The sequence below is a fragment of the Dermochelys coriacea genome, chromosome 1 (genome assembly GCF_009764565.3).
Source record: "Dermochelys coriacea isolate rDerCor1 chromosome 1, rDerCor1.pri.v4, whole genome shotgun sequence".
Classification (NCBI taxonomy): Eukaryota; Metazoa; Chordata; order Testudines; family Dermochelyidae; genus Dermochelys; species Dermochelys coriacea.
This window is the reverse complement of record NC_050068.2, coordinates 307,090,854-307,379,211: the sequence shown is the minus strand read 5'-3', so window position 1 is coordinate 307,379,211 and position 288,358 is coordinate 307,090,854. Positions and strand designations below refer to the sequence as shown.

The following is a 288,358-nucleotide window of genomic DNA, read 5'->3' as shown; positions in this document are numbered from 1 at the left end:
AGACAGCCCCCCAATCTGAAGCAAATACTCACCAGCAACCACACACCACACAACAGAACCACTAACCCAGGAACCTATCCTTGCAACAAAGCCTGTTGCCAACTCTGTCCACATATCTATTCAGGGGATACCATCATAGGGCCTAATCACATCAGCCACACTATCAGAGGCTCGTTCACCTGTGCATCTACCAATGTGATATATGCCATCATGTGCCAGCAATGCCCCTCTGCCATGTACATTGGCCAAACTGGACAGTCTCTACGTAAAAGAATGAATGGACACAAATCAGACATCAAGAATTATAACATTCAAAAACCAGTTGGATAACACTTCAATCTCTCTGGTCACTCGATCACAGACCTAAGAGTGGCTATACTTCAACAAAAAAGCTTCAAAAACAGACTCCAACGAGAGACTGCTGAATTGGAATTAATTTGCAAACTGGATACAATTAACTTAGGCTTGAATAGAGACTGGGAATGGATGAGTCATTACACAAAAAGAAAAGGAGTACTTGTGGCACCTTAGAGACTAACAAATTTATTAGAGCATAAGCTTTCGTGAGCTACAGCTCACTTCATCGGATGCATTTGGTGGAAAAAACAGAGTAGAGATTTATATACACACACACAGAGAACATGAAACAATGGGTTTATCATACACACTGTAAGGAGAGTGATCACTTAAGATAAGCCATCACCAGCAGCAGGGGGGGGGAAGGAGGAAAACCTTTCATGGTGACAAGCAGGTAGGCTAATTCCAGCAGTTAACAAGAATATCAGAGGAACAGTGGGGGGTGGGGTGGGAGGGAGAAATACCATGGGGAAATAGTTTTACTTTGTGTAATGACTCATCCATTCCCAGTCTCTATTCAAGCCTAAATTAACTGTATCCAGTTTGCAAATTAATTCCAATTCAGCAGTCTCTCGTTGGAGTCTGTTTTTGAAGCTTTTTTGTTGAAGTATAGCCACTCTTAGGTCTGTGATCGAGTGACCAGAGAGATTGAAGTGTTCTCCGACTGGTTTTTGAATGTTATAATTCTTGACGTCTGATTTGTGTCCATTCATTCTTTTACGTAGAGACTGTCCAGTTTGGCCAATGTACATGGCAGAGGGGCATTGCTGGCACATGATGGCATATATCACATTGGTAGATGCGCAGGTGAACGAGCCTCTGATAGTGTGGCTGATGTGATTAGGCCCTATGATGGTATCCCCTGAATAGATATGTGGACAGAGTTGGCAACGGGCTTTGTTGCAAGGATAGGTTCCTGGGTTAGTGGTTCTGTTGTGTGGTGTGTGGTTGCTGGTGAGTATTTGCTTCAGATTGGGGGGCTGTCTGTAAGCAAGGACTGGTCTGTCTCCCAAGATCTGAGAGAGCGATGGCTCGTCCTTCAGGATAGGTTGTAGATCCTTGATGATGCGTTGGAGGGGTTTTAGTTGGGGGCTGAAGGTGATGGCTAGTGGCGTTCTGTTGTTTTCTTTGTTGGGCCTGTCCTGTAGTAGGTGACTTCTGGGTACTCTTCTGGCTCTGTCAATCTGTTTCTTCACTTCAGCAGGTGGGTACTGTAGTTGTAGGAATGCATGATAGAGATCTTGTAGGTGTTTGTCTCTTTCTGAGGGGTTGGAGCAAATGCGGTTATATCGTAGCGCTTGGCTGTAGACAATGGATCGAGTGGTATGATCTGGATGAAAGCTAGAGGCATGTAGGTAGGAATAGCGGTCAGTAGGTTTCCGATATAGGGTGGTGTTTATGTGACCATCGCTTATTAGCACCGTAGTGTCCAGGAAGTGGATCTCTTGTGTGGACTGGTCCAGGCTGAGGTTGATGGTGGGATGGAAATTGTTGAAATCATGGTGGAATTCCTCAAGAGCTTCTTTTCCATGGGTCCAGATGATGAAGATGTCATCAATGTAGCGCAAGTAGAGTAGGGGCATTAGGGAACGAGAGCTGAGGAAGCGTTGTTCTAAGTCAGCCATAAAAATGTTGGCATACTGTGGGGCCATGCGGGTACCCATCGCAGTGCCGCTGATTTGAAGGTATACATTGTCACCAAATGTGAAATAGTTATGGGTCAGGCCTAATCACATCAGCCACACTATCAGAGGCTCGTTCACCTGCGCATCTACCAATGTGATATATGCCATCATGTGCCAGCAATGCCCCTCTGCCATGTACATTGGCCAAACTGGACAGTCTCTACGTAAAAGAATGAATGGACACAAATCAGACGTCAAGAATTATAACATTCAAAAACCAGTCGGAGAACACTTCAATCTCTCTGGTCACTCGATCACAGACCTAAGAGTGGCTATACTTCAACAAAAAAGCTTCAAAAACAGACTCCAACGAGAGACTGCTGAATTGGAATTAATTTGCAAACTGGATACAATTAACTTAGGCTTGAATAGAGACTGGGAATGGATGAGTCATTACACAAAGTAAAACTATTTCCCCATGGTATTTCTCCCTCCCACCCCACCCCCCACTGTTCCTCTGATATTCTTGTTAACTGCTGGAATTAGCCTACCTGCTTGTCACCATGAAAGGTTTTCCTCCTTCCCCCCCCTGCTGTTGGTGATGGCTTATCTTAAGTGATCACTCTCCTTACAGTGTGTATGATAAACCCATTGTTTCATGTTCTCTGTGTGTGTGTATATAAATCTCTACTCTGTTTTTTCCACCAAATGCATCCGATGAAGTGAGCTGTAGCTCACGAAAGCTTATGCTCTAATAAATTTGTTAGTCTCTAAGGTGCCACAAGTACTCCTTTTCTTTTTGCGAATACAGACTAACACTGCTGCTACTCTGAAACCTGTCATTACACAAAGTAAAACTATTTCCCCATGGTATTTCTCCCTCCCACCCCACCCCCACTGTTCCTCTGATATTCTTGTTAACTGCTGGAATTAGCCTACCTTGCTTGTCACCATGAAAGGTTTTCCTCCTTTCCCCCCCCCCTGCTGCTGGTGATGGCTTATCTTAAGTGATCACTCTCCTTACAGTGTGTGTGATAAACCCATTGTTTCATGTTCTCTGTGTGTGTGTGTGTGTGTGTGTGTGTGTGTGTGTGTGTGTGTGTGTGTGTGTATATAAATCTCTCCTCTGTTTTTTCCACCACGTGCATCCGATGAAGTGAGCTGTAGCTCACAAAAGCTTATGCTCTAATAAATTTGTTAGTCTCTAAGGTGCCACAAGTACTCCTTTTCTTTTTGTGTGTGTGTGTGTGTGTCTAGAGAGAGAGAGAGAGAGAGAGAGATTTGCCTGCAAAGTTTGTTCCAAAGAATAACATGTTATAAGCTTCCGTTTCACTAAACAAATAAGGGCCTGATTCTCATTTCACTTACACCGATATAAGTAAGGATTAAGTACATCTTCACTAGACATGCTGCAGCAGCACAGCTGCAACACTTCAGCTGTGCCTCTGTAGCGCTTCAGTATAGACATTCATTACAGTGATGGGAGGGGTTCTCCCATCTCTGCAGTTAATCATCTCTCCGAGAGGTGGTAACATGGTTGATAGAAGAATTCTTCCATCAACCTAGCACTGTAAACACCAGGGGTTAGGTCTGCTTAACTGCATCTCTCGGGGGTGTGGATTTTTCACACCCCTGAACAATGTTGATATCAGTTAGCTCTGTGTTCTTGGGGAACCGGGGCACAGTATCCAGCCTGTCTGATTCATGAAAGACACCCCCCCGCCACTCCAGCCTCTGCTTAAACCAAAACCCATCAGAGAAAAAACTTGCAGAGAGCAATGAAGGGCGGATGGGAGACATACCTAGACCCCTCCTGACAAGGGTGACAAGTTTAAGACATCCCCATTAGCATACAGAATGGAAAACAGACAACTCCCCATGCCTCATCTGCATGAAAGATGGGACAGGGAGACCTCCATTCTGTATGCAAATTGAGATAACAGAGAACCGCACTGAACTCTGGGACCAGAAAAGCAGGGAAGCACGACATCATGGGGATCTCTGCTCCAGCTATTAATGAACCTACACCTGCACACACCTAGCTCAGCAATTATCAGACCAATTCTAGTATAAATCCTTGATTGATATCTAAAATACTGAAGCAGCCTAGTTGCACTGTGGGCTCCGTGGAAGAAAACACCATTCACAGCCAAGAGTGATCAGCTCCTATTGTCTAGCCTAAAGAAAACCCTTGAATCATCAGTTTACCTATAAACAAATCTAGTGTTCTCCCTTGAACCATTGTATTTTCTCTACAAAAATCCCTACTCACCCTCCAGTCAGTGTTCTGATGCATGGACCCAAACTCCATATCAGTTCCACTGGGACTCTACTCCTGACTGATCATGCTGGGGGCTCTGCCCATCTCCAGTACTCAGGACCCTGAACTACCTCCATCACCTGGGAACCCTGACCAGTTCAAGCTCCATGGAGTGGCTGAGATATCCCTACCCCCCCCCCCCCGTGTTTTCTTTTCTACCACAGGTGTTAACCTTTAATAATATAACTGTTATGTTTGTTTAGCCCTCCTTGTGTAGTTATCACTATTATTCAATTTTTTTTATGGTTAAGCTGGTTGTGCCTCTCTCTGAACTTTACTCTTTTGTGTTTGTAGCTTCCCCCATTTACTCTGCAGCAACGCTTTTTAACTAAGCTAAAGATCCCAGCAACACCCAAAATACTGAGGTTTGCTCATCAAGTGGGTTACTACCAGTACAATTGTGACGTGAAAGTGGGGATTTCACATGTTAAACCTGTGGCATATGGGGGGGGGCAGCTGAAAGTGCTGCTTGACCTAGCCCATTGAGTATAGGGACATATAAGGGGGTCAGCTTGCAAGTGCTGATTGACCCGGTCTGCTCAGACTTGGGGTGGGGGGTGTATTCATCTGGTTCTAGGGCTGGAGCAACCCAGTCCTGCAGGATAGCTCCACTGGGGGGGACTTGCAGAAGGAAGGAGTAGAGCTCCATATGAACTCACAAGTGACGTAAGCAATACATTAATACAATTACAGAATCCCCCCCACCCCGCCCCAGAAGAGTAATCTTAATAAATAAGCATACCCCAGAGTAATGGGCACATCCGGTAACAATGTAGCTGGGTCAACTGAACATTTCAGTGTAGATCTGGCCTGTCTCCCCTGTACTTGGTGCATTTACCTCAGTGCAAAATTGGTGCAATTGAGAGGAAAACCAAACCCTGTCTATTTAAGTGAGAGATTTCTTATCGAGCTATGTCCAGACATAGATATTTCTAAAATTAGAATTTAAGATGCAGATTTTTATCTGATTTCTCAACTGACAGCATTTCAGGTATGAATTCCAGACCAGCATCTGAAGCAAAATGATGGAAACGTGTTTTCCTTGTGCCAGGCACATTTTTGTATGTCTGGCACCTTAAGGAAGAAGGTTTCACCACCCACTATGATCCCATGGTGTTGAATGAGAGGGGGAAGTGGCATGATCAGGCCCCAACTTCAGACCCAGAAGGTCTGGGAGAATGGGGTGAGGGTATGTAGGAACTTCCCATGTTTGCCATCCTGTTTGATACAAAAGGGGAGGTATATGATAGATGTGGGAGTGCTTTGTGGTGAATATTGATCTGGACCCCAAAACGTGTTATATGTATAGGCTGTTGAGGTGGTGTATTGGAAAATCAGGATCAGAAGACAGTTTCATCTCTTTCCCCACACCGGCGCACAACCTTTGAAGTTACTCAAATGTAATGACAGAGCTATTTCTCTTTTGCTGTTGTACGCAATGGACAAGACTCTTTTTTTTTTTTTTTTTTTGTCTAAGACCTCCTCTCCTGACATTCCTCTGCACCCTGTTCAGCTACATTCAGAAAGAAGGAGTTAATGTAAAGTTCTTTAATATGCATATCTGTAACTCGTCAACCCTAAAAAAGTAATATAAGTTCTATGTGCGAGTGTTAATCGTGATGCATTAATTAGAAGAGCAGTTCTCAAACTATTTACCATCCAGCCCTTCTTGTATCAAAGGAAATAAATTAGGAGGGAAGGGAGTCAAGACAGTAATAGGAAATGGATGACAGTTCATCTGCCTCACAGCTGAGGAAAGAGTAAGTGGAGTCAGCATCTGATCAGCTAGGGAGAGCTGTGCATTTTCTTGTGCATTCCAGATTGACTTTTCAATCTGCAATTATCACACACACATTGGAAAAGAATAGAGGGGAGTTAAAAAGTCAAAGACAGACTTAAAAAAATACTTAGAAGGTTTTTCAAATCTCATGATTTTTAGGTCAATCTTATGATTTTTGGGGGTCTGATTCATGTTTTTGATCTCTCTTGAAGGTGTCCCACTTCATGATTATTGGTCACTTGAAGTTAGCAATACTTCTGGGGCTGCCTCTTCAAAACCAGCAATCATGGGTGGGACCTTGGAGTTAAAGGTTGAGATGATTTCTAATTCCCAGTTCTTAATTCCAGTAATGAAATTTGGTCTTTCCTGTGTTTTTGAGCAAATCAAAGCCAAAGAGTAGGGGGTGGATCTGGATCCAGCATTATAGATCCAAATGCTCCCAGAACACCAGAAGTGTTTGGGTCCATCTTTAAATCAAACTGACCTTACAGGTCTCGCTGCACCTCTGCCCACTGTCTAGTGTCTCTAAGAGCAAGCCTAAGGTTTTGGCTTCTTGCCATTACCTGTCCATGGAATCTCTCAGTTCTTAGAATCTTTGACCAGGACCTAGATGCATGACTGGGTAGATAACAATCGCTTATTACTGCATAGACCTGTCTCAGCCATTCTACCTGCATGAGCCTTCCTTTGAGAACCAACCTTTTTAAAAGCAAAGTATTTTTATTTAGCAGCTGGAACAAAGCTTTAGAGGAAAAAAAGATTTTTAAAACAACAAACTGCTTCCTGCATATGAATTCTCATCTAATCTTACACATCCTCCTAGAAGCAAAGATCCACCGTGAACACAGTTGATAACATTCCCTGCAGTTTTTAACCCACCTGCCTTCCTGGTGTGAGGTCAGGTCTATGCTACAAACTTTTGCTGGCATATCTGGGTCAGGGTTGTGATGAGTTATGATTTGTGACTGACCTCGCTGTGCCGTCAAAAGCCTCTAGCATAGATACAGTCATAAGCTGTTTTGCCGATATAGCTTATTTTACTTGGGAGGACTGGAATAAGCTGTTCCAGCACAACAGTTGGAGATCCTTTAGAAATATCAAAGGAAAAACTAGGTAGATAAGTGGCAATCAACCAAAGATTTTCACCAGGTTGAGAAGAATTCTAGAAGCATGAAAATATGGCGATGATATTTAGTTGTGGGTTGTAACCTAGTAGGAATCTCTAGGCCTAGCCTCTTGAAATGTCTGACATATAAAATGAACTTGGTGAGTGTGAAGTTAGTAGAGTACATTTATAGTAGTAATTTGCTAAAAAGGATGGAATCTTTGCTGAGATAGTCTTGTAGATTTTTATCTAGAGGCTAGAAATTAAGGGGTGTGCTATAATCATTATGGCCAGTTGTGCAATTTCATGGGGAACTGATGTAGATCCCAAATGTTAATAGTGGCGGGATACGACACAATGCAAAGACCTTTTTCAATAATAAAATAAAAGCTCTTGGGACAGAACATATTTTGTTTGTACAGCTACTAGTACAATGGGGTTCTGATCCATGTCTGGGGTTCTAGGCTCCACAACAATAAATAACTACAAACTTATAATTGTATTGAAAGCTATGAAGATCTGAGATAGTAAATATATGTAGATTAAAACATAACCCTTAGGAGAATAACCCAGACATACAATGTGTGTTCTTCTAAGCATTAATTTGCCAGTGATTTGAAAAATGCCAGGATCAAAGGTTAACTTAAAAACCCCAAAGAAAATCTACTCGCTGTCCTGATTTAAATACATATACTCCTCTAGGTCCATACCAGTAACTCTCATAGATGGAGATCTTGGGGAAACACATTGCACTTCGTAAGTTCTCTTCATAGTCTCTTAGAATAAATGATACGCTGTATATGGAGGGATCAACTTGAGATGCATATATTTTTCTGATACACAGTGCCAAGGGACTGAATATATTGCAGCTTCCCATGCTGAACTATGAGATTTTTAATTGTTTTTCTTATAAAGATTGAATAAATGGCATTTGACATTCATAAATATACTTTTTCCTTTCTATCTCTACCCCTTTCCTTTGGATTTAATACTCCATTCAGATCTTGCATCAAGGATCTTGCATCTGTCATATATATATTCTGCATGGGAGTGGATGACAAGAGACTTCTGAAACACCACCCTATGGTATAACTCCCCCTCGCTCTCGCAAACTGCTTTAGTCTAGAACTCTAGGAAAAAATAGATCTTGCTTGTTAGCGGCACCCACGTAGCTGTCTTTGAGCGGTGTAATACAATGTGGGAAAACAATGCTGACAGCATTTTGATAGGAATTTGGATTCCTCATATTCATATGTGTTGAATAAATTGGAGGTGCTGAATGATGCAGACAATTTTAGGCATTTAGGCAAGGCACTACCCATTGCCATCTGCTTGAGTACATGTATAGTAATTTGGTGCTGTTACCAAGTGAAGTTCCCACCCCTGCTCTATCATATAACTGCATGGTATATAGTCCAGACTTCCTCCCTTGTGAAGTTTGACTTTATCAGTAACTTAAAAGGCTCAAATGGGACTTATATAGTGCATAGGCTTTATATGAGCTCCCCTGCACATCTAGATCATTCTCCAACCTTTGCCTGTTGTGACAAAGTTCCTGTTCTACGTTGGTGGGTCTTGCGCTTATTGGCAGATTTGCTCGCCTTGGAGCTTCGTGGCAGCCCTCAGCTTGGCTGTTTTTCTGAACCCACAGTCCAGGTCGACTCCTCCTGTGTCAAACCAGGAGTTGGGAGGATTTGGGGGGAACCCGGGCCCCTATGTGACAGCTACAACTCCCTGGGCTACTTCCCCATGGCCTCCTCCCAACATCTTCTTTATCCTCTCCATAGGACCTTCCTCCTGGTGTCTGATAATGCTTGTACACCTCAGTCCTCCAACAGTCCGCATTCTCACTCTAGTTCCTAGCGCCTCTTGCTCCCAGCTCCTCACACGCACCACAAACTGAAGTGAGCTCCTTTTTAAATCCAGGTGCCCTGATTAGCCTGTCTTAATTGATTCTAGCAGCTTCTTGATTAGAACACCTGCAGCCAATCAGCCTGTCTTAATTGTCTCCAGAAGGTTCCTGATTGTTCTGGAAACTTCCCTGTTTCCTTGCCCTGGGAAAAGGGGCCTGCTTGCCCTGGGACCAAGGGCTCTCTTCTTGATCGCTCTCCTGTAGCCCTCTGGCCTGGAGGGAGAAGGCTGCTGCTGGTACTGCTGCTAGACTCTGGGCTCTCCCTGCTGCTACTGCTGTTGCTGCTCTAGCTGCTTCCCTGACTAGGCCAGACACCACCCCTTCTCTGCTACCTGGTTGCTGGCCAGCTGCTGGACCCTCCCACCCCCGGGTGCTGCTACTGATCCAACTGCAGCACCTTGGGTGGGAGGGCCTGCTGGCCCATTCCCCAGAAAGGAGTGAGGGACCCCAGCCGTTGCTGCTGTGGACACTACCACCACCTGAGAGGGGTCCTTCTGCCTGCCTGGACCACCCCCTGGAGTTCCTGGAGCTGCTGCTGCTGCGGAGTCTGCTTCCTGGAGCTGCTGAAGCCCCGAGGAGGAGAAGGAGAGGACCATCTGCCAGTGGGGGAGCACCTAGAGACTTTGCAGACCACTGTGGAGGGGGCCTTAAGACTGAGTAATTTTCAAACTGTGCTCTCGTGGTGGGGGTCTTGAGTGTATACCTAGGGACACAGAGGGTGTGGTGTGGAGCTGCCCCCGATCCATCTGTGTCCCCCCCAACCCCCACCAGTACCACCACCGCTGCCCCCTCCACCACCCCCACTGGCTGCATACCATCTGCCTCAGCTCCTGCCTCTGGGACTCTGCTGCTTGCTTGGCCTGCCGCGCCCTTTCACCACCTTTTGGGCCTGAAGCAGCAGCCAGCCCAAACTGACTCTTTGCAAGCGCACGTGGGTGCACGTGCCCCTGCCCCCCCAGCCCCCTGGACTGGACCCCTTTAGTGAGCCCCAGCTTTGTCCCCTGTTACCTGCCCCATTTTGCCCCTTGCAGCCTTTTTGCCCTCCCCTTTACCCCAGCACCCCGCTGGCTTCAGTTTTGTTTTGTTTGCCCCGCCCCGGCCTCTGAAGCTAGCTCCTCGGTTCCCTGTCCTGCCTCTGGCCTAGTTCTCCCCCCCTCCCCACGTGGTACCTCTGCCCTGATTGACCCCTTACCCAGTGCACATATGCCCATGCCCCCGTCCATGCGCTTGTGCTCTTCCCCTGTTTGAGTTTGCCCCCATTTCACTGCACCCCCCCAACGTTCTTGTGACCTCCCTCCCCTAGTGCAGCTAGAGGAGCCAGATTTCTCTCCTGAGTCGGTGACTGTCCCCTATAAGCCCTTGATACCCCCCTGTACAGCCCCCCCTTTTTTGGCGCCCTCCTCCTCTGCCTGCAGCCTAGCGACCTGCCTCCCCTTTCCCCTCCCTCCCCGCTTCTTATGGCAGGGGACACGATGGGTGGCCCCTCCAGCAGCCCCAGACACCCTACCACCTGCCCCTGCCGGGGCACCGGTGGGCACCGGGGTGACCTCCACTGCTGCCATGTCTCTTATCCCCTTGGATTCTGGGGGAGCCTCCCCAGCTGGTGGGAAGGGCCAGGGGAAGAAGGGGAAGGGCCCCACCAAAAAGACCAGGCCCTCCATGGCAGGGACTACCCCACTGCCGTGGCCACGCCACCGGCTGCAGCATCCCTACCCGCTGCTCCCTCCACCAGTTTTGAAAGTGTCCCTCCCTTGGCCCCCAGGGCGTATGCCCAGGTGGTGGCGGCCTCCCCACCTGCCACTACATCATCTCTCCCGCCCACCGCCTCCGTTACCATCTATAGTGGCCAGGGCCCCTTTCCACCGTGGCCAGGAAGCACGGCGTCCTTTGCCTCCTGATACCTGCCTTGCCCCACTTGGAGACCTATGTGCGGGCGTTGGCGAGGGTGGTGGGGGCCCACGGCCGTTGTGGCAGCCTCCAAAATGTACGGGAAGGTCGTCGTCTTTTTAGCATCGGAGGCCGCCGCCCAGGAGGCGGTGGAGAAGGGCCTGGCAATAGGGGGCGTGTTCGTCCCCCTGGAGCCGCTGGGCGTCCGCCTCGTCCTGACCTCAGTCCCTCCCTTCCTTCCCAATGCTGCCCTATTACCCGCCCTCTCGACCCTAGGGAAGCCCCTTTCCATTGTCAGCCCTCTCTCACTGGGCTGCAAGGACCCCGCCTTCCGTCACGTCCTCTCGTTCCACTGGCAAGTGCAGTTTCGACTGCCACCAGCGGCGCGTGACGGAGAGGCACTTGAGAGGTCCTTTTTGGTCCCCTACCAGGGGGCCCATTACCGGTGCACTATTCCAGGGGGGAGGCCCAGTGCTACCTCTGCTGGGCGATGGGGCATGTCCAGAGGGACTGCCCCTTGGCTCAGCAAGGAGAGGTATCCGGGACCCCCGTGCCCCGGTGGGGTGCCGTCCCTGTCATCACCAGTGCCCCTGGTTGCCCGGCACCCAGAGCTGCCCCTTCTCCCACTCAGTCCACCACTGCTCCCGCTCGGGCCCAAGGGGCGCTCCCCCCAGCACGCCCAGACAAGCGGGAGAGCCCCGCCTTTGCTGCCTGCAGTCCAGCGGGGCATCTAGAGGAGGGTGCAGCAGGGATACCACCAAGCATGGGAGAGGGCCCGCCCCAGGGGGACTCTTCCCTCCCTCATGCCGCTCCACCGCTGCCTCCCACAGTCTCTGAGCCATCGCCCCTGCCTCCTGACCCGACCCCTGTTAACCGCCCCCCTGATGATGCCATGGAGGGCTGGGCCCTTGTCCAGGGGAAGCGGGGCAAGCAGAAGGCTCAAGCTCCGCTCCCTTCCACCGATGTGGAAGCCCCCCGGAAGACCAAAAAAGGGGGCACCGCTGCCAAGCCCTCTGCTTTGCCCACGGGCACGTTCCATCCCCCGGTGCCGGCTGGGGAGGGCGTGGCAGCACGGGAGGGCAGTACCGTCCCTCCATTGGAGCCCCTTCCCTTCAAGGCCCCTGATGGAGCCCCTCCTGCCCTGTTACCATCCGGAGCCCCTGTGAGCCCCAAGGCGAGCGTCACTTCGGGCATTGGCGGGGAGACCTCCGGGATGGTGGAAGGGGAGCTCCCCTCCATCTACGAGGAGATCAAGGCCCTGGGTCTGACCCCAGTCACCCACGGGGAGGACGACCCTCTGCCAGCAGGCCTCGATCTGAGCGACGTCACCCTTGGCCCCCCTTCACCATGCTCCTCCTTCCTAAATGCTGCTTCTGCTCCCGCCCCTCAGGGTTGCCTGGGCTCCTCCATCTACCCAGCTGCCGGTGGCACCCTGCTGTCGGCCACCAAGCCCATTGAGGCAACGGCCGGTGCCGTGCGACTGGGACCCGGGCCCCACGGGCTGTCCCTTGTGGGCATGGGGTAATTGACCTCCTTCCCGGGCAGAAACCCCACTGGAGATGCTGTGGCTATTCTGCCAGCCGTGGTGCCAGAGCCCAGCATCGTGGAGGGCCCCCTCCCCACCCTCCAGTCCCTTGAGCTCCACCAAGAGGGGCCACTCTCCAGCTGCATGGCTCCTGAAGCCCAGGATCCTGCCTTTGCCCCTCACCCTGACTCTGCTTCTGACCCCTGTCCTGCTCCTACTCTGGATCCCTGCCCTGCCCTTGAAGTCAACCCCATCCCTGTCCCCTCCACCCCCCGTGATATCATTGCCGCCCCTGGGGCCACCATCTCCTCACCCCCAGAGGATAGGCCCCAGGGAGCGGCCTCTGTATTTCCCAGTCCTGACTCACCAGGAGCTGCTATCTTCCCTCCGCCGCCCCCAATTGAGCTGGGGATTGAGGGGGGGCCATATGGTGCCAGCTCATCGGGCGCCATGTCAGGGGTCCGCCCCTTGCTTGCCCATCTCGGTGGGCCATGGGGCTGTGTTGGCGGTCCCTCCGGAGCAGAGCAGGGGGCTAGTGACCCCAGCCCCCCATATGCTGCAAGAGAAGCTGTGGGCATTCCTTGAGGATGTTCGTGGCTTCCGTAACAAGGTGCAGCTCGCTCTCCTGCGATGGGGGGACTTCCATCTTATCCTCCGGGCCGTGAGGGCCCTCATGGGAGAGGGCAAAAGGACAAGGAAGCAGGGCGCCATGGCCTACCGGCGGGTCCGCCTCTTCCGGGACTCCTTACTCACCTATGGGGTAGGTCACGGACTGTTGCGCAGCCCGTCGGGAGCCGCGAGTATCCCTGCCGGCGAGGATCCCCCTCCCCCAGCCCTCCTTATGACACCTCTTACCATCACAACGTTGAATACCCGCGGCTGTAGGATGGGTTTCCAGAGGTCCCAGGTGCTCTCCTTCCTTCGGGAAGGGGGGTACTCTGTGGTTTTCCTGCAGGAGACCCATACGGTTCTGGCCGCCGAAGACAGCTGGCGGCTGGATTGGGGACCCTGTTCTCCCCCGACCTACGGCCGAGGTGCTGGGGATCGCCGAGGCTGTGCCGGGCTGTCTGCTGCACCTCCGGGTCCGTACGGAGGGGCTCGTGGTTAATCTTGTCAACATCTATGCCCCGACATCGGGCCCGGAGTGGCTGCGTTTCTTTCAACAGGCATCCGCCTTCCTCAGCACCTTGGATCCTCGAGAATGCCTGGTCCTGGGCAGGGACTTTAATACGACCCTCGAGGAGCGGGACCACTTGGGGATCAAGCAGTGCCTGGCCACCGCGGATGTCCTCCGGGGGATAGTCGACCATCACTCCCTGGTGGACGTCTGGCATGACCACCACCCGGACGACATCTCGACATTCACCTTTGTCCGGGTGGAGGTCCATCGGTCGTGCCACTCCCGGTTGGACTGCATCTACTTATCCCATTTCCACCTTTCACGGGCCCACTCCTCCAGCATTTGGCCGGCCCCATTCTCCAATCACCATCTAGCCACCGTGACTGTCTTTCTCTGCATGGAGAGGCCTGGGTCGGCCTATTGGCACTTTAACAACAGCTTGTTGGAGGATGTGGGTTTCGTGGTGTCCTTACGGGAGTTCTGGCTGGCCTGGCGAGGGCAGCAGCGTGCCTTTCCCTCGGCATGGTGGTGGTGGGACCTGGGGAAGGTGCGCGCCCGGCTCTTCTGCCGCGATTACACCCGGGGCGCCAACCAACAGAGGGATGCAGCGATAGGGCAGTTGGAACGGGAGGTCTTAGAGCTGGAGAGGCGTCTGGCCGCCAGCCCCGAGGATCCATCCCTCTGCGGGGCGTGCTCGGAGAAGCGGAAGGAGCTCTGGGCCCTCGGACCACCGGGCCAGGGTGCCTTTGTTCAATCCCACATCCACCTCCTTTGGGAGATGGATTGCGGCTCCCGCTTCTTCTACGCCCTGAAGAAAAAGAGGGAGGCTAAGAAGCATGTCACCTGCCTCCTCGTGGAGGATGGCACCCCCCTCACGGATCCGGCGGAGATGTGCGGGAAGGCCAGGGCCTTCTACACACACCTTTTCTTCCCGGATCTGACCGATCCTAACGTTTGCAGAGTGCTCTGGGACAGACTCCCGATGGTCAGCGCGGGCGACCGAGACCGGCTAGAGCTGCCTCTCACTCTGGCTGAGTTCTTGGAAGCCTTCCGCCGCATGCCCACTAATAAATCTCCGGGCATGGACGGGCTGACTGTGGAGTTCTACAGCGTGTTCTGGGACGTCCTCAGCCCAGACCTAGTCACCATCTGAGCCAAGTCTTTGCAGAGCGGGGTCCTCCCTCTTTCGTGCAGGCGAGCCATGCTCGCCTTATTGCCGAAGAAGGGGGACCTCCGCGATTTACGGAATTGGCGTCCCGTCTCACTCCTCAGCACGGACTACAAGGTCGTAGCGAAAGCCATCTCGCTGCGGCTAGGGTCCGTGCTGGTGGATGTGATCCACCCAGACCAGATCTACACCATCCTGGGCTGCACCATCTTCGACAACCTGTATCTGGTCCGGGAACTCGGGTGAAGAGATGGTCTGTCGTTCGCCCTCCTTTCCCTGGATCAGGAGAAGGCATTCGACAGGGTGGATCACGGGTATCTCCTGAGCACTCTGCAAGCATTTGGCTTCAGACCCAAGTTTGTGGGTTTTCTCCAGGTGCTGTATGCCTCCGCAGAGTGTCTGGTCAGGCTCAACTGGACCCTGACCGAACCGGTCAGCTTCGGGTGAGGAGTATGGCAGGGGTGTCCCCTCACGGGCCAGCTGTACGCTCTGGCGATCGAGCCCTTCCTCTGTCTCCTCCGAAGAAGGTTGACAGGGTTGGTGCTGCGGGAGCCGGAGCTGCGGCTGGTCCTGTCAGCGTACGCTGATGACATGCACCTCGTGGTCCAGGACCCGGGCGACTTGGTGTGGGTGGAGGCTTGCCAGGCCATCTATTCGGCAGCCAAGAATGCTGGGTCAAGAGAGCTCTGGCTTGGTGGTAGGGGACTGGCGGCAGGTGAGCTCCCTCCCACCCGTGCTTCAGGCCATCCGGTGGAGCACGGGTCCGCCGCTCTATCTCGGCATTTACCTTTCTGCCACGCATCCCTCTCCACCAGAGAATTGGCAGAATTTAGAGGGCGGGGAGACAGAGTGGCTCCGGAAATGGATAGGACTACTCCAATGCCTCTCCCTTTGAGGGAGAGCGCTGGTGCTTAATCAACTAGTCCTGTCCATGCTCTGGTACTGGCTCAACACCCTGGTCCCAGCCCCGGGTTTCCTGGCCAACCTCTGGACATCGATTCTGGAGATCTTTTGGTCAGGACTGCACTGGGTCCCTGTAGGGGGTTCTCCATCTACCCCTGGAGGAGGGACGGCAGGGCCTGAAATGTCCACTTACTCAGGTCCATGTCTTCCACCTCCAGGCCCTGCAGAGGCTCCTTTTTGGTGAAGGTAGTCTGGTGTGGAGCATACTGGCACACGCCTTCCTGCGCCGCTTCCGAGGGCTCAGATACGACCGGCAGCTCCTTCATCTCCATCCGAGAGGTCTTCCGCGAGACCTCTCCAGGCTGCCGGTCTTCTACCAGGACCTCCTCCGGACCTGGAAACTGTTTTCAACAACCAGGTCCGTGGTGGCCACCGAGGGGGCAGATCTCCTCGCGGAGCCCCTGCTACCCAACCCCCATCTCCATGTGCAGGTGGCGGAGTCCCGCTCGCTGCACCAGAGGTTGGTTCTGGCAAAAGTCATAAGAGTCGGAGACCTCCTGGACTATGACCAGGGAGCCTGGCTGGATCCCCTGACACTTGCTCAGCGCATGGGGCTTTCCAGACCTTGTACTCCCTGGCGCATACTTCAGGAGGTGAAGCCACTTTGCCGCCCGCTGCTCAGGTTTATCTCGACCGGGTCCTGCACGAGGGCATGCCCTGCCCATCCTCTACCCCAGGCCCACCGGACCTTTTATTTGGACCCCTGCCCCGTGGACCCAATCGACCTCCTCACCCCTTCATTGTAAGCCAGCTGCACAAGATGCAGCCAGGCTGCTTTGAAACCGCCCCAAGAAAACATCTATACACGCTCATGCTCCACACCCTTCATGCCCTCACACTAGTGTCCTGCCTCGATACAAAATGGCGGGAGCTCCTGCCACCTTTGGAGGGTGAGGAGTCTCGGTGGGTCAGCCTATATTCCACCTTAGTCCCGAGGCCCACCGGGGATGTCAGTTGGCGGCTCCTTCATGGAGCTGTGAGCACGGACGTGTTCTTGGCGTGGTTCCCCTCAATCCCAGACACCTGCCCCTTTTGCCGTGTGAGGGGAAACCCTGGCACACGCATACGTGGAGTGTGCCAGGCTGCAGCCCCTATTCCGGCTCCTCACCAATATTTTATTACGTTTTTGGTTGCACTTCTCCCCTCACCTTCTCATTTATGCACTCCCTATCCGTGGCCCCACAAAGTCATGGGATCTCTGGTCAACCTCCTCCTGGCCCTAGCTAAAATGGCCATCTATAAAACCAGAGTGAGGAGGTTGGCCAATGGAGTCTTCTGTGACTGTGACACCTATTTCCGATCCTCGGTCTATTCACGTATCCGGGCAGAGTTCCTTCGGGCAGCGTCCTCTGACTCCCTTGACGCCTTTGAGGAGCAGTGGGTGCTGTCTGGCGTTCTCTGCTCAGTGTCCCTGTCTGGTTCCCTTCGTTTGACCCTTTGACCACACTCCTGTCCCTATTGTTTCATTAGTTGTCCCCTGGAATTTTTTGGCATCTAGGTCCTGTGGATCCCCTTTTTAGGCTGGGGGGGATCCTTTAGCAGTGGATGGGCTTTGCCCACCCACTTCCCGGATCCCAATAGGATTAGTCTCCTATAGCCATCTGGCCTGACAGTGTTACACCATGTTAATCAGAGTCATACGGGTCAGCGGAGGCGTAAACGTACATGTACTGCATGGAAAGTTCAAAGGCAATAAACAACAAAAAGCAAATGAACTAAGCAAACTAAATAAATCAAAAGAGACAGACAAAAAAGAGAGGGACACACACAACATGCACCGTGTTTTGTTTTAAAGATAAAGGACTTCCTGTCTATTTTTTGGCTGAGGATAGTATTAGATGCTCAGTCACATGATTTTCAAATAATTCTCATCAGCTGGCCTAGATGCATTAAAAGAACCAGAATTCAATACATTTTTTTTCTTTCAAAATAGTGATTGTGTCAACAAATAAAAGGTTCCAAAGCAAAGAGATTCATGAGACTTTTGAACCAGGGTAGCTACTGGGATTCAGGGCTGACTTACTGCATGCATTAAATTTAAACTGCTTGGTTGCAGTTGTCATTGGCCCACATCACACCAGCATCCAGCACAACTGACATTCTCTGCACACAAGAAATTTATGCTGAAATAGTACAGATGTTTCAGGTCTGGATTTAGCTGTGTGGTCCAGCTTGCAGTGTCTAACTAGACCTAAAAAGGGTGAGATGCTGCCTTGTTTTGCACTTTGCTCCTCTCTGTAAACCTTAGTCAGTGGGGGTGGCAACAGGTGTGCAAAGGGCAGAATGTAGTTCAATGTAGCTTACTTTCAGAATCACTAAAAGAAAATTCATCCATAAAGGACAAAACAAACTAGTGTTCCACAATCTACAGAGTATTTGGATTGGGTGATTGCTATTGAAAGCTTACAGAAGTGAGTCAGTCAGTTTTTGAAAAGTGATACCTACCCAGACTCATTCCAATGGAGGTTGTCACTGCATATTCACAGTGTATAATCAATTTTGACTGTGCAGAAAGTAAGATCTGAACTCTGTTCCTAACCTAAAACATTGCATAACAGATACTCCTGCGAGTTCTGTTTCCAGGGAAATGAATGTTAACATTTTTCTTTCCATACTGTGAATTTATTAGAGTGAGCTCAATAAAACAGGTATTTTATCCTATTTCACTCTGAGAAAGATAAGGATTAGCTTGGAAATCTGCACATGGCATTATAACAGCATGATTTTGTTATTCCTTCAGGCTTTATAAGATGGGGAATTACTGTACTGTATTATGTGGGTAGAACAATGACTGACTCAGCCTGCACGATTTGTCTGTTCTTTATAAATGTTACCCCATGAAGAGAACAGAATAAATCTCTAAAATATCTTTATTGAATAGGCCAAAAAATTTAAATGTGATTTACCAAGAACATTATTATTTTGAAGTGAATATAGTCATTTCAATTACTGTTCTGACTTTTCTTTATGGATTGATCTCTCATGCTCATAAATCCTCCTGCCACTTTCTTAGCATAGCATTAAATCATTAAAACATCTATGTTAAATGAAAACAAGATCTTCTGAGTAATTATATTAAACAGTAGAATTAAATTCTACCATAAATTTGGGAACAAAGTGTTGATGAGATGCTGGATTCTTTTACTATATAGATTCTTTCACTATATACATTATCACTACAACTGCCTAATATGTCTCTGTTCCATGCCTTGTCAAGTTATCAAAGAGCTTGTAACCCTCCCAGGAATATTCCAGAGAATTTTTTTTTTAAATAAATCAATAAAAATGAGGATAACCTATTCTCAAAGCATGGTGAATCATTGCAGCTTGACAGAACGAGTGCAGTGGTTACTTTATTTCCATGCAGCAGTCTTGTTTAAAGTGGTCAGTAGAGTGGCTGTTTTGGGGGGGTTTTTGGTTTGTTTTTGTTGTTTTTTTTTTTAAATTTTTACTTAATAGGTCTGTTCCCTTTTCATACTGTGAAACCAAGGCATCTGTGGGAGAGTGAGTTGGCTTGTATCCTGGCTCATGAATCATCAAACAGAATTGTTAATGAGATTCAAGCTACAGGATTCTTATTACTGGTGATGTTGCAACAGGAGAGTAACCAGTCTAATATTCAGATTCCATACTGGGTTTGTAGGGTGGGCTCTCAATTTTTTTTTGGGGGGGGGGGGAATTTTTCAGTAAAATCTAAGTTAATGTGCACCCTGACTCAGGAAAGCAGTTAATATGTATTTAACTTTAAGCATATACTTAAGTCGCATTGAATTCTGGCCTTGATAAGGAGTGTGACAGAGTGCTGGGCAACAGCCGCTGTGCCACTACTCTGATCACTGTATCACCAATTAAATTGCCCTGGGGTGGCAGGTGGGGGGGGGAGGGAAAGAGAATGGGAAACCTGAAGGACGAAACTGTGCCTAATTGTTAAGTTAGAATGGCTGAGGCAAGTTAATATTAATTAGCCCATTAGCTCCGGGAGGAAAAGCATATGCAGAAGGATGAGAGCGCTCAAGAAAGCTAAAGCAAGGCAGGATCTCAGAGTGATCTTGAAGGGAGCGATCTCCTCCCTCTCCTCACCTTGGGCTAATGGGGTTAAGGACTTACATGTTATTGTAAATAAGAGGCTGCATAATGCTTTAAGGATGATGGGGGAACATGATAAATAACCACACCGCGGTGTTTACAAGCACAGAGTTTCTAAGCAGTCTATGTGCACAGCTGAGGACAAGAGCAGAGGGCACAGTCACAAAGTCATGTCACAGTCACAAAGAGCCATGTAGCAATAAGAAACATGAACCACCACAATATTATATTTCACTATTGGCTCATAGTTTAGGGTGTGCACGATAGCTTAATAGAACATAAATCAAACAGGAACCTGGGGCTTATTTTTGAAAGGTGATGAGCATTCCTGGATGGTTCTGAGACCCCTTCACCTCCCATTAACTGTGACAGGACTGAAGGTGCTCCTCACCTCATGCTTGTGCTCAACATCTTGTGGAACTGAACCCCTGATGATCAACACAGTTCTTGGCACAATTTTGTAACAAACAAGACAGCAGTAACATTGAGAATCAGTCTTTTTATCTTTGATTTTAACTTTAGGGGACTTTTATTAAATCCAGCCACCTTTAAGGAGTTTTATGCAACACCCATGTCTTATAATAGTTGTGTAATGTTATAGATTCATAGATACTAAGGTCAGAAGGGACCATTCTGATCATCTAGTCCGACCTCCTGCACAGCGCAGGCCACAGAATCTCACCCACCCACTCCTATGAAAAACCTCACCCATGTCTGAGCTATTGAAGTCCTTAAATCATGGTTCAAAGACTTCAAGGAGCAGAGAAGCCTCCCTCAAGTCAACCATGCCCCATGCTACAGAGGAAGGCGAAAAACGTCCAGGGCCTCTCCAATCTGCCCTGGAGGAAAATTCCTTCCCGACCCCAAATATGGCAATCAGCTAAACCCTGAGCATATGGGCAAGATTCACCAGCCAGATACCCAGGAAAGAATTTTCTATAGTAACTCAGATCCCATCCATCTAATATCCCATCTCAGGGGATTTGGCCTATTTACCCTGAATATTTAAAGATCAATTACTTACCAAAATCCCATTATCCCATCATACCATCTCCTCCATAAACTTATCGAGTAGAATCTTAAAGCCAGATAGATCTTTTGCCCCCACTGCTTCCCTTGGAAGGCTATTCCAAAACTTCACTCCTCTGATGGTTAAAAACCTTCGTCTGATTTCAAGTCTAAACTTCCTGGTGGCCAGTTTATACCCATTTGTTCTTGTGTCCACATTGGTGCTGAGCTGAAATAATTCCTCTCCCTCTCCGGTGTTTATCCCTCTGATATATTTATAGAGAGCAATCATATCTCCCCTCAACCTTCTTTTAGTTAGGCTAAACAAGCCAAGCTCTTTAAGTCTCCTTTCATAAGACAAGTTTTCCATTCCTCGGATCATCCTAGTAGCCCTTCTCTGTACCTGCTCCAGTTTGAATTCATCCTTTTTAAACATGGGAGACCAGAACTGCACACAATATTCTAGGTGAGGTCTCACCAGTGCCTTGTATAACGGTACTAAAACCTCCTTATCCCTACTGGAAATGCCTCTCCTGATGCATCCCAAAACCGCATTAGCTTTTTTCACAGCCATATCACATTGGCAGCTCATAGTCATCCTATGATCAACCAATACTCCAAGGTCCTTCTCCTCTTCCGTTATTTCTAATTGATGCATCCCCAACTTATAGCTAAAATTCTTGTTATTAATCCCTAAATGCATAACCTTACACTTCTCACTATTAAATTTCATCCTATTACTATTACTCCAGTTTACAAGGTAATCCAGATCCTCCTGTATAATATCCCGATCCTTCTCCGAATTGGCAATACCTCCCAGCTTTGTATCATCTGCAAACTTTATTAGCACACTCCCACTTTTTGTGCCAAGGTCAGTAATAAAAAGATTAAATAAGATTGGTCCCAAAACCGATCCCTGAGGAACTCCACTGGTAACCTCCCTCCAACCTGACAGTTCGCCTTTCAGTAGGACCCGTTGCAGTCTCCCCTTTAACCAATTCCTTATCCACCTTTTGATGTTCATATTGATCCCCATCTTCTCCAATTTAACTAATAATTCCCCATGTGGCACGGTATCAAATGCCTTACTGAAATCTAGGTAAATTAGATCCACTGCATTTCCTTTATCTAAAAAATCTGTTACTTTTTCAAAAAAGGAGATTAGGTTGGTTTGGCACGATCTACCTTTTGTAAAACCATGTTGTATTTTGTCCCATTTACCATTGACTTCAATGTCCTTAACTAATTTCTCCTTCAAAATTTTTTCCAGGACCTTGCATACTACAGATGTCAAACTAACTGGCCTGTAGTTACCCGGATTACTTTTTTTTCCTTTCTTAAAAATAGGAACTATATTAGCAATTCTCCAATCATTCGGTACTACTCCTGAGTTTACAGATTCATTAAAAATTCTTGCTAATGGGCTTGCAATTTCAGGTTCCAATTCCTTTAATATTCTTGGATGAAGATTATCTAGGCCCCCTGATTTAGTCCCATTAAGCTGTTTCAGTTTCGCTTCTACCTCTGATATGGTAATATCTACCTCTGTATCCTCCTTCCCATTTGTCATGCTACCATTATCCCCAAGATCCTCTTTAGCCTTATTAAAGACTGAGGCAAAGTATTTGTTTAGATATTGGGCCATGCCTAGATTATCTTTAACCTCCACTCCATCCTCAGTGTTAAGCGGCCCCACTTCTTCCTTTTTAGTTTTCTTCTTATTTATATGGCTATAGAACCTTTTACTATTGGTTTTAATTCCCTTTGCAAGGTCCAACTCTACTCGACTTTTAGCCTGTCTCACTTGAGCCCTACATGTTCTGACCTCAATTAGGTAGCTTTCCTTGCTGATCCCTCCCATCTTCCACTCCCTGTATGCTTTCTGCTTCTTCTTAATCACCTCTCTAAGATGCTTGCTCATCCAGCTTGGTCTACAACTCTTTCCTATGAATTTTTTCCCCTTTCTTGGGATACAGGCTTCCGATAGCTTCTGCAGTTTTGATTTAAAGTAATCCCAGGCCTCCTCTACCTTTAGATCCATAAGTTCTTCAGTCCAATCCACTTCCCTAACTAATTTCCTTTAATTTTTGAAAGTCAGCCCTTTTGAAATAAAAAACCCTAGTTGCAGATTTATTTTTGTTAATCCTTCCATTTAGTTTGAACTGAATTAGCTCATGATCACTTGAGCCAAGATTGTCCCCTACAACCATTTCTTCTATGAGGTCCTCGCTACTCACCAAAATTAAATCTAAAATGGCATCCCCTCTAGTCGGTTCAGCAACTACTTGATGAAGGAATCCATCAGCTATCGCATCTAGGAAATCTGAGCCCTATTATTATTACTAGCACTGGTCCTCCAGTCTATATCTGGGAAGTTAAAGTCTCCCATGATCACGCAGTTTCCATTAGTATTTACTTGATTAAAGACATTAAAAAGGGCTGTATCCATATCCAAATTAGATCCCGGAGGTCTATAGCACACCCCAAGCACTATCGTAGGAGAGGCTTTACTAGTTTTCTTCCCCAATGTAATTTTTGCCCAGACAGACTCTGTCTTATCCATTGCATTGCTTCTTATTTCTTTACATTCTACCTCATCATTGATATACAATGCTACTCCACCCCCTTTACCTTTGTTTCTGTCTTTCCTAAAGAGCACATACCCTTCAATACCTGTAGTCCAGTCATGACTACTATTCCACCATGTTTCTGTTATCCCTATAATATCTGGTTTCACTTCCTGCACCAGTAGCTCTAGTTCCTCCATTTTGTTACCTAGACTCCTCGCATTGGTGTACAAACATCTTAATTTTTGCTGTTTGGCCTCGCTCACATTTTGTACCCTATTAGGCACAGTCATTCTACATCCAGTATAACCTATTAGACTAGTATCCACACTGCCCTCACTCCTTATATACATTCTCCTACCCACGGCTGTATCCATTCTTACTTCATCTTCTTCCCTCTCAATGCTAAAATCTGGCGTGGAGATTTTCTGGACATCTCCCATCCATCTCCCCCCAATTCCTAGTTTAAAGCTCTCTTTATCAGTTGTGCCAGCCTCGATCCTAGAAGTCTATTTCCTTCCCTACTGAGATGAAGTCCATCCCGAGAGAACTGACCTCTGTCCATGAATGCCTCCGAGTGGTCATACATCCCAAAGCCCTCCTTATAGCACCACTGCCTAAGCCATCTGTTGACAGTCATAATCTTGTCAGACCTTTGTTGCCCTTCTCTAGGAACAGGAAGGATCCCGCTAAAGATCACCTGAGCCTCAATTTCCTTAAGCGTCTTCCCCAGCCTAGCATAGTCTCCCTTAATACTTTCCAGTGAGAATCTGGCTGTATCATTTGTTCCCACATGAAGGAACAATAGTTCCTTATAGTTGCTATAAGCAGCCTTTGCGTTGTCTTTGTTCTATTTTGTTATTCCTTTCCATGCAGACTTCAAACATAACATAATAAAACAAAGTTCCTTGAAAATATACTCTTCAATCAGTAAATCTTCCTATATAAAAGAACAACACAGCTCATTTAAAAATCCCAAACACCAGAAAAAATGTTTTTAATACAAATTAGGTTATATCAGTATTTTAACTGAATACAGCTAATCCTGCTGGGACATAACTTGATCTCTTACCCTCCAACAATAAACTGTCTAATCTACCCTTTTTAATTAGATGCTGATGAAATCCATCTCACTTTATTAAAGATCATTCTACTGAAGTAGCTAATAAAAGAATAAATTGGGACACAGCCCAGCACCTCTAGCTTCTTGAAAGAGTTCTGACATTTTATTACTTTGTAATGAAGTATGTGCGCTGTGATTATGACATGCAGCAAATTCTGCAGCTAAAATGTGGAATAAGTTTTAGAACATTTTGCGGGGGGGGGGAGAAAAGGATTGTAGTTTGCTTGGAAAATTGATGGACCAATCCCCACCGAAATTCATTTCTTGGACAAATATATCAAAGTGTGGAAGCTTATCAAAGCACACTTCAGAACTTTTTGTGCATTGTAACAGAGTCCACTCAGCAGGATAGTACACAGCCAGCTAGTTATATTATAGCTACACACTCTGGCTTGCCATGCACTAACTTTCCATTTAGATAAGCCCTTAGTGATTTCAGTCCAATACCTAGTAGATAGATCATCATAAAAGCCATCATTCCAGCTGTCACTTTTTAGTTGGCTCTCTCAGCAGAGAAGTTAATGGCTAAAAGGAGATGGATAGCAAGCACATATCTCACCCCCAGAAATAGCCTCCCACTCCCCATGTCAGGTTGGAAGTACATTGGAAGGACAGTGTGGGAAGCTTGTTCTGTCTCTGCCTACATCCATTTTGTGGTTAAAAATAGATCTTCAATTTTCAGCACTAGTGATATGGTACCTTTTGCAAGTATTAAGATCCTCAAAAAGAAACAGAGGACATTTAAAAAAAAAAGAGATCTTTGTATTTCACAAGTCAAAGTGTTAAGTGTATTAAAAAGAGTCTTGGGGATAATATATGTGATTTTCATATCACAATCTGCAATGGAAAGGTTAAAGGAAAAAACTGTGGATTTGAGCACTATTATCAGTTTCATAATGATGAAAGCACCATGCTAAAAAATCCTTAGGCAACAGCCAGACAATCTGTGTTTAAAAAGATGATAAAGAGATTAGTATCTGATCAGGCTTCTATAAACAAGTAATGGGGGGGGGGAAGGTATTTGCACAAAAAGCCTAATTACTTTGGGAGAAAAAAATCTTTCTTTGCACACAGAAGAGCCGATCATGTGTTAGCTCTAATTTATGCTGATCCTTGTATACCATACAGTAGGGATATGCCTTATCCCTTGGCTGGTTCTACGTGACATGCAATTTAGCAAACATGTCGGTGATTTGAGATATCCAGAAGCAATTCAGCATGGAAAACAGTGGCAAGCAAAAAATAAGTTGTACCAGCTCATGGCAATGCAATTGTGTTATCTCCAAGATCTCAAGATGGGGAAAGTTAACACTACTACTTCTTGCTCTTTGAGCAGCTGCAAAACCAGAAGGAATTTTTACAATGGGTCTTACACCATCCAGCTTTCTTTCCTCTCAAATGTAGTTTTTCATTCTTTTTCCTTCCACCTTTCCTTTTTGTATAGGTACATTAATTTATTAAGGAAAGAAAGAAAGCTTCACATAACTCTGTGTAAAACTATTATCCAAAAGATCATGTCACCAAGAATAGACAGTTCATATTTATTTATTTTTTTTTAAAAACAATGAAAAAATACTTAGCTGATATTGATATAGTAAGTGTGGTGGTTTTAGGCAGATGTTTGTATTTCCATGTTAATAAGGGAAATGTTTAATATGGCAATTACTAAAGTGACAGTTTTAGAGAGGAAAGACAATTTTATCGTTAAGGTATTGGACTGAGATTCAGATCTGGTGCTCACAGACTCTCTTGAGCAAATCATTCACATTTCTCTGAACCTCAGTTCCTCATCTGTGTAATGGGGAATGTTGTGAGGATAAATCCATTCATATTTATGAAATAAATAATATTGTTCAGTATCAAAAAGCCTGTGAATAATTTCTTTGTGATTGATTGAGGCAGCTCTTAGGAGCCCCGGTCATATACCAGGGCCCATTGTGCCAGGCACTGTACAAACACAGAACGAAATGACTGTCCATATCCCTAAGATCTTAAAATCTAAGAAAGGAGATACATTATCTGTATTCCTTTTCAAAAGACTGTGTTAAGGCTTTGCTAAATATACCCAACTTCCTTTTAAATAATCTTTGTTATGCCTCAGTGTCCCATAAGGGATGGGCTTTTGCTCCTGGAAGATATGCAAAGGTGAAATGGGCACTTAGAATCATAACGTGCAAAATAAATTGGGATAGCCCTGTTCCTGACCTAAGGGAATCAATGGCCTCTTTTTAAATGAGGGATAAAGAAACTTTGATTTTGAAGGACATATGATATAGCACAATAATCTGCCATTGGCATTACTAGTTCTATTTCCTGCCTGGAATTCTTCATCTAGCCCATGTGGGCAGCATTGATACTATTGCCAGTGCAGAAGGGCTTGGAAGGCATATTATATCTATATGCTTGAGCTAAGGGTTCAGCACCCAAGACACATTATAATCCTACTTAGACACAATGTGACTTAAAAACCCAGCATTAGATTTCAGTATTTTTCTCTTCATATCTATATGCCTTGGCCAACACTTCAGTTTTGAAACTAATTGCCACAGCTCAGCTCAGCTAATTGTCCAGAAGGCTGAAAGAAATACTGGCATCTTCTGAGCTTATCCCCTTCAAAGCACTAGAGAATATGAACAACAATCTTTGCTGGTCTACAGGCACAGGGTAAACTGAGAATATAATACCTTCTGTCAAGGTTCCTTCCCCACTCTGAACTCTAGGGTACAGATGAGGAGACCTGCCTGAAAAACTCCCTAAGCTTATTTTTACCAGCTTAGGTTAAAACTTCCCCAAGGTACAAACTATTTTACCTTTTGTCCCTGGACTTTATTGCTGCCACCAACAAGCATCTAACAAAATATAATCGGGAAAGAGCCCACTTGGAAACGTCTTTTACCCGAAAATCCCCCCAAGCCATACATCCCCTTTCCTGGGGAAGGCTTGTTAAAAATCCTCACCAATTTGCCTAGGTGAACACAGACCCAAACACTTGGATCTTAAGAACAAGGAAAAAGCAATCAGGTTCTTAAAAAGAATTTTAATTGAAGTAAAAGAATCACCTCTGTAAAATCAGGATGGTAAATACCTTGCAGGATAATCAAATTCAAAACATAGAGAATCCCTCTAGGCAAAACCTTAAATTTTAACAAAAAGTCACAAAAACAGGAATATACATTCTATTCAGCACAACTTATTTTATCAGCCATTTAAACAAAACAGAATCTAACGCACATCTAACTAGATTGCTTGCTAACTCTTTACAGGAGTTCTGACCTGCATTCCTGCTCTGGTCCCGCCAAAAGACACACACAGACAGAAAGAACCCTTTGCCCCCCCCCCCCCCCCCATCCAGCTTTGAAAGTATCTTGTCTCCTCATTAGTCATTTTGGTCAGGTGCCAGCAAGGTTACATTTAGCTTCTTAACACTTTACAGGTGAAAGGTTTTTTCCTCTGGCCAGGAGGGATTTAAAGGTGGTTAGCCTTCCCTTCATATTTATAAAACCTTCTGAGCCAGTTCTTCAGCAGGCATTGTAATATTTAGTAAATTAGATTAAAATATGTCACAGTATCTTTGGAGAGCCTATTAACAATGAGGCCATGTTCCATTTGTGAGCTCTGCTTTTTTTCCCCTTTTCCCTTTTAAAAAAATTGGCTTGTTTTTTTACTTTAGAAATACCGGAATTTCAAGTCTGGTCTTCCCTGGTTTTGCAGGAGACCCTCTGAGTGGTTCAGGGGAGATATACTGTGAATTCTTATGCTTTTATTGAAACGGCAGGCGGTTGAATCTCTAAGAACTTTTTTCTCCAAAATGTTAGTCATTAAAGTTGACTAGTGTTAAGAATAGCAGTCTTTAGTCCCACTAAATTACCCTTTTCACCTTTCACTTGCTCACTTTTCACTCCCTTGAGTTGTGTGATTTATTGTTTCACTAGTTTCCCAGTTGTACTGGAATCTTCCGAGCTAGACATAGCTTGTTTTTTACATTAGAAATTCAAGTTATCTTTAAGTTTCAGGATCCCAGGTTTCTTTTAAGTTGAAACCCAAAGATTGCTGAAATGTTCGTAACTGCTGTGATGTGCTATTTAAATCTATTAATACTAGGAATGCATGCATAGTATCTGCACCTATGTATATTGAGCCAAGAATAAAATTCTTGATTAGGGAAAGCTAAAGTTGTACATGTGAAAAAGAACCTCCCTAAACAGAGGGTAATGATACTCATGGGAATCCAAGGACTCCGGTACTTCGTTGTTTCCGTTGTAATAGCCACCAGCAGAAACTGAAGGCTTTCCAAGTGAAAGGCCTATGACACGTGGAATGCCAGTAGTGGGCCTTTCTTATTGTAATCTTCCCACTGGTTATCACTTCCCCAACTGACCATCCCTACAAACTGAGCATACTGGAGAGTGACTGCTAATTTTTCTGAAGAAATGTAAGATGTAAGTAAGACACTGATGGTGACTCATTTCACATGCATTTGGGAAAATAATGCACAGTGAGTTCTGAGCAACATCAATTTTCATATTAAAGTTAATAAACTGGTTGGAGAAAAGGAAAGCTAGGAAACAATGGATACAAGGGCTACATGTTAGTGCAAGAAGCATTATCATGGACAAACACACCCACAGGAGAATTAATGTGAACATCTGTAGTTTCTGCGGTGTTTGAAGTTAGGGAGAGGATGCTTTACAATGCTCAGCAGATATAATTATACGTATACAGATGTAGGACATCGAGAAAAATCTAATGATTTACTGAAGAATTTAATGATATTCCACTTGCATAAGCTGTTCATCCATTAGGCACTGAAAGATTATGGTATCTTTTCCCACTGATGCCTTACTTGTGGCATTTAAGCAAATATAGTGCATACTGGAACTCTACTATGAAGGATGCAAAGAGGGCTTCTCAAAATGTAAGGATGCTTACTACATCATAGATTTGTGTTTATTGTAGTGCAGCTGTGTGTCATATGGATAATAGTTTATGATATTTAAATCAGCTTATTCTTATAGTGTTAAAGGATGTTGTTAAGATACTTTTAGAACAGTTTGTATATCTACATAAACACACTTTTTTGTTTGCAACTGCCTCTTAAATTAGAAAGCAATGTTCTTGAGAATTCTGATGTTTCAAAACCAGATAAGGAAGTTAATCATTCCTGAGCCAGATGTGTAGTGGCCAGCTCTCCATAGCAGCCTCAGGGCTGCTCTAGCTTAAACCAGCTACCAGTATCCTCAATATGGCCAAAGGGAAGCCTTGGCCCCAGACATATAGAAGTGGGAGTAAAGGAGCCACTATGGTGGTTCTCTACCACCCTTACTGAATGGGGGAGGCAACATAGTGACAGATGTGGAAAAAGCTGAAGTACTCAATGCTTTTTTTGCCTTGGTCTTCACAGACAAGGTCAGCTCCCAGACTGCTGCACTGGGCAACACAGAGGAGGAGGTGAGCAGCCCTCAGTGGTGAAAGAACAGGTTAAGGACTATTTAGAAAAGCTGGACATGCACAAGTCCATGGGGCCAGATCTAATGTATCCAAAGGTGCTGAGGGAGTTGGCTGATGTGATTGAAGAGCCATTGGCCATTATCTTTGAAAGCTCATGGCAATCAACAGAGATCCCGGACGACTGGAAAAAAAGGCTCACAGCAGGGGGCTAGAGGGGGTATGCCCTGATTCCACCCCCTTCCCCAAGGTCCCACCCCTTCTCTGCTTCCTCATGCCAGCAAACAGTTGATCGGCAGCAGGGAGAGAGTGAGAGAGGGGGAACACAGCACACTGGGGGAAGAGGCGGGAACTGGGCTGCCAGCAGAGCCTGCCCTGCAGCAGCAGGACAGAGCCCTGGGAGAAGGCAGCACCAAGCTTCTGCCCCCATAGGAGAGAGCGGGGGGCAGAGAAGAGAGGCCAGGGCTCCTTCCGAGTGTAGGCCCTTTAAATAGCCGCTGGAGCCCCACCGCCACTACCCCAGGCCCTTTAAATTGCCACCTGGGGAAGCCAGTCTGCCCTGTTACGGTGCACCGGCTCTTGCCAGTACGCCATACCGGGGCATACCAGCTTACTTGCACCTCTGCTATAAGGTGGATAGAAAGCTGGCTAGATTGTCGGGTTCAATGGGTAGTGATCAGCCTCTAGATGGCAGCCACTATCAAGCGGAGTGCCCCAGTGGTCGGTTTTGTTCAACATCTTTATCAATGAACTAGATGATGGGATCAATTGCACCCTCAGCAAGTTCGCAGATGACACTAAACTGGGAGAAGTGGTAGATATGCAGGAAGGTAGGAATAGGGTCCAGAGTGACCTAAAGAAATCTGATGAGGTTCAACAAGTACAAGTGCAGAGTCCTGTACTTAGGAAGGAAGAATCCCATACACCGCTACAGGCTAGAGACCGACTGGCGAAGCAGCAGTTCTGCAGAAAAGGATCTAGGGATTATAGTCAACGAGAAGCTGGATATGAGTTAGCAGCGTGCCCTCTTTGCCAAGAAGGCCAACGACATATTGGGCTGTATTAGGAGGAGCCTTGCCAGCAGATTGAGGGAAGTGATTATTCCCCTTTATTCAGCACTGGTGAGGCCACGCCTGGAGGATGCAATCATCCAGTTTTGCCCCCCCCCCCCCCATTACAGAAGGGATGTGGACAAATCGGAGTGAGTCCAGCAGAGGGCAACGGAAATGATTAGGGGGCTGGGGCACATGACTTATGAGGAGAGGCTGAGGGAACTGGGGTTATTTAGTCTGCAGAAGAGAAGAGTGAGGGGGAATTTGATAGTAGCCTTCTACTACCTGAAGGGGGATTCCAAAGAGGATGGAGCTAGATTGTTCTCAGTGGTGGCAGATGACAGAAGAAGCAATGATCTCAAGTTGCAGTGGGGGAATGTAGATTCCAACTCACCCGAGGCACCTCCTGTTGGCTGCTTCTTAAGGAATTAGCTCATCCAGCCACCAGAACACCCTCTGCAGGCCAGTGATCCACCTTACTGCCAGCCCCCATGTCCCTCCCAGGACCCGGTTTCCCTTTTTCTGGGGTGCTGCCCCCTGGCAGTATCCCAACACTCTCAGGTTCTGGGTCTCCCCACCCAGGGAAACCCCCACCCACTAACCTCACCTCAGTCTGGGCTACTGCCAGTCCCCACCTAGACCCTTGTACTTTCTGACAGGGAAGCAAAGGGAAGCCACAAGAGTGGTCATGTGACCCTCTCCATAAGTATGTTTTGGGTGCCCAGGGCAGCCAGCAGAGAGGTAAATCACTGTGGGGCAGGAGGCAGGACTGGGAAAAACCCTGCTGGTGGCTCCTATTCTGTGCAGGGTTCAGCTGCTCGTCCCAGCTGGGCTGGGGATGACGGTATTTCCTCTTCCCTTGCACAGCATCCAGGGCTGAGTCAAACCCACCCCCAGATTTCTCCCCCAGCTGAAGGAAGCTCTGCAAACTCCCCCTCCCCGCTTTCTTCACCCATCACTCATCAGCTGCAAGGGAAAGGATCCCTGTACAGGGAGCTGCTCCCCCATCATCCCAACCACTGTGCATCCAGATCCTCTCATACCCAGACCCTCCCGCTGAGCCTCACACCCCCGAATTCAGAACTCTCCCCCATGATGAGCCCCATTCCCCCTGCACCTGGACCATCCTGATGAGCCACCGGATCCTCACCCCACTGAGCCCCAACCAGCTGCATCTGGACCCTCCTCTGAGCCCCACACACCCAGACCTCCCTGCAGAGCTCTATCCCTTCCACACCCAGACACGCCCCCCGCCCTGAGCCCCAACCACCTTCACCTGGACCCCCCCGCAGAGTCCCCTTACCGTTGCACCCAGAACCCCTCCCAACAAGCCCCTGTGCATCCAGATCTCTTACTGAGCTGCCCACACCCAGATTGCCCCACACAGAACCCTCTCAACCCACACCTGGATCCCCCCACACTACGCTCCTTCACACTTGGGTCCTGCCTTGCTGAGTCTGCCTGCCCACACCTGGTGACCTGGCACAGAGGGGCAGGGCCCTAGGGTGTTTCTGGGGCAGGCCCAGTCCTTGCACTGTGTCCAGGTTGGGTGCAGCCTCATCACTGACTCCCTGTCCTGGGGGAGCTGCACAGTGATCTCCCACTCTGTGCAGCCAGTGGCCTGTGCTCCCCAATGCTATGCTGGAGCCTCCACATTTATTTGACAAATAAAATTTATAGAATTTTGCAGAATTTTAAAATACAGTGTACAGAATTTTTATATTTTTGCCTCAGAATTCCCTCAGGAGTAGTGTGTAGTATTATATATATGGACCTGATTCTAATAGTCACTAAGGCCCCCTTCACACCGGTCGGGCAGCATAAAAGGGCCTTAAAGAGAATTTATATTACACTACTTCCCACTGTACTTGGTATAAAGGGGCCTTAGTATATCTGAGAATCAAGCATATAAGTAAACACACATATATATTTTGGGATATTTGTACTGTTAACTGTATCCCATAGGATTATTTTGCTAGCTATTATATCCTTCTAATCCAGCCAGCAATATCAATTAACATGTTTCTTTGTCTGAAATTAATCAATTTTATTCTTATATTTTACCAGTATTAATTCCTTGGAATTTAGGATGTGTTGAGGCATGTGTTTCCTAATAAGTTTTGCTGAAATGCAAGAAGCCTACCGGCCTGTAAAATCCGGTAAGATCTGCTACATAGCAAAAAGTATAATCAGTTAAGAATATGTCAGCATAAAGGCATAGATGAGATGAGAATAGTCCCTGAACTTCGGGGAATCGCTGATTCATGAGAAACCGGGGTTGGAGAAGCAGAGTGGAGCGGCGCATTCAGTGGAGGAGGCGGAGGCAGAGTAGAGGTGAGCTGGGGCCAGGCGCAGGGCGGGGAGCTGCTGAGCACCCACCAAATTTTACCCGTGGGTGCTCCGGCTCTGGAGCACCCATGGAGTCAGTGCCTAAGGTGCCACTTTTGATGTGATCAGTGGGGGGAGCCCCCTAGGAGCCAGAGAGACCTGCCGGATGCTTCCTGGGAACTGCCCCAAGTAAGCAGCGCCGGGACTCCCCACCTCGCCCCCCGGCAGGTTCCTCTGGCTCTGAGGGGTGGGGTGGGCACCCATTTTGGTGGCCCAGAAGACCCTCCTGCCTCATTCTGGGGGCAGTCAGGGGACAGGGGAGGGGGGTGGATGGGGCAGGGATCTGGGTGGGGGGGTGTCAAGGAACCCAAGGGGGTGGATGGGGCAGGAATCCAGGGGGGCGGGTGTGGGCCACTACCCCCTTGTGGGCTGAAGAGGGAACTGGCTGTTAAGATTTTGGCAGCTCATCACTGAGTATAACTACTCAACATTCCTAACCATTGGGGAAGCCAGCACCATCACATAATCAGGCATGCCAGGAGTGAGGCTGGTCCTTCACCTCCTATTACCGGGTCCTCAAGGAAGGGTGTGATTATGCTAGGTTAAGGTACTTAAAATAGAAATTGTACCACCAGGAGTTTTCTTTTACTTTTTTGCAGTTATAAGTTTCATTGCATTTCTTATTTTTATGTTAATTTCAATGAAGGTTTTTTCAATTTGGTATTGTCCTCAGTGTACGTGTTCTTGCCAAGCACCCCGAGAATCCTCTCCCGGTATAGAACTTTGAGTTCTTGAATTGGATAAGAACCTATAAATCTTCTGGTCAGATGTGATCAGTGGCGATCCATAACAACTAACCCATCAAATTCAACATAACTAACTAGCATTCTTCCCAGAGCTTCTCCTTCGCCACAAAAAATGACAGTTGCCTGAAGTCTAGGACAAATAACATTCAATCTTGCACCAGTAACAGGTTTTCCATACATAAAAATGTCATGAATTTAAAGCTTCTGGTATCTCAGACCATCCAGGGCTAGAAATGGGAGCTTTATCCACTTGGGAATGAGAAAGTCATACCTTCTCAATTGACCCAGAACTAGCTATCAGTCTTATTATGTCCCGAGATGATGGGATCACAGGTGCCAACTTTCGTTGGTGCTGGTGGGAGCTTGCGCCCCCCGCCCCAGCCCTGACCCAACTCCACCCCCTCCCTGCCCCTATTGGACCCCACCCCAAATCCATGCCCCGGCCCCATCTCTTCCCCGAGCACGCCACGTTCCTCCTCCTCCCCCCTCCCAGCGCTTGCTGCGCAAAACAGCTGTTTCATGGCGCAAGCACTGGGAGGGAGGGGGGAGAAGCAGGAGGCGGTAGTGCGCTCAGGGGAGGAGGCGGAGGTGAGCTGGGGCAGGAGGCGGGGTGGGGAGCTGCCAGTGGGTGCAGAGCACACACCAATTTTTCCCTGTGCATGCTCCAACCCCAGAGCACCCACGGAGTTGGCGCCTATGGATGGGATGGAAAGGCATTATTATTAGAGATTTTTGTACTTCCTCTGAACCTTATGTAAGTGCACTGATAACTGGAACATCTGGATTTACAGGGAGAGGGATACGAAAAGTAGGTCAATAACATTTCTAAAACTTCGCTAAAATGTTTTTTCTGTAACACGTGGCATCTCACAACATAATGTATTCTGTATGAGGGGTTTTAGGATAAGTTGCATGACTTACTCATGGTTTGACGCTATGTGTAACACTGCTATCCCAAAATCATGCTGATATAGTCTTTATACCACTACATACCTTTATACCACTACATACTATCAAATATTTTTCATGTAGTACATGATCCTTGTATTATTTTTTTAAGAAGACACCAATAAAATTGTATGTGTGTATGGTCTCTGTGTGTGTTTCATTTGTTTTTTTTAAAAAACGAGACACAAAGGACCATGGCTTTCCTTTGATATATGCACACAAGGGAGTTCTGGTCTGGATTGCTTAGAATTGAATCCAGAGAACTTTCCCCAGGAGAGTGACCACTTCAGTGAAGGTTAATGTTTGTGCCTAAAACTTTGATAATGCCCTTTAATCACATTCGAAACATATAAATGTGTATGGATGGGAAAGAAGGTTCATGATGTATGTTTGTCGGAAGGAGCTTGGACAAACATGGCTCAGTGTATAATTTTGTTTTTAAAAGCCAGATTTATAGATTACATCTCACTGGATCAATTATTTCTGTAAATACAAGAGAAATAACAGACTTTACAACTAGAAACAGCTCTGTTTTTCCAATACTATTGAAATTTGAATTAATACTAAAAGGAACAAAGAAAGAATGGAGTAAGTGGATTATAGACATTATTTGTTCCAAATGACATAATTCCACGACAGATTCTTCACTGAGTATCTATGGTAAAATGATACTTTTGTTTTAAACCATTATTGCTGAGCTATTTTTCCTATTTAAAGTAAACTCTTTTCTAAAGACTTGATCTCTTTATTGGACAATCAAAAACAAAGGAAAAATGAAAATAAATAAAAATGCTTTTGTTTTAAAATGTGATTAGTTTAATCGCAACACAACTAGCAATGAGGTAAAAAATAGTTTCATAACATATGAATAAGGGATTAGAGTAGACGAGTTTTTCTGCCCACCCTCCCTCCATCCACTTTTAGGGCTGTTTGCCAGTAACTCACCTATTTATAATTAGTGGAAGTTTTGTTGGCGCATGCTTAGGCTCCTGCAGGTTTATCCATGTCAGGGTGATATGTGGCTTCCAATAGTTGAGCCTAGTTTATTAAATAGCATACACATTTACAGGAAATGAATTTATTTTAAATACCTAATCCTTTAAATCATCTCTTAAATGAGCAGTTTCATTGGAGAGAGACAAGGTGGATGAATTAATATCTTTTATTGGAACAACTTCTGTTGGTAAGAGAAACAAGCTTTCACATTACACAAAGTTATTCTTCAGGTCTGGGAAAAGTAACCAGAATGTCACAGCTAAATACCAGGTGTAACAGAGGGCAAGTCTACTCTATAAAATTAAGTTGACCTAAGCTATGTTGACGTACAGCCACTGCAGTATTTATTTGAATTGGTTTTACATGTCCACAGTATGCTCCTTGTGTCAGAGGTGCGTGTCCTCACCAGGAGCACTTGCACCAATTTAACTGCCATGGTGGGGCATTGTGGGATGGTTTCTGAAAGGCAGCAACAGTCAATGCAGTGTCTACACTGACACTGTATTGACCTAACTATATTGACTTAAGTGCTACGCCTCTTGTGGAGGAGGAGTTATTAAATCAGTGTAGTGGGCGAGTTGCATTGGTGGGAGCTACATTTTAGTGTAGACACTTGCAGAGGTAGGTTGACATAAGCTGCCTTACGTTGACCCTAACTCCACAGTGTAGACTAGGCCAGAGTCTGGAGCATAAGGAGTTAACACATATTGCAAGAGACCACTCAAGATGACGTGGACAATTAACATCTCTTCAGTCAAAGGACAAAGGAGGGTTAGTGGGTTACAGGTTGTTGTAATGAAGTTGTAATTGAAATCAATGAAATATTTTTCTCTATAAGGAGGCACAATCATGTGAGTAAGGGCCTCTGTTCCAAAGGTCCCTCTCTCAAATTATATCTGAACTTTAGCAGACGGACAACTGAATATTTTCACACAGGATTTCTAATGAAACAATTATTTTAACTTAGCCTCCTAGAAAGTAGAGTAAAATTTCAATTTCTATTGTAGATATCTGGAGCACAAGGAGTCTCTTAATTATTAGATGATTTAAAAGCCTAGACTGGAGCATTGTAGGAGTGTTTGTGATTCCAGGGTGCTTATTCTTTTCAAAAGTGCATTTTAGAATAGATATTCAATGAGTACAATATCTAATTCATCATGCTCTGGGGAAAATGTGGGAAGAGAATAGGAAATTCCAAGGTTTCTTGTATGCGGAAACACCTACTGGAATCTAAACTCAGGTCTCACTAAGAATACAAGGAGTTTGTTTTACTGGTGTAAGAGTTGTGCATCTCCTTGCAATGATTTGCCATTGCTAGGAGGTTGAAGTCAGCTTTATAACATTCTCTTCATGGTTTTATCAATGGTACAGGCTGCAACCAGCCAGTGGGAAGAGGAGTTATCAGAATTGCTATGAAACGAGCACATTGAATGACCAAATAACAGTCACAAGAAATAGCATCATGACAAGTGATAAGGAGAGAAATGTGAGAAATAGATCTAATATGGTCTAAATGCCTGCCCTAAATGGGTCTCTTGAATGTGTTTTCATCTTTTGTGTGCATTACAATAACACTAATTAATATCTAGCTCTTATATAGCTACTTATGCTACTGTTATAGTGCACAGGCTAAAATTAACTTCTGTGTCTATTGTATTGTGTTGAATGAGGCGCCAAAGAACGGGCTTTACTTAACTTGTTTTTGAGGCAGCGATACTGGAGCTAGAATTGCAGGAATAACTTTCAGCCTTCTGTTCTTCAATGCACCACTACCATCAAATCAAAACAAAAACAAGAAAGGAGGCTTTTTTACCTGTAAAAATGTTGATACACAAAGTTTTTTGTCCCGAACACTATATTTTATCTATGGTTTGTGCCTCCTTTGTGAATGAATGTGTACTTTGTTCTCTGAAATTGTTTCCAGCTGCAAAACTGCTACTATTAAGCACTAATGTATTTTGTTTTTTAACTTAGCTTTGGGAATTACCAGCTTTCACCAACAAGATCTTGGCAGTAGTTTACTTCAGGATGGTGTCATACTAAGATTTATCAAGTCACACTATGTATTTTTAATATTTAATTAATATTTAATTTTTTTCTAGGGAATAGCATGCATCCTGGGATTTAATAGAGTACTAACAGAGTCATGTAGTCTTCCTCTCTCGCTCTGTCATACTATTTGCCACACTCATGCAATGCTCCTATTGTAATTAATATGGTCTTAACTGAGATCCTAATTCAGGGAAACATCTCTATTCAGCAAAGCAATATTTAAATCCCATAGTGGTCCTTAAGCACATGCTTAATTACCCCAATAGGGATGTAGTTAAATACATGCTTAAATGCTTTCCTGAACTGGGGTCTAAGGTAACAATGGAATATGCCCCCAAATAGATGAAATTATACTTGTTTTTGTTGTCTGTTCTTGAAATATTGGAACTTTAAAACTTGTACATGAAACTTTCAAAAACGTAAAGCAGTAGGAGGATTTTCAAGTCAAGGGTTTTGGCAAGTTCACTGTTCCAGCTTTCACCCTATTTCCCCCCTGACATTTGTGAGTTAAAGTTATGTTGACCCTAATCCAGCAATGAGCTCTTCCCTGCAGCTGGGTAGAACTATACTGTACTCGGTGGGGCTCCCTGCAGGCACAGGCATCTGACCATGCAGCGGTTATTTCACAATAATTTGTTTCCCAAACTAGATATGATTTTGTAATATTCTGCTGTGCTACTATGGTCACACTGTATATATGACCCATTCATGTGATGACAATTTCCAAGGGATTAAAAATTCCAGTGTATTAAACATTACTTTGCCATCCTCCAGATAGGAGATTTTGATGTACTAGACTGACCTACCTGACCCTTCCCTCTCTACTGCCATCTCTCCAAGGGGAGAAAAGAAAAAACAGAGAAAATGGGACACTGTTAAATTTGGTTTGGGAAATGTCATTAATTAATTATATGAAATCAAATATAAATTGCACTCCGCTGAATATATTGGCATTGAAGCACATTACAGACATATACTGTAGCACTCTAACAGAGAATAATCTGGGAGCTAATGTATCAATAAACAATATTTTAGACATAACATATGCACCTCTGAACCCGGGAGTGAGACAGAAGGGTGTTTATTCACAGGTAGGGTTGCTGTGCTTTCCATACTTGTTACTGTTTTAGATTCACCACTCATGAATGGAGCTTTCCCACTGAATGTATCTTGCTGAGTTTGAAAGGTACAGTACAAAGAGACATATGTGGCCTGATTCACATTTACACAAAAGATATGGCAGTGCAAAGGGGCCTTTAAAGCAAGTGTAAATGTAATCTACATCCATTTTAAAGCTCCTTATGCTCAGAGCAGTGTGAAAGGGCCTTAATGTAAATGAGAGTCAGCTCTAGACATGATCATCATTTTTAATTTTAAAAAATGACACTTCAATGACAATGATATTTTCTGCAAGAAAAAAACTCTTTGAATTGTTTTCATTTCTCAAAACATTTTTGAATGAAAATTTTCCAATAAAAGTTTTGAATTTTTTTTAAATTCTCAAAATTTTCCATTCAACTTGGTGGGAAAAAGTGGGAAAGTTTTAAAAAAGTGACAGACTAAGGAACCCATCCCCCACACCCTAAAAATTTCAAAACAATATTTTTTTAACCAAAATGTTTTGTTTCATTTTGAAAAATTTTGTGTGGAAGTTTTACACTTAAAAAAAAAAAATTTCAAATGACACAAAAATATGCATCTTTTTCACTAAATAAAATAAAATGAAATAAAATCAACCAGCTCTAATCAAGCCCCTGCATCATAACAGCACTATTTGGCCCAACACTTAGTTACATATGATTTAAGATTGAAAGTGTGTTTCAGTGGAGCTAAGATTACAACTATGGAACAATATTACAAAACTTCCCTACCAACAGCAGGTGTTTGGAAATGAAGAGATAAGGAATCTAGCCACTTCTCCACTGCTGTACAATACCTTTTCGCTCACTGACCCCCCACCTAACAAACTTCTCACCCCTAGCCTTAACATTGCCCTCTAACTTTCACAAAAATAGAAGCAAAAATCAAAAATAACAAATTCCTATGAGATTATGGGTTGGATTCTCCGACTTGCAAGGGCCCCATTGCATTATCCTCTCCCCTAACCTCCAGAGTAAAAGGAGAGAAGGGGCACACTGGAGCAGTCAAACTGGTGGGGTGGAAAGGGGATGTGACAGAGTAGAGCTCTGCCATATGGTCTCCTCTGTTATAAGTCCTCAAAGTCCTGTGTGGCTCTAACCTGCCCCAAAGCTGGGTGACTCCAGATCAAGGAGCCACATCCAGCTCCTTGTGCCCCCACACCCCCAATTTACACTCAAGACTGATAAAATCCTGTTTGGTATTTAAGGGATCAATTTCTAATATGCCATAGCACTAATACATATTGCAACATTACTCGGATAAACTACTTATGTTAGTTGCTACACAGTGTAGTCAAAAGTAGGCTTGCAAGGTCTAGCTATACTTTTATAAATGTAATCATCATCTAACCAACACAGTTCAGAACACCATCCAGATCAATCATTCATCAAATAATTCTACTCCACCAGCATACCACCCTATAAGAGAGCATATAAAACTCTAACAATCTAATGGACTGAGGCTAGACTCCTTTTAAACTATTATACATTCCATTTTAAAAATATACATAATCAACAGTGTATACCCAACAGCACATTTCCATTAGCAAATGAGGAAATAAAACTAAGGGGGTTGGGTGGACTGAGAGGGGGTGATGGACGGTTCTATGGCAGTGCAGATCTGGCCGCATCCTTAAGTTGCCCCTTTCCAGGCTTTCATACATTTGGGTTTTCGAAAGGATAACATATAATATTGGTCTTGAGGAGGTAACTGGAGTTCACTGAAATACACTATCAACTAAATCTTTTGTGTGTGAATTTTAAAATTATATTCTGGTGGCAAGGTGTTAAAATAGGGAATTAGGAATCAGGAGGTCTGAGTTCTGCTGTGTGCCACTCTATCCCTGACTTGGGTGGGCTCTTGAGAGGTCCCTTAACCTTTCTTTTCTCAGTTTCCCCATCGGTCATAATGGGGCTAGTAATCCTTAACTACCTTAAAAGTACTGTGAGAGCTTTAGATGAAAGGTGCCATATAAAGGTAAAATATTATTTTCATTAACAGTTGTACATAAAAGGTTTGCTAAAGACTCTGAAATCAATCAGGTTCTATAGGTGTAATCAAGATAAAACTTTGGCCTAATATATTAGGTGTGAATCCCTGATGCTGGATAGCTGAGGATTTTAATCAATATATATTAGGTATACCAGTGAAGCCATAGATACTATACTTCCTTTTATCCAGGTAAGGATTTTCCTTGAGGAAGAATAAACTGTTTAAAAACGTATTGTCCAATTGGCCAATTTATAAAAAAAAATCCTAAATTTAAAAGCTCACCCCAAACATTCCATTGGTATTTTTGCAGGAGGCAATACCCCATTTCTGTTTTCATTTAGAATTAGTGTTCATTTCTGGTAAGATACACAGTAGTCAGTACAAAGTTACAAGCTGTTCAGAACCATTTAATAATTTATCCTGGAAAAAAAGATATTGGCATGCTGAGCTAATTGAACAATCTGGTCTGCTGAACACTGGCTGATATGTTACAATACATTATTGACTTTTCCCAACTCATCACTCAATTCAACCTCCTGCATGTTAATATGACCCTGAAGGAGCACACACATAACAGGAATGACTCCTATTTTTCTATTTGCATTGAATGTGAATGTTTCTAAATGCTAGTCAGTACTGGTATAGGACCTTGCACTGCCTAAAGTCAGTATGAACCTTTTATGGCTGCCAGACCATTGCTTTACTAAAGATTCTCTAGAAAGTCACATGACTTTTATATTTCCATTAAAAATAAAATCTATTACAAAACAAAGCTCTCAGCTCTTACACCTGCCTTTTGTGCCATCTCAGTCAAGTGTTTACATGATAAGTAATAATGGTTTCATGAATGCAAATCTGCATGCATGTATAATAATCATCTCTGTGTCATTGGTGTAATTCCAAAAGGAAAGAGAATATATCAATGATTTTAACTGCAGTATTCTTTCATCATCTGAATAATTTGCAGTCAAAGAGAATTTCTGGGAAAGCTTTCAATCTCTGCCTGTGTCTTGCGTCACTTTTGCAATCAAAGAGAAGTACCTCAATTGTTACCCACCCCAAACAGCTCAGAATCTTCCATCCATCCTGCTAAGAGAAGTCTGTAGCTTCATCGATGTCCCTTCATTGCTGCTATTGGCAATGGTTAGTTTTGTTTTTTATCTAATCTTTTTATTTCTAGTGAAAAAACATCAAGGCAAGGGATATACTAGCCCTTTAAGGCCAGAGGGGGAAATCTGAGAGGCCAGTCTACCCCTTTTCAAAATTTGTGGAGCAGATCAGGGTGTGTAGGGAATGGCAGAGGGAAGAGAAGGTGGTCCCATGGTTACAGTATCTGTGGAAAAATCTAGGCTACTCTTTCTTTAAGGGCCCAGGACAAGGAGCCTTGTAGTGTCGGGTGGGCCCCAAGGCTCCTCTCTCTGAGCCAACCAGGACAAGTTCTGGGAAGATGGTCAGCATATAAACTGCCTCTTCCCTTATCATAATGTGGGAGATCTGGTCTCCAAGAATGTCCCAGCAGAGATGCCTGGGAGGGAGGGAAGGACTTTGCAATGAAGATAGTGTTTTCAGCTCTTTTTGTTGGGAAGGCTTTGCTGCCAGTTTGGATGGAGCTGGGTGAGGGCTGGCTAGAGCTGCAGCTGGCTACAATATAATTGAAATTGATAATTACAGGTAGTAACTCAACAGAAAGAAAGAAATTAGAATCAAATTCAGTAAAAAATCTTATGTACGCTCATGGAACCCAGATAGAATCTTTTTCATTCAAGACTTATATGATGTGCATGTACCCCTGCTGTTGTGCTGCAGGGTAGGGGTTTTATAGACCTTTTGAGCCAAATTCTGCTTACAGTGGTGTAAATCTAGAATAATTTAATTGGCATTAATAGACTAGAGTGGATTTAGACCACTGAAAGAAGAGCAGAATTTGACACTTTGTTTCCACTGTCCCATGAAAACTCTGTCCTTTATACTTGTAATCTGCTAGGAAAGCCCTAGTCACTGCTCTTCTTTTACAAGTGGACTGGCCTAGTTCTTGCTATTTTTTTTAGAGTATCCTTTCAAGCTGCTGCAGGGGCTATTTAAGATAAACAGAAGTTCGAATAACCAGCTCTCCCTCTACACCAGTGGGAGAGTAAAGTTTTGCAGACTTTAAAACTTGGCTGCAATCAGGGGGGAAAGCTGGTTGTTGACAATCTCTCTATTCAAGGAGCTCTGTTCTAGGCAATTTTAAAAGGACAGCTAAGAGTGGTAACTGCACTGATTCATACAGAATTTAAAGGCGTGTTTTTATATTTTAAATATTTAGGGCCAGATCCTCAGCTTGTGTAAGCTCTGACAGCTTCGTTGATTTAAATTGAACAGCAACATTTTATACCAGCAGAGGAGAAAGCCCTTAGAGTGTTACATTAATTTGAAATTAAATTAAAGGGGAAAATACTATAAATAAAAGGTCATTCTCCTTTGCTTTCTGTTGTAATATTGGCTGTGAAATGGCTTTTATAGGCCAGGAAATGAATATTTTATGAAGATGAACTATGGATCCTATGTGGTATCAGACAAAAATCCATTCTTCATTAAACCTGCTGGTAATTCTGATACTAGATTTGCTATCACTTTTCACACTATGGAGAGAATGCTTTAATTCACATTTTGGAATCAAAACCCTACCCTGAGCTCTATCCTTCTGCAATATTTTCTCGTGTTCTGTGACAAAAGTTGTGTGTGTGGGGAGGAAAATAAGAACTGAACACTTTTTTTGCATTTTCTTAAATCAAAACATGTTGTAAAACATTTCTGTATTGTCACTCGAAATGACGCTGACCTATGGCCTTGTGCTTAATTGTGCAGTAGATGTGAATCATTGGAACCTAGTTCAGAACCTACTGTGACTTCTTGTTTAAGGAACAGTCAATTATTTCTCTGTATCACTTTTGATAGCCACTTTTACAGCTAATGACATATTTCCATAAATAGTATTCTTAATAACCATTGTGAGACAATCAGCTAGTCAGGGAGATCAGCATCCTAGAATACTATGGATATTAGCAAATGACCTTCCTGTATCCCCAGCATTCATTTTAGAAGGGTCATGGAATAGCATGGAGATAGGCAAAACCAATACTGATTTTTCAAAAATTGAAAGATGTCTGTTCCTGGCAATCAATATCCAGAGGCAGAAAGTCTGACTTCTAGGCCCAACAAAATAATTGAACAAATGTTGAGAGGTACAGGAACCATGTGAGGAGGGAAGAATCTAAGGGACAATTCTCATTTACATAAAGGCCCCTTTACACTTCTTAAGGATTTACACTGCACTACAGATATAAAAGAGACATAAAACAGGTGTAAATTAGATATGCTGTCAAACCAGAATAAAGGGACCTTCCTGTAAATGAGAATCAATCCCTAAACTGTCTTATCTAACAGCACACTGCAGTACTCTAGCATGTTAAGAGGGTGAAGTAAAACTCCCTTATGGTCTCAGACATAAAAAGAAGCAAAATAAGAGTAATATGGGTAGCAGCATATTTAACTTCTAATTTCTTATAGTGAAAGCCTGGAGTGTTTACTTGTTAGGGTGAGTAGATGCCAGTCAGGATAACCATTCACGGTTACGAAATTCATAAAAATGAGACTAAAACCAATTGTTTGCTGGAAGGTATAAAATTTGTGACTCACTGATGTATATTAATGTGACTGAAGTTCATCATTCTCAACCTCTGTAAAAGGCTTCAGAGTGAGCATTTATCCAGTGGCCAGGAGTTTGCACTGGTATCAGCCACTGAGGACATGGACAGAGATTGTGTGGCAACAAGTACACAATAGGTGCATTAGCTCAGCAGATTTTTCCTTTGGGCTGAAAGCTGTCTCTTTGTAAAGTTTACTCAAAAAGAAAAGGAGGACTTGTGGCACATTAGAGACTAAAATTTATTTGAGCATAAGTTAGTCTCTAAGGTGCCACAAGTCCTCCTTTTCTTTTTGCGAATGCAGACTAACACGGCTGCTGCTCTGAAACATGTAAAGTTTACTGTTACTTTGCAAAGAGATGGTCTTCAGCCCAGACATATAGAAGGGAAGTCTGCTGATATGCCATCTATGCAGTTTACCTGTTGTGCATTTGTTGCCACTCTGTGTCTGTGTCTTCAATGGCTGATGCCTGTACATCAACACGTTGACTTAGCTTACATGACACTAACAAGCATTCACTGACTGAAAGAGATTTCTCTGACTAAATAAATTAACTGATAGAAATGAAGTCATTGAAGTTAAGCTTAGCATGACGTTCTCAAATCCTAAAAACTGTTAATGCTGATTTGCATTCCTCTCTATACACAGTATAACCCAAATTCTGCTCTGTTACACCTGTACAACCTGTGCACCTCAATGACATTATGCTGATGTAGCTTAAAGTAGAATTTGCCTCATTATGTCTATCCAACTCTTTGACTATCGACAGGCATAGCTTACAGTGAAACAGAATTTCTGTCTGGAACCAAACAAACAATTATTCTCCTTGGCCACAACGTCCACCAAAACCAACCAAAAGAGGCATTCCAAATTGTGAGGTCTGATCATCTAGCACACTGGGTTTAGAAGAGTCCAGCTACCTACTTGAAGAAGGTGAAATAGTGTCTTCACAACAGCATGCTCAGAATTCTGGAACATCATTCCAAAGGAGATCAGGAAGAGTTCAAGCTTTGCCATTTTCAGATCATAATGTAAGACTTGCCTTTTTGCTATAGCATTCCCCTGCAAACCAGAATAGAAGAAAATCCATACACATGCTCCAATGATGCAACCCACGATTTTATAAAGTAGGATGGCATATTTGACTGGACTTCCACAGAGGTAGAATTTTATAATTCATAGACAGCACCAAAATGCTGTAATGGCAGGCATTTGACATGAACTGATAATATAGATATCCCTTGCTGAGGTGGTGTATTGCAGAATGTAATTGCTCTGTTTTTGTTTGTTTGTTTGTTTGTTTGTTTGTTTGTTTGTTTGTTTTTGTTTTTTGAGGGCGGAGGAAAGGGTCTGCAGCATTCCAAGCATTTACTTCTGGTGAAGAACACGTGTTATCTGATTTATTATTTTACTTGTTCTTCACCACTGGCGCCATGTATTCTCTGACTGTTTAAGAATAAAAATGCGAATAAATAGGTTAACGAAAAATATAGCACTCAGAGAAGATCAAGCTAACACCTTCATTTGGACAAGCACATAATGTACTTAGAGTTTGTGAAGCAAATATATATTATCCTGATAGGAGTTACTGATCACATTCAAGACTATTATTATGTGAATTGTAGTAGTGCTCAGCCCAGTGGTCCCAGTTCGGGATTGGAGGCCCTTCTTGTTATGCACTGTACAACAAAACAAAGATCCCTGTCCCAAAATCTTACTATCTGCACATATGATGAGAAACAGGTACATACAACCAACAGATGAGGAGCACAAGGAAACAGTGAGACAATTAGTGTAATAAGCAGCAGTCACAAACTAATCAAAAGCCAATCTTGCAGCATTTATACAAAACAAAGTCTTCCATTATCTCTTACATAGATAAAAATTTTATTATTAAACAAAAAGAGCCAGGGATAGAAATATATCACTCTTCTTGTCACCTGCCTAGATTGTGATGTCAAAAGAAGGCTGCTTTCCATAACTTTGATGATACAACCATGAAATATGCATCTTTTAACTTGCCCAACAAAACAGGATGCCCAATAAAAAACTAAAAATTTTTCACTCTATAAATCAACATCAAAGACATTTCCAGCTCATTCAATACATACTTCATTGTTATTACTAATCTTTTACAATAGTTAAGTACCAAGACTGCTGAGTAACTTCCCATTATGATGTAAACTGGCTAGGTATGAAAAGGGGAAATATGTTTCCTCCTCCTCAGACACTCCAAAATTAGTCAAATAGAAAAGAAGAAATATGTGGACGAATCACCTTTAAACAGTGGGTGGGAACCAACAAAACAAATGAGGTCATAGACAAACTCCTCTGCCCCCAAGGTTATCTCTAAACTGTTTCAACTTGAACCTTTATTGTTTAACCATTGTAGTATCCAGACGTCCTAATCAAGATCAGGACATACATCTACCACTAGACACGTACTAGACACCATACAAACACATAGAAAGACAGGCTCCATACCTGAAAGAATTTACAATCAAAGATAAAAAGAAATATATGAAGGCGGAGGAGGAGAAGAAGAATAGAATACAACTGGGTACACTCTTTTATATAGGTTACTTAAGTCTTTTTTTATTTTTAAGTAAAGAAATGCATATCAGTTATACCTGACTGCTCCAACCTAATCTTAATTAGCAGGTAATTGCTTATAGGCATCCTGAATAGAGCTGACCAAATTCTTTTATTTTCCCCTTAGGAAAATTTTGATTTTTCAGCAAAAAATTCAAATATCACTATATTGCAGCTGAACACGGCAAAAATTCAATTCAGAAATGCTGCACGGTACCTCATAGGAGTTGTAGTTCTGTGCCTCATTCTCCTCTGTAAACAGGGTTCCCTGGCCAGACTACTTTTCCTAGGGTGTACCACAGGCAGGGACTCCCAATAGGAATGGTTTTGATGGTGAATGTTCAACCAGCCCTAATCATAAATTTGCCCTTGCAACAGTGGATTGTATACAGTATTATCCACCTTCTATCTAATTACGATTTCTTGTTTATTGTATATAGTTCATACTTCAGTCTGCTATGGTACATTCAAAACATTTCATATATCAATCATCTAATATTTTGAACACATAGTGCAACAATCCTAATCTAGTGCAAAACACAGGAAAGGTTTGCATGATGACATAAATGTGATCATGAGACATCACTGTCAAGACAACTTCACTACGCTGACACAATCCCTTGCAAAATGTAGTTTACATATGTACCATCCTTTTGATAATGAGCCATTTTTTGATAATGAGATGAATTCATTATCAAGCAGCCAGATGGCAAAATACAGACGATAGTTCACAGAATGGAATTTGACACAGATCAACACATCCAGTCTGACTCCTAGACCCCAGGAGCAGTAAAAAGATTAATAGCAAGGAAGTATGTGGGCAAGGAAATAAAACTCTGCCCCCTCCCGGCTGAAGAATTGTTCAAAGAGGCTTCAGTAATTGCAAACTCATTGATATGCAAAATGGCAACTAGCAAAAGCCTCAAGAAATGCATTGAAACCCAAACCACAGCAACCTCAGACCAGTGAATAGTCATAGCATATATCCTGACTGTTGAAGACATAAACGATTCCTTTATGAGGCTACTAGAAGAGCATGAAATGAGACAATATTATAGCACATGGGATAATTTAGGCATCATTCTGAGCAAACCAGAAGATAAACTTCTACCACAAGCACAGAAAACTAGATCTGAGGGAGACTGTAGAGTTCTGTATTATAAAGATGCTCAGATACCATGGTGATGGGCAAAGTATAAGAACCTGAATAAAACAGAATTTGCAGAAAATTGACCACTGGTAAATGCCAAGAATAGGGATGGATGAACCCCTTAAAACAAGCAAACAAAGCAAAAAACCTGTCAAAATTCCTTTAACATTATTGATCAGATAAATTCCCAGCCAAAAATCCTTCTGTTTTTCCCTGTTCATGTCCATCTGTCCTCCCAAAATACACCTGCATTTGATCACAGAAATTGTGGTTGAAAAAGACCTATTATGTCATCCTCAGCCAATGCAGGATTCTTTCTAACAAACACTGTCTTAATACTTTGTCAAATCTTAATGAAAGTGTTCACTGTGATTGGTTTTCACCACTCCTCTGAGGAGACTAGACTATAGCATGCTCTAGTAGATCTAATGTCCTGCTATTCAGCTAAAGATTTCCCTTCCTTTCATCCTATTACTATTAACTATACCCTTCATAACATAATAATTCCGCTCCCTCCCTTAGGTTTACACCATTCAAGAATGTGTAGATTGGTATGTCCCTCTGCCTTTTAAATACTGCTTCACCAAACATGTGCAGGTTTAGAACCTTCATCTAGCTGGCTGCCTCTAGCTGTATTTTTTTTGCTTGCATGATTACTTTGGGAATCTTTTAAAATGTGAGGTCTTATGATCTCTAGAGAAGATAAAAGGAAGGTGGTTACTAGATAGATTCCTGGAGATGCGACAATACTGCCTGAAGTAGTAAATTCAGGACACTTGATGAAATTAAATTTCCTCAGAGAAGATCAGAGGAATGTAGTAGGAATGGGAAAATGTTCAATTCTATAGAGGAAACAAGGATCTGGGATCTTGGGCCTATCTGCACCAGGCTACCTGACATATTGGAATATGTGAATTTTTTTTTTTTGCTCTAGGAGGGAACCAGGCAGGATGGTTCTGAGAAGAAGCTTTGCAGCAGAGCAGAGAGAGAGAGAGAGAGAGAGAGAGAGAGACTAGTGGACTAGTGTTAGGGATAATGCTGTTTTGCTTATATTAATTAAGTTCCTTGTTCAATATCGGTAGTAAGTAACTCTCTCTTTGAATTTACCATTGCCACATGACACTCCACTCTTGGTACAACTTCCCTTGGTGCCTCGGTGCCAGTGGGTTTCATCCACAGAGTACTCCCTCTTGCAGGGAGTGGGGAGTGTTCTGCCAGCCATTCAGATTTCCAGTGGAAATCCAAATAGTACAGTGGGGATTGTACATGAAGGGCAGCTGCTCCTCAGAGCTGTCCCTGACCTACATACCCAAAAGCCACAGATCCTCACTGTGAAACTCTTGACTTGAACAGTTTCCTGGGAACAACATGTTTCAGAGTCATTGCTCTTATCTGTGTACTCAAGGACTTCTCCTTCCCATTTTTGTTCCCCTCTGAGCTGAACACGTGGCCCATTGTCTGTGGGGTTGTTCATGTGAGAGGATAAATGAGTGAGTGAGATCTGGTTTTCCTTTGTATTCTTGAATTGCTGCTGTGTTCTGTTATGTAAGCATGAACACCTGAGCTGGGATGTCAATAGAAAAGGATATTGTGAAAGGCTTCCTGCTCCTTCAAGAGCATCTTTTGAGTCTGTATGGGGATGTCTGCTCTTTGTTTGGAAAAGAGGATTAGACATAAAAATAAATGAAACTAGCTAGCACTTGCATCCTCTGAGTGGTTTCTTTATTAAAATATCATAAATGTTGGTGGGTCACAAATTAAGAAGCAGACTCTGATGTAGCCAAGCCCCAGCCTATCAAGATGTGCATCAGATGTAAACTCAGAGTGACTGGACAGTGTAGAAACCTGATATGGTATGTTATGTGTGGCTTTTCCTACTATAGACATGGGCTGCTGTAATTTATACAGATTGGAATCTCTATGTTGCCTTTACCCTGAGACCCACATGTAGTGAGTTTCACAGTCAAATAATCTGAAGGCAAACGCAGGGAGCACTGTGACTAGATCTTTGTCTGGGAGATTGTAGAAGAGAAGTAAGCTATTTTACTTTAAAATACTCTGCTCTCATAAACATGCACAACTCCCACTGCTGCCTGTGGCAGTACTGTGTGTTTTATCTCAGGGCAGAATGTGGCCAATACTTTGTAATTTAGCTTTCTATATGAATCAGAATGCAATGTGCAAGTCTTTTCCTTTTACTTTGTATAACTTACTCATGAGTTTGGGACATTGCATGACCTAATTATAATAATGAAATGTCAGCCAGTGTGTTTATTAGCTTTACTCATAAAATATATATGCACACACATAGTGTGAACAGGGCATTTAATCATTTTTGTCTACAAGAATTACTGAACCGCTGATAGCAGATTTATTTAAATTAACCTGGCTATCGGAGATTTAACACCAGGAAGCAATAGGAATGGAAATGTCATTTCTTAGCTGATAAATAGTAATCTTTCATACTCAAAGTCTGCTAGAATGCTAATTGGTAATTTTGCCTTTCAGACTCTTGCTAATATACTGGCCTATAAACTGAACAGTTCTAAACAACCCCTCCCCTCTTCTTCCTCACTTCCTTCATCTAGAGTTACAGGTAGTTTTAGAATTCAGCTGTTACTGTTAACAATACTTAGGGTCATAGCTGTGTGGCCCAGTTAAAGGTTACAGAAAGCCAAAACTTCAGAAGAAGTGGTGCAATTCTGTTGCCTAATGTAAAGCAGGCTATAGAGATCCTGCAAAGGGACACACGCACACAGTATGCTGCAAAGCTGTGCTCTGTTGTGCTCCATCCACACTCCTATAAAGTAGTCTGTTGGAGGGATAGACAAGATATATTCCACAGTTCAATGACTATGCAGATCTACAGGCCAAATGCCTCCATTGTCACTCCACTACCAGAAGCGGAAGGATTTGACTGTTCCCACTCATCCCCTGGCACTGTATAAACTCCCTACTGCAAAGCCTATTTACTTGGACTTTTTGAAGGGTACAGGATTTGTCTCTGAAGACTTCACTGTACTTTTAAACTATATATGCACACATACATATACACATAGTATAAACAGGCCATAAGTACACAGCTGTCACTTCAAAGGACTTGAGGGAGATTCCCACACCACAATCATTCTTTTTAGGTGACAAATCTGAGGAACTGTCCCAGGTTGAGGTGTCAATAGAGGGGATTTTGGAACAAACTGATAAAGTAATAAGTCACCAGAACTGGATGGTACTTGCCCAAGAGTTCTGAAGGAACTCAACTTCCTTGACATCATGATGCATTTCAGACATTACTTAGCACTAGTTTAAGGACTAAGGCTCCAAACTGTAAACACCCACATTCTTAGCCTTAGATTATGTTTGCAGGATAGGGGGCCTAATGTGCTTATTTATCAGGCTTCCCAAATCTGCACTTGGGAGAACACATTTTCTGACACTCCTTCAGCAGAAGGATACATACAAATAAAATTGTATTGCTGATTAGTCATTTTCCTGAATTAGAGAGCACGTAAGAACAAATGGATATAAACTGGGCATCAAGAACTTTAGGCTTGAAATTAGACAAATGTTTCTACACCAGAGGAGTGAAGTTCTGGAACACCTTCCAAGGAGAACAGTGGGGGCAAAAAGCCTAACTGGCTTTAAGACTGAGCTTGATACGTTTATGGAGGGGATGGTAAGATGAGGCTGTCTACAATGGCACGTAGCTGATCTGTGACTGCTGCAGCAAATATCTCCAGTGGCTGGTGATGGGACACTAGATGGGGAGGGCTCTGAGTTACTACAGAGAATTCTTTCTTAAGTGTCTGGCTGGTGGGTCTTGCCCACGTACTCAGGTCCAACTGATCGCCATATTTGGGACCAGGAAGGAATTTCCCCCTGGATCAGATTGGCAGAAATGCTGGGGGGGAGGGGTTTGAGGGGGTTGCCTTCCTCTGCTGCATGGGGCCCAGGTCATTTGCAAATTTAAACTAGTGTAAACAGTGGATTCACTGTAATTCGAAGTATAAATCATGATTTGAGATTCAGGGCTATTACAGGACTGGGTGGGTGAGGTTCTTTGGCCTGCGTTGTGCAGGAGGTCAGACTAGATGATCATGATGGTCCCTTCTGACCTTAAAGTCTATGAAAGAAGATGAAATTGCAGAACCACATATGTAACCTATTTCTTAAACCAGCTTCTGTACCAGGTGACTGGAGGATAGTCAATATAATGCCAATTTAAAAAAAAGGCTCAAGTGGTAACCCTGGCAATTATAGGCCAGTAAGACTAACTTCAGTACCAGATAAGCTGGTTGAAATTATAGCAATGAACAGAATTATTGAAAGCACAGACAAACATGATATGTTGAGAAAGTGTGAACATGGCTTTTGTAAAGATAAATCATATCTCACCAACCTATTACAATTCTTCAAGGATGTCAGCAAACATGTAGACAAGGTTGATCTAGTCAAAATAGTGTACTTGGACTTTAAGAAAGCCTTTGACAAGGTCCCACACCAAAGGCTCTTAAAAAAAGTGAGCAGTCATGGGATAAAAAGGTAGGTCCTCTCATGGATCAGTAACTGGTTAAAGATAGAAAACAACGGGCAGGAATAAATTGTTAGTTCTCACAGTGGAGAGGGGTAAATAGCAGGGTCCTCCAAGGATCTGTACTGGGACTGAACAGCACTAGCTGTTCAACGTATTCATAAATGTTCTGGAAAAGGAGGTAAACAGTTAGGTGGCAAAGTTTGCAGATGATATAAAATTACACAAGACAGTTAAGTCCAAAGCTGATTGTGAAGAGTTACAAAGGGATCTCACAAAACTGTGTGACTTGGTAATAAAATGGCTGATGACATTTGAAGTTGATAGATGCAAAGTAATGCAAACTGAAAAACATAATCCCAACTATACATACAAAATGATGGGGTCTAAATTAGTTATTACCTCTCAAGGAAGAGGCCTTGGAGTCATTGTGGATAGTTCTCTGAAACCATCTGCTCAATGTGCAGAGGCAGTCAAAAAAGCTAACAAAATGTTAGGAACCATTAGGAAAGGGATAGATAATAAGACAGAAAATATCATGATGTCACTATATAAAGCTATGTTGTACCCACGACTTGTATACTGCATGGGCAGTATGCACCCGGTTTTGTGAGTATGGTCACCCCCTCTCAAAAAAGATGTATTAGAATTGGAAAAAGTGCAGAGAAGGGCAACACAATGATTAGTGGTATGGATCAATTTTCAAAGGAGGAGAGATTAAAAAGACTGGTTTCAGAGTAGCAGCCGTGTTAGTCTGTATTCGCAAAAAGAAAAGGAGTACTTGTGGCACCTTAGAGACTAACAAATTTATTAGAGCATAAGCTTTCGTGAGCTACAGCTCACTTCATCGGATGCATTTCCGATGCATCCGATGAAGTGAGCTGTAGCTCACGAAAGCTTATGCTCTAATAAATTTGTTAGTCTCTAAGGTGACACAAGTACTCCTTTTCTTTTTATTAAAAAGACTGGGACTGTTCAGTTGAGAAATGAGACAACAATGGGGAGATATGATAGAGGTTATAAAGTCATGAACGGTGTGGAAAAAGTGAATAAGGAAGTTTATTTATCCCTTCACATAACACAAGAACCAGGAATCACCCAATGAAATTAGTAGGCAGTAGGTTAAAAACAAATATAAGGAAATACTTCTTCACATAACGTACTGTCAATCTTTGGAACTCCTTGCCAAGGCAGGTTGTGAAGGCCAGAAGTATAACTGGGTTTAAAAAAAGAATTAGATAATTTCATGGGGGGACAGGTCTATCAATGGCTATTAGCTAAGATGGTTAGGGATGCAACCCCATGCTCTGGGTGTCTCTATACCTCTGCCTGCCAGAAGCTGGGACTGGATAACAGTAGATGGATGACTTGATAATTGCCCTGTTCTGTAATTGCTTCTGAAATATCTGACACCAACCACTGTCAGAAGACAGGATACTGGGCTCGATGGACCATTGGTCTGACCCAGCATGGCAGTTTTTATGTTCTTATATAGTGTTTGACATATTCAAACTACTTTACAAATATTAAGAACCAAGCTCAGCCAACATTACTGATATTGATAAGCACTTTTTCCCACAAGTAGCTGAGCCAGAGAAGTCACTGGGTCTACTTGCAGAGTAAGGTGCTATTCAGTGTAAGAAAGCATGTGGCCCAGATGAACTAGGCACCAGGATGAGGATGATTGCTTGAGTCTGATATCCCCATAGTGACAATGGGACTCCTTCATTTACTACTATGTAGCCCTATAACTGCAGCATTTATAGCTGAAGTGACGATGAATTTGAGGCACAGATCATATAACAGAGTTGCCTTCTAGGTGTTGTATACATTATGGTGATAACCATGATGGAATAGGATTTCAAAAATAGGAAGAGGTGGCTTGTCCCTCCCTTGAACACTGCTTTGCTTACACATTGTAGAAGAGTTTTGTCCCATGAAAAATGGGCAAAGCAGATAATCTGTGTGACAGATATGGCAGTTTCCTGCAATATACTTGAAGACTTTGTTGTATTTAGTACATGTATTATTGTGGACAGAAGTGTATGTAAATTCTCTAAGGGAGAGATGTGACAGATGTAAGATCTGGGAGTTCAAAAGAGTATGCAGCATTGAAAATGTGTCAGACAAGTATGGACTTTTGGGACAATGAGTGTTAAATGGATGTTCTGGGAAATCCCTGTAGAGAGATTAATGCACGTTTCCCTCCAGTTATAACTCCAGTTATGCACAAATACTGCCTTCTGAAGCTATGCCCTGAGGACAATCTAACACATCCAATGAAGTGGGTTTTAGCCCATGAAAGCTTATGCCCAAACAAATTTGTTAGTCTCTAAGTTGCCACAAGTACTCCTCGTTCTTTTTACTGATACAGACTATCACGGCTACCACTCTGAAACCTGTCTCCCTGAGGACAGAGTCACTGTCTTCTGATTACAGGGGACAAAAGGCCAAGACCAAAGGCCTGAGCTGTATAAAGAAATGGCTGATCTGCCTGGTCTGTGGTCTGGGTGTGGATCTAAGATGGATAAACTTGTAACCACAGGGAAAACCCAGTAGTGGGATTTGAAGGACTGACCCCTACCAGAGCCTTATATTGGAGTTGGAGGTGACCTCTAATAAGCTTTTTAGCATACATGTAGGTTCTTTTATTGTTTTAATATGTTTTCCCTATAGAATTTTACTTTAAGAATAAATGAGCCTGCTTAGAAAGAGCTGTGTGGGAACTTAAAACCGTGGGCAATATACTGGTCATAGCCCTTGGAAACCATAAGCTCTGGCCTTTTCAGATAGTCTGTTTTTTGGGACTTCACAGAGTAAGGCAGGGAGCTGTGCAGTCTTAAAATCCCCAGTCAGGAGGAAGAGAAATGCAAGTCTCCACACAAAAGAGGTGATGGCTGGGAGCCAAAAGCCTAAATTGGGTGCTCTTGGTGGACCATGGAGGGGGAAATCCAGGGGCGGTTAGACTGAAACTGTGACAATGCATAATACCTCTTTACAGCTGACATGAATATTTACCATGTAAATATCAGCTATTTACCATGAATATTTAAAGATCAATTAATTGCCAAAATCATGTTATCCCATCATACCATCTCCTCCATAAACTTATCAAGTTTAATCTTGAAGCCAGATAGGTCTTTTGCCCCCACTGCTTCCCTTGGAAGACTATTCCAGAACTTCACTCCTCTGATGGTTAGAAACCTTCATCTAATTTCAAGTCTAAACTTCCCGATGGCCAGTTTATATGCATTTGTTCTTGTGTCCACATAGGTACTGAGTTTAAATAATTCCTTTCCCTCTCTGATATTTATCCCTCTGATTTATTTATAGACAGCAATCGTATCTCCCCTCAACCTTCTTTTGGTTAGGCTAAACAAGCCAAGCTCCTTGAGTCTCCTTTCATAAGACAAATTTTCCATTCCTCGTATCATCCTAGTATCCCTTCTCTGTACCTGTTCCAGTTTGAATTCATCCTTCTTAAACATGGGAGTCCAGAACTGCACACAGTATTCCAGGTGAGGTCTCACCAGTGCCTTGTATAATGGTACTAACACCTCCTTATCTCTACTGGAAATACCTTGTCTGATGCATCCCAAGACCGCATTAGCTTTTTTCACGGCCATATCACATTGGCGGCTCATAGTCATCCTGTGATCAACCAATACTCCAAGGTCCTTCTCCTCCTCCATTACTTTTAATTGATGCATCCCCAGCTTATAACTAAAATTCTTGTTATTAATCCCTAAATGCATGACCTTACACTTCTCACTATTAAATTTCATCCTATTACTATTACTCCAGTTTACAAGGTCATCCAGATCCTCCTGTATGATATCCCGGTCCTTCTCTAAATTGGCAATACTTCCCAACTTTGTAGCATCCGCAAACTTTATTAGCACACTCCCACTTTTTGTACCGAGGTCAGTAATAAAAAGATTAAATAAAATTGGTCCCAAAACTGATCCCTGAGAAACTCCACTGGTAACCTCCCTCCAGCCTGACAGTTCACCTTTCAGGATGACCCGTTGTAATCTCCCTTTTAACCAATTCCTTATCCACCTTTCAATTTTCATATTGATCCCCATCTTTTCCAATTTAACTAATAATTGCCATGTGGAACCGTTTCAAATGCCTTATTGAAATCTAGGTAAATTAGATCCACTGCGTTTCCTCTGTCTAAAAAATCTGTTACTTTCTCAAAGAAGGAGATCAGGTTGGTTTGGCACGATCTACCTTTTGTAAAACCATGTTGTATTTTGTCCCATTTACCATTGATCTCAATGTCCTTAACTACTTTCTCCTTCAAATTTTTTTCCAAGACCTTGCATACTACAGATATCAAACTAACAGGACTGTAGTTACCCAGATCACTTTTTTTTCCTTTCTTAAAAATAGGAAGTATGTTAGCAATTCTCCAGTCATATGGTACAACCCCCGAGTTTACAGATTCATTAAAAATTCTTGCTAATGGGCTTGCAATTTCATGTGCCAATTCCTTTAATATTCTTGGATGAATATTATCTGGGCTGCCCGATTTAGTCCCATTAAGCTGTTCGAGTTTCGCTGCTACCTCATATATGATAATATCTACCTCCATATCCTCATTCCCATTTGTCATGTTACCATTATCCCTAAGATCCTCATTAGCCTTATTAAAGACTGAGTCAAAGTATTTGTTTAGATATTGGGCCATGCCTAGATTATCCTTAACCTCCACTCCATCCTCAGTGTTTAGCGGTCCCACTTCTTCTTTCTTTGTTTACTTCTTATTTATATGTCTATAGAACCTTTTACTATTGGTTTTAATTCCCTTTGTAAGGTCCCTACATGTTCTGACCTCACTTTATCCCTACATGTTCTGACCTCAATAAGGTAGCTTTCCTTGCTGATCCCTCCCATCTTCCACTCCCTGTATGCTTTCTGCTTTTTCTTAATCACCTCTCTGAGATGCTTGCTCATCCAGCTTGGTCTACACCTCCTGCCTATGAATTTTTCCCCTTTCTTGGGATGCAGACTTCAGATAACTTCTGCAGCTTTGACTTAAAGTAATCCCAGACCTCCTCTGCCTTTAGATCCATAAGTTCTTTAGTCCAATCCATTTCCCTAACTAATTTCCTTAATTTTTGAAAGTCAGCCCTTTTGAAATTAAAAACCTTAGTCTCAGATTTATTTTTGTTTATCTTTCCATTCAGTTTGAACTGAATTAGCTCATGATCACTTGAACCAAAGTTGTCCCCTACATCCATTTCTTCTATGAGGTGCTCACTATTCACCAAAACCAAATCTAAAATAGTATCCCCTCTAGTCAGTTCAGCAACTACTTGATTAAGGAATCCATCATCTATCGCATCTAGGAAAATCTGAGCCCTATTATTATTACTAGCACTTGTCCTCCAGTCTATATCTGGGAAGTTAAAGTCTCCCATGATCATGTAGTTTCCATTAGTATTTACTTCATTAAAAACATTAAAGAGGGCTCTATCCATATCCAAATTATATCCCGGAGGTCAATAGCACACCCCAAGCACTATCACAGGAGAGGATCTAATAGTTTTCTTCCCCAATGTGATTTTTGCCCAGATGGACTCTGTCTTATCCATTCCATCACTTCTTATTTCTTTACAGTCTACCTCATCATTGATATACAATGCTACCTTTACCTTTATTCTGTCTTTCCTAAACAGCACATATCCTTCAATAGCTGTAGTCCAATCATGACTACTATTCCATCATGTTTCTGTCATCCCTATAATATCTGGTTTCACTTCCTGCACCAGTAGCTCTAGTTACTCCATTTTGTTACCTAAGCTCCTCACATTGGTGTACAAACATCTTAATTTTTGCTGTTTGGCCTCCCTCGCATTCTTTACCCGATTAGGCACAGTCATTCTACAGCCAGTGTGACCTATTACACTGGTATCCACATTGCCCTTCCTCCTTATGTCCATTCTCCTACCCATGGCTGTACCCTTTCTTACTTTGTTTTCTTCCCTCTCAATGCTAAAATCTGGCATGGAGATTACCTGGACATCTCCCAGCCATCTCCCCCAAATTCCTAGTTTAAAGCTCTCTTGATCAGTTGTGCCAGCCTCCATCCTAGAAGTCTATTTCCTTCCCTATTCAGATGAAGTCCATCCCGAGAGAACTGTTCTCTGTCCATGAATGCCTCCCAGTGGCCATACATCCCAAAGCCCTCCTTATAGCACCCCTGCTTGAGTCATCTGTTGATCATCATAATCTTGTTACACCTTTGTTGCCCTTCTCTAGGAACAGGCAGAATCCCACTAAAGATCACCTGAGCCTTGATTTCCTTAAGCGTCTTCCCCAGCCTGGCATAGTCTCCCTTGATACATTCCAGCGAGAATCTACCGGTATCATTTGTTCACACATGAAGGATAATTAGTGGATTCTTTCCTGCTCCCTTTAGGATCCTTTTCAACCTCAGGTCTACATCCCATATCTTAGCACTTGGAAGACAGCACACCCTTCTATTCTCTGAATCAGCTCTGGTTACAGGCCTGTCTATTCTTCTCAGTAAGGAGTCCCCGATCACATAGACATGCCTTTTCCTGGTGATGGTGCTATTCTCCAGTCTATACCCTGTTCCCTCTGGCTGCAAATTCTTTCCATTCCTATTCTCCCTTGTAATCCTCTTCAACCCATTCTGTATCCTCCTGGGGCTCATATTTGGTGTAGTCTCCCTTGACTTTTCCCCTTTTCCTATAGGACTAGCCGCTCTTCTCTTCTTCCTTGCCCTTCCACCTTCAGTGACCACCTGCTGAGCCCCCTTCATTTTCCAACTCTGCAAACCTATTCTTCAGCTCTATTTCTCCTTTACTAGCCCGTCTTTTCCTCTGCCTGATTCTCTTAGTCACATGCTTCCACTATTTACTTTCCTCACCCAGTCTCCCCTCAGAATTCCTCAGTCCTGCTTCCATCTGCAAATCTGAGCTTTTCCCTTCAGCTGCCTCATGTCTTTGCTCCATAATCTGCTCGAATGACCTTCTAAACTCAACCAGACTTTCCACCAGCATCTCCAAACCTCGGATCTTTTCCTCCATCAGCTCTATCAGGCTGCATTTCATGCAGACAAAATGTTTACCAGGTACCCCCTCCAGGATCATGTACATAGCGCAGCTTCCACATCCAGTCATCCTCATTGTGTCTTCCATTACATGGGTCACTCCCATTGCCCCCTCTGTATCTGTCATAGCCTTCCCACCTAAATCCTGTTAATCTGGGAAATACAAACCACACCACAACACCACCACCCACAGCAAAATCAAATCCCAAACACGCACCACAATACAAACTCCACTTACAAACTCCCCTGTTTACAGCTCTATGTGCTGGCTCCTGTGCCACTGCAGCTGTCTGGAATCTCTCCCATCTTCCATGACTTTTCAAAGATAATCGCTAATGGCTCAGATATCTCCTCAGTCAGCTCCTTGAGTATTCTAGGATGTATTTCATCAGGCCCTGGTGACTTGAAGACATCTAATTTGTCCAAATAATTTTTAACGTGTTCTTTACCTAGTTTAGCCTCTTCTGTTCCTTCTTCATTTTCATTGGCATTCATTACATTAGACATCCAATCAGCACCAACCTTGTTGGTGAAAACCAAAACAAAGAAGTCATCAAGCACCTCTGCCATTTCCACAGTTTCTGTTATTATTCCCCACCTCCCCCCCACCATTTGAGTAATGGGCCTACCCTGTCCTTGGTCTTCCTCTTGCTTCTAATGTATTTTATAGAATGTTTTCTTGTTACTCTTTATGTCTCTGGCTAGTTTGATCTGGGTTTGTTCCTTGGCCTTTCTAATTTGGTCCCTACATACTTGTGTTGTTTATATTCATCCTTTGTAATTTGACCTAGTTTCCACTTTTTGTAGGACTCTTTTTTGATTTTTAAATCATTGAAGATCTCTTGGTTAAGCCAGCGTGGTCTTTTGCCATACTTCCTATCTTTCCAATGCAGTGAGTAGTTTCCTCTTTTGCCCTTAATAATGTCTCTGAAAAACTGCCAACTCTCTTCTATTGTTTGTCCCCTTAGACTAGCTTCCTATGGGATCTTACCTACCAGCTCCCTGAGTGTGCTAAAATCTGCCTTCTTGAAATCCATTGTCTTTATTTTGCTGTCCTCCTTCCTATCATTCCTGAGAATCATGAACTCTATCATTTCATGATCACTTTCATCCAAGCTGCCTTCCACTTTCAAATTCTCAACCAGTTCCTCTCTATTTGTCAAAAACAAATCTAGAACAGCCTCTCTCCTGGTAGCTGTCTCCACCTTCTGAAATAAAAAATTGTCTCCAATACATTCCAAGAACTTATTGGATAATTTGTGCCCTGCTGTGTTATTTTCCCAACAGATGTCTGAGTAGTTGAAGTCCCCCACCACCACCAAGTCTTGTGCTTTGGATGATTTTGTTAGATGTTTAAAAAAAGCCTCATCCATCTTTTCTTCCTGGTTAAGTGGTCTGTGGTCGACCCCTACCATCACCTTGTTTTTTTTACCCCTTTTATCCTTACCCAGAGACTTTCAACAAGTTTGTCTCTATTTCCATCTCAATCTCAGTCTAAGATTATACATTTTTTATATATAAGGCAACACCTCCTCCCTTTTTTTTCCTGCCAGTCCTTCCTGAGCAAGCTATACACTTCTATACCAATATTCCAGGCATGTGTATTATCTCACTAGGTGTCCGTGATGCCATCTATGTCATAGTTGTGTTTATTTACTAGCATTTGAGTTCTTCCTGCTTATTTCCCATACTTCTTGCATTAGTATACAGACATCAAAGATACTGATTTGATTCCCCCCTAGTTCTGGCTTGTCTCTCCTTTATCCCTGCTAAAACAGTCCATGTTCCCCCCAAATTCCAAGCCTTCTCCCAGGTCTCCAGGTTCTTGACTTACTTGTGGGCTTTGGTCACCTGCCCCCTTTGAACCTACTTTAAAGTCCTCCTCACTAGGTTAGCCAGTTTGTATACAGATATGCTCTTTTCTTTCCTCGATAGGAACTAACCATCTCTGGTTAGCAGTCCTTCTTCCTGGAACAGCATCCTGGGGTCAAGGAAGCCGTAGCCCTCCTGGTGACTCCATCTTCGTAGCCAGGCATTCACCTCCAGGATGCATCTGTCTCTGCCTGGGCCCCTACCCTTGACTGGAAGGACTGAAGAGAATACCACCTGCACTCTGAACTCTTTCACCCGTACTCCCAGAGTCCTGTAGTCACTTCTGATCTGCTGAGGGTCATACCTCGCAGTATCATTAGTGCCCACATGGATGAGTAGAGGGGGTAGTAGTCAGAGGGCTGGATGATGCTCGACAATCCCTCTGTAACTTCTCAGATACAGACGCCTGGCAGGCAGCATACCTCCTGGGATGCCATGTCAGGATGCTAGATGGGTGCCTCCATGCCCCTCAGAAGAGAGTCACCAAGCACCACTACCCTATGTTTCCTCCTGGGAGTAGTAGCTGTGATCCTCCCAGCCTTGGGGGTACATGGATTCTCCTCCTCTGCTGGAGGTGATTTCTCATTGCTCATTGCCAGGGCAGCATATCGGTTTTCATCACCATGGGCAGGGCCGGCCCACAACATTTTGGCACCTGAGGTGAGAAGCTCAAATGACGCCCCCATGCCCCCTCACTTGGGCCAAAACTTTGAAACTCTGGGTTCTAGTGGTGCCCACCCCTCCACAGTCCAGCACCTGAGGCGGCCACCTCAGTTCGTCTCATGGTAAGGCCAGCCCTGCCATGATGGCTGGGTTAGGAGTAGGGGTAGAGCACTGCCTGCTGCCAGAAATAACCAGCTGCCAGTGTCCTCCCTGTAACAGAGCATATCCTCCTCCCCTGGTGGTGTGACAGCAGTCCTCTCTAGCTGGATAGCATCCTCAGCCTTGGAAGGCTCCATATGAATACTGTCAATGAATTCCTCATGTGCGTGGATGCTCCTCAGCCTAGCTGCCTCCTCCTGTATCTCTCCCAACTGCTTCCTGAGAGATTGTACCAGCAGGCAGCTTTCACACTCAATGGTCCTCCCAGCCTGGCTTTCTGTGAGTGGGAAATGCAGGCCACAGTCTCTGCAAATTGACACCAGGATCTGGGTAGAGGCATCTATGGTTAGGTTGTCTGTCTGGATACAGGCGCAGGTGGAGGAGACAGGAGCAGCATTGGCACTGGCGATGCAGCCCTTCTTAGCCATAGTGACTATATTACGTCTTGCTCCCACAAAAACTCCATCTCAAACTCCCCTTTTCACTAGCTCCCCTTGGTTGCTTAGCCTCTGACTTTTAAGACTTTCTCTCCTAGGTCAGCCCTATCCCCTTGTTAATCACATGGGGGAGGGTGATCACAAGGCTGACTGGGGCTGATCAAAGATGATTAAGGATGATCCAGGGAACAAAGTCTCAAACAGTCCTCACACACACACAATTCCAACTGAGCTAGTAACTGAAATAACTGAAAATAAATGAAATAACCTGAAAGAGAAAGAAAAACACAAACAGCCAAACAAACTCACTCACCCCAAAGTTAGTACTCGCACCTTGTTCGTTCAGCAAGGGGATCTCCTTTTCCCCCTCCCCAAATCCCCTGTTTGAGGTCCTCTGTTCGCTACATGAAGTACACAAAGGAAAAAGTTAATTGTTCAGTTCCTTTAATGCCATTTTTCTCTCTCATGTATTCAGCATTCTGTTTTCACTCTTAACTATGTGTAACCCAATGATGATCACCTTTCTAATAACGAATATTCTCTTTAGTGCTCAAATGTTTGTTGCTAAAATGTGGGCATCATGTCTAAAGCTATTGCAGCCAACTGTAAAGTCCATTATGAATATTTCTCTGACACCACACTCTTCTCTGTAGCACATACATTTATTAGACCCCCCAGATAGTGCATGACATTGGGAGGACAGAGTGACTAAAATAATGAGTAGCCACTGTGCAATAACATGGCAGGTTACAGCAGGAAACCTTTGTTTGGTAGGCATGGTGCCACAAAATGATTAAAACCAGATGGTAAAAAACACATTGCAAGTAACACCCCAATGAGCTCTTTTGAGTAGTTATTGAAATGGTAGGATATTCTTCTTTAGAAAATATGTGCATTCAATGAAAAGATCTCTAATTTTCTGTTGTGATCGAAGTTCCACAGTTCCAGAGTTTGGTGTTGGGGTGGGAGGTAGTGTAGCTGACTGTAAGGCTACTTAGATGCAATTATCTCCCTGTTATAGTCCAATAATTATAACCCTATTTAACTATAATTGAGAAGGAAGATGGTCTTGTAGTCAAATTACTGGACTAGGCCTCAGAAGATTGAGTTTAATTCCTGGCTCTCCCACGTACTTCCTCTGTGATTTTGGACAAGTCAGTGGCCCCATTGAAGTCAATGGCAAAATTCCCATTTATTTCAATAGAGCCAGGATTTCATTCTTAATCTTCTTGTGCCTCTGTTCCTCATCTGTTAAATCTAGATAATGATACTTTTCTCCCACGCCCTGTCTGTCTTGTCTGTATATTTAGATTGTAAGCTCTTTGGGGCAGAAACTGCTGCTTGCTCCCTGTGGGCTTGTCTTCACTGAAAAGTTAACTAGAGTTATAACTTGAGTGTTGCCTAACTAGAGTCCTGTCACAATTCCCACAATTCACTGAGAAAGAATTCATAGATTGGCTCATCTTGCTGTGGCAAAAAGAATAGTGGGATGTGCTCCCAAAAGTTTTCATGCCAAACATGAGTGACTGCCGCACTAATATGACCGTATCAGCATGAATGTTATTTCACAGTGTGGCTGCTCTCACTTGACTAAGCTAACTCAAGAGAAAGAGTATCAAATGTATGTAACCCCGCCAGACCCCTGTCGTTGGCAGGCGGGATCGAACCTGGGACCTCTGGAGCTAAGTGCATGAGCCTCTACTGCATGAGCTAAAAAACACCTAGCTTTTAGCTAAGGCTGTTGAGCAGACTCATTCATCTCTAAGTGGTCTCGGTGCCACTACATGGGACAGAACAGTACACCCAGGAGGTTTGTGGGTTACATGTAGATAAATCAAATTAACTCTGCAGTGAAGACATACCCTGCAAGTAGAGCAGCTGGCACAATGGGCCCTAATCTTGTTAGGGCTTGTGTTACTATAATATAAATAATAATTAATTGTCACTGTTGTTATTATTCCACACACAGTATTGTGAAAATGAGCTGATATTTAGCAGTCTTACTCCTATTAGAGAAAGACTTCTTAAACAAACTAAGATGGAGTGATAGAGTATATAGGAACACCTATTGCTTGTGGAAGAACAATAATGATTACTAATCACTGCAAGATCTGTCAAGGGTAGAAAATGTGATGGTGAAGTCTCCTAGAAAGTTTATAACAAATGACAGATTTGCAACATTAGAATGTGTTTAAAAAGCCTTGTTCTTCTAGTCCTACCTGTTCAGCTAAAAAGTTTTAAATATTTACTTACTGCAGCAGTTATTTCTTGTCCAGGGTTGCCTAATTTTAAAACTATTTTTGTAACCTCTTCTGCAGTAAGGCAATTAATTCCATTGGCGAGGGCTTGTATTTCTTCATCCTAGCAACACCTTTTTCCGGTGTGATGGATTTTGTCTTTTGCTACAGCAAAGAAGTGAATAATTTTCCATTGTAAGTAGGATTGTTTTCTCACTTCAGCAGAAAAAAAATGCTTAATTTTCAGCGCACTAGCAGTTAATTCACTTTGGGTCTATTTTACATTTTAACTGGTTGAGTAATTCATGCCCATCTGTTTCTCTCTAAGTCAAGTGATCATTTTTATTTCTGAAATGTGGTTTTTTTTGAGTACTGCAGTAAATCTCAGAATATTATTTTGTCGACCACTTGTCTATTATCATTTGCTTCAGAGGTGATATAAAAAGGAACATAAAAGAAAGATTCCATAACATCTATGTGAGGCAGTGCACAGTGGGTATGAAAATCACAGCAGAAAGGAAGAAGCAATTTTTGTCAGAAATGCAGGTTTTATACTGTGCTTCCCCAGTCAAAGGTGAACTGTACTATCAAACAATTTGATATCACCTCTCAACTGCAGGAGAATGTATCATAGGAACACAGAACAGAAAATCCATGTCCTACTTCTGCTCTACAAAACTGGATTCAGTTCTTATATAGTTTGAGAAAATAAAATACACTGGAGAGGAGGGGCAGGAAAAGCAAATAGAACAGAAAATGGAGCTTCAGTTACTTAGGAAAAGGGAACAAATTGCAAAGCATTCTCTGGAGGGTCATTTGCAAAGCCAAATAAGGTTCTTTCATTTCAGATGAAAGTATTAAACAAGCTCTATATGTTATTCATTGTGGAGCATCTTTATACTCATATTATACTATTTGAAGATGGATTGTCCTAACTTTCCCTTGGCCAAGCAGAGGAGTAAGGCCCTGCTTATTTGAGATAGGGCTACTCAGATGATGGCTACAGCTGCAGGCGTCAGAGCACAGTGTCTTCTGGGGTTGCTCCTGAAGTGGTGCAGTTTACCCAACACCCCTTGCTCAAAGTCACGCCTAACATCACATTGTTCTTGGTGTCCCAGCTTCTGTGCAGTTGTAGTTTTTTCTTTCAAATTTATGGGGAAATCAGCAGAGAGTTAATGGAACAGATCAAATAATTTCACCTGCCAGTGAATAACTGTCTTGGCACAAGGCTGCAACATTTTTGTACTTTCATAAATATCTAAAGCACAGAATTAAAGTGGGTTTGCTCTTAGCCACGATTTTCATCCAGATTGGGCTATAAGCAAGTCTGTCTTGTACACAGGTCCTCTTCTATGGAGCTCCCTCCAAAAAGACATCCACCAAGTCACTTCCTGGCTGATTTTATGGCATGCTGCACATCCTCTTTATTTCAATAGGCCTACCTTTGCCTATTTTCCAGCATCTTCACCTTGTTTTTTTCATCTGCTACGTGGGAAAATCCCTTCCAGATTCCCACTCATGACTTTAGAATGAATGAAGAAGAGACCACCCTAAAAAAATATACCAGCTATTACACTGAGCCCAGAACTTGCTGAGACAGGACTTGGGGACTATTTAGGCAATACTGTGTGGCTACTCCTGCAGTGCAGGCCTGATCAAGAAAGCCAATAGTTACATTCCTCAAGAGTAAAAAGAAAAGGAGTACTTGTGGCACCTTAGAAACTAACAAATTTATTTGAGCATAAGCTTTCGTGAGCTACAGCTCACTTCATTGGATGCATTTGGTGGAAAATACAGAGGGGAGATTTATATACACACACAGAGAACATGAAACAATGGGTTTTATCATACACACTGTAAGGAGAGTGATCACTTAAGATGAGCCATCACCAGCAGCAGGGGGGGAAAGGAGGAAAACCTTTCATGGTGACAAGCAAGGTAGGCTATTAAGCATAAGCATAATTTTATTATTAAGCCTACCTTGCTTGTCACCTTGAAAGGTTTTCCTCCTTTCCCCTCCCGCTGCTGGTGATGGCTCATCTTAAGTGATCACTCTCCTTACAGTGTGTATGATAAAACACATTGTTTCATGTTCTCTGTGTATGTATATAAATCTCCCCTCTGTATTTTCCACCAAATGCATCCAATGAAGTGAGCTGTAGCTCACGAAAGCTTATGCTGAAATAAATTTGTTAGTCTCTAAGGTGCCACAAGTACTCCTTTTCTTTTTGCGAATACAGACTAACACGGCTGCTACTCTGAAACCATTCCTCAAGAGTGAGTGTGAGTGCATTGATTCAAGAAGATCCCAGTAACCTCAGATAAAACAACCACCTTTTATTTTCTCCACTCCTCTAAATAGTTGCAAATTGATCAATTTTGGGTTGGTGTATCAGGTTTTTATGTTATCTGGATGAGTTTTATTTGGCTAACTGCTTTCTATTTAGATTTTAGGGCTGATTTTCTTTTAACATACACGGATATAACTCCATTGACTACTGGTGCGAGTGGAGAATCCAGTCCTTAGACCTCAATTCTCTTCTCACCTATTCAGTGTAAACCAGGAATAACTCCAATGAAGCCAATGGAGTTACAACAATGTAAAACAGGTAAAAATGAATTCAGAATCAAGCCCTTAATACTTTGATTTATCTTTACTCTATAGCATTTATCTGTTTAGGTTTTAATAATGCCTCCCAACATCATAGTATCTGATCATCTTCCACAAGAAGTACACGCAAAAATATCTTTGGCTTGGTCTACACTTAAAAGTTAGGCTGACATAGCTGCATTGGTCAGGGGTGTTAAAAAACTACACTCTTGACCAACGTAGCTATGCCAACTTAACCTCCAGTGTAGACACAGTTGTGTCAATGGAAGAATGCTGCAGTCAACATAATCTTCATCCAGCTCTTGTGAAAATTCTAGCTCCTACAAATAAAAGTCTTCCCTTCTTTTCAGACCACTTAATTTTTCCAGTGAAGAGAATCTGTTGTGTGAGGTTATCGTTGTGGAAGGAAAGGGTGAGCTCTTGGATGGCCACAGCCAATGCCATGCAGAACTTAGAAAATCAGATTTGCACCCATTAACTGGACCCTTTGCCCAAAAAAGAAACAATGTATAGAGTGACAAAACAGGGACAATATGTTCCTACTAACCTATGTTAGTGAGTTAGACAAGTTTCTGCTACATTCTGGACCAGCTTTCTTAGATGCCTTGCAAGAGGAGCCCTTTAAATAGATTAAATATCTAAACAATAGGTGGGCATCTTTCACTAAGAGTTAAAAGTCATTAAACAAACATACTGCAGAAGCATTCTTGGGGCCATCCCAGGATAATGTGGGCATTCCCCATCATTTATCATGCATGTCATGTTACAAGCTTCATGTTGTGTCATTTGGAGTCAAGCCACATTATTCCATGACATTTTTTTTTCTAAATAGAAATACTCTTCTCTCAGCACTGGATATACAATATTCTAGTGCCAGAAAGCATCCATGTTATCTGCCTTTCAACAAGCACCACTTGTTCAACACCACTTGACAAATAAATAGTTCAATACAACTCTCAAAGGGTCAGATAAGCTGCCCTTGCTAGTTTCATGTGGTCGCTCAGAACCAGTCATCAATCAAGTATGTATACAAGTCTTTCCTGCACAAGGAATAGGCAGCTAACAGTATAAATTTTCTTTACTAATAACACCTCCTTTCATTTGGAAAAAATTAAACATAGCACTTGCATCCAAATAACAAGACACAACAAGAAAATACCCTGCATTTAGAGCAAGCACAATATTCTGATACACCATATAAATTTAGGTTATATGCCAGTAAGTGGTTCTCAAGCTTTTCCATACCAGGACTCACCTACTGGCTAGCCAGGATCTAGCTGCGACCCACCTCTCATTTAGTAAGTGAAGGGCAGGGTGGTCATGACCCCTTAACATCTTTTCTCAGCTCCCTTGGAGATTGTGACTCCCATGTTGATAACCCCTACTTTAGTGATTACTAATAGGGAGTTATGGAGAGATCCTGTCACAGGTGAATGGTGCATGAGAATCAGGTCCACCTGCCCTCTGAAAAGGCCTTACTCCCACTGAAATCAGAATCCAGATTGTGAGCCCCTCCTTATGTTGCTGTGTGATAACACCCTTCCCTCAACCCATGCACCCCATATAATGGCTGCCCAGAATTGCAGCTGCTCCCCAGGCCAAGGAGAAGCAACTTGCAGAAGGGGAGTGGGCTGGAAAGTGTAAGGTCTAGCCAGAACTCTGTCCACTGTGTCTCAGCCTGTGTACTAACAGGTGGTTTCTGTGGATAGCAGTATATAGTGATCCTCTTCACTCACTAGCTCTACCCGTTGCTCCTAACTCACCTAACCAAATGGAGATCATTGCTGAACTAACTAAACTAATTTCTTGGCATCTGTAACCTTACCAGCTATCAAAAGTTATTACTAGAAGATAATGTCATTCAAAAGACAGCGGATTGTGAAGTTTTACACCCCTTTTTCTAATTTCAATGTGTTGGTCTCTCTAGTATCAAGGTCCTGGTTCTTACTGCAGCAAGCTGTATGTCTTGCATGAACAATAAAAGAAAACAGAAGTGAGGAAACAGAGGTTAACAATGGACAAAGCATGAATTCACAAGTGGCCTTGTAAATAATATGTAGCTAATGGATAAAGAAATAGTAAGAAGAAGATAATGTGTGATAAGCTTGCAGCTGCAGCTTTGCTAACTAATACATTTTTTAGTGCATTGACAGCTCATGATCTATACAGGGACTGGTTCACAAAATTGGTAAACCCATCATACAGCATGTGATACAATGTAGAATGTAATGTGAATGTGTTAGTCTGTTTTAGAATATGTATATAATCTGATTTGTAATTATGTACGTTGGAGTTGTGGTGCACCCTAACCCACCGCACTACACATGAACCTGATCACCTCAGTTGTAGCTTTATGAAATGGCAATAAAGACACCTCAGTGATGAGTCTGAAGTCAAACCAAGGTTTTGGATTCCAGCAAACTGGATAAAGTGTTCTCACAGAATGGGACAAGATGTTCTGGATAAGGTCTCAGAGGAAATCCCAACATAAATTACTAGTCTCATCCAGCAAAGGAAAGCTTAAGTAGGAAGTAATTAAGCTATTTCTAAGCAGCAGTACTAAATGGTGTTTTACCATTCTTCCTGTGTGGTGGTAGATCTACAATAAACACAGAAATGTGATTGACTATAATTCCATTAGCCAAAGTTTTAAGGTTCTGTTCATATAGTAACAGTTGAAATGTCTGAGATTTGTATGGTATTATAGGTGGCATGGTTTCATATTGTCTTATGCACAAGGGTGTCTGTGGTTCTTTCATAGCTGGGGGCACTTCTACGCTACTGCACCTACAAATTCTGTGCCTGTCTTCAGTACATTAGCATTTTGAATGTTGTCTGGAGAGCATTTTGTTTCTACAATGATGTTGGTGCCAATAGTGTGGGTTCATTTCATATCAATCTTGGTTTATTTATATCAATGAGTGCATTATTTTCAGCTGCATTTCTTTCATTCCTGCATCATTTAGGTCACTATAATTATATGCAGTCAACCAGACTGAAACATTTTCTAAAATTGCCAGAATGTTTAGAAAATATTGACAAATTGAACTATGTTCCTGTTTATTAATGTGCTATTATGTTTGGAAAACAGAGCATAAGTAAACACTTTAATTAGGAAAATAGGTAGAAAGTTCTGAGAGTTTGGACAAGGAGTTCAGAGCTTAGAAACAAACATAAGAATTTGCAAGAAAAAAACCCAGAGAATACCAGTTTCACAGAGAGTGAAGTATTATGAAACTTTCAAGTAACGTTATGGCTTAGGAAAAAATCCAGGAGGCTTAATAGGGCTGCAGCAAATTCTTTGTTGTTGTTCCAGGTTTGTTGGGATTACTTAGGTTCTTGCTGCTATTATTTACCATAACATGCTTGTAGTGCAGGACAAGTCTGATTTATTGATCTACATTTTAAGAAGGCAGCAATAAACCAAATAAATGAGCTTTACAAACTCTATGCACAGAAGATGCTCCACAAATAGTCCATATCAGTAACATTCATGGAATTTTTGTTTTTAGGGTCTTTTGTCCTCCCTACAATATTTTGGTCACTGATGTGTGCTGGAGCAGGCATCTGTTTCCAAAAGTGATGTAAAAAGTGATATTTGTATTTCCATCTTCTTATACTGAAGTTATTTTGTTCCTCATTTTTCTATTTTCTGTGGGAGTCTCATTATCTCCTAGATATTTGGAGTAGTATAGGATTTAAGCACACTGTTCCCAGAGATGTGGGAAATGCTTACCCCAATCTTTCTCCATAGTTGGCTGCAATGCAGCTGGACTGATCACTAATCAGTAAATACTAAGAACCCACTGTTCCCCAAACTCAGTATTGTGCACTTTTTTTAGCCCAGAGAAAGTAAAATTATCCTTATTACAGTTCAAAATGTTCACTAATTAATCTTTTATATTTATTATTTTTTAAAACAGATAAATTGCAATTTCTTATTAGATCAATAGTTGGGTAAGTGACAACGAGTTGTCAGGGAAAATAAACTGGGGGAAGATGTAGTCAAAGTGACTGCTGTAGAGAAGCATGCACTGACTGTGTTGGAATAATCCATTGCCATGTCTTTATTTCACTGGCACACTCATTACATATAACAGTTAAGTGGTATATCTGGGCCTACCCAAGACAGGAGAGAGAAGATAGACCTAAGTTAACTTTAAATAGGATTATTCCTGTTACTGTTACTTTATTCCATATAACTGGGATAATGATGGTGTAACTGAGGGCTCAAAAGGGAATGTAACTAACCAGTAACAACCAAATCACACATGATCCACATTTAAGTGCTACTATTCCTGGTAATAGGAACAAGGTAATTAAGATAATAGTAGCACTTAAATGTGGATCATGTGTGATTTGGTTGTGACACAAAGCTTCATTGTCCACAATTCATCTTTGATACAGAGTAGGATTAATGTTAAGATTTATTGTAAAGGAAACCTGTTTCTTTAAAAACAATTGGTTTCAGGGTGACAACAACCATCAAAATTAACATGCCAAAGGTAGACATCTTGGAGAGGAGCATGCTTATTTGGCGGGATAAGATGCAAAATTGGGACAGGAAACAGGAACTGAAACTGTCTAGGCACAGCACTGAACACAGTCCTGAATGCCTGGACTCCAGAGAGCGCCACTTGTGGGGCATGTGTTTTATGACAATAAGCCAGGTACACCAAAGGCATCTACCAGGTGTAACAGGGCTGTGGGAGGCAACAAGAGGAGGAAATCCAAGAAGAAGAAATTATCTCTGAGAGGCAGAGTAGCCAAAAGGAACACGTTAGATTAACACAGACTACACTCTAGAAACATCAGCTTGTTCCATTATTACAAGTAATCCGAGATGTGTCTACCTAGTTTAACTCTGCTCAAGTATAAAACTAGAGATGTTGCACAGCTTCTTTTTTTTAATTTGATTTTCTTTTTCTGTTCTTAAATCTTGTTTTTAATAAGATTTGAGTTCTAGATTGTACTGAGATAAAGTCATTGAAGTATTGCATCCTTCATGGGAAGGATACCTATTGACCTTTGGTAAGATGCATTGCCTATCTAAGAGGAGTTGGTTCAGAACACCCGCTTAGAAGTACCACCAGATACTGGCTGTGGTCAGCAGAGGAACTGGGAAAGTTGGTGCACTATAAGAAAACACAGGAATAGGGTGCTGAAGGTTACAGGGTGCCCCTTAGAAGAGATGCTATGTCCATGTTGGTAAGGAGAGGCCCTTCATCCTTGAAGATGAAGTTTTGGGGTTAACTTCCAGATGGTTAAGAATGGGATAGGGAGGCACTCCCAGCAGGAAGCTGATTATGTGTACCTGATTCTATTTAGATCCAGCACTTTAAAGAGCAGCTGAGGGGAACTAGAACAAGCTGCTTGGGGATAGGGTGGAGGATAAGAACATAAGAATGACCTGGTTTAGTTTGTATAATCAGGGGGTTGGCAGAACCCTGCAGAGAGGGGACCCAGACAAAGGCTGGTTGCCAAGGTTATGTCATTTTAGTTAACCAGAATCCATGCTGAAAGTAGGCTGAAACCCCAGAGAGGCGTATTTGTGCTTAAAACTAAGCTTCCAGTGAAAGTTCTCTCTCTCTCTCTCTCTCTCTCCATTCCAACCCTGCCCTTGCCAGAGTTTTCCTAAAGATGTATCCATTTTAACCTGGTTTAAGTGCTCCATAAATCAACATCCTTGGGATACAAGATCTTGTTAGCACCTTAAAGCATGGGGCTAGTCAGCAGACATCTGAGTATCATTCAGTTCTTGGGGATAGTGATACTGTCTAGGTTGCAGTCTTGGTGGCTAAACACTGGGCAAGAATGGCTCTTATTGTTCAATAATTGTATAAGCCCTAGCAAACCTACTAGGAGGACAAGTGGATTAAGCTCTTATTAACCAGTATTGTAGAACACTAAGCTGGAATTTCCGGGTAGGTTTTTTGTTCTGTTTTTAAATAGGTCAATGGAGAGTGCAGTACTGGATTTAAACAAAGCACAGGCTTGAGACTAGCTTCTCAGCTGGTAATAAATTGGCATAGCTACCTTCACTTTGCTGGAAGTGAAGTCAGTTTATGCAAGCTGAAGAGCTGGCCCTCAGTAGCCATGGAGCTGTACCATGTTAGTACTGACTAAGTTGCATTCAAAATTCTCTAAGACAATAGATTACTGAAGAAGACTTGATTAGAGAGAAAGATACTGTAAAGATAGACATCTGAGCAGGAATGGTATGGAAGTTGTAATTAAGAGACATAACTAAGGGCAATGGTTAGTTTCAAAAAGTTTCTAATCAAAGAGATGTAAAATAATAATAAAACTAATTGGCTCACTCTGTTTGGAAAACTAAAGAAGAGGGGAGAGATGTACCAGAGTTGGCATGATTCTAAGCTCAGTGTTCTGTGACAAACAACAGGGTATGCTAAAAGATTCCAAGGAATACAATTGCATTTCCCAATAAAATATAAATAGAAAATGTCTAAAACATTTATTTTCCTTTTCTCACTGATGCTTTCTAAATAGACAGCTACCAGAAAAGACAAACCTGTAGATAAATTGCATGAGAAAAAGAGAGGAATAAGGGAGCATTTATAAAGTTGCATGAATTGGTGGTGAGCGGCAGTGGACTAGCTTGTGTTACAATGTAACGGTTTGATTTACATCTGCCCATTTCTCCTGGCTAATCATTACTTTTGCTGTACCAGAAAGTTTAATCAAAGCTTTAATATTGTAACAGATCTTTGGTCTCCTTGGAATTTATGGTTACTACTGTGCTACATTGTGAGCTCCTAAGAACTTGATGGTGACAGCAGATCCACCCGATTTAAAAGCATTGGCCCCAACCTTCTGAGCTAAAAAATGTCTTTATTATCTGATAGCAGCATAGTGCCTATGACGCAAATTTGAGCAATTCTGATTTTATCCAGACGAGAGCACATGTGCACTCTAGTTCATTACAGCATTTAATATTGCATATTAATTTTCTTTTCCAATAAGACTAATTGAAGTATGCTAACTTGTCTCTGAATGTATGTGGAATAATCTCTCATCAAATTATGTAAATTACTTTACTGATTTCCTGAAAATAATGCTCTATTGAAAAGCATCTGTGGTGGATTAAGGCAGGATCCTTGGAAAACCAGGACGTGGGAATATGTCCATCACAGTTTGGATTATGGAGCAGAATGTTCCAAGGATCTTCCATCCATAACTGGAGAGCAAACTGTAGTTCATCTCATGATCTGTCTACCTAAAAGCAGAGTGAAGTGGTTGAGGCTCAGATCCTTCTGCCTGGAAGCAGGAGCAGAGAACAGTACAGCCATCCGTGAGCTCAGCACAAAGATATCAGTGTTTTGGAACAGCCAAGTCATCTCTTAACTATCTGGGAGGCAGACCTGACCCTTTCACGGAGCCAGGCCCCGTTTAATCTAAAGTAACCTCCTGAATGTTCAGAGTCCTGATTGTCTCCTGATTGTCCTGATTGACCAAGCAGAGGTTCAATTTTTTCCTGATCCCCCAACCCTGCCTTTATTGCTCACAAGTCATTTTTCTGCTACCTAGATCTGTGGACACTTAGAGCAGCAGAGTACCAGTCATATTCATAGAATCATAGAATCATAGAATATCAGGGTTGGAAGGGACCCCAGAAGGTCATCTAGTCCAACCCCCTGCTCAAAGCAGGACCAAGTCCCAGTTAAATCATCCCAGCTAGGGCTTTGTCAAGCCTGACCTTAAAAACCTCTAAGGAAGGAGATTCTACCACCTCCCTAGGTAACGCATTCCAGTGTTTCACCACCCTCTTAGTGAAAAAGTTTTTCCTAATATCCAATCTAAACCTCCCCCATTGCAACTTGAGACCATTACTCCTCGTTCTGTCATCTGCTACCATTGAGAACAGTCTAGAGCCATCCTCTTTGAAACCCCCTTTCAGGTAGTTGAAAGCAGCTATCAAATCCCCCCTCATTCTTCTCTTCTGCAGACTAAACAATCCCAGCTCCCTCAGCCTCTCCTCATAAGTCATGTGCTCTAGACCCCTAATCATTTTTGTTGCCCTTCGTTGTACTCTTTCCAATTTATCCACATCCTTCCTGTAGTGTGGGGCCCAAAACTGGACACAGTACTCCAGATGAGGCCTCACCAGTGTCGAATAGAGGGGAACGATCACGTCCCTCGATCTGCTCGCTATGCCCCTACTTATACATCCCAAAATGCCATTGGCCTTCTTGGCAACAAGGGCACACTGCTGACTCATATCCAGCTTCTCGTCCACTGTCACCCCTAGGTCCTTTTCCGCAGAACTGCTGCCGAGCCATTCGGTCCCTAGTCTGTAGCGGTGCATTGGATTCTTCCATCCTAAGTGCAGGACCCTGCACTTATCCTTATTGAACCTCATTAGATTTCTTTTGGCCCAATCCTCCAATTTGTCTAGGTCCTTCTGTATCCTATCCCTCCCCTCCAGCGTATCTACCACTCCTCCCAGTTTAGTATCATCCGCAAATTTGCTGAGAGTGCAATCCACACCATCCTCCAGTATATTGACTAATACTCCAGGTGTACTGTGTCGGTATTCTGTGAAGCATTCTGTGGAGGTTCAGCATATATCCATTTCATTGATATGATTTGCTGCCAGCAAACCCCGTCCCAGGGCAGCACAGCAGGGTAGCAATACAAGGGAGGGGTTTGGTTCTCTACCACCTTATATCTAGTGCAGCCATTTACACTTATGCAAAGTCAGTGTCAAAATGCTCTCTTTCTTATTTGGTAGCATTTACTGCTCATGCTGCATAGGTGTAAATGTACACAAGTTACAAGGCCATGGAGAATCAGAATGTGCAGAGAAAATTGGGTATGGGAGGAGGAACTTCTTATGTGGACAAAGGTTTCCATTTACATAGCTGCTTCTCCCCTGTGTTGTCTTGGTCCCCTCCTCTTCCATCCACATTGTCTCCCTCCCTTGATTAGAAAATGATAGGCACTTTTTCATATACCCATACCTTAGTGACCTGGAACCTCTGAGTGTTTCGTGATGTTTAAAATTTCAAACTTTTCTTTCTATACTTTTTTTTTTTTTTGGTCACTCAGTTCAAATAGTGGAGGTGCAATTTTCTGGTTACACTGTGGTTATATACACTTTTGCCATCATCACTTCACTATAGTCTTCAGTATGCTGCCAGTTTACTTTTCACCTCTGGTAGCACCATGGTTTTGTTCAAATTCAATTTTTCTTTCCATTGGCCAAATGCTTCTCTCAGTTGCACTTGTGTAAATCTGGACTTACTGCACTGATTTCAGTAGGGTTACCCTGGATTTACATGGGTGTTCCTGAGAAAAATGTGATCCTGTACAGATGTCCAATGGAAGAGCAGTTTTACATCGGACAGAATTTTTTCAGCAGTACCCAATCATAACAATGGTATGTTTCACAATATTCCATCCCCTACTATTGGGGATAGTTGCTTTTGAGTTGCTACTGATCCTTATTTGGTGTCATGTGCCTAGTATACACATTTATTTTACAGCTTTCAAACTCTAAATGTAAAGATATATTTATGCCCAGCCTCCAGCTTGACCTATCCAAAGTAAATCCTTATAAAGATCATTTTAAACTTGTATACCTTCATCAGGCAACTAAAGGAAACAATATTATATTTTATGCCTAGATTTTTTTACACAATGTATTCATATTATTCCAACTCTCAAAACTAGCATGACAAAAGGAAAACTATTAGGCTGGATATAGTAAATCAACTTAGAACAACTGGTAGAACTTGTCTGAATTTTCTAAACATTAATAGTACTTGTCTGTCAGAATGTAAAATTACTTCTTATGATGTGTTTAATTACATATTTTCAGAACTTTCTACAGCAAAAAAAAAATGACAATAATTAATACCTAATGGTATAAACATCACTGCTTTTGCGGTTGCCTGGCAACCAACTCCTGTAGGCCTGTCAGCTTGTCAAGGGGGGCTCAAATAAATGAAAGAGAAGGATCCATTTCTTTCAGAGATGGGTGAGAGGCAGCTTTGTTCTGGACAAGCTTGTTCAAGTTATTTTCTAGAGTGACCTCACTAAGCCAAATCTCCCTTGTGGTCTAGCATGTACCAATGTCTTTCAGCCATCGTGAAAGGAAACAAGATGGTCTGGGAAATAAAGAAAACCTGTAATTGAATAAAACAATGTTATTTTTACACTTAGCAAGAGCTTTTATGGTCAGAAATACAATAGTAGGATTGTGGTTACTCACAATAGTCATAATATTATAATGTCTTCTTTCCAAAGAGGGTGTTTTTGTGGGTTCACTTCTAGTTCCAATGAGAATGGTTTTCCCCGCGTGCCAGACATGAAGAGGATTGATTTCTTGTGCAGTGGTCTTAACCCTTTGCCAGATCATAAAATTGAATTTAAAAGGGGTTTTTCTTTGAAGCTGGTGCACTATGCTGACATCTCAATAGCATAGGAAGTATGAAATGGAACAAATCTCACTGAAAAGTGGTCTCTTCCAGCTGCGAAAGCATTAGTTCATGGTGCCATTTATTTTGTCTAGGAAAGTATCAGTTAATTTCCAGTGCAAGCTCTTTTTCTTGGCACTGGGACATCCAATTCCCAGTCTGTTCAATTTATATATTTAGACAGATGGTCTACTGAATAAAACAAGGGACTGGGAATCAGTACCTCTGGGTTCTTGTCTCAGCTCTTGCTGCTGAATTGCTGTGTTGTCTTGAGCAAGTCACTTAGTTTTCCTGTGTCTTGGTTTTCCACATCTAAATAATGGCTCAAATATTATTTGATTCACAAGGGTGTTGTCAAGGCTGATTTCCCACTCTGACACTTTGAGTGCATAAGGTGGGGGCCCACAAGGATTCTAAAAATGAATAGTGGCCACTCCCAGCTGGTATTAAACTCCCAAGGTCACAGCTTCTCTCTGACCTTGGATGGGTAGGTGCTGCCACCACCCAAGTGCAAAACACCCCTTTGGACTCAGGAAGGCGCACTTCGGAATTCCTCCCTGTGGGGTACTCTCAAGCCCTTTCATCCCCCCACCCCCCTGGGGAAGAGCTGAGAAAGAAAAACAAAGGAAATCAGCTGTTGCCACCAGCTAATTAAACAACAAATGCACAAACCTCTTAGGAAACACGCACAAAAAACCCAATCCTGTTCTTAAAAAAGGTAAATTTTATTAAAAACAAAAAGAAAGAAAATGCACCTGGAACTTAGGTTATTGCTAGATTTTAAAAGAGCAAATATAATAATTAAGCATCAAGAATGGTTTTCTTGAGGTCCAGCTTAATGATTACAAGCAAAACAAAAGCATTTGGGGGTTAGCACAGAGGAGTCCAGAAGCCAATAAGGTGGCGGGGGAGAGGGGGGAGAGAGATAAACTAATAGCGTCTTCCTAGACATTCCCTAATCTACTTACATATCTGGGGGTTTCAAATAAGTAGTCCCTAGGTATGACCTGATGGTTTTTCATACCTGGCTTAAAGCTTCCTACAGCATAGTTCAGCCCTGTTCCTGATCTGTGTCTCCTCTCTCTGGAGAACAACAATAGACAGACAAAGGGAAAGTTTTTTTCCCAATTTTAAAAAAGTTCTAGCCCTCCCATTGGCTCTTTTGGTCAGGTGCCCACTCTCTTCCTTTTATCTATGGGTTTTTTTAATCCTTTACAGGTAAAGCAAGTAAAGAACAGTTACTAACAGGGATTTTATAGCTAACTGGCTGACTGGGTGTCCATAAAAGGGAGCTACCCCTCCCCCCTTAATTTAGCACAGGTGTTATGAGGCTTAATTAATATCTATAGAGTGCTTTGAAATCCTTTGAGGAAAGGTGCTAGATATATATTGCTGAACAGACCCACTTTAACATATTTAACATTATTTGAATCTTATATATTGTAGTAATTATTGAAATAAAAGTGCTCAAATTATACTAAAATAGTCCTCATTCCCAAACTAGTGGTATTCTGTCTCCCTGGTTCTGCCCCCACAGCAAAGTTTTTTAGGCCTGGACTTTTCTAGGTACCCAACTTTTAGGCATCTAGAAAATCACAGGAACAATACCATGTTCCACAAAGCCTGACTTAAGTGACTAGACTCCCTATACAATGAATGGGGAGAGACAGGCACCTAATAAGACATACACGAGGCCAGTGGTTTTCAAACTGTGGGTCATGACCCAGTACTGGGTCGCAGAATGGAAGGCACTGGGTCGTGGTGGTTCTGGTCAGCACCGCCGACCGGGCCGTTAAAAGTCCCGTTGGCAGTGTTGCCTAGCTAAGTCATGCTAGTTTCTACCTGTTCTGACACCACGTTGTGCCCCGGAAGTGGCCAGCAGCAGGTCCAGCTCCTAAGTGGGGGACAGAGGGCCATGGGGCTCCACGCGCTGCCCCCGCCCCGAGCACCAGCTCTGCATTTCCATTGGCCAGTTTTCACCAGCATAACTGAGAACAGAATCTTGCCTAAGATCCCTCCCACCTAAGATCTTAAAATCAGTATACACTGACGGAGGGGAGGTTGCTTTATCTCACACATTATTGCTAGTTGCTCTTCCTGCAGCCTCCTCTGTGTACAAATACACTAATTTTGCACACCTGTTGAATGCCAAGTTGATGCAAGTTCCTTTGCAACTTTGACCTGTTTTCTCTACTTACACCTGATGTATAACTTTCATCGCTATTTATGTAATCACTGAATTTGGGCTAAGGACTTATGTGTCAGTTGTATCTCTTTTCCTCAGACTGAATTTAGCCCTGAATGTTAACTTCCATGCCAGAAGTTCAAACTGTCTTATGAAAGAGAGAAATCCTTAGATTACTGTAGTATTGATGAAGGAGTTAAGTTTCAAAGTTGGGAGTGTAGAAAATTCACAATACAATGGTTCAGTCTCAGCAATGAGCCAGTGCACAGCTTTCCTATGGGCTGCAAGCCTGTTTCTTTACCGCCGCAGATGCTGAATTTCACCCATGAGGGAGTAAACTTCCTAGTAAACTTCCATATCAGCAGCAAGGGAACTAATTCCCCTGTGTTGTGGTTCTATTGATGGAGCTAATGACCTAGTGAAGCAGTTTTACTTCATTAGTAAGTAAACTTCTCCCTAGTGAAGCATTTCAATACAAACAGCGTTTCATTACCAACCCCCTAGCATAGAGGTTTAATCCAAGTGCTAAGGGAGTTAATTCCTTAGTGTGATCAATCCTTCTTGGCAGTCAATTGCTTAAATTCCCTTGTGATTTTTATTTGCTCAGTTATACAGTTAACTTCTCAGTGAAACTGTTTCATGCAGTGAGTCCTTATTTCCTTAGCGCAATATTACAGTCTGCACAGCAAGATAGTAGTAGTGCAACACTGACAGCAAGAATAACCTCCATTGCACTGGAATTTGTCCCGCATTACAGTTGTTCCATTTTGGCAGTACTATACTTTCAGCTTGGCAGGAGGACGGTTAACTGTCCCATTTTGTGGATGGGATGGTTGTGCCATAGGAATAATTTCAAAAAGCATCCTTTTGTATCATAAAAAGGGAGATAGGCCAGAAGTGTTAAGGATAGCAATATATTTTTATTTTTTTTAAATGAGGTCCTACAATAATATCATCTGACATTCCCTGAGGAAATTAGCTCCCCAGGATAGTGGTTTGAGGGTTAAAAGTTAAATTCCAAAACAAGGGCATGTACTCCCAAGCACAGCAGATTCCTGCATCATTCCTGCCAGTGAGGGAATAAACTCTTACAATCCTACAATATTCAGAGTAGCAGCCGTGTTAGTCTGTATTCGCAAAAAGAAAAGGAGTACTTGTGGCACCTTAGAGACTAACAAATTTATTAGAGCATAAGCTTTCGTGAGTATCCGATGAAGTGAGCTGTAGCTCACGAAAGCTTATGCTCTAATACATTTGTTAGTCTCTAAGGTGCCACAAGTACTCCTTTTCTTTTTGCGAATCCTACAATAATATCATCTGACATTCCCTGAGGAAATTAGCTCCCCAGGATAGTGGTTTGAGGGTTAAAAGTTAAATTCCAAAACAAGGCCATGTACTCCCAAGCACAGCAGATTCCTGCATCATTCCTGCCAGTGAGGGAATAAACTCTTACAATCCTGGAAGTTGGAACATGAATTCCCCTGCCATCACCATTACAGCCAATATGATCCCAGCAGCATATATTTTTATTATGTTCAGGGAAAACCTAGTTTTCTGACTGGAGTTGCTGTTGCCTTTAAAAGCAAATTAGTTACCAGTGCCTCCTCTTGAAAGCTGTTTGAGAGATATTGATTCACATACCCTTATTAGTTCAGTTAACATCTTCTTGTGGGCTTCTTCACATTCCTTACCAAATCTGCAGATTGTGTGAATGAAAAATAAAGTACGGTCTTACTTTTTCTAGACACTCTTTCAAAGAGCTGATCTCCTACATAACATGGACCATAGGACTTCCCTGAATTAATTCCTACATCATGTCCAGCAGCTGTGCTTGAGCTTCTAAAAGGTATGTTCTATTTTAGAAAAACATCCAAAATTTTAGGTGATGGACAATCTGTCAAAACCCTTTTGAAAATTATTTCAATGATTAATTATCCTCACTGTTAAAAATATACACCTAATTTCTAGTCTGAATTTGTCTAGCTTCAGCTTCCACACACTGGTTCTTGTTATACCTCTGTCTGTTAGGCAATGTCTACGCTATAAAATTAAGTCAACTTAAGTTACATCAACATACAGCCACTGCTGTAATTAAACAGTGGTTGTGTGTCCATACTATGCTCCTTGTGTCAGCGGGACCGGCCACAGGGTATTTTGGGAAGGGTTTGCAATGCCTCATGGGGGGCAGGTTCAGTGTCCCATGATGCAGGTTTCTCAATCCCATTGTTCCATAGACATCCTACCTAGGTTTTCAACTGCCCTGTGAGCCAGCCATCCGTGTCAGAAAGCATGGATCCTGCCCTGCTCTTCAGTATTGTGCTAAGCATTATAAACACAAGGCTATAAGAGAAGCTCAAGGGAGGGAGGAGGGCTATTCACCACCACTGTGACCTCAGCCCCCTCCTCAAAGAAGTGGTATGTCTGTGGCTCTGCACCAGAGGCGACTATTTGCCTCCCTTGCCTTCTGATATGCTTGCTGCAGCTCTTTGATTTTTACATGGCACTGCTGCATGTCCCTATCATAGCCCTTCCCCTCCATGCCCTGAACAAGTTCCTGCGGCTGGGCGGGGAGCTGTGCCTGCACAGCCTCTTCTCCCCAGACCCAGGAGATCCAGCACCGCCCATGTACTCCAGAGTTTGCTGCATAGAGCCACCATACTCAGCGGGCAGTTGCTATGTGAGCTCTCCACACCGAGGAAAAAGGAAGAGCAAGTTCAAAACTTCCTGGGGCTTTAACGGGGGACGGGTGTCCACTTATGTACCTGGTTGCAGGGCAGTGGAGTTCAAAACGGTGACCTGAATAGTCATGATGGGCATTGTGGGATACCTCCTGGAGGCTAGTTATGTCAATGTAAGCAAAAAGTGTTTACGCTGACACTGCATCGCTGTAACTATGTCGCCCTAAGCTCTATACCTTTTGTCAGAGTAGTTTTATTATGTTGGCATAGCAGGTGATTTAAAGTGGCAGAAGGTGCATTGCAGTGTGTACACCTCCATAGTTAGGTCAATGTAAGCTGCCTTATATCAACAAAGCTGTGCAATGTAGACATGATCTTAGAAGAAGCCTCTATTATCAAATTTCTGTTCAATATGTAGGTTTTTATAGACTGATCAAATCACCCCTTAATATTTTCTTTAAAAATCTAGATTGAGCTCCTGGAGTCACTCCCTATAACACGTTTTCTAATCCTTGAATTGTTCTAGTGGCTCTTGTCTGAAGCCTCTCCAATTCATCATCATCCTTCTTGAACTGTGGTCAGCTCTGGGACTTAATTCTGATTGTACATAACAAATGTGATCCAGTCATGATCACTTCCACCTGATCCCATCCCAGTGGTTGCTTAAGTACTTTTTATCTGTCAAGAGGTCTAATTTAGAATTCCCCATGTTAGATGCATCACTTTGAGTTAGGAAATTGTCATCTATAATACTTAGAAATTCCAAGGAAGTTTTAGTATTAGTAGCATGAGACTTCAAGTATGTCACTCAGTTTGAAGTCTTCCATGATAAGTTTTTTTCCCTGCATATTTTAGAAAGATGCTTAAGGAACCAGTCATCCTGTAGTGGAATTTGGTGGCAGACAAAACCCCTAGCCTGTGCTTAAACTGTTAGAACATTGATACATACTCATTCATGATTATTTGCTTCCTAGTTGTCAGTGATTTGGAAACAGGTTATGCCACTTTTGACATAGAGTGCCACTCCCCATCCATTTTGCTCATTCAATTCTTCTTAAATAAGTTATAATCAGTCATTTTTAGCGTTCTAGTCATTTAAATCTCTCCACCGGGTTTCAGGAATACCAGCTCCTAGCATTAGTGTATAGGAAATTAAAGAATATCTTCTCTTCATGTCCCTTGGCACCTTGATTAATTTTGTACTTGACATCTTGATTTTGTGCTAAATTAATGTTCGTTTGTTCTCTTTTCCTCCTTCCCCTTTTGCTGTTATATTCTCCTGATTAGTCCAGCCAATCTGCCCACAAGAAAACTGGTTACCCTTCCACTGACATGGAGGCCATCCAAACTGTACAGTCCCCTCTCCCTATCGAAGGTGGCCCAGTATTCCACAAAACCCTTTTCTTTACACAACTTAACTAACTAGCAGTTCACTTCCAGAATCTTCATTCTCCTAGATCATTTGGACATTCTCCTTCTTCAGTGCCCATCTATGTTCTCTGAAGTCATCTATATTTTGGGAGGTATTGTGAGAACTGCTTTACAAGTTGGCATGATGAGGGGAGATGGCAGAAGTGATCTAAACTCGCAACTAGGTGGACCCCTTGGAAAGACTCTGATACCTGAGAAGTCACTTTCATGATAAGCTCATTTTCACGCATTTAGCTTTCTATAAACATTTTTATTTGGGCTGAAGTATCTCCTGTTTGCTCTGAGCCCACACATAGATTTTTATTTGATTTTATGAAAGCTTGGTAAAATCCCATTTTACTATTTTTAGTTATCTGAGTGAGAACGGTCAGCAGCCACATAAACAGCCCTCTTGATGTAGGGTGGTTCAGTGTAACCAGGAACTCCCTTCCCTGTTGTTGTGCTGTGAAAACAAGCAAACATCCCTTTCCGCGAGGGCAGTTTGTTTGGTAAGGGAGGGAATGAACGCTCTCCTGAACAACAACTATATTGTGAGGGTGAGGGACTGGACTTTCCAACCCTAGTGTGCCAGTTTTGTAACCACAGGAAAGAAAAGGGTTTAACTCACAGGTGTAGGGACCAGGCCTAGCAGCGAGTGACCTTTCCAACCATCTCTTGAGCTCAGTGGAGTAGCCACATCAGTGAGAATGTTATTCCTCTGCAGCCGGACAGCTACATTCCAGCAGTAAAAAAGTGAACTTCTTCCTGCAACTATACAAACTCCTTTGCCTCACTACAGTGATTAAAATAAACCAGCCACAGCAACACAGCAAGCAAGGCCCTACCATGAACATGTGGTGAGGGGAGTTTTTCTTTTCTAGCGTGGGCATGGCAGTGAGGGTGTTTTTTGTTTCTACACAGCCCCAGAAGAGGAGACAAGACCATTTTTAGGGGTACAGAGGACAAGTAGCAACATGGAGCATAAAGAGGGAGGAGCATTCACCAATTCAAACCTCCCATCTGACCCCCATTTACCAGGTCTGGGACACTATGCTGCTTGGGGCATCAAGTCTGCAAAGCCATTCTTAGGTGAAGGGATGTCTCTGGCACAGTCAGAGCAGCCAGAGAATGACCATCACTTAGTGCAGTGGCACAGTCTTTGTAAGCCAGAAATGAATAATTCCTAGCGTGGAGATAGTCACAAAAGTGAGGGAGTTCTCTGTCCAGCAAAAGCTCAAACAATCCTGAGCACAGTAGGTACCACTGACAATGACGCAGTGACCAATGCCCAGCATGGCAGTGTGGACCCTGTAGTGGTTAGTCTGTAATTAAGTGCTGTGGGGTCCTCAATAAAGGAATTAAGCACTGATGCCGTCATGACAAGGAAAGGGTTAAGCATGTAACCATCCAGTAAGTGCTAGAATAACTGATGACTGTAGTGGGAAGCGGGGGGGCAGAGCTCAGGTCAGCCCTACGTGGGGAGGGGAGCTTGGGTGAATGGCTTGGGCTAGCCCCACACGGCGTCCCACTTTCCCTTTGGGAAATATGATCACCCTAGTTAAGTGTGGCCCTGAAAGAAGAGCAGCCCCAGCAATGATGGGGTTAAGCATGGTCCTGCCATGGAGAAAATTAAGTGAGGCTGTGGTTTTAAGAGGGGGTTAAATGCAGCTCTAGCTCCAGCACCGAGCCGCCTAGCAGGCCCTTTGCAGCAGAAAAGCAATACCAAGAATCTGGAGTGAGCTCCACGCTCCCGCAGCTAGTGTCATGCGTGGAACAGCCGGGGCGAGGAGAAGACAGGCTGCTCAGCCTGGGAGGGAGCGTGGGTGTTGTAATTTAAGCACAGCTGCCTCAGGTCTGGCATGGAGGAGTTAAAGGTGGGTCCGGGGGGGGGGGGGGGCAAAGACCGCTTTGGTCCCAGCAAGGCGGGGATTACGTGCAGCTCCGGGGGAAGGGGAGAGGACTGGATTAAGGCCCATCCTGCCCCGTCTGTCCCCGCATCTCCCTTGCAGGGGCGGCAGCCTCCCGTCTCCCTTCCCCAAAGAGGCAGACGTAGCCGCCGAGGGGCCCTCAGCAGCTTGGGCAGGTGGGCTGGGCCCACCACGCCTTCCGCGGGCACCACGCCGGGACGCTCTGCGGTGCGGTGGGGTGGGCGAGGCAGAGCCGTGGGCCCCCGGGGTGGATCCCCCCCCTCGGGGTCCCCTGTCCCAGCTGCCCCTCGCCCCCCGCGGCTGGACGAGCCCCGGCCGGGGCCGGCCTCCCTCCGCCCTGGCGCGCAGGGGGTTAAGGGCTGCCGCGGGCGGGCGCGGCCCGGCAGGGAGGGGGTTAAGTGCCTGGCTGCCGCGGCGGCTGCCACTCGGCTCCGCGGCTCGCTGGGAGTCGGAGTCGCTCCAGCGGGAAGATGGCGACGGAGGGAGCGAGCGGGCAGCCCGGCTCCGCCGGCCCGGAGGAACCGGCGGGAACGGTAACCAGGCTGCGGGGGCAGGGCGGCGACGGGGGCTCGGAGCCGGCTGAGGCGGCTCGGCTGCGGGCAGCCCCGCCGCGGCGCTAGCGAAGGGGGGCGTGGAGCCCTCCCGCGCCGCTCGCCGAGGCGGTAACCCGCCCTCCAGCGGGGCGCCCGGGCTGCCTCCTGCCGCGCTCTCCGCTCGGGGGCGCCGGGGCTCTGGGGGCCCGCCCGGGCGGGGGCTCGCGGGGCTCCTGGTGTGGCAGCGCCAGCGTGGGAGGGAGGCGGCGGCGCGGGGCTGGTGGGATCGCTCTGACCCGGGGCCGGGCTCGCATCGCCCGCGCCCTCCCCCCCCCCCCCCACACACACTCCGGCCCCCCGGGCGAGCGGGCCGGCTGCTGCTCCCCACGGCCAGGTGCCCGAGCAGCCCCTCGGTGGCAGGGTCGCGGTTTTCAGACCAGTCAGACTCGCCTCCTGGGGGTTTCTCGGATGGCTGGGGCTTGTGTGCTTTTATGGCGGGAGGAGGCAAGAGCAGCGTGGTGGGGGAGAGCAGGACGCAGAGCTCGATGCCAAGGGCAGATTCATTTGCCTTGCTTCAAATTGCGCTTTGAGTAGGAAAGCACTGTCCCCGCTTCAAGAGCCAAGCCGGAGGCTTCCTTTCATGCTGACACACGCTGTATCGGGGTTAAAATATCCCGTAATGACAGATGACTTTCACTTTGGCTGCTTCCCCCTCTCCAGTTATGCTGATCAGTCTAACGCGGCTAGGCTGATTTTGCTGCTGTGGCTGTTTCTCTTGGTTTTCTAATAAACTGAAATCTATGGAGTCAATTTCTAGGGCATATGCCTGGGGATTTAATCCTGTAACTCCCATTAGTATAAACAAGAATTGTGTGACAAAATCTACAATCAACTTTTAGAGGTACAATTTGTAACCAACATTAAATTTTCACTGAGAAAATGCATTGCTTAGCATATCAAAGCCCTTACATTTTCACTTTTTTTTTTTTTTTTTTTGGATCCCTTCCTGGGGCAGGTCTCAGAGTAGCAGCCGTGTTAGTCTGTATTCGCAAAAAGAAAAGGAGTACTTCTGGCACCTTAGAGACTAACAAATTTATTAGAGCATAAGCATTCGTGAGCTACAGCTCACTTCATCGGATGCATGAAGTGAGCTATAGCTCACAAAAGCTTATGCTCTAATAAATTTGTTAGTCTCTAAGGTGCCAGAAGTACTCCTTTTCTTTTTTCTGGGGCATTGACCCAAGACTAGAGAAAAGCGTGTCTTTCTGTGAAACTGCTGACAAAATTATATATTAAATATTCCCTACGTGTGTTTAATCTCTTGCTGTATTTGTTTTTCAAATGAAAAAGCCATCCTAGGATCTGAATGTTGCTTCCGAAAATGATAACTTTTGCAAGATGAAAGTCCATAAAATAACTAGCATGTCAAACTAGTCTAATTGATCTACTAAGTATTTCTAAATTAATATCCATAAAACTGTTCTGAATTGATATTGGAGTCCTTTAAAGGGAACTTAAACTTAACTCAAGTTTATAGTTTTTTTTTTAAATGTAAATCCTAAGACCAGTTTGGCACTACAAAAATTTCTACAATAGTATTTTAAAAAAATTATTTTCACTAGAATATTTAAACAATAAACTTTGCTTAAATATTGCAACATTAAGAGGCTCGATGATAAAGAAGTGTGTAACTGGCTTCATTAATTTTCATTGGTGAAGCTGCCATAAGCAAAGTAATAAGTAAAAATTTTCAAACATTGTTGGTTTTAGAAACTTCAAGTCATTTAAATAACATAGTCAAACATATTCAAGCATTGGCATATTTAGCTGTCTAAATAAATGGACTGGTTTTTTAAAAAAAATACTGAGCAAAACTCAGTCCAGATACTTTGATTCCTAAATCTTGTTTTACTAGACGAACCTTGGGCTCCCATTTAGTGAAAAATCTTATTTTTAATTTGCCAATTATCCTTCAAATGGTTAAATTCCTTGTCCTCTGTTTTTCCTCAAACTATATTATAAACTTTGAGTACATTTCACTTCCTTGTAGCTCAGTCCAAAATAATTCTCCAATAGAACAAAACTGGTGTGTGTGTGTGTGTGTGTGTGTGTGTGAGAGAGAGAGAGAATACATGGGAGTGAGTAGTTTTTTAAAAGGGCAGATACAAGTAAAATTATCAGTTCTCTCTTCTTTTAAATTATTTAGAAGAGAAATCAGTGTTTTTGTTTATTGCCAGGACACAGGATTAATTAATAGCTTGAAGTTCAGCAAGATTTCCAGTGGAGTTTATTAAACTTGGTTTGATGTTTTGTTTTGTGGTTGGAATCTTGAAAGCATAGACAATGCAATGAATGATTTAGAGCGAGTGATACTAGTTATACAAAAAGAAAAGGAGGACTTGTGGCACCTTAGAGACTAACAAATTTATTTAAGCATAAGCTTTTGTGAGCTACAGCTCATTTCAGTGGGCTGTAGCTCACGAAAGCTTATGCTCTAATAAATTTGTTAGTCTCTAAGGTGCCACAAGTCCTCCTTTTCTTTTTGCGAATACAGACTAACACGGCTACTATTATAAAACTAGTTATACAGTAGTATTCTACTATACTTAAATAGCATCTAATACTGCCAACAGTTCAGATAGACTGCCCTTCGCTTTTGTAGGTATTTGATGCTAAATAGTTATCCTGATGTCTTGGTACAACACTGAAAAAATAATTTAGGTGCTGCTTGGCTGCTCTTGGGAAAACTTAGACTAGTGTGGAAAAGATGGTCCTACTTCATTGTCCAAGGAAATTGACCGAAAAAGAGTGGAGTATTTTTTTAATGTGCTATAGTTGGGAATGAAGCCAACATTCTTGTCAGTCTGAGTGTGTGTTCCCCCACCACCCCCCTTCCCTGAACTAAATGCTGCAGCTGATATGCAAAAAAAAAAAAAAAAAAAAAAAAAAACTGGGTATTCACATTGTTGTCATGGTAATAATGACAGTGGAAAACTGGGAGAGAAAGTGTATCTGAGTCTGTTCTCACACCTGTCTATCGGGGATGATTGTGGTAAAGTCAGTGGATCATCATAAAGCCATTCTAATTTAGAATAGAATGGGGCAATGTTTTTTAAAAGAATAAAATTCCACCTGCATGATACCGATTGATAAGGGTTGTATTATCAAATGCATCATTCCTTTTTGCTGATATTTTGGGGGCAGCAACCTGCAGCGCAATGAAAACTGGCTTGACAGATGTGGTAGTCTAACAGTATGTTTAAAGAGGACACTGTGCAAAGCCTGTATCTTTCTAACAGCTCTATTTGTTAATATTACCCAGTAAAATGTTGCTTTTTCAGTTGTGGTGGACTAGCAACCGTGGAAACGATAATCAACAATTTGGCCAAATGTGGGAACTCTGTAAAGCTCTGCATAAAGTACATATAGAAAGGAATATTGACACCATTGAAGTCTGTGGGGATTTTGCTGCTCATGTCAATAGATCCACGATTCACCAATAGTGTTAAGTGCAGTTCTGCAAATATCAGTCTTTATTATTGCTCCTTTATATTTGTTTTCTTTCAGTAATTCTGTATTGTTGCTGATCTAATAACGGGAACTTCCTAGAATCACAGGAAAGAATCTTAAATGGTTGTATGATATTTTAGATCCACAACTGATATAGAAAGCTCAAGGTATCAACAACTTTAAAAAACAAAAAAACTATGATCAGAAAGGTTAAGGACAATAAGGAATCTTAAATATATTGGGAACAAACTAAATCTTAATGGTCTAGGTCTGATACTGGACAAACAGGGTAAAGTTATCAATCATGATGTATAAAAAGCTAAATTTTGATTTTGTATTTGTAAAGAAGCAGGATAATGTATTCATATCTTACAGTGATGATGAAATTCTTCCTGTTACATCTGTAACTAGTGAGGATGTTAAATATTAAAGTGACTATTAAAGCTAAACATTTTTGAATCTGCAGGACTGCACATCTTTTACCTAAGAGCAGTAAAAGAATTGGCTGAGGAGTTCTCTGAGCCATTAGTATTCTTTTTCCTTTTTTAAAAACAAAACCAAAAAACCCACAGATCTTGTACCACCGTGGAAGTTCCAGAGGACTGGGAAAATGTTTCAGCAATATTTTTAAAAGGTAAATGTTTCCTGGGTCATCTCAATGTCAGGTTAGTCGACCTATAAATCCCAAGCAAAATCAAGGGAAGACAGGTATGGGATGCCATCGATAAAGAATTAAAAGACAATAGCATAATTTATGCTAATCAACATGGTTTTATGGAAAATGGGTCTTGTAAAACTTCAGTCGGATCACAAGAATGGCTGCTGTAGGTAACTGACCTAATATACTTAGCCTTCTGAACGGCATTTGTCTTAGTCCCACATGACATCCTTAGATTTTTTTTTTTTTTAAAGCAGTATACAAAATACAGCCTCGGTGAAATGGATTAAAAACTGATAGTGATTGTAAATGGGGAATTATCATGTTAGTGGCATATTTCTAGTGGGGTTTGACAGGGATCTGTTCTTGGCTCTATGCTAGCTAATATCTTTATCTATAATTTGGAAGAAAATATGTAATAACTGGTGGGAAAATTGTATTCAAAGTGGTTGAATACTAAATAATGACTAGAACAGATCAGTAATATAGACTGAGCTGGCTCACTTTGAAGGCTTACCTCATTTGAAGCATGTCTTACTACCTCCAAATGCAATGCGATAACATAGGAACACAGAATGTGGATCATACTTCATAAATATCAGGGTTGGAAGGGACCTCAGGAGGTCATCTAGTCTAACCTCCTGCTCAAAGCAGAACCGATCCCCAATTTTTGCCCTTGATCTCTAAATGGCCCCCTCAAGGATTGAACTCTAAACCCTGGGTTTAGCAGGCCAGTGCTCTAAGATGAGGGACTGTATCCTGGAAAATAGTGATTCTGAAAATGACATGTGTCTTGGTAGATAACCCGTTGAACATGAGCTCCCAGTACAATGCTGATGCTTAGGGGGAAGATATGATTCATGGATACATATGCAGGAGGATGTCAAGTAGGAGTAGGGTGACCAGACAGCAAGTGTGGGAAAAATTGGAACGGGGGTGCGGGGTAATAGGCGCCTATATAAGACAAAGACCCAAATATTGGGACTGTCCCTATAAAATCAGGACATCTGGTCACCTTCAGTAGGAGTAGGGAGATGGTAATATCTTTGTACATGGCATTATTAAGACCATTACTGGCATAATGTGTCCAGTTGTGGTGATAACACTTCAAAGAAGATGTTGACAAATCGGAAATCAATCAGAAAAGAGCTACAAACATGCCTTGTAGAGAGAGACTAAAGAAGCTCATTCTACTTACCTTATCCAAGAGAAGGCAAAGCGATAATTGATCAGTTTACAAGTATCTACATGAGGAAGACATTTCTGATGGTAGATGGATCTTTTAATCTAGCATTAGAAGGTATAATTAGATCCAGTGGTTGAAGGCTGAAGCTAGAAAACTTTATACAAGAAATAAGGCACATTCTTAACATTGAGGGTAACTTACTAATGGCAAAACCTGGGAATGTGTTGGAGTCTGTCACTTGAAGTCTTTTTATTTAAAGACTGGATATCTCTTTAAATGAAAGTTATGGCTGAAACGGAAGATAAAATTGGAGCAAGGCTCTTTGGTCTCTTTACACAAGAGATTAACTAGATGATCATCATGATGGTCCCTCTCGTCTTTAAAATCTGTGAATAAAATTTAAGCATATGTGTAGGTGTTTGCAGAATTAAGCCTTACATGCACTTCAAGTTTTATATCATGTTGGTAGTATGAATTAAAAATTTAGAGTTGGTTGAAAAATATAGAATTTCTTCATGAGAAATTTTCCACAATTCTTTTCACTGAAACATGAAATTTTTGATATTTCCCTCACTAAATTTGTCAAAACAAATAAAAAAACTGAAATTTTGAAAGATTTAAAACAGTTCTAAAAGTAAGGTTGAGACTACCATCTGTCAGGCAAATTAGATAACTGAAACCTCCAATAACTAGAGAAACAGAACACGGAGTATCTTTAACAACTTGTAACTGTTTCTAGATCTAATCATGTAGTGGTGTTTGCCTTAGAAATTTTTTTTTAATAAAAAGAAAAGGAGTAATTGTGGCACTTTAGACTAACAAATTTATTTGAGCATAAGCTTTCATGAGCTACAGCTCACTTCATCGGATGTAATTTTTGGTGACAAACTGGATTAGCATTTCATGTAAACTAATTGTGTAAACATGGGCATTAAAGAATCATTTCATAAAAATGATTCAAAGTTATGAGAACCTCTTTGGCTACATAGGTAGTTTTGAAGATGAATCTTTCTGCTTTGCATTTATTTTTTGGCTTCATTGAATATACTTCAACCTCTGTGCACATCATAAAACAAAAATTTGTTTACCCACCTTGTCCCTCTAATCAATTTAGTAGTCAGTGTGTTTAAGAAAACAAAACAAAAACAACCCAACTCCCCAGCATTTGAGTAAAACTCCACCAACTTAAGCAAAAGTACAAATGAGTAAATAAACCCTGAAAATTAAACTCTGGCCATGGGACCCTGAAAGACTTAAACATGCTTAATTTTGTGCACTAAGAATGGTTGACTGTAGGGTTGTTGAGTTAACCGTGATTAAATCACATAACTCATATTTTTAGATGTTTTCTACATTTTCAAATATATTGATTTCAATTACAATACTGAATACAAAGTGTACAGTGCTCACTTCATATTTTTGGTTTCAGTAATCTTTTTATCATGAAAGTTGAACTTACAAATGTTTTGTTTTTGAATGCAGTTATTTATTTTTATATAATTTGACAATCTAAAACTTTAGAACCTACAAGTCCACTCAGTCCTACTTTAGCCAATTGCTAAGACAAACAAGTTTGTTTACATTGGGGGGAGGGTACTGCTGCCTGCTTCTTATTTACAACGTCACCTGAAAGTGAGAACAGGCATTCACAGGGCACTCTTGTAACCTGCATCACAAGATATTTTCATGCCAGATGCACTAAAGATTCACATGTCTCTTCATGCTTCAACCACCATTCCAGAGGATATGCATCCATGCTGATGAGGGGTTCTGCTAGATAACCATCCAAAGCAGAGTGAACTGATGCATGTTCATGTCATTTTCATCATCTGAATTAGATGCCACCAGCAGAAGACTGACTGGCTTTCTTTTTTGGTGGTTCGGGTTCTGTAGTTTCCGCATCTGAATGTTGCTCTTTTAAGACTTCTGAAAGCATACTCCACACCTTGTCCCGCTAAGATTTTGGATGGCACTGCAGAGTCTTTTAAACCTTGGGTCGAGTGCTGTAGCTATTTTTAGAAATCTCACATTGGTACCTTCTTTGCATTTTGTCAAATCAGCAGTGATGGTGTTCCTAAATAAAACAATGCACTGGGTCATCATCCGAGACTTCCATAACATGAAATATATGGCAGAATATGGGTAAAACAGAGCAGGGGACATACAGTTCTCCCCCAAGGAGTTCAATCACAAATTTAATTAACACACTTTTTTATATAAATTAAAGAGTTAATTAAATTATTTATAATAAAAACTAACATCAGCATGGAAGCATGTCCTCTGGAATGGTGGCTGAAACCTGAAGGGACATACAAATGTTAAGCATATCTGGTATGTAAATACCTTGCAAGGCTTGCTACGAAAGTACCATCCGAATGCCTGTTCTCGCTTTCAGGTGACATTGTAAATAAGAAGCAGGCAGCAGTACACCCTTCCCCCCCCATGTAAACAAACTTGTTTGTCTTAGCGATTGGCTGAAGTGGGACTGAGTCGACTTCGTTTTATTTTTGGATGCAGATTTTTTGTATATAATTTGACATTTGTAAGTTCAACTTTCATGATAGAGATTGCATTACAGTACTTGCATTAGGTGAACTGTAAATACTATTACGGTGCAAATATTTGTGATAAATATAAAGTGAACACTGTAAACTTTGTATTCGGTGTTGTAAATGAAATCAATATAATTGAAAATGTAGGAAACATCCAAAAATATTTTAAATGGTATTGTATTATTTAACAGTGCAATTAATTGCACTTTTTTTTAATTGCTTGGCGGTCCTGGTTGGTTGACTTCAGTGGGATTCCTCACTGTGTATAAGGTTAAGTGCATGTATCTGCAGGATCAGTGTCTCAGTATCTAGCAGACTGATGAATAAGGTAGCAAATTCCAGTTAGTCTCCCCCTGGTTTTCTCCAGTCTCACAGAACTCAGATTTGCTTCCGTTAGCAAGAGCCTTCCAGCTGATCTGAAGTGAGCACTTGAACTCTGTTTCTGGGTCACCTGCTCCTCCCTCAAAACATCTTTGGAGTGAAGTGCCACCAGTGCCTGTCCTACCCCTACCCTCTTCCCCCCCACCCCAAAATTAATTCAGGATTTGGGAATGTCCTCCTCTCTGACCAGCATCAGTCCGTTTCCGGTGATGGGGATAAGCACTGGGGTCCTAATTAGGGCCCTACCAAAATCATGCTCCATTTTGGTCAATTTCATGGTCATAGAATTTTAAAAATAATAAACTTCATGATTTCAGCTATTTAAATCTGAAATTTCACAGTGTTTTAATTGTAGGGGTCCTGACCAAAAAGGAAATGTGTGTGTTGGGGGAGAGGGTTCGCAAGGTTATTTGGGGCAGAAGTAATGGTGGCATGGTATGGTATTATCACCCTTCCGCACTGCTACTGCCATGGCGCTGCCTTTAGAGCTGAGTACCCGCCCAACAACCGCTGCTCTCCAGACACCCAGCTCTTAAGACAGTGAAGTAAGGGTGGAATACCGCAACCCGCCCTTAAAATAGCCTTAAAATACCTGCCCCCACATAGACTTCATTTTTGGGTCAGGACCCCCAATTTGAGAAACACTGGTCTCCCCATAAAAATCTGTGTAATATATAAAAGCACACAAGACCAGATTTCACTGAGGAGACCAGATTTTAGAGTTCGTGACACATTTTTCATGGCCATGAATTTGGTAGGGCCCTACTTACTATAGGAAATAAGACTAATTGCTCCTTCGTGTCCTAATCAAACACTCCCTCTGTGGATAAGAGAAAATCAAAGATTCTGATTAGTGCTTCTGTTGGTAGCACTTCTGCCTTGATCTGTGAAGATGCAGGTTAGCGATTAGGCCAGCTCCTGTCAGGGAGTGGCTTCAGGACAGGCTTGCGGAGGAGCCAGCCCAACTCCCTGGCAGCGTGGTGAGTGGGGTGGAGGCTAACCCCTGACCCAGAGAGCAGGGGTGTTTGGATAGGATGCTGGAGTCCCAGGGGGCGGATGGGGTGGGGAGCGGGGGGTGTTGGGTAGAGGTTCTGGGGGGCTGGATAGGGGGCAGGGGCTAGGACATGCCTTGCTGTTTGGGGAGCCTTCCCTACCTGGCCCTCCATACAACTTCTGTACCTGATGTGGCCCTCGGGCCAAAAAGTTTGCCCACCCCTGAATTAGGCTGTACTAATGTTCAGGATGGGCACCCAGCAAATTGATTGGGGCTGAGATAATTAGTTGTGTGGTTTAATGACTCTGTATCAGCTGCTAGGCAACAACAACTTCTTGCAGAATTGGATTTTAAAAAATGACATGGCATTCTAGAACACTCAGACTGCATTGAACAGACTTCTTACAAATTTAGTTTGAGGCGGGGGAATAAGAATTTTCCTGTGGTTGGGTGTTGTGACTGTGTTGCTCCAGGGTGAAATTTAGCATACATCTCTGTTGTAAAACCAGTATAACAGAACGGTGGTTACAGACTCAGTGCTAGAAGTATTGTAACTAAGTCACATAGGACACCTGAGTGGATGGCCACTAACGTAGAATATATTGGCTGGCATGAAAACAAATTATTCTCCTGTTGATTATAATGCCCAATGCTCAAGGCTCAGTAAATTAGGGAGGCTGCTTTTTCAGCCTGAAAGGCAACAGTTTTCACTAAGCAATTTTGTTTGTTAATGCAGTCATTCACAAATCGGGGGAAAAAAACAATTGTATTGTTTGCTCCCTGCCTGCCCAACTCCTTCCCTTGTGCTTCCCTTTTTTATTTTCTCAATACTACCAATTTCTCCACTTTCTCTTGCTGCTTCTTGTAAACAGAATCAGGATTGTGGGTTCTGGGTGCTTGTATGTATATAATTGCTCAGGTAACTGCAACCGCTACTCTGAGGCAAAACAAAAATCTAAGCAAGTCTGTTATGGTGAAGCCCTCCTGCTTCCAAGAAGAGGCAGGCAGGGAAATATGTGGAGTTAGTTGACAACATAATCATATATACAATTTTTTTTTTAAAAAAGATCTTAACATGAGGTAGTCAGGGAAATGTACAGATTTATTTGTCTAGTCAAGTAGCCCTAGCGGGGCCAACTGGATTGCATGCTGGCCATTCAGGGGTGTAAAATATTATACATGAATAAATTGAGTGGATGGCCTACTTCTTTACTCTTGACTTTGTGGTTTGTTTTTTTTATTACTAGCATTATAGACCTGGTGCAATACGGTATCTATAATTACACTAAAATCTTCTTTTCTGTAAAGAGATGCAATTCTTATTTTATAAATCAAAGCCAGGGAATACTTCCTCTCCCCGCCCTCCAAATATCTGAGCTGTTTTTTCTCTTGCACCACTTGCATCTTATTTTGTTTTTAAACTTCAACCCCCAAAATTGTACAATAAGCTGCTTTTGCCAATTCTGAATTTTTTTAAAAAAAATTTCAAATGTAAAATATAACCATATAAAACAGTGGTTCTCAAACTTGTGACCCCTTTCACATAGCAAGCCTCTGAATGCAACCCCCTACTCCTTATAAATTAAAAACACTTTTTTATATATTTGGCACCATTATAAATGCTGGATGCAAAGTGAGGTTTGGGGTGGAGGCTGACCACTCATGACCCCCCCCCATATAATAACCTCATGACCCCCTGAGGGGGCCTAACCCCCCAGTTTGAGAATCCCTGATATAAAACATACTGTACTTGTATCTGTTGTCCGACTGGCAATTCAGACTTCAATTCTCAAGGAAAAACTTGACAGGCCAGTAGTCAAATATAGTTGTTAAGATAAGGATTTTAATCCTTTAATCATCTCCTTCCTCGAGGAATAAAAAAAAGATTTCAGAATAAAACATTGCAGAAAATTACCTTAGAAATAGGTTCTGGCTCTTTTTGCTTGTGTATTATTGTAGCTAAACTAAATCTAAGATGACCAGCTGACCCTCTTAACCACCCATTGCTGCTACCATTTTTATGCTCTGGTTCATGTCAAGAAATTTTATTTTAATTTATTTATTTTAAAGTACATCACCTTATCAGGTCCCCATTTAAAATGCTCATAATTGCATCCTTAGTGTTGAACAGATGTCTCAGGTTATTTATTATTGGTGGGATAAGAAACTCTTCACTCATGTCTCTGGCTCAACTCTGGTCAAGGACTAGGGTGGATAAAAATCATTTACAAATTGAATAAAAAAAAATTTCAAATTTATGACCAATTAGGGTCTAATTTATTATTTCTGAATCAATTTAAGTATAAAAATTATTAAGCAGTATGTTTGCTGCCAAACTTTAAAATAACCCAAACAAGAGAACTGTTAAAGTCACTGGCTAAGCATCTGGAACCAGAGTGTGTTGAAATGCTAAACTGGCTTTTGACAGCAGTAGCCTCTTCTGCAAAAGAGTATATTTTCTTCTTTTCAGTTTATTCACCTAGTTCAGTTCAGTGACTAATTCACTGTAAGTTAAGAAAACAATTGGAAATTGGGCAAATAGGGAAATCTTTTTTTTCTTTTGCAATTTATAATAAAAACTAGGTGTTTGGGGGAGGAGAGGATCTACCTGAATCAATACAATTTACTAACTACAGATGCATCCTTTTATTTAATGAATGTTTGTTTTAAACGCAAAATATTTTGTTAAAACTTTTGATAAGAAAATATATTTATGTATCTGGTTGTTTTATGAAATTTACATGTATTTTTTTAATTTAATTTGAATTTCCGTCCAAATAGACTTGGCACAAGTAAAAATAAATGCAACATTCACCATTTTCTAAATAACCTCTATACATTTATTCAGATGCTGAATTTTAATTGAGTTATATAAAAGTTTAAATATATAGATACATTATATCCTTTTGAATAGTTTGGGGCTACTTTTTGCTTTATGTAAAAGCTGTATTTAGTTGCAAATCAACACATTTTAATAGTTACCAACCAATACGAATGAACTTTCCTTAGAAAAATAGCTAAATGCAAAACATAGTTGAAATCAAATCAATTATTTAAATCAAGGTTTTCTACTTGCTGGTTTAAATCATGATTAAAATTGGTGATTTTAAACGGCTTTGATTTAAATCAGTCTACATTGTCAAGGTTCATAGTAACTAAGTCTTTACCAATGGTGTGCTGCCAAGAAATTAACAGGGAACTTTCATGTACTTTACCTATTGACAGTGAATTCTGGACTGGGGAAGACCACACTGCCTGCTCTGTCCCCTAGTGGCTGCATCCCCTGCCTCCTTTGGCTACACTTATCAGAAATATCCTTATGGGCTAGGAGTGGAATTATGGTTTACAGAGGAAAGATGGTCTTGTAGTTAAAGCACAGGATGAGGTCTTGTGGCAATGAGTTCCATGAGCTAATTGTGGGTTTTAAAACATACAAATACTTCCTTTAATAAAATTTTAAATTAGTATCTTTCAATTTGATTTTAATGCCCCCCCCCTTTTTTTTGGAGGGGAATAGAATTTCCTGATTTACCTTATCTATATTGTGCAGTAGTATTCACCTGTATCATGTCTCCTTTTATTAATCAGCACTCTAAACAATTATTTCAGCAGCTACTTGTACAGAAGTTTTCCATGAATTTTTAATCACTTTTCTTGCCTGTCTTTTGGACCTTTTTCTGCCATGTCTTTTATTAGATGGGGTAACCAGTATTTGATTGACTTATCCATGGGCTGTTGGGCAATTTTTAATGAAGGGATCTTAGCTGTAGAATTAAATTTCTCTTGTTGGTCTGAAAGTACTTTTTTTTTTTTTCTTCACCCTTTAGGGAAATGTTCATCTGTTCAGAGGCTTTTCTGTGATTGGGAGTGTTCTTCTTTACCTACTGGACTATTTTTTTTTCTTTTGTGAATTTGATATAAACTTTCTTTTGTGTAATTGATCTGAAGTACTGTATATAGAATCATTTGATAGAATAGAAAAATAGAGTTCAGTTATTTTGCAGGCTTTTAGTTGACAATGTGAAGCCCCAAGATAGTAAAATACAAATGCTTAACTTTGACTGAATTTGACTTCAGTGGGACTACCCTTGCTTAAAGTTAAGCACATGCATAAGTCTTTTCAGGAGCTGGCCCTTTGAAAGAAAAATGATTTGATTTGAAAACAGCATGTCGTACTGGTGAACTCCTCATACTTCATCTTAAATAAAAAGGGTAAAACTTCTTGATACGCACCTTGACCCTGATTGTCACAATTCAGATCATGTCAAATCTTTACAACACAATAATACACCTTAGAAAAATATGGTCTGTGATGGAAATGCTGACAGACTTTGATTACATCAGCAGAAACTAGCACTATTATCATGCCCTTTCTTTTTTGTTTTATCTTGGTTTTCCCCCCTACCTACTGTAACCATCATACCCACATTTAAATCGTGTATTCATCAATTGTACTTCTCTTACAGAAAAGAGAGTTTGATGTGGATAATCTGAGCAAGCAAGAACTGCGGATGCTCCTTAGTGTAATGGAAGGGGAACTGGAAGCACGGGATCTTGTAATTGAAGCCTTGAGGGTAAGTTACTGTTTTTTAGATATCCTCCCTCCCACCTCTGTTTTAAGCATAGTTTGTCACACTTTCTGTGTGTGTGTGTGTGTGTGTGTGTGTGTGTGTGTGTGTGTTAAAAAAAGTGTGATGTGTAGGGCTTTTTGACTGTTCAGACCCTAGCACTCACAAAGTGCTTTCTTGGCTAAGTGGTACAGTCAATCTTTGTTCCTAAGCCACCTTAACAAAATATACAGTAATTGAATTTGAAAGGATGGAGCATGGGGTAAATAGCAAAATAACGGAATTTAAAGAGTGTTATATTGCATCATACTCCATTTGCAATAGGTGGGAATAATTTTAAAGAAAGGCTGTCTATCACAGTTAACTCAAGTGATTTAACTCAAAACAAATTAATTCAGTTAAAATGAATCGCAGCCTTTACTTCACTGTTAAGCAATAATACCAATTTAAATAATATTTTTGGGTGGATTTCTGCATTTTCAAATATTGATTTCAATTACAACACAATACAAAATTTACAGTGCTCACTTTATTATTTTGATGATAAATATTTGCACTGTAAAAAAGCAAAATAGTATGAGATGAATTAAAAGTACATTTTTTACAGTGCAAATATTTATTATCAAAATAATAAAGTGAGCACTGTAAACTTTGTATTCTGTGTTCTACATTTTCAAATATATTGATTTCAATTACAAAACAGCCATAAATATTTAAATTAATGGTATTCTGTTTTTGTGTAACAGTGCAGTTAAAACTGTGGTTTAATTATTTTATTTTATTCTCATGACTTGATTCAATTTTAATATATTTTTTTAAATTTGCGATTAAGTCTTCATTTGTTTCAGCAGTCTCGATGCTTGGTTGTAATAAATGTTTAGTGGGCATTGCCAGTCTTCTGAAGTGGAGAGGAAATGGGAAGGTCATGTAGATGTAGAAAGGTGTAATTTTATTTATTTTAAACCCTGGGACCCAGTTTTGATTAGGGCCTCATTCTGCCGGGTGTTCTGCAAACACACATTGGTGTGTGTTTCCTACCCCAGTCTAAAGACAAGTGACATACAAGCTGTCTGGAAATTGTGTAGACATAACTTTGATCCTCATCTGATGAAAATATAACTTTTTAAAAATGTTCATTAATGCAAGAAAATATAATGCAGAGTATCCAAATAAGCCTTTAGTAACAAAATAAAGATCCTTCTAAATTGCTTCAATTTATAGCAAAGTTATAGTTGGATATCAACAAATGTACACCCTTTAAGGTCTTCGAAAGAGAAAACCCAAATGTAGTGGAGTATGCTTCATACTAGATGTTAGTAGTGTGTGTATATATAATGGTTATCAAGTACTGCATTAACACTTTCAACTGTAATGTCACAATAAGAGATACCTGTTTTAATTTTTTAGGAATTGCTTTTACCTTTAGAACACTTGATACAAATGGAGCTGTCTAAATAGCTGTCACTGATATACCTATGTTAATAACGATCCAGGGCCTGGATATGACCTTCTTTTATGAAATAGTTTTTAATTTTTAATGGAAGTAAAACACTAGCGGCAATACATTTCTAGAGGATTACTGCACTGTGAAATAATTTAGTCTGGGGTTTTCAGGTGCATGCACTCCCAGAATTGTGCGCTCTCATAATTTCAGCTCTTGTGCCCTGATTGCCAGGTTAAACTAAAAATAAAAGAGGAGTGCAAATAGGATATTTGAGCACTTTCTCCTTTCTCATATGCATTTATGGGCAGTTGACTCTACTGCTCAGAGTATAATAATGGTACACATGCCAAAAGCACACATTGGATATATTACACTAGTCTACAATGTAGAATCATAGAAACATAAGACTAGATGGGACCTCAAGAGGTTGTCCAGTCCAACTCCCTGTGCTGAGGGAGGATCAAGTAAACCTAGATCATCTCTGACAGGTGTGTGGTGTTTGTGTATTTTTTTTTTAAATCCTATTCTTAAAAATCTCCAACAATGGGGATTCCACAACCACCCTTCAAAACGTATTCCAGTGCTTAACTATCCTTATGTTTTTCATAATATCTAACCCATAATATCTCCTTTGCTGCAGATTAAGCCAATTATTTCTTGTCCCACCTTCAGTGGACATAAAGAACAATTGATCTATATCCCTTTTGTAACAGCCCTTAACATATTTAAAGGCTATCAGCTCCCCCTGCTCCCCACCAGTCATCTTTTCTCAAGACTAAACATGAGAAAAGGGTTAAAAACTGGGCACAAGTCAGTTTTCTAAACTGTTCATCATTTTTGTCACTTTCCTCTGCACTCTCTCGCCAGTTTGTCCACATCTTTCGAAAAGTATAGTACCCAAAACTGGACATGGTACTTCAGGTGAGGCCTCCCCAGTGTCAAGCAAAGTGGGACAGTTACCCCCCTGTGTCTTAAGTATGACACTCCTGCTAACACAGCCCAGAATAAAATTAGTCTTTTGCAACTGCATCACATTTTTGACTCATTCAGTGTGTGATTCAGTATAACCCCCAGATCCTTTTCAGCAGTACTACTGCCTAGCCAGTTATTCTTCATTTTGGGTGTGCATTTGATTTTTTTTTTTTCCCCCTTCCTAAGTGCAATACTTGTCTTTAGTATTCACAGTGACTCTGATGAATTGTAGATTAATCTTTATTCTCCAAAGTGATAGAAACCTTACCAGGTTGATGTAATTTCAAATTTTATAAGCTTTCTCTCCACTCCATTATCCAAGTCATTAATGAAAATATCAAATAGTACCAGACCCAGGACAGACCCTATGGGACCCCACTAGATATGTCCTCCAGTGTAACTGCAAACCATCGATAATTACTCTGAGTACCGTGTCTCAACCAGTTTTGCACCCACCTTATAGGAGTTTTCTCTAGACCACATTTCCCTAGTTTGCTTATGAGAAGGTCATGTGGGACTATGTCAAAAGCCTTATTAAAATCTAGATACATCTCATCCACAGCTTTCCCCTCTCCAGCCCCCCACATCCTCCAGTAACCCTGTCAAAGAAGGAAAAAGGTTGGTTTGTCATTATTTGTTCTTGACAACTACATGCTGGCTATTTTTTATAACCCTATTATGCTCTAGGTGCTTACAAATTGATTGTTAATTTTGTGCCAGTATCTGTTCACGTATTGAAGTTAGGCTGACTGCTTTATGATTCCCGAGGTCCTCTCTGTTACCCTTTTAAAAGATGGGTATTATGTTTTGAGACTTCACCCATCCTCCATGAGCTTTCAAAGATCACTAATGTTTCCAAGATCAGCTAGTTACCGTTCACCAAAGGGTGCATGTTTTTTATCAGGCCTTGCTGACTTGAATACATCTAACTTATCTAAATACTCCAACCCATTCTTTCCCTATTTTGGCTTGCATTCTTTTGCCTTGTTGATGATGATGATTGTGCTGAGTATCTGGTTGCCATAAACTTTTTCAGTGAAGACTGAAGCAAAATAGGCATTAAATACCTAAGCCTTCTTGATGCCATCAATTATTAACTCTTTCCTCCCTAAGTAGAGGACCTACAATTTGCTTTGTTTTCTCTAATATATTTAAAGAACCTATTCTTATTGCCTCTTATGTCTCTTGCTAGGTGTAACTCATTTTGTCTCTTAACCTTTTTGATTTTGTCCCTATATACTTGTGCTATTCTTTTGTACTCATCCTTGGCAATTTGTCTGCTTCCATTGTTTGTCAATTCCTTTTTGATTTTTCAGTTCATTATAGAGATAGTGATGGAGCCATATTGGGTTCTTCCGGTCTATCTTTTGCATTGGGATAGTTTGTTCTTTTGCCTTTAATATTGTCTCTAGGAGTTTAGGTGAGCTGGCAGTTTCTCAATCACCCTTTCATTTTCTTCTCATGGGACCTTATGTACCAGTTCTGTTTTTGTGTAAGGACAATGGACTTCAAAAAAAGACTTTCTGCTGCTTCCACTCCTTCCTTTCCTTAGAATCATAAAATTTAGCAGTTCATGATCACTTTCACCAAAATTGTTTTCAGCCTTCAGAATCACAACCAGTGCCTCCTTGTTGGTCAGAATTAGGCTTAAAATGGTTTCCCTCAATTACTTTCTCCACTTTCTGTAACAAGATTTTCTGCACTGCATTCCAAGAACTTATAGGATGTTTTGTGTCTTGCTATATTACTTTTCCAACAGACATCTAGGTAGTTAAAATTCCCCATTACTACCAGGTCTTGTGTGTTGGCTATTTCTGCAGTTGGCTCTAGAAATGCCTCCTCCACCACCTTGTCCTGATTTGGTGCCTCTAGTAGACCCCTGCCATGACGACATCCCTGTTTTTCTGCTCCCCTCCCTTTTATATTCATCCTTTGACTCTTGTCCACTTCTGGACTTCAAAACAAGTGTATATATTCTTCACTCTCCCCCGCAGTCTCCTGAACAAGCTGTACTCCTTTATACCAATATCCCAGTACATTTCTCCCACTGATACCTCTCTGGTTGCTCCTTTGACCCTATTATTTTCCATTTAGACCTCTATTGAGGTCACCTTACTTCATACTTGCCTGTGGGCTTTTGACACCTGCCCCTTTTGAATCTAGTTTAAAGATCTCCTCACTATGTTGGCAAATTGGTGTCCCAAGATGCTCTTCCTCTTATTGGTCAGATGGACCCTATCTCTCCCCAGCAGTCCTCCTTCCTGGAACAGTGTCCCATGTTCAAGCAAGCCAGAGCCCTCCTGTCGACCCCCATCTACTCAATCACGCATTCATCTCCAACATGTGTGTGGATGGAGGATGGGAATAAGTAAGCATGTGCATTGTACACTAGAGAGCATTAAAATGGCTCAGTATAGTACAATTCCAAGAAGGACAAAACACAAAGTGCAAGTACCCAGCCACCTGTTGAGGTTGGTAGTTTATGCATAACAAACTGTATTAAAACTGCTAGAGAGGGGGGAACTCTATTTCATGGAGGATTTCGAGACTTCAAATTTGGTTTCATTCTGATTTGAATAAAACCCAAAAGTTTAGAAATTCTATTCCCTGCTCTACTGTAGGCTCTGACTCTAAGGCAGTCCACCGGGCAGTTCCCTGGAAGCCCTGATGATTCTCACTCCTTGGCAGGCCAGGCCAGGGCTTCCAGACTATTTACTCCATATTAGCCACGGGGCGGAGTGCTAGGAGCCAGGAGTCCTGGGCTTCCCAGCAGCCTGCCAGTCAAGCTGCTGAGGAGTCAGGCTTCACAACTTGCCTCATTTCCTACCAACTTGCCTGCCTATCTTGTAGACAAGGTTGTATCAGAGTTTTTCCAAACTCAGCATGGTCTGTAGAATGTTTTGATTTTGGCGAATTGGGTCAAAACAAAAATAAGTCTTCTGAAAAAGTTTCCAGACAGTTCTAGTGATCATTCTACAGCTTGCTCCGCACTGCATAGTTTCCCAAGGTCCCTGCTGGTATAGGGACCAGGGTCAGCAGTGTGGAGTACCCTGTGTCTGATACATAAATATATTGAGCTACTCAATTCTCATATATGTCCATCTATTTTAAAACTTCTGATTTCTGATTAAAACTAGGTTTCAGAGCAGCAGCCGTGTTAGTCTGTATTCGCAAAAAGAAAAAGGAGTACTTGTGGCACCTTAGAGACTAACAAATTTATTAGAGCATAAGCTTTCGTGAGCTGTAGCTCACGAAAGCTTATGCTCTAATAAATTTGTTAGTCTCTAAGGTGCCACAAGTACTCCTTTTTCTTTTTGATTAAAACTAGTTACTCGTATACAGTATACTAATGACATGAAAGGTTCTTAACCTACATTTAAAATGGCAAATATAATTGCTTCTAAAATGACGTACCTTTTTTCAGAGACTGTCTAGCTAATCTGAGTGATGCTACACTTTTTATGTTAGTCATTACTTTTTTGTGGAACACTATTTGCATAATTTGATTCAAATCTTATTTTGTATAAACTTTATATTTAGTTATCAAAATGGATACTAAATGTATTTACTGTAGTTAAAACATTCTCAAATATCATGCTAGTTAAATAGCTTCTTCACAGAATATCTTAATGATATTTATCACTGAAACTTTCCTTAAATACAATATTGAAAATATGAAGCTCTTTCCATTAGATTCTGTCTTAAATTGATGTTACTCTTAAGGTAAAATTGGTGAAATACTGAACATATTGTAAATTCGAATTTATGAAAAGGTTTTGGGTTGTTGGGTGTTTTTTTGGTGATTGGATGGTACTTTTGGTTTCAAATGGAAAGGAATAGAAGGCAGGCTTAATGTCTTGGACATTGGTTTTGTACTTTTACGTAACAAACCAGTATCCCTTAAACAAATAACTATCTTCTGGTAGCTTATGAAAATCGGAATTTCAGCATATAGAAGGCTCTGTTTGAATATGGAAAACTTTTATGAATAATCTGTTTTCTTTGGGAACATGGAAATTTTGCTTTGGTTTAGTGGTATGAAAACTCTTTAATGCTAGCAGTCAAAGCAGGTGACCTAGTAGTGGGCAAAACAGTGGCTTTTATATGTCAACATACAAGAATGATTTTAATAAAGTGAATGTCTTTAACTATCATTTTCTGCTAATTAGTACATGTTATGCCCTTCTTCCTTCTATAGCTATAACAGCTTAATTTATTGGACCAAAAATTTCTTTAGGCTATTTAACAATATATTCATGAGCAAAACAAAGCCGTAGATGTGAGCTTTTCCAGCTGTGTATAATTCATGTCCTGCCTGTTAATACTGTGGAAGGCTATAGTTCTACATGATGGATCATCTTAAGAGAACTGAGTATTTTCAAATTCCTACTGTGGTAGATTATTTTTCTTAAGAATACATTAATAATGCACATTGATTCCTTGCTAAATTTACTGTCCTGCATTTTGAACAAAACATAAACATGTGGGTGGGGAAAAATGTTAGTTGCTCCTAAACTACTTATTGATAAATTCACAAACTATTTCAATATTTACTTAATTGCTGCACACTGCTAATCATTTGCATGTTTTCTATAGCACGTTAACACTATGGCAAGTAGCCACATAATCATTTAATAGATTAATATTTATATTCAACTTATATATATATCAGTTTGTATGTTTGAACCTGGAAATGTCTTATGCAGGTTTATCGCTATAATGTAAGTAGCATGATTTGGCTCAGATAAAACAAGGAAATGAGTTTAATTCTAAATGACAGCAGGTGAGCCAGTTAATCTTCATTTCAGATTTTAAAATATAGATATGTGCCAATATATTCCTTTATTAATCAGAAAACATTGACACCTATCTTTTGACTCTGATAGTTTAAAATGGCATTTTATGAGCAGCTAGGTTTAACTTTTTGTGGAGCAGCCTCTCCCACTCCTTAATGCATGAAAATCACATTTAACCTACTTTTTTGTGGCCATGTGCTTTTGAAATTTCAAAATTAATGACCTGGAAGAAAACCTAAAATCAGTATTGATAAAGTTTGAAGATACCACAAAGATTGGAGTGATAAATAACAATTCCCTGCTACAGCATGATCTGTATCACTTGGTAAGATGGGCAGAAGCAAGCTGCGTTTCAATACGCCAAATGTAAGGTCATGCACATCTAGGAACAAAGAGTGCAGTCCACACTTACAGAATGGGGGGAACTTGATCTTGGGAAGTGGTGACTCCGTTTGTTGGGAAACGTTGTATAGAAATCAGCTGAACATGAGCTCTCAGTATGTATGTCTATACTGCAGCATAAGCCCAGGCTCAGATTCCCCCATGAGCCCAACCCCTCCCTCTGTCTGTGTACAGTTCTGTCCGACTTCATACCATCATGTACTGGACAAGAGGATGCATTTTTGTGATGAACTTATGGTTGACATTCTGGACAGGGCCAACAAGCAGGTGCGGTACCACAGAGAGAAGGATTCACAAGAAGTGGAGAGGCAGACAGAAAGGCACAGATAGACCACAGAGCTCTAGGACAGAATTACAGTATGTGAGCAAATACTTGCATTGCCGCTTCTGGATCAGGAATGTCCATTGAGGGAAAAGACTGAGCCCAACAAAAGACCTGTCTGAGCAGCTGCTTTTGCTAAAGGCCTCAAGTTCAGGCTTCTGTTACACCCATACCATAGCCTGAATCCCTTCTCCGTAGGAATACTTTGGACAATTCCATGGTGGGTAGCCTGTGCAAGTGGCTCTTAGCAGCAACAGAGCAGGGAGATTCTACTCCTAGCACACTTCCACCTCCGTACTGACCCTCTCCCCCTCCTTTATCCAGCCTCCCCCTTGCAGTTCTCCACCTTCCTGAGGCCTACACACCCGTACAGCGGCATCAAGTGCATGCTAAATGCACAAGGAAAGGAGAACATGGCAGGGGACATGCAAAATTAGGGGATTTTGTTTGCGCTCTTCAGTTTATTTATGCACTTTGTTTGTGGAGTTGGCTTATTACTGCTGTTTGGTGGTCTAATGGCAGCTGGCCTGTCTGGCAGTGCTTCAACATTGTTATTTCTTTATAATTTTAAAAAAAGTTATTGCTATCACTACATCACATTTTATGTGATTATTGAATAATAAAGATAATACAAGGTAAGGTAAATACAGCAGGTAGGTTGTATCCAACACTTTATTTAATACAACTGTGTACATAAATCAATACTGTTAATGCAGTTTCTCCCCATTACATTAACAAACCTCTCATCCATAAAAAAATTTCATAATAATGCCCATCTGTTCATTGTGTACAGTGACAGTATCCTTCCCCCCCCAACTTCATTTTGTGGTGTGGTAGTACCTCCTTTACAGTAAACTTGCAAAACCATTCATAAACATACTGTTCTCCCCCTTCCCTTGGCCTATGCAAGTCCATAATCTAGGAGCACAGAGCATTTCTGTTGACTTGCAGCATCCTGCTTCAGATGTGACAGGTACACTTTCTGACTGAGTGTACTGGTTCAGCAATCCATTACTGTCATAGGTCCATTCAGGGCAAATGGCTCATCTTTGTTTTCATAAATATTGTGCAGAGCACAACAAGCCACAATAATGCAAACAGCATTGATGACATTGGGGTCCAAGTGGGCATCAGTGGGGTTTCAATCTGCCAAACATGCGATCAGGCAGAAAACCCCAGCATCATGACCTTTTCCTATAGAACCCATGTTAGTGTCCATAAAGCTGCCGCTGTAGTCCAAAAGGGCCTGCATCATAATAGAGTAGTACTCTGTACTTCAGGTACTCATGTGCTTCTTGAGAAGGGCAAATTGTGGGTGTAGTTTGGAAAGTCCATTCTCTCAAAGTCAGCATTTATTTAAAGGATTTGTTTACGCTCGCCCCCTTTGGGTATAATCACATGCCTGATCACATCAGACTGTGCCCTAGCCACCCTTTTATCCAGTTGACTTTCCAACACCAAACTGTGTGGTGTGGTTAGCAATAGACCTGTCTGGGGCAGCAAGCTTTCAGAGAGTTATAGCAACCTGCTTTTGGACTGATATGGCCATCCTCATTTATGTCACGGTGCTGGAGATTCGGGACAAGCTGCTCACAAAGCTTCAAAAATGTAGCTCTTTTTCATGTGAAAACTCTGGACCCACTGTTTGGTCATCAGAGATCCACGTGACTCTAAAAAGCACTGGTCTACATAGTGTCATCAACAGCTACACTGAGAGTCCTGAGCAGCATCAGCCAGTTTGTCTTCCATGTTTGTATTGTTTTAGTGTCCTCTTTCTCCTGCTCTGTTAGCTCTTTCAGGTGCCTTTGGTGGGTCATAAAATGCTGCCAAATTGTTCACCAGCATCTTACGAAAGCTCTTCCCACTTCCTGAAACAGGAGTGAAAACCCAAGCAAGAGAAGCTCTTCAAAATGGTGACTCCTCCACGTTTCTGGTTCTGCTTGCTGGGAGTGTGCAGTTCCAAAAGACAGCTCTTCGTAATCTGTTGGGGAATTTGGGCTGTGACAGTTTTCTTTAACGTGCAGGGTGGACAATCAAGTTTTCCCACGCTGCACCATGAACTAAAGGCTAAGAGCAGCCACATCTCAGGAGAGCACTAGGAAGTCTGGGTTATGGTTGGTTGGACTTGGGTCTGTGTACTGCAATGTTGATGCTAGAGCCCCGGTGTCAGGCCCAGGCTCAAGTGTGGATGCTCAAGCCCCAGGTTTTCAAACCCAGTGACTGTAGATTTGAGTTCCACTAACCCCAGACTTATGTTGCAGCGCAAATGTAGCCAGTGTGATGCTGTGGCTAAAACAGCTAATGAGAATCTTTGTTATATAAATGGGAATCTTGAGTAGGAGTAGGGAGATTATATACTTCCTGTATTTGGCATTGGTGTGATCACTGCTGGAATATTGCATCCACTCTGGTGTCCATGCTTCAAGAAGGGTACTGAAAAATTTGGAGAGGGCTCAGAGAAGAGCCCCTAGAGTGATTAAAGGATTGGAAAACAATCAGAGAGAGACTCGAGGAGTTCAGTCTATTTATTTTATCATAAAGAAGGTTAAGGGGTGATTTGATTCTGTCAAGCATGCAAAGATACAAGAAGCTCCAGTGGCTGGAGGTTGAAGCCAGATGAATTCAGGATAGATATAAGGTGCAAAAATCAACAGTAAGGGTAATTAACCATTGGAACAACTTAACAAGGATTGTGCTGGATTCTCCATCACTCTAAATTTTAAAATCAAGATTGGATGCTTTTCTAAAAGTTTTTTATGCCTTAGTTCAAGTGTGAATTAATTCAGGAAAGTTATGCCCTGTATTATGCAGGAGATCAGAGTAGATCACAATTATGCCTTTGGCCTTTTTTTAAATCTATGAATACACTCAAATGATCTCTGGGCTGTTTATTACTTCAGATTCTAAGCACTTTGTCCATTGTTTGGAAGTGTGGGTTCAGACCATAGTTAATGTTGTGTTCAGATTTGCATTTAAAGCAGGTTGATTATGATCAGAGCAATTTCCCTGAACATGAAGAACTATGTGGTATACAGGGGAGACTTTTTTTCCTCCTCTTAATGCATGCATTTAAATCCAGCCTATGCAACTAAGAATTATGTGCATGTGTTAAGGGGAGAATATGGGAGGGAAGGTGGTCTTTTACTTGAGATGTGGGACTGGGAGAAAGGACAACTGAGTTCTGTTACTGACAGCAGCAATAACTATATGCTTCTCTAAATGATTTACTCCATACTAGAAGGGTGTCCATTCTAACAACATGGGCTAGGTAGTGCGCAAAAGGCTCATGTGGAGCCCACTGGTGTGCATAAAAATTTCCCTAGTGCGCATTAACATAGCCCATTTCAAATAGTACTATATTAATGAGCACTGGGGAACTTTTACTACATGCCAGCATGATCAACATGTGCCATTTAGTATGCAACATGCTAGCATTTACACCCCTCTAGTGTGGACTAACACACTGTGTAAATAAGCCCTATGTGACATTGGACAAGGCACTCCTTTTTTGCCATTAAAATACGGATAGTATCTACCTGCTGCTTAGAGGAGTCAATGAAGTTCAATGTTTTTGTGAAGTACGTTTTGATCCTTGGATGAACTGAAGGTGTTAGTGTTTCTTGATAATGGAACCATAAAGGATAAATACTATAGTTATTGGTAAAAGAATGAGGAGTCCTTGTGGGCTAAAACCCACTTCATTGGATGCATGCAGTGGAAAATACAGTAGGAAGGTAGGGGTGGGTGTGTAATCTCTCTCTCTGGAAAAAAAAAGGATGTTGCCATACCAACTCTGAGACTAATGGATTAAGGTGGGCTATTCAGGAGGGGAAAAACAACAACCTTTTTTGTAGTGATAATCAGAATGGCCCATTTCAAACAGTTGACAAGAAGGTGCAACAGTGGGGGGGAAAATTAGGATGGAGAAAGAGGTTTTTACTTCGTTTAATGACTCATCCATTCCCATCTTTATTCAAGCCTAATTTAATGGTGTCCAGTTTGCAAATTAATTCCAGTTCTGCAGTTTCTCATTAGAGTTGGTTTTTGAAGCTTTTTTTTGTTGAAGAATTGCGACTTTTAGGTCTGTAATTGAGTGTCCAGGGCGGTTGAAGTGTTCTCCGACTGGTTTTTGATTATAATTCTTGATGTCTGATTTGTATCCATTTATTCTTTTGCGTAGAGATTGTCTGGTTTGGCCAATGTATATGGGGCATTGCTAGCACATATTACATCCTACTGATAATAGCCCACCTTAATTGATTAGTCTCATTAGAGTTGGTATGGCAACCTGTGTGTGTGTGCGTATAATATATATCTTCCTACTGTATTTTCCACTGCATGCATCCAATGAAGTGGGTTTTAGCCAACGAAAGCTTATGCCCAAATAAATTTGTTAGTCTCTAAGGTGCCACAAGCACTCCTCGTTCTTTTTGGGGATACTGGCTACCACTCTGAAACCTATAGTTACTGCTGATTTTCCCATTTAATTAAGTCATTTGCATTATTCCTTTTAAGGTGGTGGGTTTTTTATATCAAACGTAGCTGGAACTCTTTTTGTTTAATGTTATTACTTCCTTTCTAATTTCTTTTTTCTAAGTCTCTGTAGGTAGTAAACAAGTTGGAATATGAAAATAAGTTTGCATTTCCTTTGATGCTACGATGTGCATGTAATTAAATAGTGCAAGAGAATAATGACTTGCTACTATGGCTACTTTAATTTACTGCACATGGGATTAGAATAAATTCTGTTGATTTCTGGAAAAAATTACCACTATAGATTTATTGCAAACATTACTCAAACTTTAATGCCAGAAGGGACCATGTAGTCTGACCTACTGCACACTGCAGGTCATAGAATCTCACCAACCCACTCCTGTAATAGACCCATAATGTCTGGCTGAATTATTGAAGTTCTCATAACATGATTTAAAGACTTCAAGTTTCTGTGAATCCACCATTTACTCTAGTTTAAACCTGCTCATGATTTGTGCCCTATGCTGCCGAGGAAGGCAAAAAAAAGACCAGTGTCTCTACCCATCTAATCCTGGGGGGGAAAAATCCATCCTGACTCCAAATATGGATCCATTGGACCCTGAACATGTTGGCAAGACCCACCAGCCAGACACCTGCAGAAGAATTGTCTGTAGTAACTCGGAGCCCTCCCCATCTAATGTCCCATGTCTGGCCATTGGGGCTATTTACTACTAGCAGTTGCAGATGGGTCACATGCCATTGTAGGTAGTCTCATATACCATCCCCACCAGTTTACCAAGCTCAGTCCTGAAGCCAGTTAGGTTTTTTGCCTCCACTTATTCCCTTGGAAGGCTGTTCCAGAACTTCACTCATTGGATGGTTAGAAACCTTTGCCTAAGCTTAAACTTGTTGATGGTAAACAGTTTATATCCAATGGTTCTTAAATTAAAGAACTCCTCTCCCTCCCTGGTATTTATCCCTCCTGATGAATTTAAGGAGAGCAACTACATCTCCCTTTGGCCTTCTTTTGGGTAGGCTAAACAAGCCAATCTCTTTGAGTCTCCTCTCATAAGTAGGTTTTCCATTCCTCGGATCATCCTAGTAGCCCTTCTCTGCACCTATTCCAGTTTGTTTAATCTTTCTTAATATAGAGCAGAATTCCACACAGTATTCCAGATGAGGTCTTGTACAATGGTACAAACGCTTCCCTATGTCTACTGGAAATACCTCGCCTGATGTATCTTAGGACTGCATTAGCCTTTTTGGTGGCTCATAGTCCTCCTGTGATCAACCAGAACACCCATATCTTTATCTTCCTCTGCTTTAACATGTGTTCCCATCTTATAGCAAAAATTCTTGTTAGTCCTTAAGTGCATGACCTTGCACATTGCACTATTAAATTTCATCCCATTTCTATTACTCCTGTTTTGAATGTTGTCCAGATCTTCCTGCATGATATTCCAGTCATTCTCCATGTTGACAATACCTTTGTGTCATCCACAAATTTTATTAGTGCACTCCCACTTCTTGTTCCAAGGTCATTAGTGAAAATCTTAAATAAGATTGGTCTGAAGACCGATCCTGAGGAACTCCATTAGTAACCTTCCTCTAGCCTGACAGTTCATTGTCTCCTCTTTAACCAGTTTCTTGTCCACCTTCCAATTCTAATATTAATCCCCATCTTTTTAAATTTAACTAATTTCCCATGTGGAACTGTGTCAAATATCTTACTGAAATCCAGGTAGATTAGGTCTACTGCATTTCCTATATCTAAAAATCACTTATCTTCTCAAAGTAGGAGATCAGGTTGGTCTGTCAAGATCTCCCTTTTGTAAAACCATGTTGTATTTTATCCCAATTATAGGTAAATGGTATGTCCTTAACTCCTTTCTCTTTCAAAATTTGTTCCAGGACCTTGCATGCAATTTGATGTCAAACTGTCAGATCTGTAGTTTCCCAGATAAATAAGTACTATATTAGCAGTTCTCCAGTCCCTGAGTTTACAGGTTCATTAAAAATCCTAGCTATTGGGCTTGCAATTTCATGTGCCAGTTCCTTTACTGTTCTTGGCTGGAGATCATTCAAGCACCCTGATTTGGTCCAATTAAACTGTGAGTTTAACTTCCACCTTAGATATGGTAATTTCTACTTAGCCACCCTGCCCTACCCCATAGCTCCTCATTACCCTTTATTAAAAACTGAGGCAAAGTATTCAGTCGGGTGTTGGGCCATGTCCAGATTATCTTTTAATTTTCACCCTATCTTCAGTGCTTAGTGGTCCCACTTCTTCACTTGTTTGTTTTATTTATATGGCTATAGAATCTTGTACTATTGGTTTTAATTTCTTCTGCAAGGTCCAACTCTCTGCTTGGCTTTTGGCAATTCTCATTTTTTCCCTGCACTTTCTGATGTGCAAGAGGTAGCTTTCCTTGCTAATCCATCCTATCTTCCATTCCTTCTAGGCTTTCTTCTTTCTCTTAATAACCTGTTTGAGATGCCTGCTCATCCAGTTTGATCTGTAACCCTTCCTATGAATTTTTTCCCCCTTGCTTGGGGTTCAGGCTGCAGAAAGCTTCTGTAACTTTGACTTACAATTACTTTAAGTCCCCTCGACATGCACATCCTTGAGTGCTAAGCTGTTTTGCAATTACCCAACCTTTTCCCCCAATGTATTGATTTGGTTCTTTTCCCTAGCTTCCTAATACTGGTGGTAAAATGGTAGAAAATGAAAAAAGGAGACCATCACTTTGAGGTCATTCAGCAAAGAAGGCTTGGCTGAAACAAGGATGGGAGACTTAGTGAAGGTGCAGGATCCACCTCCGTGTACAGCTCAAACTACATAATCACCCTTCTAGTGTGCACTAACTCATCATTTAGACAAGTCCTTCTCCAAGTAGTTGCTTTTGAGACACACACATATACACAAGTAGAAGGTGCCTGACAGTAAGGAGGAAATTTTTGCACCGGCAAATAGCTTCTAAAGTGCTATGGGCTTAATGGACCCAGAAGGGGGCAGTTCATTGGAAATGGGGATACAACAAAATATGGGAGCTGACAGAGCCCCTTCCCCCCCAGCCCGCATGTTCCCTCTTCCTAGTGTCCCACCTCTCCTCTCCCACTCCACCAGACTGAGACCCCAACTTCTTTCCCCTCTCCACCACCCACCCCAATTTTACCTCAGTCTCCCCTCTCCTTGCCATAGCCCCAAACTTTCTCCCCTATTTCCCCCCCCCACCTGTTCCAGTTTTGAGGAGCCCCTGCTTCTCCTGCGGGTATCTGAGCCCCTCTCCATGGCTCCCCAGGTAAACAGGGATGGGGGGGCGGGGCAGGGTCTGAGGGTATCACAAATTTAAACTTCTGAAAACCAGGAAATACAAAGTTAAAGTACAGTCACCACCTGTAAGGTGGAGGGGTTGGCTGGAGTGGAAAATGGACTGCATGTGTCAGGGGCATGATTGGGAAGGCCTTAGCTGAAGTAAGGGTGGGGCTTAGGGAGACCATGGGACCCATCTTTGTGTACCACTAAAGCTATATAATCATGGAAATGTGCTGAGACAGATATGGTGGCTTCCTCCAATATGGCTTATCTAGGCCATTAAATTTTTAAGTATCTTAGAAGCTCATTGTATTAAAAATGCAAATGTTTGTTTTGTGGAAGTGTATGTAAGGTCTGGGGGTGGTGGGGGGAGGGGGAAAGATGACCAGTGTAAATCCTGCGGAATAGTATGAGCTTCAAAGGACTATTTTTGAAACAATGGGCTAGACAAGAATGAAGTTTTAAAGTTAAGTGGGTTTCCCAAGAAATCTCTAGGGGGAGGTGTATGTAAATGTACCCCCTCTGCGTATGCACACACACACCGTCTTTTGAAGCTTCACTGGGAGAAGGGAACCTTTGTCATCTGATCACCTGTTTATATGTGGACAATCAGAGGCCCAATCTGTACAAAGGAGTGACTTTCACACTCATGGGTATGCTTGTTCTGAGCCAAGGTGGCTATTAATTTGTAAGCCCAGAAAAACTTTCTGGTGGAGTTTGAAGGACTGATCACCTGCCAGAGTCCTTTTTGAAGTTGGTGATCTCCGGTAGGCTTAAACAATAAAAGAACCTACATGCATGCTAATGTGTCTTCTCTGTAATGATTTCACTTAAGAATAAATGTGCTTGCTTAGAAAGATCCGTCTGGTACCTTTATAATTGTGGGCAATTAAACTGTTTTATCTCAGAAGAGAAATGCAAAGCAGGCCTGCTTAGTAGTCTGACTCGCTGGGGAACTTAGTGAAGACAGGGAACTGTGCAGCCTGGGAAAACCCTGGTCCTCGAAGAGTGACAGTTGTGGAGCCAGGAGCCTAGAGTGGATGCTCTGGCAGGACTGGGGGGGAATAGTTACCTGAACTGTGACATATGTAAATCCTCCAGTAAGTACCTGCCTGTGATTTTATTTGTGTGTCAGCAGAGGGTGGCAGACAGCAAGGACCAACTTTTTACATGCTCGTGGTTTCTAAAGTGCTAATGGCTTAATGGGAGGGGAAAGGTAACGTGAACTGGAAATAGTAGAATAGGGGTGATACAGGGAGATGTAACAGTCTCGCTTGCTTGCTTGCTTGAAGTTATAGTAACCACTAGGAATAAAACTCACGATTTTGGGACACTGATCATGCAGCCTCAGTCAGTCACTACACTCTACAAACGTTTCAAGGCACTGCTATTTTTCTCCATCCTATTATAGCAAGTGCACGGGAACAGGATGGACCTAAATTTCAGGGATCTGAGTATGCCATTCCAGAACAATGAGTTTAGCAAAAGATCACACAGGGCAACCTCAATTCTGTGTTAATGAAGGCTCTTAATGAATATACAAGTTGTATATGAGACACTGATACCATATGAACATTTTCTAAAGTGTTTCATTTGAAAACAAGTCATCTCTTTTCTTCTGTCATGATAAACAGATTTGTATGAAATTAGGATCTTCATTAAATTTTTCCAATAACACTCCAAGGGGAGCAAATGCTACTGTTTGGTCTACACATAAATGTTGGGACCACATACTAACATTGGTCAGATGTGAAAAATCCATACCCTTCCCCCATATAATGATGCCAACCTAACCTGCAGGGTAGATGCAGCTATGTCAACAGAAGAATATCTCTTGCAACATAGCAACCATTGTTTGTGGAGGGGGAAAAAGCTGTTCTAGCAACATAGGCTGCATCTACATTATGGGGTTACACCCGTAGGTCACCAGAGCTATGCTGTATAGTCTCCATCATATAGACAATCTAAATGTAAGGGGTATGTCTAGACTGTAGCTAGAAGTATGCTTCCCGGTGCCAGCAGCCAGACATGCTGTCTCTGCTAAGCAGTAGCACGAGGGTAGCACAGGCAGCAGCTCATGCTAGCTGCCTGAGTACAAAGCCAAATGGAACCCCCCAGATATGTACTTGGTTGGTTAGCACAAGTCACAACCTAAATACTAGCCCCTCCTCAGACAAAAGCCCAAAAGAAGAAAGGAACTCTGAAAAGACTGATTCATCTAAATTCATCAGATCAGCAAGGGAAATGAATACCAGAATCAAGAACCCTTCACTAAGAGTGCCACATACTTGTCCCTAGATATTTTAACCTATCAACTGTTCATTTGACACCTCAATTGATCACAGGGTAGCACTCATACATCTAGGAAGAGATGCCTAGCATTCAAACCATACAGGCCCAAGGGTTAGAGACCCTGCTTTTGTCAGCATCATCCTCTTGCCTAATCCAGGCTCCTCTCAAATGCTGATTTTCCTTCATTACCTCTTATAATAATACACAGGGCAAGTAATGCAGCTGATGCTGTGTAGTGGTGTTCCTCAGTTGCAGGCTGCAACCTTCCAGCTAGCTCCACTGACTCCTTTCGCTGAACTGTTGCCCACGTACATTTAGCTGTGCTCCAGTGCTGGGGTTCTATCCATTACCGGTGGCACGAGAGAACCGTTCTATTTGAAAAATCAATTTTCTCCTGCAGTAGCTGGTTTATCTGCATGGTCACTGAACCTAATCAGAAGATCTGTTCGTTGTTATGCCTCACTTCATGGCCAAAAAGTTACTTTATCTAGGGTAACTGGGAGTATGTGCCCATCTGTGGCAAAGTAGTGATTAATTACTACACACCTGTAGCAGCCATTGCATGTAAGCAAATCAAACTTTTCCAACTTGGGCACTTATCTGACACTAACAGCAAGTTAGTGGGTTTCTGGTTCCAACGAATGAACTGTCTTAAAGTGCTGAGGACATCAGGTCACAAAAGGTAAAGATGAGCCGGGGGCTTTGGAAACCTCATGTTCCTCCGCTATTGTAGTGGTGGTAGAGGAGAATCTACAGAAGAGTTTGCATTCCTGCCAGAGCTGTTAATCTGTAAAATAGGGGAGGATGACCAGAAAATTAAGGCAGTCTTTTTAGTGTTTATTGAAGGATCACAATGCTTAGCTATCTATTCTAGACATAATCCAGTACACAGCCCATTTCAGAGACTGACTTCTGACTTGTGAACTGTTAGCTGAGAAAAGGGGCTACGGCGGTGGGGTTTACTTTTCGGCTATATCTTTCAAAAGCATCCAAGAAGAAAAAGTCTGGAGGCTCAACAATGGGACAACGTACCAAATAATCAAGAACATATGTATGGCTCATCTAATTCATTATGTTGGATCTACACAGTGTTTCTTATGCACAAAGATGATGGACAGGTTTTTTGTTTTCCTTTCCTTCCAAATGACTTTCCACATGCAGTTAGTTAACTGCCCGGGGTTCAGCTCTTTTAAATGACCATGTACTTCTCCGGGCAATATAAATATATGGAACTGGATGACTCGGGATAATGGAATATGGAAGTGGAGCTGGGTGAAATTTTTTCAAATAGTTTATTCACTGTAAAACGTCGTTTCAATCAAACCCAGACTGTTAGTGAATTCATGTTGGAGTCTGTCAAATAGTTAAACTGAACTGAAAAATACTGGAGTGTTTCACTAATGTCAAAGTGAAATGTTTTGTTTCGAGCTGACTCAAAATTTTTCATTTGTAGTTTGAGCATTGACAAAAATAAGAGGATCAGATTTACAAAACCTTGAGGAGAATGAGGGAGGAGTGGCAGCCTCCCTTTAACCTATAGCCCCATGGTTAGGGAACTCACCCACAACATAGGAGACCCAGTTCAATTCTCCTCGGTCTGAAATGGAGCAGGGCCTTGAACCTGAATCTTCCCAAAGTCACGACTAAGGCACGATGGAAGGAGAAAAGCTGCTCTTTCTCTAAGAAAGTTATAACATTTTCTAGGGTAAGTAGAAGACTGACAATGCAAATTGAAAGCTGCCTTGTTTAAGAAGGATTAAATTTAATTTTTTTCAAACCCCACACAGATTTTTTTTTAAACTCATTAGCATCTTGAAGTGCTGTATAATAAAGAAATGTGTCAAAAATATAAGTAACATAACCTAGTAGATTAGAAGGAATTCATTTTGAGATTTAAGATGAACTGGGAAATAGATTCCATAATCTATAATCATTGCCAAAAAGGTGTTCTTAAAATGGATAATCTAGAAGTATGTTCACCCAGTGACAAACTGAAATTTATACAAAGACTATGCTGAATACTTATAAAACTAGAGAACAACACAGAAGTAGCAACCAGCATTCAAAAGTAATTAAGGAAAATCATTTTATTTACTGACCAGTTCAAGGGTTAAAAGATAAAACTTCAGAGTACAAGTTCACAAATTCAAACAGTTTGCAATATTGAAATAATGCTTTTTGGATGCCAGATGCAGTGAATTACAAAAAAGCTAATATTTAAAAAGCATTTAATCATAAGAGATGCAATGTGATAATCTGTGGAAAAGTAAATACTGTCTAGATCCTTGAGCAGATAAAAAGCACATGTAACCACATTTAAACAATCAGTGACGCTCGCCAAATCAGTAAGAACAAATTACACACAAACTGAAAAGGAGTACTTGTGGCGCCTTAGAGACTAACAAATTTATTAGAGCATAAGCTTTCGTGAGCTACAGCTCACTTCATTGGATGCATCCGATGAAGTGCGCTGTAGCTCACGAAAGCTTATGCTCAAATAAATTTGTTAGTCTCTAAGATGCCACAAGTACTCCTTTTCTTTTTGCAAATACAGACTAACACGGCTGCTACTCTGAAACCTACACACAAACTGTGTCCATAAAATTTCAGTAGTAAACTACATTTCTAGTTTTAAAAAAAAAAAATTCCAATATGCAGAAGTTACAACATAAGCGCTGTCAAAGTCACTCCTTTTTGGCTCACTTTTCCCCTCAAAAGCACAGGCCTACTCTTGCATTCCACAGAAAACCTGCGAGCAAGTTCTCTCCTCATACATATATGTTGGCATCCCTCCTCGGTGTGTGGTCTTTCTGATTTCCCAAAGGCACCTGTTGCAACACAGTCTGTCTTGTTGGCAGCCAGAAATATCAAATTCAGCCTTTCACCTATTCCTCAGATCTTCCTTTTTGGCACACAGAGATATAGGACTTTTTGCAGAAGAAATGTAGATTTATTCATTAACTTCATCATTACCAGGCACACAAGGGACAAAACAAGAATATATTGTAACTTCTAGATAGGCAGAAATGTTATCAACCAAGTGATTATTTGCTAAACAAAACTATATATTGCTACTCTTTTGCATTTCCTCTTAAAAACAAAAACAAATAAAAAAACCCCACAGTTCCCAAGCTCTTCTCCAATAACCCCTTGAAGTTAGTTCTGAATAATAGTAGGTGTTAACTTTGCGGCTCTTTTATTTTTGTGTAATTATGTTTTCTCCTAAGAGTTTAACAACCTACAGAACAATTTTAGGTTTGCAGTAATTCTATTTGTATGTGTGGTGCATATATCACTGTCAAAAATGTAGTATCACATTCCATGGCAACCAACACAAGACAGTAACAATATACAATGGGCACTCAAATTCAAATGGTGTATAAAGTTTTACTATATACAATTTATTGCACAGGCAATGATGTGAAAGCATGATTCCAATTCAGCTGTTGAAATGCCAGTCAGAGGTATGCATAAATATCTCCACTTTAGATTAATACACATAAATTATGCACAAGTCATTTTCAGTAATCTATAGTATTTTGTTCTAAATTACCCACCAAGAAATTAAAATCATGACAATGATAAACTTACAGTATCAAGTGTCAGAGGGGTAGCTGTATTAGTTTGTATCCACAAAAACAATGAGGAGTCTGGTGGCACCTTAAAGACTAACAGCTTTATTTGGGCATAAGCTTTCATGGGTAAAAACCCCCACTTCTTACAGTATGCCACAATATAGTGCTCTAAGTTTTATTTAGATTTGATTTTGTGAAGGTTAAACAATATATCTGGAACAATTTAACTGCAAGCCAGTGTATATGTATACATACTACAAGCGAATACGACAAACACCTGATGCTTTCAATCAATATTAAAAAAAATAAAATTGCACTAGGAAGTCCTAAATCAGTGAGGAGTCTGACTGCAATTAAAAGACAGATCTTCTAGTAACAGCATTCCACAATGTACAGTTCAAGACTTGAATTCTATCTTCTGTAACCAGACAGAGCTTTGGGGTCAAATGTTTTCTTCCCAGGGGAAGCAGAGTCTTAAGGCCCATATGGCCATTTTACATGCAGTGTCTACCCATCTGTCATAAACCCAGAGATTGTCACAATGATAGGAGGCTTTAAAAAAAAAAAAGTGAAAACAGGGAAGGTGACACTCACAACTTCACCTCTTCTAAATTTAATGAGTAGAATGAATCAATAACACAATGCTGTTGCAATAAAAAAAGCAAAATACAGTTTTGGGTTGCATTAACAGAGGCATAGCACACAAGTCACAGGAGGTGATAGTACCACTCTACTCAGTCCTGGTTAGGCTCAGCTGGAGTATTGCATCCAATTTTGGTCACCAGTCTATAGAAAGGCTGTAGAGAAACTGGAAAGGATCCAGAATTGCGTGACAAAGATGATCAAAGGGATGGAATGCAAGCCATATGAGCAAAGGCTGAAAGAACTGCGTATGTTTAGTTTTGGAAAAGAGGCGATTAAGGGGGGACATAACAGTCTTCAAATGCTTAAAAGGCTGCAATAAAAAAAATGAAGAAAAGTTGTTCTCTTGCCACAGAGGACAGGACAAGAAGCAATGGGTTCAAGCTAAAGCATAGCAAATTTAGATTAAATCTCAGGAAAAACCTGTGTCCCATAGAATATTCATACTGCAGGCCGTAACAAGTAATTTCTGTAATTTTGACAAGTTATCCTCATAAGTCTTGTTTTCCAGCCCCCTAATCATTTTTGTTGCCCTCCGCTGGACTCTTTCCACATCCTTGTAGTGTGGGGCCCCAAACTGGACACAGTACTTCAGATGAGGCCTCACCAACACCAAATAGAGGGGAATGTTCACGTCCCTCCATCTGCTGGCAACGCTCCTACTTATACAGCCCAAAATGCCATTAGCCTTCTTGGCAACAAGGGCACACTGTTGACTCGTATCCAGCTTCTTGTCCACTGTAACCGCTATCTCCTTTTCTGCAGAATTGCTGCCTAGCCACTCGGTCTCTAGTCTGTAGCAGTGCATGGGATTCTTCCGTCCGAAGTGCAGGACTCTGCACTTGTCCTTGTTGAACCTCATTAGATTTCTTTTGGCCCAAACCTCTAATTTGTCTAGGTTGCTCTGTATCGTATCCCTACCCTCCAGCATATCTACTATTCCTCTCAGTTTAGTGTCATCTGCAAACTTGCTGAGGGTGCAGTCCACGCCATCCTCCAGATTATTAATGAAAATATTGAACAAAACCAGCCACAGGACCAACCCTTGGGGCACTCCGCTTGATACCAGCTGCCAACTAGACATGGAGCCATTGATCATTACCCATTGAGCCCGACGATCTAGCCAGCTTTCTATCCACCTTATAGTCCATTCATCCGGCCTATACGTCTTTAACTTGCTGGCAAGAATACTGTGGGAGACCGTATCAAAAGCTTTGCTAAGGTCAAGGAATAACACGTCCACTGCTTTCCCCTCATCCACAGAGCCAGTTATCTTGTCATAGAAGGCAATTAGGCTAGTCAGGCATGACTTGCCGTTGGTGAATCCATGCTGACTGTTCCTGATTACTTTCCTCTGCTCTAAGTGCTTCAGAATTGATTCCTTGAGGACCTACTCCATGATTTTTCCAGGGACTGAGGTGAGGCTGACTGGCCTGTAGATTGGCCTGTAGATTGGCAGTACATTAGTCTTTTTCCAGTCATCCGGGATCTCCCTGATAGCCATGAGTTTTCAAAGATAATGGCCAGTGGCCCTGCAATCACATCTGCCAACTCCTTTAGCATCCTCGGATGCAGCGCATCCGGCCCCATGGACTTGTGCTTGTCCAGCTTTTCTAAATAGTCCTAAACCACTTCTTTCTCCACAGAGGGCTGGTCACCTCCTCCACATACTGTGCTGCCCAGTGCAGTAGTCTGGGAGCTGACCTTGTTTGTGAAGACCAGAGGCAAAAATTAGACGGAGACCATTGGGAAATGCTCATGTAATCTCCATGCCTGATTCTAATATTGAGGGGAGGAAAATTTAGAAAGAGGATACAGCAATAGAGAAAGGAATAGCAGAAGGTAGGAGAACGGACATCAACAGAAAAGATAGTGCCAATACCAACAATGCTAACAGCCAGGAAGGTAATACTGGCAGTAGAATGACTGTCCCTAATCAGGTAAGGAATCTGGGGAAAGCCAAGCAGAAACAACTATGACATCTGTACACCAACACCAGGAGCCTATGTAATAAAATGGAAGAATTAGAAATATTGGGGCAGGAAGTGAAACCAGATATTCTTCTTCAAGAAGTGTCCCTGTAGATGCTCCACTTTAGAAGCCCCTGTGCTTCTAATTGGAGATTTGTAGTAGCAGTGTCCCATTTGGCCACGCACATGTGGCAGCCATCTCACACCGCTCTGAGCAGTTACCCTGTGCATGCAGCCAACCATCCCCCAGTTCCTTTGGCTTCGGTTGGAACGACAGCAGCGCCCTTAACAACTCTAGATATTCCTCTTATTTCAGCCCTTTCTCAGTTATTATCCTTCTTTTATTAATTTCTTCTTTCATTTTTCTTTACCTTTAAAAAAAACAAAAAAACTTTTTTCTCCCTTTTCCCCTGCCTCAGATGGGCAGTTGCCTAATGACTTAAAGAGCCATTAGAACGGGACTATTCCTATTCTTCATTCAACACTGCCTCTCAGATATGCCGGGCTCTCCAGTTTCAGTCCGGTTTCAAACACTGTTTGACCTGCGGACTTTCGCAACCAGTCACAGATGGCCACGCGCAGTGTGTCTGGGGGAGACACATATTGCCCAAAAGTGTCCCCCCTGCAAGAAATTGATAGCGAGGACAAGGAAGGCTAGGGATCTCCAGCTAAAACTTTTGATGAGGGAGAAATCCCTCAGACCTGCCTATGATCCTGAGTCCAGGACACCTGCTGGCCAACTCTCGCCTGCAGCTGCCTCAGATATGGGATCCTCTCCAAAAACGGCTACTAAGGACCCTGTTCCTAAGAAAGCCTCAAAAAAGCAGTCTCACCTTCACCACAGTGAGATTCGCCTGAAAAAAAGCGATCTCCAACCGCAAAGTCTGCCCCAGTACTGACTGCACCGAGAGTGCCGGATCGCGAGGTACTGGGACTGTCTGGGAGACGTCCCGAGGAGCAAAAGACCCGATGCGGTGTAGTTCTCATGGAGGCACACAGAACAGGACCAAGCCTCCTAGCTTGGCACCGAGGGAACCTAAGAAAACTCAGGCACTGAGCAGTGCTATGGCGCCACCTGCCACACCGATACAATACAGCAAGTCTGTGGCACCAGCAACTCTCACTCTGATTCCCAGCTAGAGCTTGCCTCTGCTGTTGGTACCGAGCCTCCTGGTCTCACAACAGTTTGTCAGCTAGGCCAACCTCCTTATTACTTCTGCTCTGGGAACTCCACTTTTCGGCATCAACAGCACCCCAGCCAGATCAGACGCAAGCTTTAGCACTACCCCTGCTGGCTCAGCCCCTCCTCTCTCCAGAAATGAAGAGGAGGAAGCAGAGGCAGGAATGTGCATCCCTCGCCATTCCTCACCTAAACCTGGACCCTCGGTGCTGCAGGGCACAATGGGTGCCCCCTCCCATATTCTTCCACCAAATTGGACATACTGGGACACATGGGCATTATAAAGGGCTCAGAACGTCAAGCCCTCCAATCCGTCCAGGACACCATGATCACCATCGACATCTGCCCCGGCTTCCCCAGAAAGGCTGGAGGAGGAAGCCGAAGAACCTGAGGATAGGCCAGAGGGTGACACCCTCCCACCTACCCACATTTCCTTTTAGTCTCCAGATGAAACAATAATGCCATCTCCCCCCACATCAGGAGATGACTTCAAATCCTTTCAGAATTGTTTAAACGAGTAGCTGACTCCTTCAATATATCACTGGCAGAGCTACCAGAGACACAGCATAAGCTGACTGATATACTTCAAGCCTCTCCATCAGCCAAGGTAGCATTTTCCATTAATGCAGCCATTATGGACCCTGCAAAAATGTCTGGCAGATGCCAGCCACAGCTCCACCTTCTTGTAAAAGATCTGACAAGTAATACTATGTTCCGGCTAAGGGAGCCGAGTTTTTGTTCATCTGTCCTACCCCAAACTCATTGGTGGTAGAGATGGTTAATTAAAGGGTGATGCATCAGGCCAAAACCACCCCTTTATGATAAAGACTGGAAATAGCTAGACCTCTTTAGCAGAAAAGCCTATTCATCGGCTACCCTCCAATTTTGCATAGACAACTATTCTGCCTTACTAGCCGAGGACACACACAAAATTTTTTCACAGGTGTTAACTTTTATTGAACACCTTCCAGCAGACAAAAAAGAAAAATATAAAGTCAATATAACAGAGGGTTTCCTCATTGCCAGGATGGCCCTGCAGGCTTCTCTAGATTCTGCTGAAAGGCAGCCTGATCAATTGCCACATCCATAATCATGCAGAGAGCTTCCTGACTCCACCTCTCTGGCTTTCCCATGGCAGTTCAGGCTACCATAGAGGTCTTACCTTTCAAAGGCCACAAATTGTTTGCAGAGAGCATGGATGTATCCTTACATACCTTGAAGGACTCCCGTGTGACATTAAAGACACTGGGAATAGATGTTCCTGCGAACAAAAAGAAACAGGGCAGATTTTGTAACCAGCGATTCTGGTCTGCCCCATACAACCAGTCTCAAAGACATTATGACCAATGCTGCAAACAGTGCCAGAAGAGATGCTGACAAACGCAAGAGCAGTCGTCTACATCTCAACCATCCACTTTCAGGCAAACATTTTGAAGTGTTGGTTGAGGACACTAGAGCCTCACATTCTCCAATTCCAGAGACACTTTTAATTTCCAGTCCATTTGGGAACCGCCTTACACCTTTCTACCCAGTCTGGAGATCCATCACCTCAGACAGGTGAGTTCTGGAAATTATACAGAAGGGCTATTCCATTCACTTTGTTTCTATTCCACCTACCCACCCCCTTCCCCATCCCTCTTCAGGGACCGATCTCACGAGCATCTGTTACAGCAGGAAATAAATCATCTCTTGCAATTAGGAGCAGTGGAACCTGTACCAGTTCAGCACAGGGGCAGAGGGTTTTATTCACATTACATCTTCACTCAGAAGAAAACAGGCAGATGGAGGCCCATACTGGACTTGCACAAACTAAACAAGTTCATGAGAACACAGCACTTCAAGATGGTAACCCTAGCAACCATAATTTCTGGCATTGGAGCAAGGATATTGACTCTTGGCCCTCGACCTATAAGACGCTTACTTTCACGTTGCCATCCACCTGACGCACAGGAGCTTCCTCCGATTCACTCTTGGTCACCTGCATTACCACTATAGGGTGTTCCCCTTCGACCTATCCATGGCCCCATGAGTATTTTCCAAAGTTCTTACTGTTAGGAACATAAAATAAGAATGGCCATCCTGGGGTCAGACCAAAGGTCCATCCAGCCCAGTATCCTGTCTACCGACAGTGGCCAATTCCAAGTGCCCCAGAGGGAGTGAACCTAACAGGTAATGATCAAGTGATCTCTCTCCTGCCATCTATCTCCACCCTGTGACAAACAGAGGCTAAGGACGCCATTCCTTAGCCATCCTGGCTAATAGCCATTAATGGACTTAACCCCCATGAATGTATCCAGTTCTCTTTTACACCCTGTTATGTCCTAGCCTTCAAACCTCCTCAGGCAAGGAGTTCCACAGGTTGACTGTGCGCTGTGTGAAGAATTTCGTTTTATTTGTTTTAAATCTGCTGCCCATGAATTTCATTTGGTGGCCCCTAGTTCTTATTTTATGGGAACAAGTAAATAACTTTTCCTTATTCACTTTCTCCACACCATTCATGATTTTATATGCCTCTATCATATCCCCCTTAGTCTCCTCTTTTCCACGCTGAAAAGTCCTAGCCTCTTTAATCTCTCCTCATATGGGACCCGTTCTAAACCCCTAACCATTTTAGTTGCCCTTTTCTGAACCTTTTCTAATGCCAGTATATATTTTTTGAGATGAGGAGACCACATCTGTTCACAGTAGTCAAGATGTGGGCATACCATGGATTTATATAAGGGCAATAAGATATTCTCCGTCTTATTCTCTATCCCTTTTTTAATGATTCCTAACATCCCGTTTGCTTTTTTGACTGCCACTGCACACTGCATGGACGTCTTCAGAGAACCATCCACGATAACTCCAAGATCTTTCTCCTGGTTAGTTGTAGCTAAATTAGCCCCCATCATACTGTATGTATAATTGGGGTTATTTTTTCCAATGTGCATTACTTTACATTTATCCACATTAAATTTCATTTGCCATTTTGTTGCCCAGTCACTTATCAGATCTTTTTGAAGTTCTTCACAGTCTGCTTTTGTCTTAAATATCTTGAGCAGTTTTTAGTATCGTCTGCAAACTTTGCCACCTCGCTGTTTACCCTTTTCTCCAGATCATTTATGAATAATTTGAATAGGATTGTGTTGCAGCAGCACATCTTCGCAGGCAGAGTCTGATAATCTTTCCCTACCTAGATTGCCTGTTAAAAGCACCAGCATACCAGGAGGCAGTCGATGCCATTCACACCACTATAATCTTGCAGATTTGACCTGTAAATGCAGACACGGTTTGCCACTAATTATGTGGCAACTCTCCTTAAAATACATTAGTTTCAAAGCTCTAAAAACACTTTAATCATAAAAATACTTACTAATAGAGTAGACGTGAAGTAATTTTAGATGTATAAACTTGAATGTTGTTATTATGGTGCCGTAATAAAGCTTCAAATTACATAGGGTCAAATTGTGACATCTTCCTTCCTCCATTGTTGACACACATACGCACACAGTTACTCATGTGAGTGGTGCCATGATAACAGCTCACAAAAAGCACCAGCCTGCAAGAAGCTCAGCACTGACTCATTGAAGTCAGTGGGACTACTCACATGGTAAGATTTCAGCACATGCTTTAGTGCTTTGCTGGACAGGATCAAGGACAAAGTGTTTGGATCCTTGCAGGATTGATCACCATTTACATACTTCAGTTTGTACCTCATTTAATAGAAGCAGATAAAATCTGTTCCTTTGTGGGAGCAGCCTTACCTCCCTTCTGGAAATCATGATAGTCCACATGATTAATCCCACTGGAGCATCTGTTTTTGAACATATATTAAATATTTTAAAAGTAGTAAGTTGAGCAAAACTTTTATTACACACAGTGCCTTATGTGCTAAGTGAAACACATATGAAGAGAGAGTCCCTGCCCTGAAGCACTTACAATCTAAAAAGACAATATGATGACAGGTGATGTAGTGTGATACAGCATTAGATCAAATTAGTCAGGGTGACGAATGGCACTTGCCTTGTCAGTTATCACATTTTGTTGCTAATCTTATACTTGTCACTCAATATTTTAAAATATTTAACCATATTTGATGTCTTAACCTTTGTCTTCTCTTTATTTTTTTAATTGTTTCATTCTTACCTAGTTTTAAAGTTATATTTGTTTACTTGATGGATTTAACAGTTTGATACAGACGCTTAGTGACTACCCCATTTCTGACAGTACCAGTTACCATTGTTGTTCCAACTTTATTTCTAAGTAAATATTAGAGGGTGAAAGATTGCATTGCCTTGCAATATCCGATGGAGTTGGAAAATTACTGCTGTATGGATTAATATATATAATTCGGTCTCTAATTAGTATAAAAATGTTGTCTTGTGAGGCTTAACGGTAAACAATGAGGCTTAACATTTCATAGGTTGTGTGAATTAAATGAAGATGAAATCCTATCCCTACTCACAACGGACAGCGATGACCTCACGGTCAACCTGAGACTGTTATAGTGTGATTGAAAATTGGTCTTGGATTTTATTTTTTTTAAACATACAACAAGAATCTCAACAGCTACAGCAGAGGCAAGAGGGAGAGCAAGTGAACAGATCCCTTTCTGCCAGAGGATAGCAGATGGGTCTGAAGCAGTGTCGGCTACAATGAAAAAAGCTGCCTGCTGTCTTTATTTCAGATGTGTCTTTAGGTAACTGCAGATTGTTATATTTACTATATATTCCCTGCAATTTAAAATTATTGGAACTGGTGTGTTGAAACAGAACTTTTGTTTCCAGTTCTACCAGATCTCTTGTTCCAAGGTTGGAATGAGATTCTTAACCCAGAATCAGTCCCAGGCTGTCAGCTTGGCTTCTGGAATGCTGGGTACACTAGTATTCTGTGTTCTGTGAGATCCAAAAAAAGCCTGTTGGAAAAGCTGGGAGATTTGGACCAGACAAAACTAATCAGTGAATTAGAAAAGATTCTGCAGCCGGACAGTTCCAAAGGTTGAAGACCAGAGCCTATATAGAAAGTCACTTTTACTTTGGAGTGTTTTACTTACTTGTACCTGTCAACTGTGTAATCATGCTCAAGTATGAGATTCCCCTTATCTGTCATTCTAGCTTTCTGTACTCCACTGCACAGATTGGCAATCTTTGCTCACTGTACCAGCTTTCTGAAAGCCATATTCATCTCAAGATCCATAGACAATGGTCCCTAAGAAGCATATTTACTATTGTAAGAAACAACTTTTATAGTTCTAAAGGCTTAATCAACCCATGTATTATTTTCATTTTACATTTAAATTACCTCATCTTCTAGTTTAAACTTCCTCCTACAGTTCCAATAGGTTTTTTTTTGAAGTTACAGCATTTTAATTTAACACTTCTGAATTTTTTCCAGTTTCAGTTTTAAATAACTCTCTCAAAATATATGTAAGGAATTTAGAATTATAAGTTGAATAAGCTTTGAACATAAAACCATTCTTAATAATTCTCTGACATCTCTCTAAACAGTGTCTACCCTTTAACCTCTGTGGTTTGTCTTAGTAAACATTACTATTTATCCAGGAAACAAATACTTTGACAAATAAACAAATATTTTTGAGACAAGATTAAACTAACTAACATCTGTATTACAAATAGAGTTCATATCAGTAAATTTAGGTACCTAATGTCAGAGTGCTATAGAAATTTATAGTAGTATTACTATGATGAACCTAAGCTGCCAAGGGCAAATCATATACTACTTATTCATGCACAATAGAAAATCATATTATAAAGATGTATTTCATCAGCAGTCATCCGCACTTAAGTCTTTAGTTATAATTTTACCACCTTGTATATACCAAGCTAATGCATCAGCATCTCCATTATTAAATTTTGAAAATGTCTTCCTAATCTGTATTTAAAAACAAATAGAAAACTATTTAGGACGCAGGCATTCCACCCAGTGGAGTTTCTTTCATAGAATCATAGAATATCAGGGTTGGAAGGGACCTCAGGAGATCATCTAGTCCAACCCCCTGCTCAAAAGCAGGACCAATCCCCAACTCTTGCCCCAGATCCCTAAATGGCTCCCTCAAGGATTGAACTCACAACCCTGGGTTTAGCAGGCCAATGCTTATCCCTCCAAATGTGGTCGTTTCATAGTGTTTGTATTCCCTTTCTTGCGCTCTTTACTCAGGCAAAACTTCCTGAAAGTGTGGGAGTTTTGCCTGAATAAAAACTTCAGCTTGGTACTTGGTGTGTGGTGTTGCATTTTTTAAAATCTTTTATCTAGCAGGTATCCTGATGATACTTTTTCCAGGTAGTGTTTAGAAATTTGAGAATATGAAATATTTCTGATTTATTGTAAAACATATTTTTATACAAATACTTGTATGGCTAACGTTGCTCACTAATACAAATGATTGACTTTCATTTTTTTAGCTCTCTAAAAGAGTAATTTTTAAAAAGAAAAAAGAAAATATAAAAATGTTCCCAAAGGGAAGGCAACTTCAAGTAACAGATAGTATGACTTTAGTTAGTAAATTGACAAAGCTACTTAAGGTAATTTATTAGAGTTCTAATGTAATGTCTAACAGAATGACTGACTTTGAACAAATCAGATGATTAATCATAGTAAAAGGTTCACTTTTTTTTTTTTTTTGCTTGAGGACCCAGGTGTAAGTAACTCTACAGTTACTGCTTTTACTCTTAATATGTGTGCACTACTGTCTCTTTAGTTTGGATTAATAGCTCCTGCAGATGTTTGAAATGTGTTCACAGTACTACATAAAATGAGGTCTGGAAACATATTTTTCTTTCTACCATCCCCATATTCCCTTTTAAAACTTTGCTCTGCGCTGGTTTTCTTTATAGTTAAGGCTACGTTTTAGTCACGGGTATTTTTAGTAAAAGTCACAGACGGGTCACAGGCGGTAAACAAAAATTCATGGCCCATGACCTGTCCATGACTTTTACTATATACCCCTGACTAAATCTTGGTGGGGAGGGCAGCCTGTGTGATGATGAAGGGGGTATGGGTGCTGGTGATGAAGGGAATATGGGCGGCAGCGTGTGACCCGGGACACCCCATCCCGTTCCCCAATCGCCTGCTTTCTCCCACCCAAACTCTGCTGCTGCTGTGGAGGTGCAGTGGCCAGAGATTGCCCCACAGCGGCCGGTGCGACTGGCACAAGTGCTGCCTGAGCAGAAGTCATGGAGGTCACAGAATGTCACGGAATCCGTGACCTCTGTGACAAACTGACAGTCTTATTTATAGTTAAGATCTTGTTTACTATCAGTAACATGTAGAAAGTAGGCTTTAACTATTTCCTCTCCCACTCCCCCACTTGTGTGCTTAAAAACTTTTTGGAACAACTCCACAATACAAGTCAGTGAAGGTCTGTTGAAACAGTCTTAGTACAGGTTATTATTTGGAAAAGGAAATTTAATTAGAGGAACAAACTCTGACAAGGAAGGAAATTTTGTTAAGGGTGCTATAGCAGCCTTAATTCAGTTCCATTGTTCTGTAACAATGCTGTTATGTATAGTCGTGTATTTGATGTTTATCATCAGCTGCAGCATGGAAGACTTGGAATTTCTGAACTTCAAATTTGGAAGGTAAATGAAGGAGAAACTCAAATATTTTATGTTTAAAATAAAAATTAAAAAATAAAATTCACTTTTAATCTTAGTCCTATAGATTGTATATTCTGTTACTGATTAGGTGTATTTGTTTAAAATGTATTTAAACAAGATTGTCCTATCTCCATAGCTAATTTCGTCTGGGATTATTAACTGAAAGACTGTTAAACATAATATAATTTATGCTTTATATTTACTTTTTGTATTTTAGTTAGCTTGGAGCATTTAAAATTCTATTTTGTCATAGCAAACATCTGTTCAGATTCACTGTCTGATTCTTGTGTACAATCACATGGTTGATTTTAGTTCTCAACAAAGCAGTGTAATGTTTAAATTGCCCAAAACTTACTCATTTAACTTTAAAAACATCATGAAACATTGGTATTCTTACTAGGTTATGAAGCCCTATCTACATATTTTTAAACTGTGTTAATTGCTGTGAACAATTGGGGATTAGGGGAAGGGAATCTCTGTGGATACCCTCTAAAACTTGTGGTAGCTTGTACATTTTGTATTCTTCAAGAAGTAAATATTACCGAATGGCTCGGCAGCAGTTCTGCGGAAAAGGACCTAGGGGTGACAGTGGACGAGAAGCTGGATATGAGTCAGCAGTGTGCCCTTGTTGCCAAGAAGGCCAATGGCATTTTGGGATGTATAAGTAGGGGCATAGCGAGCAGATCGAGGGACGTGATCGTTCCCCTCTATTCGACACTGGTGAGGCCTCATCTGGAGTACTGTGTCCAGTTTTGGGCCCCACACTACAGGAAGGATGTGGATAAATTGGAAAGAGTACAGCGAAGGGCAACAAAAATGATTAGGGGTCTAGAGCACATGACTTATGAGGAGAGGCTGAGGGAGCTGGGATTGTTTAGTCTGCAGAAGAGAAGAATGAGGGGGGATTTGATAGCTGCTTTCAACTACCTGAAAGGGGGTTTCAAAGAGGATGGCTCTAGACTGTTCTCAATGGTAGCAGATGACAGAACGAGGAGTAATGGTCTCAAGTTGCAATGGGGGAGGTTTAGATTGGATATTAGGAAAAACTTTTTCACTAAGAGGGTGGTGAAACACTGGAATGCGTTACCTAGGGAGGTGGTAGAATCTCCTTCCTTAGAGGTTTTTAAGGTCAGGCTTGACAAAGCCCTGGCTGGGATGATTTAACTGGGACTTGGTCCTGCTTTGAGCAGGGGGTTGGACTAGATGACCTTCTGGGGTCCCTTCCAACCCTGATATTCTATGATTCTATGATTCTATGATTATTCTCTTGATACAGAAGTATTACAGACGAACAAATATAGCTCAATTCTGCAGGTCTTTTTGCAGGTGCAAGCTAAGTATGTATATTTTTTCAACAATTTTTTGTAACAGCGCCTGTCCTCTGAACTACGAGGTGGATTGCTGAAGTAAGGAATAAAAATAAAAATATTAACACCATATTAGAGGAAATTACGAGTGAGGATTTAATTGCTTCAAACAAATTTCTGAGGCACAAACTTGAACAAAATGGTAATGTAAAATGTGCTTCATTTTTCCTGTCACCTTCTGTAATCCCTTTATTTTTGAAAATATTCTGTTGAATAGATGCTTTTTCCCTTCAACCCAGATTCTGCCTAATCCTTCAGTGAAGTCATAATTGTATGTTTGTGGCATGAGTCTGTTGCCATGGAAATGAGTGTGATATAACAAATTCAGTGCTATAGCTTCACTGCAGCATCAAATAGGAAAAAGAGAGTTTAAACACTATTCTTTGATTATTCCCTGACACTTTTGATAATTCTGGAAAATATTTTTATTTTATTTTAATTTATTCATGTTCTAGGTTCCTTTCCAAATGTTAAAAGTAAAATAACAAGCGAATATCCTTAGTACAAAAATACTTTTCCACTTTGTGTTGGATTTGGCTGCCCTGCTATGCGTCCTAAACCTGTATGCAACATATCAAGATCACAAATTGCCTAGTGAACAACAAAGAAACTTTTCATCCCTTCTGGCCTTAAAATCTATGACTCTTTTCATAGATGTTAATACTCCATAATCCACTAACCAAAGTCCTTTAATTTAACCCTTAAAAAGATGGAGAAAATAAATTAGCCGTGCACCATTCCCTGAAGGTCAACCAATCTGTGTTTTGTTGGACCATGGATAGGAAACAAGTTCCAGAAGTTCTAGAATTTGGATCCAGGGGTAATTATCTGTACAATATTTGCTTGTGCATGGTAAATTAATTTTCCATTTGATTGTCAGGTAAATTTATTGCATAATTACCAAATCTATTTGTGGATTTTTTTTTACAGTGTCTTGTTCTTCAATTCTGTAAATATAGATTGTAACACTATGACAAAGCTCTGGCAATATCCTTAATGCTGTAAACAAATGGAAAATATTTACCCTTATGGTTTTTCACAGGAATAATATATTTTGTTTACAAGTTAAACTAGTTATGAGAATTAAAAAATTACACTCAGTGAATTGTCTTCCTGTCTCAGAATCTTATTAAATCACTTAAATTATTTCAGAAAAAGTGTTTGCAGTTCTTTACTGTTAACATTAATAACTCATCTATATTAATACCCATGAAAATTCTTTTGTCATCTCTAAATAATGAAATACCTCAGCCAGTGCCCTTCCAAAATAATATACACCAACTTTAATAATGTCTTCTATTACTCTGAAAGACTTGTTGGATAGGATTCTTTCCCAGAAGTATTTAAAAAATAGATGTTTAGTTCTTTCACTTCTCTTTGCTGTAATCTGTTTCAAAGAGTGAGATTTGCCTCAAAACAGCATAGGAGGGTTGATTTACAAGTTAAAGTTTGATTTACTGGGTCCTCTGGGATTATTCAGATGGCAATTAAAGATGAATTTGGAAAGCAGAGTCTGTGGTTTGTCTATCGGTGTAGGTAAATGAAATAAGAGTGAAGCTGTACCATCTCTGCTGGCATCTCCAGCCTCTCAGCACAAACCTCTGTCTTTCATCTGTCTTTAAGAGACTGCATACAGCAGTACCCATCCCTCTGAAGGTACCCTCAGCATTCTCTGCAACTTTGTTATTCCTAGGATACATCTCCCAAGATTCTACCTCCTTCCTATGCTCTCATAGTATCTTTACTGGTAACCTTGTGTGACAAATAGGGCAACTTCTTGCAGTATCTTTGGGAGACCATATTATATTAAGTGTATGAATGGTTTATATGTCATTGTCGGCCAGGGATTGAATATGTAACCTTTTGGTTAAAGAGATATCTCCCTATTAAGCATGTGGGTTACATATGCACTCCATGGGGGGAGAGGGTTACCACAGCTCTTCCAGGAAGTGAAAACAGCAGGGGATGATTAAGACCAGTTACTCAGGTTATAACACCTCTAGAGAGATATTACTTCCTGGGGAGGCTTGCATATTCTTGGTCAAACTGCATTCTCCAGAGATCAAGAGACAAAGAAAGGACTTTTGGATAAATAGCCTGAGCTTAAATTGACTTGGAGCCTTTGGTCAGGTTCCTGATCTAAAGGCTGATATGGACTTGTAACCACCGGGAAAACCCAGCTGTGGGGTTGGAAGGATCAGAACCCTATGCTGGAGTTGAGTGTGACCTCTAGTAATCTTTTTAGAGAAGCTGGTAGGCCTTCCAAAGTCTGTTGGCCTCAAAAATTACTGTACTTGGCTTGCCTCCAGCATACCCTAACAGGCCCTCCAGGTGCTTGACCTTTCTTCTGGGAACATACGAATTACTGTATCAAATTAGACCAGTGATCCATCCTTGTCCTAATAGACAATTGTGGAACAAGTTGCCCATAAAGAAAGTTTCCTCCTAGTTCCATCAGTTGGTGGCTGGTTTATGAATTTGAAGTGTGTGTTTATAATCTAATTTATTATTTTAAGTCCTATAAAATGTAACTGTTAGTTATTTTATTTACATAAATGTCTAATCCTGTTTTAAAGCCAACTAAGCTCTTGCTCTCAATTATATTTTATGGGAGTGTGTTCCATTCATTAGTACATTATATGTTTTAAAAATTTAAAAAAAAAGGATTTTCTTTTATCGGTTTTAAATTTTTTTCCCTTTCAATTTGATTGGCTATCCCCTTTTTCATGTATTCTGAGAGAGGGTAAATAAGAGCATTTGATTTAACTTCTGTATACCATTCATCATTTTGCATACTTGTATAAGTATCCCTTACTCTTTTTCTCTCTCAATTAAATAGCGTCAAACTTTTCTATACCTCTTCCTATGGAAATCTTTTCACATCTGTAATTACTTGCTTTTGTCAATCTCATGTCCTTCTCCTTCAATGTCTGTGTCTAGGTGTGAAAAACTAGTGTGTTTGTGTGCGCAAAAGTACAGTTTACTGTTTATATGGTCCCATCCAATCCTTAAATATTGCAGTGTTATAGCAAGGGCCCTCAGAAAACCATGTTTTCACGGAATGTGTGGAAAATGTGACATTGGCCCAACACTGTGATTTTCCCGACAGAAGGGAGGAGGAAGCTGGTATCCGCAAGTGGAAGTCTCATGCTCGGTATGGCTCATAGCACATGGTAGTGTCATGTCAGAGTAGCAGTTCTAAGCAGCAGCGGCACTGCCTCACATAAAACTCGCCACAAAGTCCCCCCCTCCAGCCCCCAAATGCTTTGATTTACTCTGGTGACTGCAGAGTGTTTTCCTTCTCTCTCCTCCTTTCTCCCACTCAGTGCCCATCTGCCCACCAAGCTGGATCATATACTGCAGACTTGGGAGCCCATTTTGTACCAGGCAGTGCTGCCACCACTTGGAACATGAGGCGCCGTGCCTTCAGCAGGGGGGTGGAAGTGCTTGCTGGTTGTCGAGTCCTCAGCCAGAGTGCTGATGATTTTTCCACTGAGCATGATACTGATGCACACGGATGCCTGCTTTCGCCTACCTGCTGTTAGAAAAATGGCAGCAGCTTGGGGGCGATTTGGTGGCCAATGTGCAATTCAACCTCTCCACTGAAGCAGTTGCTGCTCATGTTCCAAGTACCTCGCCTAAAATTGATCACAAAGCCCACAGCAGTGAGCCAGCGTAGCAGGTGGGCAGGCACGGAGTGGGAGAACAGGAGCGACGGAGGAAAGAGTATGAAGCCACCATATTAAATTGCAGCAGTTTGGGAGGAAAATGAGGGCAGGAGAGCTTGGTGGCCAGTTTTATGCATAGGAATACAGCGGTGACCTTTTGTTGACTGCATTCCGTGCATATCCTGTGGAAACTGATATTTTACCGATCACACTGCTGCACATTTTTAAAACATAATCTGCAATTTTTTTTAGGGCCCTAGTCATAACCATACTTCCCATAGTGAAGGATGAATTTTATAACTTCAGGTTTTAAATTATACAATGAATTTAACAGTAATTTAATCGTACAGCAATAATCACAAATTAAAATTTGATATGTACAAACATTTTTAAATTCATTGTATAAGAAATTGATAATTTTCTACTAGTGTGACCATAAAATAATGCAAATAATGCTGTAAGGAAGTGAGTATTCAAGTGAAGTTAGGATTGTACATTCTGCAAAAGACGAATGGCATAAAAATCAACTTCTTGACATTGGCAACATTAGATTTTATGACTTGAGGCTCACAGTATAGAGAGAGAACTAAAGATAGCAAAGCTTTTACGATTTGTGCTTCCATGGGCATGAGAAGCAGAGCCAATATATAATTCATCTGCGGATGCTCTTTGTACTCCTACTTACTAGCTTCTCATGCCTTTCTGAAGGTTGTGAATGGAGCAGTATTGTAAACACTGAACATATTAATTTATTCAGGTAGCCCAGAAATTCAGCATTTTGGCAAAATTACTGTTATAGATCTGAGGAATGTTTTATGCTGAAGTTATGCTGTCAGCTTCTCTTCCATAGTGAGTCTGTGTTGACAGTGTAATTGTAGGAAGCTGATAATCTCAAACAAATACACCATGACTACTCAGCATTTAGTAAAATTCCATAGTTACCTGCAGTGCAAAACTTCCAACTAGCACTTACTTAGAATTTGGAGCCTTATTTTGAAGGCAGTTCTTGGCAACTCAAGAATTTATTAGATAAATTATAAAACATGGATGTTGGTGCAGTGGAGAATCTGTGTACAAGTCTGATACTTTCAGTGGGAGAAGTATACATTCTATGTATGACTTGTCTGTTCGTATTCAAGCTATATTTTAACATGAAAATGTTTTATCATACGAGTCAAATGCTAAATACTTCTTAAACTATTAAAAATTTCAACTGTGTAAAGCTAAATATAATCATGTATAGTTATAAATAGTGACCTTTCAATGTATAGTGCTATTTGTGCTGTCTGTACAGTACATTGTTTAGTGTGTAAGAGAGAGCATGCTCCAGAAGTGATAAAGATTTCAGGATTTAGAAACACCAGGAAACACAGACACCTGTGAGTCACAAAGCTGCACTTGTTTAGAAGCCAGCAAAAGCTATCCTTGTAATGAAAAAGAAAACACTTCTGGAGTAAAAGAGCTAATTAGCAATTTTTGGGGGTAATTGTTAAGGTAAAGTGTACTGATTTAAGTCATCTTTCATTTTGATAATAAGAAAAAGGGCAGTTATTAGCTTTTAAATATTGGCCTGAAAAATGGAACAGTGGAGTCTCTCCACTACAGTCTATAAAATGACAAATTGTATTTAATATACTTTCTCCCTAACACTCATTTAACTTTTTCTAAATGCAGGGAAACAGATAATTTCTTGGAAGTTGATCTGCTTTTTCCACTGAATCTGGCAGATGATCTCCAGAAATCTACAAAGTAGAGTGTATTTTAAAAAAAACCCTGAAAAATGCATTTAAAAATATTTCTGTACAAATTACATCTGTGCAGGCCACTCCTTGGTCTTAGTTTCCTAGCCTGGGAAAGGTGGAACTCTCCATGCACTTCAGGATTCCAGTCTCTAGTCCTTTGTTGAATTTGCCTTGGCTTTTTGGCACTGTTCCCTCAGTGCTTTGTTGTGTCAGTGTTAGCATTTTACCTTGGAGTTTCATTGTGATTGTTGGCATCTTCATTTGAAACTTCTTGCTTTGAATTACTTATATATTTCCAGGTCTTTATGGCATACTGGCCAGATTCCAGGAGTAGACCAACAAGCATGGAGCTTCTGGCATAGAGTGCCATCTCATAGATACAGTGGGAGCCTCTGTGTCAAATTTGCTGAGTGACATACTATATGCTGCTGGCAGAAAGGGCTGCTGGAGTCCTTGCATCCAGTTCCAGCCATCTGCTGATGTATCCAAAACTCCTTGCTGGGAGCACCAATGGAGTTCCTGTGGTCACTGACATATCCTGGGTATGTGCATAAAGCTCAGATGGGAGGCCCTGTATTAAGCTCTGGCTGCTCACAGGTGCATCCTAGTTCAGCCATTGCATCTGGACTGCAAGTGCAGAGCACTAATGGGGAAACTGAGTAGTAGATCAGTTTTGATGTTTTAAGTATTTGGTAATCCTTAGCAATCTCAACATTGACAAAATGCTGTTGCATTAGGTCATCTCTTGCCTGAAGAGCCATTTGCATTTGTATATGAAGCACTTTACCTTGATGCTGATGTCCTCGGCAGGATCTGTGACAATTATCTTTTTATTGAACCCCAGATACATCAGTGGAACAGTTGAAATTGATGCTTTAATGAGTGAAGCAGCTAACCTAAGGAGTGATGGCTTCTGCTTAGTAACAGCAGATCTGATGCTAAGTATGTTTCTGCAGTGGTCCAAAAACACTCCTTTATGAGGATGAGGGGTATTCTTACTCAGAGGATTTGGTTTTTTTCATACAGGTCATACACCTCTTCATACTAGAAACCAACAGTACTGAACAACTTAAAGACCTGTGATATCCTGAAGGGTGATCCTACTTCAAACAAGTAATCAGGCCAAATGGTTCTTAACATTCTTACTTGCTATGTGCTTAAGCAGAGGGAAAACATGTTATCATGCAGACCAAATCCTGCTCTGTTTCCAGTCTTCTTCTGGCATCCCACAGGAGATCACATTTGCAAGGCATAACTTCCCTGTCCTCTGTGAAGAGGCTCAGATATGTCTTTCTACCAGTACTTACGGTAGCAAAGGCAAACCTCAAGAGATTAAAAATACAAGCATTCAAATAGGACCCACATTGTAATGAGATCTTATTAATTGGCCAAGAGTTCTTATTTTTTCATCAGTCTAAAAATCTGCTCTTGGATAATCACTGAAAACCCAGGGTATCTTTCTCCATTCCAACCAAAGAATCCTTTTCCTGACAAATGTGGCTTCTGAAGAATAAGGCTTTGCAGGCCTGGTGTGTCTGAGCAGATGGTCTGATTTTCCTGACTTATCAGAGATCTCCACTGGAGGGAACACAGTATCAAACAGAAAAGGTTTGTAACTGAGCTCCCTTTGTCCTCACATATGTACTACTTCCTTTGTTATCGCTGTCTAACTCAAAGTCTACCCTAACTTCTCCTAGGTCCATTTGACAAATATTTTGCACATTCAGGGACTACACTCAAGCAGACTAGTATCTTTACAACCTCTCTTCAGATACTTAGGAGGCCTGATGCTTTTCAGCCTCCAGTCATACATTCCCTTGTGTCTGAGATCTTCTTTGGATCTTGAGTAAAATAGTGAAAGCTTTTCCTGAGCCACATTATACAGACAAATGTCAGGTTTTCTTTCATTTAAGTTCACTTCCCTGCTAGCAGTGAGTGGCTCATAGTGATATTGTGCTTATAAACTTAGGCTGTGTCTACACTGCCACTTTCAGTGCTAAAACTTTAGTCTACACTGAGTGACAAAAGTTTTAGCACTGAAAAGCGCCAGTATGGACAGCACTTTATCGCCGGGAGCCCAGCTCCTGGCGATAAAGCTACCACCACTCGTTCGGGGTGGGGTTTTTTATCCCCGGGAGAACTCTCCCAGTGATAAAGCATGTCTGCACTGCCCACATCACAACATAGACATACCCTTTGTACCTATTTCTGTACATACCAGCTTTTTCAGAATAAGGTGGGGCTACAAATCTTTCAACATCTCTTCTCCACATGGGGATGGGCTCCCACCTTCGCCTGTTATCGTGCCATTTTTTGCACATCCACATGTCCAATCCTGTGAAACCTCACTTCACAAATTCAATGGGAAAAGTTGCTGATAAAGGTCATTAGAAGTGGATATTGGCTTTTAGGCAGCCTACCCAAATTTCTGGTTTTGTTTGAGATCCATGTGCTGTTGTTACTGCATTGTATTCAGCTATGACTTAGCTAGAGCTCTGGGACCTTCCAACCCGAACCTGAAAGTCTACACTGCAGTGAAACAGACCACAGCCTGAGCTCCATGAGCCAGAGTGGAGTGGTGTGGGCCAGCTGCAGGCTTTTCTTTGCTATGTAGACATACCCTGAGTGTCATTCTTTTATGTAAACTGAAATTTTAAAAATCATTCTACAATAAAGAAATAAAGGGTTTTTTTTTTCCTTTTCCCTTCTTTTCTTCTCTGCAAATCAGCAACTTTATAGGTTCTTCCTTCTATGGTATTCCTGAAACCATTCCAGAGAATTTAAATTTCTGTAGTCAAATGGAGAAGACTTTGTTTGCTTATATGATACACTACTTCGATAAAATAAAATAAAATCTCTTTGTGTAATATATCTGACCACTTCTATTTAGATATAAATTATGAATAAATGTGCTCATACAGAATATTTTTTACAACTGTAAATATTTATTGTCCTTCTCCTTTAGGTTTATAGCTGTTGTGTATATTGATGTACTCTGAAAAATCCATTAATTGCTGTTTTTGTTCATCTGTTTATATTTTAGGCACGCCGGAAGGAGGTTTTTATCCAGGAGCGGTATGGGAGGTTTAATCTTAGTGACCCATTTCTGGCTCTGCAGAGAGACTATGAGGCAGGTGCTGGTGGTAAAGAAAAGAAGTCCATCTGTACCAACCCCCTCTCCATTTTAGAAGCTGTCATGTCTCACTGCAGAAAAATGCAAGAGAGAATGTCAGCTCAGTTGGCTGCTGCTGAAAACAGACAAAAGAAGGTATCACAGCTACTAACTTTTTAAGATTATTATCCACTTTAGTATTGTACAAACACTAATTGCTGATGGTATTTTATGTGCAGATTGTTGTTCCATGAATTAAGGATTGCGTATGAATGAAATGAGATTTAACTCTTACAAACCCATGAACTATTTATCTCTGCAGTACTAGCTGTGCTGGGTTAAAAGAAAGTACCACATTGGAACAGATCTGTTTTTTTTTTTAAATCCAACCCTGTTTCAGCCTAAAATAGCTGCTTTTACGTAATTTCTGCTTTAACTAAACAGCATAAAGTACAGATATCATTTATTGATGTATGAAATGAGGACAGAATAACTATAAACCAAGCAGCTCTGTTTTTAATAGATTAGTAAATAAATTTCTATTTTAAAAACAAAGCGTATTTCTGATCCTTTAAAACAATAGCTCAGACATAGGTGAGGTTTTTCGTAGGAGTGGGTGGGTGAGATTCTGTGGCCTGCATTGTGCAGGAGATCAGACTAGATGATCAGAAAGGTCCCTTCTGACCTTAGTATCTATGAATCTATTAATCTATTAGGAATACAGAGAGAACTCTTTTGGAACCAACATAACAAAAAAGGATTACTGTCATACTCAAAAAAATTCTTTCCCATTTTGAAATTGTGTTATTGATATGCAACGCTGGGTACATCTACACTGTGATAAAAGACTGATGGCACAGGTGTGGCTGGCCCAGGTCAGCTTACTTGGGGTTATGGGGTTCGGGCTGTGGAGCTCTAAGACTGCAGTGTAGGTGTTTGGGCTAGGGCTAGAGCCCATTCCCTGGCACCCTTCTCCCACAGGGCCTCAGAACCCAGGCTCCAGACCGTATACACTGCAGATTTTTAGCCCTACAACCTGAGCCAGCTGACCTGGGCCAGCTGTGGGACTTATTGCAGTGTAGGCATACCCTCTGACAGAATTTTCTGCTCCAGTGTTTCTGCTTTGTGTATGAAGAAACATGTAATAAACCATTCTTAATAAATTCTATTTGCTACCCTAAAAATCAAGGGCATGTCTAAGCTATATCACAGCTCTTAATAGTTTCCTTTTCTGAGGTAACTGGTGCATTAGATTCCAAGTTTGTCCACAAAGTTTTCTAGATTTTTTAATTTCTTCCATTAATATCACAGTTTTTTTTTCTTCAAATACTATTCTCCAGCATAATTTACATTTGGCTCTCCATTAGTTTCTCGTTAGGAAAATGATTGCTAGAAATGAGAAATGTAGTATCACATTTTAATCAATAATAATTGCATAAGAGATGTTTTTATTTCAAAAAGTTATGTAGTGAAAGGGTCTGGAACTGCAGTACTCTTCTCTGTGAAATCCTTTGAATAAATTAGGCCAGGTCTTCACTAGAAATTTTGTGCTGGTTATAATAATGTTGGATAGGGTGTGGAGTGGGCTAGGGGTTTTTTTGGCCATGTTTTTATACTGGCAAAAACCCTAGTGTAGACACATTTATACCAGCATAAAGGTACTTTTCCCTATATTGTTTATTTTACTTGGGGGACTGGTATAAGCTATATTGGAAAAAGCACTCTTTTTTGACAGAATAAAGTGTGTCTGCGTTAGGTATAACTAAGCAAGCAAACCTGTTCTAGTGTATTTAGACTATATGTTCTTCTATAGACTATGTCACTATATAAATCCATGGTACACCTATACCCTGAATACTACATGCTGTTCTTCTTCAAGTAGATGGCAGCAATGTATTTCATATAGATGTGCATGTGACCAGCACATCGGAGCCAGAGAACTTTGCCTAGCTGTTCCTGAAGGGGCAGCCCTCGCATCTTGTGGCCATAGCCCCTCCCCTGGCTATATGAGGTGGCACTGCCCCCCCTACCCCCCACCGTTCCTTCTCACTGCCTGAGGCTGGAGGCAGAGCTCTGTGTGGTTTTCACCTCACAATCCCTTCTCACTGGCTGAGAGTTCTCTTTGTATACAGTTGTATAGTTAGTACCCTTCTTGGTGTTAGTTTTACTTAGGACCAGTTATGGACCAGTATGTAGGCAATCTGGCCTAGTAGTCGGAGCAGTATTCAGTTCTAGGTTGGGGAGCTAAGCCAAGGGTGAGCATCAGAGTCAACTGCCAGTTAGCAGAGCCAGGGGGCAAGGAAGAGAGAGAACCAGGAGTTAGAGCTGAGGTCAGATGCCAGAGCCAAGAGTCAAGCCAGAGTCAGGGTCAGAAGTCAGAGGCTGGGATTGGAGCCAGGACTGGTCACTGAGGATTAGCAGCGATGCATAAGGACGGGGAGAGGCAAGGATCAAGCACGGAGCAGGAGCACTATGGGAACAGGAGTGAAGGTGGGAATAAGACAGGATCCATGAGGAGAGCAGGAACAGGGTTGGGTGCAGGAGGCAGGCACAAGCAGGGCCCAATGCAGCCACAACAGGAAACCACCTTGTTGCTCAGGCAAATTTCCTATTCCTCCTCCTAGCTTAAATAGCATAGTTATACCAATCGGTGGAGCCAGGTGATCCTCCAGTCAGAGTTCCCATGGGTTGTGCCTTGGCTGGGGCTATAGCTTCTCAGCCCACCTGATTTCAGTAGCCATTGGGTGGAGCCAGGTGGTAGCTTTCTGCAGTGACTTAGGCTTGGGTTCAAGACTCGGGACATTACAGGACCCTAGTGGTGACCTGACCTGGGTTCAAACGCTGACCATCATGGGGTGAGGGAGATCTCCACTTGAGTTGCTTGCTCTGTTTGGGTGAGGGTCACACCAAAGAGCGGTGTTCAATTTGCAAATTGTTCACAATATGGACTCTGGTATCTAGAGACCTTCGTTTGAAGCAACACTTCCTCAAATAGGCCATGGGACCTGTTTCAGAACTGAGGCCCACGTTGGATTGGATGTTGTCCTTGGGCTCAGTGAGTGATGGAACCCCGATCTGGGGCTGGTGCTCCCCTCGAGTGTGCTGAGGAAAAAGTCTCAGAAGACCAATCAGGACCACTCCAGGTCTTGTGGAGACTCTTCTTCTTCCACTAAGAAGAGTACATACAAACTGGCACAGTGCTATTGTGGACATGTGGAATGAATCAGTCCTTCAGACTGCTCCCCAGTACCATGTAAGGATGAGCAGGAACCTGTGTTGTTGACTATGGCTCTGGTCTGGATGTGTCTGTTGAGTCTGGTACTGAGGACCTTGATGTTGGCACCTGCTGTCTGCATGCTGGCAGTGTGCAAAGTGGCAAAGGATCTACTCTGCCTATCGGTTTTGGGCTCCCCTCTAGTCCAGGACTTTGCCAGGATTATGGCATCCGCTGTCTTGTTGGTACCATCTGGGAATGTCACTGAACCTTTGGGTCTGTTAGCATCATAGCCTGATCTTTCCCTGCCACAGACTGCTGAGTTGAGGCCAGCACTGGGCATGGCACCAGTGCACTTCTTGGAATCAATGTTGCTTTGGTGGCAGTCCCTGTCTTCCACCTCAGCCCCATAAGCTGCACCAGCATCGTGGCTGACTTCAGTACTGACACTGCTCCCAGCACGGGAGGCAACTATAATGTATTTAGTGTCAGCCATGCCACTTCCATTGTTAGCACCAATATCTCTCCCCTCTTGAGTGGCTGATGAGTCAGACTAGCTGTTTGCACCCTTGGGTCTGGCCCCACCCTTGTCCTCAGAGACCCAAGGTTCCTTGGGATCCAGGTTGGGGTTATCCTCTTGCTCTCCATCGCCTGATCTGCATAGAGTACTGTTTTCAGAACAGCACTCATACCAAGATTGGCACTCTTCCCATAATATGGATGGGACACCTGGCCTGGAGCCTTCTGGTCACCAATGTCACTAATGCCCTGTCCTTATCCCCAGGGACCTCTATGAAATCCATGGGAGGTTCTTTCATCTTGGAGGTTGCACTCCAGTGGCTGCGACTGATGATCTGTCACAAACTCAGACATTGGATGAGAATCTTTGATGTCTGCTGGAGTAACCCATCCTGGGTTCAACAAGTCAGGGGCAGGACCGATCCCTTGGCACAGTTAGCTGCTTCTTTATCATCTTCTGATGGTGTGTTGGTGCCAGGTTCTTCTTCCCCTTCGGTGCCTGATGACTTCAGGACCTATCAGGACCTTTTGCAGTATGTGGCTGCTACTTTGGGCATCCAGGTAGAGTTCTTGTAGGAGAATACTCAAAAGTTGCTGAATATTCTCCAGCTGTCTGTTCCAGGGAGGTAGCCCTATTAATGATGCCCTTCTAGAGGCTACAAAGTTTCTTTGGAGTACACTGGCTTCAGTGCCGCCCGTGGCAAAGCCTTCAGAGAAACACTGTTTTTTTCCTATACAGGATTTTTATTTCCATTTGGACCATAATTTCCAGGGAGGAATTCAGAGCCTTTGTAGCTGAGAGCTGTCTGGTGGCCAAGATATCTTTGCATTCAGCTTTGGACATGGTTGATGCATTGGCCAGAATTATGGCCTCAGCGATAACCCTGAGGGCTGCAAAATTCTGGCATTGCACCCGACATACAGCAGACTATTGAGAACCTGCCCTTCAAAGGTCAGGTGCTTTTTTTTTTTTCCCCAAGAAAAGATGATTGATAAAACTCTCTGCATTCATTTAAAGACCCACCCTGCGCTTGCTGGGAATGTATACTCCAGCAGTGCAGAGAGGCCATTACAGTACACCGCAGCAGCAGCTGCAGTACTGCCTGTAGCATCGCTGTGGGCAGTCCTTCCCTCCTGTAAGGCAGCATGACAGTTCCTTTTCACTCCTCTCCCCTTCCCTCTTCAAGGACCCTTCTCATGAGACGCTGCTCCTCAACCAAGTTCCCAGCTAGCATTCAGACTGGTAGAGGAAGTTCCTCTGTAGGACTGGGGTCAAGGCTTTTATTTCCAGTAATTTTGGTTCCTGATCAAAGGAGCGGTGAGGCCCATTCTTGATCTCAGCAACTTCAACAAATATATCAGGTATGTGAGATTATAGATGGTCACTCTGTCAACTATTCTCCCCATGTTAAATTACAATGACTGGTTTGCTGCCTTGGATCTTCAGGATGCCTATTTTCATCTGGCTCGCTTGTTTTCTAGACCCCCTTTATGGTCATTCATGCCACCATCGCACATGACAGTGGAATCTGTTTGACAGTGGAATATCTTGTCATTGACCCAACCAACTGTTCACCATGTTTTGATCTGCCAATGCACCTGTTGTCATCTCTGAACCGGTTTTAAACAGGACAGGGCAACTTGCTCAGAAAGGACAGGCAGGGAAAAAGGGTGTTAGTTGGGGGCTGAAAGTGATGGCTAGTGGCGTTCTGTTATTTTCTTTGCTGGGCCTGTCCTGTAGTAGGTAACTTCTGGTACTCTTCTGGCTCTGTCAATCTGTTTCTTCACTTCAGCAGGTGGGTATTATAGTTGTAAGAACGCTTGATAGAGATCTTGTAGATGTTTCTCTATCTGAGGGGTTGGAGCAAATGCGGTTGAATTGTAGAGCTTGGCTGTAGACAATGGATCATGTGGTGTGATCTGGATGAAAGCTGGAGGCATGTAGGTAGGAATAGCAGTCAGTAGGTTTCTGGTATAGGGTGGTGTTTATGTGACCATCACTTATTAGCACCGTAGTATCCAGGAAGTGGATCTCTTGTGTGGACTGGTCCAGGCTGAGGTTGATGGTGGGATGGAAATTGTTGAAATCATGGTGGAATTCCTCAAGGGCTTCTTTTCCATGGGTCCAGATGATGAAGATGTCATCAATGTAGCGCAAGTAGAGTAGGGGCATTAGGGGACAAGAGCTGAGGAAGCGTTGTTCTAAGTCAGCCATAAAAATGTTGGCATACTGTGGGGCCATGCGGGTACCCATCGCAGTGCCGCTGATTTGAAGGTATACATTGTCCCCAAATGTGAAATAGTTATGGGTGAGGACAAAGTCACAAAGTTCAGCCACCAGGTTTGCCTGAACATTGTCGGGGATACTGTTCCTGATGGCTTGTAGTCCACCTTTGTGTGGAATGTTGGTGTAGAGGGCTTCAACATCCATAGTGGCCAGGATGGTGTTTTCAGGAAGATCACTGATGGATTGTAGTTTCCTCAGCAAGTCAGTGGTGTCTTGAAGATAGCTGGAAGTGCTGGTAGCGTAGGGCCTGAGGAGGGAGTCTGCATAGCCAGACAATGCTGCTGTCAGGGTGCCAATGCCTGAGGAGATGGGGCATCCAGGATTTCCAGGTTTATGGATCTTGGGTAGCAAGATCGGGGTTCTAGGGGTGTGTCTGTGCGGATTTGGGGAGTTTTCAGGGAGTTTCTTGAGCAGATGGTGTAGTTTCTTTGGTAACCCTCAGTGTGATCTGAGGGTAATGGCTTGTAGAAAGTGGTGTTGGAGAGCTGCCTAGCAGCCTCTTGTTCATATTCCGACCTATTCATGATGACCACAGCACCTCCTTTGTCAGCCTTTTTGATTATGATGTCAGAGTTGTTTCTGAGGCGGTGGATGGCATTGTGTTCTGCACGGCTGAGGTTATGGGGCAAGTGATGTTGCTTTTCCACAATTTCATCTGCTGGGACTGTTAATGAAATTATTCTTTGGGATGCACTTTAAATTTACTTGATTCATTGTTCTGTATAAAAGTTTGTTGGGGGGAATCTTTCAGTGCATCTCCCACTTCTCCCTTAATGTCATCATGCAGAGGTGGAGCCCAATTGCCTATACAGTCAGCTAGCATTAGTTTGATTTTAAAGATATATCTTCACAGGGAAAAGAATTAGAGAGTGATCTATTACTTTTGTTAACAAGAGGCTTTACAGGCCTGATCCAGCTTATTAATGCTGTTCCCGCAAAGAAGATGACAAACCTTTCAGGTAGAAGCCTTATATAAAGATATTTTACAATAGAACGAGGGAAGAAAGTGGTCTTTGGCTTTTGAAGAGTGGAGTCCTTTCAGCCGAGAACAATATTTGGAAGCAGGACCAAAGCAACCACTTTTGAAACTTGGATGAGAGCATTCCTGGGCTTCAAGCTAAGAACTAATTTTAGCTTGATGTGTCAGATAATAGATGCTGCTAGTTGACAGCTCAGTGTAATTAGATCAGTTGCATGACACTTGAAACCAAACTTTCTTCTTTGTTTACATATGCTTTGCCAAGTCATTATGATAAATATACTTCATTACAGCATTTTGGTTCCTATGCATAACAATCTGATGTATTGCAGTATTAGCTGAGTAAAACTTGCTTGGTTCTTGGTGATGCTACAGTTTGAATGTTGATGAGGACAATGTTGCATGCTTCAGCTTATTCACAGGTTAGCTGTATATGAATTCATTATATAAAAGCTATTATTAAAGGATAGCGGTTTTCCCTTTTCCCTGGATGTTAATTTGATCTGTGAGCTCTGGAGTGCCTATTGACAGGTTCTGAGTTACTAGCAACTTCAGCTATATTAGATTATTAACTGTGTCTGTAACAACTTGAAAATAAGTTAGTTTTATTTCAGTTAACGTACAAAACCAACCTCCCTCCCAATATGCAGTAATGCTCAGTGTAATCTATTGTCTTCAGTTGGGTTAACGTAATATGGGTAGTCTGCAGAGGACTGAGACACTTTCTTATTGTAAAATAATCTACAGTGTCAGACTCTGTCATATTTATCTTTTCCATGACTTTTTTCAGTCACTCTAGTAGCATTAGTACAGCTGTTGCTGGAGAGGTTTGCACACGAAGGTGCTAATTCCTAAGTGGTAAAATGGCAAATGGAATGACTTTTGCTGGACAAGGAGCATGATTTTCTGCCTGTGGTTGACTGTAACCGAAGTCTCAGGGACAGTCCTAATTGCAATCTGATAAATCACGGTAAATTAATATTTGCTGGTGTACTATCATTGACAAATGCTGCTGCTACTCTTCACTTAGCAGTGCCTTTGGATTTCCTATTATCCTTTTTATACTGCTACTGAATACTCTCTTGTTAATGAAGAGCAAACTAGTTTGGGCCAATGGAGGGGGGCAGGATGGGTTGTGTGATGCTGGGTGTTGCTGTTAAATCATCATTGGGCTCCTGTCACTAGTAAATCTAGAGCTTTAGTTTTAGCCACTGCAGTCTGAGGACCTCTTTTGATATGGGAGATCAAAATGAAACTTGTAATGTAGGAGCTTGGTTAGTCATAATGTCTTTGTTTTAACTTGACCATCCTCATGATGATCAGGCACACCAATAAAATTTTACTGTATGTAAAACATCTACCACAGTTGTTAACATCTAGGGTGATAAGACGTCCCAATACTACAGGCTTTGTTTTTATATAGGACCTATTACCACCCCCCGCCCCCAACTCCATCCCAATTTTCCACACTTGTTATCTGGTCACCCTATCAACATCACATACACCCACTCCCCCCGCATAAACTTTTTGCCCTCTTTCCTCCTCCCAACAAAGCAGAGGAAAAATTTTCAAGCAAGAGAACACTAATTAAAATGTTGGGGAGTTGAGACAGACTTTCATGAAGAATATCCCTCCAAAAGATTTACCTAACATTCCTTCCCTTTACAGAGTTCTCTGTTGTGTATCTGAACTGGACTTACCAAATGGGTAAAATGTAGCCTCCAAAAATGAGCGACAGCAAGTGGAATCAGACTTCTGACCTGCAGTCCTTTTCCCTGTTCTGTTCCCCTCCTGATGTGATACAAGTTTTGTTTCCACTAAGTATTAGATAACAGTAGAGGACTAACTGAACAACCCTAAGAAAAACTGTATTTATTACCTTTGAAACAAAATAGAGGATAGTGAGAGAGAGAGAGAGAGAGAGAGAGAGAGAGAGAGAGAGAGAGAGAGCGCACACATGCAGGAATAAGGAAAACATTTCAGAAGCTGTCCAAGAAACTGTCAGTCTTCTACTGGAGGAGGACCTGGGATACCATTGGGTAACAGCAGGCTCCTCAAAAAGTCATCATACTGTAATGACTTTCTTTTGATAGCAACCAAGGCCAAAACACACTGACTTAAAGATGAAATGCTCCATATCCCATTACCAATCCCCTGGCCATCTGATTCCCCAGATTATAGTTTACATGAAATATATTTACTGTACAGTATTTTCTTACAATTCTGAAATGAGTGTCATTTATTATCTAGTTTAACATAAAATCCTTCCTACCTCTTTAATAATCAGAAGTACTGAAGTGAAGCAGTTATTCCAAGTGAGCTCATTTTAAGTATATTGCTGTTTGCTCTGACCCTCTATAGATCAGCTCTTAATCCATCTGTGCAGCAAACTGTTAATTGCTGGAAAGTGAAAAATTCTAGTAAGATGGAAGCAGGAAACAACTTTCTTACTGAAATCAGAGTGAAACTTTCAAGTTTGCAAGCACTAAACTTTTAGTTGCCTGTAAATATTTTCCCAGAGTTGGTAAAAATATTAAATAAGTAAATGCACTTCAAAACTGTAGTGGTTCTTGATCTTTCTGCACATGTACAGTAAGTAAGGTTAACCTCTTAATTTGTGGTGGTTATGGTGGGGTGAAAGGGAGAGACTTTCAGGCTGCATAGTAAGATCATAGGGTCAAATTAAAGAAATTATAAGGGTATTCGGAGAATGCAGAATTTTTTAATTTTTTTAGCCAGTCATTCAGATAAACAGCATAGGAAGGAAGAGGATGCTGCAGCATGGGAAGTGCTAGTTAGCAATTTTTGTTTGATGTGTATATGAGGTTGATAGGGAAATACTGAAGTGGTTTAGGTTGTATTGCCATCAGTAGAGCTAGGTGACGTTTTTTCAGTGAATAGTAAATTTGCTATATTTATATGAGCAACAGGGGATGGATCACTTGATGATTGTTTTCACTAACAAGGTCAGCTCCCAGACTGCTGTGCTGGGCAACACAAAACGGGGAAGAGATGGCCAGCCCTCTGTAGAGATAGAGGTGGTTAGGGACTATTTAGAAAAGCTGGACGTGCACAAGTCCATGGGGCCGGACGAATTGCATCCGAGAGTGCTGAAGGAATTGGCGGCTGTGATTGCAGAGCCCTTGGCCAGTATCTTTGAAAACTCGTGGCGAACGGGGGAAGTCCCGGATGACTGGAAAAAGGCTAATGTAGTGCCCATCTTTAAAAAAGGGAAGAAGGAGGATCCTGGGAACTACAGGCCGGTCAGCCTCACCTCAGTCCCTGGAAAAATCATGGAGCAGGTCCTCAAAGAATCAATCCTGAAGCACTTAGAGGAGAGGAAAGTGATCAGGAACAGTCAACATGGATTCACCAAGGGAAGGTCATGCCTGACTAATCTAATCGCCTTTTATGATGAGATTACTGGTTCTGTGGATGAAGGGAAAGCAGTGGATGTATTGTTTCTTGACTTTAGCAAAGCTTTTGACACGGTCTCCCACAGCATTCTTGTCAGCAAGTTAAGGAAGTATGGGCTGGATGAATGCACTATAAGGTGGGTAGAAAGCTGGCTAGATTGTCGGGCTCAACGGGTAGTGATCAATGGCTCCATGTCTAGTTGGCAGCCGGTGTCAAGTGGAGTGCCCCAGGGGTCGGTCCTGGGGCCCGTTTTGTTCAATATCTTCATAAATGATCTGGAGGATGGTGTGGATTGCACTCTCAGCAAATTTGCGGATGATACTAAACTGGGAGGAGTGGTAGATACGCTGGAGGGGAGGGATAGGATACAGAAGGACCTAGACAAATTGGAGGATTGGGCCAAAAGAAATCTAATGAGGTTCAATAAGGATAAATGCAGGGTCCTGCACTTAGGATGGAAGAATCCAATGCACCGCTACAGACTAGGGACCGAATGGCTCGGCAGCAGTTCTGCGGAAAAGGACCTAGGGGTGACAGTGGACGAGAAGCTGGATATGAGTCAGCAGTGTGCCCTTGTTGCCAAGAAGGCCAATGGCATTTTGGGATGTATAAGTAGGGGCATAGCGAGCAGATCGAGGGACGTGATCGTTCCCCTCTATTCGACACTGGTGAGGCCTCATCTGGAGTACTGTGTCCAGTTTTGGGCCCCACACTACAGGAAGGATGTGGATAAATTGGAAAGAGTGCAACGAAGGGCAACGAAAATGATTAGGGGTCTAGAGCACATGACTTATGAGGAGAGGCTGAGGGAGCTGGGATTGTTTAGTCTGCAGAAGAGAAGAATGAGGGGGGATTTGATAGCTGCTTTCAACTACCTGAAAGGGGGTTTCAAAGAGGATGGCTCTAGACTGTTCTCAATGGTAGCAGATGACAGAACGAGGAGTAATGGTCTCAAGTTGCAATGGGGGAGGTTTAGATTGGATATTAGGAAAAACTTTTTCACTAAGAGGGTGGTGAAACACTGGAATGCGTTACCTAGGGAGGTGGTAGAATCTCCTTCCTTAGAGGTTTTTAAGGTCAGGCTTGACAAAGCCCTGGCTGGGATGATTTAACTGGGACTTGGTCCTGCTTTGAGCAGGGGGTTGGACTAGATGACCTTCTGGGGTCCCTTCCAACCCTGATATTCTATGATTCTATGATTCTATGATTATCTGTTCTGTTCATTCCCTCTGGAGCACCTGGCATTGGCCACTGTCTGAAGACAGGATACTGGGCTAGATGGACCTTTGGTCTTAACCCAGTACGGCCGTTCTTACGTTATTTTTTAAAAAAGGCAAAAAGGTGAAAACCATATGAAAATGAAACAAAATGAAAAATCACAAAATTTTGTTTTGGATACACAACACCCCGGAAATTAAACACAATCGTCTTACATTTAGTTTTGCTTTGTTTTTTTCAGTTTGGGTGTTTTTTGAAACCGAAATGATTTCCCCCCCTCATTCGTTTGAGTAAGTAACTGAAGAAAATCATTTTTGGTTTCAAATAAAATTTTTTCTGGATTGTTTTGGTTTAGTCCTCAAATATTCTAACATTTTGTACCTCAACTTTCATGTAATGGTAGAATACTGGAATTTGCTTAGGTAATACAGCATGTTTTTTAAAAGGTTGAAACAACAATGTCATGTTAAAAACATACCAAGTTGAAAAGCTGTATTTTGTATGTTAATGAGAATTTACCTATACATTTTTATTTCAGTTGGAAATGGAAAAGTCTCAGTTACAGATGCTTGAGCTGGAGCATAAGAAGTTGTCTGCTCGTCTTGAAGAAGAACATGGCAAGAATAAACACGTCGTATTGATGCTAGTGAAAGAATGTAAACAGTTGTCTGGGAAAATTGTAGAGGAAGCCCAGAAACTGGAAGAAATAATGTCAAAATTTGAAGAAGAAAAAAAAAAAAGCTAATGAATTGGAGGACTCTCTTGCAGCTGAGAAACAAAGGAGTACACAAATGGAAGCTCAAATGGAAAAACAGCTCTCTGAGTTTGACACAGAAAGGGAGCAATTGCGTGCCAAACTTAACAGAGAGGAAGCACATACCAGTGACCTCAAAGAAGAGAGAGAGAAAATGAGAAAAATGATTGAGCAGTTAAAAAAGGAAAATGACTGTAAACCAAACCTTTCTCTCACTTGTAGAAATAAAGATAAGGGTTTTGTTTCTGTATCTGTTGGAACAGAAGTCCCAGCTTTAAGAACTATTGCCTGTCAAACAGATACAACGCCGACAGACATTAGCACTGAAAATGTTAGGAAGCTGCCTTTGACTGTGCCTGTAAAACCTTCAGCAGTGAACTCTTTGGTTTCTGGCAGTACAAAAATGAATGTATCCTCCAATGCAGCATTTGTGAAACCAGTCATTGATAGGCACTCTTCCTGTAGTGAACTGATTGTCCCATCCACAACTCCTGTTCTGACTCCAAGTCAAAACAGAATTGAGGAAAATGGGCCAAGTACTGGCTCATCACCAGATTTAACAAATAACACTTCCCCCTTTCCAAGTAATGCTGCTCTCTCTGTTTCTCCAGCATCAAGTATTGCATCTCAGAACTACTCACTAGCTTCGTCTGTGCACAGTTTACAGTCACAGTCTGCGAACACTACTGTGCATCCAGGCCTAAATCCTCGAGTCCAAGCAGCTAGATTTAGATTTCAAGCTAATGCTAATGATCAAGACCAAAACGGAAACACTACCCAAAGCCCTCCATCAAGGGATGTGTCTCCCACTAGTCGTGACAACCTAGTTGCCAAACAGCTAGCTCGGAATACTGTCACCCAAGTCCTTTCAAGATTTACAAGTCCTCAAGGTCGTGCTGCTTTGCGGCCTGGAATGTCACATTCAGTGGAAGTTGGCACCTATCCCCCAGTTGGTAGAATGGGTTTAAAGACTCCCAATGTATCAAGAATTGACAGAGGAAATCCTCCACCTATTCCTCCAAAAAAGCCAGGGCTTTCGCAAACTCCTTCTCCACCACACCCACAGCTTAAAGTTATTATGGATAGTAGTCGATCCTCTAATATAGGTGTAAAATTTGACAGCAAAACCGTGATTTCACCTCCTTCCAGTTCACCACAAGGAATCAGGGTAATAAATGAGGAAATTATTTCTAAGTCCTCACCTCAGCTGCCACCAAAACCAACTATAGATATATCTATGGCATCTGCAGGCTGTGCCATACCAGCCATGGCCACATCTCAGGTGGGTGCCTGGCCTTCCCAATCCCCTGGACTGAACCAACCTGCATGTTCAGAAAGTTCCTTTATCATTCCCACCACCATTGCCTGTAGCTCCTCCATAAACCCTGTTAGTGCTTCATCCTGTAGACCATGTGATTCAGACAGCCTACTGGCAACAGCATCAGGTAAAGGGATTGATATACTTCAAACTATCTCCCTTTAAGAATGTTCTCTGTCTTTTTCTCTGGGTCTCTGTCATTTGCTTTATTTATCTTTTACAGCTTTTTCCCTAAACTGGTTTATCTTTTTTTAAAGTGGAAATTTACATGTATATTATTTTTTCAAAGTTTCAGGGGTATGGGAATTTATCTTACTTCATAATTATTTTGTTTTTAACAATGATCATAAGTCAATTTCCTTCTAAGGAAGCCTTCATTTTAGTGTATCCTTAATAAGAGAATGAAAATTGATGTTTTGAGCAGATTGGCCATTCTGAGCAGATGTTCTGAGAAAATTCTGGAGTAATGACATACTCCAGAAAAGGGAGATTCCTTAATAATACTTTTGGCCTTCTGTAAGCGTGAGGATATTAGAGCTCTACAAACATGAATTAATTTTTAAAATTGCCTATGTATAGTCTCTCTGATGGTATGTACTCCTCCAATGCCACTGAGTTTTGTGAACCTTCTAGAAAACAGTGCCTATCTGGAGCCATTTGATCCCCTTCTCCTGGCACCAAATAATTTTATGACAGCTTGTAAAAGAGCAGTGCAATCCTAACCACCTTTCTTCACACCTGGAAAAATTCACATTTAAGCAGTATGTTTGGTGTCCTGCTGTATTTCTGGAGTGTGTGTGTGATGCATGCACCTGCTGTTGAATTTCTCTGAGAAAGAGGCTCACTCCCTACCTCACTAACCAATGCTTAGCATGGAGGACCTTTACATCTTAGCAGCTCTAGATTTTCCTCATGATGAAGGCCTTATGAATCAGGGCCGTGATCCACCTTTGGATCAACTGTTGAATCAGTCATCATCTTTGTTTCCAAATATACCCTTGTTGGAAAAGGTCAGCACAAGAATAGCAAGTATTAGCCCCTTTCTAGAGCATGACTGCACAGGGAGAGAGGACCGCTCCAAAAATGAAGTCAAGCAATGCTGGGACCCTGTAAATTGGAGGTAGTCAATAGGCAAACTGCAGGCCAAATCTGGACTACTGGACGCTTTTGAAAGGACCCTGAAATCTTTTTATTTACTTGTTGTTGTTGTTATTATTATTATTTTATTATTATCATCATTATTATTTTTTATTATTCTTTCTGGAGTCTGGACCTTGACTATATACCTTGACCAAAAAATTTGGACCTTGACAAAAATAATGGACTCTCCCTGCTGTAGGCACAGAAACTTTCATTAGCACTGATGAGCACTTGGATGGTTCAGAGGTTTTGGTGCTGTCAGTCTCGGTCCTGGAAGACTCCTCCAGCCCTTTCTATGCTTCAGTCCCTGAGGATGTCTCCTCCTTTGTGAGATGATGTGAATCCCTAACGCTGCTAGTATGCTTCTCTCCCAGGAACAACTACTCTTTACCAATGGGATCCAGTAGCAATGCCCCTCTCTAATCCAGGGAGTTAGACTAAATATCCTGTCTCAGCAGTTCTAAGGACTGCCTAGGTTAGTCCTTGTGCCATCTGGTATGGGCTTCAGGTTTCACCCAGACATTCAGGACCTCCCATTCTTCATCCAATTGTATGAGGCATTTCTATAGTTTCTTGGAATAACACCTGTCAATTTTCCTTCCCTAGTCATCCCTTTAACTCTTTGGCTATGAGAGCATACTCGGAGGGAGCTCCTTCTCTTCCCCATCTACACCTTGGTGGTCAACAGACCACAAAATATCAGGTCATAAACTCACCACTCCTCACTCTTCCATATCTGCTAAGAGAGAGCGAGCTACAGGATTTAACGGTGGGCGTTTGCTTCACTATATTTCATGGGGACAAAGCTGTCCTGCATCCTAATCCCATATTGTTACCAATAGCTGTCTGAATGCCACTCCAATCCGATGATAAATCAGGATTTTCCAGACCTCATTTGAATCCAGGGGAAGTTAGACGTCATACTGTAGAAACTTGAGTTTTTATTTGATAAGACAAAATCATTAAGGAAATTAATTACAATCTGTGTAGTTTTACAGTGACAGTAGGACAAAAGCCACCTTTGTATATCTATCAGCTCTACATATGGAGAGCTGTTTTACATGTTAACTAGGTCAGTGGTTCGCCTCTTGTTCAGGGAAAGCCCCTGGTGGGCCGGACTGATTTGTTTACCTGCTGCGTCCACAGGTTCGGCGAATCGCCGCTCCCACTGGCTACGGTTCGCCGCTCTAGGCTGGCCGCCCTTCCCACAGCCCCCATTGGCCTGGAGCGGCGAACCGCGGCCAGTAGGAGCCGTGATCAGCCGAACTTGTGGACGTGGCAGGTAAACAAACCGGTCCAGCCCACCAGGGGCTTTCCCTGAACAAGCGGCGGACCGGCTTTGAGAATCACTGAACTAGATGACGGTACATCAAGCTGGCCGGATCACTCTTTTGTGATTAAGGCAGTTTTGATGCCATACCTTCATAATGCTAGAAATCTGTCAGTCTGCTACATGGTATTCTTAACCTGTGTTTTGAGAACACTTTTCAGTCAATGTGGCATCTAGATATGATCCTTGCTTGGTTGTATTGCTTGTCAAACTCCTATATGTGGGAATATACAGAGGTAATTCTCAAAGAAGAAAGGTTATTCATCACAAACTGTTTGTGTCCTTTTCCCCTTGTAATTCAAATTTTATGGTTTAGGACTTTGAGGTTTAGTGAAGGGAGCTGAAGGAGTTTGGACCACTTGCTCTGAATGTTTGGTGCGGTCAGAGGGCTCTGGTGTGACTGTAACTGGGACTGCTTTCTACAAGATTTCTAAAGCTCAGTGGTAATGGGAACATATCCCATAAATTGGAATGTGCAGAAGTAGGTAAATACTAATAACTCTAATTATAGACCTAGAAACTGAGTCAGAGAGAAGAAAAGTCACTTGCCTGTGATCCCCCAGCAAAACATTGCAGTGACAGAATTTGTCGAAGCCCCTTGCTTTAAACTTTTAACCATATTTCCCCTTGTGTGTGTTTGCGTTCCTTAAATGTGGGGTTTGATAAGGAATTTAATCTGCCTTCATGTATTTTTGGGATATGCTAAGAGAACTAAGCTTTTATGTGCAGGATGATGTACAAACATGAAAGATCTGGTCCCTGCCTTGAAGTAGCTTATGCTTAGTAAAGGCAAAACAGACAGATAGTAGTTAGTTTGGTACATGGGGATAGATTTAAATAACACCTTTTTATTTACAATATATGGTTAGTAACTACCTGACCTGTCAACCCCTCCCCCTGATTTACCATCTTCGTTTATTTTGCCTTTTTAGAGGTTGAACTCTTGGAGGCAAAGATTCTTTTCTAGTGTTTGTACAGCACCTATCGTGTTATAGGCACTACTGGAAACAAACAATAGTATTTAGGTTTCCAAGCTCTCTCAATGGCCACAGATTCAGTTATTAAAAGTAACATTCAACTTAATTTAAACCTTATTTTTTTAATCTTTGCACAGAATGTTTAATATTTTAATTTGTAGCAACAAGATTTAACTGTCATTTAAAAATCAGTGTGCTGAAATGTTGTTTGTATTTTATTGTATAGTAAGTCCTGGTGAAAATCAGTCAGAATTTATTAATGTTCAAATCATAGTAAGCCGGATTGGTTAATATATTTCAAAGATTTTTAGAGTCAGATTGAAATCTGATGTTTCTTGGCAGGTCAGTAAATCCATGACTTAATTTCCTTTTAATGTGAAGTCAGTAGGAGTGGAAGACAGCCTATTCACTGAATTTTTTCTTTCATTAATGGCAAATCGGTTCACCCGCTTAGGTCAGTTTCTTAACAATGCAGCATTTGCTTTAAGAACACTGGAATAGTATCACTTTCTGTGGTGGAGTATTTTGGTTCTAAAGAAGAACAAACACTGTGATATAGAATAAAAGGAGATTACAAGTTGCATCAGTAATATGTCCTTTTATATCAACATGACAATACCTACAGCTTTAAATACAGCCGAGAAAAGAAACCCACCTTTTGTCATGTATGTTGAACAAGGTGTATGTGAAAAAGTGAAAATATACTCATAGTGTTTCTAGTTTGCTTTGATTCCTAAATATCCATGGATTTGACTTCCTAGAGAAATAAGTGTTTAAAACTGAAATGATTATAGTGACTTGGATTTCCATACCCCTGGAATTTCTTCTTTCTTTTTCTTCTTAGTTTTGCATCGCTCTTCAATTTGAGTATGTATTTATTCAGTTCATTCCAATATTGATTGATTTTTTCCTTTGTATGTGATTGGCTTAGAAGGTAAATAGGATATGAGGAGAGATTGATCTCGGCTTTGAAATTAACCATCTCCACATTCTGAAGCTGATGCCAGAAGCTGTTTTTCTATCCCTCTGCCCTTCATCACTGTATGTCCTGCAAGCTGTCACAGATGCTTCACTTTTGCATATGAAACTATATACCTTACTGATATTTCCTAACCCTATTATACAGTATCCTGGATGAATACAAATCTGTTATTCTGCTTTGCAGAAGTTGATAACAGAAGTTAAAATTTGCGTTTATGTGATTACTTGGTTTGTGCAGTAGAAGCTTTTCATCCATTCTTAATCTAGCACAATGAGTTTCATAACTGGAATGCAACAGTATATTTCGAGAAGCTGAAAATGAGAATAGAGGTATCAGATGTCCGTTTACAGTAATGCACAATAAGCATTCTTTCTCTGATATTCTTATTAATGATGCTGAAAAATCTTGTGCTACTTTTCAACAAAAGCAGAAATCTCAGAAATGTCGTTAATGTTTCAAAATGGCTTGGCATAGTGAACCTTATGTGTTCAGTAAAGTGTTAAGCCCCCTACCTCCCAGTGTTCAAAAATCATTCCAGCACAATCAAGACTAATTCCTAAAATGGAAAAGCAAGTTCAGACAAAGAGGATTAACATCTAAGGAGATGCTGATACACTAGATATATCCACAGGAAGCAGTATAAAAAACACAAGTGAAATACAATAAAGTCAGATAATACCTTTAGTTAGTTCAAACAAAATTTCTACCTACAGTAACGGTTTAAACACAGGCTTACAAGATGATACAAGGCAGAAACAATGGAAAGAAAAACAACTTTCATAATTGTATTTTATTTTTCTTTCCATTATTCCTCGGTCACTTTTGAACCTTGTAAGAATAAATGTTCAAACATCTGAACTGCAACTTTATATGTATAGTATTTCTGACTTCTCAAAAGGTGTAGTTTGGTTTATATTTTTGTTAGTAAAGAAAAAATAGTTCTTGAGGATTTTTCTGTAATCTAAAAAACACAAGGTATAGAATTTATGAGAAGTAATTTAAATTGTATTAATCTTATTTTGTAAACTTCTAGATACTCTTTTGTAGCCTGTTTTTAAAAATAAGAGTAAAACTATCGATTATATCTTCATACAACTTCAAAGTTGGCCTTCAATTTGAAGTAGTATACCATGTAACTTTAAATGATTGATATGGCTGCTGATATATATGGTAGTGGTTTTTTATAGTTGCCTATAAAATTTATAAAAAATTATAAAATGAGTAATAAGTTAATTTATCTTTCTGAAAGTACTGCAAATAAATGTTATGCTGCCTTTCTGTACTATAGTAGTAAAATTTATTTTATTATAAAATTATCAAGCTAAAAGTACCTTATTTTGAAAACAATTCTAAAAGAATTCCAATTAATTATTTTTGTTAGTTTGAGCTGGGAATCTGACTATGTACTTTGTTATATTATCAGATTTGAGTATCATATATGTGCTTGTGCACATACAAGCGCTGCAAATAGAGTAATCTATTAAAAAAATGAAAAATGGTGTGAATTCTCATTTTCAAAGGGTAAAGTGTGTGTGTGTACACACACACACACAAATATATTAACATTTATATTTTTCAATCTTTTTTCCTGTTTTCTTTTGCAGTCTTTTGATCAAGGAAGAGTACACAAAGTCTTCCATACTATATGCAGCAGACTGCATGCATTTAACAAACTCTCTTCTAAAGCTGCTAAGTAATAATATGTGGAATGTCTAACAAGATAACTACTAAGATTTCTAAAGCTGTTTTGTAGATTGCCATTTTCATTGGATGACTTGAAAACTTTTATCAGTAATTTTGATGTAACTAGCTACTTATTCTACATTGGCTCTTCTCTCAAAATAAAATAGAAATCACAGTACTGCTGAGTAAAATGAACATATATATTAAGGCAAAGTTCAACAACAAATATGTATATTACAGGGCTTCTGCAAATCTTTATGTTGAACTGTCCCCTTGTTAATTCTTTATTTTTAAAGTATAACTGAAGCACTTTGAACCAATTTGTCTATCTTATTTGGCTATGATACTCTTTCAGGTTTAAATATTATTATATATTAGGTTAAGATTTTGAATAAAAATCAAGTTTGAAGATGAAAGTAAAAAGCACCTACTTATGTGAAAATATATGTTTTTTTTATTTTTATGATTTTGAATGATTTTAAATTTAGCTACAATTAAACTAAAGCCAGAATTGTATAAGATTTGTATTAGTTTTTGAACTTAAGGTAGTAATGTCAGAAATTTTGGACTGTGGAAGTTGTTTGTGATGTTCCCAAAGTGTTTATTTGTGTTAACCCATGATGATAGAATCCTATTAATTTGAGTTAACAATGAACATAACTTCTTACCACTGTGTGTAATTTTAATTATCTTTTGATGTAGGGAAAAAATAGCATTACAAGACTCATGCTAAACCATAACAGACCCTATAGTGTTGATGAACCTGTTTAGGTTTTCTTTTATATATTTGAATAGCTCAGAAATAATGCACAGCCTTAATATATTCATGTGTCTTCCCTCTAACATCTGTCGCTTTAACTCGCAGGCTGGTCTCCCTCCCTAACCCCTTTGTTAATGAGTGGTGGTCCTGTCCCCCTGGGTGGCAGGCCCGCCCTTCTTCACCAAACTGCTGCCCAGGGAAATGTCACTTTATTGTCAATGCTGCTTAATGAAGAAGGATTGGACATTAATTATTTCTGTGAAGATGGTTATTCTGCCTTGTATTCTGCTGCTATGAATGGACATACAGGTAAGGAATTCACAGTTTTGTTAAACCATATACATAAAGTAATGGAAGCAGTAACAATTTGAAAATAAAGCCCACTTTGTGCCTGATCCAAAATCGGTTTGAAGTCAAAGAAGAGACTTCCATGAGCTTCTGATCAGATGTTTTATCAGTAAGAATGTCCGTAGATGATAAATTTGAGCAAAATATCTGTTGGCGTATACTTCCATTTCAAGTCTGTTGTCAGTGATTTTCTGTGGAAGAGATAACGGATTCCATTATTAGTATGAAATTAGAGATGAGAGATTTTTTTTTTTAAAAAAAGAGAGTACTTGTGGCACCTTAGAGACTAACTAATTTATTTGAGCATAAGCTTTCTTGAACTACCACTCACTTCATCGGATGCAAAAAGTGATTTTATCTAAGCAAGTTAAAACAAAGTAGTGTCGTTTATTCAAATGAATTTGAACATGCATTATGTATAGGTAATTCTTATGCTTGAAATGTATGTTGGTAAGAAAGTAAAATGCTCCATCTAAAATTACTTTCATTTGAAACAAACTAGCCGTAATTTCCTCTACATAACAGATAACTGATGTGAGCCTTTGTAAATTCATCATGTATTTGTTAACTTCTGTTTCTATTTAATTAAAAAAAAAGAGTTCTAGAAAAGTTCAAGTGCCTGAAGCCTTTCAGCGGTATGCTGTTTTGCACCATTTTCTAATCTGATCCAACTAAGTGTCAAGTATATTAGAAATAAACAAAATATTTCATTTGATACAAACCAGGAACAATATTTTTAAAAATAGCTGATACAAGTGTACCACACTTGCCTTTTTACGAGCACTTTCTCTCTAAAAATTTGAAGATACAAACTAAATCTGAATCAGTATTGATATAAAATTCTGCTTGGTATAGACAATGCAAACCCTATATTTTTCCGCTCTGAGACATCACAGTTGAAATCCTGTCTCCACTGGAGTCAATGGAAGTTTTGCAATTGATTTCAGTAAAGCTAGGATTTTACCCCAGGAGAGGTGATGGAGTATAGTGGGTTTGATTTATAGTTACTGTTTTTAATATTGTGGGTTTAGATTTATTAAGTGGAGATTGTATGGGGAGTTTCTAATTATGTGACTGGTCTTAAATTGTTACAGAAAGACTGTTTTAATTTTGTTATGTTCACAGGCCATGTTTTCAAACTAAAAGCATAAAATTAGCTCCTAAATTCATAATTAGGCACCTAAACAAATGGCCTGATTTTCAGATGTGCTGACTACCCAGCAGCTCCTATTGATCTCAATGGGAGTTTATGGGAACTCGTTTTACCCTTGAAATACCCAATAAGAAAGTTCTATAGAATTAATGGAGACAGTATTCTTTAAATATTTGATTACTGTAATATAAGTCTTATAATTGTAGCTGAATATATTATGTAATTTTTAGGTATTAGATTGTTGCTTTTTAAAATAAGTAATATATTGCAGTAGTTTTGATTCTACATCTACATTTAGAACCAATAGTATCTGAAAAATATTTAATAATTGTATGAGTCAGGTTTTCACCGTTTTCTTAGCTACCAACTGGCTTGTATAAAAAAGGGCTCTCATTTGTTTCTGGTGTCATCTTAAAGTACAGGTTTCAGAGTAGCAGCTGTGTTAGTCTGTATCCGCAAAAAGAACAGGAGTACTTGTGGCACCTTAGAGACTAACAAATTTATTTGAGCATAAGCTTTCGTGGGCTACAGCCCACTTCATCGGATGCATAGAATGGAACATATAGTAAGAAGATAGATATAGATATATACACACACATACAGAGAAGGTGGAAGTTGCCATACAAACTGTACGAGGCTAATTAATTAAGACGAGCTATTATCAGCAGGAGAAAAACACTTTTGTAGTGATAATCAAGATGGCCCATTTAGACAGTTGACAAGAAAGTATGAGGCTACTTAACTTGGGGAAATAGATTCAATATGTGTAATGTCCCAGCCATTCCCAGTCTCTAGTCAAACCCAAGTTAATGGTATCTAGTTTGCATATTAATTCAGCAGTTTCTCGTTGGAGTCTGTTTTTGAAGCTTTTCTGTTGCAAAATTGCCACCCTTAAAGTACAGTATATGCTAGTTGAGACCTCTCTGAAAAATCAGATTTGTTAAAATTGATGGTAGAAAGGTTGTAATTTTTAACTTAAATTCAGACAAACATATTTATTTGTATTTGTAACTTCAAAACTGATCCATTATATATTTTCTAATAGCTTAAGAAAGTGTCATGATGAAGTACTTACAGTAGACAGTCCTGGCTTAATTGACCATGAGAACAGGAATGATACTGATCTGAATCCGGGGATGGGAAAATGGTTAAATGACTCTTAGTTTGAGGGACTGTGGATTGAATTGAGTAGTTTTCAGTAGCAGGTTACTAGCAGACAACTTACAGGCATAGTTTTTTCCCCTTCTGTGGAAGGACATCACCCATGAGCTTACCAGAGAGTGATATCCACACCATTTGTTTGCTGAGTGAGAATAGTGTATTCTGGATTGCAGTTGGGATGGTTAAAGGGGATTTGGAGACTTGCAGAACCAGTCTCTCCCCCGAAGCAGCTCCTTTTGTTCCTCTTGGGCAGTAGCTGGCTGGAAAAGAAGCATAGCATAATGTACCTCCACACGCACACACCCCCGCCCCCCTTCCCCCCCGCCCCCGGATGCATGGGATAGGTTAAAGGCAGAGGCAGACTGTAGCTGCTCTTCACCAATTCTCAGTTGAAATATGGTCCTTTAGGATTGATAGACAATTGATGAAAGGTAGAGCAGTCCTTAAACTGCTAAACCATGCTAGGGCTGGTGCAAATCGACCCACAGGAGCAGGGAGCTGTAACCAGCACCCTGACAGTGGCACTCCTTGCCATGCTCCTGTGCTGAGAATTTGGCCTGGGCTCCTTGTTGCAAGAGAGATGAGAACACTCAGGATATTCTTTCCAAGTCTATTCACAGTAGGTACAAAGTTCCTGTTCTTAGGCCGTTCCACTTTGAGAGCTCCAGCTACAACCATTTTCAGGACATTTAGCCCACAGCAGCTTTTCTCTGCTTTCCATGCAAATACTGTCCCCAATTCTGGGGGGTGTGTGGGTGTGTGTGTGTTAATGCATGCCCCAAAATATTAACTAAACACTCCTTTTTTGTTTGAATGGATTCTGAGAAACTGTTTTTCCCATTTGGTCTCAGTAACCAGTCTGTGGGAAATTGAGCAAATCAGTTTGCCAATCCATCTTTGTTTGACCTGCTAACAAAACGGGAGCCACTTCAACCTATTACACTTTGAAAAGGATCTTCTGCTTTTGGACACAAAATGTGTCACACATGATTGAGCTAATCCATACAAGTTTCTATATTATATTGATAGTCCCAACCATTCATTCAGACACTGGAGGTGGCAGAGGGAGGGAGAATGGAATGGTAAATCCAGCTGAAAAACCCAGGAGATATGAAGAGGACAGTACTTCTTGGAATCAACTATAGAAAATTATGTGCATTAACTGTACTCCGTGTTCAGCTACAACAGCGATGGGTGCCTCTTAAATATTTGAGATTCGTAGACATACCTGTTTTGTCATTCCTTTATCGCATTTACCATAACCGCTATCAAGGACTTTGAGAAGGAGCAGAAAGGATGCTGGCCAAATACTAAGAACTGGTGTAAGGGAACCTCTTTTCATTTTATTCCAAAGAGATTTTAGGGGTTGGCAAGAAAGAACTCATATTTTAAATTAAATAGATGTTTGGATTAAGATGGAGATGGATGAAGGAAAGACAGAAAAGAAGTTATGATGGTATTGGCATTTGTCAGAGCAGTACTTCTGCTGAGAAACAATTTACCAGTATATCTGTATTTTTCACTGGATTTCAGTTATAAATACAAATGTTAGGCAAAGTAGCTGAATGGGGGCTTCTTGATGGTTTGCAAAAGTCTTTCAGATGAACTTTCTAGTATAGGGCTAGCTTATAATGGCTGCGATGTTCAAAAATAGGTTCCTAAAGTTAGGCTTTATAAATTTGTTAGTCTCTAAGGTGCCACAAATACTCCTTTTCTTTTTTGAGAATACAGACTAACACGGCTGCTACTCTGAAACTCCTTACTCAGGCTCATAAAAGTTTGACCTAAGTTTCAAAAGTGCGAAGTACCCAGTAGCTTTCATTGACTTGGCTTAAAAGTGAAATCCTTGCTGATCCTAAACACAAAAAAGAAGCTTACAAGAAGTGGAAGATTGGACAAATGACCAGGGAAGAGTATAAAAATATTGCTCAGGCATGCAGGAGTGAAATCAGGAAGGCCAAATCACACCTGGAGTTGCAGCTAGCAAGAGATGTTAAGAGTAACAAGAAGGGTTTCTTCAGGTATGTTAGCAACAAGAAGAAAGTCAAGGAAAGTTTGGGCCCCCTTACTGAATGAGGAAGGCAACCTAGTGACAGAGAATGTGGAAAAAGCTAATGTACTCCATGCTTTTTTTGCCTCTGTCTTCACGAACAAGGTCAGCTCCCAGACTACTGCACCGGGCAGCACAGCATGGGGAGGAGATGATCAGCCCTCTATGGAGAAAGAAGTGGTTCGGGACTATTTAGAAAAGCTGGACGAGCACAAGTCCATGGGGCTGGATGCGCTGCATCCAAGAGTGCTAAAGGAGTTGGGGGATGTGATTGCAGAGCCATTGGCCATTGTCTTTGAAAACTCATGGTGATCGGGGGAGGTCCCGGACAACTGGAAAAAGGCTAATGTAGTGTCCATCTTTAAAAAAGGGAAGAAGGAGGATCCTGGGAACTATAGGCCAATCAGCCTCACCTCAGTCCCTGGAAAAATCATGGAGCAGGTCCTCAAGGAATCAATTCTGAAGCACTTAGAGGAGAGGAAAGTGATCAGGAACAGTCAGCATGGATTCACCAAGGGCAAGTCATGCCTGACTAATCCAATTGCCTTCTATGACGAGATAACTGGCTCTGTGGATGAGGGGAAAGCAGTGGACATGTTGTTCCTTGACTTTAGCAAAGCTTTTGACATGGTCTCCCACAGTATTCTTGCCAGCAAGTTAAAGAAGTGTGGGCTGGATGAATGGACTATAAGGTGGATAGAAGGTTGGCTAGATTGTCGGGCTCAATGGGTAATGATCAATGGCTCCATGTCTAGTTGGCAGCCGGTATCAAGTGGAGTGCTCCAAGGGTCGGTCCTTGGGCTGGTTTTGTTCAATATCTTCATAAACGATCTGGAGGATGGTGTGGATTGCACCCTCGGCAAGTTTGCAGATGACACTAAACTGGGAGGAGAGGTAGATACGCTGGAGGGTAGGGATAGGATACAGAGGGCCCTAGACAAATTAGAGGATTAGGACAAAAGAAATCTGATGAGGTTCAACAAGGACAAGTGCAGATTCCTGCATTTAGGACAGAAGAATCCCATGCACCACTACAGACTAGGGACCGAATGGCTAGGCAGCAGTTCTAGGGGTTACAGTGGATGAGAAGCTGGATATGAGTCAGCAGTGTGCCCTTGTTGCCAAGAAAGCCAAAGGCATTTTGGGATTTATAAGTAGGGGCTTTGCCAGCAGATAGAGGGATGTGATCGGTCCCCTCTGTTCAACATTGGTGAGGCCTCATCTGGGGTACTGTGTCCAGTTTTGGGCCCCACACTACAAGAAGGATGTGAAAAAATTGGAAAACGTCCAGCGAAGGGCAACAAAAATGATTAGGGGACTGGAAAACATGATTTATGAGGAAAGGCTGAGGGAACTGGGATTGTTTAGTCTGCGGATGAGAAGAATGAGGAGGGGATTTGATAGCTGCTTCTAACTACCTGAAAGGGGGTTCCAAAGAGAATGTATCTAGACTGTTCTCAGTGGTAGCAGATGACAGAACGAGGAATAATGGTCTCAAGTTGCAGTGGGAGAGGTTTAGGTTGGATATTAGGAAAAACTTTTTCACTAGGAGGGTGGTGAAACACTGGAATGCATTACCTAGGGCGGTGGTGGAAACTCTTTCCTTAGAAGTTTTTAAGGTCAGGCTTGAGAAAGCCCTGGCTGGGATGATTTTTAATTGGGGTTGGTCCTGCTTTGAGCAGGGGCTTGGACTAGATGATCTCCTGAGGTCCCTTCCAACCCTGATATTCTATGATTCTATGATTGACTTAATACAGCCTTGAAACTTTATTATGCAGAAGAAAAATGCTGCTTCCTCTTTATTACTTTAATAGTTTATGTTTAACACAGTACTCTACTGTTTTCCTTTTTAAGTATTTTTTTTGTTTCTTCTGCTGCCTGATTGTGTACTTCCGGTTCCAAATGGCTGGTCAGTTCGTAACTCTGGTGTTTGTAACTCTGGGGTACGACTGTAACTATGGAAATTGTTCTTGTAAGAAATGTACTCTGAGCAGGTTATAGGCTTTCTTAAGTTTAAATGCATGTAAATGGCATTCCAATCTCTTGTGGAAGAAAAGCCAGAAAATTATATTATTAATATATACTTTAAATACCTTGAATGAATTGGCTGTGGAATGGGTGAATCAGTTTAATTTTCTACTCTTTCATTTAACACGTTATTCTGGAAAAAGTTCACTATAGAATGTGTTAAAGTTTGCAAGTGTAGTTCAGTTATAAAGTTATCCGTAGTAATATCATGTAATTTTAGAGCATTGTGACACCTGTGGAAGTTTTTAAAAGATCAAGTTTTAACATATCTCATTTATCTTGTCTCATCACTGTACATATGTGTCTACTTAATAGATTGTGTGAGATTGCTGCTGACTGCAGAAGCACAAGTTGATGCTGCTGATAAAAATGGCTTTACACCCTTGTGTTCAGCAGTTGCTCAGGGACATTTCAGGTAAGTGACATAAGTTTTTTTTTTTTCATGAAACTGTAGTACTCTTTAACCATTATATTTTTAGTTGTGCTTTTATCACGTATTGAAAGCAAAATACCCAATCTCATACTAATGTAACATTATGGTTGAGAATGTAAACAGATATGTATGTTTCCCATTGCAGCTTTAATTTGACCACCAATAGTGCACATGTACTATTTGTAACTGCACCATGACAATTACAGTTTCCTTGGGAATCATGACTTTGAATTTCCTGACTTTCTTATACACAGATTCTCAGCTATAATGTAAGCTTTTTCATTAATTTTCTTTGTTTGATTTTTCTAAAACAAAAAGGAGAGAGAGCAAAAAAGGAAGAGACTAATTCTACACTCAGATAAATAACTGCATTTATTTTAATTTGTGACATGAAATTCAAATGCATAAAATGTATTTGAAGTTCAAAAAAATTCTCTTTACACAATGATAGTCATTTAAAATCAAACAGAGTTTAACAAATAAAAAAAGTCCTAAATAATCTGACTAAAAATTCCTTCCCTTTTCAGTTGCTCAGCTTGCACTCCTATGTGCTGTCATAATTTATTTATTTGTATTGCAGTAGTGCCTAAGAGCCTTAGTCATGGAATAGTAACCCACCATACAATACAGAACAAAAAGACACTCTCTGCCCCTCCATCATAGAATCTTTCACACCCAACAAACTTGTATTTCTAGAGCAAAAATGCCTTTGAGACCTCCCTTCCTGACATAACTGAAAGAAGCAAAAAAGAGCTCAGTGCTTTTTTACTTTCCATTGCAGGACATTTAGAAGTGGAAATTCTGCCTTTGACTGAGTCTCTCTTGTGACATAATTGTATTGTGTGTTCTGCAGATCTTGCGTATTTTTAAGCACCACTTCTTCTTTAAAATGAGAGTGCAAGGAGCACTGAAGATTCTTGCTATATCTAGAAGGTTTTCAGATTCACAAACTCAGGGAGTACCGGGAAATGGATACTTGGGGTGGATGACCTGTAGGGATTCATGACATTTTCATTTATTTCTTAGTTTCTTGTTTTTTGTGTTTTTTAAGGGAAACATGGAATTTATCCAGACAGGTGTGTACTGAATCTGTAACCTTGTGGTCACATTGCTGCTATCCTTGTTTCCCAAAAACTCCCCCCCACCTCATCCCCGCCCCTTTCTCCATATGCCACACCCATTTATTGTATGTTATCATAATATAAAATCATCTGGCCAGGGACTGCCAATAGAGTCCAAGTCCTGAGAACTACTCTACAGATAATAGTGTATCTAGCCAAATGTTGCACTATTTAATGTTAAATTTGTAAATTGACAGTAACTAGAGTAGGAGATGCTGGCAAACTTCACCAGTTCGCATACTCTCACTAAAATACATGTAATTTACATATTTTCTTTTACATATTAAGTTATTTATTTCTTCTATTTACCCTGTCAACACTTGGGTAGTTATGGCTCTGTTATGCTTGTGGCACAGCAGAGCTTATGCTCTCTCTGTCTCTGAGGGCTATTTATAAAGCTTGACATCCCTAAATATTCGTTGCTTTGCTTGTCCATCTTTTTGATGTCTTGAACATGGACTGCTTTATCGTGACATTGTGAAAGAGAGTGTAATAATAACAAAGCTGGAAATATATAAACAGTGCTGAGAGATGGAGTAACTTCAATAATGCTTTAGGCTGCTTGATCTGTTGATCATTTAAACTTCCTGCTTTGAAGAATTCTGCCATGGGCAATGCAATAGTGTGCTCTGTTCTTCCTTTCTCTCAGCATCATATGGTCAGGAATCTGAAATGGATGACAGTAATGAGCTATTAGTATTGGCTAGTGCCAAGAATAGCAGTCAAGTTTGATGTAAGTTTACCAGTATGTCTGTCAATTAACCTTTTTTCTGAATTGTGACAATCTTGCTGTACCAACCATAGACGTAGTCTCTTGAGCAAAAATTGACAGTTCTTCTGAATTGTTTGGTGGTTTTGTGGTTTGAAAAAATGTCCACTAACAGCTGAGACCACCAAACTCATTTTACTAGTAGCCCAAACTAGATTTTGACCCTGGATTTCCAGAGGTGAAAGGTTAGTTCATAAACTCTTGCATAACCTAGTCTCCCAGAGACTAGTCTAACATGACATAAGGGGAGCAGGAGCTGTGATTGGGAGACCCGGAAGTTGACAGGCCACTCTGAAGTCTTGTAAGGCAGCAATATGTATTGAGTTTAAGAAGACCTGTTAGCACAGTAACATCATGTGAATTAATATTTAGGCTTTTTTTTTTTTTTTAAATTTTAGACTCACAGTATCATGGTTTCACTAGAATCATTATGCATATTGTTTCTATAATATTTGAAATGTCATCCTATACTGTAAACCTTCTACAGATAAAAACAAGAAAAGAAATATTCATAAATTATACTTGTTTTTAAGGCCATAAGGGACAATTATGATCACCTCCATCATAACACAGACCACAGAAGCTCAACTAATACAGTAACTCCTCGCTTAACATTGTAGTTATGTTCCTGAAAAATGCTACTTCAAGTGAAACAATGTCAAGTGAATCCAATTTTCCCATAAGAATTAATGTAAATGGGGGGGGGTTAGGTTGCCAGACAAAAGACTATATTTTTATATATATATATATATATATATTCTAGTCTAGTCTAGTCTATATTATGTGTGTGTGTATATATATATACACACACACGCACAGAGCAATGACGTTTGTGAAGCTTGGTTCTGGTGGTGAAGTCAGAGGGTGGAAGAGGGTGTGATATTTCCCAGGGAATGCCTTACTGCTAAATGATGAACTAGCACTTGGCTGAGCCCTCAAGGGCTAACGCATTGTTGTTAATGTAGCCTCACACTCTACAAGGCATCATGAATGGATGGAGGGGAGACAGCATTGCAGAGAGAGACAGAGACACACACTGTATGTGTGTGAGAGAGAGAGAGAGAGAGACAAGCATTGCCCCACTCTAAGTACATTGCCTTTTTAAGTAGATCAGCAAGATAAGACAGCAGCTGCTGCTCCCTCAGTCCTGAGCCCTGTCATGTCCCCCCCTGCTCTGTGCGGTGGGGAGAGGGACACTCTGACATTAGCACCGCTCTTCCCCCTCCCCTTACATAGCAAGCAGGAGACTCCCGGGAGCAGCTCCAAGGCAGAGGGTGGGAGCAGCACATAACAGTGGGGGGAGGGACAGCTGAACTGCCTGGCAGTTGATAGCCAGCTAGGCGGCTGCCACACAGGGAACTTAGGGGAGCAGGGAGCTGATAGTGGGGCTGTCGGTCCACCCTGGTTCCCCATCAGCTAGCTCCAACAGGCTGCTCTTTCTGCAAGCAGTGGACAAAGCAGGTGGCTGCCAAACAACATTATAAGGGAGCATTGTGCAACTTTAAACGAGCATGTTCTCTAATTGATCAGCAACGTAACAACGAAACAACATTAACTGGGACGACTTTAAGTGAGGAGTTACTGTAATTCCTGCATCAGACTCATGACTTGTAATGTCATGACATGTGCTAGAGCATATCTGTTTAGGACATCAAGTCTTGATTTAAATCCATCAAGTGATATAAAATGCACCAGATGCCTGTATAAGTTGTTCCAGTGGTTAATTACCTACACTGTTAAACATATTTGACTTATTTCTAGTCTGAATTTGTCTAGCTTCAGCTTCCAGCATTTGGATCTCATTATGCCTTTTCCTGCTAGATTAAAGACCCCTCTATTATCAGAAATATTCTCCCCACGTAGCTACTTATAGTTCATGATTAAGTCAGCTCAGGGGTAAGCAACCTATGGCACGTGTGCCAAAGGCGGCACCCGAGCTGATTTTCAGTGGCACTCACACTGCCCAGGTCCTCGCCATCGGTCTGGGGGGCCCTGCATTTTAATTTAATTTTAAATGAAGCTTCCTAAACATTTTAAAAATCTTATTTACTTTACATACAACAATAGTTTAGTTATATTTTATAGACTTATAGAAAGAGACCTTCTAAAAATGTTAAAATGTATTACTGGCAAGCAAAACCTTAAATTAGAGTGAATAAATAAAGACTCGGCGCACCACTTCTGAAAGGTTGCCGACCCCTGAGTCAGCTATTAAACATTTCTAGGGTAAACTGGATGCTCACCTCACTAGCTGGGCTACAGTTTTGATGGGGCTTTGAGCAGTAGAGACACCTTCTAGTGTCTGGAGGTGGTGGATGGAAGTGGGTGGGTATCTCAGCTGAAGCAGTGATCCATCTGCTCAGTGTCCTTTTCTTTCACTCCCCCATCCCCTTTTGTTTTCAGCATTTGGGGGCTGTTTTTTTCCTGCTTCTTCCTTCTTTCTACTGAGAAGTAATTCTTCTGCTCTACTCCACGCTGATTAGGCCTCAACTGGAGAATTGTGTCCAGTTCTGGGCACTACATTTCAGGAAAGATGTGGACAAACTGGAGAAAGTCCAGAGAAGAGCAACAAAAATAATTAAAGGTCTAGAAACCATGACTTTTGAGGAAGATTGAAAAAACTGGATTTGTTTAGTTTGGAAAAGAGAAGACTGAGAGGAGACATGATAACAGTTTTCAATTACATAAAAGGCTGTTACAAGGAGGAGGAAGAAAAATTGTCCTCCTTAACTTCTGAGGATAGGAGAAGACTCAATGGGCTTAAATTGCAGAAAGGGTGGTTTAGGTTGGACATTCGGAAAAACTTCCTAATGTGGCTAAGCACTGGAATAAATAGCCCAGGAGGTTGTGGAATCTCTAGTGTGACAAAGCTCTGTCCTTGCCTCCGTGGGTCCCGCGTTTCCTGGCGGATTTCGGTAGCCTCAGAGGCTCACTGTGACCCTCCACGTAACCCTTCTTTCTCTAGAGACAAGGTCACAATCTACTGAGCCCTTTTCATCATAAGCCAGCGAGAGAGGTGAGGAGAAGTTATCCTTCCTTGTACAGTCTCTGTTGTCTCCCAGTCTCGTGATTTAATCAGGGGGCAAAGGTGCGGGGTGGGGGGGAGCCTGGACCCACCCTCTACTCCGGGCTCCAGCCCAGGGACCCTAATAGTATCAGTTATGGTAGCTGACCTTTTAGAAACATGACATGTACAATTCCCTGTGGTACTTCCCCCACAGCAGCCCTCACTTCCTCAAGCTCCACTTCACCCTTACCTCAGGGCCTCCTTCCTTGTGCCTGATATGGTGTGTACTACTCAGCCTCTCCAACCGCACAACTTCTTCCCACAGCTCCTGACATGCACACCCACCTGACTAACTGGGAGGCTTTTAACTAATTTCAGCCAGCTCCTGATTGGCTTCAGGTGTCCCAATCAACCTAGCCTTCTCTCTGCCTTCTGGAAAGTTCTTAATTGGCCCCAGGTGTCTTACTTGACCTGGAGCAGCTACCATTTCACTTATCCTGGTACCAGAGATTTGTTTAGCCTGGAGCTAATATATCTATCTCCCTCTACTCTTCCATAGCCATCTGGCCTTGCCCTGTCACACTAGATAATTCTTAGTCCTGCCATGAGTGCAAAAGACTGGATTGGATGACCTCTCAAGGTCCCTTCCAGTCTTATGATTTTATGATTCCTCATGCTCAGGGTATTTGGATCTGGGCTGTGGTATCTTTCCCACTCATTGCTGGGGCCAGGTGATTGGCTCCTGTTTGAGGGTGGAGTGTGAAGAGGATTGATACAGTTTGCTGTCTGGGTGGGGTAGCCATTGTGGATTTCCTATTTTAGGCTCACCCTTCCCACCCTTAATTTAGTTGCTGGATCTCTGGTGATTCTGTGGGCTAAGCTGATCACCAGTTTTGGGGTCTGCAAGTGTTTTTATAACATGGCAACATTTTCAGACTGCAATGCCTTGACAGCATTTGCTGGACATCTGCTGGGATATTTTGGGAAAGTCATTTCACCTCTCTGTGCCTCAGTTGCCCATTCTATAAAATGGAAATGGTGTTACTGACCTCCTTTGTAAAGTGCTTTGAGACCTACTGATGAAAAAATGCTGTCTATAACCTAGGTATTATTTAATCTCTCACTATAAGGCAGGTTAAGAACATAAGAATAGCCATACTGGGTCAGAACTGTGGTCCATCTAGGCTAGTATCCTGTTTTCTGATGGTGGCCAATGTCAGATTCTTCAGATGGAATGAAAAGAACAGGGCAATTATCAAGTGATCCATTCCTGTCATCCATCCCCAGCATTTGGCAGTTAGAGGGTTAGGGACACCCAGAGCATGGGATTGCATCCCTGACCATCGTGGCTAGTAGCCATTGATGGATCTAACCTCTATGAACTTATCTAATTATTTTTTGAACTTAGTTATACTTTTGGCCTTCACCACATACCCTGGCAGTGAGTTTCACAGGTTGATGGTGAATTGTGTGAAGAAATACTTCCTTATGTTTGTTTTAAACCTGCTACCTATTAATTTATTGGGTGACCCCTGGTTCTTGTGTTATGTGAAGGGGTAGTAACACTTATTTATTCACGTTCTCCGTACTATTCATGATTTTATAGACCTCTTGTTATATCCCTCCCTACTTGTCTCTTTTCCAAGCTGAAGAGTCCCAGTGTTTTAAATCTCTCCTCATATGGGAGCTGTTCCATACCCCTCATCATTTTTTGTTGCCCTTCTCTATACTTTTTCCAATTCTAATGTATCATTTTTGAGATGGGGCAGCCAGAACTGCATACACTATTCAAGGTGTGGTGTTAGGGGGCTTATTCCTTCACCCACTTACTTCCCTGGTCCTTCTCGCATGAACAGAGAGCAACAATACCCAAAGTCCAAAGATGCAAACAATTTGATGTTTATTGGGGTGAACTTTCAGCAAGCATGATTCCAGTTTCCTTCCTTAGTGTCCCCCTTCCCAGCTCTGACACCACAGAGCCTTACCTGTGTCCCTGTTCCCATCCCCCCCCACCCATATGCTTCCTGATTGACTGCAGACTATATAGTAAAACTTGAGTTCTGCTTAGCTATACCTTAATCAATCATTTTACTGAAATTTAACTAACCAATCGTAACATACTGTAACATGATTATGTAACCAATTATATCCCACCACCTTAATTCATTTACACCCTGCAAAATTAATTATACAGCAGACAGAAACAATCACAGAACCAGACAAAGATTATACAGACAAACAATAGGGAAATAGGGACTACAATGATAGACCAACACAGAAATGAGGATTTCACATTCCAGCTATTGATAAGTGAGTTCTTGCCAGACAGGATGCTATCAAACTAAGTTTCCTTTTACATCTTCTAGGCACTTCCCTTTCTCTGGAGGCGATAGGCATTATCAGGACAGGATTGTATCCTAACAGCCCAATGGCACTTTATATCAATGTGACGAGTTTGAAATGTGAGGATGTGACCATTCGCTTATGGCTGCCTCTGCTGCTCAGCCAAAGGCCTTAGCCTAAGAACAGGGCCTGAGACTGTCACAGTAAGAGAAGGTCCTTACACCGGCAGACAGTGATTTTGATTCTTTCTTTTATACCTCTATAACTAGCTAAGTGATAAGATTACACTTAAATTCTTAGAGCATGGGCCTTTACAGACAGGCCTGAATATCTATATCTTAACATGTGGATGTATCATAGATTTATGTAGTGGCATTATGGTATTTACTGTCCTTATTATCTATCCCTTTCCTAATGGTTCCTGACATTCTATTAGCTTTTTTGAATGCTGCTGCATATTGAGCTGATATTTTCAGAGAACTATCCACAATGACTCCAAGATCTTGTTCTTGAGTGGTGATAGTTAAGTTAGACCCCATCATTTTGTATGTGTAGTTGAGATTGTTTTCCAATGTGCATTACTTTGCATTTATCAACATTGAATTTCATCTGCCATTTTGTTCCCAAGTCACCCAGTTTTGTAAGATTCCTTTGTAACTTTTTACACTCAGCTTTGGACTTAACTATCTTGAGTCATTTTGTATTGTCTGCAAACTTTGCCACCTTACTGTTTACCTCTTTTTCCAGGTCATTTATGAATATGTTGGACAGCACTCGTCCCGATACAGACCTTGTGGGACCCCGCTATTTACATCTCTCTATTCTGAAAACTGACCATTTATTCCTACTCTTTGTTTTCTATCTTTTAACCATGATCTATGAGAGGACTTTCCCTCTTATCCCATGACTGCTTACTTTGCTTAAGAGCCTTTGGTGATGGACCTTGTCAAAGATTTTCTGAATGTGCAAGTACACTATATCCACTGTATCACGCTTGTCCACATGTTTGTTGACCCCCTCAAAGAATTGTAATAGATTGGTGTGGCATGATTTCCCCTTACAAAAGCTGTGTTGACTCTTCCCCAGCAGATTGTGTTCATCTCTATGTCTGATAATGCAGATCTTTGCTATAGCTTCAGCCAATTTGCTGGTACAGAACTTGGGCTTATTGGCCTATAATTGTCAGCATTGCCTCTGGAACTTTTTTTAAAAATCTGTGTTATATTAGCTGTCTGCCAGTCATCTGCTACAGAGGCTGATTAAAGCGATAGGTTACATATCAGTTATTAATTCTGCAATTTCAAATCTGAATTCCTTCAGAACTCTTGAGTGAATACCATCTAGTTCTGGTGACTTATTACCGTTTAATTTATCAATTTATTCTAAAACCACTTCTATCAACACCTGAAACTTCGACAGTTCCTCAGAATTGTCACCTGAAAAGAATGGCTGAGATGTGAGAATCTCTCTCACATCCTCTGCAATGAAAACCAATGCAAAAAATGTATTTAGCTTCCCCACTACAGAAAGGATATGGACAATTGTAGAGAGTCCAGCAGAGGGCAATGAAAATGATTAGTGGGCTAGGGCACATGACTTATGAGGAGAGGCTGAGGGAACTGGGCTTATTTAGTTTGCAGAAGAGGAGTGTGTGTGCTGGGGGATTTGATAGCAGCCTTCAGCTACCTGAAGGGGGTTTCCAAAGAGGATGGAGCTAGGCTGTTCTCAGTGGTGGCAGATGACAAGGATCGATGGTCTCAAGTTGCAGTGGGGGAGGCCTAAGTTGGATATTAGGAAAAACTATTTCACTAGAAGGGTGGTGAAGCACTGGAATGGGTTACCTAGGGAGGTGGTGGACTCTCTGAGGTTTTAAGACCCTGCTTGACAAAGCCCTGGCTGGGATGAATTAGTTGGGGTTGGTCCTGTTTTGAGCAGGGGGTTAAACTAGATGACCTCCTGAGGTCTCTTCCAACCATAATCTTCTATGATTCTCTGCAATAGCCTTGTCTTCCTTGAGTACTACTGTAGCATTTCAATCATCTAGTGGTTACAATGATTATTTGGCAGGGTTCCTGCTTCTGATATACTTTAAAAAAATTGCTGTTAGTTTTTGTGTCTTTTGCTAGTTGCTCTTCAAATTCTCTTTTGACCTATCTAATTATACTTCAAATGGTTGCAGATGTATATTCCACTCAGGTGTGTGAGCGCCTAGCACACAGAAGCTGGAGAACTTTGCTTAGCAGTACCCGTTGTGATGGCACCAAACATCCTTTGGCTCTTGTAGCTTCTCTAATGGCTATTTAAGGATGCCACCTCCCCGATCCTCCCCCCACCTCCAGCTCCTTTTCAGTGCCTTTGGCTTGAGTCGGAGCATTCTGTGTGGTATTTACCTCATGCTTTTTGTTGTTAACTTGGAGAGATTTCTTTCAGTATTTTATGTTAGTAATTATAGTTAATAGAACCCTTATATATATATTTCAATATTTTGTTATGTTAGTAATTATAGTTAATAGAACCCTAGTTGTAGATTAATTAGTTTGTTTTTTGCCTGGTATAATTCCTTCACTGCGTTTTAAGCACTGTCCCTCATGTGGAATAGCCATTCCCAGTAGCAGTCCCCATACTCATTGTTTACTGTGCCTTTGAGAGGGACATACTAAGAAGTGCTCCATATGCAAATCCTTCAGAAAGAGTATTCTACACCTGAAGAGACTTACACCTGAAGCCGTACCTGATGGATCGACCCATGTTAGTGCTGGGATCAGATTGTCCAGCCGCTCAGAGACCTTCGGTGCCACCACGAGACTCAGACTCTTTTCTTAGGAGAATAGACCATTCTCCTTCCTCTTCTCCCCCAAGAGAGAGGACTCATAAAACTGACCTCATTTACTCTCAGACGTGGGAGAGTCTTCATCCCCTTCAAAAAGGAGTGCTGGTAGGAACTGGAATTCCTCAAGTACTCAGGTTAGAGCAGAGCTCTCTACCCACTCTCCAGTTCAAAGACAAAGTTATTCAGGCAGAATACCATTGACTTTGGTATCTTCTGTGGGGCAAGCATTTAATCTGGTACCAACAACATTGGTCTCTGCACCAAACATATCAACACCACTGGCTTTTGAAGCAGCTTCAGATTTACTTTGCCTCTCTTTGCCAGACTTGCCTGTGATACAGGAGCCCTCAGCTGTAGTGGTGTCTTCGGAGATCTCTGGACCATCTGGGTTGATTGCCTCACAATACAGGCTGTTGCAGGCACTGCTTAAAAATGAGATTGTGAAGACAAAACCGGCACCAAAGGCTTTTTTGTTGGTGCCGATTCCATCTTTGGCCCTGGAGACAGTGTCTGCTTCTACAGGTTGAGTACAGGCTAGAGCTACAAATGCAGTACCGGCCTCTACTTCAATACCAATATATAGTCCAGTACTGAGTGTTTGGGTTGTCTCCGTGACACTGCTGATATTGAAAGCTCCAACTGCTGTCTTTTTTGATGTGGCCAGTGTACTGGGCTTCGTAGGAGTTAAGACTTGGGATGACTCTGTGATGCTAGCAGACTGGGTGCCAGCTCATGCCAAGGCCCCTAGGCCCCAAATGAACACTGATGAATACATAACTGGAAATCAGTCAGGCTCACCTATGTATTAGTATTGTTAAAATAGGTATTAGATTTATAAAAATGTGTTTAGTGTTTATATGTTATGAAATGCTTGTAAGATGCTGCATGTATTAATCTCACTTAACTTCTGTACCCCATGTTATATAGTTACACTGAGGGCAGGTCTATGCTACAAACTTGCAGTGGTGCAGCTGCACTGCTGGTGAAGATTCTCTAAACCAACGAGAGAGAGCTCTCCTGTTGGCTTAATAATTCCACCTCCGAGAGAGGCAGTAGCTGTGTCAGCGGGAGAATTTCTCCCACCAACATAGTGCTATCTATACCAGGACTTAGATTGGTATAACTACATCGCTCAGGAATGTAGATTATTCGTATCCCTGATTGACGTAGTTATACTGAAGTAATTCTGGAGTGTAGACCAGGGCTAAGTTTTTGTGTTGTAAACCTCTGTAACTGTAACTCACCAAACAGAAAAGAAGCTTTAATTAATGTAAAGGCTGGCTTCCTAGAGAAGATGCTAGGGCCTGCACACAAGAAGGCTTATTGAAACCAAATGGGCCATTGTGAAACATCAAAGAACAAAGACTTTGTTGATTGCTCCTCCCATACCCATGAAGAGGAAATGTGCACAAGGACTCGTCCCATTAGCTTGAACTCTGGGGGAAGGGAATAAAAATCTCTGATCAGAAGAAACTGGATCTCTCTGTGCTGCTTGAACTCTGAGAGGCAAAGATTTCTAAGCATAAACAAGGGATTTCCAATTGTTTGGCCTGGGTCATCCCCTAAAGGACTTACAGAACTTAATATATTATAGCAGCTTCTGTTATTACCTTTTGGAATCTAAGGTTGTAACTCCTTTGTGTGTGTATGTTTACCTGCTTTGACCTTGTAAATAACTTTTATTTATTTATTTCATTTATTTTTCTTGTTTAATAAATATTTAGTTAATTTATTATAGGATTGGCTACAAGTATTGTCTTTGATATAGGATCTAAGGTACAGTTGACCTGGAGTAAGTGACTGGTTCTTTGGGACTGGGAGTAACCTGAATATTGTGGTTTTTGGTGTAAGAAAACATCTATCAAAAGGCAAGCTTACCTGGGTTCAAGATAGATTGGAGTACCCAAGAGGGCTATCTATGACTCCATATTAAGGCTGTTATAGTGCCTGAGGATTCACACTTGATACTTGGTTGCTGAAATCTAAGTATAGAACTCACAACCACTTTGGGGTTTGTGTTCTGCATCTTCACAGTCTTCCCTGAGGTTAGTACTCATGTTCCTGAGCCACTCCAGACAGCTTAACAGGCTCCTCCAAATGTGGCTCCTCTGTTCTTATCAGATTATTTAGAGAGTTTCTCCTGCTAAAGTTCAGAGTCATCTTCCACTTCTTATTCTTCATCTAGACACCGAGCCCAAAAGCGCTTTAGATCTTTAGGAAACCACCATTGGTACTGGGATTGGTACCATTCTCACACCAGAGATAGGGGTTTGTGGCCTGGTTCCTACAGGCAGTCGATGTCATATCCCTTTCCTCAGTGGTATTCGTGGAACCCTTGGGAGGTCCCTTGATCTTCAGGGTCTTGATCCTTGGTTCACTCCAAGGTACAGTCACCAAACTTTTCTGCTCTCTTGCCACCTGACCCAAGTAATCTAGAGACCATATGGAAAAAGAAAAGGAGTACTTGTGGCACCTTAGAGACTAACAAATTTATTAGAGCATAAGCTTTCATGAGCTACAGCTCACTTCATCGGATGCATTTGGTGGAAAAAACAGAGGAGAGATTTATATACACACACACAGAGAACATGAAACAATGGGTTTATCATACACACTGTAAGGAGAGTGATCACTTAAGATAAGCCATCACCAGCAGCAGGGGGGGGAAAGGAGGAAAACCTTTCATGGTGACAAGCAAGGTAGGCTAATTCCAGCAGTTAACAAGAATATCAGAGGAACAGTGGGGGGTGGGGTGGGAGGGAGAAATACCATGGGGAAATAGTTTTACTTTGTGTAATGACTCATCCATTCCCAGTCTCTATTCAAGCTTAAGTTAATTGTATCCAGTTTGCAAATTAATTCCAATTCAGCAGTCTCTCGTTGGAGTCTGTTTTTGAAGCTTTTTTGTTGAAGTATAGCCACTCTTAGGTCTGTGATCGAGTGACCAGAGAGATTGAAGTGTTCTCCAACTGGTTTTTGAATGTTATAATTCTTGACGTCTGATTTGTGTCCATTCATTCTTTTACGTAGAGACTGTCCAGTTTGGCCAATGTACATGGCAGAGGGGCATTGCTGGCACATGATGGCGTATATCACATTGGTAGATGCGCAGGTGAACGAGCCTCTGATAGTGTGGCTGATGTGATTAGGCCCTATGATGGTATCCCCTGAATAGATATGTGGACAGAGCTGGCAACGGGCTTTGTTGCAAGGATAGGTTCCTGGGTTAGTGGTTCTGTTGTGTGGTGTGTGGTTGCTGGTGAGTATTTGCTTCAGATTGGGGGGCTGTCTGTAAGCAAGGAATGGAGGAAAGGACCATATGAATGTTCTCTTTCTGAGCCGGTTCAGTCTGAGCCTTTATTGCAGGAGCAAGTAGAATCATAGCAGATCCCATTGGCCTTGATTTCCTTTTCCTCTTCATCGGACAATTCTACTGTATCAGATTCCTCTTCTCCTGTGCCTGTGGATTTTAAATAGTGTCAATATCTCTCTGGCGAATGGCTACAGCTTTGGGCAGGCAGAGTATGTTTGAGAGAATACCCATAAATCAGTAGATGTACTCCAGTCTTCAGCTCCAGGGAGGGCAGCTCTCCCTATAAATGAAGGACTTTTGGAATCTGCAAAGCCTTTGTGACGTACCCCAGCTTCCTTACTACCCATAGGGAAGCCCAATGATTTAAGTTGGTGCTGAAAGACTTAGTGTCTTAAAATTGGATTTAATGGGAAGACAAATTTATTCAACCTGGTCTTTATAAATGTGCATTGCCAATCAGCAGGTTCTATTGTCAAAATATGTTTTTGTGAATTGTGAATATGACAGAATTTTCAGATAAGCTGTCAGAATCCTCCAGGAGAGATTCAACTTTCATTGCAGAGGGCTGGTTAGTGGCCAGGATGTCATTACAATCATCACTGGATATAGCAGACACCTCCTCTAGGATTATGACCTCACCTGTAACAATGAGAAGAGCTTTGCAGTTACAGAATTCTGGCATAGTCCCTGAGGTCCAACAAAGAATAGAGGACTTATCATTTGATGGTTGATTTTTGTTTTCAGAGAAAACTGATGAGACATTAAATTTGTTTAAAGACTCTTGAACTACTTTACATTCACTGGAAGTTTGTACTCCAGTGATAAGGAGATGTCACAACAACAGCAACAATACTGACTCTGTTCCAAGCACTATTTTCAACAGTTGGTTTATCCAGCTACACCACAAGATTCGTCCAGGAAGAGACATTAATCTCAAAGGAAAAGGCCTAGTTCCAACCAGCCAGCCCATCCGCCATCTGCTTTGGACAAACGGTCAATTTACCTCTTCTAACAAGGGTAGTATCCCAATGAGCTGGGTGCATGCATAGTCAAGTGGAATACATGTCGGCACCCTCATCTTGAAGAACAACTGTTGCAGTATAGGTAAGTGACTGGTTTTGTTTTGTTTTGTTTTGTTTTGTTTTACTATTGTCATATCATTCTTTTAGCTCTTTCCTCAGTCTTTTCCAGTCAGAACTGGAAACAATATTCTTGTAATGGTATTACTAATACTGTATCCAGAGTTAATACCACTTTCCTACTCCAGCTTGATATTCCTCTTCTTTTATAGCCAAGGATCAAATTAGCTATCTTAGCTACCACATCACATTGGGAGCTCAGTTTCAGCTGAGTATCCTCCATGAGCCTATGTGCCTCGCAGAGTCACTGCATTCCAGAATATACTCTTTCATGCTGTAAATTTGACCTACCTACCTTTGTTCCTAGATGCATGACGTTGCTTTTGGCGGTATTCAAATGCATGCGGTTTAAATGAACCCAGTTTACTAATCGATCCTATTTGCAGTTTAGAAATGACCTGTCAGTATAATTGAGAAGAATACAGACATGCCTGGGGTCTGGTACTGTATTGATCTCTGCATTGACCTTATTGAATGCCCCCAGCATCCAGATCCACAGTTTCGCTATGCTATATGAACAGATCGCCAGGGAGGGAACCTTCTCCTGCTGGTATTGAGACCAGTGACAGTCAGTACTAGTCAGCCTATGGACTCTCAAGTTGGGGATTTGTCTCAACCTGCTCCAGAACTGCACCCAACCCTAGTACCACAGAACCAGTCTTAGGAGCCCTCTCCTTTGCCTCCTTCATACATCCTCTTCATCACCTGATAAGGAAGGCTCTGGTACCGGAGGCACACTCCCCTGGTACTAGATGATTTTATGGTGTACCAAGAGTTCCTCTGAAGAATGGCAGCTTCTCTTGGCATTCAGGTGGAGCTAGTGGAGGAGAATACCCATAAACAGACTGATATGCTACATCCCACGATGGCAGGAAAGGTAGCCCTGCCTATAAATGATGCTGTGATGCAGTTACTAAAACATTGTGGCAAACCCCTTCCTCCATCCTATCTGTGGCCAAACAAATGGAACGTAAATACTGGGTTCTGTCCCAGGGATTTGAGCAGTTTTATTTACGTCCTGTGCCAACCTCACTAGTAGTGGCTGCAGCGAGTGAGGGGGGTTGTCAAGCCTGGGCTAAGGCTACCCCTAAGGAAAGAGATGTGAAGGTCTTTGACCATTTTGGTAAAAGTATTTGTTCTATGGCAAGTTCACTGCTCCATATTGCCAATCACCAGGCATTGGTGTCTAGGTACAACTTTTCTAACTGGGAGGCAATCTCTCAATTTGCAGACAAACTGCCGGAAGGTTCTAGAGAACAGTTTTGGTCCCTTGTTGCTGAAGGCTGCCTGGTCTCTTGATGCAGGCCTCCTTTTACACAGTGGATTCTACAGCTAAGGCTATGGTGATGGCAGCGACTATGCACCTTTCCACCTTAAAGTCTTTGGGGATTTCTGTGGAGGTGCAACAGACAATTGAGGATGTTCCCTTTGAGGAATGTGCTTTGTTCTCTTCCAAAACAGACAAGGCTTTCCATATACTAATGGACTCAAGAGCAGTTTTAAAGTCCTTTGGTCTCTACATGCTGGCTATGAAGAGGACAAAATATTGTCCTCAATATCAGTCTTGACAGCAGCATTACCTATTCCATCAGGCTGACCAGTGTAAGAGGAAGAGATGGTCTCAGAGGAGGAGACCTATGCCTTCTTCTTCCTTGGTCTCTTCTTCTAGACATCCCCAGGTCTTAAAACAGTCAGTTTGACTTCTATGTCAAGGACAGCATGCTATCTATCCAGGATCTCCCTTCCCCCCATTTCTGGGACATATTGTCCTATTTCCTACTTGTGTGGCAGTCCATTACTTCAGACAAGTGGCTGCTAAGCTGGAGTTGGGATATACTCTGCATTTTCTTTCTATCCCTCCATCGTGTCCCCCACTACACAGTTCAAAGACCCCTCTCTTGAGGTGCCCTCTCTTCATTGGGGCAGTGATATTTGTTCCCGATATTTTCTAATATCCAAAGCTGAGGGAGTCTGAGACCCATTGTATGCCTTTGGCATCCCAACAAATACATGAAGATAAAGGTCTGCATAAAGTGCCTGGCTACAGCTATCTCTTCCCTAGATCCAGGAGATTGGTGTGCTGCCCTCAGTTTACAGGATGTCTGCTTTCATGTGGTGATCCATCCTTGCCACAGGAAGTTTCTGAGGTTCATCATAGGAGACAGTCATTGTCAATTTGCTATTCTGCCCTTTGGTCCGTCATCAGCATCCAGAGTATTCACACAAGTGCATGGCAGTGGTTGCAGTCTGCCTCCTCCAGAGAGATGTCCACATTTGTCCTTACCTGAACAATTGGTTGTTTCAGGCTCTCTCCAGACAATAGGTCGAAGTTGCTGTTCATTGAACTCTTTCTTTTGGGTCCTGAAATTAAACACAGTTGATGTTATTGCCTCTAAAAAGGGTCTTTCCAGACTATACAGGACCTCTGTACATCCCTCAAGGATCACTGGTGGACCACTATGAGGAATTGCTTAAGACTCATGGGCCACCTGGGTGCATGTTTTCATGTGACCCTTCAGGTCAGGCTGTACCTCAGAGCATTACAGGCATGGCTCAAGTCTGTCTATTGCCCTCATATCCACTACCTGGACAAGTTAGTGTGCATCCCTGATGAGTATTCTCATCTCAGAGCTAGTTTATGACCTTCCAAAGACTTGTAGATGGTCTCCTAGCAGGATTAGGAGAATATGCAGTCGCCTACCTTGACAACGTGGCCATATTTTCGGATTTCTGGGCAGAACACCTGGAACATCTACAAAATGTCTTTGAGTGCATAAGGGAGGCAGGACTAACTGTTAAGGCTAAGAAGTGTCAAATAGGCCTAAACGGAGTGACTTACTTTGGACACCAGGTGGGTCAAGGAACTATCAAGCCCCGTACAGGCCAAAGTGGATGCTATCCAAAAGTGGCCTGTTCTAAAGTCAAAGAAACAGGTTCAATCCTTCTTAGGCTTGGCCAGTTATTACAGACAATTTGTACCACAATACAGCCAAATCACCGCCCCACTGACAGACCTAACCAGAAAGAAACAGCCAAATGCCGTTCAGTGGACCAGAGAGTATCAGAAGGCCTTTAACCAGCTTAAAGCGACACTCATGTTTGTCCCTGTACTAAGGGCCCCAGACTTTGACAAACCATTCCTAGTAACCACAGATGCATCCGAGCGTGGTGTGGGAGCAGTTTTAATGCAGGAAGGACCGGATCAAGAATTCCACCCTGTAGTTTTTCTCAGCAAAAAACTGTCTGAGAGGAAAGCAACTGGTCAGTCAGTGAAAAAGAATGTTACACCATTGTCTACACTCTGGTAAAGCTATGCCCATATGTTTGGGGATGGCGTTTCCACCTGCAAACCGACCATGCTGCGCTACAGTGGCTTCATACCGTCATGGGAAATAACAAAAAAACTTATTCGGTGGAGTTTAGCTCTCCAAGATTTTGATTTCGACAAATCAATTAGCAAACTGGATACAATCAACTTAGGCTTGAATAGGGACTGGGAGTGGATGGGTCATTAAAAAGTAAAACTATTTCCCCATGTTATTTCCCCACCACCACCCCACTGTTCCTCAGACGTTCTTGTCAACTGATGGAAATGGCCCACCTTGATTATCACTACAAAAAGTTTTCTTCCTCCCCCCGTTTCCCCCCCCCGCTCTTCTGCTGGTAATAGCTCATTTTAAGTGATCACTCTCCTTACAGTGTGTATGGTAACACCCATTGTTTCATGTTCTCTGTATATATAAATCTCCCCACTGTATTTTCCACTGAATGCATCCAATGAAGTGAGCTGTAGCTCACGAAAGCTTATGCTCAAATAAATTTGTTAGTCTCTAAGGTTCCACAAGTACTCCTTTTCTTTTTGCAAAGACCATCTCTGTCAGGATGTTCCCTTTACTCCACCTCTCCCTTTTATGACTTTGGTGAGGGATGCTTCATTATGGGGTGAGGAGTTCATCTGGACTACCGTCAGTCTCAAGGGTTGTGATACTCTTAGTGCCTTTCTGAGACCTGAGGAAGAGTTCTGTGTGGCTCAAAAGCTTGTCTCTCTCACCAACTGAAGTTGGTCCAGTAAAGGATATTACCTCACCCACCTTCTCTCTGTAGCTTTCTTACTGTCCATCACCACTGCCAACAGAGTGGGAGAACTGAATGTACTGCTTGAATAATAAGAATATAGCAGTAGGGATATACTACTGACCACCTGATCAGGATGGTGACAATGACTGTGAAATGCTCAGGGAGATTAGAGAGGCTATAAAAATAAAAAACTTAATAATAATGAGGAATTTCAACTATCTATTATATTTCAACTATTTCAACTATTTCCTATATTGATGAGGTACATGTCACCTCAGGACAGGTTACAGAGATAAAGTTTCTTGACACCGTAAATGACTGCTTCTTGGAGCAGTTAATCCTGGAACCCACAAGAGGAGAGGCAATTCTTGATTTAGTCCTAAATGGAGCACATGATCTGGTTCAAGTGGTGAATATAGCTGGACTGCTTCATAACAATGACCATAATGTAATTAAATTTAACGTCCCTGTGATGAGGAAAACACCACAGCAGCGCACCACGGTAGCATTTAATTTCAGAAAGGGGGACTACATAAAAATGAGGAATTTAGTTAAACAGAAATTAAAAGGTACAGTGCCAAAAGTGAAATCCCTGCAAGCTGCATGGAAACTTTTTAAAGACATCATAATAGATGCTCAACTTAAATGTATACCCACAAATTAAAAAAAATAGTAAGAGAACCAAAAAAGTGCCACTGCAGCTAAACAACAAAGTAAAAGAAGCAGTGAGAGGCAAAAAGGCATCCTTTAAAATGTGAAAGTTAAATCCTAGTGAAGAAAATAGAAAGGAGCATAAACTCTGGCAAGTGAAATGTAAAAATATAATTAGGAAGGCCAAAAAAGACAGACTGCTGCAGCGGCACAGGAGCCAGCAAACAGAGCTGTAAACAGGGGAGGTTGAGTGGGAGTTTGCAAGGGGGTTTTGGGGGTAAGACTAAGAGAGCCCAGGCAGAGGAACAGACAGGCTAGTGAAGGGAATGTGTGGTGTTCTGGCAGTGTTGTGGTGCTCATTGGGGGTTTGTTTTGCTGTGGGTGGTGGTGTTTTGGTTTGGTTTATGTTTCCCTGGCTAACAGGACTAACTAGGTAGGAAGGCTATGACAGATACAGAGGCAGCAGTAGTAGTGAAGTAGAAGACACGATGAAGATGACTGGATGTGGAAGCTGCGGTATGTACATGATTCTGAAGGGGGTACCTGAAAAGAGTTTTGTCTGCATGAAGTGCTGCCTGATAGAGCTGATGGAAGAAAAGTTCTGAGGATTGGAGATGCAGGTGGAAACTCTGGTTGAGTTTAGAAGGGGGTTCGAGCGGATGATGGAGCAAAGACATGAGGAGGCTGAAGGGAAAAGCTCAACTTGCAGATGGAAGCAGGACCAAAGAACTCTGAGGGGAGACTGCTGGGTGAGGAAAGTGGACAGTGGAAGCATGTGACTAAGAGAACCAGGCAGAGGAAAAGACTGGCTAGTGAAGGAAAAACAGAGGACTTCAGGAACCGGTTTGCGGAGTTGGAAAATGAAGAAGGGGCACAGCAGGTGGTCACTGAAGGTGAGAGGGCAAGGAAGAAGAGAAGAGCAGCTAGTCCTATAGGAAGAGGGCAAGAGTCAATGGAGATAACACCGGATATGGGATGGGTTGCAGATGATTGCAAGGTTCAATAGGACTGCAGAGAATTGCAAGGGATGAGAGGATTTGCAGCCAGAGGGAACAGGGGATGGACGGGAGAATCGCACCATCACCAGGAAAAGGCAGGTCTATGTGATCGGGGACTCCTTACTGAGAAGAATAGACAGGCCTGTAACCAGAGCTGATCCAGAGAATAGAAGGGTGTGCTGTCTTCCAGGTGCTAAGATATGGGATGTAGACCTGAGGTTGAAAAGGATCCTAAAGGGAGCAGGAAAGAATCCACTAATTATCCTTCATGTGGGAACAAATGATACCGGTAGATTCTCACTGGAATGTATCAAGGGAGACTATGCCAGGCTGGGGAAGACGCTTAAGGAAATCGAGGCTCAGATGATCTTCAGTGTGATTCTGCCTGTTCTTAGAGAAGGGCAACAAAGGTGTGACAAGATTATGATGATCAACAGATGGCTCAGGCAATGGTGCTATAAGGAGGGTTTTGGGATGTATGGCCACTGGGAAGCATTCATGGACAGAGGACTGTTCTCTTGGGATGGACTTAATCTGAGTAGGAAGGGACATAGACTTCTAGGATGGAGGCTGGCACAACTGATTGAGAGCTTTAAACTAGGAATTTGGGGGAGATGGTTGGGAGATGTCCAGGTAATCTGCACTCCAGATTCTAACACTGAAAGGGAAGAAAACAAAGTAAGAAAGGTTACAGCTGTGGGTAGGAGAATGGATATAAGAAGGAAGGGTAGTGTAGATACCAATCTAATAGGTGATACTGGCGGTAGAATGTCTGTGCCTAATCGGGTAAAGAACGTGAGAAAAGCCAAACAGCAAAATTAAGATGTTTGAACACTAATGCGAGGAGCCTAGGTAACAAAATGGAGGAACTAAAGCTACTGGTGCAGGAAGTGAAACCAGATATTATAGGGATGACAGAAATATGGTGGAATAGTAGTCATGACTGGTGTACATGTATTGAAGGGTATGTGCTGTTTAGGAAAGACAGAAATGAAGGCAAAGGTGGTGGAGTAGCATTGTATATCAATGATGAGGTAGACTGTAAAGAAATAAGAAGTGATGGAATGGATAAGACAGAGTCTGTCTGGGCAAAAATCACATTGGGGAAGAAAGCTACTAGATCCTCCCATGGGATAGTATTGGGGTGTGCTGTAGACCGCCGGATCTGATTTGGATGTGGATAGAGCCCTCTTTAATGTTTTTAATGAAGTAAATACTAATGGGAATTGTGTGATCATGGGAGACTTTAACTTCCCAGATATAGACTGGAGGACAAGTGCTAGTAATAATAATAATAGGGCTCAGATTTTCCTGGATGCAATAGCTGATGGATTCCTTCACCAAGTAGTTGCTGAAACAACAAGGGGGATGCCATTTTAGATTTAATTTTGGTGAGTAGTGAGGACCTCATAGAAGAAATAGTTGTAGGGGACAACCTTGGTTCGAGCGATCATGAGCTAATTCAGTTCAAACTAAATGGAAGGATAAACAAAAATAGATCTGTGACTAGGGTTTTTGATTTCAAAAGGGCTAACTTTCAAAAATTAAGGAAATTAGTTTGGCAAGTGGATTGGACTGAAGAACTTGTGGATCTAAAGGCAGAGGAGGCCTGGAATTACTTTAAGTCAAAGTTGCAGAAACTGTCAGAAGCCTGCATCCCAACAAAAGGGGAAAAATTCATAGGCAGGAGTTGTAGACCAAACTGGATGAGCAAGAATCTCAGAGAGGTGATTAAGAAAAAGCAGAAAGCATACAGGGAGTGGAAGATGGGAGGGATCAGCAAGGAAAACTACCTTATTGAGGTCAGAACATGTAAGGATAAAGTGAGAAAGGCCAAAAGCCATGTAGAGTTGGACCTTACAAAGGGAATTAAAACCAATAGTAAAAGATGCTATAGCCATATAAATAAGAAGAAAACAAAGAAAGAAGTGGGATCGCTAAACACTGAGGGTGGAGTGGAGGTTAAGGCTAATCTATGCATGGCCCAATATCTAAACAAATACTTTGTCTCAGTCTTTAATGAGGAGCTTAGGGATAATAGTAGGATGACGAATGGGAATGAGGATATGGAGGTAGATATTACCACATCCGAGGTAGAAGCCAAACTCAAACAGCTTAGTGGGACCAAATCGGGGGGCCCAGATAATCTTCATCCAAGAATATTAAAGGAACTGGTACATGAGATTGCAAGCCCATTAGCAAGAATTTTTAATGTGTGACTGGAGAATTGCTAACATAGTTCCTATTTTTAAGAAAGGAAAAAAATGTGATCCGAGTAACTACAGGCCTGTTATTTTGACATCTGTAGTAGGCAAGGTCTTGGAAATTTTTTGAAGAAGAAAGGAGTTAAGAACATTGAGGTCAATGGTAATTAGGACAAAATACAACATGGTTTTACAAAAGGTAGATTGTGCCAAACCAACCTGATCTCCTTCTTTGAGAAGATAACAGATTTTTTAGACAAAGAAAACAGTGTATCTAATTTATCTCGATTTCAATAAAGCATTTGATACGGTTCCACATGGGGAATTGTTAGCTAAATTGGAAAAGATTGGGATCAATATGAAAACTAAAAGGTGGATAAGGAACTGGTTAAAGGGGAGACTACAACGGATCATACTGAAAGGTGAACTGTCAGGCTGGAAGGAGGTTACTAGTGGAGTTTCTCAGGGATCGGTTTTGGGACCAATTTTATTTAATCTTTTTATTCCTGACTTTGGCACAAAAAGTGGGAATGTGCTAATAAAGTTTGCGGATGACACAAAGCTCGGAGGTATTGCCATTACAGAGAAGGACTAGGATATCATACAGGAACATCTGGATTACCTTGTAAACTGGAGTAATAGTAGGGTGACCAGATGAAATGGACAAAATGTCGGGACACATGGGGAGAAAAGCGGCAGGAGTGGAGTTGCCAAAGCAAAATAAAAAAAAAAAAAAGGGCAGCCAAACCAGCCAAAGCCACAATATCGGGACAAATGGCATCCTGACCGTGCATCAATCGGGAAGCGGGACAAAGAACTAAAAATCAAGAAAGTCCCAATTTTATCGGGACATCTGGTCACCCTAATTAATAGTAATAGGATGAAATTTAATAGTGAAAAGTGCAAGGTCATGTATTTAGGGTTTAATAACAAGAATTTTTGTTATAAACTGGGGATGCATCACTTGAAAGTAACAGAGGAAGAGAAGGAACTCGGAGTATTGGTTGATCACAGGATGACTATGAGCTGCCAACGTGATATCACCATGAAAAAAGCTAATGTGGTCTTGGGATGCATCAGGCAAGGTATTTCCAGTAGAGATAAAGAGGTGCTAGTACCGTTATACAAGGCACTGGTGAGACCTCATCTGGAATATTGTGTGCAGTTCTGGTCTCCCATGTTTAAGAAAGATTAATTCAAACTGGAACAGGTATAGAGAAGGGCTACTAGGATGATCCGAGAATGGAAAACCTGTTTTATGAAAGGAGACTTAAAGAGCTTGGCTTATTTAGCCTAACCAAAAGAAGGCTGAGAGGAGATATGATTGCTCTTTATAAATATATCAGAGGGATAAATACCACGGAGGGAGAAGAGTTATTTAAGCTCAATACCAATGTGGACACAAGAACAAATGGATATAAACTGGCCATCAGGAGGTTTAGACTTGAAATTAGATGAAAGTTTCTAACCATCAGAGGAGTGAAGTTCTGGAACAGCCTTCCAAGGGAAGCAGTGGGGGCAAAAGACATATCTGGCATCAAGACTAAGCTTGATAAGTTTATGGAAGGGATGATATGATGGGATAGCCTAATTTTGGCAATTAATTGATCTTCAACTATTAGCGGTAGATATGCCCAATGGCCTGTGATGGAATTTTAGATGGGGTGCGATCTGAGTTGTTACAGAGAATTCTTTCCTCGGTATCTGGCTGGTGAGTCTTGCCCACATGCTCAAGGTTTAGCTGATCTCCGTATTTGGGGTCGGGAAGGAGTTTTCCTCCAGGGCAGATTGGCAGAGGCCCTGAAAGTTTTTTGCCTTCCTCTGCAGCGTGGGGCACAGGTCACTTGCAGGAGGAGCCTCTGCACCTTTAAGTCTTCAAACCACAATTTGAGGACTTCAAGAGCTCATACATAGGTTAGGGGTTTGTTACAGGAGTGGATGGGTGAAATTCTGTGGCCTGCGTTGTGCAGGAGGTCAGACTAGACGATCATAATGGTCCCTTCTGACATTAAAGTCTATGATTCTATGAAAAGACTTGAAGAACAGCTAGCCAAAAACGCAAAAAGTAATAGCAAAAGAATTTTTAAGTGCATCAGAAACAGGAAACCTGCTAAACAATCAGTTGGGCCACTGGACGATCAAGATGGTAAAGGAGCACTCAAGGACGATTCGGTCATTGCAGAGAAACTAAACGACTTCATTGCATCGGTCTTCACAGCTGAGGATGTGAGGGAAATTCCCAAATCTGAGCCGTTCATCTGAGTGATGAATTTGAGGAATTGTCCCAGATTGAGCTGTCATTAGAGGAAGTTTTGGAACAAATTGATAAATTAAACAGCAATAAGTCACCAGGATCAGATGGTATTCACCCAAGAGTTCTGAAGGAACTCAAATGTGAAATTGCAGAACTACTAACTGTAGTCTGTAACCTATCATTTAAATCAATTCTGTACCAAATGACTGAGGGATAGCTAATGTGACACCAATTTTTAAAAAGGGCTCCAGAGGTGATGCCAGCAATTACAGGCCAGTAAGCCTGACTTCAGTACCGGGCAAACTGGTTGAAACTATAGTAAAGGGCAGAATTGTCAGACACATAGATGAACACAATTTGTTGGGGAAGAGTCAACATGGTTTTTGTAAAGAAAAATCATGCTTCACCAATCTTCTAGAATTCTTTGAGGGGGTCAACAAGCATGTTGACAAGGGGGATCCAGTGGATATAGTGTACTTAGATTTTCAAAAACCCTTTGTTAAGAACCTTCATCAAAGGCTCTTAAGCAATGTAAGCTGTCATAGGATAAGAGGGAAGGTCCTCTCATGAATTGGTAACTGGTTAAAAGATAGGAAACAAAGGGTAGGAATAAATAGTCAGTTTTCAGAATCAAGAGAGGTAAATAGTGGTGTCCCCCAGGGGTCTGTACCGAGACCAGTATTATTCAACATATTCATAAACAATCTGGAAAAAGGGGTGAACAGGGAGGTGGCAAAGTTTGCAGATGATGCAGAACTACTCAAGATAGTTAAGTCCAAAGCAGACTGTGAAGAGCTGCAAAGGGATCTCATAAAAATGGATGACTGGACAGCAAAATGAAGCATGAAATTTAATGTCGATAAATGCTAAGTAGTGCAGGTTGGAAAACATAGTCCCAACAATACTTATAAAATGAGGGGTCTAAATTCACAGTTACCACTCAAGAGAGATCTTGGAGTCATTGTGGGTAGTTCTCTGAAAACATCCACTCAATTTGCAGCAGCAGTCAAAAAAGCTAACGAAATGTTGGGAATCATTAAAAATGGATAGATAATAAGACAGTAAATACCATAATGCCTCTGTATAAATCCATGGTACACCCATATCTTGAATATTGCGTGCAGAGGTGGTTGCCCTATCTCAAAAAAGATATATTGGAATTGGAAAAGGTTCAGAAAAGGGCAACAAAAATGATTAGGGGTATGGAACAGCTTCGGTATGAGGAGAGATTAGTAAGATCGGGACTTTTTAGGTCGGAAAAGAGACAACTAAGGATGGATATGATAGAAGTCTATTAAATAGTGACTCGTGTGAAGAAAATAAATAAGGAAGTGTTTTTTACTCCTTCTCATAATGCAAGAACTAGCGGTCACCAAATGAAATTAATAGGCAGCAGGTTTAAAACAAACAAAAGGAAGTATTTCTTTACACAATGCACAGTCAACCTGTAGAACTCTTTGCCAGAGGATGTTGTGAAGGCCAAGGCTATAGCAGGGTTCAAAAAAGAACTAGGTAAATTCATGGAGGATAGGTCATTGATGGGCAGGGATAGTGTCCCTAGCCTCTGTTTGCCAGAAGCTGGGAATGGGTGATAGGGGGTGGATCACATGATGATTACCTATTCTGTTCATTCCTTCTGGGGCACCTGGCATTGGCCACTGTTGGAAGATAGGATACTGGGCTAGATGGACCTCTGGTCTGAACCAGTATGGTTGTTCTTATGTTATTATGGTTTCTGATTTGCCATGCACCATTTTCCACAAGGACAAGGTTCAACTTTGGCTACACCCTAAGAGCATCTCAAAGGTAGTATCTGATTTTCACAGGAATCATGTTCACAGGTATAAGCAAAGGCTGCACACTGTGGATGGGACCCTGGATGGGACACAGCGCTTCCATGTTTCGTCCTTGCTTTTTGTTTCATATTCAGAGCATGAGAGAGAAGACAACTAGTTACAACGCAGAGACTGTCTAAATGGATCACCAGCAGCAGCACTCTTATGCTTCCAAAGGGATAGCGTTCCCTGACAGGCTGACTGCACACTCAACCAGAGCACATTCAGCCTCAACAGCATTTGTGGCACAGATCCCTATTGTGGACATGTGCAGGGCAACTATGTGGTCTTCAGTTCATACATTCACCAGACATTATGCACTGACTGCTGCATCAAGGGAGGATGCAAATGTAGGTCCTACAATCCCTTTTTCTAATGAGAATCCAAGCCCCATGGTCTGGGATAAGGACTTGGGTCACCTACAGTGTAATGGACATATTCAAGCACTTGAAGAAGAAACTGCTACTCAGCGTCTCATAACTGTTGTTCTTTGAGATGTGTTGCATATGTCCACTATACCACCTGTCCTCTTCCCCCATTGCATCGGATACTACCCTTAGTTTCTGGTGTGAAGAAACTGAAGGAGAGGCGAAGCAGCTCCTCCCTTTTTTCCCTTGGTTTGGAGCATGAGGATCTCAAGTGTGGGCAAGGCCGTTAGGGGTACTGCTAGGGTAGTGTTTTTCAAACCAGGGGTTACGACCCAAAAGGGGGTCACAAGGCTATTCTAGGGGTGGTCACTGTATTGCCATCCTTAATTCCGGGCTCCTTTTAGAGCTGGCAGCCCGAGAATGGTGGTTGCTGGTCAGGTGCCTGCCTCTGAGGGCAGCGCCGCCGTCAGCAGCAGTCCGCAGAAGTAAGGGTGGCATGTTATGTATGTGGGGGGGTCATCGCAGCCTGAAATATTTTCAAAGGGGGCCCATCAAAAAAAGTTAAAGAACCCTGGCGCTGGGGAAAACACTCTAGCGCTGGTGCACGGGACAGGCAAGCACCTACAGTTGCAATGGACATATGCAACACATCTCAATGAACAACAGTTATGAGAAGGTAACTTGTTTTTTCCAATGAAAACTTTTTCATTTTTTTTATCAGCTTTACTTGGTAACATTTAAGATTATTAAAGTTGGTTCTTAGACACTAAGACAGTGCTCGGGTTGCTAACACTGCAGAAGAATGTTTAAAAAAAATTCCGCTCTAATGTTTTAATGAATGATGGAAGCATTTCTGATAGTTTTAGGTTTTTATAAAAAGCTGACAGTATGCAGTCTAAATGTTGGACCAAGTTTATAACCTCACTACATCCCTTTAATCCATTACACCATCCCTTTTGTTGATCCAGCCTGTCACCTTTAACTGGTCTCCTCCCTTGCCAGACATATTCAGGCTGTGTCCAATTCCTGCAGCTCCTTCCTCCATAACATTTTGAAGATTCATCCTTTCATTGCTGTAGAGACAGCCAAAACTTTAATCCAGGCTGTCATCATCCTCCCATCCTGATTACTGTAACCACACCCTCTCTGGCCTCCCAAACACCATGTCCCTTGAATCCATTAACACAGTTGCTAAGATTGTAATTCTTGTCTATCACTTAGAGCATATTAGGCACCTCTTTGAATCCTTCCAATAACTCCTTCTATTTCACTATATCAAGTTTAGCTTCTTGTCTTCACCTTGTAAGACTCTTCACACAACTTTGCCCCTCAGGGTAAGATTAAAGCAATTTAGGGTGCTAGTCAACCACAGCATAGGGCTCCTGTGGCCCAGCCTTCTCACTTTCATTGGTGGTTGTTGGAGAGGCTCCCTACCATTCCAGAGAGACAGTGGCATGGGCATCCCCTTCTCCCAGGAAGACTAGCAGTACCTCCCCTCATTGGGAGTAGCTGAAAGATGGGAGTGGCAGCAGGTGGCCCACATCACTCTTCTCCTCTGACCACAGTGAAGGTGATGATGTTGGGTTTCCTCGCAGCTTTTTTGCTTTTGTTACAGCCTCATTGAGATGAATGGGGCAGTTCACACATTTCTTTACAACTGTTATGGCTAGAATCTTCATTTTTTAGTTGAAAGCTGAGATTCTGATATAATCACATGGCTTCATGAGTGGAGACCCTAGTTATACAGGCCTGACTTTATCTGAATACCCCTCCCTACTTGTATTTTCTTGCATTTTATTCTGTCACTTCCAACTTTACCTACTCAATAAAAGATTCCAGCCTCCTCTGCTTACCTGTCAGCTGCACTGTCATGCATCTCCATGTGTTCTTTCATGTGTCTCTGACGCATGGAACATATTCCCTGAACTAATCCATAAAACCCTCTTGTCAAAACACAGCTGTACTGCAGTGCCCTTATGAAATAAGCCAATGAATGACAGCTGGGTAGAGGGACATTTGGGAATATGTCTTTTTATATTTGCAAGGGGGGGAAAGTGTATACTGTATACAAATTATACACACAAACATACACACACAATTGTGTCCTCTTCCATTCTCCTTACGTTGCTTGTCTTTGGTCAGAGATTTTGTGTTTGAATAAAATGTTTGAATAAATGTTGAATAAAAGTATTTTGTTATGAGGAGACAAGAATGTGTATGGCTTTTGTGACAAATTTTTAGTCATCTGAAAAGCAATCTTTCACAGCTGTTATATTTCATGGGTAGGAGACATCTCTGCAGTTCTGTTTGATGCTTTAGATGCTGTTTTCTAATGAAAATATTGTAAAAATTCACAAGTATGTGTTTTCAGTATTTGCTGCTTTGTAGAACTACAAGTATAACTGCTGTGAGAACAGAGGGATTGCCAAATATTTAAAGAGATAGCAGCATTCTGATGTCAGTGGTCAGGAAAAAAATGTTCCTTTGTTGCTCACACTTGAAGTCTTTTATTCAAATAGCTGTCAACTACAAAGTTTTTGTCAGTTCTTGTAAAATACAGTTTCCAATCTCGCCAGTTTTAAACAGAACTTTAATATATCTACAATAATTTAGGATTGATGTGATTAATTTAACTAAATTAGTCTATGCTAATATATACATCAGTACATTTAAATATGGTTTTTAAATGTGCATGTAAGTTCACATGGCATTTAAAAAGTCAAATAGAGGAATCTTTTATTGTGTTGTCACCTGATGTTTCCACTCATAGGTGTGCAGAATTATTAATTATGTATCAGGCTGATGTTAACCATGCTGCTGAAAGAGGACAGACACCTTTGTACCTAGCCTGTGGAAATGGGAATAATGAATGTGTCAAACTTTTGCTGGAAGCTGGAGCACATCGAAGTGTAAAAACCAGTGTAAGTTAAAAGAATTTCTAAAATCACAGTGTGTGAACTGAACAGCTGCAAAAATCGGCTTGCATTGTCATTTTTAACTCTTTAATGATGTAATACTCAGTGTGTTTTGGAATTAGTAAAAAGCTTTGATTTAATATTGCTGTGTCTCATTGTAAAATGTTTTCTATTTGTTTAGGTTGCATAGTTTCCCTAAAAACTTATAAATCTGTTAGCTTTCCTCTCGATTTTACCAGCCTCAGTTTCAAAATGCAACAGCTTGTATACCATGTTCCTGTGTAAGACAGCAGAGGTAGAATCGATCTGCTTCACTGTCAACTCTCATGGTATGCAGTGTTGTTGTTGCCTTACTTTTCCTGGCAGCAGTCATGAATGAGGTGGGGATATGTGGTAGCCTCTGATACCGCTATAGCTCTGGGGCATCTTGTCTAATTACAGATCAATGTTATCCTTGAAGAAAACGTTCTTCACAAATATTGTGAAAGAAATTCTTAGACATTTGTCACAAAGGGAGAGTGAGGAGGACAAAACAAAAAGTATTTGTGCTCTGTGGATGGGAAGAGAGTAGGTGAGAGTCTTCAAATTTGAAGGTTAGGCATTCCCTTATTCACGTACTTCAGGGCTATTGCTTAAAACTTGACGTGTACACATAATACTGAGACTTTTTATCACTTAATGTTGTGAGATTTAGACTCTCCAGAAATATTGTATGAAAGATATTTTGTATGTGTTGTAGCCTTTTAAACACATACTTCATGTTAATTAGGCTGAAAGTGGCTGATTTTTTTGTGGAAAGTAACCTGAATTCATTTTGAAATTAGAGGAAAAGAGGATATAGAAAACATTATTGAAAAGTTCTTGCCTGGTTAATAAGTTGACTTTTTATACCAAGTGGTTACAGTAAAATTGCTATTTACTAATTGCTTCTTTGTTGTAATATTAAGCCACACCCTATGGAAGGTGGTGCTACAGAAGTGCATCACCATGAGAAGAAGACCTAGGGTGGTAAATGCATAAAATTTTCAAAAGCACTTAAGTCCCATTGAAATTCAGTCAATAGGACTTAAATGCTTTTGTTACTGAGACACTTACACATTTTTTCCAAGTGGCTCCAGACTGCTCCCCACTGCCACAGAAGTCTTGCCACTGCACTACCTTTGGAGAAGGCACAGCGTGCTTTTCCCCGACATGGGAACAGACTCCCTATCTGGTGTCAGAAGGCCAGGTCCATGAATCCATCCTTTGCTACCAAATTTGAGGAAGATATCATAGTCAGAGGAAGAATCCTGAATCGGGGCTAGTCTACAGTGGCAACAAGCCTTGTTGTTGGCACAGCGCAGGGAGAGAGCTGTCACAGCGCTCTAAAAAAACCACCTCAATGAGGGGCGTGGCTCCCATCGCTGAGGCACTGTTTACACTAGTGCTTTACGGTGCTGAAACTTGCTGTGCTCAGAGGGTGTTTTTTCACACCCCTGAGACAGAAAGTTGCAGCACTCTTAATTGCCAGTGTAGACAAACTGCGGGCTTGTCTACATTACCCACTGGATCGATGGGCAGCTATCAATCCGGGGGGGATTAATCTAGACGCGATAAATCGACTGCCGAGCGCTCTCCCATCGACTCCGGTACTCCACCAGAGCGAGAGGCACAGGCGGAGTTGACTGGGGAGTGTCAGCTGTTGACTTAGTGAAGACACTACGGTAAGTAGATCTAAGTATGTCGACTTCAGCTACATTATTCACTTAGCTGAAGTGGCGTAACTTAGATTGATTTCTCCCCCCTCCCCCCTGCCCAGTGTGGACTAGGCCTCAGACTTTGCTGTTAAAAGAGTGTAAGCACTGCCGTTGTGCTCTGCTCTGCTGGGGAATGCTCCTTGTGTCTTTTTGCCCACTCTCATTGCGGAGTGCTGGCTGCAGATGACCAATAAATGACTTTAAAATTTAGTTTTTGAGGTCAAGATCTGCGAATACCTTAAAATTTTCATTTTTTTTCAATTGGAAAAACAATCTACTGCAAGACATTTCTCTCATTAGGGCATGCATTTTCTAAGTGGATCTCTTTGAAAGTAAAATCCAAACCATCAAGCATTCCTGAAATTAAAAAAAATCTTTCCTCAAAGTAGAAAATGCAGTAGCAAAATGTTGAAGGGTGGAACCAAAGGAGGGTGGGAACCAATATTACAGTGTTGAGTTGTATGAATGTGAGTGTTGATTTTTCCAAACTAAGGAGATTGCAAAACTCAGACCATAGATATATGCTGACATAAGCGTGGGAAATAGGGCTGCGGGGAGATTTTGCACCTGGCATCCTGGCCGTTGGCCACCCCTGCCACCCTGGGTCCTGTCTGCTAGCCCCCTATGGCCTGAAGGTTCCACTGCTGGTCAAGGGTCTTCCTTGGCTGCTGTCCCTGGGGGCTCCGCTGCCAGCCCTGGGGTCCTGGCCTCCAGGCCACCTGCAAGATCCCGGCTGCTGAGGCCCCAGATGCTCCACTGCCAGCCCCAGGGTCCTGCTGGGCCCAGGGTCCTGGCTGTGAGCACCACACCCGGGGGCTCCACTGCCAGCCTGAGGGTCCCAGCCGCCGGCTCGCATGCGGGTTCCCAGCTGCCAACCCAGGGTCCTGCTGGGATCCCATGAGCTCCGCTGCTGGTCCCAGGGTCCTGGCCACCAACTCTGCATGCAGGGTCCTGGCCACTGGTCCTGCATGCAGTGTCCCAGCGGTCAGCCCCATGCCTGGGGGCTCTGCTGCCTGCCGTAGAGTCTGACTGGTGCAAGAGGGGTGCAGCTCAGTCCCCACTCCAAAAACTGTTCCAGCACCACTGTATGCTGATAATCTTTTTGTCACTTACAATGGAAAGAATCTTATTTGGTAGCTCAAATGTAGTGATAATTTAGAAGAACATAAGGAGGAGAGACAAGTTCAGACTATGGCCTTTTAAGGACATCAAAGGAGAATTAAGGATTGAAAATTCTTCGAAGAGCAGCTGCATTGGCTTTGTTGTGCTAATGCAGAGAGAAGCTTACATTGTGCATAGCCAAAGAGGAGAAAAGTGCTATATAAAATTGTACAGAATAGTATATAAAAAAATCTGACAAAGGTCCAGTTACAATGTTACATTAGCTCGCAATGTGCAACCCAAAACATCCCTGGCAGAGGGTTGCTTTGATTCAGTTTGACCTGCACTGGGCATGTTTTCTGTGGACCCTCATGACCTGTGGTGACTCAATAAATGTCTTTTTCCAAGCAGGGATTATGGGACTGTAACCCACCTTTTTCCTTTCATACCAGGCACCTCATACACATACTTATTCTGCTATAGAGCACAACAGATGAGCCATCTCATACAAAACTGTGACATTTGTTTATAGCCAGCCATTGTTGGATGCTTAAAAGCTTTACAGACAGCATGTTTGATAGAAAGCAATTGCTAATATAAATTCTGTAACTAACCAGTTTTCTCCACGTGTGGTGGGGTTGTGCTGTTCATTTTTTTCTCTTTAGGATGGCTGGACACCAATTCATGCAGCTGTGGATTCTGGTAATGTTCACAGCCTCATGCTCCTTATGTACTATGGACAAACAGACAATGGAAACTTTATGAATGATGCACAGCCTAATTCAGACTTCTTTGACTTGGACTGCAGAGAAGACAGCTATCCCAGTAAAGCAAGGCCTGTTGTTTCTGCAGATCTCATCAACCATGCTGACAAAGAGGGTTGGACTGCTGCCCATATAGCAGCATCAAAAGGCTTTAAGGTCTGTCTGTATGTTGTTATAACTATTGTAGCAATTAAATGACTTTTCCATTAATTGTGTATCTATTTAATATAGACATGTCAAGTTAATGACATCCTTAATTTTAAATGTAACTGTTCATAGTTAAATGAAAGTTATCTTAATTTTGCAAATACAGTCTTCAACTGTCCATGGAATAGAAATTTTTTTATTTTATTTTTTTAGTATCTGTGCCTTATGCAGGCTTTTCAATACAAAATGAGTAAGTTAGCCGGAAAATTTTATATTATGATTGCAGGGGAAATCCAATCTGACCTACTCCACCCTGGCTCATTGATGTCAGCAGGGCAGTTTCTTGACACCAGGCATTAATGCAACATTTGACATCAGAAGCTTTATGCTACTAACTCTGAATGGTTAATTGATTGATTTATTTTTTAATGAGAAGTAGGATTTGTATTAATTCAAAGCTGAGACTGTTGCTGGAAGAGAGAATGGAACAGAGATGTCATTGAGGGGCATAGGGAAGGATAGTTTTGAGACACAGAGCCCGAGATTTTAAAAATTAACTAGTAATTTTGAGTGCCTAATCTGAGACATTATAAAAGAGGCTTGATTCTCAGAGAAGGCTGTGAAAATGAGGCCTCTTTAGGTATCTTGGATTGGGCACCCAAAAATGGATGCACTTAAAAGTTCTTAACACTTTGAAAAATCTTGGCCAGATCTGTTTATCATCTGAGTCTGGCTAGGAGGTTGTGACCTTTTTTTCATATGAGGACCTTGCCACTATTCGCCATCTATTACCTCAAGATTAAACTACTGCAATGCACTCTACATGAGGCTACCCCTTAAAACCATTTGGAGACAGATGCTGGTGTGGAATGCAGTGGCTTTCTTATTGAATGGGGCATCTTGCTAGAAGCAAATAAATGACACTTGTGCTTCAGGATCTGCACTAGCTGCCAGTTGATTTGCAGGTAGGAGCTTAAGGTGTTAGTTATGACCTATAAAGCCCTAAATGGCCTGGAACAAGATAGCTTGAGGGATCCCTTTCTCCCTGTGCCATACTGTCACAGCTGCAGTCAGCAGGTATATATTTCCCTCCTTATAATAGCTTTAAAAATTTGGGCTGGTATACCTAAATGTTCCTATTCTGTTGTTGTTTCAAACTAAGATTTCTTTGCATTATTGATATTCTTTCAGAAATTCAAATTTACTTGCGGAAGGAGGGACTTGTAAGGTGAATTTGCAACTATCATTGTTGGGTTATTGTGTATCACTCGCATACCAAGCATGGATGGGAATTTGTATCCTGCTAATGTTTCTGTATTGCTAAGTAAACACTGGTTCAATGGGTTGCTCTTGTCATCTGAATACCCTAGTAGGTTAGTCATTTTTAAACCTTCAACTTGCCTTTTAATGTAAGCCAAAACTGAAACCAAGATTTTCAAAACTGGATGCTTAAAGTTAGGCTCTTAAGTAAGTGACCACATTTTCAGACGTGTTGACTTCACTGGGAGCTATAGGGTTCCCAGTGCTTGGAAAATACTGACTTTAGGTACTCTGTTTTAAAAACTTTGGCCTGAGAATTTCAAGTCGAAGACAAAAAACATTTGACACCTGTACTTCAATTCTGTGAGAAACACCTTTTGGAGCCTTATGTTCAGCAATTCTGTTAGTTGCCTTTCTCTGTATATTTGGAAAAGCATGCGTACGTATTGAATCAGAAGTCTAATGGCTAATTGTAGGACTGCCTGTGTTTCAGGCAGCAAACAATTTTTGAGTATTTAGCCCAAGTTGATTTTGTTAAACTGCAAATAATACATCTTTTATCTTTCCAGAACTGCCTAGAAATCTTGTGTAGCCATGGTGGACTAGAGGCTGAAAGGAAAGATAAGTGCGATCGAACGCTGCATGATGTTGCCACTGATGACTGCAAACATCTCCTGGAGAACTTGAGTGAGTTACAGTTTGCCAAAAGCACTGCACTAAAATATTTAGCAGCCAGGGTCTTGTGGGACACAGAAGAAACATTTAATTCAATGTTTGTTTACCCTTAATCTCACCCTGCTCACATTTTCCCATCACCAGGCCAGCTTATTTTTTAAAGAGTGCAGACAAAATTACTGCTACAATACTCAAAATTACTCAAAATTCTGCTACAATAAATGACAAAAAAACATCTTGTTGGAAGGTGTTGGGTAACCTCTTATTCTGATTTTTAGTAGTACCTTAAAATGTGCCAACCTTAACAAATCAAATAAATTGCTCAATTCTGGAAACAAACCTAATCCTTTGGAATTGGTAAATTAATATTAAGTAGTTATTTTTCATCAGAACTTTTACCTTTCTTCCTTTCATTGTTCTTATCCTCCTCTTTTCAGACTCTTAGGGAAAAATCCGTATCAGGTTTAAATGAAATCATCTGTTTGTCATTGGATTTGGAGTAGATCTGGGTGATTTTTATCCAGACTAATAGTTTATTTACCAAAAAGTGCAAGGTTTTTTTGCCCTGAAACTACTAGTGAATTTGATACAAATTTGCCAAATAGTATTGGCTCAAAACCATTTTTCCATAATTTAGATGCCATTCAAAAATGGGAGGGGGAGGTGGTGCTGGTGCCTTGCTTACAACTTTTTGCCCAGTGGTTAGGGCTCTTAACCGGAATGTGGGAGACCCAGGTTCTAGTGTGGATCTCTCTCATTCTCTCCTGTTGTAACTGATCCACTATGTATAAATAGTCACTGAAGCAGGGACTCGAACTTTGGTCTCCCGTGTTGCAGGAAAATGCCTTAACTACCAGGCTAGAAAGTCATTCTCACTTTCTTTTCCTGGCCCAGTAGCTAGTCATCGTCATTATGGATGACTGTGAATTGTCACTGGCTGAGAATGCCCAAAGCACTGGGCTAAATGTTACAGGTGGAAGTGGCAGCATTATCCCTACCAGACATTTTGTGAATCTAGCCTTTTAAAAATCCCCGAAAAAAAATGTTGCAGATTAAATGATATGGTTTCTTCTACCTGAAATGGATTTTTTTTCAAATTTCTGACATTTTTTGCCATATTTATATCAGTTTGACCTCAATCAGATTTTTTCCCCGATAACCTACAGTGAACAAAAAAATTAGATTATTGCCCAGCTCTGTGTTAGAACTATGTTGGTTAATATCATCGGAGGACCTCGCCATTGAACTATAAGAACAAAACCAAAACAGCACTGAAAGTCTTGTTACAGCAAAATTGCTTCCCAAACCAGCCAGCATCTCTCCGGTAGCTGCACTTCCTCAGTATTTCAGGGTCATTTGCTGAAATGTATTATTTTTCCAATGAAGGTGTGGGAGAGTGAGGCTTGCAATTCTAGAGTGACCTTTAATGATGCATATAGCAGGGATGGCCAGGCCTTCTGAGCCACATATGGCAATCTTCAGAAATTCAAGAGATGGGGGTCGAGCTTTCAGCCCTGTGGCAAGATGGTGAGGCCAGGGGGTTTCTGCCCTGCAAGGTTCTAGGTGCGGGGTCTCGGGGCTTCAACCCTGCAGGGTACACTTGCTGAGGCACGGAGTTTCAGCCCGCTCCTGCTGAAGCCACACGCCCCAGCAGGCACCTCCTGCAGGGCTGAAGCCCCAAAATACCTCTCCCTATTGGGCAGAAACTCCTAGCCCCACCACGCCACCACAGGGCAGAAGCCCTGAGCGCCTCCAAACAATCTGGTAGGCAGAGAAGCAGGAGCGGGGAGCATAAGGGGCTCTGAGAGCTGCAGTTTAACTGTAAAAGAGTCACATGTGGCTCACAACTCACTGTTTGGCCATCTCAGGCATAAAGTATAAACAGATATTAATCTACTTAATTTATTGCTAGTATGGAATTTTGTCCCAGTTCTCAAAGAACAGCAAGATTCAAAAATTATTTCTCTAATGTGTTATGCTGTTATGGAACCCACCACACACACTTTGTTCCTTTATTATTTTTTAACTTTTTTTCTCTGGTGACACTCTTAAAATGTTTACACACTTAAAAATAGACAACCCACTGGAATGTCTTTATTTTGCTATGAGAGAAAATGTCCACAAAGAGAAATCCATTTCAAAATTTTTGCTTTCCAGAATCCCATTAAAAATGTTTTGATTGGATATTTTCCCCTGTAACTAAATAATTATTAGCTTTTTCTATTATAGTAAAATTGCATTGGCATACGTATGCATTACCACAAATGAAAGCTCCTCCCTGTTAGAAAATGAAACATTAGGAAACCACTAGCCATATGACTAAATCTGTAAGAATTTGGATCTGGAAAGAGGAAATGAAAGATTATTTAAGCTTGTCTTGTAAACCAATAGTGTATTATTGATACTTATAAAATGAAGGTAGTGCTGCTGAGTGCTTTATATAATATAAATAATCTGTAATTTAATACTGGTTTTATGACGGTTTTGCATTGTGGTATGGACCATGCTCTTTCTCCATATTCCCTAATGAATAATAGGTGTTATAATACTTGTCTGTCTCCAGAGGGCTATTGAGATACAGTGCTCTGAAGATATAAAAGTGCTTCATATTATTAATCTTATTTACAGTAGCTCTTTTATTGTGTTTTTGTGTGATTTTAACTATCTTAGGTTCTCTAATTTTTTTTTAATAGATGCTCTTAGAGTACCTTTAAGGATTTCAGTCAGTGAAATAGAACTAGCCTACTGTGGTACAGAGGATTGTGACACAGAAAACACAATATGTTCTTTAAATATCCGCAAACAGACATCATGGGATGATTTTTCAAAAGCAGTGAGTCAGGCGGTGACAAACCATTTCCAAGCAATCACCTCTGATGGATGGAGGAGTCTAGAAGACCTGACATTTAATAATGCTGCAGAATCCAGCCTTGGACTCAGTGCAAGCAGTATATTATCCATCAAAATAGGTATGAATAATCACTGTTACTTGAAAGAAAAGTAAAACCTTTTTCCTGTTTGTGGGGTGCATGATGTGTTGTTTAATTCCTTAATTAAGTATATTTAAGATTACTTGTGGCAGCTTCTGGGCTAAATCAGGCCATCATGATTGCATTCATTACACAAAACACTCCTCTGGATAAAGATAATGCCTTAAGTATTACTTACCCCGTAAAATAAAATTGTATGAAAATATTTGATGTGGTTTCTTGATATGCTGCTTTAAACCTTAGAGACTAAGGAAATTCCCTTTTGGGAAAGGAGGAGCCCATCCTAAAACAAAATGAAGCCAGATTGCTGGCATGTAAAATTAAAAAGGTCATAGAGGAGTTTTTAAACTATGTGCTGAGGAAAAGCTGACAGGTGTGGAGGAGCACACAGTTCTGACAGACATATCCACTAGGGGAGGATTTATTAAAGGGAATACTTATATCCTGGTAAAGAGGAGAAGATGGATGATAGATTACAGGTAGGAACTAAAGAGAAACAGTGAAATGAAAGAGTCCCATTCAATTACAGCACATGGCAGACAACTAAATATTGACAAATTTTATGAGTGCTTGTATGCAAATGCAAGAAATCTAAATACTAAGATTGGTGAACATGAGTTCCTGGTATTAAATGAGAATTTTGACAGAATAGGTATCACAGAAACTTGTTGGAATGATGATGATCAATGGGGCACGGTAATTCCATAGTACAGAATATATGGGAATGACGGAAGGTCTCACTAATGGTGGAATGGCATTATATGTGAAAGAAAGCGTAGAGTCAAATAGCGTAAAAATCTAAATTAAACTTTGCCATAAAATCTCTATGGATTCCATGCTTGAATAGTAAGATATAGCAGTAGGAATATACTACCAGCCACCTGCCCAGGATGATGAGTGACTGTGAAATGATCCAGGAGATTAAAAAGGCTACAAAAACAGAAAACCAAATAATTATTGGGGATTTCAGCTGTCCCCATACTGACTGGGAACATGTTACCTCAGGATGGGAAGCAGAGCTAAAATTTCTAGACACCATTAATGACAGCTTCTTGGAACAGCTAGTCCTGGAACCCACAAGAGGAGAGGCAATTCTTGATTTATTCCTAAGTGGCACACAGGATCTGGTGCAAGAGGTGAAGATAGCTGAACCGATTGGTAATAGCAACCATAATGTAATTAAATTTAAAATCCTTGTAAGGGGAAAATATCAAAGAAACCCACCATAGTAACATTTAACTTCAAAAAGGGGACCTATGTAAAAATAAGAAGGGTCATTAAATGGAAATTAAAAGAAACAGTCACAAGAGTGCAATGCCTGCAAGCTGTATGGCACCTTTTTAGAAAACACCATAATAAAGGCTCAAACAATATGTATACCCCAAATATATTTTAAAAAAAAACAGTAAGAGGACCAGAAAAATGCCACCATGGTTGAACAACAGAGTAAAAGAAGTAGTTAGAGACAAGACATCACTTAAAAATAGCAAGTCAAATCCTACTGAGGAAGATAGAAAAGAGCATAAACTCTGGCAGGTCGTATGTGAAAGTATAACAAGGCAGGTCAAAAAAAATTGACAAGCAATTAGCAAAAGACACAAAAACAAGAACAAAATTTTTTTTAAGTACATCAGAACCAGGAAGCTTGCCAAACAATCAGTGCATCCACTGGATGATCGAGGTACTAAAAGAAGCATTCAAGGAAGATGAGGGTATTGCAGAGAAGCTAAATGAATTCTATGCATTGGTCTTCACTTCAGAGTACATGAGGGAGATTCCTGCATCTGAGCCACTCTTTTTAAGTGACAAATCAGAGTAGCTGATGGAGATGTTGATAAGAGGAAGTTTTGGAACAAATAGATAAATTAAACAGTAATAAATCACCAGAACCAGATGGTGTTCACCCAAGATTTCTGAAGGAACTCAAATATGAAATTGCAAAACTGTGATATGTAACGTATTGCTTAAATCAGCCTATGTACCAGATGACTGTCAGACAGCTAATGTAACACCAATTGAAAAAAAAAGAGGCAATCCTAGCAATTACAAGCCAGTAAACCTGACTTCAGAATCAGGCAAATTGGTTGAAACTATAATTATCAGACATACAGATGAACACAATTTGTTGAGGAAGAGTCAACTTGGGGAAGTTTAGCTTTTCTAAAGGGAAATCATGCCTCACCAATTGATTTAAATTCTTTGAGTGGGTCAATAAACATGGACAACGATGATCCAGTGGATATATAGTGTACTTGCACTTTCAGAAAGTCTTTAACAAGGTTCCTCACCGAAAGCTCTTAAGCAAAGTAACAAGGAGTCTGGTGACACCTTAAAGACTAACAGATTTATTTGAGCATAAGCTTCCGAGGGGAAAAAACTCACTTCTTCATATGCATGGAGTGTAAGTTACAGATGCAGACATAAATATATTGACACATGAAGAGAAGGGAGTTACCTCACAAGTGGAGAACCAGTGTTGACAGAGCCAATTCGATCAGGGTGGATGTAGTCCACTCCCAACAATAGATGAGGTGGTGTCAATTCCAGGAGAAAAAAAGAAAAGGAATACTTGTGGCACCTTAGAGACTAACAAATTTATTTGAGCATAAGCTTTTGTGAGCCAGATGAAGTGAGCTGTAGCTCACGAAAGCTTATGCTCAAATAAATTTGTTAGTCTCTAAGGTGCCACAAGTACTCCTTTTCTTTTTTGCAAATACAGACTAATACGGCTGCTACTCTGAATTCCAGGAGAGGCAAAGCTGCTTCTGTAATGAGCCAGCCACTCCCAGTCCCTATTCAAGCCCAAATTAATGGTGTTAAATTTGGAAATGAATTTTAGTTCTGCTCTTTCTCTGTGAAGTCTGTTTTTTTGTTCAAGTATAGCTACTTTTAAATCCGTTATAGATGTCCAGGAAGATTAAAGTGTTCTTCCACGGGCTTTTGTGTGTTACCATTCCTGATGTCCGATTTGTGTCCATTTATTCTTTTACATAGGGACAGTCCGGTTTGGCCAGTGTACGTGGCAGAGGGGCATTGTTGACATGTCCAAACCAGACTTGTCATGTAATGGATCCTGATTGATACCTACATGTATAGGCAAAAGAGAAGTCCCATTTTATTTCAGTGAAAACTCTACTTATCTAGGAACTGTTGGGGAAAATTAACAGATTGTCATTCCAGTATGATACTTCCATCTTAGAAGAAAAGAAAACGAGTACTTGTGGCACCTTAGAGACTAATGAATTTATTTGAGCATAAGCTTTCGTGAGCTACAGCTCACTTCATCGGATGCATGCGGTGGAAAATACAGTGGGGAGATTTATATATACACACACAGAGAACATGAAACAATGGGTTTTATCATATACACTGTAAGGAGAGTGATCACTTAAGATGAGCTATTACCAGTGAACACTCTCCTTACAGTGTGTATGATAAAACCCATTGTTTCATGTTCTCTGTGTCTATATAGATCTCCCCACTGTATTTTCCACCGAATGCATCCGCTGAAGTGAGCTGTAGCTCACGAAAGCTTATGCTGAAATAAATTCGTTAGTCTCTAAGGTGCCACAAGTACTACTTTTCTTTTTTACGAATACAGACTAACATGGCTGCTACTCTGAAACCTTTCCATCTTAGAGTAATCATGGAACAATACTGGAAAAACCATACTACATGAATGTGTTTGGCCAATATATTAATAAAGCTACTGTTTTCACTGTTGCTCATCTTTTCATAAACAGCCACTGCAACACAAAATTCAAGCATCTCTTAGGGCTTGATTTTCCATCACCCTGCACCTTTGTGTAGTCATTCCACTAGTGCAAAGTTTGTTTAAAATGCTGCTCTTCAGCTTTCGTAGCTTTTTACACAAGAAGTGAATGCAAATCAGACTTGGTAGCATTTTATGGTCACTTGGCACTGGTGTGAATGACTATGCAAGATATAGAGCAGTGGAAAATCAGGCCCTTCGTCTAACATATATATTATGCTTTGAATCAAGCAAATTGCCATGGTGTTATTCAATGTTTACTATTTAATATGTTAAATGTAAAGGTTCGTTCTTCTTCGAGAGATGTCCCTGTGGGTGCTCCACTTCAGTTACTTCAGGTCAAGGTGTGTCCCAGCGCCTTCGATCGGAGATTTCTACAGTAGTACCCCATGTGCTGTGCCTGCCTCACGAGCTGTCAGTGTTTGCATAGCACGTGCATAGCCTGGGCTCCTCAGTTCCTTCTCTACCATCCCCACCTAGAGACGGAGTTCAGCAGTGCTGTCTGAGATTTAACTAGCTAGTTTTGTTTCTCAGTTTATTTAGATAGCTTTTAGTCATTAAAGTTAATATTTAGGTAAAATACCTTAGCTATTACATTTATTTATTTCTTTATTTTTGAAAACCTCATTATAAAGTGATATTTTAAACTATTGTTTTAATCTCCATACAACGGCAAATGTTCAAATGTCATCACCCATATATAAAATAATTACAAGTTTTTATACATGGAACTGATTTGTTTTTCAAAATAGCAGAACTGAATATATATGTATACATAATGTGCTGGCGGATAGGTGTACTGCGTGTGTGGAGGGGTATATGCAGATGTAGTATGTATATGTCTCTATTCTCTCTTTCTCTCTCTCTCTTTTTTTTTTTTTTTTAAACAGGAAATGTTTCCTGGTCAACAGGTCAGATTTTTCCACAAGCACCATGGGATTTTTTGAAGAGAAATAAAACGGAACACATAACAGTGTTTTTGTTCGGTAAAGGCATTTGCAACTATTTTGTTTTTGAAAATTGAAAAATTCCATAGTAATAGAGATTATGAATCATTTGCTACCATTTGTTTTCTTTAGTATTTCATGCGACTTTCCTGCTTCCCATGCGACTTTCCTTGCTTCCCCCTGCTTGAGATTCAGTTAGCAAAATAATTATTACTTAATTTAGTTGAAACCAAATATGTGGGCCTGGAGCATTTAGAAACACATGGTGGCACTTAGGAGCTGTAAACGTCGTAGGTACAGTTATTTTATAATATCTATACCACCCATAGTACCTCACAGATATCCTTTTAAACCTGTATTACGAGATAAAAGAAGTTGATTAGCAACTCTGATTGGATCTGTGATGTCCATATCGAGTCTTAGAGATTCTTCAAAGTCTCACAATAGCTAGTATAGGAATGTTTGTTTATTTATTACACATTCTTATAAATCATGAGGATTGCAGGTATTAGATAATAACGTATGTATTTTAAAGGTCCTCAGGAAGGCTGCTTAAACAGTGTGACTTACGCATCTATGATCCACCTTCAGATACTGCAGAACTACCTCCGGCTGGTAGGTACCAGACTAGCGCCTGTCTGCTGGCTCTCATCTCCTTTAGGCATATGTGAAAACCCCTGCTTAACCCAGTCTGCAGTGCTGCTACCATCTCACCCTCCATTTCTGTCTTTTGTCACCTTATTGATCAATGATTGATTAATACTGATTATTGATTAATCTCCTAGACCTCAGTGGTCAATAAAGATTCAGTCTTTAGTAGCATCAGGAATATTATAATCAGTATCATTAGAATAAGAGACCCTAGAAGCACATGAGATTGCAATTTTTCACAATTTTCTTTATGAACAAATCTACTAAACCAATAAATAATCCCACAAACACTAAAATACAATAGCAGATAGAGAGTGTGATGGGTTGGGTCACAGAAACCCGCTTGGGACTGCCACCTATTGTGCTTGGATTACCTCTAAGTCCGTTTTCCCTGTCAGCTTGGGACTTCAGTGCCCTGCCTGGTTGTGCCAGACAACTAGCCTGCTACAAACACAGAATGAGGTCTGAACCAAAAGCTGCAGGCTTAACTGAAAACATCTTAAGAAGTGCTCCTTTCTCCAACACCCAGATACCCAGTTCCCAATGGGATCCAAACCCCAAATAATTCTGTTTTAATTTGTATAAAGCTTATACAGGGTAAACTCATAAATTGTTTGCCCTCTATAACTCTGATAGAGAGATATGTACAGCTGTTTGCTCCCCCAGGTATTAATGCTTACTCTGGGTTAATTAATACGTAAAAAGTGATTTTATTAAATATAAAAAGAATGATTTAAGTGGTTCTAAGTAATAACAGACAGAACAAAGTAAATTACCAAGCAAAAAAAACCACGCAAGTCTAAGCCTAATACAGTAGGAAACTAAATGCAAGTAAATCTCACCCTCAGAGATGTTCCAATAAGCTCCTTTTACAGACTATACTCCTTTCTAATCTGGGCCCAATCCTTTCCCCTGGTATAGTCCTTGTTCCAGCTCAGGTGGTAGCTAGGGGATTTCTTATGACTGCAGCCCCCTTTGTTCTGTTCCACCCCTTATATATCTTTTGCACAAGGTGGGAATCCATTGTCCCGGTGTGGGTCCCCACCCCTCCTTCTAAATGGAAAAGCACCAGGTTAAAGATGGATTCCAGTTCAGGTGACATGATCACATGTCACTTTAAGACTTCAGTACCCACTTGCCAGCACACAGGTATACAGGAAGACTTACAAGTAAACAGAGCCATTTACAACCAATTGTCCTGGTTAATGGGAACCATCAAGATCCCAAGCCACCATTAATGGCCCACACTTTGCATAATTACAATAGGACCTCAGAGTTATAGTTCATATTTCTAGTTTCAGATACAACAATGATACATTTATATAAATAGGACAAACACACTCAGTAGATTATAAGCTTTGTAATGATACCTTACAAGAGATCTTTTGCATGAAGTATATTCCAATTACATATTCACACTCATTAGCATATTTTCATAACATCGTATGGAGTGCATCATCACAGAGAGAGTGCAAAGTGTTTAGCCCTGTGGCTGGCATCTCTCTCATCTGCTGCTGAGGGATGGTCATTGTCTTCCTCGTTATCATCTTCATCGTCATCAAAATTCCGATAGTAAGTCTCTAAGCAAGTATCTCCCCTTGAAATCCTCCCCGGAGGCCACAATTCCCCTACACTGCAAGGAAGTAATCAGGAATGATTGGGATAAGACAGGCATGGGCAAGCACATTAACAGAAATTATCTTAGGTTCTGCAGGATCCAGGAACCAAAAGTCCCAATTACTGAGATACCAAAAGTTGATGCTGCCATAGTGTCCCTGACTAAAGATATGGTTAACCCCTCAAAGGGAAGTTCTAGTCTAAGGACTTCTCAGATAGAAAAATGGATGACACTATCAAAAAAGACTGTGAGGCCTCCTGAGCTCCCTCAGTGCGTCACTAGTAGCTTTTTTCTGTTTGTTTGTTTTTGGAGGGCATCTCTACTGGGTGGAAAACTCAGAGCTCTCAAAGGTAGAGAGCCCTCTGACTTTGGTTCTATTTTAAAAAAAGTTACCTTGGAAACAACATTAATTGCTGACATCTCAATGGATGCAATTAGATTCTGAGGCAAACACATGGCCTCCAGCTCAGTGAACAGATGCCACCTATGGCTCTGGAAGATGGATAACCACTCAAAGTGGGTGCTGTGCTCTGCCAAATTCGCAGCCCTGTATAGAAAGAAGCTATACAAGTTAGTGGTAGACAATGCTGCAAAATCTAAACAGTTCCTTCCAACATTACACCATGCCTTTAAAAGAGAATGCGGACTGACCTTCAAAGGTGTTCTTTTTGGCCTTGGCCTTGCAGAATACAAGTGAAGAGACAGCAGATTCTCCAGAAGAATGCCATGGAACCAATGCTTGGGAGGAAAGCCCCAAGGAAACCCTCCTCTCCCAAAGCCTCCATCCATTTGTGACAGAGACTGCATAGATCTCTCCTTGAAGCTGAAGATTGGGAGCAGGATTTCCCATTTCCTGGAGAAATGAGTTGCTTCAACCCCAGACTAGTGGGTCAGGGATACTCACTTGAGTTAAGGGCTCCACCCTGTCAATTTTTCATCCAGTCCCCCATCATGCTGTCTAGTAGGCTCACCACTGAGAGTGTCAATCTGAGGTCAGATTGTCAGAAAATAGGGCAGACATCCCAAGTTGGTGGTATATTCTACAATGAGATTTTACCAAGCCAGTAATAAATGTGCACTCCTGGATTACTATATTAGTCTTACAGTAGAGCCACAGACAGTCTCGTTATGCTTGCTCAGGCCCCTCTTTGCCTCCCAGACAAACTAGACTTTGTGTTGAAAGGTTATTAAAACCAAAAAATCACCTCACATTAGGTTACTCCCAACCCCAAGGGTTCGGTCACTTACTCCAAGTTAATGCATACTCTGAATCTCACACCAAAAATAATGCTGAGAAGCAAATTTCTCTAGTAAACTAACTAAAGGTTTATTAGCTAAGAAAAATAAATGAGTTATTAAGAGGTTAAATCAGATAAAGTATATTAACAGATGAGTCCAAATTTGTAAATCCAAACTGATAGCAAAGATGTACTAATCTGCTAGTTTCCCATAAATCTCTCAGGGTTGCCCAAAATGACTTTGGGGATTTCTGTCTTTGCATCTAGAATGCTCTCTGTACGTGTCCATGGCAGCTCAGAAATACAGGATCGATCCCTGGATTCATTAGTATAGCGTCTTCCACGGAAGGCAATTAGGCCAGTGTTTTCATTCACAGTGGGGCTCTTTCTTTGTTGACTAAATGCAAACTGAGCTTGTGAGCTTTCAGTGTCGAACATAATAATCCATGCTTTAAAGTTGGCAATCTTTTACATTTTCCAAGTTCCAATCTGATGTGATGGGTAAATGTAATGTAAATACAGTGTGATAGTCAGAAACAATCCTTCATTAGTTTTCATGAAGTTTTACACATTAAGTAAATTTTCCTCCTAATACTAATACACCTTTGATGTAGGATTATCTAATTGAAGTGCGTACGTAATGTAATTACATGTAATGTGATGGCAGACAACAAAATACAGATAGGTGAAAACAGTACAATCGACATCTTTTGATCTATTCTAACAAGTGAATTGGCTTGAACACACTAAGTTCTTTTAGCATTTCTTTAATATTCACACACAAGTGAATTACCCTATTGCTGTAGCCTGAGCTGGGAATCTGATAGACAGCATCACACCCCCATCTTGAACAACCCTGTAAAACTCTAATCCAGAATGAGATTTCTCACCACCTAGATATGGGAGTAATGGGGTATGTCTACACTATGAAATTAGGTCGATTTTATAGAAGTCAATTTTTATAAATCGATTTTATACGGTTGATTGTGTGTGTCCCCACTAAGCATATTAAGTCTGCAGAGTGTGTCCTCACTACCGTGGCTAGCATCAACTCACAGAGCAGTGCACTGTGGGAAGCTATCCCACAGTTCCCGCAGTCTCCACTGCCCATTGGAATTCTGGGTTAAGCTCCCAATGCCTGATGGGGCAAAAACATTGTCGTGGGTGGTTTTGGATACATGTCGTCAATCTCCCTTCCCTCTCTCTCTCCCTCCCTCCGTGAAAGCAACTGCAGACAATCATTTCGTGCCTTTTTTCCTGGGTTACCCATTCAGATGCCATAGCATGGAGCCCGCTCACCTCACCGCTGTTGTTGCGAGCATTGTAAGTACCTCGCGCATTATACTGCAGTATGTGCAAAACCTGGCTAAAAGACATCAGCACGAGGACGATTGTGAGAGGACATAGATGTTCCTGAAAGCCTGGAATGTGGCAATTGGGACATCATGGTGGCAGTGGGGCTGGTTGATACAGTGGAATGCTGATTCTGGGCTCGGCAAACAAGGACAGACTGGTGGGACTGCATAGTCTTGCAGGTATGGGGCTGCTAAACTTTCGCATGCATAAGGCCACTTTTCTGGAACTCTGTGATTTGCTTTCCCCTGCCCTGAAGCGCAGGAATACAAAGATGAGAGCTGCCCTGACAGTTGAGAAGTGAGTGACGATAGCCCTGTGGAAGCTTGCAATGCCTGACTGATACCGGTCAGTCGGGAATCAATTTGGAGTGTGCAAATCTACTGTGGGGACTGCTGTGATTCAAGTAGCCAATGCAATCACTGACCTTCTGCTATCAAGGGTAGTGACTCTAGGAAATGTGCAGATCATAGTGGATGGCTTTGCTGCAATGGGTTTCCCTAACTGTGTTGGGTGATAGATGGAACGCATATCCCTATCCTGGGACCGGACCACCTTCCCAACCAGTACATAAACTTTAATGGGTACTTCTCAATGGTGCTGCAAGCAGTGGTGGATTCACAAGGGATGTTTCACCGACATCAACGTGGGATGGCCAGGAAAGGTGCATGATGCTCACATCTTTAGGAAATCCGGGCTGTTTGAGCAGCTGCAAGAAGGAACTTACTTCCCAGACCATAAAATTACTGTTGGGGATGTTGAAATGCCAGTAGTTATCCTTGGGGACTCAGCCTACCCCTTGCTCCCATGGCTCATGAAGCCATACACAGGCAGCCTGGATTGTAGTAAGGAGCAGTTCAACTATAGGCTGAGCAAGTGCAGAATGGTGGTAGAATGTGCCTTTGGACGTTTTAAAGCTCACTGGCTCTGTTTGCTGACTAGGTTAGATCTCAGTGCAACCAATATTCCCATTGTTATTATTGCTTGCTGTGTGCTCCATTATATCTGTGAGAGTCAGGGGGAGACATTTATGGCGGGATGGGAGGTTGAGGCAAATCTCCTAGCTGCCAATTTTGAACAGCCAGACACCAGGGCAATTAGAAGATCACAGGTAGGCACACTGCGCATCAGAGAGGCTTTGAAAACCAGTTTCATGACAGGCTACGATGTGACAGTTGTATGTGTTTCTCCTTAATGCAAACTCGCCCCCTTTGTTGATTTTAATTCCCTGTAAGCCAACCACCCTCCTCCCTTCGATTACAGCTGGCAAAGGAAATAAAGTCACTATTGTTTTGAAACCATGCATTCTTTCTTTCTTAATTAAAAAAAAAGGGAGATAGCTGATAAGGTAGCCCAGGTGGGGTTCGGGAGGAGGGAAGACAAGGGCACATTGCTTATTGTAGCCACACTGCAAATCAAAACTGTTTAAATGACAGCCTTCTGTTGCTTGGGCCATCCTCTGGAGTGGAGTATCTGGGTGCCCTGAGGGCCCTCCCCCTCCATTCTTGGGTGTCTGCGTGAGGAGGGCAGGTGGTTGTACAGTGGATGCAGTGGTGGTTTGTGCTCTTGTTGGCTTTCCTGCAGCTCTACCAGACACCTGAGCATGTCCATTTGCTCCCCCATTAGCCTCAACAGTGCATCCTGCCTCTTCTCATCGTGCTCACTTAATGCTTTCCCGGACTCTGCCACTGAATGCCCCCATGCATTCAGCTGTGCCTTATCAGTGCAGAAGAACTGCATGAGCTCAGAAAACATGTCATTGCTAGTGCGTTTTTTTGCCTTCTAATCTGCGATAACCTCAGGGACAATGATAGGGGGAGCATAGAAACATTTGCACCTACAGGGAGATAAAAAGGGAGAGTAAAATTTAAGATGATGCATTTCTGAGAACAAAAGGAAGACTCTTTCCACAGTGAATCAAGCAATTCATAGCAAACAGCGCATGTGCTTTAGGTACAAGGTTGCATTTTGCCTTTTACATTGAGCGCCTGCCGGTATTGTGACACATTACACATGGCTGGGCAACAGAATTTGGTTTCCAGGCAGCCATGGTAAGCCAAAGGGTACACAGGTTTGGCTTTTAACGCCTTCATAACATGTGGGAATGTTTTCAATCTGCAGCGTCCTCCTTTCCCATAGCAATCAATGCCGGTTGGGTTTGCCATTTAAAAGCAGGGGCTGCAGTTTTCGGGTAGATGTGCAGCACACAGCTCCCCGCACCCCTCCGCGTGGCTATTTGGGATGATCCCTTCACCCCTCTCCCCACCGCATGGCTATTCTCAGGCATGATCCCTTTTAGCCAAGCACAAACAGCCCTGCATGAATGGGGTCCTTTTACTGTTCCTTTACAAAAATTCCCCTACTTCAACCAGGTGACCATGAATGATATCACTCTCCTGAGGCTAACACAGAAAGATAAAGACTGAATGTTGCTTGAATGCGACCAAAACCCAGGACCATTCGCTGCCAGGCTTTGTGCTGCAATGATTCCAGACTACGTACTACTGCCTTGGCATGGTAAAGTGTCCTACTGTGGAGGACAAAATAAGGCAGCCCTCCCCAGAAACCTTCTGCAAAGGCTTTCAGAGTACCTCCAGGAGAGCTTCATGGAGATGTCCCTTGAGGATTCCCACTCCATCCCCAGACACATTAACAGATTTTTCCAGTAGCTGTACTGGCTGCAAATGCATCCCAAGTCTTCAGGACAAATCAAACATTAAACACTATTGCTTTTAAACCCTGTACTGTAGTTACAAATGTGCACTCTCCAAAGGTGCCTTCTCCGCCTTCAAAGTCGGGAATTCCACCTTGCGAGGGTATTGGTTCCAGGGTGATGAAAAGGTCCTGCTGCCGGGGAGGACAGATTCACCGCTTGCCTGCTCCACATTCTCCTCCTCTTCTTCCTCATCCACAAAATCCTCCTCCGTGTTGCATGAGACTCCCCCCTTGCAGCTGTCCCCGGACAGTGGTGGAGCAGTAGTAGGGTCCCCCCCCCAAGAATGCCATGTAGCTGATCATAGAAGTGGCAGGTATGGGGCTCTGACCCAGAGCTACCGTTTGCCTCCTTTGTCTTTTGGTAGGCTTGCCTGAGCAACTTGACTTTCACGTCGCACTGCTGTGTGTCCCAGTTGCAGTCTCTGTCCATCATGCCCTGTGTGATTTTGGCATATATATTAGCATTTCTTCTTTTTGATCGGAGTTCTGCTTGCACAGATTCTTCTCCCCATACAGCAATCAGATCAGTGCTCCATGCTGGAGCTCGTTTGCGATTCTGGGGGACTGCATGGTCACCTGCGCTGCTGAGCTCGCCACCCTGACCAAACAGGAAATGAAATTCAAAAGTTCCCCAGGCTTTTCCTGTGTACTTGGCTAGCGCATCAGAGTTGAAAGTGCTGTCCAGAGCGGTCACATTGGAGCACTCTGGAATAGCTCCCGGAGGCCAATAATGTTGATTTGCATCCTCACTACCCCAAATTCAACCCATCAAGGTCGATTTTAGCTCGTCGGGGAGGAGTACAGAAGTCATTTTAAGAGCCCTTTAGGTCGACAGAACGGGGTTGCTTGTGTAGACACATTCATTATAAAATCGCGGCTAAATTCGACCTAACCCTGTAGTTTAGACCAGGGCTATGGTAATAGATATGGGAGTAATAGAGAGCATTCCCTCAGAAGAAAGATTCTCAAGGTGCTACTCCATCTTCTTTATCGTTCAGAAATGTATGGAAGAAGTCTGAGCCAATCCAGATCTCAAAAGGCTCAACAAATGGATGAAGGAAACGTAGTTCCAGATAGAGACTCTAACTGCTACAGTGTCATCCCTGTCCCCAGGGGAATCTTCTGACTTCAGTGGATCTGACAGATGCACATATCCACATCCCAATCAGACTGGGCTATTGCAGGTTCCTAAGGTTTGCCAATGGCAGGTAGCAGTCTCAATATCAGACACTCCCATTCAGCTTGTCATTGGCCCCCCTGGATCTCTACAGAGATGGTGGTGGAAATTGTAGGCAGACTCACGTTACCTATACCCCTTCCCAGATGACATCTTAATCAGAGCTCTGTCCCCAGCAACAGCACACTGAGCTACAATCCTCAACCTTGAATCTCCTGTAGGAGCATGGCTTTATTATCAGCATCAAAAAAGCCTTGAGAAGAACCACATCCTGATTGTCAGACAACATGATCCCAGTCACATATGTGAACAACCAAGGGGGCAGCAAGAAGCCCAGCACTACAGGCTGAAGCAATGGAAATCATGCAGTGGGTGGAGAGTTCTCTCCTCTCCCTCAGGGCAACTCACATAAAGGGAGACTTGAATAAAAAGGCAGACTAACTCAGCAGGCACAAGATGAACAGATGCAAGTGGTGCCTGAAGCAGGAGGTTGTCTAGTTAATCATCCAATTGTTTGGCCTTTCCTTAACCATTTAAGAACCTCACATAAATGTGTAGAAATCAAAGTAATTCCCCAGGGAAGTGAACCCCAGATCCATGGACAACCCTCCTCACTCCATCGAGTTGGTGTCAGACGCCCTGGACCTTGGCTGAGGTGCGCACCTTGGAGATCTTCAGACCCAGGGTATGTGGTCCCCGGAGGAGATGGTGCTCCACATAAACATCAAAGAACTGAGAGAGGTCCAATTGGCATGTGGTGTCTTCCTACCTCACCTGTCATGCAAGGTGGTGAGAGTCCTGACGGACAACACAGCCTTGATGTTCTGCATCAACAGGCAAGGGGGAGCGCGCTCATCGGCTCTTTGCCAGGCGGCACTCTGGCTCTGGAATTTTTGCATCAACCACGAGATCCACCTGAAGGCTTGTCACCTCCCTGGCGTCAAGAACACGCTAGTGGATCACCTCAGCAGGGTCTTTTCCTTTCACCCTGAGTGGTCGCTCCACTGCGATGTAGCCTACATGGTCTTCCAGAGGTGGGGAACTCCTCAAGTGGACCTGTTCACCACCAGGCAAAACAGAAAGTATCATCTGTTTTTGTTCTCAGCAAGGATTCCCTCTCCAGTGCCTGCCTTCTGTTGTGGTCGGGGACCCAATGTACATGTTCCTTCCAATCCCACTCATCACCAAGGTCCTGGCAAAGATCAAGAGAGACAGGGCCCGGGTTAGCATGATCACCCCGGCGTAGCCTCCCCATCACTGGTTCGGCACATTCATGAACCTGTCAGCAGCCCTTTCCTGGCCCCTGCCCAACTAACCAGACCTGCTGTAACAGGATCACGGTCAGCTCTTACATCTGAATTCATCAATCCTTTGGTTCAGTAAAAACTATGTAACTCATTATTTCTTTCAGAATGGCCCTGATTTGTTCTCTGGACATCAGAAAACCTGACAGTCTGATATGTTGATATTTTTCCACTAGTACTTCATAATTTCTGTGCACCTTTTTAGGATTCACAGGACTGTTCTGATTTGCCTTTGTGGAGGGAACGGGGAGGAAGGGAGTAGTATTTTAGTTAAAAGATATTTTTTAAAACTCCAGCATGTACTGTATGGACAACACTTAAAATAACGTTTTCTCTTTTCAAAAGGACATTTTTCCGTCAATCACTTATTTTCTGTCACATAAAAAATAAATTGCAAGCTTGGAAATGAAGTCATTAAATTAATTTGTACTAGCTACCAATTGATTGATGAATTATTTATTGAAATGTAATATACAGGTGATTATTAGCAGCTTTAAAGAGGAAACAAAATTAAAATAAGTTGGTTCATATCAACCATTATTAGAGAAACCCTATTCCTTACTGAGCAGCAGCTTTGTTTGTATAAAAATATCATTTTTCATTACATAAGTTATTTGGTGTATGAAAACTGATGAGAAAGCAAATCTGGGTAAATTAGCTTTTGGAGGTCATTGTTTTCATAGCAATAGAACCAGTTTAAACCTAATTAAAACACAAGTAAAAAATTACCTCTAGAGCCCTCTGCTGGTAAATTAGGTAAACAATGTTTGTAGCAGTCTGACAATTACCCAGTAGTTTAAAGAAAAGGAGTACTTGTGGCACCTTAGAGACTAACAAATTTATTAGAGCATAAGCTTTCGTGAGCTACAGCTCACTTCATCGGATGCATTTGAACTGTGTTCCCTTGACAGTTAATTACACATGAGCACTACTTTAATAGCATTTTACAAAGTGAAGGCCCACAAGTAATTTTGATTTGAAATAGGTTTTAGTTCTCCAGAACATTATACAGTGCATTTGTGAGTTTCAATTAGAGATAAAGCTGCAGCTTTGTCATTCAGTTAAAAAAATTAAAACATGTTGAAGTAAAACCATCATAGAGAACTAGAAATATTTTTTTTAAATGTGGGCTTTATAATAGTATGGAACGGGACAGCAACCTTCAGCACACAGCCCATCAGGGTAATCCGCTGGCAGCTCCTGGTGGGCGCGGTTCACCATTCCCGGCCAATAGTTATATAAAAGTAGCAAGATGGTTATATAATGGGGAAAAAAAGTTCTTGTTTTTAGATAAGAGAGACTGATGCATTTAGATAATAGATAGTAAACCCAAAGCAGCTACCTTTAAATATGAATGGTAGGATATTTGGGTTACTTTTCACACTTGTAGAGCAGGTATCTCTTTGCCTCTTCAGCATGCTTTTTATAACCCAAGAGGTCAAATTAAATCAGCTTAGCCAAATAGGTCCATATATTATGACACTGGGTTCCTGTATTGTTAGTGAAAATTATATTTTTAGAGTTTTGAGGAGTAGTTTTTGCCTCAACTTAAAATAAATCTGGCAAAAACTTAAAAGTTGATGGTTTTTGTAGAATAATTTGGGTTTGAAGGGTTGTTTTATGAATTCTGCCCACTCTGTCCTTGAATTTGATTGTTAACTGTAACCCTATTGTCTGGGTTTGTCAAATTCAACCATTGATGGGACAAAAGAATGTTTTCACATACCTTTATAAATTAAGAACAATCCCATGTCATTTCTATGTGAAAATCTCTCTTTAAAAACTGTGACACACCAATACTGCCCATGTAGAACACTGTATGTAAGGCATATCAGTTTCATGATTGTGAAGTGGAAAATTCCACACATACCCAACCCCTTTGTTTTTGGTTCTTTTGTTTTGATTTAAAATATCCAGGTCTATGAATATTCATGTAAAGTTTACTTTGTTTATGTGTAGGTTGAACAATACCGTAATGTCATCTTTCATGGTCAAGAAGGAAGTTTGCAAGACTACATAGCACATCAGATAGCGCTCTGTATGAAGGTAGTAAACAAGCATACAAAATAAATAATTCTAGAAAACAGCATGTAAGCTTCCCTAAACCTGTGAATTTTCAACACAGAAAAAGCAAGTGGCTGCCGGATTCACCTGTGAAATAGTTAAAGTTGAAGTGGATGCTGATTTCTCCAAGGAGCAGCTTGCAGAATTATTCATCAATAACGGTAAGATTATTTCAGTAGATCTATTTTGTTAACTAGAAGGCTACTTCTAAAGATGCTTTTTCAAGAAACATTAAAGCATATTGTATAGCTTACAGTATATTTTTAATAGAGTTCTGAAAATCTCACAAATTCTGGAAAAGGAAACAAGGGTCTCAAGTGAGCTAGTGCTAAAAGTGGCAGTCCAAAAATGAGCTTTGTGTAAACTTTATGCCTTTTACGTTAATGGATTCTTAATATTTTTTCTCCTATTCCCTTTCATGTTTCCTTATGTTAGTGAACATTTCACTTGATTTCCAAGGCTCAGACCTGTTGAACCAGAAATATAAGAACATTGCTACTTTATCGTGCCTGCTGGCTGAATACAGCACTTTATTCTCCAGAGCTGTCAGCATCTTTCGCAAGCAATGAAAAATAGTGTTTAAAAATACTATAAAGAAGTTGAAAAAACAGAATTGCAGGTGGTATTTTCTGGAAAAAACAAGGAAATTATATATAGAGAGAGAGATCCAATAAACTGGATTAAAGAAAAAACAAATACTGATTATCCTAAATGGAATATTATCTAGAGTTATTCTACTTATCCAGTTCTTAAGTTTTGAACTTATTTGTACTTTTACTGTCTACTGGAATTTTTCACAACAGCCATAAGAAGAATGCCATTTTTCAACTTCAATTTATTAAAACAATAGGCTTCAGACTGTGTGAGAGTCCATATCAATGAGTGTCTCCAATTCCAGGAGACCTGGAAATGTAGTGAGCCATTTCTATAGGATCACTTTTAGTCCTTTTTAAATAAGTGGGTTGTTTGCTGTTTGTTCTACAAAGCCTTTTTTGAAAACCCAGATTGTTGTGATACTTCATTATTTATTGCTCAAATGTTATATTTTTCTGACTGGTAGGTGGTGTGTTAAATATTGAACTAATCGTATTCTCCAGTTTTCCATGGTATTACATTTAACAGCATACAAGCACATCTGTATTTGGAATACTAGAATAGTGTTATGTTAACACAACATTATTTCCCCTTAAGAGAGTTTTCACTGCATACATCTTCTTTAATCTGTCCAGTACTTCTCTTCACTGTGGCTAAAAGTTTCAAATGTCAGTGAGAGCAATGGGTTTTCAGCACTTCTGCAAATCAGGTTTGTTCTTTAGATATTTTAAATTTAAGTTAAAGTTTAAGATTTAATTGCCTAACTGTAGGCATTAATCCATGTGTATTTTGTCTCATTGCTACAGAACAAAGTTAAATTCCTGTTGTTAGTGTAATGTGAACCACTTTTTAAAACAACAGTAAAGTTATACAAGGATTGAAATATCCCACAAAGATATTTTGAGCAGCATACTAATTCTTGAAATGGTTCTGGTCGGTGTGCCCTAACTATAATTTTGGGATGACCAGTAACGAAGAATAAAAAAGAGAGACTGCTAAGTAATGAAAGCTGATAAGGAAGGCAGGATGGACTAACACCAAACTTGGTAAAAAAAAAAAAAAAAACCACAACTTGGAGAAAAACTAAGGAAGGGAGAGCATAGAAGAGGAACTGAATGTGGGAAAGAGAGGGATAGAGCAGACACATAATGGGATTCTGCTCTGCCTTGTAAGGTTTGTTGTTTTGTTTTGTTTTGATTTGTAAAAAAGAGAGAGTCTGAGAAAAAGAAAATGGAATGGACAAAAAAATTGGGGGAGAATCAAGAAATGGTAAAGAAAAGAGAGAATACATTTAGCATTTAGGCTAGTTAAATGTGTTTTATTTTCCCCAGGTCATCGTATTTCTGTGAATAGAATCCTATAGCCTTCCTAGTTTGATGAGAAGGCAGGTGTTGATTAATAACAAGAATTTTTGTTATAAACTGGGGACACATCACTTGGAAGTAACAGAGGAAGAGAAGGAACTCGGAGTATTGGTTGATCAGAGGATGACTTGAGCTGCCAATGTGATATGGCCGTGAAAAAAGCTAATGCGGTCTTGGGATGCATCAGGCAAGGTATTTCCAGTAGAGATAAGGAGGTGTTACTACCGTTATACAAAGCACTGGTGAGACCTCATCTGGAATATTGTGTGCATTTCTGGTCTCCCAAGTTTAAGAAAGATTAATCCAAACTGGAACAGGTACAGAGAAGGGCTACTAGGATGATCCGAGGAATGGAAAACCTGTCTTATGAAAGGAGACTCAAAGAGCTTGGCTTGTTTAGCCTAACCAAAAGAAGGCTGAGAGGAGATATGATTGATACTGGATATGAGTCAGCAGTCAGCAGTGTGCCCTTGTTGCCAAGAAGGCCAATGGCATTTTGGGATGTATAAGTAGGGGCATAGCAAGCAGATCGAGGGACGTGATCGTTCCCCTCTATTCGACACTGGTGAGGCCTCATCTGGAGTACTGTGTCCAGTTTTGGGCCCCACGCTACAAGAAGGATGTGGATAAATTGGAAAGAGTACAGCGAAGGGCAACAAAAATGATTAGGGGTCTAGAGCACATGACTTATGAGGAGAGGCTGAGGGAGCTGGGATTGTTTAGTCTGCAGAAGAGAAGAATGAGGGGGGATTTGATAGCTGCTTTCAACTACCTGAAAGGGGGTTTCAAAGAGGATGGCTCTAGACTGTTCTCAATGGTAGCAGATGACAGAACCAGGAGTAATGGTCTCAAGTTGCAATGGGGGAGGTTTAGATTGGATATTAGGAAAAACTTTTTCACTAAGAGGGTGGTGAAACACTGGAATGCGTTACCTAGGGAGGTGGTAGAATCTCCTTCCTTAGAGGTTTTTAAGGTCAGGCTTGACAAAGCCCTGGCTAGGATGATTTAACTGGGACTTGGTCCTGCTTTGAGCAGGGGGTTGGACTAGATGACCTTCTGGGGTCCCTTCCAACCCTGATATTCTATGATTCTATGATTGCTCTTTATAAATATATCAGAAGGATAAATACCATGGAGGGAGAAGAGTTTATTTAAGCTCAGTACCAATGTGGACACAAGAACAAATGGATATAAACTGGCCATCAGGAAGTTTAGACTTGAAATTAGACGAAGGTTTCTAATCATCGGAGGACTGAAATTCTGGAACAGCCTTCCAAGGGAAGCAGTGGGGGCAAAAAACATATCTGGCTTCAAGACTAAGCTTGATAAGTTTATGGAAGGGATGATATGACGGGATAGCCTAATTTTGGCAATTAATTGATCTTCAACTATTTGTGGTAGATATGCCTAATGGCCTGTGGTGGAATGTTAGATGGGGTGCGATCTGAGTTACTACAGAAAATTCTTTCCTGGGTGTCTGGCTGGGTGAGTCTTGCCCACATGCTCAGGGTTTAGCTCAGGGGTTTCAAACACGCGGCCCGCAGGCTGCATGTGACCCGCGGGGTTATTTTCTGCAGCCCGCCAACTCCCCGCGGCCCCCCCGCCCTCCCCAGCATTTACCTAGAGCAGTTCCGGCATATACCAGGGACAGGGCGGGCTCCACTCTGGGAAGCAGCCGGAAATTGGGGGGGCACAGGGGTCTGTGTGTTGCCTTGGCTGCTCCTCCCGGTACCTCCCCCAAAGCTCCTATTGGCCACAGTTTCCCATTCCCGATGGGAGCTTTGGGGGAGGTACCTGGAGGAGCAGCTAGGGCAACACACAGAACCCTGTGGCCTCCTCCAGGTCCTGGCCGCTTCCCGGAGCGATGCGGGGGCAGGGCAGGCAGGCAGGCAGGTGGTCAGGGTGCAGGAGAGGTATGAGGTGCGCCAGAGGGTTCGGCTGCACACTGGGGCGGACCCGCCCCCAGAACCCCTCCTACAGCTGAACCCTCTGGAGCATCTCACACCTCTCCTGCACCCTAACCACCTGCCCTGAGTCCCCTGCTGCACCCCGAGCCCCTCCTGCACCCCAGCCCCCTACCCCGAGCTCCCTGCTGCACCCTGCACCTTCCTGCACCCCCTGGGGGCAGGGAGGGGGTGTAGTTGGGGTGGGGATATCAGGGAAGGGCTGGCATGGGAGCGGGGCAGTGGGGTGGGGGTCAGAGGTGCGGCCCTCGGGCCAATGTACTAGTCCTCATGTGGCCCTCGTGGTCATTTGAGTTTGAGACCCCTGGTTTAGCTGATCGCCATATATGGGGTCGGGAAGGAATTTTACTCCAGGGCAGATTGGCAGAGGCCCTGGGGTTTTTTCGCCTTTCTCTGCAGCGTGGGGCACGGGTCATTTGCTGGAGGATTCTCTGCTCCTTGAAGTCTTTAAACCATGAATTGAGGACTTCAGTAGCTCAGACATAGGTGAGAGGTTTGTTACAGGAATGGGTGGGTGAGATTCTGTGGCCTGTGTTGTGCAGGAGGTCAGACTAGACGATCATAATGGTCCCTTCTGACCTTAAAGTCTATGATTCTATATTATTGATGAGACTGGGGCAAACTGCTGGTTGCTACTGTCACTGACAAAATTTAACAAGATAGGGTTCTAAAATAAATAAAATTGACATGAAACAGGTAACTTTTTTTTTCTGATTTAAGTGCTAGCATAATAATGCATTTTAATGGGCTTTTTTATATTTATATTGACAGAGCTGTGATGATTTACCCAGTCTGGGAATCTGGCCCATTATCACTTTATTTAAAAAAATAAAATAAGTAATAGCTGAGGATGGGTTCTTGAGTTTCTTATTGGGATGAGAAATTTTGAGAACTCATACAGACAAGCAGAAGCAGAATTTTTAAGCAGGGCCTTTGTTTTAAAATACACAGGGTTTTTTTGTGATTTTTCATTTGTGCTTCATTCTCTGGTAGTCAAAAAAGTGAACAGAATATTGGGAATCATTAAGAAAGGAATAGATAGTAAGACAGAAAATATATTGCCTCTATATAAATCCATGGTACACCCACATCTTGTATACTGCATGCAGATGTGATCGCCTCATCTCAAAAAAGGTATATTGGAATTTGAAAAGGTTCAGAAAAGGGCAACAAAAATTATTTAGGGGTATGGAACAGCCGCCATATGAGCAGAGATGTGTAAGACTGGGACTTTTCAGCTTGGAAAAGGGATGACTAAGGGGGGATATGATAGAGGTCTATAAAATCATGACTGGTGTGGAGAAAGTAAATAAGGAAGTGTTATTTACTCCTCCTCATAACACAAGAACTAGCAGTCACCAAATGAAATTAATAGGCAGCAGGTTTAAAACAAACAAACGGAAGTATTTTTTCACACAACAGGCAGTCAACCTGTGGAACTCCTTGCCAGAGGATGCTGTAAGGCCAAGACTATAACAGTGTTCAAAAAAGAGCTAAATAAATTTATGAAGGATAGGTCCCTCGATGGCTATTAGCCAGGATGTACAGGGATGGTGTTCTTAGCCTCTGTTTGCCAGAAGCTGGGAATACGTGATGGGATGGATCACTTGATGATTACCTGTTCTGTTCATTCCCTCTAGGGCACCTGGCATTGCTCACTGTCGGCAGACAGGATACTGGGCTAGATGGACCTTAGGTCTGACCCAGTATGGCTGTTCTTATGTTCTATGTTCTTATGCTCATACCTAATTGAAATTTTGTCATGAATGCAGTTCAGGATTTGAGTATGGGATCATGCTCTTATGTATGAAGTTATTCCCAATAACCCACGTGAATAATTATACATAAAGGTAAGAACCAGTGCCTTAATTGCCATGGACACAGTGTCAGATAATTTCTGAGCAGCATCATAGCTCTTATCAAAACTCGTAAAATATAAATGTGAGAACCGTAAATTTAATAAATTGATATAATTTGTAAATTTTGTCCTCATAGAAAATACATTTTTATTGTTGTACAAAAGGATAGTTGGTTTTACATTATGCAGTAAAATACATAAGGTATTTTTATATAATGTCTTTCATATAAATAATCAGTCATGGTGGAACACCATTATAAGTGGGGTGCTGAAAGCCAGCCCTCTTACACCTGTCTATGCCCCACCCGAGCTGGGGCCAGGAGCAGGGCTGTGTCTCAAGGAGGGGGGACCTAGACAGAGGTAAGGGAGCCGACGCTGGGGCCACAGCTGGAGGCGGGCACGGGTCCAGGAGCAGAGCCCCAGGGTGCAGGGCTTGCAGCCAGGATTCCAGGAGCAGAGCCCCCAGAGCAGGGCCGGCAGCAGGGACCCTGCGTGGTGGGGGAGGAGGGCAGAAGCAGAGTCCCACATAAAACCTGGGGGTGCTGCAGCACCCCCCGCACCCTTAGTTCCCACACCTATGTAAATAGTATTCAAAAGCATTTTACAAAGTCACTACAAATAATACAGTAGAGTTTAACACACAAAGAGGAGTGATGCTGAATTGGAGATACAGAAATGCTATCTCACAGTGCAGCAACTGCAAAGAAAGATGAGACTTGTGCCAACCATGATCAGATTGCATGGAGAGGCAGAGGAGGTTGGAGTAAGTGGGTTGGGGATTAGAGAGAGACTTGACCTGTGCTGTTGGGTGGAGTGAGTTTATGGAGTTTTAAAACAAGGGGACAATTTTGAACTGAAGCTTGATGTTATTGGGGAGCCAGTGGAATTGTTTGAGGTTGGGGATGATGTGGTTATGGATAGAAACCTTCCACACATGCCTCACCCTGAAGAGCTAGGATTCAGAAAAGCTATAAAGAAAGCAGTTGCAGTGAGAAGTGATTAAGCCATGCAGATTTGAACAGAGGTGGAATCAATGCAATATCTTAAGTGGATAATGTTGTGAAGGTGATAAACAAGTACATTTGAAAACACAGAATATATCAGAGGAGAAAAATTTCAAGTTATGATTGATGTTAAGGTTAAGTCACATACACTGTCCTCATACTCAGTGTTCCCTCTAATTTTTCCCACCCATGTGCAGAATATATTTTGCTAGGTGCATCAGTATGGAGGTGATGTGTGACACATGTGTGATGTGTGTTATGTGATTGATTCACATTACAAAATTCATGTGGCAGGGTGGGGCCGAAGTGTTCAGAGTGTGGAAGGGGACTCAGGGTTGGGGTAGAGGGTTGGGATGTGGGCTCGGAGGTGGGGCCGGGGATGAGGGGCTCAGGCAGAGGGTTGGTGGGTGTGGGAGACAATGAGGGCTCTGGCTGGGGATGCAGACTCTGGGGTGGGGCTGGGGATGTGGGGTTCAGGGTTGGGGTGCAGGGGGTGAGAGCTCCAGCTGGGGGTGTGGGCTCTAGAATGGGGCTGGGAATGAGGGGTTTGGGGTGCAGTGGGGCTACCTGGGGCTACAGTGGGGAGAGAGGGTTCCCCTCCTGCTCTTTCCCCGCAGCAGCACCTGGGCTGGTGGGGAGAAGCGCCTGTCCCCTGGCTGCAACAGGTTTGGGTCCAGGCTGGGGGAGGCTGCCTGTCCCCTGGCCGCAGCAGGTTTGGAGCCAGGCTGGGTTGGAGCTGGGGAAGAGGGAGGGGCACCATGGCAGGTCTAGGGCTTGGGAAGAGGCACCTCTCCCCACCTCAGCCCTGAGCGCCTGCGTAGCACTAAATAGGTAGCTGCATGGCCACGCAACTTAGAAGAAACTTAGTTCATAGGAGGGATCATCCCAACTTTAGGAAAGGCAGTTTAGGAATGTGGAAGCTAGTTAAAAATGCATAGCCAAAAGACTAGCCATGTGGCACATAATAGGGGCCTGTAAAGAACAGATATGCCTTTAGAGCCTATGATCCCTAGTGTCATGTATTAGCAGCTGTTTAAGCGATGAAGTATAAAGTTAAGGGATAAATGGTTAATTTTTGACATGGAAATAGGTTAATAGTAGAAAGTTCCAAGGACCTGTACTAGGACTGATTTGATTTTAATATATTTACTAATGATCTGAAAAGAAAAAAAAACAATGAAGTAGCAAAATTGTGCTTGACACAGTTATTTAAAGACTAAAGATTGTGAGAAACCTCCAAATGATCTAACAACATTGGGTCAGTAGATAACACAATGGCAGCTGAAATCCAATCTTAGACAATTTGTTGTTTTATTTTTATATTGCAATGGCACACAGATGCCTCAGTCAGAGTATGGTACCATTCTGGTAGGTACCATGCATAGAGAGAGAGAGAGAGAGAGAGACATGGACATCTCTGCCCTGAAGAGTTTTTGGTCTAAGAAAACAAATGGCAAACCAAGATTAGGCAAGATGGAGGGTGGAATATAATCACATGTATACAATTCTTATATACATTTGCAATTTTTTGGACATTATAGATAAAGAGGCAACTATCCCCAACTATGCCTCAACCTAGCTGTCATTAATTGGCTGGTTTCCTATAAGCATCACATAAGAGGTGAGTCTTGAGGAGAAATTAGAATGCGGAGTGGGTAGTGTCCCCATGAATCAGTTCAGGGAAGGCAAGCTAACACAATGTAGGGGGAAAAAAGTGTCTTATGAATCTGGAATGATCATTACATCACTGCCTTGTATATTGGTGTAAGCTTTACGGTGTGCCAGAACGAGTAGGAACAAGCACATTCCCGGAGATCTTCTTGGCTCGCCATCTTTTCTTCTCTACCTCAGAAGCAGGGATCATTGTATTAGGATACTGAAGTTAGTAGTAAATGTGAAGATGAAATGGTATCCATTTTAGGATTCTTTCTTTATATAATAATTTCAAAAAACATTCTTTTCTTACTATAAAGTATGATTTTCTTCCCCTGCTGTTTGGTATTTCCATTTAGTTTTTGAACACTAAATGTTGCATAATCCATTCAATTTGTACTATTTTCCCCATAATTTTAAAAGGCAAAAATAAAAAAAAGTTTCTCAAGCAGCATGCTAATGCTAAATATAATATTTGTAAATAAAAAGTAATTTGCACAAGTAGATATTAAAGGGTTCTTTTTGTTACAGCTTGTCTGGTCCCAGTGAAACAGCTTTCTGTGAGCAAGAAAACCATTGTGATTTTAGAGAATCTGGAAAAAGCTTCATTATTTGATTTACTGGGAGATTTTCTGGCACCTCTTGAGAATCGTGGTTCTGAAAATCCTTGCACTTTTCAAAAAGGTATTAAAAACAAAGTTGAGTAGAGAAATATTTTTTTATAATAATACAGGTTTAATATAATAATGTGTGGAGAGTTTATTTTGAGGATTAAGATTCTATAGTTTTGTTGGTTTTATATATAATTTCAAACTATCTGTTCTCAACTATATGTGAGAAATGTTAGTTATTTTTTATTTGTAATTTAATTGCATTTATTAGAAACAAATATAATGCTGCTTGCTTTTAATAATCACTTACGTAGATTGTAGGAAAGCTTTGATTATTGCAGTAAAATGTCTTTTGGTTCATTTTTAGCAAATGGTTTGCCTGATGCATATTACTTTCATGAGAACTGCTTTCTAATGGGGACAATTGCAAAGTCTCGTCTCCAAGGCTCTGACTTGTTGGTTCAGCAACATTTCCGCTGGGTTCAACTAAGGTGGGATGGGGAACCAATCCATGGCTTGCTTCAAAGGTTTTTAAGAAGGAAAGTTATAAATAAGGTAAGAAATACTGAAATTGGCTACAGTATTTTGTTCAGAAGAAAGTCTGCAGTGCTATTGCTGAAAGAATAGCCAGGCACATAGTGAATTGTTCAGAAAAAGTGACCCTTTCATTTCGAAAACTTGTGAGCATACAATATCATAACTATTCCACACTAAAAACTACACTAAAATAACAATGTTACAGAACATTACAAACAAACAAAAATCAGTTTGAAGGATAAATGTACCATGTCTATAAATATACTTGTTAGTTAATTAGCATGACCTCACTTGATTGTCATAAAGACACTGGACTGGCACAGACAGTAGTAAAGATAGTTACCTTTTGTTTGAAAATATCTACATGAAAAAGGTCTCTTTGAAGGTGTTTGTAATCCTGTAACTGTACATGGTAATAGAATATTAAGGAAAAATAGAAGTCTTGTCCCAGAGAGTGTACAATCTAAAGATGTAAGTGGGTCTGATACAGTTAAGTGTCCTGTGTATCTCTGCTAGGCTTAAGAGAACAAAAGGGTTTTCAGAAGCAATTTGGAGAAAAGGAAGGGCTTAGCATACATTGAAAAAAAAAGTTATCATTCTGGGGTGTATCGGCAGGAGTGTTGTAAGCAAGACAGAAAAAAATAATTCTTCCTCTCTACTCCATGCTAATTAGGCCTCAGCTGGAGTACTGTGTCCAGTTCAGGGTGCTATATTTCAGGAAAGATGTGGACAAATTTGAGAGCAACACAAATTATTAAAGGTTTAGAAATCATGACCTCTGAGGGAAGATAGGGAAAAAATGGGTTTGTTTAGTCTGGAGAAGAGAAGACTGAGAGAGGACATAACAGTTTTCAAGTATATAAAAGGTTGTTACAAGGAGGAGGGAGAATAATTGTTCTCCTTAACCTCTGAGGATAGCACAAGAAGCAATAGGCTTAAATTGCAACAAGAGCTGTTTAGATTGGACATTAGGAAAAACTTCCTAACTGTCGGGGTTGTTGAACACTGGAATAAATTGCCTAGGGAGGTTGTGGAATCTGCATCACTGGAGATTTTTAAGAGCAGGTTAGACAAAAACTTGTCAGGGATGGTCTAGATCAGCTTTTCTCAAACTGGGGTCTGCGGACCCCTGGGGGTCCTTGAGGGTACTCCAGGGGGTCTGTGGGCTCTGCTGATCAAGTCCTCCCCCTCTCTCAACTACTCCTCCTCTCTCTCTCTCCCGGAGGCTACTGAAGCCAAGCAGGGAGATTTTTAGGCTCTAAAAGTTCAGCAGAGCTAAGGCAGGGCTCCCGGAAGCGGCCGGCACATCAGGGGCGCAGGGGGTATCTGCATGCTGCCCCCGCCCTGAGCACCGACTCCACAACTCCCGTTGTCTGTGGCCGCCTGAGGTAAGCACTTCTCAGCTGGAGCCCATACTCCTCACCCCCTCCTGCCCGCCAACCCCATGCCCCAGTCCTCTCCCGCACCCAGACTCCCTCCCAGAGCCTGCACCTTGCACTTCCTTCTGTACCCCAACCCCCTATCCCAGCCCAGAGCCCCCTCCTGCACCCAGATTCCCTCCCAGAGCCCACACCCCTCACCCCCACACCTGGCATCTCCTGCACCCCAACCCCCTGCCCAGTCTGGTGAAAGTGAGTGAGGGTGGAGGACAACGAGCGATGGAGGCAGGGGGGATGGTGTGAGTAGGGGGTGGGAAGAGGTGTGGAAGGGGTGGGGCCCTTGGGGGAAGGGATGGAGTGGGGGCTGAGCAGGGGGGGCGTGGGAGGTCCCCAAAATTTTTAAATCAAAATGGGGGTCCTCGAGTTGCTAAAGCTTGAGAACCGCTGGTCTAGATAATACTTGGTCCTGCCATGAGTGCAGGGGACTGGACTCAGTGACCTCTTGAGGTCATTTTCCAGTCCTAAGAATCTATGATTCTATAAATTGGAAGTTCGTTCTGGGCTGAAAGGCAGTATGCAGTAAGATATACATGAGTAGGAAAAGGACACAAGAGGAGGAGAAAAAATTGAGTATTAAGAAGCAGGTGGGAATAAGGGCAGAGATAGGCAGGAGCAGAGTTGTGGAATTCTTTGATAGCTATTTGGTAACAGATAATACTAACAAGATGGCAGCCATTGCAGAGTTGAGAAATATGGGGGTTTGGGATGGGAGCTTGGTCAGAACATCTGCAAAGGAAGATAACCTTGGATAGCCTGAAGAAGAACAGGTTGCCAACAGAGTAGAAAAGATGATCTGTTGTTCAATTAGTGGAAAAGATAGGGAATTCAGAAGACCTATTATTCAATTCCTGTTTCAGCTACAGGCTTTCTGAATGATCTTGGTTAAATCACCAGTCTTACCCCTGTGCCTGATTTCCCTTTACCTGTTAAATGGGAATAATACCTCTCTCCCTCAGAGAGGTGTTTTGAAGATAAAATCTATTAATGATTATGAGGTGCTGAGATGCTGTGATGAGGATCAGTTAAGTTCCTAGATAGAGACAATATTTATATAACTTTTTAAATTAGACAAATCATTCTGATGCTAAAAGTGGTGCTTGTGGGATGCCGTACTTGCTAAATCCACTTGTGCTTAAAACTGCCTGAGAAGCCTTAAATAATTTCACTGTCCATTGTGAATTTCCTCAAATTACTTATTTCAAAAGACTAATTCCTTTCAAATTCTTTTTTCTGTGTCAATTGTTTATTTTTACAGTGCAACGGAACTCTTAGAATTTACTTTAATACGTGAATTTCTGTGATTTTTTTGGTCTGTGGATTAAAATTTAGTAGTGTATTTTCCCCTTCATGTCTGCCATTGATGATGAAGATTATATTTACACAGAGAGTAAAGACAAGGGGTAAAATGTTAAGAGGCTCTTAAATCCTATTTTCAAGAGTGACTTAAGCTCCTAAAGGCCAGATTTTTAAAGGCACCTGTCTGCATCTTTAGGTGCCTGAATACCTTTAAAAATCTGGCCCAAAGTGTCTCAATCAATTTTGAAAATGGGACATAGGTTCCTAAACCACATAGTGGTTAGTGTTAAACCCTCTTTCATAAAACAGCCTTTAGGATTGGATGCCTGTTAATTGGCTTGGCTGCAGGTTTCCAGATTATACCTGAAGAAAGCTCTAGGACTGGTTTTACACTGGAGACAACTTGTTTGGGGAGCAGGAGGAGGCCATAGTACAGAGAGTGAAGGAAAGAAAGGCCATACCACATTCCTCTGGACCCGTGTCTTGCTCCTTTAGTCCCTCCTTTGGAGGGAAGGGAACGGAAAGACCTTTCTTAGACAACTTTTACCTCATCAGTTGGCTTCAAGGGAGCTCAGTACTACTCAGCACAGAACTCTTAGCCTCAACAATATTAGAAACCAAGGGTTCTAATCCCTTTTTCAGCAAGCAACAAAACCTGAAGAGTTTAGCTGGCCTGTGACTACCAGTAGCCTGCCAGAATCTACTTCTAAAAGGCTCTCCATCTGCTTCTGACTTCTGGAGGATCTGGTCACTGGTCATCTCTGACTCTGGGGATCTGGTCACTGGTCATCTCCTTGGCAGCTTGGCTCCTGACATAGCAGTGATCTTTAGTGCACGGATGGTGCATTTGAGAGTTGGGTATGCACTGCTCATTTTGTGTGAAGACTGCGGTTTGTGAGATTCAGGCCATTGTTAGTTGTCTCTAGCTTTAAAAGTATAGAATCATAAATTAATGCTGTATGACAGTGTGCATAACTGTTAATGAAAGCAAATTGTTAATATGCTTTTCAGTTTCTAGCAATCTGAATTTTTTCTAATATTCTGTTTTAGAAAATGAGTTCAAATCAAGCATCTGGTACAGATCTGTTCAAATCATAGATTCATAGATACTAAGGTCAGAAGAGACCATTCTGATCACCTAGTCTGACCTCCTGCACAATGCAGGCCACAGAATCTCACCCACCCACTCCTCCGAAAAACCTCACCTATGTCTGAGCTATTGAAGTCCTCAAATCGTGGTTTAAAGACTTCAAGGAGTAGAGAATCCTCCCTCAAGTGACCCGTGCCCCATGCTACAGAGGAAGGTAAAAAACTTCCAGGGCCTCTTCCAATCTGCCCTGGAGGAAAATTCCTTCCCGACCCCAAATATGGCGATCAGCTAAACCGTGAGCATATGGGCAAGATTCACCAGCCAGATACTACAGAAAATTCTTTCCTGGGTAACTCAGATCCCACCCATCTAATATCCCATCTCAGGGGATTAGGCCTATATACCATGAATATTTAAAGATCAATTAATTACCAAAATCACATTATCCCATCATATCATCTCCTCCATAAACTTATCGAGTTTAATCTTAAAGCCAGATAGATCTTTTGCCCCCACTACTTCCCTTGGACAGCTATTCCAAAACTTCACTCCTCTGATGGTTAGAAACCTTCGTCTAATTTCAAATCTAAACTTCCTGGTGGCCAGTTTATACCCATTTGTTCTTGTGTCCACATTGGTACTGGTCTTAAATAATTCCTCTCCCTCTCCGGTATTTATCCCTCTGATATATTTATAGAGAGCAATCATATCTCCCCTCAGCCTTCTTTTGGTTAGGCTAAACAAGCCAAGCTCCTTGAGTCTCCTTTCATAAGACAAGTTTTCCATTCCTCAGATCATCCTAGTAGCCCTTCTCTGTACCTGTTCCAGTTTGAATTGGTCAGTGGTTAAAATTCTGGTCCCATTGAAGTCAATGGGAGTTTTGTCACTGTCTTCAGTGGGTCAGCATTTTACCCAATACCTTTACAGGAATTTGCAAATGTTTGCTGCAAATATAGTTTTGGATCACAGAGTTGTATAGTAGTTAGATTTAGAAGAAAAGGTTCTTTCTCACAAAAATAATTCCTTTTTATCTACTGCCTCAAAACAAAAGGTATGTCTTGGTTGAAATATCTATTTTGGGTCTTCCAGGTTCCATGCTCTATCGCCATCGTTTCTGCATGAAATGCCTCTTGATTTTCAATAAAAGCATCCCTAGAGCATGAACAAAATGGATCTCCAGGGTAAATGCACTGCAAGAAAGAATAGCAGCAGTACATTGGGAAACAAAGCTACAGAATTAAATTAATTTTAATAGTAGCAAACTGTCATAAATATATTTATATTATGTCACTTTGTGGAACTGTCACTTTTGAGTCCTCCTAAATAATAGTTAGATAAGATAAAATAAAATAACTTTTTAAAGATATTTTTTCCGCATTGTTGTTCCCAACTTCTGTTTCTATTTGTACATAAATATGTTAAACTATTTGTACAGAAAACAAAATTGATTTCAGTTAGTCTTCAGATGAATAACACACTGAAGCTGCCTTCTAGGGATGACCATGATCAATTAATTCTCTTTTAAGCACAGCTTGCACTATCTACCTTAAGTTTAAAACCTTAAGGTAGATACAAGATAGATAAGGGGAACAATTTTGACTTTTCAGTGAGATATTAAAAAAATAAAATGTTTTAGCAAAAAAAATAATTTCAATTTGGAAATGCTTCCATGATACTTCATTGCTCCCAATTTCTTCTATAGACTGAGCTCCTTGGTTGGACTGCATCTCTCATGATGCTCTGTGATCTCTCTTCATGGTGAGGAAGCCATTTGCATCTTCAGTCTCTGGCTGTGGTATATCACGGGAGATGTAGTCTAGCTGGGGTGCCAGCCCATCGAAGACAATGGGGACATAGGGAAACCAAACTACAACTCCCATGAGGCACCACAGCAGGATATTCTAATTAAAATATTTTGTGTTTCTTCTTTAAGTGTCCTATGCATATTCCCATCCATGAGATGCTCCAATTGGTGCCACTGAACAGTAGAACCCTAGTTAGAAGTAGCTATTGGAACGGTTACATGCCTCCCTCACCTCTCCCGTCAGTGAATGTTGAATGTTCCAGGGCAAGGGTACAAAAGAGACATGGCGCTCCAGCCACCTCAGTTCCTTCCAACTGTGACCAGCTGAACAGATCAGGAAATCCTCCAGGGAGCTTATGGCTCTGTACCTTATTAGCTAGTTAATAATTTTATAGCTAGAATTAGTAGTTTGTTAAATAGTATTAGTTTAAAATAAAGGAGTACTTGTGGCACCTTAGAGACTAACAAATTTATTTAAGTTAGTTGTAAATCTTTGGTTTTGAGATAGCGGAACCAAAGGCTAGAAAGCCTGGTTTTAAAAGTTGTGTGTCGTGTCCAGTAGTGTTTCTAGCACCGACGAATGTTCCAGATGCCTGGCATGTTTGGATGAGGGACACTCAACATCAGAATGCTCAGTTTGCTTGACTTTTATAATGTGAGCAAAAAAAAGGAGATAAAACAGACTTCAAGCAATTTTATTACAAGAAGCATTGTCAGCAAAACCACCCAGAACTGAGTGAGTGAGTACAAAGTTCAAACAAATCTCAGATCTAGGCAAGTCTGCAGGGAAGAGCAACAAGTCCTCCACTGTAGTACCAAGTATTAAAGGATCCATAAGTGGGCAGGATCCAAAGAGGAAAACTACTGTGGTGTTAGTCTTTGTTTCCAGAGCCAATCCACTACAAAAGGAAATCAATGTTGAGGCGAACATGAGCGCTTAGTCCTCATTGGTGTCAGCCCCTTTGCAAAGAGCTAGTCCACATGAGAAAAACCCATCTGACCAGAGGGTCTTCACAGAATTTATCCTGAGTACAGATTCTCATGATAGAATAAGAAGACATTCTTCCTCATATCCAGTCATGTTGATCCAAATGAAAGTAGATAACCAATCTTCTGAACCATCAAGACTCACTTAACCACACTTCTCTAGCTCAGTTGTAATTTTTTTTTTTTGGTCCAAAAGAAGCAGGGCGACCTTGGCCAGGCTCCATCATCTTCCTTGTCCACCACTGTCACTGCCCCTATCAGGTTATGATAGAGGGGAGTCTGGGCCATATTTGAGCTAGTGGCATTGCAAAAAAGTTGTGGCGAATGTTGAAAGTAGCAGTTTACCTCAACAAAATCGTAGCCTGTGATTTTCTTACAGCCTTATGCATAACATAGTAAAGAATCTGTCTACTTTAGCTACATGTTGTGACTAAAATGAATTAAACTGGTGGAAAATATTTTCCTAATTACTTGGTAGTGCCAAGAGTCCAATCTTACCTACAGTTTGAAAACAAAAAATCTTTGCCATACACAGATGCATATTGTGGGACAATATAAAATAATCATAGTGCATACCTTTATTTGGCTATATTGTTAAACAAAGAGGAGGGAGATTTTATTTTTTTGATTTTTAATTTCTAAGCACCAGGAAGAGATTGTGATCCTATGAGGACCAAGTGTTTTACTGCATGTCATTTTAAAATTAGCATATGTTTTGCATTTTGAATATAAACCCTCTAGAGTCAACAAGACAGTTCAGCATTCATGTGATCTTAGTACCTGAGCTTCATAGGGATTTTCACCTTCACAGATTTTTCATTTTCACTAGGAATACTAACATTCAAGTTATTTAAGTCCAGATGCCTAGATATCATGAAACGTTAATTTAGGAAAAATGTCATTCCCAAATGTATCACTCTTATTTATTTAAAAAAGAACCTGCATGTTTTAGAAATCTGTGTAAGCCCCAGCTTGTCAAAGTGAGGCTACTAAACGGTAGCATCAGTCATCTGTAGGATATTCTCTGTAGGAATACATAAACTTTTTATTATTTATATCATTGTGCTTTGTTTCTTCTTTTGCGTGAGTGTCTGGTGGTGTGTGTAACTTGCACGTTCTAGGTCACTGGAGCTTTTTTTTTCTTTGACTATGTTCACAAAGTTATTTGAGCTCTTTGTTTCTATGAAAATGTGTTTAATATATGTTTAAGGCAATAAGATTTAATGCAGCAGTTCAGGATACTCAATGAAGATTTGGTCGTCTTAATCTTTCTTTTCCTGATTATTTAGATGAGGTTTATTTAGTGATTTTGAAATGTACCTGATTTTCACAATGGGCAACATGCCAAAGAGCCGACCCCTTTCCTTCCTGATAAAGGTATGAAATTATGTCAACCCTTTGTCTGTTCTGTCTTTGCAGTTCAGAGGTAAAGTGCCCCTTCCATGTGATCCAGTGTGCAAGATCATAGACTGGATTCTTGCCATTTGGCACCAGCTGAACTCCTGCTTATCCCGTTTAGGTGCACCTGAAGCACTCATAGGGCCAAAACTTTTCTTCTCTTGTCCGATGGAGCCTGGACATGGCCAAGTCACACTGAAGTAAGAGTTATATTCCCTGATTGCCAATGTTAAGGTATAGTGAGGTACTAAAAATATTTATGAACATAATGATCATGTGTTTCCCAAATCCAATAAGATATTTTTATGATCTTGAAAATGGAAGTATCATCTTTTAGTTGCAGTTATTAAAACTACTGTGTGCATAGCCTAAAATTAAACAGCCAGTAAAATTGTGCAGAAAACATACAAAGTTTCCTGTTTTTCCTGAAAATGTCACAATTGTTTGGTATGTTAAATCAACATACTCTGCTTCTGAAAAGAGCCCATGTTCCAACACTTTTGAAAGCATGTTTGTGATTAATACAAAAGAATAGGGAAATAGCTAAAATATTTGTGATTCATAGCTGTCAGCTAAAACACACTGCATGGCTACATTAGACAGTCAATGAATCTTCAGTTCATATTTGTTTTGTGCACCAGTCTGGCTACTTAGCATATTCATGCAAAACTCCTCCAAACACATATTGTCCAGCCTGCTTTCCTACACTCTCACTAATGCCACTATTAGACCCTGACTATTAGTCTCCTCCATATCCTACCTGGCCCTGGCTCCAGTCTCCTCTGCCAAGCGCCTGCAGCTGCCCGACTCCTTCCTGTCACTCTGTTATTACCTCCAAAGCTCATTTACTTGCATTTTCCCTCCACCCTCTTCTATCCCAGAGATGTCCCAATCCCCACCAGGTGTCTCCCCAAAATATCCAGTCCATCAGTATCCAAATGTGGATTTGCTGTCTGCTTGAAGCTTAATGGTTGTTATTGGTTACACAATGAATCAGTTATGGTATTGGGCGGGGGCAATATGGAAAAAAATCTGTGTCTATAAAAGTCAGTTAAATCTAATCTGGGACCATAAACACTGAAATGCCTTAATCTTAACTATGTGGTTATTGCATGGCATCACAACAGGACAAAGTTAAAGTTGCTGGAGTACCTTAACTATAAATTTCCAACCATAACGGATTTAGATTTATTTTAAGTGTAACCTTAACTCTGAATTGACTAGTTTTGGGATAATACGTAGTTTTGGGATAATTACAGCATTGCTGTAATGTTGTTTTTTACCCTTAACTTTTTGATATATACTTTCAACCTTAACTCCATCTTAATGTAGTTTTTGTCAGGGAATAAACAATAAAAGTAAACCTAGCTACAATGAATACTTACTGGATATATCTTCTTGGTAGTGTGGTAATTAATAGTGTTGCCATTTAAATGGCAATAATTAGGTTTTATTGATGGCTCACTGGGTGCTATTGTTTCAACCTATCTGCCTGAACAGTATGCTCAGCAAGACATCAGCGGCAGCTGTTTTTGCAGCCAGAAGTGTGTTATACCTTCCTCTTTTGAAAGTGGCAATTCAGGCCTGGTCAACACTAAAATATTAGGCCAGTTTAACTACATCTGTCAGGGGTGTGAAAAATCCACACTCCTGTGTGGGGTAGGTAAGCCGACCTAAGTCCCTGTCTAGACAGCACTAGGTTGATGGAAGAATTCTTCAGTCGACATAGCTACCATGTCTCAAGGAGGTGGATTACCTACACCAATGGCAGAACCTTCCCATTGGCATGGGTAGCATCTATACTGAAGCACTACAGTGGCACAACTGCAGTGGCTTAGCATTTTAAGTGTAGACAAGTCCTTAGATTCTGGAGAGCAGAACAAGTAAATTCGGAAGACTCCAGTTCCATGGCTCTTGCTGATTTTCTATGCCCTTGTATTTCTGTTGTCCTTGGTCTTGAGAATTAAGTGTGATCTTCCAAAGGGAGTTTTTTGTTTTGTTTTGTTTCATTATGATGTATAAAGAAGGTGTGAAAGAGACTTTTCTTAGCCCTTTTTTTCCCTTTCTTTCCCACCCCCACCCCCCCGTTTTAAAATTTATACCTTAGAAATATCACAGGTTTCAGAGTAGCAGCCGTGTTAGTCTGTATTCGCAAAAAGAAAAGGAGTACTTGTGGCACCTTAGAGACTAACAAATTTATTAGAGCATAAGCTTTCGTGAGCTACAGCAAATGCAAATGCATCCGATGAAGTGAGCTGTAGCTCACGAAAGCTTATGCTCTAATAAATTTGTTAGTCTCTAAGGTGCCACAAGTACTCCTTTTCTTTTTAGAAATATCAAATAGGCTCAAGGCTAGTGTTTGTTGATATTGTAGGACTTAATAATATCTCATGTATTTGGGGAGCTTGAGCAGGAGTTGCCGGAATGTAAAACAGACACAGGGATTGACTTAAGTGGCCAGATGCAACTTTATTAACTTAACAATAGAGAGGGTGTTATATGACCACCCCTCACATACCAGACATTTCACTGGCTGCAGGTTTACAGGACTTGTATCATATAACTAATAACCAAGATAGATGCTCTTTAACCTACCCTTCATATGCTGTTCACTTCTGTAGTCTGTCATCCCCTGCACATGCAAGGATGTGGGTACAGGGTATCAAAGGGGACCTGGGTCTGCAAAGACTTCACATTCCCCTTCTCTTTATAGGCCCAAGTTCATCAGCAAAGTCCCAGGTCTCATTTACCTCTGGGAGCTGATACTGTATAGCCTTTATCTGCATTGTACACTAGCTGCAAGTTGTGACAAACAACATTCCTATATTATCTCTTAATATTATTTGCCATTTCTTCTCCTTTAACCCAGCTGTGCCTCCACAATGCTGTGAGGAAGGCAAAAAAAATCACCAGACTGTTGCCAGTTTGACCCAACGAGGAAAAATTCCATTCTGATCCCAAAAACAGACAATTCATAGAATCATAGAATCATAGAATCATAGAATATCAGGGTTGGAAGGGACCCCAGAAGGTCATCTAGTCCAACCCCCTGCTCAAAGCAGGACCAAGTCCCAGTTAAATCATCCCAGCTAGGGCTTTGTCAAGCCTGACCTTAAAAACCTCTAAGGAAGGAGATTCTACCACCTCCCTAGGTAACGCATTCCAGTGTTTCACCACCCTCTTAGTGAAAAAGTTTTTCCTAATATCCAATCTAAACCTCCCCCATTGCAACTTGAGACCATTACTCCTCGTTCTGTCATCTGCTACCATTGAGAACAGTCTAGAGCCATCCTCTTTGAAACCCCCTTTCAGGTAGTTGAAAGCAGCTATCAAATCCCCCCTCATTCTTCTCTTCTGCAGACTAAACAATCCCAGCTCCCTCAGCCTCTCCTCATAAGTCATGTGCTCTAGACCCCTAATCATTTTCGTTGCCCTTCGTTGTACTCTTTCCAATTTATCCACATCCTTCCTGTAGTGTGGGGCCCAAAACTGGACACAGTACTCCAGATGAGGCCTCACCAGTGTCGAATAGAGGGGAACGATCACGTCCCTCGATCTGCTCGCTATGCCCCTACTTATACAACCCAAAATGCCATTGGCCTTCTTGGCAACAAGGGCACACTGCTGACTCATATCCAGCTTCTCGTCCACTGTCACCCCTAGGTCCTTTTCCGCAGAACTGCTGCCGAGCCATTCGGTCCCTAGTCTGTAGCGGTGCATTGGATTCTTCCATCCTAAGTGCAGGACCCTGCATTTATCCTTATTGAACCTCATTAGATTTCTTTTGGCCCAATCCTCCAATTTGTCTAGGTCCTTCTGTATCCTATCCCTCCCCTCCAGCGTATCTACCACTCCTCCCAGTTTAGTATCATCCGCAAATTTGCTGAGAGTGCAATCCACACCATCCTCCAGATCATTTATGAAGATATTGAACAAAACGGGCCCCAGGACCGACCCCTGGGGCACTCCACTTGACACCGGCTGCCAACTAGACATGGAGCCATTGATCACTACCCGTTGAGCCCGACAATCTAGCCAGCTTTCTACCCACCTTATAGTGCATTCATCCAGCCCATACTTCCTTAACTTGCTGACAAGAATGCTGTGGGAGACCGTGTCAAAAGCTTTGCTAAAGTCAAGAAACAATACATCCACTGCTTTCCCTTCATCCACAGAACCAGTAATCTCATCATAAAAGGCGATTAGATTAGTCAGGCATGACCTTCCCTTGGTGAATCCATGCTGACTGTTCCTGATCACTTTCCTCTCCTCTAAGTGCTTCAGGATTGATTCTTTGAGGACCTGCTCCATGATTTTTCCAGGGACTGAGGTGAGGCTGACCGGCCTGTAGTTCCCAGGATCCTCCTTCTTCCCTTTTTTAAAGATGGGCACTACATTAGCCTTTTTCCAGTCATCCGGGACTTCCCCCGTTCGCCACGAGTTTTCAAAGATAATGGCCAAGGGCTCTGCAATCACAGCCGCCAATTCCTTCAGCACTCTCGGATGCAATTCGTCCGGCCCCATGGACTTGTGCACGTCCAGCTTTTTGGACTTGTGCACGTCCAGCTTTTGGTCAGACCACAGCATCCTGAAGCACAACTTAGTATACATCAACTATAGGAAAGGAAGGCAGAGCAGTCATAAAGCAATATGGCTCATGAAATCCTGGACAGGTTTCAAATTTGGAGAAGGAGCATAATAGCTAACTGGCTTCTCCATTCCCTCCCCCACCCCCAGACCAGCAAGGGGTAGGCAGAGAAAGCCTCTTCCTCATGCACATTTCTCTATGCAACTGATATTAGAGGAGCTACCTGTTCCAACTCTCCCTTCTCCCCTTTATTTGGGAGTTTGGGCATCATGCATTTTAGTTTGACCAAACATCATCCCTCTGCCTTGCGCTGATTGGGGAGGGGGTGGTATTTCAGACCTCAAATTAAGGAAGAAGGATATCAAATTTTAATGGAAACCACTTTTCTTCTAACTCTTTGGACAAGCATTTGAGTTAAATTGTTAACAACAATAAAAAATGCAAGCCACTTCCTCTTTCGGTCAGGCTAGCCAAAGATGTCAGTTTCTAATGTTAAAACAAAAATAAATTAAAGGCACAAAATCCGTTTCCCTACCCTACTTGTAAGTCATCTTTAATAAATAAGATATGTGTAAAACATGTTTGATAACTTGTCTTGATTGTAAAGTTTTCTGTATGCTTCAAGGTGGCTGTCCAAATTATGGAACACTGTCATTGCTCCCAGAGTTCAAGAAGCAATACTCTCCAGAGCGTCTGTGAAGAGACCATCTGCACTGGGACAAACAGCAGCCAAAAAAAGTCCTAGTCAAGGCCAACAGGCTGTAGTTAAAGCAGCTCTCAGTATCTTGCTAAACAAAGCTGTTCTGCATGGCTGTCCTCTTCCACGAACAGGTAACAGTGAACAAGCTCAGCTAGAAAGCAAGCAGTTATATACTGGAATTTCTTAAGCAGGATTAACATTATTTAATGATTTTTTTAAAATAAATGTAGCATTTCTCATCAGTATATCTCAAAGCACTTTAGAGAAAACGTCAGTACATAACATAGTAATTTCACAGATATGGTAGGTAAGTCTTGTGATTAAAAGAGTTCGATCCCATTGAACGGAATAGTAATGAGAAATCTTAGAGGCCATGTAAGTTCTTAGCTAACTGCATATCTCTACCATGGCTGCAATGCACTATCAGCACTTTTTTAAAATGCATATTAATATTATTTCAGATCTGGATAGATATATAGCAGACTTTAAAGGAGGAAATTTCCCCTTAGCCATGGTTTCAAGCTACAAAAATTGTAATAAGAAAAGAGGAGAGAATGCTTCCTGGAGAAAGGTGAGCACAAGTCCTCGTAAGAAGTCAGGCCATTCATCTTCCCAATCATGGAGTAAGCAGGAGGCAAATACAGAAGGTAAAGCTTGTTATTTGGGACCCCGGGAAAACATGTTAGTCTTTTGTGATGAGGGAGGGTGTTGTTTTTGAGATGAGTAGATATGACCCTGGAAAGAAAATGGTTTATATTTTTTTCATGTTTGAACTTCCTTTTAATTCTCAGCAAAAACAAGGTACATTTAATGTTCACTTCTTTTGAAAATTGTTCAGCTCTTTTGCTCTTTTTGTGGTACTTTTGCAATAGCCTACTTAAATTTATTTTTGTTCTGGTTAAATGTCCTTCCTTTTATTTATAATTCATAAAGTGTTAAATGACATAGTAAGTATGTCAGTTAAATAATCTCATTGTTTTACATGCTTTTTATATATACGCAACAATAATGTAAATGGTTATCATAAAAATCAGACATACTTTCTCAATCTATGATCTTTTCACTTTTGCCAGCTAAGTGGAATCAAGCCAGTTTTGGAATTGAATGGGAGAACTCCAAAGAATAAGATAGGGACTATAGGAAAGGATGTTGGAGATGCAGTTGGTGGCACTCTTTCCTCTACCTCAAAATTATCAGATGGGCAAAAGTCTCTGGTTTTTAAATTGCAGGCTTTTTTCTAAGGTTTCCTCTTCATTGCCAAAAAATAAATTTAAAAAAATCCAGAGTTCACATAGGGAAAGACGTATTTTAGAGGTTCTAAGAGGTTACTATATAGTTGATAACTGGTTTAATGCAGCTACAATAGTGTAGCAGATAATATTAATAAGTGGCATTTACAAATTTATAATGCCTGTCACCCAGAGATCATAAATCAGCCAGTAAATGGTTAACTATAAATTATACAGGGATTGCATTATCCATATGTAAAATCAACCACTTCTGGAATGGAAAATAGCATTCTTTAAACAGCACAGAGAGGACACCAGAGGGTGATGCAACCAAGGTGGATGCAGGTTGCTTGAGCTCTGAAGTAGTCCACGGGGAATTCCTGAACATCATCCCCTGAACCCACTATCCCCAACCCCTAGAAATATTGTGCCTGACTACTGAAACCCCCAAGTTGCCCTCTAGCTCTGCATCTTCCTCTCCAAATCTGAAAACACTGAAAAAATAGAGATCTGCCTCCCTGCTTCTGCAAACAAAATAGTGCTTGAATCTGATGGAACGCAGCTGATGGCTGTATTGCAACAGATGGATGCAGAGACTGTTGAAATTAAATCTAGTTTCCACCCTACCACTGTGCCTCAGATTCAGAGTTCCCTTACATGCTCTATCCAGATGGAATGGGGAAGTAGAACACAGAACTTCTGAAGTGGAAGATAGTCTCAAAGAGAACAAATTACAGGTTATGAAGAACTGTAATGATATCAAGACTACTGAGACCAAGCCAATTGATCTAGACAGTGGCTCACAACAATGTAACACAAGAATTGTGGGTGTCCCTGAGGGAATAAGAAAAGGCAAACCCTCTGAATTTGTCCCTAACTAAGTTGTTGGATCTGCTGGTAAATTTTTGTTTTGAAATTGAGCGGGCACAGCAGGCCATAGCACTCCCCACCAGCTCCAGGAGGTCAGCCCAGAGCATTGATTGTGAAGTTCCTGAAGTTTACCACTAAGGAGCTTATATTGCAAAAATCCAGAGGAAAAAAGGAGCTCTTGGGTAGAACCAGCAATTAAAATTCTGCTTTTTCAAGTTTCAGAGTAGCAGCTGTGTTAGTCTGTATCCACAAAAAGAAAAGGAGTACTTGTGGCACTTTAGAGACTAACAAATTTATTTGAGCATAAACTCAAGATTATCCCTGTGATATGGTTGAAGTGAGGGCAGCTTTTAACCAAGCACAACAATTGGCTAGGAAGATGGACTAGAATTATTTTATTAAATATCTGGCAATGTTCAATATTAAAGATGGCAACAAGGTAGTATCATTCAGGTAGGCAGAAAAATACCTCAAAAATCTGCAAACTCCTCCCTCGCAAGAGGAGATATATACGGAATGATTTGACTGTATGTAATTTATGTATTGTTCTCTGAGATCTGATATGGCTGCTCTAAATAAGTTGATAGGTGGTAGTTGATTGATATGTATGTTCATTTTCTTTTCTTTTTTTAACAGTAATAGGTGATCAGTATAGTTGTAATATTTGGGGTTCCAAGAGCTGTGATGAGCTCCACGTTTCACCTAATCCGATTTCCCCTTTGGGTGTCAAGTGTATATTTTTGGACAGATTCTTCTTTGTGATTTCATGGAACTAATGTGTGTTTCTTTCTCCACTATATTTTCTTTTTTTATTTTTATTATTTAATTCCTCTTTCCGTCCCCCGTCTTGTTACCTTTCCATGCTGGGAATTTCCTTCTCACTCTTGTAGAATATGTACTGGGAAGCAACATCCTACCCCTGGGCTGTATAACTTTTGCTGCTTAGATATGTAAGAACTGTATGCTACTCCGGAAAATCTGCAAATTTCTCATTTATTCTCAAAGCAGCTTTATATTTTATTCAGTATATTTTAGCAACGATGGCTCCAATAATTAAATATGTCTCCTGGAATATAAAGTGTTTTAATAACCCTGTTAAAAGAAAAAAAATATTCAGTCCTTTAAAAAGAGAGTATTGACACTGCAATTCTCCAGGAGACACATCTGACAGAACTCGAAACTTGTAAACTGAATAGAGATTGGGTAGACTTCTCAATTTCTAGGAGTGTTGCTATACAAATACATAAAAAGTTGACTGTAAATATTCTGAGCACAAGTTCTGACAGTGAGGGCAGATTTACTGTCCTCAAGGCTAAAATTAGCAATTCTATTACCATATTTGTCAATTTCTACAGGCCAAGTCAGGGTGGTCCCAAATTTTTTCATAATTTTTTTATGAGTATAAATGACATGGGTCATCATCCTGTTGTTATTTCTGGAGACTTCAATGAAACTCTAAACCCAGTCCTTTATAAATCTGCTCCATCTCCATATAAAAACATGATTACTTGTCAGGTACTTCATACCTACATACATGGGTGATTTAGGTTTACAAGATGTGTGGAGACTGAATAATCCAATGGCCAGAGACTATAGTTTTTTGTTTTGTTTGTTTGATTTTTTTTTCCTGCAGCTCATTCTATTTATTCAGAATTGGACTATTTCTTAGTGTGAGAAGACTTGATCAATTCTTTCATTGATTATGGCATTTGTGCTATTGTTATAGCTGACTGTGCTCCTAAATATATTTCATAGAATCATAGAATATGAGGGTTGGAAGAGACTTCAGGAAGTCATCTAATCCAATCCCCTCTTCAAAGCAGGACCAACACCAACTAAATCATCCCAGCCAGGGCTTTGTTAAGTCGGGCCTTAAAAACTTCTGAGGATGGAGATTCCACCATCTCCCTAGGTAACCCGTTCCAGTACTTCACCACCCTCCTAGTGAAACAGTGTCTCCTAATATCCAACCTAGACCTCCCCCACTGGAACTTGAGACCATTGCTTCTTGTTCTGTCACCTGCCACCACTGAGAACAGCCGAGCTCCATCCTCTTTGGAACCCCCTTCAGGTAGTTGAAGGCTGCTATAAAATCCCCCATCACTCTTCTCTTCTGCAGATAAATAAGCCCAGTTTCCCTTAGCCTATTCTCATAAGTCATGTGCACCAGCCCCGTAATCATTTTTGTTGCCCTCTGCTGGACTCTCCAATTTGTCCACATCCCTTCTGTAGTGGGGGGACCAAAACTGGACACAGTACTCCAGGTGTGGCCTCACCAGTTCCGAATAGAGGGGAATAATCACTTCCCTCGATCTGCTGGCAATGCTCCTACTAATACAGCCCAATATGCTGTTGGCCTTCTTGGCAACAAGGGCACACTGCTGACTCATATCCAGCTTCTCGATCACTGTAATCCCCAGGTCCTTTTCTGCAGAACTGCCTCTTAGCCAGTCGGTCCCCAGCCTGTAGCAGTGAGATTCTTCCTTCCTAAATGCGGGACTCTGCACTTGTCCTTGTTGAACCTCATCAGATTTCTTTTGGCCCAATCCTCCAATTTGTCTAGGTCACTCTGGACCCTATCCCTACCTCCAGTCTATCTACCTCTCCCCACAGCTTAGTGTCATCTGCGAACTTGCTGAGAGTACTATCCATCCCATCATCCAGATCATTAATAAAGATGTTGAACAAAACCGGCCCCAGGACCAATCCTTAGGGCACTCCGTTTGATACCGGCTGCCAACTAGACATGGAGCCATTGATCACTATCTGTTTAGCCCAATGATCTAGCCAGCTTTCTATTGACCTTATAGTCCATTCATCCAACTGATACTTCTTTAACTTGCTGGCAAGAATACTGTGGGAGACATATCAAAAGCTTTGCTAAAGTCAAAGTATATCACATTCACTGCTTTCCCCATATCCACAGAGCTAGTTATCTCATCACAGAAGTCCAAATCAGGTTGGTCAGGCATGACTTGCCTTTGGTGAATCCAATTTGACTGTTCCTGATCATCTTCCTCTCCTCCAAATGCTTCAAAATGGATATCTTGAGGACCTGCTCCATGATTTTTCCAGGGACTGAGGTGAGGCTGACCTGTCTGTAGTTCCTTGGATTCTCCTTCTTCCCTTTTTTAAATATGGGCACATTTGTCTTTTAGGCCCCCAGGGTATATACCCCTATCTAAAATGTGGAGCTTAAATACCATTCCACTGTTTGATACATCATTTGTTAACTCACTCCAACAGGAGTTAGAACTTTAAAAAAAAAAAAAAACACATGTCCCCACCACTTCATCAGCTGCCTCACTTTGGGAAACCTTTAAAGCCTTCATCAGAGGCCATATCATCTCTTATGCCACCTATAAAGAGACATGGAGAGAACACAGAATTGAAATCAATACACTTTTGTCCCAAAAAGCAGAGTTTGCTTTATTCTATTTGAAGCAAAACTACTGGGAATCTGGCGAGAAAGCTGGCAAGCTGTAGGCACACAGACTTAAGCAAAAGTCTAACAATAATTGCTACATAGTCCAAGGTCTTTCCTGGGTGTAATAATAACTGAAATTACAATTTCACTTAGAGTAGGCAGGAGAGTTTGCTCATTCTTGGTCTCACTGAACGTGTTCAATAATAGGTGTTAAGTTTCAGAGAACTTTTTGTAAAAATTCAGTTGGGAACCTGTCTGTGCCAGGAGTCTTTCCTGCCTTCATTTCTTTTATAGTCAGTTCCACAATTTCTAGAGGGGTATCAGAGATCTATGGCAGAGGCAATCTGCTAAAAAAGTTATCTAGGGCATCTTTACTGATCCCTCTTCAGCTAAATATAGCTTGAATAAAGCTGTTGACATTGTTTATTAATATCTGACTGTGTGGTATGTAGCAATAAATTGGACAAAGCACTCTTACTCATTACACACACAAATCTTCTATAACAGACATTGCTCCGCTAATTTGCATTAACTGATTGATAATATTGCCACTTAGAGAGATTCTAAAGAATCTGTAGCTGTTGTTTCTTTAGATGCTAAAAAAGCTTTTCAACGCATACCCTTTTTTACATATTAGCAAAATTTTGGACTTGGTATATAATTTATTTCTTGGATTAAGTTTTTATACTCCAATCTAACTTCCAGGGTAGTTACCAATGGTATTATTTCTGCCCTATTTCCATCACAGAGAGGTATAGGGCAGGGCTGCCCCCTTTCTATTTTTCTCTTTGATTTAGCTCTAGAACCTTTTGCTCAGATGACAATGGCTAATCAAAATATTTATGGCATTAGTGTGGGCCAAACAGAGCACTAAATTGTGCTCTATGAGGATGATGCTCTTGTATCTACACCTAAGATTACCATTCCTAACCTTCTAACCACTGTTAATAAATTTAGATTCAGGATGTAAAATTAATTAAGGTAAATCAGAAATCTTGTGCATTAACAAATATGTCCACAAAAGCCTTTTCTCAAACTGGGATTTTCAATGGCAATCCTTTTATATGAAGTATTTAGAAATATTGATCCCCAAAAATATTCAGGACATCCCTAGGATAAATATAGAACCAGTTACTGCACAAGTGGTTAATGATTTGGGGAGATGGAGGTTGTTAACTTTCAGCATGTCAGGTAAAATGTCCTTCCTAGAATTTTGTATGTCCCTATTTCTATTCCTCAAACTGTTTTTTAAGAAATTCAATAATAATTTAAGAACATTCCTTTGGGTTGCAGGTTATTTGGGCTCTGAACAAATTACACCTTCCTGACTCTGTGAGGATTTCATGTTCCCAGCTTGGAAAATTATTTATATCTCCTTTTTGTTAATTCATGCATCTTTGTGGTTATTAGATGTGACCATGCAGACTCCTCCTCCCCCCACCAAATATTGATGCCTAGTTTTAACTATTTCCCCATGTTTATTCCCCCCACACACACACTGTTCCTCACACATTCTTGTCAACTGCTGGAAATGGCCCACCTTGATTATCACTACAAAAGGTTTTTTTTCCTCTCTTATTGTAATAGCTCACCTTACCAGATCACTCTCCTTTCTGCGTGTATGGTAACATCCATTGTTTCATGTTCTCCGTGAATATAAAATCTCCCCACTGTATTTTCCACTGCATGCATCCGACGAAGTGAGCTGTAGCTCACGAAAGCTTAATGTCAAATACATTTGTTAGTCTCTAAGGTACCACAAGTAGTCCTTTTCTTTTTGCGGATACAGACTAACACAGCTGCTACTCTGAAAGGGAGAACAGTGCTATTTCTGAATTGTCACTAACACTTCCTGAAGCAGACTGGGTTTGCTTAATAGTCTTCCATCCAAATTCTGACCAGATCTAATCCTGCTTAATTTCTTAGAGTTGATGTGAACACAGCTCAAGGTGATAAGGTTATTGTTATCATACTTTGTATCTAAGGATCCTTTTGCACTCTTGGTAATGTATATTAAGAATAAACATTTGGAGGGAAACTGAGACAAAATGGGACAGTGGATTTCATTTTAATAGCCTTTCACCTCTGAGTTCAAAGGCTCACTCTGATAACAAGTAATGATGAATTGGTTGATTTTCTTTTTTTTTGAGAGGACCAGTACTGGTGTCAGTAGTCACTGTGTTGGCAGAACTTAGTGGGAAAAAGACTACCTATACCACACCTGCTCAAGAAAGTGGGAAGATCCTGGCCCCCGCTCAGGCCTCTTTGTGCGATTGCAATAGTGCCATGGGGCGTTAACGTGATCTTGACAGGACACAGGGAGTGTGCTGATGATCAGCAAATAGGAATATGTTTTGTCTATTCATTACAGCTTTTAAAAGAAGAAGAAAACAATAGAATTATTCTAAGTACTAACAAGTTAACTTCCCTCCCTCTTGTGCAGGTATAAAAACAAAGAACATGTTGCAACAGAATTGCAACAAAATGGCTTCTCTTATCAAAAAGTAAGTCAGTTTTTTTTTCTTGTAATATATAGCAAAGATCACAGATACTACTGTGTCAAAAAACAGTTCACTCATCTGAGTAAGTGGATGGTTTATGTTTGGTATAATTACTTTTGGTTTCAGAGCTGAAGAAGTATAGGCTTTTTAATTCTAATTTGCGGGGGGGGAGGAGAGGTGTTGAAGGCTTTTCATTATAATTTAGAACCTATTTCAGTAGCTCAAACCTTGACACAGAGTATGTTCCTTTATTTATTATTAGAATTTTCTAGGACTTGGAGAATATTATATAAAACTCCTCTTACTTTGGCTTATAAAAACAGAAGGCTGTCTTTTCATCTAGAGGTGCACAAAGAAGACCCTCTGGCTATTTCAGCCTACTGAATGGAAATCTGAAGTTTGTATAATATGTGCATTTTAGTCTAAATGATATGGAATGTCTTTAATTAGCTATTGAGCAAATGGTCCAAGGGGACTGCATTTTATGCTACCATATGCCGGAGACAACTCCAGATCTGAAATTCACATCCTTGCAGAGCACAGAATCCTTTGTGCTTCTAGCAGTGGCTCCTTTTAATTTAAATAGTTAGGAATAGTTCCAAAAAAGGAGTGTGGGAGGATGGCTGCAACAATGAATTGGTGTAGGCAAAAGAAAGAAAAACTCTCCTGCCGAATGGCATATATACTTGTCACACAGAAGCATCCTTTGCTGAAACAATGGAGAGAGTAGATTAAATTGGGTAGAAGAGAGTCTATTATGAAGCAACAAAATTAAAGACTGACCACTCCTGATGCCTAAACTGGATGCTATTTCCATTCTGTTTGTTGCTACATCTTAAATTAGGGGTGTTACTGAATGGACAGTGTAGTTATGCAATCTTTGTGAAAGGAGGATACCATTTCCCAGTGCCGTGTGTGTGTATAAATATATTAATTATGTGCCATAGCCCACTTTCAGTTGTCCAGTCTCTTGTTTTGTTTTCATAGCTCTTCAGAGAATGAGCAGCTAAAAGTATTAAATCTGGAGCAAAGGCTGTCCCTTGGTTCTGATGATGAAGTAGATCTTGTGCAGGAACTTCAAAGTATGTGTTCCAGCAAATCAGAGTCTGATATAAGCAAGGTAAACACTGGGGTTTAAATAATATACATAATAATCATATGCAGTTGTTTAATCCATAATAGAGCTTAGATTTTAAAATACTTTTTCATTAACTCGAGATGTGCTAAAATAGACTAATATATTATATGTGTGATAGATTTTATGATTTATTTTATTTTTAAAAAAAGTTTAACCTTAAATGTCATGTCATGCACCAGGAATTTGCAGTGAATGCTAAAATGTATTGAGCCATGAATTTAGAGAAGCTAAAGTTCTATCAGATAATCTGCTTCAATGCATTGTTGCTCTCCACATCATATTTTCTATTGCTTTCAGCTGCCTAATTTTAAGTGATTGAATCAGTTGTGTTTTCACTACTTCCATTGGGAGACTATTTCATAGTCTAATAGCAATATAAAGCTTTTCTGATGCATGTTGTACGCTGACTTTGCTGACCATAATCCCATTATACTAATTATACACCAAGGATCTCCATAAACAATTCCCTGGTTGTTTAAAACTTTCCAGCAATTTTGCTTTATTGAACATTCTGTGTGATCTTAGATACCAACAAACTTTTAATTAAGAAATAATTGTGGTGGGAAGCTTTGTAATCCTGTTTTATTTAATTCTCTGTGAAGTTAGGTTTTAACAGCTGTATGCTATGAGCCAGATGCACTGAAGCTGCACCAGCTTATCCCTTGGCATCTCAGCAGGGATTCACTCCAAGGCCATGTCTGGCCTAGGGAAAATAGATGGTTTAAAAGCATGTTAGCTAACTCATTTTAACTAACATTTTAAACACTTGTGTAGACCGGGTTTAACACCCTTAAAATGTGTTTACTGGTTGTGGCTATCCTAAAAGGCATGTCTTAGGGGATGGCAGCTAGTGTCATTGACATTGTTCTTCCTAGCCAGAATAGGGAAAGACAAGATGAAGAATATTTAAAAAAATTAAATGTATTAAAGTCGGCAGAGCCTGATGAAATTCACCCTAGGACTGAAGAAATTTTGGAACCATTAGCAGTTATTTTCACAAATTCATGAAGGATGGGTGAGGTCCTAGAGGGCTAGAGAATGGCAAACATATATAGTAAACCTATCTTTTAAAAAGGGGAACAAAGAGGATCTAGGAATTATAGACCAGTCAGCCTAACTGCGATAACTGGAAACTTACTGGCAAAATTATTAAACAATCAATTTGTAAGAATCTAGAGTATAATAGGCTGATAACTAATAGCCAATGTGGATTTATTAAAGAACAAATCATGTGTGACCCAGCCCAATTTCCTTCTTTGACAGGGCTACTGGCTAGTGGATAGTGGAAAAGATGTAGACATGATTTATTTTGAATTTGGTAATGTTTTTGACACGATACTTACATGATGTTCTCATAAGCAAACTAGGGAAATATTGTCTAGATTAAATTAATATACAGTGGGACCCAAATGGTTGAAAAACTGTACTTAAAGAGTAGTCATGGTTCATTGTCAAACTGGGAGGATATATCTAGTGAGATTCAACTGATGACTTAGATAACGCAGCAGAGAGAATATTTATAAAATTTGCAGATGACACCAAGATGGAAGGGGTTGCAAGCACTTTGGAAGACAGGGTTAGAATTCAAAATGGCCTTGATAAATGGGAAAATTGGTCTGAAATTAAAGAGATGAAATTGAATAAAGAGAAATTCAAAGTATTACACTAAAGAAGAAAAAATCAACTTCACAGCTATAAAATGGGGAATAAGTGGCTAGGCAGTAGTACTGTTGAAAAAGATCTCGGGCTTATGGATTACAAATTGAATCTGAGTTAACAATGTGATGCAGTTGCAAAACAGACAAATATTATTCTGTGGTGTATTAACAGGAGTGTCGTATGTAAGATCTGATTTGTAATTGTTTTGCTCTACTCAGTGTTAGTGAGTCCTCAGCTAGAATACTATGTCCAATTTTGGATACCATGCTTTAAGAAGGATGTAGACAAACGAGAGAATCCAGAGCAGAGCGATGAAATTGATAAAAAGTTTAGAAAACCTGGCCTGTGAGGAAAAGTTAAAAAAAATGGGCATGAGAAAAGAAGGCTGAGTGGAGACCTGATAAGTATGAAAATATGTTAAGGACTATTATAAAGAGGATGGTCATCAACTGTTATCTATATCCAATAAAGGTAAAACAAACTTAATCTGCAGCAAGGGAAATTTAGGTTAGATATTAGGATAACTTTCTAACTATAAGAACAGTTGAACACTGGAATAGGGTATCAAGAGATGTTAAGGAATCCCCATCACTGGAGGTTTTTAAGAACAAGTTAGACAAACACCTGTCAGGGATGGTCCTAGGTATATTTGGCAGGGGGGAAGGGGAGAAAGAGGAATGGACTAGTTGATCTCTGGAGATCCCTTCCAGCTCTACATTTCTATGATTCTGTAAACTTAAATTGAATCTGACTACCCTTTTTTTCTTGGATACAGTGAGGATTTATTAATCATTCTTCTGAAATTTACACACAACTCTCATAATCTCCCATGCAAAGTAAAATGTGCATTAAAATAGACTCCAAAAATCTTCAAAATGAAATATAAAGGACTTCCAAAATATTATTTTCTTTTCTTTTAGATTGCTGATTCTAAGGATGAGCTGGTTATGTTCAGAAGCTCTCAAATTGATCCTATATTTTCAGCAAGCAGTACTAATCCAAGTAAATCAGTGTCACAAAAGGTATGGGACGCATAGTATGTTTCATAAGAGTGTAAAAAAATACCTGTGTACAAACTATTTTGAACATTTTCTAGAGCTCACTACAAATCTATGTTTGAGTTCTTGGTGGGAATCAGAAAGATTAAAATGCCTGGAATTCTCTGTTAGTTAGAGACAGAAGGTATTTATTGACAGGTTGGTAAACCGATATGATTAATAATTTTTAGAAAACATACTTCAGGCACCGTGGGCCAATTTTTTCCCTGGTGTGTGTCCACCAAAGTCATTGGTCATTAAACCAGGTATGCGTTTGGCCCATGTGTGATTTTCATATTTACATGATGATATCTACTGGATAAGTATCATAGATAGTCATGATATTTCAATTATTTTAATCAAACTTTTCTGAAATTTGGACTTTTCTAGCACTCAACATTTTCATAGTAGCCTTACAAGCTAAAGTGATTAAATGAACAGAAGTAGTCAAAATTCCCGTTACTTCTTAACACTAATTGCTTGAACATGGTTTACTTTGTCATCCTTATTAGTGATTACCAAAGCATATGCCAGTTTCAGATTCCTCCTGAGTGTGTTCTGTAACTAGAAATGAGTCAGCCTGACACTGAGTGGAAAGCTCCCAGTTGGTGGAAATTTTGAGAACCTGAAATCAATTATAGTACAGGACGCTGAGCAAGCAAGACATAGATCAGCTTTTTTTTTTTTTTAAAAGGGGATTAACTTCTTTCCCTCTGAACTTGTTGTATGTTTCAGTGCACTGCTCTCTTGGCACCCTATCTTATAAGAAACCAAAAAAACCAGAAAGAATAAATCCATTTGGAATTGGTCCTCCCACGTTTGGGAAACAAGAGTCCAGATGTAAACAGACAATATTAACTACAGGACAGTTTGAACATATGAAGGCTTAGGTGCCAAAAAGCTGCTGATTTGTTACTGGAGGGCATAAAGTTGTAACTCAGAAAATAATTGGATGATCACAAGTATATTTGTTGAATGTCAGTTATTTTTCTGAAGAAACTATAGGGGGAAATTACCTAAATTCTTTACAAATTCCATCAGTTTGAAATCAATAAAGGGAAAACATTACTATATTAAAAAATTCAATATGTAGCATAATGATACTGAGTTCTGCAGCAACACTGAGACTCTGATAATACTTTACTTCTATAATGTTCCATCCTAGAATTTCAATGTACTTTATGCACATCAATTTAGTCTTACCACCCCCTAGTGAGATAGGTAGGTGTATCACCCATTTAGTGATGAAGAAACTGAAATGAATGACGTGCCCGAGGCCACACAGGAAATCTGTGATAGGGTTGGGAATGGAATCCAGGCCCCCTTGAATTAATTTTACGTGTAAACCACAAGACCTTCCTCCAAAGAGGATGTACAAGCCTTTCTCTTTTTAACTTCTGCTTAAGCCCAGCAGTACAATGTTCATAGAGAGAGTTAATTCTCCCTAAAAAGAAAAGGACTACTTGTGGCACCTTAGAGACTAACAAATTTATTAGAGCATAAGCTTTCGTGAGCTACAGCTCACTTCATCGGATGCATTTGGTGGAAAAAACAGAGGAGAGATTTATATACACACACACAGAGAACATGAAACAATGGGTTTATCATACACACTGTAAGGAGAGTGATCACTTAAGATAAGCCATCACCAACAGCAGGGGGGGGAAGGAGGAAAACCTTTCATGGTGACAAGCAGGTAGGCTAATTCCAGCAGTTAACAAGAATATCAGAGGAACAGTGGGGGGTGGGGTGGGAGGGAGAAATACCATGGGGAAATAGTTTTACTTTGTGTAATGACTCATCCATTCCCAGTCTCTATTCAAGCCTAAGTTAATTGTATCCAGTTTGCAAATTAATTCCAATTCAGCAGTCTCTCGTTGGAGTCTGTTTTTGAAGCTTTTTTGTTGAAGTATAGCCACTCTTAGGTCTGTGATCGAGTGACCAGAGAGATTGAAGTGTTCTCCAACTGGTTTTTGAATGTTATAATTCTTGACGTCTGATTTGTGTCCATTCATTCTTTTACGTAGAGACTGTCCAGTTTGGCCAATGTACATGGCAGAGGGGCATTGCTGGCACATGATGGCATATATCACATTGGTAGATGCGCAGCTGAACGAGCCTCTGATAGTGTGGCTGATGTGATTAGGCCCTATGATGGTATCCCCTGAATAGATATGTGGACAGAGTTGGCAACGGGCTTTGTTGCAAGGATAGGTTCCTGGGTTAGTGGTTCTGTTGTGTGGTGTGTGGTTGCTGGTGAGTATTTGCTTCAGATTGGGGGGCTGTCTGTAAGCAAGGACTGGTCTGTCTCCCAAGATCTGAGAGAGCGATGGCTCGTCCTTCAGGATAGGTTGTAGATCCTTGATGATGCGTTGGAGGGGTTTTAGTTGGGGGCTGAAGGTGATGGCTAGTGGCGTTCTGTTGTTTTCTTTGTTGGGCCTGTCCTGTAGTAGGTGACTTCTGGGTACTCTTCTGGCTCTGTCAATCTGTTTCTTCACTTCAGCAGGTGGGTACTGTAGTTGTAGGAATGCATGATAGAGATCTTGTAGGTGTTTGTCTCTGTCTGAGGGGTTGGAGCAAATGCGGTTATATCGTAGCGCTTGGCTGTAGACAATGGATCGAGTGGTATGATCTGGATGAAAGCTAGAGGCATGTAGGTAGAATAGCGGTCAGTAGGTTAATTCTCCCTAGTGTCACAAAATTAAAGTACAGTTCTACATGGTACTGAAGGTCTAATCTGGCCAGAAGATTTTCAGGACTGTAATAGGAGGAAGAATGGTGTGGTGGCTGACTGACTTTGGGCAAGATACTCAATGTCTGTCTGTCTGTCTGTCTGTCTGTGTGTGTGTGTGTGTGTGTGTGTGTGTGTGTGACTGACTGACTGACTGACTGACTTTGGGCAAGATACTCAATGTCTCTGTGCCTCAGCTCCCTGTCTGTTCAATGGGGATAATGCTTCCCTACCTAACAGAGATGCTGTGAGATCATCTGTTATCTCTGTTGCCCTATCTATAGGGTTTTGTTCGGTGCTTAGCACCAGAGTATCAGAATGTGTTCCACATAAAATCAGAAGCAATAGCAAAGTCTCTAGTGGACTTCATGGAGTTTCTGGCACTTTTTCCTTTTGGGGTAAAAACTCCGTTTGGGTTTAAATTAGTGAACGTTTGTGAGGTGCTCAGATACTGCAGCAAAGGGGGCTATATGTATACTTACACAGCTAATAGGAGTATTTTGATGCATTAATAGGACTGAGGGGAAGCTTGCAAGGTAGGAATCAAGACAATCAGTCCTTCACTTTCCTTTTTTCATAAAATGTATAAAGAACAGTTAAAGAAGGGGGTTGGCAGAATTTAATTAAATCAGCATTCAGTGAAATTCATGCTTCTCTAAAGATACTGGCCTAGATCCTCAGCTATAGCTGAAAAACATACATTGCAGCTTGGCAGATGTGTGTGCGTGAAACTGGCCTTTGTGCTCCCACAATTCTATGTCATCTAAGGGCTACTCTAAATTATGCCAGCTCCTGAAAGCCCCAAGAGGCAGATGTGGCAGCAGTGATTGCCAAGGAAAGGGAGTCCTAGCCATGCCTAAGTTTTCCCCAGCTAGACATCCTACACTAGGATGACCCTTTTGTAGCTGGCTACAGTAGATTTGTGTATGACAGTGTCTGAAATGTAAAATAGCTAAACACAAAAACAAGGCCACCATCTATACAGGATCTTCACTTCTGGGTCTTAGCATAAGACCAGCAGAACTCCTTCAGCTCTTAAGATTTTTATGATCCTTGAGGGCAGCAGTAGTGGGATAAAGTATGGCCCCACTATTAGCAGTCGCACACAACTCCCTGCTGAGTATAAATGCTCCCTTGGGACATTCCAGTCAATTTCTTCTTGATCACAATCAGTAAAGGAGCTCCCTTAGGAGACTGTACCTGATTGGCCATCACTCCAGCTCTTCACCAGTTCCAACGATGCCTTGCTAGGTACCGTTTCATATCTATTGGCTCTTCTTCGAGTGATGTTCCCTATGGTATTCCACTGAGGGTTACACATGCAAACTATGTGTTTGGAGCTGGTTGGTCCGCACATGCGCCCTGGCTCACCTTGTGCTTCCATCCATGGTGATAAAGAACGGGGTGGACTGACTGCCTCTCCAGTTCCTTGTCACCGCCACATGGTCCTGGTCAGAACTTTGTGTCCATGTTTCTGATGCACTTTTAAATAAGATAGTTGTACATACTTTTAAGAGTTTTATAATAGCTTTACCAATTTATTGTAGTTTTAGTGCTTTGTTTAGATTGATTTGGGGGGTTGTTTTCTTCTTCACTTCCTCCCCCTATGCCCACATGCGAGTACTGGACTATGCCCAGGACTCCAGGCCTCAAATTCTGTGCCTCCTCCTGCTCTCCTTCTCGGTCAGCAACAAACACCAGCGCCTCCTCTGTGGCTTGGGGGGAGCTCACATTGCATCAAGGTGCAGTATTTGCCAGTCCTTCCCCAGCCACACCCAAGAAGGCCAGGCTCTCTGCCTCCAGAATCACTTTATGGAGTTCGCCATGAGGCCTCATTCAGACCCAGGCCAGGGAACTCTCCCATACATCAGCCTGAATTAGCACAGAGCACACCTATTGCTACCATATCCAAATCTGGTACCCCATGGTGGGGCCTAGTCAGGAGATAAGGAAGTATACCCATAAGCATGGGACTAAGTCTTCCTCAAAATCAAAGAAAGTGGACTCTCCTTCCATGACTTCGAGCCATGGAGATGGAGCTCATGCTAAGTCCCATAGGCATGAGAAGAAATCCCACACATGGTGGTATCCAGTTGTTCCGAGCCCTGCTCCACCACTACCATCATCACTGACACAAGAGGTGGGATCCTCCCATTCTGGAAAGTCCATGGTGCTGGCACCAATACAAATCAAAGAGAGGGTACCTCTGACACTGGGGAGATCCAGAACCATAGCTGAGCCCCAGCATATATTGGCCGTGGGAGACCCAGAGTCACCCCTCCATCTCTAGAGAGATTATTTCTCTGCCACGGGATATGCCCTGGGTACAGGACCTCACTATCCATTCCAATAATCTGCACCCTTCCCAAGGTACTGCCATTTAACTGGAGTCCATCTTCTCCTCCTCCTCCGACGAATCAGAAACAGGAGAGGACCTGACCGTGTCATATCACCCCTGTGCACCTTCACAGAGACTGCCACATCCATACCAGCATCCACCACTTCCACCATCTTGGAGCCATTGATACCCCATGCCGTACTCCACAACCTCCCTCGGATACGACCTATTGGTCATACTGGAGACCCTGGTCCCAATATCACCCACTTGGAACCAGCTCAGTCTATGAGGGAATATTCGCCTGCCTCCCCTCTATGGGTTCCTTCTAACAGGTGCTCAGATCCACTGATAGAGTAGGAACTCCTTAGTCCAGTCGCAGTGGTGTCACCAGAACCGGTGAAATTTCCCTCTTCATGAAGTGGTTACTGCAGCATCCCCTTCTCCTCCGGATGACTTCAGGCAGTTTCAGAAACTGTTGCAGAGTTGTGAGGGAACTCCAAATTCCCCTGAAAGAAATCCAGGACATCCATCATAAGCTGCTTGATATCCTCCACACCTTGGTACCAGCCAGAATTACATTGCCAATTAATGATGCTGTTCTGTTCTGGAAGACTCCAGTGTGGCACACCCCTACCACATGCACAGCTAGCCCCTAAAGTTGCCAAAAAAAATTCCTATAGTTCCTGCCAAGTTCCTGAGTTCCATTTTTCTCAGCCTTCTCCAAACTCCCTAGTTGTCCAGGCAGCGACTGAACAAGCCAAACAAATCACCCATGAGTTACACCAGCTGATAAGGAGGGCAAGCATTTGGACCTTTTAGGATGCAAAGTATTTTTCTCATCTAGCCTTCAATTCAGGATTGTGAACTATCAGGCATTACTAGCCAAGTACCAGGGGGTAGCCGTGTGTGTTCATCTAAGATGCCACCAGACTCCTTTTTGTTTTTGTGGATACAAAAACTAACTGATTTATTTGGGCGAAAGCTTTCATGGGTAAAACACCACTTCTTCAGATGCATGGAGTGAAAATTACAGATGCAGGCTTATATAATGACACATAAAGGGAAGGGAGTTACCTCATAAGTGGAGAACCAGTGTTGACAGAGCCACTTCGATTAGGGTGGATGTAGTCCACTCCCAATAACAGATGAAAAGGTGTCAATTCCAGGAGAGGCAAATCTGCTTTTGTAATGAGCCAGCCACTCCCAGTCCCTATTCAAACCCAAATTAATGGTGTTAAATTTGAAAATGAATTTTAATTCCACGGTTTCTCTTCTATGGGCCCCCCATTTTAGCCTCAGAGACCTGATGGGGCCCCTGAGGAAATGCCAGAAAACTCAGTGATCTCACCTCCGGGGCCCTCTTTTCAGGCTTTGACGTCGCAGTTACAACCTCCAGCCAGGAGGTATTTCTGAGGTGACCCCAGGAGTTGCCAACTGCTATATCTATCACCTCACAATCCTCTTACCACCTTTGGGAGTTGTTTAGTCCTCTTTTCCCACACTTGGAGTGCAATAACAATGGACAAATGGATGTTGAACGTTATCCGCCATGGCTGTACAATTGAGTTTATCATGCTACCTCCTCCAAGACCTCTCCCTCCTATCCTCTTCAGAGACCACTCTCATGACAGCATCCTCACCCGAGAGATTAACTCCTTATTACAACAGGGAGTAGTAGAACATGTCCCCACAGAATATCAGGGAACAGGGTTTTACTCAACTTCCTGATACCCAAGAAGAAAGGCGGGAGAAGACCAATCCTTGATCTCCAACATCTCAATCGCTTCATTCACAAACTCAAGTTTTGTATGGTCACCTTGGCAGTGATTATCCCATCCTTAGAGAAGAGCATGGGGTTTACGGCTCTCAATATGAAGGACACTTATTTTCACATTGATGTCCATCCAGCCCACAGACATTTCCAGAGATTCACATTGGGCATCTACCATTTCCAATACAGGGTGCTCCCCTTCAGAATAGCCACTGCTTCCAGAGTCTTTACCAAAGTTTTTTCTGTTGTAGCAGCCTATGTCAGACGTTAGGGGGTCTTCGTGTTTCCATATCTTGACAATTGGCTTCTAGCTATGCGGTCCAAGCAAGAAGCACAAGCTTCAACTTCCATGCTGTTCAACCTGCCTTTGTCCCTCGGAGTCAGTATCAACATTGAGAAATCGATCAGAGACTCCACACAGTCTCTGGACTTCATAGGGGCTGACATCAGTTCCGTCACAGCATGGGCCTATTTGCCAAAAGACGTGTTCCAGTCAATGAGCGACATCATAACTCGCATTGTGAGCAATCCTATCTACCAGCCTGGACTTGCCTATCCCTCCTGGGCTACATGGCTTCATGTACTCATGTGATCCCTTTTGCATGACTCCACCTTTGCTAGTAGTCAGATGTGGCTCCAATCCGTTTACTCACCAAACCTTCATTCCGTGGACTTCATGCTAACCCCACCAAGGAACTGTCATGCCTTCAGTGATGGACAGACCCACATCGCATATGCATGGGGGTTCTCTCCGGACAAGCCGATCATCACTGACACATCCCTGGCAGGCTGCTACGTGAACGATTATATGACACAGGGAACATGGTCTCCCCAAGAATCCAGGATGTTCATAAATGTCCTGAAACTCCAAGCTGATTGGTCGTCTTCCTCTTTTGATGCCACACTTGCAAAAGGAAGAGAAAAGGGGCCTAGAAAAATGAGAGAAGGACCAGATCAACAGAGAAAATGAGCACTGAGCTGCAAAACAGAAATCCAACATCAGAACAATGTAACATACACCTATGGGCATGTAGCCTGAAAGATAGCTAAAAAAAATCTGTGATGCTGAAGTGCGGGATCTCAACCAGCAAACTTAATGTCAAACTCTCCTTACGCTTCCCATAAGCACAGTGGGTGAACATCACCACACCAAAGCACTCCATCCCTTCGGCAGTAAATCAAGGGCCCCATCGAGCATTGATTCCTCAGAACTTGAAATACCAAGCTGGAGCTCAAGAAGTCAAGTTAGGAGACACACAAAGCATGAGCAGCTGCTTGACATGCCTCTGTTGAAGCCCCTGGTCCCCAGTGAGACTGCCAGGAATCCCATAGTACCAGCTCTAAGACATTGCTCTTGCCCTAGGATGGCAATTGTAGAAGCTCTTGGAGCAATTAGAATGCTTTTTACTCTGAAGTCTGTGCTCATGCGGGAAATTCCAGTCTGAAAGCCAGTACCTCTTACTGTGAGGGCTCTGGTACATCTTGATGTCCAGCTTGAGTAAGGATGGCAGAATTCAGCCCTATGTGATTAAAAATGTTCCAATAAATAAAATAAGTTTTAGGAAAGAACTTTCATTCATTAGCTGCAAGTCTTTGTTAAACTGCATTACAACAGTACAATATATATAATATAACATTCCTTTTTAATGAGAAAATAAATTATAAATGTAGCTCTGTAGGTTCATTATATGTTCTCTGTTCTGTTATTTTATAGGGTTTACATTTAAGTCCCCTGTTCTGTATTGATATGTAGAGGAATTAGCATGTCTGACATAAACATAACTGCAAATTTTAATGAAGAGATGTCCAAGGAAGCTAACTGCTTTGATGCCTATGAAATGCGGCTGTCCAGCTATACCATGCACTCTTGAGTTATTGCTCTTATGAATTAGCTTGTCACCTCTCTCTTGTCACACTTACTGTATTTTTATTGGCCTATTGTCAGTTACCTTAAATATTTAAAATGATACTGACTGTATTCCATATTTTTATTTAAAATCTGGAGATCAGTTCCTACTACAGTTTTGAAGGTAGATGAAAGTTTGGGGCTATATTTCTTTTGAGTGTTTTTCTTTTAACAAAGAAAGATTACCTACTGTATTGATATTCTTTTGTTGTTTAAGCAAAGAAGTTCCTAGCCCCATATGGCTGTGATTTGATATCTGCATGTTTCAGAAACATCGCTGACCATGCATGCATTCATAAACTGGAGGTCTCTCCTTTTATTGAACTCTATGTAATAATGTGAAGCATAACTGCATTTGTGCTAATATTATGAATTTTGATACCTGGCGACATGTTTTATATTGTTAGTTAGTATGATTTTTTTTCCTGTCAGAACTATATTATAGCACGGTTTGTAATAACTATGTAAGGTTAGTTAATTATTTTGTTGATAAATTGGAAACAAAAATTGTAAGTGTTAGATAATAATTCCAAGGTGCTGTTTTGGGAGTTTCTGTATTTTACCTTTTGACCAGTGGTATAGCATAAGTGCAGTATGTTACTGTTGGGAAGAACACACATTTTCCCTTCCTCTGTACATTTCCGTAGCACAGGCAGTGCTTGTTTCCTGGAAAAGATGGAAGTGAAATGTATATCCTGTCCTTAGGCCCTACTATATAAATCCCAGCAGTGCCTAGCAATCTCCTTCTTCTTCTCATGGGAAGTTAGAATGGAGTATTAGCTGGTTTCAGTCTCCAAATTAGGAATCTGAAAACTGGTTTTTAAAAATACCATCTGTTCTGCAGCAATACTGAAGATAGCTGGATATCCCGAGTGCTTCTAATGCCTAGGGCTATTTCATCTTTCTGCTCAATGCAGTTTCTGCCACACCAAATCAGCTACTATATGAGTAGAAAGGAGAGAGAAAAAAACTGCTTTCATAACAGGGATAATATCACTACCCTTACCTCACTTCTGTGCTGATAAGACATATTCTGGAGGGGAACTGATTTGGCCTATGCTGCATGCTAAGCAACTACCCTCTGTGCCTTTTGTGCTGGGAGTTCTTCCTCTACCCCTAGTCCCACGAAGGCTATGTTTACACTACCGCTGTAAGTCGACCTATGCTATGCAACTCAGGAGTCGATGTACCTTGGGTTGAGTTACTGTGGGGTCTACACCGCGGCGGGTCAACTGGAGAAGATCTCCCATCGACTTACATTACTCTTCTCATGGGGGGTAGAGTACAGAAGTCGACTGGAGAGTGATCTGCAGTTGATTTGGCTGGTCTTTACTAAATCAACCGCTGGTGGGTCGATCTCAGAGTGTCAATCCTCACTGTAGTGTAGACCTGCCCATAGAATTATAGCATGACTATACCACATTTTTAATGATTACTGCTACCCTGACATTACATTACAAAAGAAAGAAGTTGCAGTACGAATTGCAAAGATGATGATTAGCTGATTATGTGATTTTTTTTTTCCCCCCAACAAAGAAGAGAAGAAGCTCTCAGCAACAAATCAGCTGATGGGATAGATTTACAAAACTACTGAATCTTATGACAGGCACAAAAACATCAGGTGGTATTTTACGAGCACAGCACGTGTACTTAGAATTTTGAAAGGCCAATTAAAGGTTTTAGAGGCTTTGAAATACTGAGTGGCTAGTGAAGACGAGCCTGTATGGCAAATAGTGAATTTTAAAACAGTCCATAAAGTGGGATGGTGTCCTTCCAGGAGCAGTTTCAGGCTCTCCATACACACCTACCCCTCTGCTTATTGTTCACACTAAAGTAGTGATTTTTCAATATTTTAAATTTAGATTTGAAAAGAATGTAACTTAAAAGTGCCAGTGGTGCTGCAAACCTCTGTTAAAGGGACTGCTGAGCTTCTGGGAATGAGAGGAGGGAGAAATTCTCCATATAGTCCAGGGAATCTTTCTTATTCAGAGGAAGAGAGAGAGAGAACAGTAAGAAGAGCGGTACCGATCATCAGCTGGTATAATTTGTCCAGAACACTACTATTGTCCTTGTATGATATGTTAAGAATGTATGATATGACGAAATGCCCCATTAGCTTTTTTTACAAAAGCAACTTCTATTAGAGTATTGGTTTCTAACTGGTTAGTGAAGCTAAAACTGTAACTGTTTCACAAGGACCTGAAAATTTATCCTTTTCCTGTGGCTATCATGCTTCCAAAAAGTGCAAGATGATGTAAACAGTAGACACTCACTGCTTTGCTCTTTTTTGGTGCTCTTGGTTCTTGCGATGGATATGCTTATGCTAAAAAGATACTGTATTTTATTCACAGGATGGGATCCGTCCTCTCAGCAGCAATCGCACTGTGGAATGCACCAACAGTAAATCAAAGACTGAGTTGGGTGTTTCAAGAGTTAAATCTTTTCTTCCTGTTCCCAGAAGTAAAGTCACCCAGCCTTCTCAGTACGCAAAAAAGCAGCAGCAGTAATACAAGGCAAATAGAGGCAGATGATGATAATTCAAAAGAAAAGATTTGGAATTTGCACAAAAAAATACAAATAGAAAAATCTAATAAATAGATCTGCCTAGTATACAGTTTTCAGTGTTCACATAATCTCTGTTTTAAAGAACAAAAAACTCAAAAATGTAAATAATTTTTTAAAATTAAAATGGTTTCCTTGTAATATAATGTGTGTACGGGACCACAGTTTAATTTGTATGTAAATAAGATGTTCATAATGAAATATTGTATTGCTTTAATCTGGAAATTATATTGATTTAAACTTAGTGGGAAGTTATGCCAGCCTCATAAGTGGGTTTTCTAATATGGAAATTAGTATTGCTTAAATGATTTTATTCAGGGGTATCACCACAGAAAATTGTGTGTATGTGTGTGTGTGTATGTGTGTGTGTGTATATATATATATATATAGACAGTATATAAATATATTCTATTAAAATCATGTGTTGCATACAGATGAGTTGCACAATATGTACAGTACTGGCTTAAAGCTAATGTACATGCATTTTAAAGAGTGAAATTGATTTTATCTTCACTTAATGAAAAGTGAATGGAATGTGGCAATAATTAAAATGATTGGAAACCTAGAACAATTACTTTCAGCTACAAGCCATATTAAATATTTTGATTACCCCACAGTTTGCCTGCTGAAACGTGCTTTTGTTTCTCTCTTGCTTATTATAGGCTTCATGTGTTTGAACTGTTATGAGTTTGCATTATGTCTCCTATATTTAAAAAAGAAAAGGGAGAGAAATTATAATGCAATAAATCAGTTATTTCACACAACTTCCCACTCTTTGGGATGGTCCTCTAATAATTGAGTCTTAATCTATGATGTAAAACTTTTCTACTCTTTCAATAGCATTTTAAAAAATGAATCCAGGAAATAATGTTGTTTTACCAAAACAGGTCTTATTGAAAGAATTACAGCACAAGTTTAATTACATGGTTATCCAGAGATAATGTATCAGCAATAACATGAATTACCATGTAATTACTAATTTTTATAGTGGATTTACTATGTAGTTACTGTGAAATAACATTTGAATTGCAGATAACCTGAAATATTTTTTAATCTCACTATAGACTTAAATTACTTTCCCATTAGGGGAAGTGTGTATGTGAAGGAAATATTCCATCCACCCACCCTCTTTATGGTGGCCACAATTTATACTTGTGAATAGTAATAATGTGGATACAATCACTGTCTTGGTACCTTATTATTTAGTCAGAAGAGGAGGATACATGGCTTCCTTAAGATCAGACCTCAGTGCCACCTGGTGAATTACCAAGAGGTTGTTTTGAGAGAGATATGGGCAACATGCTCATCACTGCGCCTTCCAAAAGACCACTGTTCAAGTTAATTTTGGAAGGGGCAAGGATTCCATAAATGTACTCCGAGCACTTCACCGTAATGAGTAAGGCAGCTGTCCCAAACTCATGTCAATAAAACTTTTGTACTGCTCCATGTTCGTCTGTCTCTTGGTCTTGTGTGTGTATATTGTATCTATGTGGATTTAGAAGGATTAAATGGCTGATTTCATAGTTATCTCCTTTAAAATATATTCTGGGAGGAAATGCATAACTTTCAGCATTGTTTTCTTACAACCTGTGATGGGGTGTCCACCCCACCCAAGGCCTGAGAGGATTAAGGTGGTCAGGTGGGCCAATCAACTGCCTAGGCTGCTCCTGAAAGAGGAGCCAGGGAGCAAGGATTAATTAGAGACAAGGCTCTGCTGGATAGGAACAGGAAGGGCCTTTATAAAGCCTAGGAGCTGACAGCCGAAAGGCACTGCAGGGAAGTAGTCTGCAGTCACTCCGTGAGAGCAGGGTGGTGTGTTTGGGGCTATAGAGTCAAGGAGCCTACAGTTACTCCCTGGGAGGAGGGAGTTGTGTGGCTGGCAAACCCAGAGAAGGTAGAGAGCCAGAAAGGTAGAAAAGGCTCAAGGGAAAGCAGCCAGGCAAAGGATAATGTAGACCTTAGCTGTGGAAAATAGGGCCCCTGAGCTGGAACCTGGAGTAGAGGGCTGGCCTGGGTTCCCATACCAGGCCCTGGGGAGGTGTAGACCAGGCTGTAGAGAGTGAACTGCCTGGGATGGTTTGCTCTTAAAGAAACCCAGAAGGGGAGGACCATAGTAACCTGGCCAGAGAGACAAGTCGCAAAGAGGAAGCTGGAGTGAGAAGGAGCCAAGGGTGAGAGAGGACGATGGGTGGAGACTCTACCAGAGGAGAGTGCAGCACCTGGAAGGAACTAATCCCTCAGCAACCAGGAGGAGGTGTCTTTAGCGGTGAGTGGATCCCGTGACAAACCCCAATTATGTATAAATTCTTGTGCAGTAACAGACCAGTGATTTCCAGTGAACACTGACCAAGAGTTTTCATATTTCCTGATCTTGTCATCAGTTTAAGTGCTGAAAACATGGCATGCATCTGTTTAACAGCAACTGGTTTTCAGCAGCATTGATCAGCTGACGATCAGAGGAATGTGCCTTAACATCTAGCATCTGAGTACTGAAGCATGGTAATTGTAGCTTACTCTGTGTGTGGAGGGTGGAGGGGAAAAGCAAATCTGAAGAGATGTTTGTAATGATCACACAGGATGCAGCATCATGTGTTTGTTATAAATGAAAACTGATTAAGAGAATTCTGGGGTGGGGCAATACCTAAGTTACAGCCTGAGCTAACTTTGCAGGAGGACATATCCTAGGAGACAAAGACCTCTCCTTTAGGCTCCGAGTGATAACTGCAGGACCAGAGCCTTAGTTTGTGTGTGTAAAGAGTAGAGCTGGTCACATAACTGATTTTTTCAGTTCAGACATCAAACTGAAAAATCAGAAAAAATGCTCAGCTCAGTTTGGCACTTGCCTGGGATATAGGAGACCCAGGTTTGAATTCCTCTCTACAGCAAGGAATTGAACTCGGATCCCCACACCACCAAGCTATAAGATATTCTGGATTAGATTGCTCTTGATCTTTCCTGTTGAAGCTGTTCCAGTTTGTATAAATACCTAAATATCCATTGGGCTAAAGAGAGAGTGAGAACAACTCTATGGTCTGTGGATTAAGGCACTCCCAGGAGGGGATGTGGTCTGGTGGGAGATGTGAATTCAAATCCCTCTTCTGAATGAGAGATAGAGAAGACTTGAGTCCACATTATCTACTCCCCAGGAGTGCCTAAGGGTACACCTATACAGGGATAAAGACCTGCAGCACAGCTGCAGCTGGCCCAGGTCAGCTGACTCAGGCTCACAGGTCTCAGGCTGCAGAGCTAAAAATCTCCATGTAGACATTCAGACTTGGGCTCCAGCCTGAGTCCAAATGTCTACACAGTGATTTTTCAGCCTTGGAACCTGAGCCCTGTGAACCCGTCAGCTACCTGGGTCAGCTGCAGGATTTTTAGCCCTGTGTAGGCATACCTTTAATCACCAGGCTATACAGACATTTATATTCTCTCCTTGGTTTTAAACAGAAGAGCATAAGAACAGACTACCCTTTAGCCTGGGAAGTGGGGACACCCTGCTCCAGTGTGGGGATTTAAATCTGGGTCTCCCACATCCAGGTAAGTGCCCTAAGCACTGTGTTAAAGGGTGACATCAGGCCTGTGCGCATGCAGTCTTTGTCCCGCTCACCAAAAAAGTTTTTCCCAGCAAAAATTAATGAATCAAACCTTAAATAGTTTCAGGTCAACTGAAATTGCATTTTTCAGCTAATTAACTATTAATCTAAAATAATTTGCCCTGCTCTAATAAAGAGAAAACTAACAGTTCTAAACTGAACTATCAGATTTATTTTAAGAAGGGATGTCACTCATGAGAGAGCAGCCAGGCAATACAAGGAGTGAAAATCTGCATGGGAGTGAAAAGAATTATTTCAACTTTGACTACTATGTCCACAATCTTAAGGAAAAAAAATGTTATCACTACATTTAAAAACGTCTTTTGGGCCTCTAATTATCTTCTCCTTCTGTGAGCCATGGTCCCGATGTGTATTCCACACGTGGGTATGCACGTGCTCCAGGAGCCTGAGACTGGAAATTCTTCAAAGCAGTGTCCGTTGGCCTGCACATATGCAGTAGCTCTCCTCATGCTCCTTACTGAGAGAATAAGAGGTAGTGCAGGCTGATTCCTGTCCACTTCCTTCTTTCTGCCACATGGCCTGAGTCGGAATAATGTTCTCCTTCACTCGCTTGTATAACCTGCAAAGACAGAAAACATTTTTAAGTAGTTATGTATTTTATAGGGCTGTCGATTAATCAAAGTTAACTCATGCGATTAACTCAAAAAAAATCACTATTAATCACAGTTTAAATCTTATTGTTAAACAATAGAATCCAAATTGAAATGTATTAAATATTTTGGGTGTTCTTCTACATTTTCAAATATATTGATTTCAATTACAACACAGAATACAAAGTGTACAATACTCACTTTATTACAAATATTTGCACTGTAAAAATGATAAAAAAAAGACATAATTTTTTTCAGTTCACCTATACAAGTACTGTAGTGCAATCTCTTTATTGTGAAAGTGCAACTTACATATGTCAAATTTTTGTTGTTGTTACATAACTGCACTCAGAAACAAAACAATATAAAACTTTAGAGCCTACAAATCCATTCAGTCCTACTTGTTCAGCCAATCACTAAGACAAACAATTTTGTTTATATTTACAGGAGATAATAGATTCATAGATACTAAGGTCAGAAGGGACCATTCTGATCATCTAGTCCGACCTCCTGCACAGTGCAGGCCACAGAATGTCACCCACCCACTCCTATGAAAAACCTCACCCATGTCTGAGCTATTGAAGTCCTTAAATCATGGTTCAAAACTTCAAGGAGCAGAGAAGCCTCCCTCCAGTCAACCATGCCCCATGCTACAGAGGAAGGCAAAAAAACCTCCAGGGCCTCTCCAATCTGCCCTGGAGGAAAATTCCTTCCCAACCCCAAATATGGCAATCAGCTAAACCCTGAGCACATGGGCAAGATTCACCAGCCAGATACCCAGGAAAGAATTTTCTATAGTAAATCAGATCCCATCCATCTAATATCCCATCTCAGGGGATTTGCTGCCCATTTCATAGAATCATAGAATCATAGAATATCAGGGTTGGAAGGGACCCCAGAAGGTCATCTAGTCCAACCCCCTGCTCAAAGCAGGACCAAGTCCCAGTTAAATCATCCTAGCCAGGGCTTTGTCAAGCCTGACCTTAAAAACCTCTAAGGAAGGAGATTCTACCACCTCCCTAGGTAACGCATTCCAGTGTTTCACCACCCTCTTAGTGAAAAAGTTTTTCCTAATATCCAATCTAAACCTCCCCCATTGCAACTTGAGACCATTACTCCTCGTTCTGTCATCTGCTACCATTGAGAACAGTCTAGAGCCATCCTCTTTGAAACCCCCTTTCAGGTAGTTGAAAGCAGCTATCAAATCCCCCCTCATTCTTCTCTTCTGCAGACTAAACAATCCCAGCTCCCTCAGCCTCTCCTCATAAGTCATGTGCTCTAGACCCCTAATCATTTTTGTTGCCCTTCGCTGTACTCTTTCCAATTTATCCACATCCTTCTTGTAGTGTGGGGCCCAAAACTGGACACAGTACTCCAGATGAGGCCTCACCAGTGTCGAATAGAGGGGAACGATCACGTCCCTCGATCTGCTTGCTATGCCCCTACTTATACATCCCAAAATGCCATTGGCCTTCTTGGCAACAAGGGCACACTGCTGACTCATATCCAGCTTCTCGTCCACTGTCACCCCTAGGTCCTTTTCCGCAGAACTGCTGCCGAGCCATTCGGTCCCTAGTCTGTAGCGGTGCATTGGATTCTTCCATCCTAAGTGCAGGACCCTGCACTTATCCTTATTGAACCTCATTAGATTTCTTTTGGCCCAATCCTCCAATTTGTCTAGGTCCTTCTGTATCCTATCCCTCCCCTCCAGCGTATCTACCACTCCTCCCAGTTTAGTATCATCCGCAAATTTGCTGAGAGTGCAATCCACACCATCCTCCAGATCATTTATGAAGATATTGAACAAAACGGGCCCCAGGACCGACCCCTGGGGCACTCCACTTGACACCGGCTGCCAACTAGACATGGAGCCATTGATCACTACCCGTTGAGCCCGACAATCTAGCCAGCTTTCTACCCACCTTATAGTGCATTCATCCGGCCCATACTTCCTTAACTTGCTGACAAGAATGCTGTGGGAGACCGTGTCAAAAGCTTTGCTAAAGTCAAGAAACAATACATCCACTGCTTTCCCTTCATCCACAGAACCAGTAATCTCATCATAAAAGGCGATTAGATTAGTCAGGCATGACCTTCCCTTGGTGAATCCATGCTGACTGTTCCTGATCACTTTCCTCTCCTCTAAGTGCTTCAGGATTGATTCTTTGAGGACCTGCTCCATGATTTTTCCAGGGACTGAGGTGAGGCTGACTGGCCTGTAATTCCCAGGATCCTCCTTCTTCCCTTTTTTAAAGATGGGCACTACATTAGCCTTTTTCCAGTCATCCGGGACTTCCCCCGTTCGCCACGAGTTTTCAAAGATAATGGCCAAGGGCTCTGCAATCACAGCCGCCAATTCCTTCAGCACTCTCGGATGCAATTCGTCCGGCCCCATGGACTTGTGCACGTCCAGCTTTTCTAAATAGTCCCTAACCACCTCTATCTCTACAGAGGGCTGGCCATCTCTTCCCCATTTTGTGATGCCCAGCACAGCAGTCTGGGAGCTGACCTTGTTAGTGAAAACAGAGGCAAAAAAAGCATTGAGTACATTAGCTTTTTCCACATCCTCTGTCACTAGCTTGCCTCCCTCATTCAGTAAGGGGCCCACACTTTCCTTGGCTTTCTTCTTGTTGCCAACATACCTGAAGAAACCCTTCTTGTTACTCTTGACATCTCTTGCTAGCTGCAGCTCCAGGTGCGATTTGGCCCTCCTGATATCTTTCCTACATGCCCGAGCAATATTTTTATACTCTTCCCTGGTCATATGTCCAACCTTCCACTTCTTGTAAGCTTCTTTTTTATGTTTAAGATCCGCTAGGATTTCACCATTAAGCCAAGCTGGTCGCCTGCCATATTTACTATTCTTTCGACTCATCGGGATGGTTTGTCCCTGTAACCTCAACAGGGATTTCTTGAAATACAGCCAGCTCTCCTGGACTCCCTTCCCTTTCATGTTAGTCCCCCAGGGGATCCTGGCCATCTGTTCCCTGAGGGAGTCAAAGTCTGCTTTCCTGAAGTCCAGGGTCCGTATCCTGCTGCTTACCTTTCTTCCCTGCGTCAGGATCCTGAACTCAACCAACTCATGGTCACTGCCTCCCAGATTCCCATCCACTTTTGCTTCCCCCACTAATTCTACCCGGTTTGTGAGCAGCAGGTCAAGAAAAGCGCTCCCCTAGTTGGCTCCCCTAGCACTTGCACCAGGAAATTGTCCCCTACGCTTTCCAAAAACTTCCTGGATTGTCTATGCACCGCTGTATTGCTCTCCCAGCAGATATCAGGAAAGTTAAAGTCACCCATGAGAATCAGGGCATGCGATCTAGTAGCTTCCGTGAGTTGCCGGAAGAAAGCCTCATCCACCTCATCCCCCTGGTCCGGTGGTCTATAGCAGACTCCCACCATGACATCACTCTTGTTGCACACACTTCTAAACTTAATCCAGAGACACTCAGGTTTTTCCACAGTTTCGTACCGGAGCTCTGAGCAGTCATACTGCTCCCTTACATATAGTGCTACTCCCCCACCTTTTCTGCCCTGCCTGTCCTTCCTGAACAGTTTATAACCATCCATGACTGTACTCCAGTCATGTGAGTTATCCCACCAAGTCTCTGTTATTCCAATCACGTCATAATTCCTTGACATCACCAGGACCTCCAGTTCTGTCCATTTATTTACAATGTCAGCTGAAAGTGAGAACAAGTGTTCGGATGACACTTTTGTAGTTGGCATTGCAAGGTATTTACGTGCCAGATATGCTAAACATTCGTACGCCCCTTCATGCTTCAGCCACCATTCCAGAGGACATGCTTCCAGGCTGATGACACTTGTTTAAAAAAAACAAACCGGTGTTAATTAAATTTGTGACTGAACTCATTGTGGGGAGGCGGGGTGATTGTATGTCTCCTGCTCTGTTTTACCTGCTTTCTGTCATGTATTTCATGTTATAATAATCTCCGATGATGACCCAGCACATGTTCGTTTTAAGAACACTTTCACTGCAGATTTGACAAAACGCAAAGAAGGTACTAATGTGAGATTTCTAAGGATAGCTACAGCACCTTGACCCAAGGTTTAAGAATCTGAAGTGCCTTCCAAAATCTGAGAGGGAAGAGGTGTGACGCATGCTTTCAGCAATCTTAAAAGAGCAATACTCTGATGCGGAAACTACAGAACCCGAACCACCAAAAAAAAAAAAATCAGAGGCAATACTTTGTTCCTGCTAAAGGAGTTGAATGTTTATATTCCTATCTTGTCCCCAACTCTCTGGCAGTACAGGCAGCTACAGAAGGAGCCCAGTCACACTATCACTGGGCCATCCTGGCAGATAAAGGTGCTAAGACACTGTACCTCCTGGGAAGGAAGGTCTTTTCCTCCGCAGGGGTGCAATTTCATGGTGCTAATTACCAAGTTTTGTTCGTGAAATAGGACTTCAGTAACTATTCCAAGTTTGTGAACTTCCCATGCAGGACAGGGCCCAATTTCAGTCTCTTTTAGAATAGGGGATGTTAGTGGCAAAAGTAGCCCCCCAGGCTGCAGTTGACGCTGTAGATCCAGGTTCCATAATTTGGCCACTGGCTTGTTCATGAGAATGGACTTTTGGTTGCAATTGTCAGGGTTTCCTAGGGCGGTCCAAAACATCATCCAGGACTCCTCTTTGACAAGTCCAACCTCTTTAAATGGGAAAATGAAGGAGTCCCTGCACTCACTAAAGGATTCAAGATTGACTCTGTAGTTCCTGGAGATTTATACCCCAGTCTTCCAGGAGGAAATGGCAGCCCTTTAGATCAGGTCCACCTCCTCCTGATGCTCCTTGTTACCAGAGCCCAGCCAAGCCTCTGCGCAAATGCCAAAGGATTCAGAGACCTGGGTTTTCAGCCACCTTTACTGCTACAATTTCTGCTCTCTCTTAATTGTAGGCCAAATGCCATTTTTGACATATTGCTCGAGACCCACTGCTGATGACACCCATCTATCCCCCTGTTACCTTTCGGGGCTGTCTTACATTCTTTGCCATAACTGGAATAAGATCACTTTGGACAGTTGGGTTCTGGAGATTATCTATCAAGCATACTCCATAGAGCTTCTCTCTTTCCTTCCTCACAAACCCCCTTCCAACTCCCTCTTCGGGAACTATTCTCACTAGATGACTCTTCAGTGGGAGGTGGAATCCCTTTTACACTCAGGGGCAATAGAGCGCATCCCACCTCATTGCCATGGGAGTTGGTTCTACTCCCTGTATTTCCTAACTCCCGAAAAAGACAGAGGATGGAGACTCATCCTAGATCTTTGGCAACTCAACATTTTCATTTGAAAGCTGAAATTCCAGATGATTCCAGTTGGCATTGATAATCCCCTCCCTTTAGGAAGGGATGTGGTACACGACTCTCAACGTAAAGAACTTGAATTTCAACATGGATATTCACACATCGTGCAGGACGTTCCTGTGTTTTACAGTTGGGCAGGAACATTTCCAATTTTGGGTCCTCACCTTCAGACTCGCTACAGCACAGTATTTACGAATGTTTTCTTTGTGGTAGTGGTCCAGATGATGCATCAGGGCTATATAGTGTTCCATAGCTAGGAGATTGACTCCTGGTAGGCTGGTCTCATCGGGATGTCAGGTCAGCAATAACATCTCTCATGCAAATTTTAGCAGCCCTAGGCATTTGCATAAACAAATAAAAGTTCATTTTGTTACCCAGAAGAACAATAAACTTTATAGGGGCAATGTTACACTCAGTTTCTGCCAGAGAATTCCTCCTTGGAGACAGGTTTCATACAATGAGCAATCTCATTTCATGCATTACCCACAGACCATGAACTACAGTGCATAGATGTCTTTCACTATTAGGCCAGTTGGCGACATGCACCTATGTGACACCATTTGCCAGACTCCAATTGTGGTGTCTGCAAGCTTGGCTCCATTTGATCTATTGAGTAAAGAAGGACCACATCAACTCCAAGCTGACAGTTCCCACCAGAGTTACACCTCCCATGGTTGGTGGTCAAACCTGGAAAAGGTCATGGTGGGGCTTTCCTTCAACCTTCCCAGGGCCACCATTGTGATAGACACCTCCCTCCTGGGATGGAGCGCTCACCTGGACATACACACTGCTTAGGATACATGGACTCCATGAGAAGCCAGGCTAAATGTAAACGTATGGGAAGTGAGGGTGGTCCACCTTGCATGCAAGGCTTTCCTTCTGTTCAGACATTCACTACATGTACAGGTAATGTCAGACAATGTCACCGTGGTGGTCTATATAAACAAACAAGGATGAGTGAGAGCCTGCCCACTCTGCCTGGAAGCCATTAGACTTTGGAACTGGTGCATCAGGAATCACATCATGATACAGGCTGCATGTCTCCCTGATATTCACAACTCCCTTGCAGACGAGCTAAGAAGAAGCTTTTTGGCAGACCATGAATGGGAGGTTTGTGAAACAATCCTGAACAAGATGTGTACTTAGTGGGGTACTCCACTCTTTGCATCCCAAATCCCCCCCGTATCCTCCCGGAGGCCAGGGAAAACCTGCTACCTCAATCCAGAGGGGCAGCCACAAGGAAACATAGGCACTGACTCTGTGGGTGCTCCATGGCTGGAGCACCCACTGGGAAAAAATGGTGGGTGCTGAGCACCCACCAACAGCCCCGCTATCAGCACCCCACTTTACTCCATATGCCTCCTGCCCGCTGGCGAGCACTGCCGATCAGCTCGGGGGGGGAGGGAAGGGAGAAGGAGCGGGGATGGCGCGTGCTCAGGGGAGGGTGCAGAACTGGTCAGGAAGAGGCAGGACAGGGTGGGGCGTTGGGAAAGGGGTGAAGTCGGGGCAGGGCCTGGGGCAAAACCGGGAGTCAAACACCTCCTGGCACATTAGAAAGTCGGCACCTGTGCAGGGAAATATAACCCCCACAAGCACAGGGGACCCAGGAGGGGACATGGAAACCTTCCCACACCCCTCACATACCGTGGGAGAGCCCATCGCCTCTTCCTTGCCTCTCAATGTTTAATCTCTCCCATAGGCATGATCTATTCTCTCCCCTCCTCTTCCAGTTTTTTTTCATGTGTCTTTTGGTGATTGCAAAATATATATATTGAGACATAGGCTTTGTTTGGGGTTTTATGCCTCCATCCACAGTTTCGAGGCCTTTGGATGCCCCTATCCCTGCATCTCACAATGAAGCATTATTTATCCCATCTTAATATGTCATGATGTACCCTATTTAGCCCCACCTGCACCCCTGAGACCTTTGTGAATCCCACCTCCCCATGCGTGTGGTTCACAGCATTGTGATATGGCATTATTTACCCACCTGCTCAGCTGATATGAGGCCTCCTGTATTATAGTTCTCCCATCTTAGCATGAAAATGAAAGATTATAGAGTTTTTTACCCCAGAAGGTACTTTTAAGATCTTTGTGTATATTTCCCCTCTCACACAGCATGGATCAATGTGGCACTGTTTCCACTGGTCCACAGCTTCCAGACCCAACTCACTCAGCTATGAATTTGACAGATGAATTTTGGTCCACCCAAATTTACTTAACAAAAATGGTCAGTGGAATCAACTCATGTCATTGGCTAAAGGTCATCTGTTGCTATGTGAATGCCAAAGCCAATCCTGGTTGGGGAGTAATACATAAAAAGACAAACCCAGATAGTTATAGAAGTGGGAGAAATTTATCTTGTGAGGACCTTCAATTCCAGTGATTTTTTTTCCCCTCCATTACACCAATGATCAAGCATTGGTATAATGGAGTGATTGAATATTCTCTCTGCAGTATTATTGGAAAAACTATATTCTCATTGGGTTAGTAATGACCGAATATCCTGTTGTGTGCTCTGGCTACTCAGAACGTGGCCTATTCTTAAAAGTGTGTTTTAAAGTATAATTATAAACTAGTTTCTGAATAGCTGAAATAGTTAGTCCTAAAACTTACTTGGTAAAATGTCAACGTTCTCATGCTGTGACATGAATTGCCTTTGGCAGAAAGCCATGAGTCACTTTGGCACACACAGCTTCTTTTAACATTTTTTTCACAGTTTATGTGAGCAATTGCAAACTTTGTTTCAAACCAGTTCTCACAATTGGCTGAAATTTAAATTTAAAGTTCTTAATAATAGAATAATTTTACCTCAGATTAGGATTATTTCTTTTAATTAAATTACTTTCTGGAATTGTGACTGTTGTCTTTCAGAGATCTTTGCTTCCACAGTAGAAAAACTGGACTGTAACAGGATCAGTGGGTTGAAAAAAATGAATAATGGTCAAGTTTAAGAAAACATGGGGGGGATGAAAGAACTACTTGTTGACCTGTGAATGACAGATACTTGAAACACTAATGTTATCCAGATTAGCCGTGAACACCTTTGTGTGATGCTATGGATAATATCTAGCCGTATTCATTTTCTCTGAGGAAAAATTGAGCAATTAATTTAGGCATAACGAACTGGGTTATGATTTGCTTTATTATTAATGCAGTGTGTAAGCATTGAATGAAGTCTTTGTATTAATGCAATTTGATGCATTTGTGGTTTAATCGGCTGGGCGGGTGGACAAGTGTTCTTTGTGCCCAGGGTCCCAATAAATCTTAATCCAGAGCAGTCCTTAGGTATACACAGCATACACAACTGTGTAGGGCACCCAAAAATTTGGGGCACCCATGGGTCTTAGTGTCCACCCTCCCACCTCTTTCTATCCCTGTTCTGACTCTTCCTGCAGGCTCCCACCACAGCTGGCTGCTGCAGCCTGGTGAGTCTTCCTCCAGAGGTTTCAGAGTAGCAGCCATGTTAGTCTGTATTCACAAAAAGAAAAGGAGTATTTGTGGCACCTTAGAGACTAACAAATTTATTTGAGCATAAGCTTTCATGAGCTACAGCTCACTTCATCGGATGCATCCGATGAAGTGAGCTGTAACTCACGAAAGCTTATGCTCAAATAAATTTGTTAGTCTCTAAGGTGCCACAAGTACTCCTTTTCTTTTTCCTCCAGAGGGGATCTAGTACTTAAAAGTGAAAAAGCCTCCAGCCTGCCAGACCTATTAGCACAACATTGAAACTGTGAAAGAGCCATTCAAGTGGTATTTAACCCTTTTAACAGGCATTTGCCAAACCCCAGGTATATACTGTCAGTTTCTGAATTTACTGACAAAAACAGTTGTAGATTACTGTAATATTTACTCATAACATGTTAGTCTACAGGACTTTAGTTTAAAATTTGCTTTAAAAATATTTAATTAGTTTCTTGCTGAAGATTATTAAATCACCTCTCTAAAAAATCCTTGCATAGATTTTTAGATGTACAATCTGAGTATTCATCTTTAGCCTGAAATGCTTGGGTCTTCAAACATACAGTTTTTTAAATAAATCCTTCAGAAGACCACCCTAATCTAAAATACACATGCAAACCTGGGCTGCCATTGGGCATAGGGGCACCAGTTTAATAATACTGCATAGGGCCCCATAAATCCTAAGGATAGCCCTGTGTATATCCAATTGAGGAACGAGCATGGGGGCCCCAAAAGGGAACATCTGAAAAGAAATGAGGCCTGTCCTTCAACAAGGACAATCATTCTCCCCACAAAAGGCAATATAAAACCAGAAAGGCCAGAAACCTTTCCAGTGCCTCATCTCCCTCCAAGAACTCCAGCTTCTCCAATGAAGAACAAGAACTGTCAGCTTTGTAACAGGATAATCCAAAGTCAGAGACATGTGGGAGAGTGTTTTCCCCAGACATCATTGGAAAACCTTGGAAACAAGGTGATAGCCACCACTGAAATCCAGCCAAAAAGAGAGGGTGAGCATGCTAGTAGCTAATGCAGTGGCTCAGCCAATGCTTGTCTTTATACCTGGAGAGATTTAACTATTCAAAGCAAATCCTGAGTGCTTCAAAATTCTCAGCTGGAATCCTCTTCAGGAAGAAGCTTGATAATGTGGTAACTCATAGACAGACAAGTCAAAGTGTTTGTTCCCAACCTTAGCAAATTCCAAGGAGGCCATGTAAAAGGGCAGAAGTTACTTTTGTTCATACCCACAAATAAGATGCCAAAGGAAGGACTTCTCTAAATCAAAGGACCTGGAACAGCAGAAAGAAGCCCAGATCAGGGAATGGATTTAACTCTTTCTTCTACTCCAGACAGTTAGTATGACTGAAATTCGATGTGCCTGGGTCCAGAAATAGGCCTAAGAGGAAGGATATCCGACTTCTCAGATACCTAGATCCAATTGACTTCAAATAGGGGAACACAGGAGACAGTGCATCACAGGTGTTCCAGGCTTCTCCATATCTCTTTCCCACTTCAAGAGATAAGTATCAAACCATCCTGAAAGAGACCTTGCATCTAGAGGTGGGGGGAGTAGAACCTTCACAGTAAGAGAAAGATCTGCAGGAGTCTGGGCTGTCTTAGCCCTGCTCTACACTAGGAGTTGAGGTCGAATTTAGCAGCAATAAATCGATTTAACCCTGCACGCCTCTACACGACAAAGTCCTTTTTTTCAACTTAAAGAGTTCTTAAAATTGATTTCTTTACTCCACCCCCAACAAGGGGATTAGTGCTGAAATCAGCCTCGCCGGGTCAAATTTGGGATAGTATGGACGCAATTGGATGGTATTGGCCTCTGGGAGCTATCCCAGAGTGCTCAGTTGTGACCATTCTGGACAGCACTCTCAACTCAGATGCACTGGCCAGGTAGATAGGAAAAGGCCCATGAACTTTTCAATATCATGTCCTGTTTGGCCAGTGTGGCAAGCTGCAGGTGAGTGCAGAGCTCATCAGCAGAGGTGACCATGAATG

General features: G+C 41.7%; 1 protein-coding gene and 1 long non-coding RNA gene across 2 annotated transcripts; one reads left to right on the top strand and one right to left on the bottom strand.

Annotated features, from left to right (window-relative positions):
- Nucleotides 1-62,321: 62,321 nt before the first annotated feature.
- Nucleotides 62,322-77,129, bottom strand: LOC122457825. The gene is made up of 3 exons (XR_006277500.1): nucleotides 77,119-77,129; nucleotides 69,577-69,581; nucleotides 62,322-62,507 (listed from the first exon to the last, which is right to left on the bottom strand). It is a non-coding gene; the product is annotated as an uncharacterized LOC122457825 (long non-coding RNA).
- Nucleotides 77,130-87,349: 10,220 nt separating this feature from the next.
- CTTNBP2 (cortactin binding protein 2) lies at nucleotides 87,350-274,810 on the top strand. The gene is given in 24 exon segments (XM_038387405.2): nucleotides 87,350-87,504; nucleotides 101,252-101,359; nucleotides 144,153-144,377; nucleotides 156,394-156,585; nucleotides 156,587-158,054; nucleotides 164,905-165,108; nucleotides 171,855-171,954; nucleotides 201,652-201,802; nucleotides 205,299-205,553; nucleotides 207,374-207,491; nucleotides 210,173-210,448; nucleotides 215,132-215,227; nucleotides 215,724-215,803; nucleotides 227,204-227,290; nucleotides 227,370-227,469; nucleotides 236,277-236,429; nucleotides 236,724-236,911; nucleotides 244,929-245,107; nucleotides 250,121-250,326; nucleotides 250,657-250,842; nucleotides 258,165-258,225; nucleotides 259,210-259,342; nucleotides 261,940-262,041; nucleotides 273,154-274,810. Coding segments are annotated over 24 exon segments (4,887 nt in total). The 5' UTR covers nucleotides 87,350-87,441; the 3' UTR covers nucleotides 273,310-274,810.
- The last annotated feature ends 13,548 nt before the right edge of the window (nucleotides 274,811-288,358 follow it).